We start from the raw sequence: 288358 nt of genomic DNA, 5'->3' as shown, positions 1-288358 counted from the left end.
AAGCCCCCACAAAGCCTGCGTGGGCTGCAACAGGAGGCAGCACACCAAAACCACAATCAAGCCCTGGGAAACCTTCTTCCCCCTACGGCTGTCCAGCAGTGCACTGACCTACCAAAACCAGATAGACTGATTGGAAGGCTTCTCTGCCACCACCACCCTTTTTCCTACTTTCATCCCATTTGTGTCACAGACTTAATTCTTGTCCAGAAGGACAGATGCTGTGGTCATGACTAAATGCACCCTTCTCGCAGACATGTCGGCTGACCTTTCCCGCCTCAGCCAGGCTGGTTTCAGATCAGGCACCCAGTGGGGAGCCCTGTCCTGACACAGGAAGGACAGAGGCTACTGACAGACTGCAGCAGGGCTTCCTGGGGTTCCACCATTCATACTTGGGTTGCAAGAGCTGAAACCCTACAGCATGAAACTCAGCAAAATACTCCCACCACCACCACCCAGACACACACACAAAACTCAGAAAATTGCACAGAGGGTATGCAGAACGTGGAGTCAGGTTTTCATTTATTTCTTTTTAAACATTCTAGCATAAAATCTTATACCAAGAAAATACTGTGGACACAAAATGGGTGTAAGGAAGCTCAGGGTACCAAGTCAGATGAATTAGGTTAATCATGATTTTGATTAATATTTTACTGTTAGCACAAGTTAAATATTCAAACCTAAATTTTTTCTCTTACTTGACTAAAAATCCCAAGTAACTGGAGAGTGGAAATCCACATAGATCTTTTAGATCCCATATGGATTTTCCTGTTAAAAAGAAAAAGATAAAAATACTTTTTTTTTTTCCTTGAGAAGATAGAGTCAAGAACAAATCTACCATTAAAAATACGAGCAGCAGACTGGGGATCTCCCAAGTCAGCATCATGTGTCTTCCAGGCGAGAGGAAAACTCCCTGTAAGGCAGACAGGGAGTTTGAATTATTAAAGCTGAAGGAATAATCTACTCAGACTGATCAGAGCAGGGCTCTCTCGAGAGCTGATGGGGTTTTTCCACTGGCAGGCAGACTACGTCATACGTGAGTTGCATTTAAAGCAGTCACCAGCATATTTCCATATTGCTTTCTCAAGCAGAATTTCTATTGCTGCAAGTATTTTCCCAAAAAAAACCCCACCACTCCACCACCACCCATTCCCCCTGCTGTTAGAGATGTTCAAAAATCAGATGAGAAACCAGGATGAGATTCTCCAGAGAATTTAATGCAATTTCCATATCACTTCACTGATTCCACAGGAGGAATTTTTTTTAATTATAAATAATTGCACCTACAAGTGCATAATGCAGCAAAATGAAAAATCTGTGGGCACAGGGTTTCCCAGGCAACCTCTTTTCAATTGTCTGTTTCTAGGTGATACTGTTCACTGCACTGTAAAACCTTGAACAGCCTCATCTGTCGCAGATTGAAAGAAAGGGGGGGGCAGCAAGAATCACCCCAACAAGAGGTTCATTCATTGAATATATGAATGCTATATGATTATTTTGATTCCTAATAATAATTTTTGAGCTATCTGCATGGAAATGCTGGTTGTAAAGCAGCACGTTAAGCTTGAAAGAAATTTATTAGCCTAAGTACTAAGTATTTGTAGTTTCCTACAGAAAATGTATCTTATATTAAAAAAAAAGGTTTTCTGGCATCCCTGGGAAATATTATATATTCTTTCAAAATTCAGTTGTGTCACTCACATTTAGTATGACTTCCATGTCCTGAGGTTTCCCAGGAAGAAATGCCAATCACACTACAGACTCATATGTAAGTAATCACTTGAATTGGAAACTGCCTCGAAGAGCCAGGCATGAGGGAAAACAACACTGATGAACCACTAGTCTTCTCTCTCCATGACAGTTGCTTTGCTTCTAAATTCTCCAAGATAAGGGGCACAGGAAGATGCTGGGGGCTCGGCTCTCGCCTGCCAGCTTTTCCTGGTGTTATCGAAGGGAGCTGGAAGCCCCAGAAGAGCTGAAAGCTTATGTTTTGTGAAAGTATTTATGTGTCACAGAGGTGCCTTCCTGTGTTGAGAAAAAAAATTAAAATCCTCCGGTTACTAAACCCAAAGGCTTTTCAGGTAGCGAGAACACCGCCAGCCATAAGCTTTCCTTCCTCACTGCCAAACAACTTGCAAAAGAAATTCTCTTGTGAATTCCTGCAGCAGCCACATCTCCCCCTCATCTTCCCCTCTAGCTCAGTTCCCTTTCCCTGACCTTTTCTGTCTATTCGTCTACATGAAAAACTGCCATTGGGGTCAGTGCTGCCAAGGTAGGAAAAAGGAATGAGCCAGTAACCTAATACACATGCAGTCCCTAAGAGATCACGAACATATTTCAGGAGCCATCTTTCACCTCCCATCCTGTTGCAATAGCCACTCCCATTCCTCAGCTAAAAAGAGAAGGGAAAACATGTTGTCTTTTTCTCCATTTATATTCCCTTGAGAGGACGATGAAAAACCTCCCTGAACCTCAGCACATACACACAGAAGGGAAGAAGTCCTTGGTTTTGCTTTATTGTCACCTCATATGGCAAAACCACCGCAGGACACCAGTTTCTCAATTCATCTCTAATGTGAGTTAGACTGGAGTTACAGGGGAAACATGGTTGAGAACTTGGAGATCACTAATAATTAGCAAGGAGGTAAGGGAAAAAATGTATGGCAATAAAATGAAAAGGTTAAAAGCTGACTCCGTACTTGGAATACTAAACAGACCATCACCACCTGGACACGTTCAATTGCACTTCCATATTTTTACAGCAGCTTGATTCCAAATTTTACAATTAAGTCATAAGGTTAAAACACTGGACCGAAAAGAAACATGACCCAGATTTGCTAACAGCAATAACTGATAAACAGCAGGTAAAACAGAACATGCACAGGTGACAGCTTACAACAACTCAGTGAGGGAGAGCTTTTGAGACTCCCAAAGTAAAACTTAGTAACAGTTATTAAAAATTACAAAAGGAGATTGATTTCATCACCCATAAGATGCAAATTAGTCCAGTTGTTTATTTTTGTTGGCTACATGTAAACATCAGAACACACACAAGTAATTGATGTTTTGCAAATAAATTGAAGCAGAAGAAAAAGAAAATCTGTTAGGTCCCACCTACAAGAGCAGGGGGGTGGTTACCCAGCATTACTATTTCATAAGAGTTATTCTGGAATGTTTAACCCACTTCGCAAGACAGTTAATAAATCCAAACCCCAATTGATTTTTATTGCAGGTGGGAGAGCATCCTGCAAGAACCACCTCACTACTGCTTAGTGTGGGACTGGCTGGTCAGCCAGCTCCTCATGGAGGTAAAGCACCAGATGGAAAAGAGAGGGTGGACGAGTGGCACAAGTTTAATCACTTCAATATCATGGGCATCACTTCTAATTGCAAAATATGGCCTTCATGGGAGTACCTCAGTGCAGAAAGAAGCCTTGTCAGCATCAATGCCCTGCTACTGTCAGGAAGCAATAGCTCTACAGGACTCCCCTACATGACATGGCTTTGGAGGGCATCACAACACCGTCATTTTTCAATTTTATAATAATATACACAAAATATGTTAGCACTTCTCTCCATTCCAGACCTCTGATGAAGCTTACTCTATAGCAAGAAGATATTTTGGAAGCTTTAGGGAAAAAAAAAACAGATCTTTGCTCTGGTTTTATTTACATTTTTCTCCACAATACCTATGACCATACAGACAAGCTGTAGCTCTCCTGGATTAAAACCCTTCACTGTCACCTGCCTTCAAAGTTACCCACTGGCTGCTGGGTAATACACTGAATTAGACTGAATTAGACTCATAGCTGAGAAAAGCAAAACTGGAAGTCTTTTTCCTCAAGAAAATGCAGAAAAAAATATTGAGATGCAGCCCATGATCTTGCCAATATCACTCTTCTCTCTTGTAAAATGTTTTATGAGCTTATTAAAAAAAACTTACAAAATATAATCTCATTACAGCTGAGTAACCTTAAATCTTCTTCAGATGGTTTTTCTGGATGTACAGTGGCCATAATCCTTAAAAGCCCTCTATTAATTACCTTGATTAGATGTGCAAAACATAATAGATGATTGAGAAGTTTGAGGAAGGAGCGAGTGGCTCATGGGCTCAGCGACAGAGAGTTTTTGATGTGCAGAACCCTTTGCCTTTTTATCACCAGTTCAAGCTGGCCAGTATCAAAGGATGGAGAGGTACCGCCATCTGACAACAATTACACAAAATGGCTTGAAATGAATGGATGGAGCCAAAGAGAGTGTCCTCCTCAAATCCAAAATCTGGCAGCTGGAAGGTGTAGTACAAGGTTTCTGTTCCCAGTGAGCAAAGAACCCGTGCTACCGTCTCCTTGTATTTGTGATTTTCACCAAGTTAAAGGACTGGCTGCTGGTTTTGCCATCCTGCTGTAGGTGGTGAGCTCTGCGGTAGGCACAGGTCTGCCTCCTGTACCAGCCATCCCTGGACCACCCTGCAGCCACGGGCTCCCATGACCACTTCGCTGGGACTGGCACCACCAAAACAGCTTTGCTGCGCAAACATCTCCAGGGGGTTTTATGAATGAAAAATCTCAAAATTAGAAAATAACTGTTGTGACAATCCCAACGTTCCAACAGCAGCAGAAAGAGAGCTTTAAGACTGATTTTTCAAAAGCAGTTTTACCTGGTATAGCTTAAAGAGACCGAACCAAAAGCAATTACCTGTGCATGACCCTGGCATTAGAGAGCTGCTAATGGCTGTTTCCAGTTCTGAAGTTAACTGAATTAGGAAAATCTCCTTTCCCTTTAAAATAGGATCAGTTAAATTTTGAGACCTTGGATGCCATTCTGAATACATCACCAACACAGTTAACAGGATTCAGCATTTTATTACTTTGCAATAAAACTCAAGCAATATCGGTATTATTGAGACCTACCCTGCTAGGGTACAAGAGAAGCAGAGCTGCTTTACTGAGGGTCTGAGCAAGAGCCTCAAAGCATTTTCCTAATGCTTCACAATAAAGCAAAAAAGTGTGGCATAATTAAATACATTAAAAATGAGCTTTCTATCAAGGGTAAACAAAATGAACCTAAAATATTATCATAATTACAGCTGATTGCCTTCGTTTCAGATGTGGAATCTGCAGGGTTACTAAGTGGCAGCATTAAAAAGCTGTAAAACTAAAAAGTTATTACAGAATTCAGTCACTTATAGAGGCAGCATAAATATGAACCATGTTCTCTCAACCAAAGCCTACTTTTTAATACAGAAAGCACAGCTGAAAGCCTATTTTTTCAGAAAATATAACAGATTTTCCTTATGAATGAGGACATTTCAAAGGTTATTAGAGTTTTTAAAAGGACTTAATGCCATCAGCCTGTGGATTTAAAATGTTTACTTGCAAAGAGAATGTTCTAGAAAGTGCTGTTTCACTCTCTTATTAAATATGGTTTCTGGTTAAATAAAAAAATGAGCTGGATAGCCACAGGGTCCTGCTAAATGCTCCTCTTGCTAGCGAAGCTAGGGCCTCATCTACTGGATGTGATAAACCCAAGAAAGCTGAAAGACAAGCTTCCTCCTCTCCCATTTGATACAACTCGATACTTGGCTGTAAAATGAGAGCATGAAATTAGAAATAAGTATAATAAATACAGGCATCTTTATAGGAGTGCCGTAGTTGATTCCAGAGTGCCCTGCCAGTTCTCCAGCAGTTTCTTAAGATTTCAGTATGATAGTGATGGGGTGGTTTTGCCTCTCTTACAGCCCTCTTGTCTTCCAGATATGGTCAGTAATAGCAACTTGGTATTTTCCACTCTGAAAAAAATCTTGCCTTTGTAGCCTGATGTGACATGGCAGAAGCAAGAGACGAAAGCCTTCAGTTGCAGCAGTAAGAGCTGTAGAGCTGCACAGGGTACACGTTTCCTGGTGTGAAAAAGCAAACTAACATGGTGTGGTTCGATTTTTACCTAGAAGCCACCTCCATATCAGGGGGTATTATCAGTAACAACAGTGATGCTGATGCAGTGATGCTGGAGTAGCCATGAAATTCAAAAGGGACAAATGTAGAATTTAAAAGTTCATCAGATGAAAATTTGAAGTCACTAATGTCTCCCTTAATTTCTTGATTGCTGCCAGTAAGTAAGCAAGAAGCTCCTCTAAAAGGCCTGGTCTACAGCAGAGAAGGTTAATGAACCCTCACAGGACAGATACAGCTTACACAGCAAGACTGCTTGTGCTGACACAGCTTATTACTACTGCCACAAATGAAATAACCTATATTGACTTGTTTGTCAGAATGAGTTTCATTTGCACTAGGTATTTGCTCTGCTGGTATAAAAATGCTGTTTGTTTTTTTTTAACCCCACAAACCTTACAGACATCACTGACTTGAAAAAGTACTTTGCATTGAACTGTCCCAATGCCTTCCCTCTCCCTTCTCTATTGCCTGCATTTCAAAAACTGACTCTAATGTTCATAAGGTTGGTGGGTAGCCATATTTCTGTATAAATCCTTAAGCATTTGTTGTTTATTGCCCTTAACAATGCTTTTTTAGGAAGCATTTTATTAGAGGCAGAGGTGAGGGAGGAGCGTTATTTTTATTTTTATTTAATGAGACCCCAGAAATTAATTTTTGCAGTGTAATTCTCAGGAGCAGGCTCTGAGTGGAAAATTTTGATGGTACCATCTGTGACACGTACAATACCCTAAAGACATGCAGGAACGCCTAGACAGGTTGCTGTGGACTTGGGAGAATATTCCTTTTCCCCCACCAACCTGTCTAGTCCAAAATCTGGTGCTCATAGATTAAAATTTCTGATAAACCACAAGGTCAAGGGTGACTATCCAGAAGCTTCTTATATTATTTCATTGCTACCAGTGCTTTTCTGCTCCCTTTTAATCTATATCAAGGAGATTGCAAAGACAAATAAGTGCAGATGTAGGAACAGTAACCAGCCTAAGGAAAATTTTATTTGCTGGAAAAGGAGAAGCAGACTATGGAGAAGCACATGCCAAAAGGCAGATAAGACTGAATTCACTTGTTTTAGCAAACAGGTGGTCTGCATTACCTTGCAGGTTTCATAGCAGAAGCTGCAAGTAGCAACTGCCAGAGGAAAAAGAATTGAGTGTATCTTTTCAGCTTCTTTTTAATATATAGGCAAAGACCAAAACTTGTGTTATACTTTGGAAATGCAATTTCTACCCATCTGATCAAAATTTTGGGAGACAACTGGAAATGCAGTAACTGTGACAAAATTGAAGGGGTTTTAATAACTGTTTGAAAACTAAGCTTTATAAGCATTACGAAGAGATGGTTCTTCTGAAAGCCCAAATCCTCTGTACAGTTTTTTCTGTGATATAAACAACAACTATCCTATTATTTAAGGGAAAAGACCATCTTGGTTTTGAAGAACACTTTTGTACCTCCTTATATATCCGGGAAGCATAAGACAGAGCAAATAGACTTATCAAAACAGAAATTTAGCATAACCATATGTCAAGCTCAGCACTTTCTTTACTCCCTTCTGTAAACTGGCTCCAGGCATATTTTTAAACACTAGCTTTGAAAATGCAATATCAGACATCACCAACCTTCTCAAGGTCTTCACAGGAATAGTGCTAACTGCCTTATGATGAAAGATGTAATTATTCACATACACTCTTCTCCTCACCCCCAGTTAAATTAAGGTCCGTAACAAATCATTCTTCAGATTGAATTAAATCAACCAGCAAGAGGTTTTTTCCAAACTTGCAGTTTCTTATGACAATGTAAAGAAAACCCCACAATAATTAAATAAGAGTAATCTCTGTGTTCTATGGTCTTCTTCATCCTTTATTCATGAATCTGTACTTCCCACACTTTAAGCTTTTCTTGACAGAATATCACCACCTAGTGACTGTGAGTGCTTATGGGAGCTTCCAGAAACCAGATTAGCAGACCTTGAAAAGAGAAGGCTGATAGGAAGAAAACAGAAAATGAGTGCGGGGAACAATCCTTTTTGTTATTGACATTGGAAAAATTTCCTAAGCAAGCTGAAAGAAGACGTTCTAATGAAATGCAAGAAGATTTTTACAGGTTTATTAAATGATTAACAATTAACTAACAATATTCATTATCTTAGATAGAAAGGGCTAAGATTTTAGCTCATGCTACCTCAGGTCAGTTTGGCTCAGCAATATCAGATATAATAAGAAATAAATTAAAATGTAAAATATTAAGAAGAAGAAAATTCAAACAATGTCAGGAAAACCTTCCAAGCAGTGAGACCTATTTCCTGGAGATACAGTGTCTTGATTCCATTTCATACTTTAAAACTAAGCTCTACATACCATGGAATTCAAGCCTATACTTACCACTACTGCATGTAATCCAATAGATATTTTCTTTCTCAGATATTTTTTTTGGCTCTGAGATATCTAAGAATCAAGATAGAGATCTCTTTTGTAGGTAAGGTTCTCTCAGATAAATCACGTATTATTGCAACCATTGTTAAAGTGTTCCTTTCTGGGAGACCATACCAACACTCCAGTTATACTCTGTTCACCTTCAGAGTAATTTTACAAGACAGAAATACAAAATAAAGGCTAACTCAATATACATTATACCTTTTCCAAATATTAGGAGGGAAAAAAAAGGAAACAAAACCAGAGTTTTGAAGTGTACATAGACCTGCAAAATTGAATGTCATTATTTTTTTGTGCTGAACATGAGCAGAAGATAACACATGTTTAAAAGCAGGTCAAACGATGTTGTTCACAACATCTTTTCTCCGAAGTGGAGATACTGGAGTTTTCAGCTTGATTAGACACTGAACACAGCTATACTTAACGATGAGCAGCCTCAAAAGTCTGTGCCAAAAGTAAGGGAGTATTAACAATTAAACTACCTTGCAGTCAGTTTAACCTGGGAATAATGACCTCGACAGCAAGGGCTCTTTTAGGGCCAGTTCACTCCAGCGTGTTAGTAAAGTGCTTTGCCTCTTCAAATGCTTGCTAAAGCACTTTTCCCCTGATTCTTTCATTGCTTAGAAGTACATTAAAATGATCATATTTATGCCTTTCCTGCCAATAAAGTTTAGTTCTTGGCCCTGTTCCGAAGCTTTGTGAATGACTTTTCCCACAGCTGCCAGGGGGATCCTTTCAGGGGGAATTGCACATATATCACGTGTGATTAAAAATAAAGGCAGCAGAAGACAACAACAAACAAAGCAGGGTAAGAAATAAAGGTACCTTTTGGATGCTCTATGGAGAAAGTTTCATTCAAAAACCTGATTACAGGCCCATTGAACCACCACTTCGTCTTGCTATAGATATCAATTAAAACAGGGTAGAAATCTAAGTTACAATACCCAGCTTTATGCTTATCTTCCTTCCTAAAGATGAGATCCACTCAAATAAATCTTTTTTTCTTTTTGTTTGCAAGAGTACAATGTTTTCACTGTGAATTTGACTCAGACCAGTAACTCAATTTTGTGTATTTAAGAGGCACCACTAGCAACAATTAAGTCACTGGCAACCAATATTAGCTACACTCAAAAAAAGTAAAATGTACACATTGCATACTGTATTTTTTAAAGAAAGCAGATAAGACAACTTAGCACACATCATTGCTAGGTCCATCAAAAATATTCTTGAAGCTATTGAGTAGCGCTTGGTTCTCAGCCTACAAAGCAGAGACTGTTATTCTTCTAAGCTCCACAGGAAATTATTTAAGGCTGAATTAGGCAGTAAGAGGGAATTTTTCCCACCTAAAAAAAAAAATAAAATAAAAACATCCTAAGTTATCTATCAGTTTTTGAAACTGGTTTATGTTATGGGAGTTGACAGAAAATTTTTGCTTACCTATCTTCCAAACAGGGCCACTGTAGCAAATCCAAACATTGCTCCTCTCCCCAGCTAAGGCTGCCTATTGCCTTTCTCCATCCCACAGACTGCCCACTGAGGAAGCAGCACTCAGTCAGCCCAAACGTTTCAAAACCCATAACATGTTGTTTTGAAATATACAGTATTTTGTGCCTGGTGTAGCATATATCTGGATATTTTGTGCATTAAAAAGAAATCAGCTATTAAGCCTCCATTTTATCAGCATCCTGGATCTCTAAATGTATCACAAACCTCATTACATTGCTAGAGGTCATGTCATCCTGCACATCTATTAGCATCTGGGAATCTACAAAAAAGGAAGCACAGAGTCCTTGAGTCTATTTCATTTGATTATAGCCTAACAGACCAACATACCAGGGACCCTGGTAACATTCATTCTTCCTCTTTACAAGCGGCAGCAGAACCCAAGAGCAAAATAACCATAACCAAGCTTTAAAAAGAAGCACAATCAGGTATGCACTTTGGAGTAAACATACACCCCCCAAAAAAGAGGGACAAATCCTGCTTCTGGACAGAAGCACAAGACATCATTCCCTTTGAAGTTTAAAAATCTTTCATTTAGTGCCAAGTGGCCAGGAATTTCTTCAGGAGACAGGTCTCCATCCTGGTGTTCTTAAAGGAGCCGTTGAGAAAACCAGTTTCAAACTGTACTGGAGATTCATGACAACAGAAATGCTTCTAATTTAAAGCACACTACTTTCCTGGTTGTTTTGCAGAATATTTGCCAAGTTCTTGCTGTATGTCATAGCATATGGAAGCAGAAGTCTAGTTGCAAGCAACTTAAGTTGCAGACACAAATATTACTACAATATCATGTTGCAGGGCAAAACATTGATAGCAGTCACAGCTCTTTGTGCTAGGCATCATATTTTAACATGCATGTACCACTAGGAGTTTGTGATTTAAAGGAAAACAGGCTGCAGTAAGCAAGAAGGGCAAGACAGCTATAGGAGATTAAATAGGAAACATACTAATTAAGAACAGAGCACAGTTACATAGGCTAGGCTTATAAATTATCAGTTCCAGTTCAGGTGTTTCCAGAACAGAAGAATAGATATGCAACAAATTAATCCAAGATGGTCCTTTTTGGCTTCCTGACCACAATGCCATCAGCAACATATACTATTACACTTCTTTACAATAGCCCATTACAGCTCTGCTGGGATTTCATATTACCTTCATAGTACAAAATTAATTCTAGTCCAACGTCTATGGCCAATGTGAATTATAAAATGATCATTATTACATTATACCTATAAAGACTTAAAATTGTGATCTAGCCTGGGCATATTGGATCTTGTATGCTGATAGATATACTTGGAGTGTGAGTACAGGAAAATATGCAAAACTATAAACCAGACTTTGATTAAACTTGTCATATTTGTTAGAGAAAGAGAAATGAAGAAGAAAAGTTTCATTTAGAATCAACTTAAAATACAATGTTTTCTCCAGGGTCTCCTTAACTTTCTCGATTGTTTTCTGGGATCAACTTCCAAATAAAGCCACCATTTTCAACTGAAAGAATAAAGCTTCAGTTTTCAAAAATTTCTGACCCAAAACTTCTGTTGGCTAAATACAAACTGATTTTGCCATACTTCTTCTTGCTGTGAAACTACTAAGTTTACTCTTAGATATTAGCATTTTGCTTAACTATAGTTAAAATAAAACCTTAAAATAAATGTAACTATTTTCTTCTCAATAATGGTACAGTAGTTTTAATACATAGTTAGAAAGTTCAGCAGCAGCCCCTCTATGAGTGTCCTTAAATATCTGTAAACCATGAATCAAGAGGATAGCAAAGTGACAAAGGCAAGGAATTGATTGTCTGCCATGAGAGACACCCTACAGTAACCAGGTCCCCTTTTGCCACTGCAAGCCGGGTTCAGACCTGTCTGAGCAATCACTGCCTCTGCAGAAACACAGACCTGCCTCCCCCGGTGCACGGTGCTGCCTGATACATACCACACGCTGACGGGGTTGGGGGGAAGGGGCTTTTTTTTTCTTGTGCCATCTTTTGCCTGGAGCTGAAAAAAAAAAATCTGAAAATTGACTCCAACTTCCAAACCACACTCCCTACAGAAAACAGCCTATTATTGGAGTCTGAAGGAAACACCACTGCTATTTCTAACAGCATGGTAAGCCTTCGGGTACAAGGTAGGTTTATGCACATCTTCTCTGCTAGGTCAGATTTAATGGTCTACGTTGTGCAGGAGGTCAAACTACACGATTTAATGGCTATTTCTGTCTTTAAAGATTGCGTAAAGTCTGGGCAGTCAGGAAATAGCAGAGAGAAAGCAGTCCTGTGAAGAACCAGGAGTTATTTGAGCCTCAGCTGAAATCAGAGAAAGGAGGAGGGTCATGTAGAGGCAGTAATGTATGACTTCCTCTCCTTTCCCTACCTCAATGTTTTTTTTCACTAGCCTTAAAAATTCTGCCTACTCACCTTGCTCAAGATGTGCACAATTGGGTATTATTTAATTGGCTTTTGAAGTCTTTGGATTACAGTAAGAGCATGCGATACCTGTCACAGGCAGAACAAACGAAACAGAAGTCAGAAGTTAGTTCTCATTGCTTTTGGTAATGAGAAAAAATAAATCACTTCCTTGCAAATGGAAAGAACAATGCACAAGATTTATAAACAAACATTCAAATAAAATACATGGAAACCTCAAAATAATCCCAGCAAGAAACAACCAAGACCCATTTGTTTGGACTAACTTCTAGACATCACTCCCTAACTGTATCGTGGCATATGCACCCCTTACTTCCCCTGGCACAAGCCCAGGGGACTTCAACTAGATATTCTCTAAGCTTTCACCATGCTTCTCTAGGAAGGTCTATTTGTTTTTCCTGCCACAATAGGCTTCATTCCACATCAAACTTCGATTAGGTCTAGGATCACCACCAAAGGAGCCAGGTTAAGCAGCTTTTTTTTTTTTCCCGCTGATTTTGGCACCTCTAGAAGCAGTGAATCAGCCAGATTCACCTCTGCCTGTATTTGGTACTAATTACTTGCAATCCAGCCAAACGGGATTGCCCTGCAGAGCCCAGCCACAGCAGGATTCACAGACTATCGGTAAGTAAGGGAAAGATTAAGGTATCTATTTTAATGAGCTCAGGAAATCAGAGAGCACTATGAAACTCCCCGTCTCTCTAGCACAGAATTGGAGCTTAGCTCCATGCTTCACCTGACCTTAAAGCAAGTGTTGGTGATGGGGAGACTTCTGATAATGCCTCCAAATTCAGAGATGTTATTTTGCTCTACCTCTGCTACTCAGCACCTTCTCTCCATCAGTAAATGCAAATCAACCCCAAACTTTTATGGTTCTCTTATACAGTAAATAGGTACATCCTAGTTTTTCTACAGACCACCAAGACAATGCTCCAGGACACTACAGAACAATTCGCTGCAGAGCCATTTCAGGTCAGATCAATACAAAAGCTTTTATCTGTTTGTTTCATTACACAATGCTTCATACAGTTTCCACTTTGACAGCACAAAGACACAATAAAATGAAAAGAAAGAAAAAAACACAAAACAAAACAAAACAAAAAACCCTACACCAAAGGCTGAAGATTTGAGAAAGACACCAGTCCACAAAATCCACAGTGTACACCAGGCACAGAGTACATTGCGCAATAGGAACACTCAGAGGCTGGAAACTTAGTACAAGTTTTCTTTCTGCCTCCGATACATATGCCAGTTTCAGACCTAGGAAGACAAAAGCACATTCCACCTTCTACTCTTACAAAACAAGGAATTTATTTCTTAGGCCATAGGCATCCTTGTAAGCAGGCTTCCTCCAAATGCTATGTTAATAAACACGAGTGATCATCTTCATCACACAGAGAGAAAGGGCTGCAGTCAGAAGGCACATGACTAGCACCTTCATTTTTCACAACCCAACTACATGTCCAATGTAAGCTCAGTGTCATGGCTTACAGTGTATAAAGCACGTTTGTGACAAGGATACCATTTCCTTCCTCCGATTTCAAATGTTAGACCTGATGCATTTCAGCAAAATCATAAGGAAAAGAGTTACCACTTTCAGTCCCCACTTCGGGGAGAAGATCATCCTCACCATATTCCTGCAGTCATATCCAGAGAAAATCTCAATTTACCCAAATAAAGAAGTGATGGAGACAAATCACATATTAGCACAAATGACAGTAACAGAACAGCCATTTTCAAAATAAATGCCAAAATACATTATCCATGTAATGAGCTGCTGTTTCTCTCCCCTCCCAATGCAAGGAATGAGAAGGCTTCTGAAATGCCAGTTTGAAACATTTCCAGTGCCTCCCCTCCATTCCAATACGTAGTATGGTTTTTCTTAATTACTGTTCTGCAGATGTCACTTTGTGGTTTTCCCTGGTGACAGGGATCGTTATTCAACTTTCCTTTAAAAAAAGAGAAGAGGAAATCTTTGGAGAGCCAAACTGTTTCTGCCCTCAGAGATGACAGGGTGACAGATGGTGTCACTTTGAATATTCATCAAAAGCCAAAAGTCATTGCTCTTCCAGTGAAGTGGCAAAAAGAGTGATAGAGGTCAAGGCTTCTGAGTCTTCAGAAGCAGCTGGGGAAGAGGGCAAATCAGGAATCCTCAACGGAGGTGTTCAGTTGTCACTTCCCTTCATCGTGTAGTAGCTGTTTTCTTCACCTGCAGAGAAAGACTTGGATAGTAGAAACTGTCTACTCTGTGAACACATCCACACACCAAGTCTGGCAAAAGAGAAGGGCTGATCTTTTCTGAGCTTTCACAATTCATGGGAACTTTCTACAGGTTGGAAAACAAAACTTCCAATAATTCCATAAAATGCACACTGTCGGGCGTCTTCTATGGCTCACATTAAACCAAGTTCAAGTGTGAGCCAAAATAATGAAGAGGTTATGAGCAGTCCTGGCAAGACTACAGCACTGGAGAGCCCATGTATCTTCATTTGTGTGCAAAATTCAGAAACATTTTATATGCTAAGTTTCAAAAAATGGGTTCCATTGATTTCCTGTATATTTTTTAAAAATAATTTAATCACAATTCTCTTTTGCATCTCACTTATGTTAAAAACAAATTAAAAAAAAATCTATAGACTTAGTACTTACTGCAAAATTTCATGGCAGAATAATAGGTCAGGTACCTATCTTGGTTAATTTGTTTCTATTTTTCCTACAGACATTTTGGCACATCCAATTAAAACTTTTGGTTTGGTTTGGTTTTTTGGGTTTTTATTGGTTTTGTTGGGGTTTTTTGCCTGCTGTGTTGGAGTTTTCTAATAAGTAAATGCATTCTTTTTTCCCTTCTTGATCTGGGAGCTTCTTTTGTGCATTTCTCATTCACATTAGATGCTTCCCATTTTTAACTTCCAGCATCCTCAACAACTAACTCACATAAAACCCTCTGTTAAAGAAAACTGACAGAAGATATTCCCACTGAGAATATGTGGGTATTTTGCTATGGCTGATTTTGAGAGAGAATGGTTGCAGTGCAGCTAAAAACTGCCTTGAGGTTTCCAGCTGTGTGCTGCCTCAACCAGGCATTGGATTCGAGCAGAACCTGCAGGGAACAGCTTCTTCTTGGGAAGGCCTGTTTCTGAAAAGATTGCACCTTGACTGGCAGAGAGAAGCAGTAACATGCCAAGAGTTTGATTGCTGTTCAAGTACAGGGTTCTTGTAGGCTATATTCACCATTTTTATATGAATTAAATAGAGTGCTAAAGTAGTAATATGTCTATCCCAAGGAAAAGAAAATAGGAGTAAGGATGGATTTTTAAACAGCCCTACTTGGTGAAAATGAGTATTCAGTTCTGGATTAAAGATTAAAGAAGATTAAAACATGTATAATTAAAAGAAGATTAAAACGTATAATTTTTTTAAACTTTTTTCTTCTTTTTTTTTTCTTTCTTTAATGCTTAAAGCTTCCTTTTCTTTTAAATCTTTCAGTATCTTTGTCCTCTCCTTTCTGATCTAGTGAGTGATTCATATCCCTGGTAGCCGTTTTAGTGACTACACCAGGTCCTGCAGTAGCCGGTTTTAGGTCTAATGATGCTGTGCCAGAGCTAAGGCCCAAAAAGAAACATCCAGTGGCATTAGTCTGGAGCCTTTAGAGTTGTGCACTCTACGTTTTTTTGTTGTTCTTGTTTTAACGTTACTGCACATATTATTGCAGAGTCTTAAGCAAGTACAAGACTACTGAACTTTCTCATCTCTCTTCTAGCAGAAACACGATACCTTTTCAGTGCACACAGAACTGATCTTACCTCTTCTTGAAAATCTAGTTACTAAGTCTTTGCAGAAGGAGCACAAAAAAAAAAAGAGAAGAAAGTCACAGAATATCTGTAGTTGGAAGGGACCCATAAGGATCATGAAGTCCAACTCCTTGCAGGACTATCTAGAACTTAACCATATAACTAAAAACATTGTCCAGATGCTCCTTGAACCCTGACAGGCTTGGTGTCCTGACCACTTCCCTGAGGAGCCTGTTCCAGTGACCAGCCACCCTCTCAGTGAAGAACCTCTTCGTAATGTCCTGTCTGATCTTCCCCTGATGCAGCATCATTCCATTTCCCCGTGTGCTATCACTGGTCACCAGAGACAGATGAGTGCCTCCCCCCTTGAGGAAGTTGTAGACTGTGATGAAGTCCTCTTTCAGCCTTCTTTTCTTCAAGCTGAACAAGCCAAGTAGCCTCAGCCACTCCTCATAAATCTTGCCCTCAAGACTTTTCACCATCTTGGTTGCTCTACACTCCCATATTCTTATACTGAGGCACCCAGAAGTGCACACAGAACTCAAGGTGGGGCTGTAGCAGTGCAGTGTAGAGTGGGACAATCGCTTCCCTTGACCAGCTAGCTATGCTGTGCTTGATGCACAGTTGTCCTTTTGGCTGCGAGGCCACACTGTTGACCCACATTCAACTTGCCATCAACCCACACCCCCAGATCTCTTTCTGCAGGGCTGCTCTCCAGGCTCTCATCTCCCAGTTTGTATCTATAACAAGGATTACCCCATTCCAGGTGGACAATCCAGCACTTGCTCTTGTTAAATTTCATACAGTTGGTGATTGTCCAGCTCTCTAGTCTACCCAGCTCTCTCTGTAAGGCTTCTCTACCCTCAAGGGAGTTCACAGCTCCTCCTAGTTCAGTATCATCAGCAAGCTTACTTCCCTGTACCTTCAATTCCTGCAACCAGATCATTTAAAAAAACATTAAAGAGAACTGGCCCAAAAACCGAGCACTGCAGAACCCCACTGGTGACTTGCTGGCAGTCTGATGTCACCCCATTTACTACAACTCTTTGAGCCCAAACCATCAGCCAATTGCACACCCATCATATGATGGACTGGTCTAGCTGTATGCTGGACATTTTGTCCAGAAGGATACTGTGAGAAACAGTATCAAAAGCTTTGCTAAAATAAAAAAAAAACCCACATCTACTGCCTTCCTTTGGTCAACTAGATGGGTGATCTTGTCATAAAAGAAAAAAAAGTTGGTTAAGCAGGACTTACCAGTTTACATCCTGATTTATGAGGTGACCGCCTCCTCATCAGCAAACGGACTAATGTTAGCTCTGATCCTCCTCTTGTTGTTAGCGTATTTTTAACAGCCCATTTTGTTGTCCTTCACAGTGCTGGCAAGCTTGAACTCTAATCAAGCTTTGGCCACATGAATTTTCCCACTAGAGTGGCAAACAGCATCTCTGCAGTCCTTCCATGTTGCCTGGTCTTGCTTCCAACATCCATACACATTCCTTTTCTGTCTAAGGTCTCAAAGAAGATCCCTGCTCAGCACAGCCAGTCCTCTGTCCCACTTGCTTAACTTCTGACATTTTGGAATTGCCTGTTCCTGCACTTTTAAGAAATGGCTCTTAAGTTTATGGCTCAAGTAGAGTAAAACAAAATCGCTGCAGAAAAATTCTGTTGCTAGCAATCTAGGACAACAGAAATAGCAAGGAGCACAGCTCAGAGTGTTATGGAGAAGGCTACTGATCTCTGCACTTCAGCTGGGCAAGGAGTCACATTTTCCATGTGCTGAGGGACCAAGAGCTAATAAACAAACCTTAAATCATTTTCATACACAGTAGTATTTCAATGAGAAGCACTTCACAAGCATTCTCTAGAAAGCTCCCGACAAGCATCGCAGATAAATACCTCACTAAGAGGCAGGGAAGTTATAAGCAAGTTAAACACTATCAAGTTATAAAAGGTCATGGAGAGAAGCCACACCAAGGCTGGGAGCTGGATCCTGAACCCTGTTCTGAGCTGATTTCTTTTTAATAGAAAAAATCCTTGTTCTCCATCGTTTCTTGCAGGTAAGTAGTGTTTCACAGAAGTAATGTTTACAGAAGAAGAGTATTATTTAAAGCCTTTAATAACTAACGTATCCTTATTTCCCTGTTCTTATAATGTGTGCTTTCCACAGGAGCAAAAAAAAGCATTTTAAAAACAACTTTAAAGATGTATCTTTTAATATTTATCTGCAACCTTGTTGTCCTCCTCTTTAGAGAAGTGAAGACTCATGGATGAGTGTGTCAGATATGAAGCAACAGGCCACTATACAAAATTCCTTACCATAATTCTCTGCTTTTCCTGGGAGAGGCCATTTCATTTGCACCTGCTAATAAATCCAGGTTTTGTTTGAAAACAGTCCCCAGCAGACAAGAGCACATATGCTAGCCAACTGCACCACCTAGCTTCACTTGGAAGGATTTTCAGAGACCTATTTTTTTGAGACTCCAGTGTTTACATTCCTTCAAGGGGATTGCTTCTTCTAGTATCACCCCTACTCACCTGGTGTTTCACCACTGATATTACAAACAATTCAACAGCTTTGACATGTTCACAGCTCAAGAAACCTCTCATCTAACAAAAATGTAGTATTTGTATTCATAGAAGTGTAGCAGAGCTACTTTGTTTGCCCTTCCATTTTTCTACCTTAGACGGACTGGTGTGACCTTTCAGCCCACAGATACTTCCTGTAGCTCTTGTGTCCGCATTTACCAATTCCTGACAGCATCTGTTGTTGGTTTGATTCATTACTGAGTGGAGCGCCATCAATTAAAACAAACCTCAGTACATATGAACTCTACCACCTACTGGTTCTGGGAAGTCAAAGGCTCCCTTGGCCCCGTTTCCAGCAATATTTCCTTTTCTAGGAGTGTTGAAACAGCATGCCTGTGATCTCTGACTTCAATCAAAATTGTTTTGACTTTTAAATGAAAATGGGTACATTTCCACTAAGTTTCAATTCTGACAAAAGCCCTTTTTCTGCAGTTTTTGAACTTCAGTACGGGGAAACAACAGACTCTGTATACCTCCCTTGGGTAAATGCACCATGCAGTTTTTAATTACTTTCTGACCTCGTCTAGCTTCAATGCTCTAAAGAGGAATGAAAGCAGAACGAAGTAACTACACTATACCTCAACATCAGACTACAGAGCAGTATAAATACGGCTATTGCAGTCCTCTAGCGTCCAAGGTGGGACATGGTCCTTTGTAACATATTTGCACAGTGCCCCTGAAGACAGAAGACCCAGAGAAATTCACACGTGAAATATAGGCCACATATACATTACTTTAATCAGTTCAATTCAACCAATGCAGGTAACCAGGAAAATAAGCTAGAGCATCAGTTCATGAGTCTCTTGGAAGTTTCATAGCCTGTTTGTAAGCTGTCCTGTGGCCCTTTTCTCTTTTCTCTCCCTCTGATATTGGTACTTCTTGTCAAGTCCCTAGGCCTGTGCTAGAATAAAAGGTATATCTCTCTTTTGTATAAAGGCTGTGGATAGAGCACAGCAATTCTATTAAGGTGATGACACCTCATTTAATATGGTTTTAGGCCACCTTAAAACTTAGCAGCGGCTAAGCCGCTGACAGCAGCAGCCACTGAAATGCTACTCTTGTCAAGCTGCAAGACAGATTTCTTCATTACTCAGTGCCCTTAACCTAATACAAAAAGCACGAGTACAAAAAGAGTTCCTTAATCTGAACAGACCCATGAAAACAAGCAAAAAAGGAAGATTTGTCCTCTTATTTTGACAGGACACACTATAAGCTAAAAGTCACAGCAAGTGTGTCAGCCCACAGAGAGTCAGTACACTTTTCTGCCCAGCTTGCTTTTAAAAAGATTGTTAAGATGTTTTAAAAGAGCAGAAGATATTAAATATATTTCATGTGTCATACAATTTCACTCTCAGTTTCTGCCAGTGTCCAGAACATCCTCATATAGGAGCAATTCTGGCAATTGTGTTTTGTTCCTTATTTGATTGCTGCTGGGCTTCACCAGGTATTCCCTATAGGTGGAACAAAGTGGTACAGTATTTAAGAGCCTCGGGCTACAACCTTTGCTCGTGCATCAGCAGTACCAAATGCAATATGCCCACTCACACAGGCAAAGTTGCAAGATCAGGCTGTGAATCTCAGAGCTGCGCATTATACAACGCAAGGCAAAAAATAACAATTTCACACCCACATCGTATGGCATTAGCTTTAAAACTCCTTCTGGGCTTGACACAAATAAAAATACAGCCTCCTTTCTGAATTGCCTGATTCAATTATGTGCCATGCTTTTTAGTATTTTTGAGACTCTTAACTTTTTATTCTCTAATGTGATACAACGTATTCCCTCGGTCTGCTTTCCTGAGAACTGATTTGTCTTTAAACCCAGACTTACACTTCTGTTTTAGGTGACACCCTTTCAACTTTAAGAACCATAACAACAAATAAAGCTTTTAATCCAGAGCAGCATCACCTACTTTCTGCACTGTGGTACCTGTTAGAAGATGCAACAAAGACAGGAGCAAGATAGCAGCAATGATGGCTGAAAGCAGCGCAGCATCATCCATAGGGAAAGAAACAGTGCAGCTAAGTGTGAGTAGAAAGATGTAGAGCTACAGGAGACAAACTGCTAATATTATTCAGATAGTAAAAGGCATGACAATATATCTAGAAAGCATCTGCTCTGGAGCAATCAATTCAGCTCCATATGAGGAAAAAAAGAAAAGAGGGGGGGAAAAGCACAGCTGCAGAAACCACTCTCATTTTAAAGACAAAGCACATCGGGGTAACAACAAACTGATCCAGCCACAACCCAGAGAAGCTGGCCTCCCAGGTGTGAGATATGATTTCATTTTGACAACAGCCAGTATCAGGCATTTAAAATGGAGCTGCGGAAAATTCCACAGTAGAAATTTAACCCACAAGCCCTGGACGAAACGTCTTTGGAAATGGTGCGATGATGGAGCAGAAATTACACCAGCTCAACAGTGGTAAAAAATATTGAAAGAAATAGTTGCAACAAATAAGCAATTTTAGGCTACAAAATATTTAACAAAAAAAAATATTTAACAGGCTTTAGTTCCTAGAGAAAGGGACTAAATTCTGTCTGTGGCAAAGACACCTTTATCTTATTTTCAGAAATATGTTGCTAAAGAGGCAGCACACCTCAGCATTTTCTCACATGAGCCACTGGCAAAGCTTTTACTCTCCTGAGGAACATGGCTGGAGTTGTCCTGAATCAGCACTGCTCAGATAAGCTTTGCTCAGGTATGAACAAACTTTGCAAACCGGTGGCTGCCATCCATTACCTTATTTCTGCTCCCTTCCTCCTCACTCTACTGCTCATGGACATTGGAGTGACATGTTCACGGACACTGGCCTAACCTGCAAGAACTTCATTTCCTCTAAAGGAGAGTAAATCAACTCCTGGCTGACAACCTCCAAGCCGGGATTGTTACTGTTTCACAGAAGATGATGAAGGGCCATTTGTCCCATTCATCGTCACAGACCAGAAGGATTCTGTGAATTGCGTGCTGTCGCTGCCCTGGTGTTTTCCAGACAGATTCACCCCCTTGCCCTTCATGATACTTTAGTTCTCACTTCAGGTATAATCACATACAGCTGTTATCAGGCAGATGGGGTGTCTCCAAGAATCCTGGTACAGAGCTGCAGCGCTGGAGTTCTTCCGCAGACCGATGATACTGCTGGTACCATCATGAGCACAGCTACCACGATAACTCTCTCTTTGGAGACCAGGCTGCCACAAAGAGCAGAGTGAAAACAAAGAATGTCAACACACAAGGTCAGGAAATGCAAATGTGCTTGGTGGCTCAAAAGAGCACTTTTCCAAAACAAAGTGGTGATTTTACAGACATAACATGAAACCAGAGCAGAGGATTCTGTGGAAAAAACTATCAGAAAATTCATTGCTGCAGAGTGTAATAACCGTACAGACATTTTGCATGGATTTAACTGAAGTAATGTCTGGCCATAAAGACACTATTATTTCCACTGGATGAAACTAGCAAAATTTGCATGGATGACAATGCAGAAAATAAAGGGAGTTTACCTGAGAAAGCAAGGTCGCTTTCCTCTGAGTTTCAAGAGTGGAGTATTTTATCTTAGACATTCAGCCAGCTTCACTTAAAAATAATTTATGCTGCTTTATTGAAAGTCACAATTCAGAAACGTATTATTATATTAACAAGAAACAAGAAATGCTGGAGGGAAGGGATGCCATCCAGAGGGACACAGGCAGGCTTGAGAGGTGGGCCCATGTGAACCCTATGAAGTTCAACCAGGTCAAGTGCAGGGTCCTGCACCTGCGTCATGGCAATCCCAGGCACAAATACAGGTTGGGCAGAGAATGGGCTGACAGCAGCCCTGCGGAGAAAGGGTGTTGTTGCATGAGAAGCTCGACATGAGCTGGCAATGCACACCGGCAGCCCAGAAAGCCAACCGCATCCTGGGCTGCATCAAAAGAAGCATGGCCAGCAGGTCAAGGGAGGTGATTCTGCCCCTCTACTCCGCTCTTGTGAGACACCACCTGGAGTACTGCATCCACCTCTGGAGTCCTCAGCATAGGAAGGACACGGACCTGTTGGAACGGGTCCAGGGGAGGGCCACAAAAATGATCAGAGGGCTAGAGCACCTCTCCTAAGAAGGCAAGCTGAGAGAGCTGGGGTTTTTCAGTCTGGAGAAGAGAAGGCTCCGGGGAGACCTTGTAACAGCCTTCCAGTACCTGAAGGGGACCTACAGGAGAGATGAGGAGGGACTCTTTATCAGGTAGTGTAGCGCTAGGACAAATGGTAATGGTTTTAAACTGAAAGAGGGAAGATTTAGATTAGATGCCAGAAAGAAATTCTTTACTGTGAGAGTGGTGAGACACTGGGACAAGTTGCCCACAGAAGTTGTGGATGCCCCATCCCTGGAAGCGTTCAAGGCCAGGCTGGATGGGCTTTGAGCAATCTGCTCTAGTGGGAGGTGTCCCTGCCTGTGGCAGGGGGTTGGAACTCAGTGATCTTTAAGGTCCCTTCCAACTCTAACCATTCTGTGAGTCTATGAAACAGTTGTTCATTTCAGATGAAAAAGGGATGAGAGCAAATGTATTTTTATTTAGAAATATTTCTACAAATGACTTTGCACAACAAGTCAAGATTACTATGCATCACACTGTTCAGTGTTCTTTCATTCAAAATAACCTCTTCTAGTAATTTAGTTCAATTATGAAAACATTTAAATCTACAATAGATATAAAATATACTATATGATGCTCCTTGCAGAGCGTGGCACAGACAAGTTGCAGTATTGTTCTTTACAGATCAAGCATTTACCTTCAGTTTTACAGACCATCTGTTATTGCTGCTGAATGACAAGTCCAAAGGATGAGCAGCAGCAGCTACTGGTTGACTCTGTCTTGTAAAGGCGGTCTCAGAGGTCACTAGGAAGCACTAATACACTGTGGTACTGAGCATACAATTACAGAAATCAGAAGTAAGCTTTTTTGTTTTTTAAATCATCATTTAAAAGCCAGCATAATTACCTCCTTACAGATGAACTTTGAGTGCTTCAGTCCCCTAGATCTATTCTCTAGACACTACTCATCTCTGACATGGCCTTTCCTGAGTTCAGATGCTAACAGCTATCCTGAATGCATATCCATGAAGTTATGTGCCACTTCACGGGAAAAGGAGAGAAAGTAGAAAACACAAACAGGAAAGGAAGACAGAGTACAACTGAACAAATAATTTTCTGCTTATTAGAACGAAAAAGATCACATTAAGTAACTGTCCACAGTCAAAATAGATTTATCCTAGTTTTGCCAGCATTAAAATCATTAGAACAAAGACATGCAAAACAAGCAAAATCATGTGAACTTTGTTTTAAAATACTTGCTAACATATACGCTAAAACCAACTGCATGAAGTTTGATCGCCATGAAAACTTTGACAAATCATGGAAGAAAGGTAGTTTCAAGTGTACTTAAAAGCAAGAGCATCGCAATACATAACTAGCTCCTGCACACTCCTCTTCATCGCACACGCTTAGGGGCATTTTTAACCACAAGGTTACGAATGGGCACAGCAGGAACTACCTTTTCTAAGAGCTGGGCCCATGTGGGGCTGGGTGCTGTGGCTGTAAGGCCAGTGCCTGTTGACTTTAAACGGGCTCTGAGTGGAGCAGGACCTTTTTTTGATTAATGAGCACCAGTGGGCCACATGGAACAATGTCCACATAGGTCTACTTCTGCAGGGTCTATTTCTAAAGTCTGATGGATAACCACCTTAGCAATGCTCAACTCCAGATCTGTGGGACTGGCCTAGCAAATAGCCATCATTTTGGGGTCCTTCTCTGAATATATCCTAGTGCTGCCTGGAAGACAGTGTCTACACTTTCTACTGGAAGCTGTAGTTGGATCCCAGACCCCAACACTAGTCTCCAGGCTTCCCAGTCTGAAACTCTGATGGTGTGCACCCTGTCACATAACATACTTGCAAACCAGGTTAAATAATCCCCAGTAACAGATTTGCAATAGCACTCACTTAGTTTGGCTAGGTCTGTGCTCATGAAAGAGCATGTCGAGGTACCTGTCATACCTCCAGTAGCATCATACTCTGTTTTAACAATTGGTTGAATTAGTAAATCTTCAGGAAGGCAGGAATTTGACATAGCATTGTCTGAATCTTAATCTGGTCAAGTATCATCCACGTCTTCTGGATCTCTATATAAAGAAATCCCCTTTTTGGTAGCTTCCAGACAATGGTCAAGTTTTTCTCAGATACTGCAATGTGGGGGACTATGAGTTGCTCTAGCTTCTCCACATTAGCCTGACAGCCTTTAATACAGGCAGGGGTTAGAGTCTTCTCCTCTCTTGCAGTGTCCTGCTGTGGGCCAGCTCTTTTCATAGCTAGTCAGCTTGGGCTTCAATAGCTTTCAAATGCTGCTCAGTATCTCTCAGGCAACGAGCTAAGAGATATAAGCAGGGTAACTCTCCTTTCGTGTTTCTGACTTTCTCTAATCAAAGTAGAATCTGACATCCCTGGGCAGGGCAAGGTCCCAAAATAATCAACTAAGGCACTCACTATAGGGTCAGGGCTGATCATGATGCAGTGTACCATATCCAACTTCTGACACTAGAGTGTACAGGCTTAAGGCAGCTCTGCAGAGTTCTAAGTCCAGGATACGGTAACAGACATCAGATCACAGCTTCAGATAAACAGTTTATCTCTAAACAACAGTACAGGTAAAGATACAGATCAGGATTACACTTATCTGGGTCGTAACAACAGCAAGTCAAGTCATTCACCCAGACTGGGCTAGATCTAACATGCAGGCATGCAAAGAATTACGTGACCATAGCTGCCAGGCAGGCAGAAAGGCACGACCTCTTCTCCAGGCAAGTGAGCTGGACCAGCCAACAACCTTGGGGAATGCAAATTCCTTGGCTGGACTGTCCTTTCTGTCATTGAGCTGCAGAAGCACTACTTGGGCTTGTTAACCAAACATTACACCCACCTCTCCTCCCTGCTGTGCCAGCTCTCTGTTAGTGTGCATGGGGCCTGGGGATCCTGTACAAGGCAATACCATCCACATTCTTCTGTGGGCACAGGCCTGGAAGTATTGTATAATGTGGTACAAGCCTCAGAGCTCACACAGAGTTGTGCACACCGTCTCCAGAAATACCATATTAGGCAATATTAGCCTTATAAGGACCCAGTTAGTCTTGCAAAGACAAACCCGACCTTTGTATGTATGTATGGAAGGCACTACACAGAATGCAACAATGAACACACTGAACTGCACGAGTATTCTTAGCAGACTTGAGGAGCATTAATTACAGGCTCAGAAGCAGAAAAAGTTCTCAGTTTAATCTAAGAATGACCACATAGTGCTGACAGTGAGCAGACTGAATTTATACCAGCCTTATAGTACAGTAAGTTAATGACTAAGGAGAAGCCCAATAAAACAAAACAATAGTAGTACAGAAGAAGAAGGAAAAAGAAACTGAAAGAAGAGGTATAGAAAGAAAGCATGAAGACTACAGAAAGACGAAGAGAGTTGTACTGGTTCAGGGGTTTTTTTGTAAGAAATGAAAATCTAGTAGTAATGCCCAAGAGTACCATTTGGCAGCAGGCCTCTGAAAGACTGTTTCAGCTTGCCAAAGTGAGTACCTTTTAACGGTGAAAAACAATTGAAACTGGAAACACACATTGGACCAATCCACTCTCAAAAATCTCATGCTCCTTTCACGTATTTAAATTAATATTTTACATTCTCCAGCTGCCCAGTTGTTTGTATGCATACATCCTGCTCTCTCGCACTGTGCATACAGAAGTTCAACAAATACTTATGGAATCTTCCAATATATTTGGAGACACCTATTCTCAATTTATTTATTTTAAGCAAACTGCAAGATTGATTAATTAATATTACACTGGTTTCTCTCACACATTTTACTGTGTTGAGAAAGCTTTAAATGTAAACTGTGTATTTAAATTGACCGCTGTGCTATTTTAAACCCACAAACAACTTATATGTGGTCCATTGTTTCAAACTTAGTTTTGAACTTAACCACGTTTTTAAATATCAACTGCATACTACTGTAAAAAAATAATTCAGTCAAAAAAAGGCTTGTGAACAATGTTACAACATTTGTTAAGACAAAGAAATACTCAAACCAATGTAATTCCCTCTTATTTTTCCACTGTTAGCTGCACAGCACCACTAACAACTTCAGGAGCTTTTTGCACTGCTTTCTTCCTCATCTTTATGTTGTAGGCACGCTGCTGGTTCGAGTGGTCATAGCTCATGTTTCAACAACCCCAGCTAAAAAAAAAATAAAAAAAAGTGAATATTTAGTACTAAATGTACCTACCTGTTCTTCCACAAAGTACAAAGGGAAGACTGTACTGTAATGATATATTGTATATAGATAGCTTTTCCTTTATCATAAAAACAGCAAGTAATTCATGAAATAACTACCTCTGTTGCTTTAGCTGACATGCTCAATTACTTGAGTTTTTTCCTGCCAAAGGAGTACGGTCCCAAAGCTGTAGCAACTGCTCTCCAACTTGTGGTTCCAGCTCCTAGAAATGAGCAGGAAATTAGAAAAAATATTTGCACTGCTACTACTGAATACATAGAAACATTAAAACAAAATTGTTTCATAAAGTTAATGGTATTTCTTTCAGTCTTTCTGTAAGAGCTCATTCCCTTTGCTATTGAGACATGCATTAGAACTCCCTGCCCAGGAAGGTTTTTTCACTAGAGCTCAAGAGGAGATAAAAACTTTCATGAGCAACCCTGGCCTACAGGTTGAGGGTTTTTTTAATTCACAGTAAGATGTCAGTTCTTAAGAAGAGAATTCTGAGTGAACACACCACCACCATATACAAGAACATACGCACCATATACTTTGTACCTTCCATAGGTCACTTAACGTATTAACTAAAGATCAATATCCTCCACATCTTTTAAGTTTAATTCAGTCAAGTGTTGTGGAGAATGTGGAAAGGTACATCACAGGTAATACAGTGGCTCTTGGTGGAATCATAGACATTAATCTAAATCAGTTGTTTTGAAGATCGTTAAGACTCTTTAGGTCTTAAGAGCCACTTACAACAGAAGCACTTGTTAACTCCATCACATGCCATGTTCCTTTCCTCGGTCTTACAGTATGTTCTTTCCCTCATTCTTACAACTGTAGAGGTTTTGGGAAGTAGTGAGAAGATGACACAAGTCTAGCTCTAGAATCTCTTATCAAGGAGATATTTTGGGAGGGGACTGTGGAGAACGTAGAAACTGCCACAGAGAACTCTTGTGTCAATTCCCCTCCAGCTTTTTGTAGCTGCATTTAGCTTTAACGGATTGGAAAACTGTCCCAAGCTTGATTCTGCCTCAAATCTCAAGACTCCCTTTTGTCTTTACAGGAAACTCAAAGCTGTAATTATGAATAGTTATTTGGGTGGGGAAAAAAACTGAACTAAACACATCTCCAGAACCAAAATTACAAATTCCAAAAAGGTTTCTTTTAGGAAGCATCCAGCTTTAAGTGGTGGGTATTGTTAACACATATTACGCAAGAAACAGCTTTGATTTTACCAAAAAGCCTCCATTACTTCAACAGTAATGCATTAGCAGAATGTACAATGTTCATCAATGAACCATGATTCAGACTAACAGATATGTGAAGACAGTTGAGATAAATATCAAGGCTAAACAAGCTAATAAACAATACACAGTTTTACCAAGTAAAGAAGACTTTAGAAAAGATTAACATTACCTGGCCATCTCTGCTTATTTGTACTTTCTTATTGTCATTCCAAGGGTTGAGCAAATGGTGTGCAAACTGAAAAGGAACGTTTTCTTTTCGGATCCACTCCACTTTAAATACACCTCCAAAACCTGCAGATCCCCAGTCTTGACTTTTCTCACACCCTATTTCTGAAGCCATTCTAGCAAAACCCTGGAGGCAAAAATTGAAATATGAAAGGAAAGACATAATTAGAGCATTTCTGCTTACTTTGGAATTAAATAAATGACTGGACTCCATATGAAACTTTCACATTAGTTTCAAAGTGACTCACACACTCTCCCCCACGAAGCTGGATCTTTTAAAAAGTTTACATCTAGAAAGTTAAAAGAAGTATCATTTGTTTTTTCACTTTAAATATGCCTTCTAGAGTTTTACCACAGGGAAAGTCTGTCAGTTAATCTCTCACAATTACTATTAAAAGTTTTTTTAAGCTTCGTAACAGAGGTTGAAAAGGTGTCATAAAACCACTTGAAGCATAAGGAATCACGGTGAATGTTCTACTATGTAACAGTCCATTAGCTATTTCTTGTTAGTTGGAGGTGTTTTTTGTAGAAATCCATTCCTTCCTTCCCATGTTCCCTCTATGTTAACAAACTTTCACACAGAATTGAGTGTAGCTGTTCTTCAGAGAAAGAAGTCAAAGTTGCTTTTGTTTCCTTTTTGAACAAACCGGGAAGAAATTCCAAAATTACAAGTATTCAGAAAGAAAATAAAAGAACCCCCAAATCCAAGATTGCTTCTGGCTTTTTTAAGGACACCCCTACTTGCCTACACAACAAACAAAACAGAAAACCCACTACACACCCAACTTACCAACTATTCAGGCAAATTTATGTCAGTTATGACTTAGGAGTCCAAGTGATGCAGTGCACTCTGTAAGTTGCCAGCACACACTACTGATGTAAGACATGTAGTCTTATATAGCTCAAGCCAGAGTTAAATGGAAATTAATAAAAGGAACAGGGGAAAATTGAAGGTGTAAAGTAAAGAGACACTTAGTACAAGACAATATTAATAGGAATGTAAATCTCACATTCCCATGAATGTTCAGTGCATTGTCAAAACTGGAAGGGCAAGGCAACATCAATCCCCTACACTCCTGACTTCACCATGTCTTTCCCTCCCAGCTTCCTTGTCTAAGAGCACCAGTACAACACCCATTTTCAGTATCAACTGCCATGCTGAGAATTACTCTCCAACATTACATCTGCATTTGCCAAATCATCATATGTATATCTCACTGTAACCCTTCAGTGGCATCACCAAGACAGCTACGTTTGGCCTAGTTCATTAGATTTTAAGTTTATCTTTTATGAATAGTTTAGGTATAAAGAAGTAAGTTGAACTTTCTTTACCTGGAACAACTGAGTTTAGCCCTCTGTACAACTCAGCTAACCTTCAACTTTGCACTACCAGGTCAAGCCTTTAACTTCAAATTGGCTACAAATTTGTCAAGAAATTGTTGACAAATACTTTGCTACACTTGAAGCCAAGACACAGGTCTGGAGCGATCACGGCCATGACTTTCCAGCTTCCTAACTTTTAGAAACTATAGTTCAGGCAAAACAGATTTTATTAAAATTTGTAAGATATGAGTTTCCTGGTTTTAGAACACTGCGATGTGATTAGAACTGCTTGTTCACTTACAATATTTATTTTGGCATGCAGAGGAAAAGTAGCAATCTCCTGCTTTGTTTGGATTTGCTTGTTTGTTTGTTTTCTTGTTGTTTTAAAGGATTAATGTAGGTATAAAAATTATTCTGACTCGATGTTTGGAGGCATCCAAATGGAGTCCATGGAGTTTTAGCCTTTGAGTGACAAACTGAGTTAGCTGAAAGGATGTATTTCCGAGAAGAATGAAGTATTCTTTCCTCAGCAGATAGATTTGCTTGCTACTCAATAGAAGGTCTGAAGCCATAAGCAAAAACCTCCACACTACACAGTCATTTGCTGCGCTCTCCTAAACCATCAGCCAAAGCTAATATTTAGTATTAACTAAGGACTCACCTGAAAGTGTCCGGACCCTTGAACAGAAAATATTAAGTAAACCGTGCTGCTCTCCAAAAAGGCTCGATTTAGTTTTCGTTCATTACTTGGTGTAGTAGACCATATACTCTTCTGTTGAGAAATATCAATGTTTTGCAAGTTGCTACTTTTCATTATAAAGTACCGAACTGGCATATTTGGTCTTGGTGACGGAGATTTGGAACCCTGGAAAAATTAAATTAAATTAAGCTACAATAAAATAAACTAGGCGTTTAGTTCTAAAATTTTACACAGATGAAGACAGAAACCCTTTCACTATGCTCCTACCCTCCTCCCCCAGATTCTACAAGAAGCATAGAATCTATCAGCTGGTACTGTCTGAGTTGGTTTTAAAATGTATTTCACATCTATTTTACATTTTTTAAGCACTTTCCAAACTAATAATTCATTCATGAGGGGCAGCAAACAAGTATAGCAGAACACGCCTAAATAGTCTAGTGATTAATTATAATTCTTTGAAGTCTGACACACCTTCAGATGACACAAAATTAATCATTTTAGACTGTAGCTTGAAGCACACTACTCACATTTGCACCTTCAGAAAACATAAGTTTTCTCCCTTTTACACTGGCTGAATTTAAAAACTGAAAGACTTAAGAGGAATTATTAAATCCTCCAATGAGTCCATGCCTAGAGGAACAATGGGGTTTCCTCTCAGTGATCTGTTTAGTATTACTGCAGTTTCTATTCAAGTACATAGGGAAAATCATGCCAATAGCCTAATTAAAAATGTGTACTTTGTTAAAATAACCATCATTAAAAAAGCAAGCAGTCATAATAAGGCAGATAACACAAAACTTAAGAAGAACCAGTATCAACGTATGCTATTGCAGAAACAGAGGAAGGCAGAATCCAAAGAATTCAGAAGTTCAGGTACTGTATACCAATTTAGAGAAAAAAATTAATAAATACACCCTCACTGGTGTATCAAATTTAAAAAAAAAAAAAAACCAACAGATTTTTTTCTACTTTGGATAGCTTTACCTCAGCAGTCTACAAAGAATAGTATTTTTAAACTAGTGTAACAAGGAGATTCAGTCTAGATTCCAGAAAGAAAGAAGTATTATGCAGCTGTTAAAGATTAAAATCTAAGTTAGGTTCTTAAATCATCATCTTTATTTATCTTAATTTATTAATTTACTTGATAGTTGCTGAAAGATATCAAAATACGAATTTATTTCTGAAATTCCATTAATTCTGAAGAGAAGTGTAATTTGTTTATGAGAACTCTTACCTTTCCAGATATTGGAGAAGAAGGACTAGCACAAGGACTAGGATAGCTACTGCTGTCTGTAGACTTCACTGACGATTGATCTGACCTGTCTTCTGAAGTTCGCTTGGAGTGCAAAATGTTTGTTTCTTTGTACTTCTTTGGCTGGTGAAGTGCGGGAGGCGTAGATTTCATTAAAAGTCTAAAAAGTAAAGGTAGATACAGGACACAATAGGATTTTCGTAAGTGGTCACAGAACAATTTATATCTATGTACCAGCTTATTGCATGACTGTATTACATTACAGTAATGCCAAAATATATTAAATACTAACTAAAAAAATAGCGACCATGCATTGGTTTTGAATACTAAGGTCAAACCCCTCCTGCTACTTCTTTGCAGAGATCATAATTCACGGGCAATATTCCTGACTGCTCTCTCAAACAGCAGGCACACGTATGAAATACTCCCCAATGAAATCACAACTACAATGCAGTATCAATATTGTTTCTTCCTCTTTATTACTAGCAGAAATTCAAGTGATGCTTCTATAGCTAAATAAATTACAACCTATAGTCTCTAGAAGATCTCAAAAGCTTACTTTTCAGCATTAGAGGAGTCATCAGAGAATTCAGTTTCTGCTGAGCTTTTTCTACTGTTGGTTGACCTCCATGTAGATGCTAAAGGAAGTTCTTCACAAGTCATAGGTCTTGGTCTCTGACCAATTCCTGAAGGCTGCTGCAAACCTGCAGACTGTTCTTCAGCACTTAAAACAGCTACAACTGCTCTTACAGTTGTTTCATCAACTTGAGACCATGGTTTAAAAGGAGCTCGCATACGACGCAGAAATAAACTATGCCACTTCAGTCTGAGTTGCAACAGCAAACCAGCAGCCTGTAATGAATTTCAATTCTGTTAAAGGCTAATAAAAATTAAACCGGACAGGTAAGGGTACCCTACATCTTTCCTATGAGACAGCATCTGGCATTCTAAAATGAACAGATTACAAATGGAATGGCAAGACTAAACTGCCAGGGAGGGGGGGAAAACCCTGCATTTAAACTAAGCTGTTATCTTTCCTTTCCTTGGGTGCAAGATCACTTTTAGAATATTTTATTTATTTAGCTCTGCACCAAACATATTGTAAATCCACAGGGGTTTTTATTTTTCACTTTAAAACTTTATCTTTTTTTTAAAAGAATCGGTTAATGCTTTATGCCCTTCCTCACATTTCAGTCTGTTTTCATGCACTCTTCCTTCACAACCAAGGGACAAGACCTCTAAGTAAAATATTTTTCTTATGCAGACTTCTGCTCAAATGAGATTACTGAATTTAGAAGACCACAGTTTAATTCCAATGTTATCAGAAATGCTTTCATTTTTAAAAATTCATACCTTTCCACATCTCTACAAGAGACAGTACTATTATCAGATCCGATAAGCCCAAGTCTTTCATAACAACAGCCACAGCTTCTCAATGACCTGAAGACTTCTATCTTCAAAAGATTTTTTTTTTCTTTTTCTAATATCTGACAGCAACTTTCTTTCAGCAACTCCAGTTTCAAGGGCTCCATTTTGATCCAACTTTAGTCATCCTCTCAGAGAAGGAAATACACAATATACCATTGTGACTGTTCACTCAACTCCTGCTCAGATTTTGGCTAACCCAGCTCATGCTAAGGCTCGATGTGTGCTGGGAGCAGCACCAGGTCAAAGCGAGAGCACCAGGTAGACAGGACAGGTGGCCAGAAAGAGCTAGAGAGCCATTATGCAGCACTATAACCTGCAGCTTGCTGTTTCCTGAAGCCATTATCTTTTGTCTGTCGGTTTTGTCAGAATCTGCTATATTACAAAAATGGTATAGACCAAACCTCCACGCTGAAAGGTATAAAACATCAAGTGATCCAAAAATCTTTTGAATCGGATCCAAAAGCAGCTGAACTGCTGAAGCCTTCCTGCTTCCTGGTGCAATACAAGGGGCACCCACACTGTGACGAAGAGGAAGGATGAGCAGTCTCAGCACCAGCTAGGTAACTAATTTTTCTTGCTCATAGGTGCATGAATTAAGAATTCCAGGTTATAAGTTATGAAAACTTATGACCTGAATAGTGAATAAGTGAATTCACATGATAAACTGGCAAAGTCTGGGCAAAAGAGGATTGAGCCCCTATTAATTTGCTGTATTTCTTAATGATATCATGAAATAATACTCTCATTGTCCTGTAAATTTGAGAGACCCAAACAGACCATGACAGCCATTCTCACAGAAAATTCTTAGTTACCCAAATGCTTCAGAAATCTTTTTAGTAAGATATGACATAAATATCCTTCTACAAGAAACAAGCATGGAAATGATACATTACTTACTTCAGGGTCCAGTCTGAGATGCAGCCATTCATCCAGCTTCAGTAGTGCCAAATCAGCAGTTGTTTTGTCCTCCATCTCACTATCACTGTTATCATTAGACATCCCATCTCCTGAATTAAACATGTAAGATGCATTAACATTTCTGTATTATTTCCACTTACATACAAAAAAACCGAACACTACTGTAATTCCCAGAAATAAACCCATTTTCCTTCTAAATTTTATTTTCAAATGTAAACGTTTGTAATATCACTTTTTATTTTTTGCAAATACACCCCAGAGAAGTTTCTGCTTCAGTAAGCAGACCTCAAGTACCCAGACCTGCCGAGGGCCATGCTATGTAAGCACTTGTATTGATGTGATCTAACTCACTCATGTACCTTCAACAAACCATTATCAAACTTCTGCCTGAAGCTGTTTGCCAAACCACACATTAAGCTATGCTTTATTTCCTTGTGAAGCAGCAGATTTAAAGACCCATTAAGGAAAAAAAAAAAGTATAAAACATATGGCTATTAAGTAGGATTCTAATTTTATTAAGCACAATTCAATCAGCATAAACACTATTTTAAAGTTAATAGTTCAAGAGCAAGATAGGAAAGCTTCAAAAATAGCTCGGACTCTGATTCAATCTGGTATTTCTAGAGAACTGGCAGCAGGATAGATTATTTTTGCTTCTATTCATAGACCATTCCATTTAAATTAAAAAAAAGGAAATTTCTACATACTCCCTATTACTTCTAATTAATACTACAGCTAATGGTCATTTATCAGTAGAAAATAATCTTTAAAATGCATGTTCCAGCTGGAAGGAATATGAGTACTTGCCATATTGATAGTTTCTAAATTATTATTCAGTTTGAATAATGTGGTTCAAAGTATCAAATAAACTAGCCCGTACACAAAACATACATACTACTGTTTTCAGCATTAGTACTGTCATTAGACATTTTGTTTGCGCTTTTACTTCCTTACAAACTATTACGTAATTTCTGAGACTGCAGAACTACGTAAGTGTAGTTTACGGATATGAATCTACAGGCATTCATAAAACTCAGACATTAATTACAGAGCCTATAGACTATTATGGACAGCTACAGGAACTATAGCTTTGTTGTTTAAAGGACTTGCCAGTATATGTATTAATATTCTTGAAAAATACACCTTCAGTTTCACATACAAGTATATGCCAATGGAAACATTCAAAATCCAAACCCCACTATACCTCGAAAGGATGAAGGTTCCTGCAAAACATTACTTGGTAACCTGGCTGGTCCACAGAAGAGTGCCACAGTGACAGGTGTTACAACAGAACAGCATCGGATGTTTGCTATCCTATGAGCTCTCGTCATTTCATCATATATAAGCCAGTCTGTAGGGAGTGCCTGAACAGCTGCAGCTTGCCCATTTGCTGGGGGAATCTGTGCAAGAGCAAATAAAACTAGGCTATTTTACCCTCTCTTTGTAATTAAAATACATTTTAACACATTTCTTATTTTAGATATGTAGAAATAAATACATAAATATTTATATACATATAAATAAAAACGCAAGAGAGAACAAATTACCACTTTGAAACAACGTATTCTGTTTTAAAGAAGAATCTAAAAAAAAAATCAGTTTCAGAGCAGAACTTCCTCCTGCTATTATGAGCAGGGATTGTTACATCTTTAAAGCAGTTCCTTAACTAGTTTTTTTTTACCACTTTGTCTTGCTCCATCTAGAAGGAGTAACTGAAATAAGTTCTGATGAAAAAATATTGGAAAAATAAACCAATTCCAATTCTCTATTTTATCAACTGCCAGGAAAAATACTTTCTAAAAATGTAGTGTTTAATGCACATGCTACTTTTGAAGTACTGACAGCTATGAAGAGACATTTCTAAAATGTTCAACAGAGTACAGTGCTCTTTTTTGTAAAATATAAATTCAAAGTAATTTTACCTTTCTATACTGAGGTTGACTAAGAACAGAGGTAGGGTGAAATCGCACTTTCTTCTCCTTTGGTCCAGTTAAAACCATGCTTTCTCTGTCTACATGCACTAAATTGGGATACATCCCAGCCACTAAGGCAGCTTTAACTACCGCCCAGTTTTCAGAGTTAGTATTAACATCTCTAATATCAGCTCCTCCTCTGGCTCTAACAAAACCTTAAGAAAGAAGAGGACAAAAATGTGTTATATTTGACTGTATGTAAGATCTATTTTTTTTGCTTTTCAACAGGAATTTGAAACAAAACCCTGAAATAAAGTTGTTGGATTTTTTCCACCACCCCCCAACCTTAACAGCACCAAGAAGAAACCATTAGACTGAAATCCTTCTTGATAAGGGGTTTTATACTAACATAGAATAGAATTACTTTTTCCAACACAAAGACATTTCCTATGGAAATAATTCATTAGAATGTAAGAATTCAAGGAAATTATCTCAGACTGAGAGCCAGTGGCATGTGGAACAGTTAGGGTGCTTTCAGTTAGATGAGCTGCTCCCCAGCCATATTTCCTCACTCTAGCATCTGCACCATGCCCAGCATGAACATGTACTGATCTGTTTCAAATTAAGGAAGGAAAAGGACATCAGTGAACACTGTTCTTGTTACAACTTGTATACACTTGTACTAGGTATACTCTTGACTCCAAAACTATGTTAGAATTTTTTCTGAGCTATTTACCTGAGGCTCTAAGCTGGCCAAGCAACTGTGTTCTCATTCCTATGATGATTTCCATTGTGGCTTGAGACAGAAAGTTCTTTTCACAGAAGGCTCTCTCCCAGCCATCACTGCGTGCCTTTTGCCATGCCTGTAAAAATTTTTTTTTTTTTAAATTTGCCTATTAATTTGATTAGCTAAAATAAAAAAATGCAGGTTTTTTTTTAAAATTACATTTACATCAGTAAAAAGAAGGCAAAAACCATTCTGAAAGAAAGGAAATGTACCAAATGATTATTTTTTTCTGGTTAAGTGCTAGATTCTCTTTACTCGTTCCCTAAATTAAGATAATGATCATTATGTTATTATAAGAACACTATTTTAAGTTATCAGTGTAGTAGGATACAAAGTGGCACCCTGTTGGAATGCTCAGAAATTAACCAGATTTGAAAATATAAACAAAAAATCTGACTGAAAGTGTTCCCTCACAAATTTATGACCGCAATATACAGAAAAGCCACCAGGCAACAATAAAGTTTCTTCTCTAAGGACTTAATCATAGTCTATCATTCTACATACAACTTGATTAGTACATCATTTACTTTGATATGGGATCTATTGTGATTAGTACTCTTTCTGAAGATGAAATAATACCTGGAAAGCCCTGAGAAGCGCCATATGGTCACTAAATGTTCCTGCAGTAAAACGTTTTCTACACAGCATGGCTGCACGCTTTTGGGAGGCCAGTGCAGGCAGGACAAAAGGGTCTCGATATGCAAGAGTGCAAGCAATAGTAAGAATAGGATCCAGGCACTTCAAAACAACAGCACACAACACCATTTTACCAAGGTGTGGTTCTACTGGTAATTCAGTGAGATGATAACCAAGTTCAGTGAGATCTTCCCAAGGGTCCATGGCATCTATTGTCTGTTTAAAAAAAAAAAAGGGGGGGGGGGGGGGGGGGAGGAAGGTGAAAGTAGACAAAATTAATTTTCAATAAAAGCAGAAAGGATGTGAATACTGGACATTCACTGGACACTAAGAAAGCAAGTCAAACTCATAAGAGTTTGAGACAAGATTTCTAGGCACTCTCTTCCCTTAACCTGGAAAAATACTTCCACACACACAAAATGAAAATAGACAACACACAAAAACTCGAAGCATCCTTAAGTAACTCAACAACAGTCTCAGTACGAACAATCTCAGTAAGATATGTTGCCATACCACAAATACAGAATCAAATACAATTTCCATAAATACACTCCTCTGCTGACCTTAAGCATTTGCACAGCATTTCTCACAATTAGAGCTGGTGGAGGATCAGGAGCTTTCATAAGAAAGTCAACAATTGGAGAGTTAATTGGAGCCAGAAGTTTTGTGTGTAAACAAAGCTCCTGCAAGTTAAAAAGCAAAAAAAGATTGGTAAGATGGGGGAGTGGGCAACATCACTTTTTTGGTGTAATAGAAGTTATAACTTCTAACTGAACATGCACCTGAAGTGGCATTCTTAGAAGTTCTGGAGTTTGAAATTCCAACATATTCTGAAATCGGAGCCTGCTGAAGAGACGAAAACAGACTCCGGGCTGACAGCGCCCAGCCCTTGAAAATAAAATATATGTTGAAAATTAGAATTTCTTTTTAAAATAAAATTAAATAAATTAAAACAAAACCACCGCACACACAAACTTAGACTGGAAATGTTGAAGCAGGTCTATGAAAAAAGTAATTTTGTCATTACATGTAAGTCCCATGCATGAGGTGAAAGTTTTCCAGTACATGGACTATTTTTGATAGTATGGAAATTTGTTACTGTAATTTTACCCTAACACTGGAAGATCTGGAGAAACAAAAACAAGGCCTATCTAAAAATAAAGTGATGTGTGTTTTTTGCTAACCTAAGATCAATCCAAATTTCAACTGTCCTTTGCTGTAAGGAATATAAGTCGTAAACTTCATTTCTTCCTCTTCACATCCCCCAAACAGCTGGAAGTTACTCTGGGAGCAGAAGGTACAATGAAGACCAAACAACTTGTGAGTGAGGGGCCAGAAACAGCAAATTCTCACATTCACGCTCAAATTCCTGCAGACTAATACCAGTATCATATAACCAAACATAGGCATTTGTTGCTACATATCCTCTTACACCTCACCCAGGGTTGGGAAGAGTGTGATAAAGGCCTGTTAAGTCATGAATAGTTTGGAGAAGGTGAATAAGGAATCACTGCTCGATGTCTTGCCTAATATAGGGGTGGAGGGGCATCAATTAAAAACTAGCAATAGTCAACGCTTCACCAACAGGTAAGTTTTGAAACATCTTATTGGACACTGTGGCTGCTGCTGCTACATGGGAGAAAGAGGAAGGAGAGTAAGTTCGTGGGGGGAAAACAACCTAGACCTAGTGTAAGCTTTGCAAAACAACTGAGTGTCATTTTTCTACAACTTGCGAAGTGACTCCAAGGAACTACATGCTGACACACTTCTGCAAAGAAATAGCATTGGCCATTGTCCAACATGATATTGGACCAGGCTAGTAACATTACACAGTGTGGCTGCTATTACGTTGCATACTTTATCCTTAACACATAGGACAGTGGATATTTGCAAAATAAAATTCAGTATGAAGCATTTATTACCTGCCTTTTCTCTGGATAGCACTGGCTTTTGAAATCCACACCATTTTTAGCATTGTGACACAACTTAGTGCATCAAAAGACTTCTATAAAAGCAAAGCAAGGAACATAAAACCAAGACTGAATAGGGCACATGGAATAAAAGTTACTAATGATTTAGATCAACAGAAGTTCTCTACAAAACTAATAATAAGCACCAGCAGCTTCTGGCACAAAGGTACATTCTAAATTACTTAGTTTCAAGTGAATTTATGCTACAACCTTTGCAATATCTTTATGCTACACAGTTTTCTAAATTAAAGTTTCCAAGTCAATAGGTAATTGTAAGTCAATAAAAGACATGGATTGTGTTTTGTGGTATCAAAACCCAAGAAAAAATGTTATTATGCAATAAAGTTCTTCTTTGCCTCACTTGGAAATTACGTCCTTATTTTCCTATATATGATGCAAAATTACAAAAAAATGTATTACCATGAGAACTTCAGAAATTTGGTGTGTGTATCTCCTATAAAACCCAATTTTATTTCCTAAGCTAGGCCTTAAACTGCCTCATTATCTCACTTTTCTTGAACAAGTAATTAGGGAATGGGCTTTAAACACATCAAAACTAATCTAATACATCTAATGTATGTGACTTGATCTAATTCCAATAGTAGGATAAAGGGAACTCCCACTACTCTCTAAATCTCAGGAAGATGGAGGTCTAAACTGATGGACCTGTTTTAAATATCGAACAGAAATACTGAATTAAAAAAAAATATAGATATATCAATATATCAACTTGCAATAGTTTTTACAGGGTTTTTAAACAGCTAGCTATTTACAGTATTTGTCATAAAACTAATGGATGTTTAAAGTTCTCAATGAGTTTTGTTGCTTTACGTTCCCTGGTTCTCAGCCTACTATAAAAAAAATAGTTCCCCAAAATTTATGTATTATGTATTTTGAAATAACACTAAGAAGTTTAATTCCCAAGGAAAGTTTAAGCCAATCGTACCTCTTTCATCTTGCCTGAGTCAATAACAAATACAACATCATTGACTGTTATGCTGGTTTCCGCAATATTAGTAGAAAGAATCTGCAATTAAAAGAAAAAACAAACCAAAAAAACCCAAACATAACTATAGTAACTGTAAAAGCAAAGACAAAAGATCAATATAGTATCTGAAGAAGTCCTCTGATACTTGCTATTTTGCGGACGCCAGGAGGTGGACTTTTAAGCACCTTCTTCTGATCCAAAGTTTGCATATTTGAATGAAGCATGAAAACTTGGTATCTAATGCAAGACAAGGAGCACTATTTAAGGATCTTTAAAGGAAACAATAAAAACTCAAGACAATCACAGAAACTAGAAATTTTACCTGTGAGCATTATCAGCAAATCTCTTGTCATCAAAAAGAATACGGTCCCTCAGGCTAACTATCTCATCATATCCAGGAAGAAATATTAAAATTGCTCCTAAAAAAGAAGGTGGTTTGCAGAGTTAAAACACAAAATTTACTTCAAATATATGTCAGTACTGTGTACACTAGCACTCAGAAGGTTTTTACCTACTTTGTACTACTGAAAAAAAGAGCAGAAACTGAAATTCAGAAGCTGAATTCACAGCAATTTATTGGCAGTGCATGTATATACCTACCAGCTTCACAACTATGACAGATGTTATAAAGTAAGTGCATAATCAGGTCCAGATCCACTTTTTCATCATCAAAACTGTGATGATAAGCTTTCAACAGTTCTCTGTCCTCTGTGCTAAGGTCACTACCACTTGTTTGGACCAGGGAACTTTCATCCAGATTTCCAGATTCCACTGAAGCACTAAAATACACAAATACACAGGCCAGAGTCAAGGTTGTTTGCTTTGGGTTTACATTTAGGCATCAATTCAAATTTAGATCAAGACCAACAAGACTACTTGTCTCTGATTTTAATTTTAATGTGTAGCAGAAAAGCATCTCCACAATATTTTACTGTCCACTGATATAATGTGCAAAGCATGTAACTTCAATTTTTTAGCATTAGCTTAATTCTATTATACTTTATTGAAACAGAACCATAAGCAAATGTTACAGAATTTAAAGTATAAAGACACCATGTTTGTCTCCTAAAGAAAAAATACTAAAACGAAATTTATATTCAAAAAACTTCCCTGCTGTAACAGTTAAGCAGGTACTACACTAACAGTGTAACTAAACTATGATAATGATACAATCAAACTATATAATCAAAAAACAATTCTTGAATGGCCTAGTGTACATGTTACTCATATAATGTTTCTTTATTATCACTGTCATGTATCAACAGTGTACAGATAAAAGCACACAGTAGATTTGTTTCCAAAATAACCATCTGAAATTAAAGTGGTACATGGTATAGAATCAGTATCTCCTCTGCATATTTATTTAGAATAGAACAGAGTAGAATAGAATAGACTATTTCAGTTGGAACAGACCTACAACAATCATCTAGTTTAAGTTACTATAATCACATCCTGCCTAGATATATAATCATGATAGGAATGTTCAACTCAAGATGCTAAATGCTAATAATATATAAGTAGTCCTATACCACTTGAACTATATTTCTCCTAGGAATGTGCAAACATAATCACTATGATACTGAATACAAGAAACTTTTTTTAAATAACTGTGTTTTCAAAATATTCCTATTCTCAAATAAATCTTGCTATTTAGGCTAAATTTTAAAGCATAAAAAGCTAAAAACTGTTCTAATTAAAATAAGGCAAAACATAAAATCCCCCTCACCATACTATACAACTGTTTCTGCAAAGTAGTTGTAGCTTACCTGTACGACTCCAACAGGTCAACAACCTCTGTCTGCCCAAAGCGCTTAGCCCAGTCCAAAGCCGTCCTGAAGAGTTGCATAAAAATCTTTATTAATTTCTCTCTTCAAAAGATACACGTGAATAACATGTGAATAAGGCGATGACTGACACTGCACTTTTCTATCAATTTCTGCTTTATTGTTAAATCAGTGACACTATTGCTGGATCTGCAACTTCCCATTTTAAAGTGCATAAACAAGTGTGATAGTTACATGATTTTTAGATAACTGCAATTATTTAGCAAGGAAGAATCCTAGTTTTACACAGAAGCACATGCAAACATGCAGAAGGAAATAAGGTAGAATGTGCCATTCCTTCAAAAAACCACACATCAATGTGCATACTTATCCGTACGTCTCTTCGAAGTACCCTTTTACTAGCCCTTTCAAATCATCCTGAGAAGTCACACCATTTTTCTCCAAAATGTGTGAAAACATTGGGCTTTTTGATGTCTTAGGGAAGTTGCCCTCTTTACAATGCAGTTCACTCTGTTCTCCTTCTAAACTGCATTCTTTCAAGTGGTAGTACTAAATATCAGACCCCTGGAGCCCTAATTCTTATCTTTCATTATTACACTTATTTATTATATGTTTATATGAAGACACAATTCAAGGCCACAAAACTCTGAATGTTTACAGATTCAAAAATATTTTTACATGATACAACATATTTACAGATATAACACAGCAAAGATCTTTGCACCCGTGACACGTTTTTAAAATTCCATATAGGTTGTTCTCTTAAAATAAGAATCGCCAAACATTTTGGACCTAATTCAATGAACCCAGTAAGAAAGATTCCAATTTTTCTTCTAAACAGTGTTAAATCAGGCTCATTGAAACCAACAGCGTATATCCCATATTCGAGATCGTTTTCTGTAAAATCTAAATTGAGTTCTTAATTAAGCAATGTGATGAACAGAAGTTAGAAATTGTTCAGACTGCCAAAACCTATGCTTACAGTTGTCTGATAAGTTAGTAAATTAGATTAAATGTTATAGAAGTTTCTTTCTCATTTTTATATTGACAAATAAATATATCTTTCAGTTCATTTGTGTGTTTTTACCAGCCATTGGATGATTTGCAGTGGATACTTGCTCCCATACTGATCAGTTGTTCCACTTGACTCAGAAAGCCTCTCCCTGAAGCAATCATTAGTGCAGTTGCACTGGTTTCACTGTGTCTGTAATCAACTGAGAAGTGAAAAAAATAATCAGCAAGACCAATACAAACGTTGTTATTTTTTAATCTAAATGTAGGATGAACACAACTTTCAAAACCCAGCCCAAAGAGAATTTGTTTCTTCACTTACTCCCACCAGTCAGTTCATGTGAATTTATCACTATTTTAGAAACACATTACAACATCTGTCAATACTTCAAAACAAATAGCTACAAAACTCATCAATTCTGCTAACACTATTAATTTTCCCAATAGGCATCAGAATTCAAAGGTAACAACATTTGAAATTTGCGATAAAGTACCCATAGAAATTCAAGAGAAAACAACCGCAAAATGACTTAGGTAGTAAGATGAGAAACTTACCACTGACATTTTCAGTTAAAATGAGATGGAACACTTGAGCAAAGGAATCAATATCTTTATGCAACCAAATGTCAGAAAGACAAGAATCCATTTCTTTTATTAGCCACGGTTCAAGGCAATTCACATCTTTTTCAGTCTGAGGAGAAAAAATAGTATTGAAAGATTAATCTCTTCAAGAAGTTGTCTTCACTCTCCTATATTAGACATGAAGAATTTGAACAGTTAGTTTTCAAAGTTAACAACCAGAAATACAGCATTCAGATATCAGTTAAAGCATTTATTGTATCATATGCATGTATTTTAAACAATGGCAGTCTAGCCATTTGATCTAAACAAGTTATGTACAGCCATCATAACTGAAAAGCACACTTTAGCTAGAGTAGTTCATGCTACCAAAAAAAAAAAGGCGTTTTAAAATATGTTGATATCCTTCTAGAAATTGTACAGGAGTAACATCTTTAGAAAACAGTTTTTAAATGAGTAGTAATAATATAACACAGGCTTAAATATCTCTTCCAACAAAAGGAAAAACTTACCAGTTGATTAAATACTGTGTCACCACCATCATCCAACAAATTATCCTCCTCAGTTGCACTTGGGACAGATCTTTTCCTCTGAGATTCCAGTTTGCTATTATTTTCTTGAGCAGAACACCACTCAGTAAGACTGCTTTGCTGTTTCTCTTCTAGAATGGATAGAGTATTTCCAAAAAAAGTTTTACAGTCATCATAATTATCCATTGTTTTCAGTTACAAAAAATAGTTCCATCAAGTCACAAAGTTTTATCTATTCGATCTCTTTTATTTAATCTAGAATGCTGTTACCAGTCCGACATAAAATCCATGATTAAGGGCACCCAAAATGCAGCACTGCAAACATCTGCTATAAGAACAAGGTAAAAAATACCATTTGGGTGCTTAAGTCCCGTCTCCAGTATTCCAACTTACTGTATTCAAATGAGCTTCCTAAGTATTTTCTACACAATTCTCAGTCCAGATCTTTCTCCAGAAGTGAAATACTGAAGTGATATAGTTCCTGCACGTAACAACTAATTTTTGCATACATGTAGAAGAAACAGTAGAAGACACCAGTGTCTTAACTGAACTTTTCTATCCACAGTGATCAGAGCAGAGCACCATGACTGTATGTTATCGCTTTGGGGTTTGCCTTTGTTTTCTTTAAATACACACTAGGATCATTGCTTTCAGTTGTCAGGAAAACTTCTCAAATAATATTATCTACTCAATCAACTGAAAAATAACTATATTTAGTTCAAGTGTGTTAATGCTTCTGAACTATAGATATTAAATATATCCACGTCTGAAGAATGCAGAGAAAACTGTTACTAATAGGAACCACTTCTGTGCAGGATGTACAAAATCCTAATTTATATCCAAAAGTCAGCACATAGTATCTTCTGCTTCTATAGTTTTCCTGTGGGCAAAGCCCCCAGTTATATGCAATTCTACTCCATAATAACTAGGAAAAATATAACATTTATCAACTGAAGGCAAAAAGAATGCAAACACTGAAAGAAAGTGAAAATATATATTTTTTTAAAGTTACATAGTCTACTTCAATAATGCAAACACTGAGAGTTTAAAGACACTGTCATCTAATCATGTCTCATTTAATATTCTGACTTTGGAATTTTAACAGAGAATCATCCTATTTAGATGTTCAATCAATGAAACTCATTGCCAACCCTAACAATTAAGAAGTCCACCAACCTCTCTGTTTCTCTTTTTTGTACTTCACCATTTCTTTGTTTGTATACCCAGTGCTTCGTAAAATGTCCTCCAAAAACATCTCTTTAACTTCAAAAGGTCTTCCTTGTACTGAAAGTATAAATAATTCATAAAATATTAGATAGTCCCTAGCTTCACTCATAATCGTAATTTTTAAGAATTTTGTAGACACAAAAAGTGAGTTAAAAATTATGAGGGTCTGATTAAGGAATTATTACTTTCCTTGAAAAATCTTGCAACAGTAACTTCACTGGAGTTTACTTTCTTAAGATTACTGGGCTGCAAAATAAAACAATATTTCAAAAGGGAAATGCCAGCTTGTTTCTCATTAGCCTCTTCAATTCTATTGAAGTGTTACAGCAAGAGATGCACATGATGGACAGTTATTCACTAAAATTTTATTAAAATGAAAAAAAGAGAAAATAGCCATTTTTGTTTAGGGTTACAGAAAAGAATTCACTGTGTAAGACTGCCACCTGGATTAGAAAATGTAACAGCAACTAATACAGCTTTAGTACAACATCCTACAAGCAGATTGCCACATTTCTATTAAAATACTTTTCTCTCAATTTTCTCAATCACTTCAGCCAAAATTGAATTTCTTTACTGACTATTTCCTGATAAATGAGACATCCCAAATCGTCTTTATCTCCTAACAATTAACTCTGATTTCTTTTGCAATGTCGCTGTTTTCTAGACTTTATTTATGGACATTAAAGGTTCTTTTTCATGTAAGAAGTGAAACATCTAGATTTTAATTTCTGGTTCCTTAGCAGACATTTGCCATAGCTGAGTTTAAATCACCTAGAACCTTTGTCTTCTTCAGAAAGAACAAGCTACAAATCACATACTTTTTGAAGCTGTCATGGAAGAAGTCTTCCAACAATGGTCACAAACTCTGTACCACAGGAACCCACAACTACAGAATGTTGGTTTCTGTGGTCAGGATTTTGTCAGCTGTATTGTTAAAGGAGGATCAAACCTTTTTCATGACATGAACAGACAAAAGTATCTAAACCCTCTTGTCAATTCTTAAATTCTCAAAAATGGAAAAAGGAAATTTCTTTTCAACTGTGATTAGCCTGTGAAGACTAGTATGTGATAACAGCATAACCGCTGAGGTAAACTGGAGAAAGAGACCATCATTAGAATTTCCTGAATAAACATATTGAGCTAAATAAGCATGAAGCTACAACAAGAGTAAACTAGAAAGCCACACAACAATTATAACTGGTTTCCCCTGTCCAAAAAAAAAGTTTAGAAAACACTGAAATCGTGTAATTTCCAGATTCCTGCCTCCAACAAGCTGCAAGCCTTGCAATTCAGGACTGGGAATTAGAAACAAACATTTCTACCTGCAAGAAAAATAGCTTTATTTTTCAGGAGCATTGTGAACCAATGATTTGTAGAGAAGAATCTTAAGAAAGTGATCCTACGCATGTCCTGGGACTGTTGAGCCTCTTAGGAAAAGGCTCACACGCAGAAAGCGTACTGGGCTGTTTTGAAAAGGCGGCATTTCTCTTAAAAGCTTCTTTTCAAAATACCTTATACTTAGACACCATTGTTGAAAAAGGAAGACGACTGCAAGGTGTCAGTGGAGGTCACCTATCCAGTAAACTTTCAATCAAGGAGGGTGAAGAGAAAAAAATTTAAAAAGCATCTCCCACACATCTATGTTTTATCTCTACTAAAGATCAGTCAAACGAAATTAAACCAGTAATAACAGTAACTTTTCTTTGCATTTGAATGTAATCTAACTGCAGATTACTGAGCCTGAACATGTTAACATAAATTGCCATGTCTTTTATCAATGTTTACCTAGATTAACAGCAAATACTTTCCTTTAAAACAAAGAATCATGTAATTAAAACATGAAAACCCAGTTTTCCTAGGACTGTATTTCTGAAGTGATCAGACGCAGTTATCTGTGTGTTATCCAGTAACCAGTAGCAATCTATGTGAGGCCTAAAGAATTAGACTCTACTGGAATGAATTAATATAAAACACACTCTTGTACATCGTGGGGTCTGTATCACCATGGATATGAGCACTTTAAGACCTTTTCCTGCTTCTTGAATTGAACACAGTGGGGGTGAGGACATCCCTGCACTTACAGAACTCCCTGTTTGCACTTTACTCTGAAGTAGGTGCAAACAGTTAAGAAACAAAGATAAACAAACAAAGGACAAGCATTGCTGTAACTCAGTGTATTTATCATGTTCCCTTACTCAGAATGGTTTGCTACAGTTTAATAAGATCTGTAAGTCCTAGGGCAGGTATACTCAGCTTTAAGAGTTACATAAATACTTACTGTGTATTACTGGGCAACTTCCAAAATACTTAATAAAGAGATTTGCATCTAGAGCAGCACTAGAAATAATTAGTTTTAGCTTAGTCTGTTTTTGCAACACATCTCTCAGTTTTATTAACAAGAAGTCACTGAACCTATCCCTCTCATGTACTTCATCCTATAACAAAAGGGAAAAAAAAAAAACAGATAAACATCACAGATCCAAGATTATAACTTTTCACAAATATGAAGTCAAAAAATATTTCAAGAAGTTTTATAAAAATATCAAAGCATACTGCTCTGCTAATGCACAAGCCACATATACCTTGACCTCAGAAGTTAAAGTGAATTTCTGAAACTTTTCTAATGCTTATATTTGAATCTCAATTTCAAGATAGTGACACAAATTGCAAATTTTAATAAATTCTCACTTCACAATTGATGAATATTTAAAGAAATGTATGATATCACATAATCAGAAAAAAGTTAGACTGCTTAGATCCATTAAGTCATGCACAAAGCTTATCATCAATTAAGGCACATAACAGATTAGAGCAATCATCTTTGTTGGTGTCTTCTGTTCTGTTTTATATTACAAACTTACGAAGCAGGGACCCAAACACAACATTTTTAGTCCAAAGACAAGAACGTATAAATCGTTCTCACACTTTTTTTCATTTTGATAAACGGGCAGGCACCTAAAATTATCATTAATTTTTCTGTCTTCAGCAGTGGAGAACTTAATCTTGCAATAACCACTCTGGTTCCACTGACTTATCAAACTCCACAATACGAATATTCACATAATCATAAATGAACACACTTATTTGCTGAAAATTAGACTACTTATTATCTTGAAAACATTTGTGCAAACAAATGGACTGCAAACCTGGTATTGCTGTAACAAATACATGATACAAGAAGTTCAGACACACTCACATTGAATCTTATCTACATAAGCCTCCTAAGGCTTTTCTACTTTCTGATAAAGTTCCAAAAAATTTAGAGCTCTGTCCTCCACAACTGCATCATGATTGCAAAATTAATTCTTGGTATGAACCTAAAATAACATATTTCTACCAAAAAAATACTAAAAAATGCACATTCTACAATGAAGACTCAGTAAGTCCTTAATGTTAATTCAGGTTCTAACCAAACAAGAACATCCTAAATGCTCAGCAAATTAATGAAGAAAACTAGGATCTGATCTTTTGATTAACAAATAATACAGGTTGCTCATCACCACATGAAACAGAATAGGACTCTTACCACAATAACATGTGTCACTGTTGACAGAGTGCTGTCTCCTGCCATTAGCGTGCGAAGCAGTATGCCATTAGTGCAAAATGTTAGCAGTGTCTTTGGAGAAACCCTATTAATAGCACATAAAGAAATGTCAGTCTTCTGCACCATTTTAACTTACTGAAAATTAAAGGATTAAACAGCTGCTCACCAGAAGTGGAAGTAGATTATACTTCTCTCACCAAAGAATCCATGTGTACTATTTGTTTTTAAGCTATGCCTATTCCCGGAGAGCTCCTAAGGAGTCTTAGTCCTTATGCTCTAAGATAAGCATCTTAGAGCTTAAAACTCTAAGACTTAGACAGTTAGTCTTCAGACAAGGATTAATTAACAAAGCGAGATTCAAATTTATATAAATAAATAAACTGGCAAGTGAAACTGGACCTCGAGAACCTCTCCATGTTATTTAATTTACTGGAAATTCAGTGTGGGCTGCTTTGGAAAAACATGTTCCAATTCTTCAGCATATGCTTGGATACAGTCTTTCCATTTGCCTATGCTTGACTGAATAACAAAGAAAGCAGCTGAACCTTTCCAAATGCTTTAACTTTTTAAGAATTTAAAAATCTTTAAAAGTTACTATTCTAGTACCTGTGACAGAGTTAGATGTGCAAGTAAAACCAGAAATTGCCACTACTTTCTCCAGCACTGCCACCTTAAGTGATGAAAAGTTCCCTTTTGGAGTACTCTACAGTTCTTTTCTGGAAGACATGAGCTCACTAGTTATCATATGTGTATTTCTTTCCAAGTTTGGAATTCATCCCTCCTTTCAAAAATCCTCCTACATATGAAATTCAAGTAACACATCCAAGATGGAAATGTTTTACTTTACCCATCTCTACTCTTCTCTCTTCTTCATCAGCCTTCTAGAAATCATCATTTCTGTCTAACAGTTAATAAAACTTAAAAAAATTGACTCCCGTGTTACTGTAAACACCTCTATCCCCCACCTTTTTTGCCCAGTTACACTGCAAATCCATAAGCAGGATTTTCCACACTTTTGAAGGATTCTTCCATTTTGATTTGAACTGTACTTTCTTCTTCTTCAGCCAGCATAGTACTTCCACACATTAATCATCCACCTTATTTGCAATTCATCTTTACTAGCTCTTTCACTCAATAGCTTTGTGAGCTTTTGTACACATATTCAAAATCTTCTTTAACTTGTCTTTGTTGTTCAAGTGCATTCATTTTCATTAGCTATGTGATATCTTCATCCATATAGGCAACATAACCAGCTATACCTTTTGCCATCTTCTTCTCACTCATATCCCAACTGCTGCCCATTTCTGGAAATCACACTATCTACACAGTTCAAAGAACCTAAAAACCACACAGAACCTTTAGACTTTCATCCATTGCTCCTCTGCTTCAGGAACAAATTCCTCAGACGACCTAGAAATCTCTACTTTGTATCTCTTCACGCTTTAAGCATACAAGCTGAAACAGAGTAAATTTAACGCAAAGTAGATTGATAAATAATGCTCAACTTCATTGCAACTCATTTACAAATTTCAGGTTTTTTCCTTCTATGTCCCCTATCAACCCTCACTATGTAGCACTTGTTACAGCATGCTGGTCTTCCTACCTATCTTCAAAGCTTGCAGAACTTTTGGATCTATACATGTTAAAAGCAAAGAGAAAAAAAAAAAAAGAGAGGGAAGTGTAGACTTGACCTGAAAATAAGTAATTCCACATACACACATCCAAGCAGAAATCAAGAGAAAGTATCTGCAAACCACTTTTATAAGACAACTTACTACATGAAACTGCAAAATACAGGAGAAAAGCTCTCTTTTTCACTTTTAAATACTCCATTAACTGAAATAACATATCCTACCTATACCTTACATACTGAGCTTTTACTAGGCTGTATCCCAAATATACTGTAGTTACAAATGTACAAAACATTAAAGATACCAACACAAGATTAATTGATTTTAATAAATATCATTAGTACCTGCTTTCTAATCGGATCTGATAACCAATTGTCTGGCCAATCTTTTCTCTTCTTTCTGCTGCCACTCTTTCAGCCACAGCAACAGCTGCCAAACGCCTTGGCTGAGTGCAAAATATACGACAGGGAGTTCCATTTTTGTAACAGTCGTCAAGAAGGAATTGAGGGATCTGTAAAGAAGTGTTTTAAATTTATTTTTTAGTTTAAGAAAGTCATAGTTTTTTTACCACAGTGAAACAATTTAACTGTGTCTCAATATTACACAGGTTGCAAAAGGATTCACAATACGATTATCACTGCAAACATACTTGAAGGGGCAGAAAGACAGCAAAAATTAATTTCTGATTTTAAGTTTAATGTGTTTCCAAAAGAAAAAATATTTTTCTCTCCTACTTCAGAGAAATCTATAAAAAAATACCTATAGGTAATTTTTCATTTTAACATAATAATATTCTACTCTAGAACTAGATTTAGAAGGAAAAGGGCTACACAAAATCATAGTTACTTTCCCTTCAATATTTTTAAAGAAAAACTAGTATGTATCAGAAAAGCATGCAGACCCATTTATGCTTTTAGTATCTGCTGGCTTAGTATTTCAAAAGCAAGAGAGTGAACTAGAACACAAAATTTTCAACTATATAGGAAAATAAAAGCCTTAAAACTAGCATAAAGAAATATCTTACTACATAAATATTACAAAATTGGCATTAGTTTTTTATAAATACTTTTATCTTTTTTATTTCATTAAAGAAACATACTTGAGTAGTTTTTCCTGATCCAGTCTCTCCTACAATCAAAACAACTTTATTGTCCTTTATTATTTTGACAATTTCTTCCTGTTTTTCAAAAACTGGGAGTGATTGCCTGAAGGAATCAAACTCTGATTCCCCTCTTTTCACTGGAACCTGGGGGACACCATTGTTAAGTCGTCCACTTGTCTTGTTCACTTCTCTGTTTTCTGTGAAGAGAAGTTAACAATTTACTTAGACAGATAGAAAAGAATATCTCTAAAACATTGCTTAAAATTTTTACTTAAAAATGAACATTCCTGACTTTATATGCATCCCTCTAGATAAAGCGACAAACCTATCACACATTTAGAAGTCACATTCACAGTAATGCATCCTATTATGATTCTTGAAATAAACATTCCTCAAAAGACTTATTACTTTCATAGATATTTTGAACAAAAACAGGTTATCCCAGTGCATTGCTCCAAGTCAAAAAAGGTCATGAAAAGCAAAAAGAGAAACAGAAACTAAATCCAAGAAAAGCAGCCTGGCATATTTTCTTGGCCTTTGTATCATGCTTACACATTCACACCTCCACTGTTTTGCCTAGAAATATTCACTATATAGATAAACCTTTAAGTTACTCCAAACTGACAAGCACGTTTCCTGACAAAAAGGTAACTTTACTGTGATTCATATATCTTCTTTCACAACCTCCCTGGTCTTTTATGACCTCCTTTCGGCCAGTCTTACATAACCTAATGCTCCAGTCGGTAAGGTTTGTCTTATGTCACACAAATTGAACCATGCTGTATCTAGACCCCTGGACAGTGTCATGTATTAGAAAGCAATGTATAAGAACCCAAAGAACCTGCACACATCTTCTGAGGAGACTACTTAAAATTCAGCACTGTGAATGCTATTCTATAACTCTTTAGTAATTGTTTTCCAGAAGAATGAAAAGCTTGCTCTAAATTCAATTTTATGTATTTAATGTGATTAACAGATTAATATATTAAATTACAAACACTGTTTTACCGAGCCAGTCATGGGCTAACACATTAAAAGAGCCAAAAAACATTCTGGAGATGTAAAGAAAGTAATTTTACACTACTCATTAGTTTATGCCTTACATTCCAAAGGAACTGCTTTTCAGTACTTTTATTGTAGCTTCCCTCTGTTTATTAAACAATACTATTAAACACCTGAAACAATTGAAAATTAGAAAGGAAGCGCTTAAAGCATGAACCATCATAAATCAGAAATATCCAATGAAACAAGGCTTACTGGTACAAGTATTTTCTGTGCACTACACCCAACTTTCCACACAGAAACAGAATATAACTCTCAAACTCACAACCCTCAAAGCAATAATCTTGTTAGAAACATTGCTTAATAAAACTCACAACGTATCAGAAGTTTGTCTTCCAGCAAACTGTTTTATATTCTAGAAAACAAGAAGTCTAGACAGCAGTATCTTAGGGACCAAATATATTTCAGAAGACGACGAAACAGAATAAAAGTTCTTGTTTTATTAAGAACACGAATTTCTGTTAAGTAAAACAGCTAGCCTCATTTTCTCACAAGGGTGTTGTTATACAGCAGTAACGCTTCTATCTTCAATCTCACATCATGGAACTTGTAGGAACATTTCAGAAATACAGTACATTTCAGAAATGTACTTCCAAATAAATTTGGTTGGAACTGGCTCAAAGATTCAAAAGTAACTTGGCACAAGGGACACATTGGAATGTGGGTGACATGACTGCTGAAGCTCCTCATGACACCATTTTATCTTGTTTCCTCATGGCCCTGTATTAACAATTAAAAGTCAAGAAAATTAATGGTTTGGTTTGGGAGGGAGGGTGTCTGTTGGTACAGGAGAGCAGACAGAAAAGAAAGGTTTTTGTTCTGTGGTTGGGCTGTGGATGGTTTTTTTTTTTGTTTTTAAGCAGTGTTGATTTGTAAGTCTGTATCAGAAGACTCACTGAACATACCAGACTCAACTGCACACGCACTTCCTCGCTCCGTCTTTGGCAGAAGTTCTGTTCGTTCTTTATTTGTGACAGGAAATCTCTGAATTAAACTCCGAACAGCATGTCTCGTACTGGGAGCCAAGCAACAAGTCATTACTGCATGTGTTAGTTCTGATCCATCCTTCTTCCTTACAGTCAGGTATCGATTTGCTCCTTTTCTGGGAGAAAATGAAAAATACCTATTTAAGGAGTAAGAAACCTATAGTCCTCTATGTAATGATCTTTGACCATAATTCTTTCAAGATGACTGTTAGATTATTTTCAAATATAATAACTAGAAACTTACAAACAATGTCCTGTGTAGCATAATGCACACCAAAATAACAGAAGCATCCACAATATCCACCATCCTCTACTCATACGAGGTTGTACAGCAGACACTGCAGACTAGAGATGACTAGACCCAGAACAACCCTCCATAATGTAACACTGTTCTGCTACCTTTCTCTAAAGATCTATCACTACATTTGCTTTTCAAAAGACAGCCAGCTCCACTAATCACTCTATCAATCAATAATGAGAGGTATTACACAAAACTGATTTCTAGACTAATTTAAGAGATTTAGAGTTTAAAAATCAAGAAACAGACATAACAGTCAAACAATCAGCCTTCTAGTGATATTCCAAGACTTAACGAAATCCAGTAAAACAAATTACATTCCCAGGATGCTTACTATCAGAGATTTGATAGCACCGGCAGCACCGGCGACGAGGACTGAGGTGAGCACGCGGGGAGGGTTGGATGGCGCTGTACGGAGGGGTTTGGGAGCTCAGGGACCCCCCACTCACAGCCCGAGCCCCAGCCGGAACCCGGAAGTCCGCGTCAGCCAATCAGGCGCGGAGGGGGCGCGGCCGCGGGGATTTAAACGCGGTCAGAGCAGACACTCGGTCGGTCGGCGAGGCGGCGGCAGCCGGCTGGTCTGGCAGGCGGCGCGCGACACAGAAAAAAAAAAAAAAAGTCACTTGGCAGAAGAGATTTTTTGAATCGTGGTTGGAACTCGGCCGAAGGCTATAAAAAAAAAAAAAAAACAAAAACCTGTGGGTACACGCGGAGAGCGGCAGCGGTGAGTGCTGCGGCTTTAAATTTGATTTAGATCGAGACGGAGAGGGGGCTTCCCGGAGACGGTGAAGCCGAGGGAGAGCGGAGAGGCCTGAAACGAGGAGGAGGGAGCCGAGAGGCTGAAGTGGCAGGGGGCGGACCGGGCGAGCCGCGGCAAATTTAAAAGCGGCTACAGCCACAGCAGGTTCAGAGCGCGAGGCGGGCGCCCGCGAACGCAAGGGTGAGTATATTAGTGCACAGGCGCACGTGCACAGAGCGTGTGGGAAGCAGCAATCGGAGCACGCGGAGAGCTAGACTAGGGCGGAGAGGGGGCTTCTCGGAGACGGTGAAGCCAAAGGAGAGCGGAGAGTAAGAAAGGAGGCAGGAACCTCACAGGGGAACGCGAGGCTGAGGGTGAATGCTCCGTTCAGGCTCAAGAGAGGAAATGGCAACGAATCGCCCCAAAGCCCCTGTGAAGAAGAATGTGGGAACTCAGACCGAGCTCCCACGCAAAGATGCATCCGTGCAGGGCCCTGGCTGCACCGAATGCCTGAGCCTGGCTGTGGTACCACAGGGACCCAGAGACACCCATTGTGTGCGATGTGAGCAGATAAACGACCTGCTCAGGCAGGTGGTGGAACTGAGAGAAGAGGTGGAAAGGTTAAGAAGCATTAGGGAATGCGAAAGTGAAATAGACTGGTGGAGCCGTACCCTGAGGCAAAGGCAGCAAGAAGAGGCTCTAATAAAAGTAGATGATCCCCTCCCACCCTGTCACCAGGCAGAGAGAGGGGACTTAATAGAAAGGGGGGAATGGAAGCTGGTCCTTCCTCGGAGAGGCAGGCAGAACCCCCAACAGCCTCCCTCACCTTCCCAGCTGCATTTGTATAATAGGTTCGGAGTTCTGGATTTTGGGGATGAGGTAAATGAGAATAGAGAGGACGATCTACCCAGTGAGGCACCCAGGAATAGTCACCCACCCCCTTGCCTCAGGACCTCACCAACCAAGAAAAAAAGAAAGGTGATTGTAATAGGTGACTCCCTTCTGAGTGGAACAGAGGGCCCAATCTGTAGACCAGACCCGTCCCACAGGGAAGTCACCTGCCTCCCTGGGGCCAGGATTAAGGATATACAGAGGAAAATTCACTCCCTGGTTCAGCCCTCAGATTATTACCCACTACTGATATTTCAAGTAGGCAACGATGAGGTAGCTACCAGAAGCCAAAAGGCAATGAAAAAGGACTTCAGAGCGCTGGGATGACTGGTCAAGGGATCAGGAGCACAAGTGGTGTTCTCTTCTATCCCACCAGTCACAGGGATAGATGAAGGGATAAAAAGCAAGACTCAACAGATCAATTTGTGGCTAAAAGACTGGTGTAAACGGCAGAACTTTGGATTCTTTGATCATGGGCTGATCTACAGGTCACCAGGCATGCTGGCAGCAGGTAGGGGAAGCCTAACCCAAAGGGGAAAAAGGATACTGGGACAAGAATTAGCAGGGCTCATTGAGAGAGCTTTAAACTAGATTTGAAGGGGGACGGGGTTGGAACCAGGGTTACTAAAGTGGTGCCCAGGAGTAGTGTGCTAGTGGGTAAAGGTGCCAGTAAGGCCTTGCAGCCTGTTGCAGCAGTCGATGTAGGAGAGAAAGATACATGCAGCCGTGAAGACATAAGGAGTAGTGATAAGATGGTAACTGCAGAAATGTCTGCACATGGACAGGTGGGAATTAGTGCCTGCTCTCCCAGAAAAATAGTGGGACGATTAGCCCAGCTGAAGTGCATCTACATGAATGCATGCAGCATGGGCAACAAACAGGAGGAGCTGGAGGCCATCGTACAGCAAGAAAAACTATGATCTGGTTGCCATCACAGAAACGTGGTGGGAGGACTCGCATAACTGGAGTGCTGTGATTGATGGCTATCAACTCTTCAGAAGGGACAGGAAAGGAAAGAGAGGTGGTGGGGTGGCCCTTTATGTTAAGAGTAGTATTGTATGCCTAGAACTTGGCAGTACACATGAAGACAGTGTTGAGTGCCTATGGATAAGAATCAAAGGGAAGACCAATAAGGCAGACCTTGTGGTGGGAGTTTGTTATAGACCCCCAAATCAGGATATAAAGCCTGATGAAATATTCTATAAGCAGCTGGCAGAGACCTCACGATCACTCTCCCTTGTACTCATGGGGGACTTCAACTTCCCAGATATCTGCTGGAAATACAACACAGCAGAGAGGCAACAGTCCTGGAGATTCTTGGAGTGCATGGAAGACAACTTCCTAACACAGCTGGTGAGGGAACCGACTAGGGAAAGTGCCATACTGGACCTGCTGATAGTTAATTCAGAAGGTCTTGTGGGGGATGTAAACGTTGGAGGTCGTCTTGGACAGAGTGATCATGAAATGATAAAGTTTTCAATTCTTGCTGAAGCAAGGTGAGGGGCCAGCAAAACTGCCACGTTGGACTTCCGAAGGGCAGACTTTGGCCTCTTCAGGAGCATGGTTGAAAGTGTCCCTTGGGAGACAGTCCTGAAGGGCAAAGGTGCCCAGGAAGGCTGGTCGCACTTCAAGGAGGCACTCTTAAAAGCGCAGGAAAGAGCCATACCCAAGTCCCAAAAATCAAGCAGGAAGGGAAGAAGACCAGCCTGGCTAAATAGAGAGCTTTGGCTGGAGCTCAGGAACAAAAAGAAGGTTTATGATCTTTGGAAAAAGGGCCTGGTAGGCAAGGAGAAATACCAGGAAGCAGTGAAGATATGCAGGGGGAAAATTAGAAGGGCCAAGGCTCAAGCTGAACTCATCTTGGCCACTACAGTTAAGAACAACAAAAAGGGTTTTTTCCAGTATGTAAACAGAAAAAGGAAGACTAGGGATAATGTGGGCCCACTGAGGGTGAGATGGGCACCCCAGTGGTGGAAGACACGGAGAAGGCAGAGTTGCTGAATGCCTTCTTTTCTTCAGTCTTCACTGCTAAGGCTGTCCCTCATGAACCTCTGGCCTTGGAGGCCAGGGGGAGGGTATGGAGAGAGGAAGTTTTTTTCTTCAGTAGAAGAGGACCAGGTTCGGGACCACTTGGCCAAACTGGACATTCATAAGTCCATGGGCCCAGATGGGATACACCCACGAGTGCTGAGAGAGCTAGCAGAAGTTATAACTTCTGGGCCACTCTCTATCATATTTGAAAAGTCATGGAGAACAGGAGAGGTGCCAGAAGACTGGAAGAAGGCCAACATCACACCAGTCTTCAAAAACGGCAAGAAGGAGGACCCTGGGAACTACAGACCAGTTAGTCTCACCTCCGTCCCTGGGAAGGTAATGGAGAGACTCATTCTAGATGTCATCTCCAAACAAGTTGAAGAGCAGGGGGTTATTGGAAGTGGGCAACATGGGTTTACCAAGGGTAAATCATGCTTGACCAATCTGATAGCTTTCTATGATGCCATAACTGGTTGGCTGGATGAGGGGAGGGCAGCAGATGTCATCTACCTTGACTTCAGCAAGGCTTTTGACACTGTCTCCCATAACATCCTCATTGGAAAACTAAGGAAGTGTGGGCTGGATGAGGGGACAGTGAGGTGGATTGAGAACTGGCTATGTGACAGGACCCAAAGGGTAATGGTTAATGGAACAGGTTCAAGCTGGAGGCCTGTAACCAGTGGTGTCCCCCAGGGGTCAATACTTGGTCCAGTCCTGTTCAACATATTCATCAGTGACCTGGACGAGTGGACAGAGTGTATCCTCAGCAAGTTTGCTGATGATACCAAGTTGAGTGGGGTGGCTGACACCCCGGAGGGCTGTGCTGTCATCCAGAGAGACCTGGACAGGCTGGAGAGCTGGGCAAGGAAGAACCTCATGAGGTTCAACAGGGAAAAGTGTAAGGTGCTACACCTGGGGAAGAAGAATGTCAGGCACCAATACAGGTTAGGCGTGGATCTGCTGGAGCCAAGCTCCGAAGAGAAAGATCTGGGAGTCCTGGTAGACAGCAAAATGACAATGAGCAAGCAGTGTGCTCTTCTGGCCAGGAAGGCCAACGGAATCCTGGGCTGCATAGGGAAGAGTGTGGCTAGTAGGTCGAGGGAAGTCATTCTCCCCCTCTACTCTGCACTGGTGAGGCCACAACTGGAGTATTGCATCCAGTTCTGGGCTCCCCAGTTCAAGAGGGATAGGGAACTACTGGAAAGAGTCCAGTGAAGGGCAACAAAGATGATTAAGGGATTGGAGCATCTCCCTTATGAAGAAAGGCTAAGAGAGCTGGGACTCTTTAGTCTGGAGAAGAGAAGGCTAAGGGGAGACCTTATTAATGCTTATAAGTATCTCAAGGGTGAGTTGAAGGAGGAGGGAGCCAGACTCTTTTCAGTGGTTCCCAGTGATAGGACAAGGGGCAACGGGCACAAGTTGGAACATAGGAGGTTCCACTCGAATATGAGAAAGAATTTCTTCACGGTGAGGGTGACAGAGCCCTGGAACAGGCTGCCCAGGGAGGTTGTGGAGTCCCCTTCTTTGGAGATTTTCAAGACCCGCCTGGATGCAGTCCTGAGTAGCATTCTCTAAGCAATCCTGCTTCAGCAGGGGAGTTGGACTAGATGATCTATATGGTCCCTTCCAACTCTAAAAAAAAATTCAGTGAAATTCAGTGAAATTTGCAATGTAGAATTAGAAACAAAACACTTCATCATAACACTACATTTCTTCTCAGACTGAACACTGATACTAAAATGCAAAGAACTGTTGGAAATATGTTTGAAACTGAACTTTAGAGCTGGAAGGGACCTTAAATATCATCTAGTTCCAACCCCCCACCATAGGCAGTTCTCATTCTCCCAGCCCCTGCCTTTGCTTTCTGTAACTTGGGCAGCGCGGCTAGAGCACTTGCTGGTGAAGACTGTTGCAAAAAAAGACATTGAGCACCTCAGCCTTCTCCATATCCCAGGTAACCAGGTCTCCTGTTTCTTCCCTGAGAGGGCCTACATTTTCCCTAGTCTTCCTTTTATCACGGACATATGTGTAGAAGCTTTTCTTGTTGCCCTTGATGTCCCTGGCCAGATTTAACTCTACCTGGGCTTTAGCTTTCCTAACCTGATCCCTGGCTGCTCGGACAACTTTTCTGTTTTCCTCCTAGGCTACCTGTCCATGCCTCCACCCTCTGTAGGTGTCCCTTACTTATCCACTCTATGCAACAGGCACAGATACAGTAACGAATATTAACATTAAAATTATACTCTACCTAGAAACTCAATGATGAAAGCCAATCATGATCAAGCTTTTGAAGACTAATTATTTCTAAATTTATTGCAAGCACAAATACTGAGGAAATCTGGGAGACTAAACAAGCGTAAAAACATTTTAATTTATTTTAAAAGGAAACCTGTGTTTCTTAAATGTGCAATGCACAAAAAAAAGAGATACACTTTATGTCTTCCCAAGTGAATATTCCCTTTTTCTCAGATGTTTAAATTCAGTTCAACCAGTCTCCAAGCTTTATGTCACTCCAAACATTCCATATTAAAAAAGAAAAAAAAAAAAAAAAAACAAAACACAAAACAAAATTAGGGAATGGTTGTCCCACTCTACGTTGCGCTGGTATGGCCCTACCTTGAGTACTGTATGCACTTCTGGGTGCCTCAATATAAGACAGACATCAAACTACAGGATTGTGTCCAGAGGAGAGCAACCAAGATGGTGAAAGGCCTCATGGGCAAGACTTATGAGGAGTGGCTGAGGTCACTTGGCTTGTTCAGCCTGGAGAAGAGAAGGCTGAGGGGGAACCTCATTGCAGTCTACGATTTCCTCAAGGAGGGGCAGCGGAGGGGGAGGCACTGATCTGCCTCTGGCAACCAGCGATAGAACATGGGGAAATGGAATGAAGCTGCGTCAGGAGAAGTTCAGATTGGACACTAGGAAAAGGTTCTTCACTGAGAGGGTGGTCAGTCACTTGGAACAGGGTCACCGGGGAAGTGGTCATAGCATAAACCTGTCAGAGTTCAAGGAGCATCTGGACAGCACTGTTAGTGATATGATTACAGTTTTAGGCAGTCCAGCAAGGAGTTGGACTTGATAATCCTTATGGGTCGCTTCCGACTTGAGATATTCTATGATTCTATGAAAACAACTACCAAAAATACCACAGAATCTACTAGGGAGCCACTGAGAGACACTTTCAAAGCTCTACAAAGAATCAACAAGGATTCACACAGGGTTTACCAGTTACAGCTAAGCACAGGCACCACACAGCACAGGCACAACGCAAGCATGTTCTGGCTAACCATTTGCACACATCTGACAAGGCTTTCTAACATTCCGTGTTCCCAAAATATGATGCAAAGATATGCAAGTTCAGCCAACTTTATTGCCTTGGGCACCTGTGGCAAAAATCGGCTATACCATCCCGAGACTGGAAGCGTAACTTAACTTGAAGAGCACATTATGCTTGAATAAGATCTCCTGAAACCAAGCTACATGCTCAACACAATCAGTGCTGAATAGCACCTACTCCCTGATTAAGTACAGATCAGAGAACTAGCATTTTACACTACTTTTGCAAGAATCACGAAGTATCACCAAAAATGAGGAACAGCAGCAGCTACAGTTTTACAACAGTCCTCACACACACGCTATACATCTATTTGGGTTTTTCCTGTAACTTTCCCTTTCCTTTTGCTTTGCCACTGAAGTCCCAAGGGAGCTGGATTCTCAGCTTTCACACAAGCTCATTGGGTCAAAAAACAGATTTTGGTGAGAAGTCTTTTTTATGGACCCACAGAATTTATGAAACAGTGTAAGGGAAAGCTATCTCAAACTAAGAACGCCGCAAGTTTTTTTAAGTAGATATAAAGCAAATCACAAAGATACTTATTTTTGTCTTACTTTTTAAACTTTTTTCTCTAGTACTATTCCCTGCAACAGTGCAGGATATGCTAGAAACACAGATCATTTTAACGCTAGTCATGAAATTCCATTCATTTGCACCAAAAAAAAATAAAAAAATTAGACTCCAACTTACCCTTTACTTTTAGATATCAGTCCAAGAGACTGACAGAGACGGTGAACAAATGCTCTTTCAGTACTAGTGAAAGAAGAAGGAAACTCCATTTCTAGAAAGATAATGAAAAAAAGCAAACATAACAACACGACATGCAGTATTCTTAACATATCACCTCGACATTACAAAATTTTCAGTCCCCAAAGCTATCACGTTCTCCCGTGAACAACGAGACTAATGGCAGTGCTGTACCTTGACACCTGCAAGCAATGCAGGGTGCGGAAGCGAGACATTTCATTCGGGCAGAAAAGCCTTGAGGAGAGGCTTCTGCTGGTGAACCCGTAAAGAGCCTCCGGGCCTATAAGTCTGTCAGCCCCACTGCGGACGGCGCCTCGTCTCGCCTCCCCCCGTCGCCACCGGCCCGCCCGGGCGCTCCTGCTTCCCCGCCACCCTTCACCCCGCTGGCCGGGCTGCCGCTACGCACCTTTCTCCTCTCCGTACCGGAATCGCTCCAGGGCCAGGTTCACCGCGATCTCCACCTCCTCGTCGACGCGGATATCCTTCAGCCCCTTGCCTCGGCTGCGGCCCCCCGCGGGAGAGGCGGCAACTGGGGGATTACCCGAGCTCCCCGACCCCCCGCCGGGCTGCCGCGGGGAAACGCTGCTGGGCCGCGACATGGCTCAGCGACCGGGGGCGACAGCCGGTGGGTGGGTGAGGGCGATGGGGCCAGCGCAGGCGGCGCGGAGAGAGAGCGGCCGCCGTAGCGCCTGAGGAAGAGCGGGGCCGGGCTGGCGCAGGGTGGTGACGTCAGTGCGCGAGAGCCCGTGGCGGCGCGTGCCCCGCCACCGTCGTGCGGCGGCGCAGGCCGTGGGATTCGTCTCTTCAGGGCCGGCGGGCGGCGGCCCCGGGGCCCACGGGTGGCGGCGGGATGGTGCTTCGTCGGACTTTCGAGGTTCTGTGCGGGGAGGCGGCGTCGCCTTGACGGCAGAGGGTGTCGGGGGGTTATTTTCCGTCACGTACCCCTTTGCGGAGGTGAAGGCCAGGCTGGATGGGGCTTTGAGCAACCTGGTCTAGTGGGAGGTGTCCCTGCTCATGGCAGGAGGGTTGGTCTAGGTGATCTTTAAGGTCCTTTTCAGCTCTAACCATTCTATGATTCTGTAATTAGCACAAGTACGGCGTGGGAGGTGCAACGTGTTGTCAGCGGTGCCGCTTTGGTGAATGCAGAAGCTGAGGAATGAAACCTGCCTCCCTCATCTGGGAGAGGTGGCAAACCTGCTCTCTGCTGATGTCTTAAAGTACAGTTAACAGTGGGGTGGTTAAATACCCCACCGGTATTTAATACCAGTTAACTACAGAATTGTATTATAAATTGAAGGAAATTGTGGGATTTTTTCCATTAGACTGTTAAAGTGTGTATCACTGAAATAGTGTACGAGTGCCAGTGACGAAAAAAAGTAGCACTGGTATCTGGTCATAAATTATGTAATTTAATCAAATGACATTAAATGCAGGTAAGATCATAGCATTCCTCAGCCTCTTCACTGTAAAGTATTACTAGACCTCAATTTTGTAAAATGCAAGTAATTTTTCAAGATGGCACTCCAGGGGGAAATTGTTCAGCCTTTTAGCATTATGGGGGATTTGTTGGTGTCTTGAGTATTCTTTAGATCAGTAAATTACCCTTTGGCTGAAACAATCATCTTTTCCTGCTGTCCTTTGGCTCCACGCTCAGGATATGGGAAAAAAAAACAACTTCTTGGACATGATGCAGGATTAGTTATCGAAGGTTGGTACTTGAAAACATCATTCAGTTAGAAGAAGAACACTTTGAAGAAGAACATGCTATTCCTCAAATGTTAACTTTAGTGGAGAATTAAATAAATAGCAAATAAGCACTGACTTAAAAATACCTCTTAAGAGACCTGTACCAAAGCTGTATACAAAGCTCACTCCAGCGTAATTCTGCACTGAGAAGTAGCACTGGAGCTAAAGATTTGATCTGTTGTAAGGTTTTGCTTTTTAAATTTTCTCATTTTTTAAATCAACTACCTTCCTATACATCTTCAACCGAAGTACTTAATGCTGTTTTCTTATGGCTGTTTCTTTGACATTCAGTACTGTCATGTTAGGGTACATCACATTTATAATGAAAACTTAAACTCTTCAGCTTAACAAGATACAGATTCCTCTTATCTTCCTTAGTGTCAACGGTGATAAATGAGAGATCATAACTTGTTTGAAAGAATGAAATCAGAAATCTTTAATTATGAACCCAGGTCTGTTACCAGTTCTTTTGTCTTAACAGCATCATCTTGCCTTCCTACAAAAAAAGCGCGTGATTCTGAAAAATGATTCTTCAGGCCCTATTCTGACCTCAGTTTGCAATCTGGTGTATACAACAGCTCACAGAGATAATAACCAGCTGTTACGTTAGGTCTCATCTATATAGTTAAGAGCACAGTGAAGCCTGAGTGCATCCTGCATAACATTTGTTAACACATAGCTTGCTTCTTTCATTGCTGTGTTGACTCTCCAGTGCTATTAAGTGTGAAAAAAATCAGGAAAGCGTAGTCACTCAATTAAAAAGATACGACTCAAAGCACACAGTGAGGATCCACATGGAGAAAGAAAGAATCATGTTTATATAGTCCTGCTGGAAAATAAAGTTGCAGCCTGAATTCACAGCTAATGTAACTGTTCACAGTGTTACACTAGAGGTTAATCTGGCTCCAGGAGTTTAAGACTGGAACTCACAAAATACTAGTGAAATAAAGGGAGGCTTGACTCAGTGAACTAATAGTGTTTGAATTTAACACATTGTAAAGATGAGTGGTGTGATGGCACACTGAGCATGATTTAAACTATCTGCTTGCTATAGATTTTCACTATAAATAAACTTAAAAAAACCCCTCAGCCAGCCAATAAATCCTTCTTCCCAAACTCCTGATAGGAATTACAGGAGTCAGCACTTAGGTAAAGAAATCTACCGACCACAGAGTAGTTCCATGCTACACTGAAGCAGGAGGAAGATTTTCTTGATAAGGAGTTGTCAGTCATACACTGCAGGCTGCAACGAGTGCGGAGCCTTGCTAACTGCGATCTGCACTGAGTGAAGTCTGAATTGTGCCTTAAGCCCACGTCTTGGGGCAGGTGCGCAAACTGGTCTCCTGTTTTGGTGAATTTACTTCCAAAAACACCAAGGGCAATTCCGGACCACCTCTGAGGTTGCCCTCCAGCTCCGACTGGCCTGTATGGAGGTGACAGCCCTGGGAAGGAGGAGCAGAAACATACTCTCTGGGGCACATGGGATCCAAACGCTCCCATACTAGCGTGACATGGGGCATGCCTTGTGGTGGTGTAACACAGGTCCAGCTTCCTGTTAGTTATGCCTTTTGAGAAAAGACCTTTACAGACAGGTCTGTGTCTACAAGCAAAAGAAGTGTTCTTCTGCACTCAGCCAGATCTTCACCCAGTCTAGCATTCAAGCTCCACAGGTCCCCCTGTGAGTTGTAGGACCCATATGAGTTGTAGGAGTACAACAGGAACATAAGGAACATACAACAGATTGTTCTGAAAAACATACATACGAAACAGATTTTGTCTTTGTTTCTATCCAAGTTCTTTGACATGGTGGTTTATATATATTCTTTATACATTTTCTGTTTATAAAAATTACTAGCTGTAGGTTTTCTTATTAGAATTAACAACTTGTAAGACTTTGTCATGGTTTCGGCCGACTTTACCAAAACCGGACCGACAGATGGCCCTCCCCCCCCTTCCCCCCCCAAAAAAAAGAGGAGAGAGGAGGAGAAAGAGATAAGGAGATTCAGAAGTTTAGAATGAACTAAACTACTTTAATGAAGAATTAATATTAAAATAAAAATAAAGAAGAAAATAATGAAATAGATACAATATATACAAAACCGTATTAAGCTCCCAGGATGACAGTCACGTCACCGGCAGGCACTGGGGAAATCCCAGACTGGACTCAGCGACGGATGGGAACTGGATTCCAGCTCTGGAGTCAGGAACACACGGATCGGGATCAAAGGCAGATGAACAGACAGAGTCCTCTCTGGACGTCGGCCATCGCAGGAAGGGGGCTGACCCTTTGATCCCTCAGCCTTTATACTGAGCATGGGGCAGATGGGATGGAATACCCCAGTTGGTCAGGTTTGGGTCACCTGTCCTGTCCACTCCTCCCCACCGATGTGACCCCTCTACGTTTTTTCCGTTTCCGACCCTCTAAGGGGCAAATAACGAAATTGGCTGACCTTGGTTGTTACGGCAATAAATATAAGCAAGGGCCTCTCTGCATACCATTCCTTGGCATGGAGCACAAACATTGGTCTTATCATTCTGAGAACGAGCAGTTTTCTCCACAATATGCCGTTAATTTCAGAGAGTTAGAGGAGGCCTAGCTAGGATGGAAAGTTACAGAACAGAAAATTGGTTCAATTTTACTTCAAACCGGGACAGACTTAAAAATCATTTTTCAGGGTTGGCCTCAGAAATATCTTCTGACTGAGGCTTGCGCAAAACAAATAACTCGTGGAGTAAGAATTATTTTCTTCTATCACCTGATGTCCAAATGCCCATATATTTTTTATGAGAAGCATTAAGAGGCAGCAGTTTTATGCTAAAATACATCTGCATGTTCAAATACAATTATGCATTCATATTTTACCCTCCTTAGAGGCACTTTTATTATGTAGCAGTTTTTGCTGGCTTCTTTTTACTTTGCAGAATATTTTCTCTCATGAATACTGTAAAATTCCACTAAAGATGCCACTACTGACAGTCAAGAATTGCAGAGTAAGTTTACGAAACAAAATTATCCATTATGTACTGTATAACCATATTGTGTCATATTTGACTGAAAAATAGTAAGTCTTTTTTGTGATTTTTTTTTAAGGATTTTAGTGTTGTAAGACTTGCTGTCTCTTGAAATAGGATGCAAAAATCACTGATGAGTTAGTATGATTCTGCAAGATCAGGTTAGTGAAAGAGCACAAAATTTATATTCTTTTCAGTTCCTTGGTTACAAAAAAGACATTGTGGTATTTTCATTTTAGGCATCATAGTAAATTTGTAACCAGATAGGTATTGGCTGTTATGGTTATTAATGATCCCAAAAAATAAGTTATGTACTTACACATATTTAGGAAATTATGGCTAATGTGAAATTACAATGGGACATATTTGTTTAATAAATTACCTGTGGTGAAAATGGGCATCTGTTGCTTTACTGCACAGAAGTGTATACACTGATACTTCCCCAGAATTTTTGCTGCTGATGGGGGTTTTATGCGGATGATTGCCTCCTCCCCATTTATGTTAACTTGTATCGTCTACTGACATGTAATTTCTTGTTCGTCTGTCTCTTCTACTGCCCTTATTCACTTTGATTTTTATTTATTTTTGAGACATAAGGGAAAAAGTCTATTGATTAGTTTAATCGATATATATATAGATAAATGGTATATAGATAAATATTTACATGTGTGCTTCTATGTGTCTGCTCTAAGTGCTTCCCTAAGTAATGCTTGAACCTTTTTAACAGTTTAAACTACAAATGAAGTCTCAGGTGTTGAATTCCTCAAAGTTTAATCAAAATAGGCAGCAGAGTAGAAGATAGAAATCCTACTCCTATTCAACTCACCAGGAAGGCTGCAGCATGAGCTCACAGTCCTCATTACGTACTGGAAAGATTTAAAAAATACATCAAGTTCAGGATAAGTTTTAATCAAAGTTTGTATCTTACTAACTCTAGATAATCCAACTAACCACACACCTGTTAGCGATTCATGGAACCAATTATTTTATTCATTGCCACTCTTTGACAAGTTACACTAGTTTTTGCTCTGCCCTCATTCACTGCCAAAACACATCCTCACAAAGGGTTTCAGGACAAGGGTGTCGGGAGACCGCAGAGACGGGGCAATATCATCTGGTAACATCCAAGTTTGTTTGCCATGAGGTAAAGAAGCAAGTGACAAGTTACAGTTTAAGTCTGCAGCATTTGTCCTGGAAAAATACTACCATGGCTACTTACATCTGAGTCTGTCTAAAGGCACAGAAACTGTATCTATAGGCACAAACCACACTCTGTTCTGAGCCAAAACCTGGGAACCACAAGAATTCAAGGAACCATCCTTATACAATCCCAGCTCACCTCTTATTTCTGAATCATTTGGCTCACTTAACGTTTAATATCAGTTCCGAGATAGGAGTTCATTTTCTTTTTCTTTTTTTTTTTTTCCTTTTTTTTTTTTTCTGAATAAGACATTCAAAACAGCAACATGGATCTAGAAGGTAAAGTCACACTTTCCTGTTCAGTGGAGAGAACTGCCGAGAGCAGGAAGTCGGCTGGTACATCTATACCATGCTGGAAGCACAGCACAAAGGAATTAATTAATTAATTAAAAGGTATTAATAGTGGCTTCACCAAAGGCAAATCATGCCTGACAAATTTGGTGGCCTTTTACAATACTGCCACAGGCTTGGTGGACAAGGGCAGAGCAACAGACGTCATCTACCTGGACTTATGCAAAGCGTTTGACAGTGTCCCACATGACATCCTGGTCTCAAAATTGGAAAGTCATGGGTTCGATGGATGGACCACTCGGTGGATAAGGAACTGGCAGAATGGCCACACTCAAAGGGTTGTGGTCAATGGTTCAATGTCCAATTGGCAGCCACTGATGAGTGGTATTCCCCAGGGGTTGGTACTGGGACCAGTGCTGTTCAACATATTTGTTGGAGACATGGACAGTGGGATAGAGTGCACCCTCAGCAAGTTTGCTGATGACACCAAGTTCGGTGGTGCGGTCGACACGCTGGAGGGAAGGGATGCCATCCAGAGGGACCTGGACAGGCTTGAGAGATGGGCTCATGCAAATCGCATGAAGTTCAACCAGGCCAAGTGCAGGGTCCTGCACCTGGGACGTGGCAATCCCAGGCATAAATACAGATTGGGCAGAGAATGGCTAGAGAGCAGCCCTGAGGAGAAGACCTTGGGGGTGTTGGTGCATGAGAAGCTCAACATGAGCCAGCAACGTGCACTGGCAGCCCAGAAATCCAACCGAATCCTGGGCTGCATCAAGAGAAGTGTGGCCAGCAGGTTGCGGCAGGTGATTCTACCCGTCTACTCTGTGCTTGTGAGACCCCACCTGGAATACTGTGTCCAGCTTTGGAGTCCTCAACACAGGAAGGACATGGACCTGTTGGAACGGGTCCAGCGGAGGGCCACGAAGATGATCAGAGGGATGGAGCACCTCCCCTATGAAGGCAGGCTGAGAGAGCTGGGGTTGTTCAGCCTGGAGAAGGCTCTGGGGAGACCTCATAGCAGCCTTCCAATATCTGAAGGGAGCCTACAGGAGAGCCGGAGAGGGACTCTTTGTCAGGAAGTGTAGTGACAGGACAAGGGGTAACGGTTTTGCATTGGAAGAGGGGAGATTTAGATTAGATATTAGGAGGAAATTCTTTACTGTGAGGGTGGTGAAGCACTGGAACAGGTTGCCCAGGGAAGTTGTGGATGCCCCATCCCTGGAAGTGTTCAAGGCCAGGCTAAATGAAACTATTTTCATTCTTAGATAAAATATCTCAGTTTAACGTATCACATTTTGGAGCAGGAGAAAAAGAAATCACAGAAAATTGTCTCACCAAAAAAATTCTTTTATTTTGAGAATACTGTTTTAAGAATTTTCAACCAGCTGTGCTCAGTAAGTGCTCCACAACAAAGGCTGCACAAGGCTTACATTTGTAGTTGGAGCTTGAAAGTCTAGGTCTGGGATGTGAGGTGGATTTAAACAAAGAAGTAATGTGAGAAGGATAATACTGTAAGTCCAGACATCAGGATTTTGATGAGAATTTAAAAAGCAATTTCCTAGCTAAATCATGGCTCTGTTGGTAGCAAATGCACTTTATATGAAGATGCTTCAAATAATATTTATTTAAACTCACATTATATGTCTGTTACTTTAAATTTTGTTACAGTGAATACCAATAAACAAAGATGGTCTTTATCTGAAGCCTACTGGAATAAAGGATAATCTCTCCTTTGAGACCACCAGGCATTGCTTTCAATCCTTGTGTATGCCAAAATCTTCATTCTGCATACCTAAGCGGCTGCAGCAATTTAAACAGCTACTGCCACCCCTATCTACCTTACAGTAACATGAGAAGTATGCATTTTGTAAGTTACATGATAAAAAATAAAATATTTTTTTCAGTGGTGCCCCGTGACAGGACAAGAGGTAACGGGCACAAACTTGAGCACAGGAAGTTCTATCTAAACACAAGGAGGAACTTCTTTACTTTGAGGGTGGCAAACCTCTGGAACAGGCTGCCCAGAATGGTGGTGGCCTCTCCATCTCTGGAGACATTCAAAACCCACCTGGACATGTTCCTGTGCAACCTGCTCTGGGTGGACCTGCTTTGGCAGAGGGGTTGGACTAGACGATCTCCAGAGGTCCCCTCCAACCCTGCATCATTCTGTGATTCTGTTTTAATTTCACTTCCCTAATTTAAAAAATGTTTACATAGGAAATAATGTTTACTCAGCTATTACATAGTATATTATATATTGGGCAGAGATCATATAGGCTAAGCATAGATTTAGCTGAAGTGTATAGATGTGGACATATCATCCACATCTTCTTAGCATGGAATACACATTCAAAGTCATATGATATGAAAGTGCCTGGTGGCTGAGCCGAGCCCACCCACTGGCCGATGTCCCAGCCTGTCACCAGGGAGGTGGCTGATGCCCAGGGCTGAGCCCCTATCCATGCTCCCTGGCTGGGGTGGGGGGATATGTCTCCCTGGCTCCCCAGCCCGCAGGGAGCAGCCACCCCCGCTACGCCCTGGCAGGACAAGCCACTCTCCACAGGAGTCACAGCCGGTGTGCAAAGATTTGGCGGGCTCCAGAGACACTAAGGAGCAAGTCTGGGAAAAACTGTTTGAGGCACAGGATGGTTCAGCCACCCAAGCAGTTCTCAAATCACACTTACCTGTCATGGTTGATGGCAGCGCATCCTCATTTCTTTTTGACAAAAAAAAAAATCATGTGCCTACAAAATTGGTATGCAAAACTTCCACAGAAAGTAATGTTTCATAAACTTCACAAAACTAAAAAAAAAAAAAAAAAAAAATTAAAAAATGCTTGGGACATTAAATGGTTGCAGTTTATTATTGCTTTAAAACCAAACTATTTTTTGTAATATTTGTAACATGTTCCTAATGCCTGACATTTACTGCTCTCTTTTATTTGGCAGAAGTAATGGTGCACCAAACGCAAAGAGGATTTTGAGAGATCAGGTCTGTGTGTGCCAGAATTGGTACTACCTCCCAGCTGTTCCTGCCATATTCTCATTTTTCTGTTATCACTCTAACCATGTCTGAATAACTGGGTAGTTGCTAACTCTTAAAACCTGCTGTGTTTACAAACATGGCCTTTGACGCTGGCCTGTATGAAAAAAAATGGGAATGATGAAGCTACTTGTTCCTCTTGCCCCATTTCTATTTATTGGTTGGGATAAGGGCAGAACATTGCTGCCCCATGACTGAAGTGTATTCTTGGGCCTAACTACCAAGTACAGCTAAAAGAAGTGGGTAGCACATTCACTTAAATCAGCTTAATAGCCTGCCAGATTGCACCATCTTTATAGGGATGTGTGACTTCTCCCGACCCCCCCCCGTAATGTGGTTAGCATAACTAACTCCATTTTATAAGGCAAGCAGCCATTCTCTGTGACCGAGGGGGTCACGTATTAGTTCCCTTTCCCTCATTATCAGGCCCTGAAGGTCCTGCGCACCAAGTAGACAAACCAAACAGATTTCATCCTCCCATCCCTACCGGTCTCAAGGTTCCTGGGCGCCAGGGTGATTACTCCTTCCTTAATGGCCTTGAAGGTCCCCGGCATCTGGCCAACCTGGTGGTGGTGATAACCCTGCCACAGCGTAAGAACACCCACAACACGGTCTATAAAATCCAGCAGTTACGAGCCCTAAGTGGGGAACTTGGACCAGAGCTGCTGCTGGACACTGAGACCCGGGACCCTCCAGTGGCCAGGGACACTTCCACCATCATCTGCTTCCTTCACTGAGTGAGTGACTCATATTCTTTTATATGATTTTCAAGTCTAGATTATGATTGTTACACTGATACAGCAAACCTGGCATTAAGATCTGACCTGAGGGTCCTGTTGATGAGAAATTGTAAGTTAAGATGTATTACAAATTCTGTATTACGCTACTTATGGATTGTACCACACTGATTCTGCTTTTAGAAATCCTGTGCCATTCTGATCAGAACGTTAAGAATATAAAGCTTTATTTGTAACTACCATCATCATTCTGCCAAAAATCCCAAAAAGAACCCGTCTGTCCCCTTAGTGTCGGGTGACACTGTGTCAGCCAGTATACAGGGAAATGCTGTTACCCGAGAACCTCATGGAGAAACAGGGAATTCTAGGAGGTGTGTTTTGCACAACTGGAAAAAAGTTGGATGCAGTATTTAAGAAAACTGGAAGGGATGGTATTCTGGGGAATTGAACTCCTGGTGCTAAGAAAGTTCTGCATTGCACACCCTGGCTACCTTGATTAAAGGAACTTTGCTAAACTAAAACTTAACTGCTTGAAATCTTAAGTTAACGGTTGTTCTGTTTTTTGGTTTTGAAGGAGGTTAATCTTTGAGTGCTATGGCTGACAGCTATGTAGCAGGATTTTTTTCTCTTTTTTGGTCAACTGATTTTGGTCATTTGGCAGCTTTCACTTTAGCTGTTTTCTTCTGAAAAAAAAAATAATCTGTAGTTAAATTCTGAGGTGTCTACAATGGTTTTCTTTTTGTATTGTTTAACACCTAACTTGAAATAGTCTTTACTTTCAGAGATCACACAAACTTAAAGCTCCTGTTGATTCACTGGGAAGTCTTAGGAGTCCAGCACCTCTGAAAATCTCTCATGCCTATCTTTAAAGATCTTAGATTTTGGGTATATAAATATTGGAGAACAAATGCAGCTAGTACTACTACAGCATTGTTATTCATTTTTGCAGTGGTTGTCTGGCATATTTTTACACACGCATTTGGAAATCAGGGCATTATGGAAAGCTGATGGTAGAAAATAATCTAATATTGAAAAACTCTGGATTCATTTAACTTAGATGAAAAGATAAACAAAAAACAGATTGACAGTTAAGATCCCCAGTTTGAAAAAAAAACCCCTACAAACTCTTTTCTTTTGAGACATATCAAGCCTATTATCCCAGAGGGGATAGACAGCAGTATGGAGGTCTCACTCCTTGCCCTCCTTCCTTGTTCTCTCTTCGTAACTTTCAGGACACCACACAGCCTTCCCACTAGGGACAGCGAGAATGCACTTCAAGAAGGATTGTAGCTTCTACTGCACAGCATGTTCTCTGTTTTAAACACGTTTTTTGCCTTCTGAAACTCAAACTTTTGGCTGCAGGAGTGAGCTGCCACAGAATTCATAGCAGGCACCAGAGTGTGGGGAACTACAGCTTTGAGTGCTGCTTCCCAGCTGATGTGATACATCTTTTTTAAAAGGCAGATGTGGATCAAGATACAAGCCAGCAAGCTCAGCTGGTTTTACTGTCTTGCATGCCATACCACAACTAGGATATCGGCTGTTCCTATCAGCCAGGAGGAACTGGTGCGAGTGACTTTTTATTAAGAAAAGTCAGAAACTACTGTACTAGGTTTTCTTGGGAGTTACATTTAAGATGCAAAACTTAACTGTAACTGATCCCCACTCTTTTTCTCTTTCCCAGAAAGGGAAAAGCTAGCAGGAAAAACTCAACGTATAAATAACGAACTCAGAAAGGTCATTAGCAAGGAGCAGGGAGAATACAAGGAATGGATGAATTCCTCATCCGCAAAGCAAACTACTGCGTGAAGCATGAGGAAAAGATGAGAACAAAAGATAAATTGGGAAATTTAGCTAGATTAGAGCACATGTGAGAGATTAGTTTAAACAAAAGGTAATAGCTGGCTAACTGTGAGGCTTGGCAGATAGCATCAGGATGGAGGGAGGTCATTCTTGGAGATTCTCATTGCTGTGTTTTGGATCCAATCTTGCTACATTGGTATTGGTGGCTTTGTCAGAAAATGCTGTTTTAGGACTCCGTATGGCTAAAAATTTTAATTCTTGGTAAGAAGAAGTGTATGCTATATTTGCAGAATGTATGCAAGAATTCTTGTGTGTGGTGTTGAACAGCTCGTCTATGGAGTCTGGCTGAAGAAAATGGTCTTGTGACCATCTGGGCTCATCCAATCCTCAGTGTAAAACAAACAGCTGCAGTAAACAACTGAGCTCACACATGAGCAACGTGAGAAAAAAGCATGCTGAGAAAAAGCACATGCTAAGACTGAGAGAGAACATTGTAGGTCAAAAGATGGAACATGATGTAAATCTTCAGAGATTACACACTACAATCTGAAAGAAGGATACTTGCAGTATTCTCTGCTTACATTGTCTTGAAAGGGTATGGAAGTGTGTTGGCTCTACACCCCAGTGCTGTGGTCATCCAGCAAGAACCAGGGTGAGCAACCTAATCTGGGAAACTGCAGAGACCGAGAGAATATGGGCGCGAGTGTACGCGTGCTTGCCCTTAAGTCATTTTAGTTAATAAAACACCATGGAGACTCTTTGCCTTGCAATGACTTACTTAATCAAGGTACAATAAATATTAACAGTTAGAACTATTGCCATCAGTTATTATACTTGAAAGGAACTCCGCAGCAAGAGAAGTGCGATAACTTTGCTGACTTTACATATTCATGAGCCATTGTAAACAACAAGGAAGACCACATTGTTATGTGGGAAGAACTAGATGTCTTCAAAGACTGAAGTAATAGGAGAAGGATAGTATCTGATAGTATAGGAGAAATGCAGGTCCTTAATAACAGGATATTATTTCCCATATACAGAAATAGGTTAGGAAAAATCTTAGCTGACCTAATTAATTAAAGGATGATGGAGTAAGAAACGTAATGCTGCTGTGAAACAGGCAAATGCTGTTCTAGGCTGTTTCAAAATATATATTTCCAGTAGAGATAAAATACATTGCCATTGGTGCTGTTGGTGTATCAGTTTTTTTCACATGAATAAGAAAAAGAGGACTGATTAAAACTTAATTAGGTGTTGAAAAGGGTGCCAGAACTGAAGAAGCTATCCTATACACATGAGATTAAAAAGTTTTTTCATCTGGCAACATGACTTTTCTCTAAACGCAAAGGAGACAGAAAGACAACGAAATGTATGAGGCATGAACAAATTCAGAGCGCTATCTGACAATGAATTGTTGGAGCAGGAAAACAAGTTATGTACGTTTCAGGTGGGAGTTCATCAGTGGAAAGGAACTGGATGCGTGGAGAGGGGCTGGTGCGCTGTGCCCCAGACCGCTCCCACCTGTTCAGTACCCCATCAAACAGCCTCATGTGCAAACACAGGACTAGGGAAAACGCTGGGTTTTGTTGTAATTTGTCTGGCCTTGGCTTCCAGGGGCCAGCTGGAGTCAGACAAGGCCGCGGTGGTCCCGAAGCGCGGAGCTGGGCCTGCCCTGTGACAGGGAAACAAGCGACCCCCAGTATGAGAGAGGTTTGCCTGGACTCTAGTGGGGCGTGTAACCATGATTACGAGGGATTTGGCGGGGCCACTCACTCCTGGTGCCACCATGGTCTCTGGCACCGGGAGAGCAGAGAGACGGGCCAAGGCGGAGGCAGGGTGATGGCATGGGGAGCGGGGGGCCTTCGCCGCCTTCTGCCAGCTCCCAGCTCCAGCCGTGCGGCTCCCGCAGGGTCCCGGCCGAGGCCGGGGGCTCCGACGTCCTCGGCCAGGCCACTCCGGCTCTCTCGGTGGGGCCCCGGCCCCCTGCCCGCCCCCGCGGGGCCGCGCCCGGCGGAGGGTGGCCGCGGGGCCGGGGCGGCGCGGCGGGGCTCCCCGCCCCCGCCCGGGCATTGTGCTGCCGCTCGCACTTTGCAGGGGCGGCGGGACCGGGAATCCCGGGCGCCTGAGGCAGCCTCGCCTCCTCCTCCTCCTCCTCCTCCGGAGCTGGGCGCATGATGGCGGCAGCCGCCGTAGCGGAGGTGAGCAGCGCCGGCAGCAGCAGCAGCGATACCTCCAGCACGGGCGAGGAGGAGAGGATGAGGCGCCTCTTCCTGACCTGCGACGGCGATGGGGATGGCTTCATCAGCAGGTAGCGACAGCGGGAGGAGGTTCTTTGCGCCGCTGGTACGGAGCCGTCCCGTCCTTTCCAACCCCTCGCTCCCGCCCCCCCGGCCCCGGCCCTTCCCCGTCCGCCCGTGAAGCGGCGTCTCAACTTCTCGGCGAGTTTGAGTAGTTTTGAGTGGCCAGGCCGGACCCTCCCCGCCGCCGGTGGGGCTCCTGCCGCGGGCAGCGCCGGGGGGTCTGACCGGCCGGCCCCGGCCCGTACCTCAGCCAGCGCGGCGGCCGGACGGCCGGCCTGGCGACCGACCGCCCGCCCCTCCTCGCCCCTCGGGCGGCCCTTGGCTGCCGGAGCGAGGGGCTCGGGAGCAGGGCTCTGGCCGTGCCTCGGCACGGAGAGCTTTGAGGGGACGGGAGGGGAGGGCGGACAAACGCCGCCGGGAGGACTTCCACTTCCAGTGGGTCCGGGAGGACCCGCCTTCCAGCCCGTGTGGGTTTTGTCACCTGCACGAGGCAGGTGATTTTTGGAAGTAAAGAAGCAAAGCCGGTTATAGGAGAAAATTCGTCCTGATCCCCCAGGTCATCTGGTTTAATTTTTTAATGTTTCTATCAGTATCGATCTCGTTTAAATTCCTCCACTGTTCCCCAGTTAGTTTTGGGGTCGCGACCTAGACTGATGAAATTTGATGGGGAAGCAGTGAGCTTGTACATCGGCAGTAGATAGTTGGAAATGAGCCATTATGAAATGTTCATCTGCCTGAAAGTAATGGCAGTGTGTTTTGGTCAGGACCCGATTTTGTTGGAAGGATATTTCTGGAGCTAGTCCTCAGCCCTCACACTGTAATTTTAAAAATACTGAACTCCTAAAGGTGAGATTTGGCAGGTGGTGGGAACTTGCATTTTCAAAAAGAAACCTATGCTGGTTGCAAGTTAGTAAGTGCCTCTAAAGAGCTGAGTCAGAATGAGGGAATTTCTGTCATCTAACCTGAAACCTAAGAGTATGACCCTGCAAAAAGGCTAAGTAAACTTCAGTCCCCACTGTCATCTCTTTGGAGCCAGAAAGTTGTTGAAAATCTGTAACAGCTGGCAGTCACTTTAAAAATAAAATTTAAAGGTCATGATATTTCTTATCTAAACAGCTCCCCGAACACTCTTTTTTCCCCAGTCTAATGATTATTTTGACAGTTGTGGTTCTGAAATGTAAACTTCGAAAATGTCTGCTTTCCAGCCAGCGTGTTAAGATCACTTCTCTTTCCATTTGTTTACTGTCTTCACAGAAATTATTCTGATGTCTGAAAACTTAGGTTGTTCACTTAAAGCATACATTGCCTCCTCAGAGCACACTTGCTGGTCTGTACTGTGGGGCTTTTCTGCAATGTAAACTCAGTAGACTTCTGTATATTTATAAAGACCTTACTGAGGGAATGTTAATGTCGTAGTGCTTCATACAGACAGTTGAGAGATGCTACCATGACACAAGCCACTCCTTTCTGATTGACTTTTCTACATTGCCTTTTGTTCCAAATTTATATTCTCTGTGTTTCAAAACATGTGTTTCTGAATGTTATGTGAACTACACTGTTGGAAGCTTTGAAAACTCCAGGACATGTCTGAGGAGGGACATTGGATTTCAGCAGGAAATGGAAATAAAGCCCAGAGGGTAGTAGTTTAAAGTCCTTCAGGAAATGGTGGGTCCATTGTTGAAGGTTGCTAATACCTTGCTTCAAAAGTGAGTTGTGCCTTCAAGGCTGAACTGGTATGGCCTCGATCAGAGAATGCAGTGTTATAAATTACTGTCTTCCCTTAAATTTCCATATTTGTCAGAAAGTAGTGAATGAATATTTAAAAAATGATCTTTGATGTGAAACAGAGTAATTTACTTTTCTTGACTTCATTAGCTAGCCTGGGTAATCAGTCTTGTAAATGGAATGTGTTCCTTGCTTTCTGTAGTGTCTCAATTTCCCTCATGATCTACTTTATGGCAATGGCGTATGCAGGAGCAGACTTGCCCAGTGGTTTTTGGATGTATTTGTAGTATGCACAGCTATAGTCTTACAGACAACTCTTTCTGATTCATGGACACACAGCGTCTCAGTTAAAAGTTAAAAAAAAACCAAACAAACCAACAGTAACAGTGTTGTTACACTCTTAGTGTTTAGGTAATTGCATCTTTTTTAATTATGAATTAGTAATGAATTAAAATAAAGGCAAGAAAGTTACATCTGCTTTTACACTAAACTTGATCTTGCCGTTCTGTACATACCGTTTGTCTTGCTTCTGCTTTTTATTTTTCCATGCAGTTCAGTTGCTTGATTTTCCTGTTCCTTCTTGCCCTGCTCCCTTGGACTTTCCTTCGCTCATTCTTGGGGGCAACAATTCCTTTGTTGCCTTCCTTGTAGCCCCAGTGAAGATGGTATGCTGACTTCTGCACATTACTGGGCCTTTTACAGCAGGTTAAACATTGAAATAAATGCCTGGGCATCTGTATAAAGAGCTGAAAACTGAGAAGCCAGCATTGTAAAACCAGCTGCTTCCTTGTGGACTAGAACTTCTACTAGTTTGGGCCTCTTATATTTTCAATGCAATGGGGTTGAAATTTGCAGTTTTGCAGGTGTTACTCAGCGGTAAGTTGTCATATCTTTCAGAATTAGTATCTCTTTTGTTTGCAGGGCTGAAACTTGGTCAGTCATTTGTTTGCCTAACACATGCGGCAGTTTATTTATAAGATTTCTTTCTTTTCAGCTCCAGAGCTGTTAAGGAAGAGAAGATCTTTATTCTTGCAGCAAGGGCAGGCATTTTGTATGCGTGTTTATTTAGTTCATACTGCATGGGGAAAAGAGCTATTTGCATTCCGAATGAAGTAACGTGGTGTCTCAGCTGTGGAAATGCTTTGTTGTGCATCAAACTGTAAACCTCTTCAAATAATAGCAGGGAAGTAAAGGCACAGATGGAGAGGAGGAGCGTGTCCTGAGATACTGATTAATTTTCAACCTCTCACCTGAGATACTGATTAATTTTCAGGCTCTAAATAGTTAGGATGATAGCAGAATGATAAAACAGAATTAAGTATGTACCGTTGGTGGTTATAACCCAGAAGAAGCTGAATGATGGGGTATGAAATGCTAAGCCTGTGTCTCTGAGCGCTGCATTTGACATGTGCATGTTGAAATTTTGCAACATCTAGCTAGACAAAAGTACTAAGAAAACACAAGAGTTTTAACTTGTTCTGTACTGAAATGGCTTTTTGCTTCTTTTGGGATTAATATAGTTATCTCGCAAGTGCTTGGCATTCTTCTGATACTTCAACAATGATAGGTAACTTTACAAAATTTTAAAAAAAAAAAAAAAGAGAAACTAAAGAGCAGTCCATGATTAAGGATGGATTCTGAACGCTTGAGATCAGCTGGATCAACCTTGCTGGGAGCAAAAGCCAACCCTAAACACTGTTTACAGCAGAACTTTGTTTTTGCAGCTGTAGCTGGATTGTGTTGTTATTAACAAAAAGCTGTTAACTGAAAAAAGCAGTAATTGCATTCATTTGTTTTGCTTTTTATTCTGTTTGCTTTGAAAAGCTTCAGAATTTGATGTTACAGTTAAAAATACATTCGGCTTCCCAGGGTTGGTACATTGGGGAGGGCACCTGCTGCCTTTTTTTTTTTTTTTTTTAAGGTCAGCATATGTGGCCTTGGTTGATGTCAGTGAGGAAAGTGAGAGCATGCTGGGTTTTTACAGGTGGCAGGCTAGATTAATGTCTTCTTTAGAAACTTAATTGCCTTGTAGCTTTATTACATGTGGGTTGTACTGAAGTTCCATTTAGCACATAATGAATTTCATCTTTACTGCAGAAGTCAGTAAATGAGTTTCCAGATTATTCTGTTCTAATATTGAAAGGTCTAAATAAGGTAGCTTTGAGTCTGCAGGAAATACTTTTGCTTAAAACATGAAGCTGTGAGCTATGGAGATAATGGGTGAAGAAAAAATTGATTTCATTAATAAGTCATAACTGTGCTAGTTTTCTGATTTTAACTTTTAAGCATGGATAAGTCATTTCTAGGGTTATGAAGTATAAAGTTAAAGCTGGTGTTTAATTCTGTGAGAGAATTGTCATTAACAATAACAGAATGAAGTTCTGTTTGTAGAGTTTGTTTGAAAATATTTTCTTCCACGTGCACAGATTTTTTTTACACTGGGGTCAATGGCTTACAGAAAATCTCTGGTAAAAAGAAAGCAAGGTGTTTAAAAAAACAAACCTACTGATTTTTGTATTGAGCTTATACAGCCCATTAAAAGGACATGGTGAAAGACTGCCTCCTTCGCTAGCCCTTCACTGAAGCAGTTAACAGATCAAATCCAAGAAGTTCCTTTTATCTGAGTGGTTTTAGTGGAACATAGCGCTGGGAAGTCAAAATCTTTGGAAGGACAAGCTGATGCTTCCCTTCTTCATGGGCTGCAGTGGTGGGGCGTTCTCAGCTTTCTTGCTGAGTATGTTTTGGCAGCCCTCTGTTTCTGTGTCTAGTGGACACATGCTATTAGAAAAGAAAAAGAAGTCTTTTCAAGAAGACAAAGTATGTATATATTCGTTGTGTTTTTAAGGGAAGAGATGTATGCTTCTATGCTCTCTGTTACTCTCCACCACAGCTATTACCATTAAACCTGCTTTTAGGTGGTTGCTTTTGGTACTGTGCTTGAACTTCTTTGCTTAACATATAAAGAGATATGTGTTGAAGCACAAAAGAACCAATTAAATGAAAGGAACAAAACCACTGTAGGTTGTCTGTGATCAGCCAAGTTACTTCCTTGGCTGTAGTGCTGTTGTTATTTGGGGTGTATAAGTCTTGAAATATATATGCTGTGTCATAGCAGGTTAGTAATTCTGGCTGACATCCAGTTACAATTTTGGATGTATAAGTGAGCTGGGCTTTTGTAGCCATGGAAGAAATTGTGAAAGTATTTATTGCTATAATCCAGGTTGCAAACTTATGTTCATGTAAATTCATTTATTAACTTGGTTCAACTAGATCCACTTACAGGATTCTTGACTATTTTTTTAATTTTTTTTCTTTCAATTTTCTGTAAGTAAAATAAGTACTGCTGAGAAATGTAAGTGCCCAAACTGGCTGCCTTGGCATCTTCTTAAATAAATGGGTAGAGAGCTGTCTTATAAATGGAGAATTTTTGAACAAAAATAATCCTTTACTTATTTAAATCATATGATCCTTATGTAAAACATACGATGTTTTCCTCTTTAATGCCTGAATGTGGGCAAAACTTTTAATTGATTATAGTAGAGTACCATGGAATTTGTCCTGTTGAGTGTGACTTGATGGGTCTTTAGGAGAGAACATATATGAAACAGAACTTTGAAATGACAAAAGCGTCAATGATTTTTCTGTTTAAAGAGCAGTACAGAAGTTAAGTTTTACCTAAAACAGTCTTTAGATATTCCTTTCTTTACTCTCCCCTGTAAAAATGGGTATTTGTTGGAAAGTGGTGGGAATGCATATAGGTGTTTCCTAAGGCTGTAATCTGACTTTTCTCCTTACTGTGTCAAAAAGGATACACTATACTTTAGGCTATAGCTCCATACGAAACCACAAATCAGATTCATACAAAGTGTCAGAGATCTTGTCCAAGCGTCATATGTTTTAAAATTCATATATGAATTGGAGGTAGTGATTTGAATGTCAGAAAATGAGCAAATGATGAGCTCAGAAGTGCACTGCACATTGCTATGGCAGGATTAAAAAACCCCACAAAGAAGCTACCAGTGTGGTGTAAATTGTGACAAACTTGTGAAAAGTCCTGTAAATAAAATAGGTGAATGAAGCGTGTAGCATTTAACATAGATATTTAGTGAGAACTAAATGGATAGATACTGAGTTTTAGATTCATCAATAGGGTAACAGTTATACTTTTACTAGAATTAAAGAAGACAGAGGCTTGGCCTTGTGCGGTTGGTAGCCTCTCTCTTCTGCTGCTCTTCAGTGTGCAGAGGCACACTATATTAATGTTGAGGGGAAACACTTGTTCCCAAGAGAGCTGAGCACTGCAGTGTGTCAAGGGCTTCAGCAATGTAAAGAATGTACCTACTGCATGGCCGTGAGGTTCTCGGACTCCTCCTTTCTGCCCTGTATTTCTGTGCTTAGCAATTAAAACTTTCCCAGTGTTGGTGAGAGTTGTCAAGCAGAGGGCAAACAACTCTGGCAACGAGAAAAAAGGCCTTTTTTCTCAAAGGCTGTGTTTACCAAAGCAGTTTTGACAGTGGTAGCCACAATAAAACATATAGGAAAAAAACATGATCAGGTTCTTCCTGTCACTATATTTTCTTTCTTTACCTTCTGGTTATGCTCTGCTGTGATGAAATTGTTTTCCTTTCATAGAAAGTCTTGGGACAATTTGGGGAAAGGTGAGCAGAGGCACTTGGATGGGTGCAATGATGTGGAATTAGAGTGTAATGTTAAAATGATACCTCTTCTGAAGTAAGCCCAATATATAGACTTTGCAAAAAGATCTGAACAGGAGCTTTTCTATCATTTGGTTCATATATACACCAGTAACCTCGTGGAGAATGTTCTAACTTGGTAATTGCCTCTAAAATTATATTAAACTCTGTAAATGTACAAACATACAGAGGCAGGTTTGCCAAACATGCGGCTTTGCATGAAGTTTTACAAACTGTACATGCGGTTCTGCGGCCCCATGGTGGTAAAACATGGATTTTACCCATAAGATGATCGTTTATGAGCCCATGCAAATACATGCAGTCAGGATCTCTGAGAACTTAATTTGGGCATGAGTTAATATTCTGCATGTAGATGGTTTCTAGTCCCTGCAGGATATTCTGTGCTGCTTGGAAGCAGCATCAGGAACAAAATGTGTAAGTAGAAGCTGCTGTGAGCGCTCAGATGTCAGCAGGCTAGGACCTGATAAACCCTTATATCCTTATGCAAGAGGTTTAAAAAAGGTCAATTCTGTAACAGAACAGGTGGAAGTAAAAAACTGCCTTTGAAGACTTGCGAGAGAAGTAATATTCTGCTGGTTTAGCAGGTGCTGGGGGTTCAAATTTCAAAGGCAGGTTGGTCCTGGTACTGTGCAGTCCTAAGTCTGGCCTCAGTCCAGCTGTCTAACAAGGCAACATCATTTAGAATCAGTCTGCAAAATATCGCCAGGGTGGGGACAAGGCTTTTCTTAGTCCTTGTGTTCAGTCTGGCTCTTCATATTGCTGGGCTGCTTTTACTGTGGAGCTGGAAAAATCCTTAGACCTCAGTACAAGGTTATTCTCACTTCAGATCTGGACTGTTTGCTCTGTGCTTCGTATAACCACCTGAAAGCTCCTAAATTTTAGGAATTCCAGCAAAAAAATGCCTGAACCATGGTAAAACTGACTTTGTCCTTGCACTAGTTTTTGAGCATGTCTTGAAAACAATTTCAGCTCCCAGGTTCTGTTCCTAGACTTAATTTTATTTTTTATCCATCTCCATTAGGAAGCTGTCACAGGGTCTGTGATCCCTGTAATTGAAGGAGTGCTTTTGTATGGATACAGCACAGTACTTACTGTATGCCAAATGAGATGGTGAGTGGAAGCACTCTGCTGGTTTTTACATGATTATAGTCTGTTTTCTCTGTTTCTCTTGGGACTTGCCTTAGTCAATGATTCCACAGTTGTATAGAATTTTGTGGCACTTTAGTCTTTACTTTGTCCTCCCCAGGTCTTCTCAGAGCATCATAACCAAAAAAGGAGTAAGTTATGGGGAAAGATGGATGGATGGATATAGATGAAAAGCCAGAGAGAAACCCTGCATGCTTAGTTTAAGGTGAAGAAAAAAGTATCCCTTTGTTAAATATTGTGTCTAGAAAATGTACCAAGAATCAACATTCATGAAAGGCTTAAGTATTTCAAAGTCTGGTTTTGTTACAACTAGTATAAAGGCAGAGGAATATATTCAAACTTGAATTTTCTGACCCTTTCATAATTTTAATTAGTTAGCTGTCCAGTTCTTATGTAAACATCAGAGATGCAAAGGGATATAATGCAACATTTTAGCTGGAGCTATTAATGTTTCAAAGTTAGTAAAGTTAGTTGGTGTGTTTTATACTGGTTTGCATTTTTCTTTCCTCGTTGGCATTAGTAGTCTGGGCAAAGTGACTTAAGTTTATATCTCGGGCTTGTTGTTACCTGGTGTTTTTGTATTCTTTTTCTTGGGAGCTTGATGTCCAGGTAGACTGTAATGTGGAAAAACTGAGCAAACAGTGAGTCACTTGAGAATACAATTGTCAAACTTTTTGATCCATTTGAAAGTTACCATCCAGTTAACTTGTAAGCGCTGAAGTCTTTATTAATTTTTATTGAATTTTATTAATTTTTAATGAGGTTGTTGCTAATACTATGTCATTGGGGTTATTACTGTAAGAGAATTGAACTTCTCTTTAAAGTCACTAATTTCGCTTTTGTGGCCCTGGAGGGGAAAAAAAAAAAAAAAAGTAGTTGTTAATACAAAGCAAAAAATCCCAGTTTTTCTTGGGTTTCTTAATGGCAATTTTGAAAGATTATAACCTCACTAATACACATTATTACTCTCGTCCCAAGGGTGACGGGAAGCAGGGAACCTCACAAGGTGCTTTGGTACCTGGCCTTTCTAGCAAATCCATAGCCCTAAGTTTATAACAGAAAACTCTGGTGTTCACGTGTGATGATTGCATCTTCTGCTTATGGCAGACAAGGCAGTTAAGCATTCTCCTGACTTAGGTCATGTTTCTAAGGAGAGACTTTCTAGATGCTTTCAGGATTAATTTGCCAAAACCTATAGTTTGAAATTAATGGAGCGGTTGACTGTTTTGGGAGGCACTGGGATGAAAGAAGAGTTCCTCCTTGTATTTCTTTGTGTCCCATTGTTTGTCCAGTTTGAGGATGCCACATGCAGGTATTTTTCTGGCCATTGTGGTTGGATTCTAAATCAATCGGAAAAAAAATATTCTTTGTCTTAGATTGCTGGGGTAGGGTAGTTAGTATCTGAAATTGATTCGAGCAGCAGGTCATGCATGTTCTGATGTGGAGCAAGGAGCCTCACATGGTGCTTGAGCGCCTGGCCTTTCTTGCAAATATACAGCCCTAAGCTAGGTGTCTGCACACTCTGTGAGATGAACCGGGAAAAGTACGTGGAGGTTTCACGGTTTTTTTGAAGTCAGCCCATGCTGTGGAATGAGTTGTTCCAGTGTGCATGGTCCTGAAGTTTCCCTCTGTCTGCAGTAGAATTTGTATAGTCAAAGAGCTTCCATGGCTGAAAAGTAGCTCAGTAAGAAATATTTCTTTCCAGCATGGTCAGTTCATGGTTCTGGCTCCTTATATGACTGTGTGACTTTTAGTGTTGGCACAAGACAGGGGTAAGACCTTGAGGCTGGGGTTTAGTTGTGATCCCTCTGATTATGTGTGCCTGATTTTTAAACACAGCTCATTCCAGATGCTCCGAACTAAGAAACATCTCTAAAAGTTAATTCATGACTATAAAAATGGCATTGTTTTAAGAGGTATAAAACTACAGCAGAGGTTTTATTTAGACTCTTGATATCTCATCTGGTAAGTGAAAGAGATTAACAGGGCTAGTGTTCTGCCTAACTGTGTATTGTCCAAAGGGTGGGCTTCAAAGGACATGTGGAAAAAATGGTTATGCTGTGGTTACATGGCTTTTCAAGTCCACCTTGTTTGTGCTGTGAGTGTTCATGTGCATCTTTTAGAATAAACAGTACATACATGGAGATCATCCTAGCATAGTGATTGTTCGTATGCATGACCTTGTATGTTAATTAACGTAGCTGTCATAAGCTGTAATGATCAATTGTAATCAGCACGTTTAATGTCTTCTTTCTTCTGAGAGTTTTTCTGCGGCAGTACTTCCTTACATTTAATAGAAGAAAACGGTATTTATGCAGTATGAGCAGTTATTCAATGAAACCCCTTATGTAATTTTTAAGGGTAAGTTGGCTAACAAAGACCAGACTACCTCTGAGAGAAAACTATGCTCCTGGTAGTTCCTTCCATGCAGTAGAGTCTGTAGGTTGAATTGATACTGTGTTTTAGCAAAACTTGAAGCTAGTAAGCAGCACAAAGGAAACCATAGAATGGCAGAGACTCTATTGACAAGCTCTGCTTCTCTGTTGATAAATGGACCTCTGTTTGCCTGCAACAGTCCCGTCTCGAGAGATGACAGCCGTAGCCAAAAATGGACACACTGTTCTCACAGGTCGCGAGATGCAGTTTCACTGAATTTCACTGAATTTCACTGAATTTCACTGAATTTTTAGAGTTGGAAGGGACCATAGAGATCATCTAGTCCAACTCCCCTGCCGAAGCAGGATTGTCCAGAGCATGTTAGAGCATGTTACTCAGGACTGCATCCAGGCGGGTCTTAAAAATCTCCAAAGAAGGGGACTCCACAACCTCCCTGGGCAGCCTGGTCCAGGGCTCTGTCACCCTGTCACCCTGTCAACCCCAGTTTGTGTTAACAATTTGAGGTAGATGTTCAGAGTACACCACTTAAGTTATTTCTAATGAGTAGAACGTGCATTTGTTGTGCTGCCTAGAAAACACACATTTGTCCTGGACATTCCTGCAACGGACTGGCAGCCTTGTCCTGTCTGGTGTGAAATGAGGGAGAGACACACACGCCATGGTGGGAAGCATTGGCTGTCAAGGAAACCTGCCCCCTGCTTTCTCAGAAGAAGGAGTGGTGGCGTAGGCTGTGTGCCTGTAAGAGGTAACCAAGCCAGAACAGAGCTGCAAAGTGAAAGCTTAGCCGGTTGATTTAAGAATAAAGGATACAGGTCTTGGGGGCTGGTTGGCTGTTAACCCTGTCTTTTTCCTGCTGCTGCTCAGCATAGTGGAACTGGGCCTCGTTACAAGTTAATTGTGGCCTGAGGGAGGAGGCATTGGAACATGCGAGGCAGAAGAAAATGAAACTAGCGAGGAGTTTCAAGTGTAACGAAAAAATTATACCACGGTAAGGAAACAGTAACAGGAAAATGAGGGAAAGAGTACCCAAGAGAGGGAGCCAGTGAGCTGTCGATGGCTGATGCTGAGAAGCGTGAGATGGTTTTTTTGTTTCCAGCACTGAAAATACCAAGTACAGTGAGATAGTTCCTACAAATAAGAATGGTAACAAATATCGTTGGAGGAAATGGAAAGAGAGAAGTTCGACAGTACTTGGATTTGTTTCATTTGAAAATCTTGATGTAAGATTCTTAATTATGTAAGATTCTTAATTATGTAAGATTCTTCAAAGAACTATTTTGCAGGTGTGTTTTTCTGAGATCTTGCAAAAGATAGAAGTGACAGAAAATGAGGAAAGATAAAATATGCTTATTTTCTTTACAAGTGTGGCAAGATGGGGATTAGTCTGCAGACAGCCTATAACTGGGTGAATATGGATTTGTTAAGAAAAAGTTGTGTCAAACCCTTCTAATCTTTCTCAAGTCTAGTAAGAGCAGTTAGTGGTGGAAGTGAAATAATAGATGCCTTCTATCTTGTCTTTATTAAGGTATTTGATGTTTTATGATGCTTGTAGGCAAGGCAGAGAGACAGAGTAAGGGAGGAGAGTTTGGTTTGGTTTTTTTTCAAGCTATACTTAGAGATGATTAGACACCAGTAGTTTGTTTTACAAATCAAATTGAATTGACTATCAAACTGAAATTGGAAGAATGGCCTGGGCCAGATCGATACTATTGCAGATTAATGATCTGGATGACATGATAATGAATAAGCTTTCTTAAATTTGAGATAACACCAAGGAAGATTGGAGACATGCTGTGGGATAAGATTGGAGTCAAAATTTTTGTTGACAAATTAAAGATAAGGCTTGAAAAAAAATCAAGTGAGATAAAGTACGGATAAATACACAATAGCACATTTGGAGGTAAATATACAGGATGTGCAGCTGAAGAAAATCCTGTACAATTTATAGTAGGTCTCAAGTTAAATTTGAATTAACACAATCATGCCGTTGTAAGACAGGACTTCTCATTTCAGCTTTTCTACTCTTTTCTGTGTATGCTTTAAGCTGGTATCTAGTTTTGCATGCCATCATCCTTCAGGTTGGTAGATCGGTTGGAGAGACATGAGCAGCTCACTGAAGATGATCAAAGATGCAGAAATTGGAGGTTTTTACTCAAAAGAGGGTGGGACATTTGATGATGGGGTTTAAATGTGTAATGACTATTTTTCTTATCCACTGTGATTGCAGAAAACAGACTGTTAACTTACTTTCTGAAATAATGTTCTGAATTGCAGCTGGGGAGTCTTAAATTGGGAAACTTGCAGGAGAGAACAGTGAAGCACTAGGACAGGTCACCAAGAGAGGTTGTGACAGCCTTAAAAACAGCTTAGACACCCATCAATCGGTGATGACATGGGTATATTTTTTCCTGTCATTAGGTACAGTGTTGGATAATTTTCCTTTGCAGTCCTTTCCATGGTTTCATTATGTGCTGTATTTCTGTGGGATGACATTTTAAAAACACACGGCTTGTTCAGTTGACCAATACAATTCTGAGAATGGAGTTCTGTGCGACTCCTCTTTAGATTTAAAACACAACTAAGATCTCCTTGCTTTTCCTTCACTTTTTCATTCAGTTTCCCAGAAGAGATTCCTACCAGCTTCCTTCCCTGCAAGCTATTATGTCTCCTTTTTTCTTCTGCTGAAGCTTCTCTGACTCTTATTTTCCCTTGATCCCGTAACAGCAGCTATGTACCCTGCTTTTTTTCACTATGCCACGCTGGGAGAATAGATCATGTTTGAGAAGGTAGTAGTTTTTCTTTAGAACAGTTTGAAGCAATTTTGTACTCCTAATGCAGAGGTTAGTAATTTCTGTACTTTAAAAATGCTGGCACGACACGATCAGTGCTGCACTCCTGAGTTCTCTCTTCTTCCTTATACGGGCTCATTTCTCCTTGCAAGTGTGGCACCTTGTATCCTTCTGCAGCACTTTTCCTGTCTTGTTTTTTTGAGCCAGATCTATGTGCTGCACTGTTAGAGCTTCATCGCCTATCTTCTGCTGTTTAAGAGATTATTTTCTCAGCTTTGCAATTTGTCTCTTGTAGGATAATCAAGCAAATGCACAAGACCCTATATAGTGCCATATAGACTCCCAGTGGTTGTGGAATAAATACCTCCTTGGGGGAGTGTGGATTGCTATAGTGACTGCCCCTCTGCCCCATCTGCTTTCAACTTTTATTGTTTACATTTTGCTTTCATTCCTTCATATTTGGGGGGACAAACAGAAAAAAAGAAACCCTTTAAGTAGCAAATGTCAATCAATGCTCTTATGTCTTCTCAAGTTTTCATGTAGCATGAAAAAACATCTGTGTGAATTCCACTCCTGATCACAGTGAGGTGTTAAAGCTGAAGCCTTAGTGTGAATTTTCAAATCTCAATATAAAGAGTATTGCCACTTACCATTTTAACAAGTGAGTCCAGCTAATGTGCCTATTCTGCATCTCATCCTGCCTCATGACTTGCCAAAAACATTAGTTTACTTATAAAATGTCTCCTTTACAACTTTTGCCTTGTGCTGACATTATTGATACACAGAAAAGAGAGAGTATTGCAACAATAAAAAGGAAATAGAACTTTATATAAAAAATGAACAATATGAGTGTTATTACATATCTTTTACATTCATTTAAAAAGGGATTTGTAAGTGTAGATGAACACTACTAGGTACTGTACTACTAGGGAGTTAAAAAAGAATACTCTTGAAACAAAAATAATTTTGTTAAATAATGTATTGACTATTCCAAATATACATGTAAGAAATTAATTGTTTACACATCAATGTATCAGTCTTTCTATGTATGAATAGTAGTGATGAGAATGAGTGCACTTCATTAAACTGAGATTAGAACTGAGGGCCTTCTTCCCTAACAGCTGCTGCCAAGCAAATGTATTGTTGCAGTTAGTCTGTAGTTCTGCATTCTTTGCCCGTTCTTCAGGGTGTCCTGGTAGTGGTAGGTGGAAAATTGAGATTGAGTAGTAAGCCTTTTGTACAACCTGCTTCATGTGATTCTATGGGAATGTTATCTAGCCATCTCTTTCCCCATCTAAGATCCTGATAGAATCCTACTCTGAGCAAAAAGTGTCTCTCTGTGAGCCTTCTGGAAGTTCTGACTGAAGACTGAGCTCCGTGGAAACCTACCTGTACTTTGTTTTGCAGTTGTTGCTGGCTGTTTTCTCAGCTTTCCTCCCAAAACTTTACATGAAACATTGGTCCAGGTAGCCTTTGTGTGATGCTATGGTTTGTCAGCTGTACATTTCTACTTACTGTTGCAAGAATGAGACAGTGAGCTTTTATCTGAAGGATTTTTCATGGCCAATAAAACAAGCAATCTGGAGGACAGCTTTTTTGGTAAGGTTTGTTAATAGGTAAATTCATGTGAAATTTGAGTATCGGTCAATGTGATGGAATTGCTTTGGCAGTTGAAGGTCTCCACATGTAAGAGAGTTGCTGTAGGTCCAGTGTCACAAAAATGAAGGTGTGATTGCCTGTCCTTGGGCAAAACCCAGCAGAACTACTTAAGAGAAAATGGGTACAAAAAGTGAAATTAAGCCTTACCAGGACTAAAAACAGTCTAAATATTTTTAAATATTACAAATTACAGTATTCATAAATCTAACTAGTCCTGTAGCTCCTATCTGCTCTAATCCTGTGGGTTTTGAAAACTCTATCTTGTGTCTTCTAGTTGTTTTTTTTTCCAGTGCTCATCGTCTTAAGGTGAGGCAGATTGATTTGTCCTAAGACAGTGTTTAATAAAATGGTTCTGTAACACGGTGGCCGTTGTTCATAAATTACACTAATGCTTTCAGAGAATCCAAGTAGCTTTAAATGCCCAGCCCTTTGAACTCTGAAAAATTCCTATCTTTGAATTCAGGTGAGAATTCATTTGAAATGTATTTAGATGGGTTTAGTGGGTTCTCTAACAAAGAGACTTCCTGTTTCCAACTGTCTACTATGTGTCTCTCACCATAAAAATGGATCCAAATTTTCTAACAGTTAGTAGAAAGATGTCAGTTAACTCCCACAAAACAGAGAACATTTAGGTGTACGAGCAGATACACTGGCACTGTGTACATCTCTCTGCCAAAGACAAGCTCTTATCTGTTTTGAACTGGTGTCTTAGGAGAGACTTCTATAGTCATTTTGGTTTTAGAAGTTGAATCAAAATAGATGGCAGGATTACTTTATAACTAAAGTTATTTTCATTAAGAAAAGAGGATTCTTTGGTTTTGTTATTAAGCAGTAGGGCCATACCTACTGCTAGTGTCATAATCACTGGTTGTGGAATTTTATGTTCCCAAGTATTTTCCTTTTATTCAATTTCAGAATGCTTTTGAGACCATTTTCTTTTAAAGCAACTAGAACTTCCTATTAGTTGTGCTTCTCAACTCGTAGATATTTACATTTTCTATAGGTTGCTTCAGGCAATGTCCTCAGGCTGCAAATGCTACAAATGGTATTCAGTTCGTATTTGCATAACAGGAGAGAAAGCTTAGCACCTTTTGACTGTCAGAAACCAGATACCGATTTGGAGATGTCCTTTGTGGACTTAGAGTTGCCACAGAGAAGGCTGTGTAAGACATGCGGCCAGTGCCACCGCCTCCTGCCACCCTGGTGTGGCAGAGCGGCTCTTCTGAGGCTGGGGCAACAGTCCTTTGTCCTGGAAGACCCTGGCAAAATCGCTCTGCACTGCTTCTCCTGATACTTATTTCAAAATTAGCACTCCTCCGGGGAGTCCCTCAGTCTGTGCTGCTACACCTGATCTGTTTTAAGAGAGCAATGTAGACATAGCTTAATTTTGTCTGTCACTGCCCTTGTAAAACTTTGAAAACTTTGTCATCTTTGTTTTTCTTTGCAACAGCTTTGTGAGATTGGTTTGTATTGCTGCCTTAATTTTTAAAAACAAGGAACTGAGCCGTGCTAAGACTATTTATTTATTTATTGACCAGATTCAAAGCTAAGAGCAAAACTCTGACCAAAATTTTAACTGAAAGTGTCAATCACTTATACTTGGCCTATATAGTGTCATTTAATTCTCTTATAATGAAGTTATTTCTTGTCATAACTGGAGATTTTATTTTATTCATTTATTGCTAAAGTACATAGTCATAATGTAATTATTATTAACAGACTTAGAATGCTCCAGCCAATGTACAGCTTCTTTCTGTAGAATAGAAGGACCTTGATTGTGACAATAAATTACTTTAGTGAAACTGTTCTTGCAAGAACTTTGGATATTTCACTGTATCATGTTTCCATAGAAGCTTTCTGAATGATGTTCAGATATTAATAATGAAATAATAATACTAAATATGCCAATGATTCACATAATACTAATATTACACATTTCCTTTACCTTGCTCCTACAGAAAAGTTTTGTAGAACTTAAAAATAAGCAACATTTAAAAGAAGCCATGATGTATTCATACTATTTGTGGTATGAATCAGTGTGGTAGTATTATGCAATCCGGCTGTTTAAGAAAAGGGTGACACAGAAGAAATAGTGAAGTGTGACAGTGGCAAAGTAGTGGTCATTTTTTAAAAACTTTTGGAATTGGAGAGAATGGGGCACCAAGAGGTTTTTGATAATGTAGAGCAGCTGTTGACTGAACTGGGTTACCTGTATTTTCTTTACAATATGATTAGTTGTCATTTGACAAATGTGTATCTGACATCCTTCCCTCAAGAAGTTGTTTCAAGATTTTCTTTCCTTCTCTTTTCCCATGCCTCTTTCTCTTTGAAGTGAGATAGGGCTAGGTGGGAGAGGAACAGGAAGAAAATAGGATGAAAGAGGGTCTTTTGGCTCTCCCTCTTTTTGGGGCCCGTCTCTCTCTGAGCAGCAGCAGAATGAGGTGGGCCTGAGTATCAGCTTTGTCTTCTGCTCTTTAGGAAAACTATGAGCATCTGGAAAAGAGCAGAGGTGCTTTCTCTGTATGGTCAGGAAGATTATTTGGTCTGCGTTTACAGTTGCAGAGTTGTGTTTGCCTAAGAGCAGCAGTGGGGTTTTTAGTGGTATACATTTTGAAAAAAGACAGTATCACAACATCTTCAAAAACCCCTCCCTTTTCTTAGGGGTTGATTTAGTCTCTGATGAAGCAAATGACTGAGAAATTTCACTGAACTGCACATCCACCACTGTTGGAGAGTATTAGGTGTTTACTAATAGTCTACTTACATTCATATCCAATTAACATCCAAAACCTTCTTTCCTGTTCCCTGAGTAGAATTGTTAATGGTTATTCACCTTCCTTTATTTAGTTACCAACCAGATTCATGATTTTTTTTTTTTTTTACCAACTACTGCTGTTGAGAATTATTTCAAAATACTTAATGTTACCTCAGTTTAAAAAAGAAAAAAAACAGAGTGGTGCAACTTCTATTAAACAATTGGAACAAGCAAGCTTCTTAAGGGGCTTTTTTAGTCAGAATGTTTGGACACAGGCTTGAAGCCAGTTAATTGAAATAGTATTTCTGTTTTCTGCTATTTTCTTTGTCCTGTGTATATTTTTCTTCTTTAGCTTATTGATGTTCAGTGGCAAAAGACATTTTCTTGACCTGTCCTGAGTAAAATGGAAATTTAAGTAACCATTGATCTGGTCAGAAGATAATTACTTAAATTCTTATTATATCACCTTTTCAGAAGACAATGTGAAGATTAGCAGCAGGATTCAGCTGTCCCTTGTGTCTGTCTCTGCTAGTAGAAGTGTTATTAATGGCATGAAAATAGAAGTTAACATTTAAAGAAAAGTGTTACCTTCTTTTCCATAGTCTTTCTGTGTTGTAATTTCTTGCCAACCTCGTAGTTCCATTTTTGGATTAAGAAAAAGAATAGCTGGTTTATTGGTTTTAAATGTCTGTACATTAATGCATTTCCAAATTAGGCAGAGTTAGTATTCCTTTTCTTCTAAATTAAATTGTTGGTTTTTTTTTTCTTCTCTGTTCCCACTTTCCAATCTTTCTGCCACTTCCATCCTTTCTCTGCCCCCATTTTCTCTCTAAAAATATTCTTAGGAATGACTTGCTGATGGTGTGTCGCCAGCTGAATATGGAGGAATCTGTCGCGGAGATCATGCACCAGCTGGGAGCAGATGAAAATGGAAAAATTTCCTTCCAGGATTTTAGTCAGTGCCGCATGGAACTGGTACGAGAAATCAGGAAGGAGGAAGTGGAGCTCTCTGTGAAATCGGATGACTCTTGTAAAAAGAAAAAGTTAAGGGATAGGATAGCTTCCTGGCCAACTAGCAGCAATAACAGTTTAGGTAGGTATGACTTTTAAATGTCCTGTTGGTGTAATTTAACAAAAGATAAACTCCGGGGGTTTTGCTACCAATTTTACTGACATCAGTGAATATCATTTGTGAATATACTTTGGTATAATTTTGTCATCTATTAGAGTACTTTTTTAACTGATGCAGTCTGATCGTTGGTATGTAGACTAGAATGTGTGCAGAACATCCTCTTCTAAAAACTCTAGTTGAACAAGACAGCAATCTTTGTTGAAAGGACAAGGTCTGAGGAGCTCAGCTGTTAACTGAAGGTCTAGTGAGCTCTTTGTTGTCTGTAAAGCCCAGACAGGTAGGTAGGTAGAAATATTAAAAATGAGGAAAGAAATAATAATAATCTTTTGTCTTTCAGATGCAATACACTGTAGGAATGTGGATGTTTCTTGTATGCTTTAAAAATTATTCCACTTAGTTGGGGACCGGAGTGCTGGAAGTGTCTTGTGATTTAGAGAACAGAAAAATTCTCCTTTCCTTTTGCCCTCCCTCCACCCAGGGAAAAAAAAAAGAAAAAAAAAAACCAACCCCTTGCTATGCCACCTACAAGAACATGGGATGTAGGAAGGGATTGTCTGTGTCATGGAGTCCAGTCCTTGATTACAGTGTGATCAATCGGCATTAGATCAGAAATCTTAACACCTACAAAATGCTTCCTTGCACCCTGTAACAGATGCAGGAGACCAGAGGACGCAGCTTCTGTGTCCCAAAAATCCCAAAATGCAAGGTACTGTGGAAAAAGCTGGGGATGTTGGCAGTGCTCTAGCTCCCTACAGCAGCTGCACACAAGCTAAACATGACTGCTGGCCCTTGATCTGGAACTGACCTACATCCATGGTTCAGAAGAAGGCCATCAACCTCTGGTTGTATTTAGTTAGAGCTGTGTCCCCGCAACCTTTTGTTCAGACTACAGGAGCCTAGATCTCTTTTTTAAAAGACTCTTTTAATGAGAGATCCTGTATTAGTCATCCCAATGGTCTTTCTTTGCATGTGTCCTAAATTAAGTTAGGAATATTTTTTACAGTCAGATATACTTCTGACTGTACTTCAGACATACCTCTTCCTGGAGAGTTTGCTTATCTGTGTTCTGGCTCCTCATGTAGCTGACCTGTTGTCAGAGTCCCATTCTCTCTGACCAGGTTCTTTTAGATATTCTGCACGTGGAGGGTGTCATGCTTAATATCAGATTGACTTACTTGAAGATAGTTGATGTTACGTGGGATTTCTGATTTAGCAAAGTGATAACAAAACCTACTGAAAACACAATACCAATGTAATTTACACATAGCAGAATATAGCAATTGCAATACACAGCTCAATCACAATACCAGTGTGATTCTCAACGTCTCTAACATGCTCACTGTCATGACACTGGGCATCCCCAGTCTCTCTGTAAAGTCATATGTGGATTGAAGCCATCTCAAGTCCATTGCTCTCTTTGAAATTCATTAGTTGTTTGCATTTTTACAGTCTTTACGTTGTGCTAAGCCACATATACGCCTCTCCCTTGTTGGCCTGGCTAACTCAGGGAAACATTCACACTCTTAATGAACTCGGGGAGAAACACAGCAGCATCTGGTCTGCTCAGCTGTTGACAGCTGTTTATCTAAAGCAAAGAGTACCCTCAGATCCGCTTGGTGTTGAGATCAAGTCAGCTTCTTTGCAACAGCTGTAATCAGCAAAACCCTGCATTATTCCCTGAGCTTCATGGGCATGTTCCCCTGGCTCATCTCCTCTGAGCCTTCTTCTATGGTAGGGGTTTACCAGTCAGTCTCACCTGTCTAATTTTTCTCAGTAGTCTCTCTCCTAGAGAGTAAAACTGGGCGTGTGTGTTGATTTGGGGGTCTGGTTTTGTGTTTAGGATTTATTTATTTATTGGGGAGGTGGGGCGGTTCAGCAAATTATTGTATTCTGGTAACTCTGCACATGTTTTGGGCTGGTCATTTCAGGCATTCAAATTTTCCTTGTTTGCTTTGTATCCTTGGTGAATTCCGTATCTTCTTGCTTTTTAGATTGACTGCACTTCTCCCTCAACATCCCATTGTCTTATGCTCATTGGCTTTTCTTTTTGGCTTCTCAGCATAGCAAGTCTGTTTCATAGCTCTGTTTATTCTGCATCTCATCTCTTTTACTGCTTCTTAGTCATATTTTATCATAGAGGTATTTTGTTGTTAACATTTCCTCTGTTTATCCTTCTTCCATATATATTCTTGCATTGCAAGATGATTAACTCCATAGTTTCTCTGCCCATTTCTCCATCACTGTCTGATCTTTGTAATCCTTGTGCTCAATTGGATTTCCAGCCCATGAATCTCTGTCAGGAGCTGCATCAGACAACAGTTCAAAACCAAGATGGTGCCTAATATCTTTTTTTATTGGATTAAGGATGGTGTGTGTTCCCTAGTTATATAATTGCCTTCTGCCTCTGCTGGCTGTTTTTTCAATGCTGCCACTGTTGTATTTTCCTGCAAAACAGAAAACTACTTCTGCCCTCAGACTGCTATACAAAGTTTTGCTGGTTGCTGACCAGATTTCTGGCAACTTTGGTTTTAAAATCTTCTTTCTTAGACAAACCAGCCTAATAATTATGGTTTGCAATAATCATGGGTAGAAGATACATCCTAAGCTTTACTGGAGAAAGATCTGCATTGCAGTCTCAAAATTTATCCCACAAAGAAATATTATTAATTGCTGCCAAAAAAATAGTCTTTTAAACATTCAAATTTGTTAATGCATATAATTCAAACCCTAATCTTTTTTCCTATTTTCCAGTTTCTGTTAGTTGTACAACAGTAAATTGGTGCATTTTTAAAGTTGGTGGGTGAATTCATATTTCTTCTTATATTTTTTTTTCCCCAAAAGTTAAGTCCAGAAGACCTTTGAATTTCCTGCCTTGGTACATTTCTCTCTGTGCATACTTTTTTACAGTACTGTGGTTTTAAACCTATAGGGAATTCATGGGTTTTGTATTTGTCCTGCCTTGACTCTTGCAGACTTTGTAAGACTTTTTAATAATTAGAGAACATATGGAGATGCTCCCCCATGTAAACAAAAAGCAAAATGGGAGGAAATAATAATAATGAGCGTTTGGAATGCAAATGGTTTTTACTTGGTTGTAAAAGAAAACCATTGTGGCAGCACCGTTCAAGATGTTCTACAGATTATTTTTTTTTTTAAAGAGGCAAGGAAACACCACTGTAATGTATTTCTGTGATATAAACACTGCGCAGAATATGAACATAATGAGAGCTGAGGAATTACACTTGCAGTCAAGCATGAATTATGATCTGCATATACTTCCATGTCTTTCATGTCTTTGGACGTTCACATATGTACTCATTAGTGATCAAAGAGTTGATTGTGTTATATTGACTGTTTGCTATTGTTTTCTAAACGTTGTTCAAGATGGGAGATATCATCATGTGCAAATTCAAACATAAACTTGGTGGATGTTCCTTTTTTGTGTATCTTTCCTTTTTTTTCAGGCAAAGAGCACTTTTTAATAAACGTATTTTTGAAAGATAGTTTACAGGGCTTTTTTCAACTAGTTCCTACATAATGTATCAGCTGCTGATAATCTTTGAAAGCTGTTATCATGTATCCACGTGGGAGTGCATAAATAACAAAATTTCAAAATTCGTTTGATTGTCACTGAGTAGCAGGAGTCCTGGCGATCTAAAGCAAAGAATCCAGACTCTGTCATGGACATTTTTACACTGTGAGTTTGTCTGCAATTGTGCAGAGATTACCAGTTAGACAGCATTTTGTGTAGGCTTTTCTTGTAGCTGTTCACAGTTTCTTAACAAAGCATGCAAAAACTGCAAATATCTAAATAAAAGAATAACTTTGCCTGTAATTTTTGCGTTTCATTAAAGAAAATAACTGGAAAAAGAGATCCTAAGAAATAATAACATCTAAATGACTATTGAACTTCATATCAGCCATCATTTTTTATTGCTGATAAGGTCATTCTAATAATTTTACCAGCTTTTTTTAGCCAACAAATGTTTCTACTCCAGTGTTTCCAGGTGGGATGCAGAAGAAAGGAAACTGGTTGACTGTTAGTAAGGTACAGGACTCAGGTTTATTAATACCAGTCATATATGTGCTCAGTAAGCTAAACCTGCGTCCATAGCCATCTTGACAATCATTGAATCATAAAATCATAGAATGGTTAGATTTAAAAGGGACCTTAAAGATCATCGAGTTCCAACCCCCCTGCCATGGGCAGGGGCACCTCCCACCAGACCAGGTTGCTTAAAGCCCCATCCAGCCTGGCCTTGAACACCTCCAGGGATGGGACATCCACAGCTTTTCCGGGCAACCTGTTCCAGTGCCTCATCACCCTCACAGTAAAGAATTTCTTCCTAATATCTAATCTAAATCTCCCCTCTCTCAGTTTAAGAACATTACCCCTTGTCCTCTCACTACACTCCCTGATAAAGAGTCCTTTCCCATCTCTCCTATAGACTCCCTTCAGGTACTGGAAGTCTTCTCTTCTCCAGGCTGAGTAATCCCAACTCTCTCAGCCTGGCCTCATAGAAGAGGTGCTTCATCCCTCTGATCATTGTCATGGCCCTCCCCTGGACCTGTTCCAACAGGTCCATGTCCGTCCTATGCTGAGGACTCCAGATCTGGACACGGTACTCCAGGTGGGGTCTCACGAGAGCAGAGCAGAGGGGCAGAATCACCTCCCTCGACCTGCTGGCCATGCTTCTTTTGATGCAGCCCAGGATGTGGTTGGCTTTCTGGGCTGCCGGTGTGTGTTGCCAGCTCATGTCGAGCTTCTCATGCACCAACACCCCCAAGTCCTTCTCCTCAGGGCTGCTCTCCAGCCATTCTCCGCCCAACCTGTATTTGTGCCTGGGATTGCCATAACCCAGGTGCAGGACCTTGCACTTGGCCTGGTATAGATTTAAAAGTTTAATCTTTTATTAAAATGTGTGAAAAATTTTTCCAAGTTATTCGAATGATGCTTTTTGCTGCTTGGATACCAACAACTCAAAGCTATTATAATGCATTGTAGTTCTTACCCTACACTATTAATGTCAATGAGGGCTTTAACAGTAATTTGCAAGTAATAACCAGTAATTTTTCTGTAAGTGAAATGGAATATGAACTCTGTTAATGTTCTTCTGTGACATTGTTTAAAAGATAATAAAAATGAATAAAATAACTGTTGAAAGTGGTGCTGGAGTCTTGCACTGACCATGTGCTACGTGACTCTTTAATTTATCATTTCAGTAGGAAATACAGGAAGAATGTCAGTTACTGATCAGGTCTGCGGGTTCTATTTCCAGTTACGGCGACTGAAAGCCATAATGGGTACAATAAGTCTGTGTGAATCATCTAGTGATGGAAGTGGATTGCTTGGTGAATGAGAGCCTATTATACAGCAGAATGACGCATCTGAAGATGTAAGGCAGGGAGTTGCCTGAACAGTTGTGGCTTCTGTGAGGTTTTTCAGTGCTATATAGTTTTATATGTCTTATATAAAAGGTAGAATTAGAATTATTTTTATTATATGTTGTATAGAACTGTCTAGCCCTTTACAGGTAATTAGCAAATTGCCATTTTTCCCCATGATAAAGAATAGTCTATTTCCAGTACCCATTGTTTTTGAGGATGAACAAGGAATGGTACTGTTTATTAGTATATTCTTCAGACAGGTGAATCGTTTACTATCCCACTGAAAGCTGCAAGTACTTATTGATCTGATTTCATATTCTAAATAAATAGTTATGAATACCAGAGTCCATAAGCAATCTTTGGCTGTTGGTTAGTAATTTGTAGTTAGTAATTAATTCATAGCCAACTCCCCTGTTCTCTTTACTGGAAATAAGGCCCCTGAAAATTTGATATGATAATTTATTTATGTTGTGGATAAAGCATGTGAATTAATCAAAAGTATGGTGGAAATTCAGCCTCAAATTAGGCTTTTGGGTAAACATGAGAGGCAGGTCAGTTGGGGCTGAAAAATCATTACTTTTGCTTTGCATTAATTTCATGTTTGATCTTACTGCAAATAAATTGCTTTCAAGAAACTGATGCAGTAATTATATTTATTTATGCTATATTTAATTAAAAACTGCAGAGCTTGTATGGACTCAAAGCTGTGCTGCAGATTTTCTTGAGATTTATGAGCAAAGTTTCACTGTAGATTTGACTGGAAAAGCTGTGAATATCTGCTAGGCCAAATTTAACTACATACAAACTTCTGTTAACTGCAAGTGGCTCGGCTTACTACTTTTAAATATTCTTTTGATACCACTGTCTTTGTGCAAAGCAGTAGTATATAGGTAATTGTTATTTTATTTTTATTTTTTTAGAAATGTAGAGTGCTAATTTATATGAGCAGCAGAACAAATGAAACTGATTTTCAAGGGATTTGCAATTGACAGCTGACTAATTGTATTAAAACTGCGATGTATAGTATATGTTAAACACTAGTGAATCTACAAAGGATGGAAGTTATCCCTTCAGAATGGCTTCTATGGTGTCTAATAGGGCAACAAACTTGGTTGAAGCTTTCTTATGGTTTGAATATTTGTAAAATGTATGAACAGCTAAGCTGCATTACACCAGAGGTTGTTCTGCAATGGTATCCTGTCTCTTAGAGCGGTGAAAAGCAAATGGTTAGAGAAGATAATAGCAATTGGGTGAGCAAGTAATGATGCTTCCCTATTAAATTTCAGTTCAGGGACTTTGAACTAGAGATAGTTGCACTTGTTCACACATGCATTACCTCCCTCCCTCTGTAATACTGTATTACAAAACTGGGTCTCTGAACCAGTGCTGGTCTTCACCATGTCTGCACAGCTTACCCTTTTGCTGTATGAGGAAGAAACTCTTGTTGCATTGCTTCAATTTCCTTTCCTCCTTCTTCCATGTATGTGGAATTTTATGTTTTTTTCCTAGTGTGTCGAATCAAGTTCGTTGAGTGTTGCATCACACTTCATTATTTTTCTCAGCAGGAGCACTAACAGAGTCTGTCATCTTTGTGCCTTCCATAGAACTTACAGGAATTTAGTATGTTTGAGATTTTAACACTACTATCAAATGTCTTTGAAATTTCCAAGTAGTTAAAAAAAGATTGAAGGCAAGAGGGAAGACAGACAGACCAATGGCCAGAGCATACCTCCAGGGGAAACACAGGAAAATGCCCTTCCTGATAGCTGCTGCTTCCAAGTCAATAGAATGGTTGGCCCAGACACAAGCATGTAGCTAGAGCTGGAGCCTGATCCTTGGCCTTCTTTGCACCACACAGCTCTACAAAGCACCACAGATATGGATTGTTCCAGAGTCGTGTTATTGCTGTCCATGCTTCTTGGTAACTCCAGTGGCAAGACATGGAGCTGTGACTTGCCATAGGGAGTGTGGAACTGGATTGCAGCATCACTTCATCCCTTTTATCCCAGTTTAGGCTTTCTACACAAACTGTGATAAGCTTGAGAAACCGAAAGGGTACAGCTGAGATTTTCACAGAGGCCACGCTTCATTTGGCTCAGGGATGAGCACTGTGATACATCCCACTCTCTAGCTGTTGTAAAACAAGGGCTGCCTCTCAGCACATTTCTGCTTCCCTCTCCTGACTTACATGGTGACATGCTCATCACCTGCCCACTTCTAATATCACCAGTGTAGGTCTGACATACTATGGTTCATAAAACAGCAAGCAACAAAATGACAGCAAACTTGGGGTGTTTTGTTTGTTTGGTTTGGTACATGTGAACTGAAGTCATAGAATCATAGAAAGTCAGATCCAAATTGAGGTTGTATTGAGTGGAAGATAATCTGAGTGGAAGCTGATTGTTCACATATGGAGAAAATTGCCATGGGAGGGGAAAATAACTTTTTTTCAAAAGTACAGTGTATACAGTACAAGTACTCTACTTGGAAGGTATGTTGGTACTTCATCTAACTTCTCTATGGTTTCAGGTTTTATGTGCCCTTTTTCGTATTACTATATACACCGCTTGTTACTAGAGATTATTAATTTCCAGGACAAAAGGGATTATTGTCTCCGTTACTATGATCTTCAAGTGAAATATTAGAGTGAGTTCCTGAGTACAATGCAGTTGTTAGCCATTGGTGTTCTGGGAAAATTTGGTTTGGTAATTAAACAACACCAGGTTTTAGGAGACATTGGTTTCTAGACTGTTGATAAGTCATTCTCATCATCCATTTCTTGTGTCTCAATAGAGGAAATGGTTGTCATGTCTCAGTGACAGTCTTAAATTGTTTTTAGATTCAGATAGGTGTATGAAGGTGTTATGGATCGTGTGCTTTTTTTTTTTGTTTTCTGTTTCATCATTCCCTATATGGCTGATGCCAGTCTGCTGGCAAGTACTGAAACCACAATAGTTAACAGGTATGCATTTCTACAGTAACTGAAAGGAATTTTAAGGCCATTTGACTGAAATTCCACAAACATTTATAAATATGCATGGCTTGGGCTACTGGTGTAACAAGCCCGGCTTCTTCATCCACAAAGCTGTGTTGTAATAAGAGGAACTTTTTCTTTCACTAGACACATCACTGAATATTTTACTTTCTCAAGACTGTGTAGGGAATGAGATACCTGGTACAAACTTTGATTGTCTACTTTATGGGTTGATTCTTGGCAAGCTCATTCTTTTATCTGTCCTAATTTTCATATAGGCATTCCGTTTATTTTTCTGAAGATTTTTGGTAGTTTTTATACTTGATAAAAATCTGCTTAGAAAAATATGTCATGGAGTGTAAAAAATCAAAACCAAAAAGCCTAAAAAAAGAGATGTCAGCATTACTTTAGTAAGTGACAGTGCTGGTTAAGTTTCAAACTATTCTAATTTCTTCAAAGGTGCATTTAAGTATTTGCCACATTTACTCTACAGTTATACTCTATAGTGGGTCTGGCAGCACAAAATTCCAGAATTCCTGAATTCTGAATGTACCAATATTGAGAATACTTCAGTGAACCTGAAGTACAGGTGAGGTTGAGGTTTTGTGATGATTTGAAGAAACATACCAGTAGAAAATTAAAATGTTACAACTGTACTTCAAGGACACAAGGGAGACGAAGCGTGATCTGACTGCACTTGGTGTACGTACTACACTTACAATATGCACCTGATACTGTGCATGAGCCTTCAGTGGGCATTGAGAAACATAACTAGAGAAGACTTATTTTACTGAGGTATATCTACAAGAGAATTCTTATCTATTGTGAGTATCAGTTTTATATGTTCTCAAAGGCAAATAATTTTACTCTTTCAGTCAAATCTTGATTTCTCTTTCCATTTGTTCTTTGTCATATTATCATGCAAAACCATTATGCTGTATTAGGTCATTTATTTGATACTGATGTGTATTTTTGGATTCTCTGTAATGCTATCAAGCATGTGTATTATATTGTATGTTCTTAGCACTGGTAAAGGCATATAAAATATTGCTTTTATATACTTCTTTCAAAGTATACTTGTTTGTCTTGGCATAATATCAAAGTGTTCTGGAGCTTTTTGTTCTTGGAGGCGTTTAGAAAACACTAGATCTAAACAAAAATTATCAAAGGTGTCAGATGCATTTTTCTGTGAAGTCCAAGCCTTTTCTTTTTTAGAGCAAAATGATTGATTTGGTTCAGTTTTCCTCTTAGATCTAATTTCATGAAACATATTTCTTCTATGGAGTAAGTTGTCTTAGTTAGTCAGGGTGGGGTATAGCTTGTTAGAGCTTGTTATCCTCACTTCCAGTCCTAATGAGAAAAAGGCTGAAATAACATAGCCTAACACGGTATCTTCTATGCAGTGTTCATCAAAACAGATAAGGGTATGATGGGAGGAACAAGACCTAGATAATAATCCCACAGACATCTTAGAGATTCCTCATTTTTCATAACTGCTTCTCCCATAGCAAATTATTTCTTTCTGGGTCACTGGAGAAGAGTTGCAAAAAGTTCTGATGAGAACTTCCTCTAGGGCTTAGTGCTGAGTTGAGAACACATTTAAAAATTATGCCTCTGCAGACTTTTTTCTTAAAAAGAAAATATGAAAAGCTCTTTTATTCTGAATACTCCTAGAACTTGTAATGGATGTTTGACAGACAGCTTGCTTTATTTCTAAGTAAACATTCTCACCCACAGGTGCATGCAAGGATCAATTATCATCATCACTCTGCTGCCATGCTATCATATGTATTGTTTTGTCATCTGATGCAAAACAATAAATAGATTTTAAAGGGTGTTGCCTGTTAAATAGGAAAGAGTTACTCTAGCTGACAGGCTTTGGGTGTGTACCAGATGATAACCGTGGACAGTGAAGCTGGAGCCTTCAGTCTTAGGTTCCTGTGTGGGAGTGGTTCCCTAACTTGCATAGAGCCCTTTGTGGTTATCTTGTGATTTTAAGTAGGTTCTATTCCAGACATAAACAGGTCTACCAGAAGGTTTTTGTGGACAAAAAAACTGTCCGCACTTCCTTGTTGGTTTCCTATAATTCTTCCAGGAAAAATTCTTAAACACAGATTGAGGAACTACAGATTCCTAGTTATCAGGTCAGCTATCAGCTTTTGGTGTGCCATCATACCTAATGATCCCTTCTTTCAGATTACTACTGTAAGAGCAAGAGTTGTATATTAATTATAGCAACATACAGGAGTTGTATGCTAATTCCTGACTGAATTTTCAGTTACAACTGAAATCTCAATTTTGACAACTGCAGAGTTACCCTGCAGAGCTGAGACTTGAAAGGTGCACGACCTAGGAGGACAGCATCCCAGCAGCCAGAGTTTTGGAATCTGAGGGGAAGTTAATGGGCAAATTTAGAGATTAGGTTTAAGCCCAAGATAAAATACTGGAAATGCCTTACTTTGTAACATTCATCTCTCCTTGCATTTTTAGTGTGTGTGTTTTAAATTAGGAGTGCAAAGTTGAACTTTTAAGAAAACTTGGGTTAAAAATACAGTCACAGTACAGTCATAAAAACTCAATCTTTCCTGGATCCATCTGTGACTGACAGGTGACTTCTCAGCCAGCTGAGTGTTTTAAGTGCTTCCAATCTGATAGCAGATGGTGCAATCTATGAAGGCCACTTGGGTCTTCAACAAAGCTACTGTTGTTAATTGAATGAATGTGAAAGCTCTTCTGCAGAACAATGTCGTTTGAGTAATAGAAATTTAGTGCACGTACTCTGCTGGAATATGTTCCGTATTTAGCTCTGTAAAAAGAGGAGTATCTATATGATATAACCAGCTTTCTTAATGCTGTGGCTATGCTTGTGCAGATAGAGTTGTTCCCTGTGTTCTTGTCAAGCCTGGGAGATGGCAGAACTGATCCCTGGCCTCCCTCAGGCTCCTGAGACGTTTCTGACGCTTCGGCTCCGTGGGCTGCCGCTTTTTTGCTGTACGGTATACCGTAGCCACAAGAGGGCAGAGATAGCCAGCGTTGTGCATAGTCACTAGTCACAGTACACACTGCACACAATGTAAAATAATTGCTGGTAGCAGTATCTTAGTTCAGCTCTGTTGGAGAGCTTGCATGTAGCTAGATTAAGTACGATGCTGCATGGTCTTGGTGTAAAAGTAATTGAATTCATCTTTAATTGTTACCTGTACCTGCGGTAATGACTCATGATAATTATATTAGTATATAAAATGTAATTCTTTTTTGTTTTGTATTAATTTTCTACTTATGTGTTTAAAGATTAGTATATTGTCACTACAGTAAGGCAAGGAAACCACCTCTACATTTCCTAAGTCAGTTTGTCGTGCGCAACTGATTTACAGGGTGTTAGGGTGTTGACCTAAAGCCACAGTTTAGTTGCTGTCTTGCTTCTCTTTTGGCTGGTTTTCTATTTGCACTTTTGCAGCTTCAACTTTCTTGGCAAGGGGGAGGCATTCTCCTAATAGTTCATTATATGGTTTATTGGTTTTCCCTGGCATTGTACTGAATAAGTAATAACCACTGATTAGTAAACACTCGCTTAGAATGCTAATGAATATTTGAGAGAGAGAACTAGCTCATGAAAAGGAAAAGCTTTCAAACTAACAGGATGGCATTACAATTACTTATGGTTTAATGATTGCGTGGTGGATTTAGAGTTTTGCTCTAGTCTTTTGCTCTGGATTCTGTTTTGATTTTTCTATTAACTTAGAATGTGTGCATGGACAAGTCACTTAATTGTTTTTAATCTTCATTGTGCTACATATGAAATTTTACAGTGCTGCCCAGGGTTATTAAATCTAAAGTCTACCGTGGAATGTTTTGCCATGGGAAATTGTTAAGCCTAAAACACAACAAGATTTTTAAAGCAGCGGGACAGTTATATGGGAAACACAAGCACCCAGGGATGAAATAGTTACTGACAAAATAAGAAAATGTTGTTAAATTTGTTTTAGGGTTTAAGCCCATCTCTGGCTGTAGGGAATTGGAGGGATTGTACATAGAGAAACAGCAACCCTACAGCTTCATGATACAGAAAGTTTCTCTGAGGCATTCATTGTTTGCAACTAGCTACATGATCATTCTTGCATTGATTTGTAATGAAACACCTTGTGATTGATGTGTCTCTGAAACTTGAACTGAAATAAGCAATCCTGAAATACTAAGAAAGGCAGGGCTAGCATAAAAAGTGACAAACTGTAGAGCTAAACAGTTAACTTATTGTGTTGGTATTCAGTAAACAAAAAGAGGTGAGTTATGTTTTTCCTCTTTTGTTCTTTGATCCATGCTGCTTTTTGATCTGACATAGTAACTGACACTCATTCAGTGTCCTTAGCTCTTGGAAATTACACTGGTCTTACTCTATACTGAACAATGTATGCAAATGCTTTAATTTTTCCTTCTGGATCATATAGTTTAGTAAGTGATCTGTGCATTGAAATTGTTAGTAGTCTTAAGACTTATGAGGAGTGGCTGAGATCACTTGGCTTGTTCAGTCTGGAGAAGAGAAGGCTGAGGGGGACCTCACAGTCTACAAGTTCCTCAAGGGGTAGCAGAAGGGGAGGTGCTGACCTCCGCTCTGGCAACCAGCGATAGGACATGGGGAAATGGAATGAAGCTGCATCAGGAGAAGTTCAGATTGGACATTTAGGAAAAGGTTCTTCACTGAGGCGGTGTTTGGTCGCTGGAACAGGCTCCCCAGGGAAGTGGTCACGGCACCAAACTTGTCAGAGCACCTGGACAACACTCTTTGTCATGTAATATAGTTTTAGGCAGTCCTGCGAGGAGCCAGGAGCTGGAGTCCATGATCCTTATGGGTCTCTTCCAACTCGAGATATTCTGTGATTCTGTGTGTTCTTTATACATGGCTCATACTAGAATGTTTTTCCATTTCTGCATTTTAGGTGCCTTATCAGGAGCCAGAGAAAGCTGGGAGTATGATTCAGGAGCAAGAGACCTTCAGAGTCCAGACCTCCAGAGTAATTTTACACTACAAAAGATGTTGGAGTATGGTGGAAGCAATGTGACTCAACAGGCTGCTCTGCAAAGACTTCTAGCTCAGGCCTCAAATTTTAGCAACTCTGTTGGAGGAAGCTACTTAGAACTTGCCAACACTGTAAGTGCTGTAAGTGCATTTTGCCTCTGCTTTTAATGTTTGTAGAATTTTTTTCTTGTGTGTTGTTTTGTTTTGTTTTGTTTTGTTTTTTCCCAAAGAATCATATTAATTCTAGCCTTAGAGCCTTTGAGCCTTCATGGAAAAAATGCCATGCTGCTGTTGCCTTTCATTGACCAGAAAACCAATGTGATTTTAGCAGTTGGTGTGTGTGTATTATTTCCATAGCTTGTATAACTGAGTTTCATCTAAAAGGGTAGGAGTCTGTGAGGGGCTAAACTGAAGTACTTAATTTATACAATTTAACAGCAGAAACAGTAGAAAATTGGTAGGAAACTCCTACCAATTAATTTTAAGTGTGGTGTCAGATTGTTCAGAAGTGTTGTGCAGAAAAAAAACCTTCCCATGTTATTTTATTACTGCCCACTAAATTGTTTGATAGTTGTTTTAAACCCTAGGTGTGCTAGTACTGTGCTTTTTCATTTCTCCAGGCAAGAACTATTCTCCATTGTAAAACAAACGTGTAACTGTTGAAGGAGTAGGGCATTATTTTTTGCTTCCCCATTAGTGTATTGGGGATCAAGTTTGTGTTTTAATTTTAAGCCAGGCATATTATAAAAGACCACCCATTTTGTAGCATGTTTCTGACTCATGTTGCACAGGAGTTTAAGTGGAGAAGTAAAAGATACTAAAATGAATGCGAACAGTTTCTACTTTTTAAAATGAATGTTTTTGGCAGGCTTGACTTTGAAATAGACTTCTTGTTCATAGTATCATAGGATAATTCAAGCTGTAATAGAACTTTCGGAGGTCATCATCCTGCTCAAGACTTAATGTCTAATGAGAGTGATTCCTAAAATCAACTTCTTTCAGCTGCATTACGTGAAAAGAAAATGATGAAAAATATTCTGAAAGTGTTTTCAAAAGCCTTCTAAGTTTTATTTAAGTTCCTGAACATGAGCTGATATAGGACCTAAAGTTTCTGTAAGCAGAATTAAAGTATGTAGATATTAAAACTTATCTAATGGGGGAAAGAGTTCAAGGAAGTTGGCAGTTCCTTAAAGGTACTGTGTGCTCATTTTCCCTAGGAAGGATACTAAAGGATCAACTATGGTAAGTCATAAACTCTTTGATCTCCAAAACTGGGCAGAAGCATATGGAAACTGGAAAGAGCAGAAAACGAGCAGGCACACGTGTTATAAAGAGGGTAGCATGGAAGACCTGGAAAATTATAGGCCAGTTAGCAGCTTTATTTATATGCTCCAGTAGTTTTCTGGAAATGTGAGCAATATTAAGTGGGTAAGAGAGAACACATAGCTTTGTAGAACAATCATGTCGATCCATCTAGTAATTCCTTTAACAGAACTTGGAGATAGAAGAGAAACTGTAGACATCGTGTTTCTCCAATGAGACATCTGACCCTGCCTAGAGTAACATTGTCATCATCAAGGCAAGAAGCATCATCTAAATGTAGCTACTAATAGGTGGATATTGACCTGGTTTGAAAAGTGTAAGGCACTGTTTTTTTGAATGTTTCCTGAGCTCCATTCTGTCTTGTGTTCTCTGACTTGTACAATAAACAATAACACTTCTGAACTCAAATCAAACCATACTGGTAAAACAAGTACTCCCTACACTGAAAACTGTTTTCGCAATAATCCGTTAAAAAGGTGCAAGCCTAGGTCTAAAGAAGATAGTAAGTGCAACGACATACAATTTCCTGTTCAGTTATACATATTCCATAGCCTTGATTGACTTGCTTAAAAATTACCATTTTATAAAGACATGAGCTGATTCACATTTGATTATTTTAAAAGGAGATGGAATGCACTTGAACAGAACAGAAGTTTAAGTAGAGCTGCTTAAGATAATGTAGCTGTGCAATAGGAGTGGCTCGCATGCTTCTGTTTCTGGATTACGAACTGTGAGTTGTTGTGTCCTTTTTGGATCTGGAGTTCATTCAGGTTTCAGGTGTGTGTGTGTACTAATATGTCCTCTGTCTATGCTTCTGGCTGATGATGGTTCAGGAATGATGGGCTTTGATAACCTATAGTACGCTTGCAAACATAAAGACACAGATGTGCAGTGTTACTCAAGAATGCACAGAGTGAAGGCTACTGCATTCCTATGACATGTAGAAATCTTAAAAATAGAAATGCTGAAGGCTCAAAAGAAATAAAGATCCTCAGGTATTATGGCTTTCTTTTTATTCCCATCTCTAAATTCCTTCTATGCTTACTGTCATGAAATATGGCTGATATTTGTTTTAACAAGCATCTGTTATTCTCCTGCTTTTAAATAGTCTTTCTGTGTTTTTTCAGATGATAGTAGAATCAGCAATCTCGCATTTGTGTGTAGATGAATACAATAACATCTCCATTTGATTCCTCCTGAGCATAGGTATCATGGGTCATATGTAAATTTTTGCTTTCGCTTTATTAATAAGGAGAGAGAAAGGAATGGGAGAAAATGGAGAGAACGGTTTACTTTATTTTTCACTATTTACATTTATTCCCTTTACATAGTTTTTAATACTGAGGGGCATGCTTACTGCAATCTAAATTTAGACTCTTTAAGGAGATAAACATAGCCTTAGTGCTGTGATTTAATATGGGTACTTCCTTCTCTATCTCAGATTGTTTTACCTAACTGCATTTGCCCCAATGACAAGCTGAGCTGCTCCCTTGCATTCATTCTTAGACATGACATCTCAGCTTTCACATTTTTATGAGTTGAATCCAGGGAGCTTTTCGCGTTGTACACAAGTTGCTGGGCAGACTTCCTTGGTACTGTAACCAGAATTACTTCAAAAAAACTGAGGGAGGTTTAATAACTGCGTTTCTTCCCTTTGGGAGCTGATTGTATCTCTTTTTGTAAAGCCATGTAACAGAAGGACAAAGATTTAAAAACAGACTCAATGTGGACATTTCTCTCTGGAGCTCTAAATGCTCCTAAAGTTAACCAGAGGGGTTTATCGTCCTCAGAAAGCTTATGAGAAAGCAAAGCAGAACCTTTCTGTGTCATCCTGCTCCCTGATGAACAGCTTCTCCCAAATGCATCTACACAGACCATATGGATACACTCTTGAAAGCAATGTTTTTTACATTTCCTTGTAGATCCTTAGACTTCAGACTCAGAGGTCTAACAAAGTAACTATTGTATGGGTGAACATAAATCAGTTAGGTGCTTTCTGGTTAGAAGTCATGTGATGGTTTTTCTCTCAGCACCTTGAAGTGCTTTTTCCCTGCTGCAGTGTCAATTCTTGTTACTTAATTTCCTCTTTTTCTTTCTGACAGCCTTCTTTTGATTTTAAACTATGCAATCAGGCTGAAGACATCCCTGTGGTGATTATGTGCTTCTACAGCATAGATTATACACCTCAGTCAATACAGAGGGTCTCCTCACTGCCATTAACATTTAAATTTTCCATTTGCAAAAGCTAAATGAGCATCAGTCCACTATCACTTTGCTTAGTTTTTATAAAGTGAATTTTTTAATGCATTTTTGAAATCCTGTGAATGTACAGCTCTGCAGAGCTTTATGAAAACACAATACCTGCTCTGAAGCATTATGCCTATTCCTTCATAGGAGTGGTGCAATTTTTTTTTAGTACTATTTGAAATTTAACCATTCATACTCATTGCATATGTTTTTATTTGTTCATGTCATTTTGCTGTGTTTTGGTTTGTTAACACATGTTCAGATTCAGCTTTTGCTTTACCTGAGTAATTTATTCTGTAGTCTTTATAAGATGTATAACTCTGTGTTTTTCAGATTCACATTTTTATACCTAAATATTAAGAACATACTTCTCTTTATAGCTCTTCACCTTGGTGCCAATATTTATGACTGACGTATTAACCTTTAACATGACCTGTCACCACTTACTGATGATGTACCTGTTCGTGCCAGTAGGTTAAATACTACAGCAGATACCTCTGATGGGAACCATTGTATGTTCCAAATGTAATCATTTATGAGCTTGGTTTTCATTGCATTGGGATGTAAATAATTTAAATATTCTTCATGGATAGAAAAGAATTAAAGCATTGTAAAGGATTTCTTTGTGTGTGTATATGTTTGGGAGTTGGTTTTTATTTGTGCTTGAATCTTCGAAGTTGGACAAGGATCACTAATGTGGATAGTCATATAACAGTAGTGAAATAGCTGATGTGTGTGGTGTCACATCTGTTCACTTCCCAGTTGGCCATGCAATCTTGATGTGTTCCCCGCGGTGCTAACCGCAGGAGGGACAGCACTCTGTCATAGGAGCTGAAGTATTGCTGTTCTCTGAAAACATTGCACAGGGCAGCATCTCGATACGAGAGGTGTATTTCACAGTAGAATTTTGTTGAAGTTTAATAAACTGAAGCAATAAGATTTGGATATGTTTAATTCCCTTCTATTCTCCATGCACATTATTAAAATAGACTAGATTTACTTGATTTTTTTTTTTAGTAGAATTATGCATATAAATTATAGTATATGTCTATGTGCTTACTGTTATTTTCTGTTGCCTTAATTCAGTGTTGTTTTAAGATTACTGTATTTGTTGTCATGTGTAGCTACATTTACGTAAGTACAACCAATCCAGTGAAATTCAGTGAAATTGGAATTGTTTCATTTGCCATGACTATATGATTTCATACCTCTGTTCTTTCAGCTGTAAATAACTCTGGTTTTCTGAGAAAATCTCTGCACAAAGATCTTACATTTTTAAAATGTGACCCCAAGTATGTTGATATATGGGTTTTCTTTAACTATCCTGTCCCTAGACTGGTGTGATCCAGGATCCTTTGATCTCTGATTTTTCCTTCCAAAGACACTCCAGCTATATTGGAAGCTCTTTGACTCCACCTTCCTTGCCAGGGTTCTTTTGGTTAAAAACATTTAGAAAGTTTTGATAAGGGTATGGTTAACTTGCAGAGGGGAAGACTACAGCTATATTTTTGAGAATAGACTGTGGCAGGATTCCTTCATGACCACTTGCTTTTAGAAGCCCATGTTGCTATTTCATCCTTGAAGTAAGTGCCACAGATGTTGTTGTTCCTACTCACTCAGAGAGAAGGGCATATTTACAGAGTTGCCAGCATCACTTCCTGCAGCATCTCGTTGTTCTGGCCAACAACTTAGCAAGCATAATCTGATTTATCTTGTGCAGGGCTGTCAATGAGAGATGGATGTATCTAGGTAGGAGGGCATTGGCACAGATTGGTCCACCTGCCAAATCTGCACTTACATCTCATCTTAAGGGGAGCTGGTTTTGGAATGTCTCCACCAAGAAGAAAACAGAAAGCTAATGCAACAAGATTCTTAATGCATCTTCTTGTAACTGCTCTGGTCTACGTTCTTCCTCAGCTATTCCTGTTTGATTTGCATGTGTGTGTACCTCATTTGGAGGTACTAAAGACTTTGTTGAGTTTGGGAATTGATAGTTTTGATCGTGCATCTGTCTGACAGGATGTGCTTTCTGTACAGTAGAATTAAGGTGACTAAACTGAATTTAGTTCTGACTGTGGAATCTCTGTGCCAAATGAAGAAATCATATCTGCTGAGTACACAACCCAAAAATTTATAAAGTACAAAGGCATACTGGAAATACTCATAGCAAAGCAATGTGTAGGTGTATTAGATTAGTTTCTCAGTATGATCACTAGCAGATGAGAACTTAATATCTTTGTCTTAGGAAGTGTCAGGTTCTTTGAAAACAGATATTCTTACTGTGATACCTCTTGGTTAGTCAGACTCAGTGAATGTTTGCATTTCTAATTTTTCCTCCTTAAGAGCATTGAGCTGCAAGTTATGACAGACAGAACCACTGTTTTGAGAGAGCTGTTCTTCTTAGTTGACAGTTTATACTGAGTGATAGGATTCCAAAAGTCACTATTACATTTTTCGGGGATAGGTGACTTTTCCTTTCCCATCTAGATGATCTGCTTCGTAATCAGGCAAACCTAACTTGCTGTGGCCTATATATGTGAATAGCTTTTGGGTAGAAAAGAGTACACTTGATAGTAATGTTGTGTTTACATTTATGTCAGACTGTAGTGCAGCTGATTTTGAATAACTGCTTGAAATAGCATTAATGGGCTGCTTCATCCTGAGTCACAATAACCATTTGTGTGCTCTGACATGCATGTAAATGTAAATTAAGTGATCCACATGTAAATTTTGTACTTCTGTCATGTTACTGAACGTAAAATGATTTCTTGCAATGCCTTAATGTTGTAAAGTGTACTCAGTACTTCAGCAAGAGAATATTGTAGAGATGCTTGGTATTTGGCATATATTCATAGATGACATCTGTGATGAAATTCAAAGTGCTGAATTTAATCTCTTTGGCCCTTTCAGACCATTTGACAATACATCAATTATTCTCATACTTCTTACGTTGCCTTCCAGTTTGGCTATAAGACAACTCCTTTGGTGTTTGACTAGCAGGGGATGTGCCTACGTAACCAACAGTCTCTCCTTATAAAGACTGATGTGACCAGATTACCCACTGATAACAGATGTCTGCTTGTCCATCTTATGTATATAAGTTTTTGTTTGGCCCAAGTCACTGTAATATTAGCATGTTTAGAGAGTAAAAATTATACTGCTTAAAAAACCCATACCACTCACCCTCACAAAAAGCTGTAAACCCAATATGTGTACTGTAATTTTTTTAAGCTACATTTTTGGGTCATTTTAACTAAGGTAGTATATGTAGATTTTAAAATTTACTCCTGAAAAAACAAGAAGGATTTTCTGGTTGCCAAAGAAAGCAAAAATACTTTTGTAGAGGATGGGGAAAAAAAAGGCTTCATAGAGATTTGTGGCAGTCTAGGTGTGCTCTTACAGCTATCCGAAATATGAACCATTTTCTCTATTGTTTAATATATAGCCATCAGCTGTAAATTAAATACGAGTTTTATTGAAATCACACAGATGTTTCTTTTGGGAAATGATGTTTTAAGGGAAAGTATCAAGGAAGTCTGAAGACAGAACTGTACTGTGAAAGGTAATTCCATGGTTGGTTTGTAGGCTACTTTTGTTTGGTGTCCCTGTTAATGAGAACCTGCTGTAAAGTGTCTCATTTAATTGCTAAGTTTTTTATGGTTTTATGACTCAGTAATATTTCTATGTCTTTTTCTGGCGAAGTCTACACCATTTTCTTCTCTTCCCCATCTCCAAATCTTCTCTATTTTTAAATTAAGCTTCTTTGTTCCTTGGTTTGGGTAGTTCTGCTCTTTGAAGACAGGAAAATTTGACGCCAAAGCACCAGGTATCCCATGATCTCAAGGCACAACTTTTTGAATGGGAGAGAGTAATGCCTTTATAGTCCTTTTGCATTAGGCTAGCATGGAAAAGAAACACCTAGATTCTGTGTATTTCAAGGGATTTATTCAGTGCTGTAGCCACTTTGTAGGATATATCAGAATTCAGTTACTGGTGCACAGATTGATTTTTCCCAAGTTATTTTGTTGGCGAGCCTGTTCTGTATTGGGGAACCAGTGCATACTGTTACAATAAACTGCAGGAGCCAGGTCTCTTTCTCTCCTCCCCTTGCAGCCATTTGTTTTCCACATCCTACATGCAACTTGTATTACAATTTCTTTTTCATGCCAATAAAAGGTATTACTGTAAAAATGTGGCCTAATGATTCCTTCAACTGGAACTCTAGTAGGTAGGAAGGCCTGAAGTTGAAGAGGATGCTGGTGGTGTGGACAGTAGAGCCTACTCTTTGTAAAAGCTTTGTGCATAGCATAACCTTGCCTTTTTTGCCTTTGCTTCCAAAGTAGGTATCATTTTCATTCTGCCAGGCTAAAAATAGAATCTGAGAATTCCATTAAAGCAAAAACTGATTATTGGACTATAGATTCAGGAGGCTTGGCTTGTCAGAAAGCAGGCACAAAGGCAGTTTTGTCTGACATGTTTTTTTATGTTTAGGGATGTGGGAAGCTGTTTGCTGTTTGTCTTTGACTTCAAGCCAGTATTGTAATAGAGTTTGTCTGAAGCAGGCATCAGGCGTAACGGGATTGTGCATTGTGTTTATACAGTTCTGCCTTCCACAGCCCTCTAATAGTGCTCAGTTATTCATTTTTTTCTTGTAAGTTAAAATGGACATTATGGATTAGGCCTGCCAGGACTCATCTATTTTGTATGAAATGTAGTTTTTCTGTCTTTTGAACTTACTGGATAGTAACAGACGTAGAGAGGTGACCAAGAGGCAAACTATAAACTTTCTTGAAAATTCCCTTCAGTAGCATATATGCTGAGGTTCTTTTTTTTTTTAAATTCTGTTGCTATTTCTGTCCTCAGACAATCGCTACACAACGTGATGGATGTCAGCACAGGGCACATTCATTCAGGCAGCCTTTTAATAGATCCTTTTGCCTGAGGCTTTTAATTGGATCTTTTATGTGATAGTTGAACAGTATCTCTTACAAGCATATAACGGAGGTGAAGTGCACAGAATAATGGGTTTTGACCCAGCTCTGCAGTTGTAATTGGATGATGGGAACTGGTATGTGGCAATCAGGTGCTATAGGAAAGGGGGTCCTAACAAGTGTATATAAATAGATGTTTTGAAGGTCTACAGATGAAGTTTCAAAACTTCTAATTAAACTTAGTTGCAAGGGCTTTGTATCTTTCCCCCCACCTCATTGCTTAGAAACTGTCTTTATGAATCCCATTTTGTTTGTTGTAGTTAAGGGAGCTGTGACTCCAGTGCAGGTGTTCAGATCTTTTTACTTTTCCAAACTTTTTTTTTTCCCCAGTTGTCTGGAATGAAGAGCATTTCACCTGGTACATTGGGCCAGCATCACTGCACACAGCTATACGGAATATAGTTATTAATATTATTACCTTGCTTGGCAGTGGTAAACTGAACCTGAGGCCCAGGATTAATCTGTTGAAGTAATATTAACCTCCTGGATGCCGATGTGCCAGGAGGATTACCATGTATCTCTTGTCACACGGTCTTCTGTCTCACCAGCTTTTCTGCCTGCTCTCTGAGTGTGAACTGTTGACCTGACATAGTTGCAGTGGCAATGCTGAGCATCTGGGAATCCTCATTTGTTAAAATATGAGAAGACTTATTCCCCCTCCCCTTTTACACACATCTTAAACCCTTATGTCTTGGTTACGTGATACATAGGAACTTTGATAATAAAGTGAAAATCTTAACCGCAGTGCACAGTTGAAAATGGACTTTAAGTGCTTTTGCAGTTCAGTGCTAGTTCAGTTGTAATGGAGTAATCAACCGTATCCTGCCAACCAAGCGAGACAAGGCAGGGTTTCCATAGAAGCCTGTCAGTGCCGTGGTTAAATTCATCAAGATGCTCCTGCTCCCTGGAATTGTTTCTGTGTTGCTGTCAGGTCTGGGACATTGACCTGAGGCAGTGCAGGATGCTGCCACTGTTCCAACTCCCTGCTTCTCTTTATGTTCTGGGGTTTTTTTGAGTGAATATATGGTTGTCAGAACAACATTTTTGGAGAACTATTTTGGTGCCAGTGCAGAGAAAATGGGAGGTGAGTACTTCTGCACAGGCACTTTCTTGTGCTTACTGTTTCTGCTTTTTGTGAAGAACTGTTTCAGCATGATTGCTTCATTTTGGGCTAGAAAACCACATAATCGCTTCTCAGCTGTGAGACATTATGACAATATCTATGTTGCAGTGTATTGCTAAACTCCCCTTTTTATCATGGTTGGAAGCAATCAAAGTAAACTCTGAGTTTCAGGAAGGGCAGTGTATGTTCTGTGAAGAGTGCCTAATAAAGTAAGAACCCCACTGGTGTACTCAAGTGAGGTTTGTGCCTTTAGGCTAAATAGCCATCTCTAATTTTCTGCACTGAGTTTTATATTACTTTACCTACTTGAAGTAACTTGAATAATTTTAGGGAAGTGAGCAGAGAAAAAGACATTCAGTATTTCTACTCTATGAATTTTTAAAGAGATTATAAGTGCATATTATTGGTTGAATCTGGTTTTTACATGAATATTGATTGCCTGGTATGCATTATAGAAAAGGAGGGAAAATTCTTTGTTTCTGTGGCACCTTACAGGCGTGCCAGGTGTTTATTCATAAAGATGAAATGTTTTGTGCTAGGATGCTAAATTGTGAAGACAGAACAAACACAACTTTTTTTTTTTTTTTTTTTTTTTTTTTTTTTAGAAATGAGTTTGTTTATTTGCTTTGGTTTGCTTGGTTGATAGAGCCTTATCTGAGAGTAAACACTAGAAATATTTAGCAAGTCATTTCTAAACTGAATTAAGTAAGGGACTGTCCAGATGAGGCTTGAAAGTAAAGAAGATTTTAGCTTTGTAATCACGTTTCATGAACCTGAAGTAAGTGTAGGAAGATGTATAGGAAAAAAAGTCACTGGAGAGATTTAAAAGGTACATGGCAAAGCAGTTAGAAGGGCAAAAAACTGAATTGTATAGACCAGATGGGAGGTTGGAATAGAGAGCTTGGATTTTATGTTTAGCTATCTAGGGAGAGAAAAAAACCCACCACAGACCTTTAGAAAAATAAAGAAATACTCGTATTTACTGGATAGTAAATAGTTAGGGAGTTGAGAAGTTATCTGTAGGCTAACTTGCTGATCTTCAGTCTTGGCCACACTATGCAGCCAAGGAAGACAGCAAGTAAAATGAACTTCAGGTGAGGGCTGTAGGAATTAAATTACAATAATCTTAAATTTGTTCATAGATCTGGTTGAATATTAGGGGGTTTGATTCACCAGAGGTTTCATATATATCATTTTAGGTCATATCATTGTTAAAGTAAGTTTTGTTACAGTTTCTGCCAAAATGAAAGCTCCGTAAACCCCATAAATACTCAGTGAAGTTGGTGCTCTTGTTATTTAAATACTTGTGCCAGCCAAAAAGTCTCATACTTCAAGTAGGGATCTGCCAGACACTTGCCTTGCATTTGCCAGAATTCATCTAATTGAAAATGTTTCAAATAGAACATTTCAGTGTATCCAAACTTTTAAATACCTATATACAGATACATATGTGTGTACATCTATATAGATAAATGTGTGTACACACTTGTATATGAGTGTATATATGTGTGTGTGCTTGTTTGTGTGAGTATGTATAGTATATATACAAATGTCACACACACTACATAGACATGAGTATGTGTGTATATATGTATATATACATATATACAGAAAGTCAGAAAGTATCCATCAGTTCACCTGTTAAACATTCAGGAGAGATCTTGACCACAGGTGGTGAAATGGGATGCTTGGCTAGGTGGGGATGAAGTGTCCAAGTGCAGCTCTGATGTAAACCAGGGGCCAGGATCCCTCCCCCTTCTTTAGAGTGTCACTGTGGGCACTTACGTGGCCATTGATCCAAGTCAAGGAGTTGCGTGTTCCTCATGCCAGTGGTAATGGAAGTCAGACTGAAGAGAAATCTTATAATTAGGGAAAATAACTACAGACTGACCACATGTAGATGTCTTGGAAATGTTCAAGAGTGAAAGAGAAGTAGGCAGCTGATGAATTGGGATGCTGAATGTTTGTAGAGATGAGATAGAACTGTTGAGTGGGGACTGGGACTAGAAATAAGAGCGTATGAAGGACAAGGTACAAAACCAAGACTGTTTAGGAGCAAGGAAAGAATGTAAATGAGGAATTACCACTATTAGGAATTGGGAAGAATAGGAGAGACTTACCAGGGAAGTCCTGGCAAATCTTTGTTATGCAAGTGAGAATTCTTGAAAGAGGTTCACAACTGGTAACAACATGAGGGAATACGAGTTCTGATAAAGTGGAAGAGTAGATATTTTAAAGTTAGGATTAATCCACAAGCATTTTACTAAGAGTGGTCATATTTTTAGTGCAATAAGTATGCAAATCCAAAGGCTTCTTAGAGAAGTTAAATCAGAATGGCTACCAAGACTATAGGGACCAAAAGTGAAATGAGTGAATTTACCTTGTGGTTAACAACTGGCAGAACGCATGACTGCACTGAGGGAATGCTGGACAATGAAGGGAAGCTAAGCAGAAGTACAACGGAATGAACTGTAGTTTACAGAATGCCCTTGTTTGTTTTTTTAAGCGGGGTGCAAATGAACAGTGATGATAGTTACGTGGCTGCAACATGAAAACAGCATAGAAATTGCTACCGTTCTCTCTCTGTTGTCCTCAACAAGAATTCTCTGGCACACATTGACTCCCTGGTCCTTTTCCTGTCCTGACCTGATGCTAATGTTCTGTGGGGTCAGAAGGAATGAAAATGAATGTGACGGCTTTGGATGAGATGACAGAAAATGAGAGTGGCTGTTTGACAGGTTGGTGAGTGGCTTCATGGTGTGAAATACTGGAGAATGGAAAAAAGGATCAAATGTGAACTCCCAAGGAGACTGGTCAGGTCAAGGACATGACTTTTTAAGTGGATTAAGTATTTGAGGAAGGGTGAACAGGTGAGAGTAGCTGATTAAAGTGCTATTTGGAAATTACATTATTCTAGATGTGTTATCTGTTTTAGACTAATCAAGATGGTGCGATTGAAGGAAAGAAGAGAAGTTCACTTGTGTTTTCTTCACAGAGAGTGCTTCATTCTTCATATAAGGTTACTTCCAGTTGTTTCAAATGAGTTGAATTTTTTTCTCTCAAGCTAGGTGCATAACCTTCACTAACATTAATGAGAACGGCTTCCATCAAGAAGAACGTACCATGCCTTTCAGCCTTTCCCTTTTAAATCACAGTACATTAGTGCTATTGAATAAAGAATTTTCTGGAAACATTATCCAACTACTATTGAATTTCTGCTTCCAAGTTTAGCATTCATGCTAACCTTCTGAGTGCTACTATTTTGTCCATGGAAATTTAGACTTTGGCACTACACCTGTGTATTTTGTGCCAGAGTGAGAACAAAACTATGTTGTACTCAAATTGTGTGTAGTAGAGTTGCAGTATTTGAAGGTGTAGATTATTTGTTTGTGGGATTTTGCTAGGTGCTGCTCTAACTGTAGAGATGGTATTGAAACACACAAACACAAACTAAATGCTCAGTTGACTTCAATTGGTTGCATTCCAATTACAGAGCTAATTTAACAGAACCAGCCACGAAGGCTTTATTTCATGCATCCTGGAATTGTGATCAGCTGATCGTGCATGGTGTATGCAGAGTGAAACTGCTTCTCAGAAAGTGGTACATGCTGTGCTGAAGAATATGTGATACATATGTATTTACTAGATCATTGCTTTTATGCTGTAGTTTTCACTCTGCAGCTATCAAAACAAGGGAAGAACTTTCATGTGTGGCAATTGTCACACCTGTTCCAATAACTGTTAAGATATAGAGTATTTTAATTACTGAGACATACTATGAGGGTGAAGTGTTGTAAAATAACTACAGTGATATTTTTTTCCATATTCTGTGGCAGTTTCAAAAGTAAAGGTGAGAAGGGCAAGAGAGTTGTATCTTGTCCAAAAGAATCCTTTTACACTAGGTGATAGAGTAAATCTTATTAAATGATTATTCAGATACAATCAAAAGGTAGACTCCTCAGTGGATCTTGGATACATGTCAATGATTCTTCTTTTACTACAGCTTAATAAGAGTAAACAAATGGAATAGAGTGGCCATAGGATTATTAGATCAACAATCAGCAAACTGGCCACAGTAATGGTTGTTACTAGATAGTTCTGAAATTATCTTGGGAAGAATCTGTCAGTGCAAATGCACTTACCTACAAGCAGTATGCGTCATGAGTGCTTTGGAGGTACAGAAAGCAGTAATTGATCAGAATGCACTGAGGCTGAGTGGAAGCCCGGGCCAGTGTCTCTGTCTTGACAGAAAACGTTTGGTAGATGTTGTTACTGAAAGCCTCAGCGACAGTCAGGCTAGTCCAGCTTCTTGTTTCCCCCTTCTTGTTTGTATCATAGTACACACTGAGGCATCCACTGAGACCATGTCCTCTTGGGCTAAGAAATGTACATCTGTAGGTTAAGAGGTTCCTCTTCCCATTCCCATCCTGACCCCCTCCCTGACTGTAGGGGCTAAAAAAAAAGAGAAGTTGAGAGCAAGGGAGCCTCGCTATCCTAGGCGAGGAACTGAGTCAGGGGAGACAATGAAGAGTCATCAAATATTCCAACAGGCACCTCTCTGGCTGGATCACAGAGTACTGTGTTCTTTTTCTGGTAATGTAAAATTGGCATACTTGACATTTTTCTTTGTTTTCTTTGAAGCCTGCCTTTGGCACGAGCCAATGGGAAAATATACTTCAGCTTCAACAAGCTTCTTCGTACCCTGCTACTGTATTAGATCACTTACATGTATTTGAAAATGGTGAAACTGCTGGAGACAACTGGTCAGGTCTATCTGGGGATTTAATTTTGTAATGTAATGTTTTCATTCAGTTAGTAAATAGACTTGGGGATATGCTAGATAATACGACATTTCACAGAGGAACAAGTTCTACATATTCAGGCAGTCAGAATACGTTCTCAATATGGCTAAGTATTTTAAAAATGTGATATAATAGTAAGTATTTTAAAAATGTGATATAATAGTAACTATTTTAGAAGAATGATTGCATTTCATCTTAGGTAGCCCTACACAATAAAGAAATGACTGCAAAATTTATAAGGACGTTGAAACAAGCAGTGCCAGTACTTACAGGTCAGTTAAAAGTAACAGTTGATGCTTTCCAGCTGAGAAATGTGTAATCCCGTACCACTCAGTTCAAGCATGCAGACATTGCAATGGGATTCAGCTGGGCTTAATGTAAAATCATTTTTCATCAGAGTTTGGTTTAACTGTTTCATTAATTTGCACGTGAGTTACAAGTAATTTTTAAATTTTAAATCTTAAATATAAACTGTTCTGAAAGTATCTGCCTGTATCTCCCATGTTCTTGTGCATATCCGAAACTGTGAAATCTGCTGTCATTTTTTCAGTCAGTATCTCTGTCTCTTTCCCCCATGTTACTGTATGGAGCAGGAAAGAGGCAGAAAAAAATCCTGTGCACTGGATGGGTACAGTATGGAGTAGACCTAGTTCAGATCCTCAAGTGTCCTGCACCGTTATGCTCAGGATGCATCTGTAGTGCCATGTGCTCTGGGCTGTCTGATGGCTAATCTGTCAGGCATGGGCAGCAATGGGGAGCGAGGAAAGCAAATCAAAACTTGTAATTTCTGAATGCCTGTTTATAGGCAGCTGGGAAGTATTTGGCGGTATAGGGATATAGTATGGGAAATACAGTACATTGAAGCCATAATTAGTATGGTCTTTCCTTTAGAAAAGGAAAACCTTTTTAGGTTTTATTCTTAAGTAATTCTGAGAATTGTATTCTTAAGTAATTCTGAGACTCATCCCTGTGTTGGTGAACCTGCGATACATGTGACAGAATTGGACAAAGATCAGATCAGAACAGATCATAAGAAGGAATATGGAAGTCAATAGGTGTAGTGATGCAAAATACTAAAACTTTTTCACTCTCCCATTCATGAAGGCATAACTTGGAAAAGAGAAAAGATTTTTAAATGTGCTGTGTCAGCTGCAGGAACTTTTGACCTGAAGTTGTTTTTTTCTCACGTATGAGAAATGAGGCAAGTCATTGCTCATTATACATTATACAGTACCCTTGCTCCTAGGTATAAAACACTGTTAATCACATTTTAATGCACAGGAAACCAGTGTACAAAACCACTGTGGATATGCTGTTCCGTACTGCGGTCCGTAGTCTGGAGGACTCTGCATCCTCCTGGCTTCCTACCCACTGGAGGGGTAGCAGGAGCTGTGGGGGGAGGTTTTGCCCAGGGTGGCACTGTGCCTCTTGCTGCATTCTGTGATTCTGTGATTCTGTCCGCCAGCAGAGAGCGGTGCAGCCTGTCGCCGGCGTTTCAGGGCCCGTAAATGGAAACATATGTCGGGAACAAAGCGGATGAGTGAGGAGGAATACACAGAGAAGCACTAAAGGTAGAGACAGAACTGAGTGTAAAGGTGAGACGGGGAGGATGCTTTCAAGGAGGAAAATAACGAAGAATGGAGACAATGTGAGGTGGGCATGAAAAGAGGAAGGGAAACCTAAAAATATGGACTACTTGAAAGCAAACTGGAGAAGAGCAAAAACACAGAAAAGAGAAAGGAACAGCTGGAAAATAGGCCCGGAGGATGAAAGTATAAAAGTGTTGTAAAGAGATTGTAGCGTATCCCTTACCCCTTGTGCCAGAGGAGAGTTGCAGTTCCTGATGCTGGGCTCAGAGGGAGGACAGGGACTCAGAAAGTGCTACTGCTTTTTAGTATCATAGAGTGGTATCACAGGAATCATATGTGTTTATCCTGGTTCTTGTTCTTAATGCGCTGTCTGTATTGTCATTTGAATGAATTATCCCTATGTCTGCATACTGATACTAGTCTCTGCTTAACAGAGGAGAAAATAAAAGACCACAAAATGATTTTCAAAATGTTGCTTTTGGAGAGCGTTGTTTCTCATGTAAATGTTTTTGTCAGGATACAAGAACTGTGCCATAGCTTGTATAGCATTTATTCCTGTTTTTCATGGATTTTTTTTTTTAATACTAATTTGACACTTTAATAATACATTGTATTAAGATGATCAGGTTAATTTCGTCTGCAGAGTATGGGATTTCCTACTTCTAACTCCAAAAGTACACCATAATCCAGCATCACAAAGTGTGTGGGGCTGTCACTACGTTTTAGGGGATTGAGGTAAGGGAAAGGGTTGTTGGTTCTTGCAATGGGTGCAGCACATCTACAAATCCAAATTGTTAATGATTTTTCTAGGCTATTGGTTGAATGTTGAAAGCAAATGTTTTTTTCTCCTCTTCTTCCAGTAGCATCTCCCCAAGGTCTTTGTAAAATGTCAGTGTGTTACGTAAAATCTGCAGCTTTCTAATGGTGCTTTTGGGCTTACTGTGACCTTTTGAAATCATTACAACCCCCACCCTCTAAAGCCCTCCAGTTTTTCTTACTTAACTGCACATGGGAATAGGGAAATAGGAATCCAATTTATTGTTATCCAGGTGGCATTTCCTGTTACTTAGCTTTATAATTTTGTGTATAGTAATTAGTATGCAGAAAGCTGGAAAGATGCCTGTAATTCCAAAATGAACTCTCTGTAGCTCTCTCCCTCCCACTTGCACTCTCCTTTTTAGTACCGCCCCTTCCATGCACCCTTTAGCCAGCAGCAAGACAGCTGTGTTTGATCATAAACCACTTAAACTCCAGGCTCACTGGCAGGGGAAACTTTAGCGTGAAGTGCAGCCTTGGTTTGTCGCGGGGAAGGGAGCTTTCTTCTCTTTTCCCTTCTCCCTCCCCGAACACTGAAGACTGTAGCAGCCCCCTCCCTTTAATTTCTCTGTGAACTCGCGTGAAGCTCATCAGTTTTTTCTGAGCGCATTAAGCAGCATTGGGAGATGCCCTTAAACAGAGTTGTGGAAAAGAGCAGCATAAAACAGACAGCGGAGATGAAGCACGCCTTGCAGATGGACTAAGACGGCCCTGGGATCCTGGCAAGCAGCTCCTTCCCTGCGTTCTCTGAGCACTTCACAGTGTTAACAAGTCTCTCGCAGCGATGGATTGTCTGTGAAGTCAAAACCAGTTTGGCTCTTTAGAAGATCTTGCACCATTAATTTAAACTATCAATGTGGAGTAAAAATGGCTGTCTAGAGCAAAATGTGTAAGGCTGAAAAATTTTGGGGAAGAAAGTATTGAATCAGTTGAACAAAGCTTTGAAGCATTAAAATCTGCAGAAATCGTCAAGCCCTGAGAAGTCTAATCATGAATTCTGGAGTTGCTATGAAATATGGAAATGACTCCCCTGCAGAGATGAGTGAGGTAAGCAGTTTCAGTGCCCTTCTTTATGCTTTAAAAAGGAACGCTCCCCTTTTGGGCTTTCACTCTGCAAGCAATGCAATTAAAAATTAATAGAATGTGTATCTTGCTGTAACTTGCTGTGCCAGTCAGGAAATGACCTGAACTTTTTTGCTCCTTTACTCTCAGTAAGTGGTGAAAAGCAAATGATTGTAATCACAATGAGACATTTTTCCTGTTACCCTGCAGCAGAGATTGCCTTGCCTCCTAAGAGCTGTTTATACCCAACATTTATCTTTGCAGTAGGTGAAATATGGAGATCTCAGTTGAGATTAAGCAGATGGTGACTAATTTAGGAGGGAAGTGGAAGATGACAAATATTTATTGGTAAGACAACAACATTGGCAGAAGTTGTGTTTGCTTGTATTTAGCCAAGGTAATGTTGTTTCTTTAGGTTAGATGAATTAGGTTACTTTCCTTCCTTGCCTAAAAGAAAACAAGCCATGGGAAACTTTCTTCTTTTCCATTGGAAACCGTAGTAAGCTGTTATTTCTTATAGTTGTGGGTATGTCTGTTTTTTGTATAACATGATTGCATGTGTGTTTTTAATAAGTTTGAAATTAAAGCCATATCAGATGTTGTGCAAATGCTTAATAAATATTTTAGAAGTGGCATATTTTGTCAGTTATTGAAATGTCTTAGATATGTCATCCTTATGGGCTTTACTGAGAACTGCTAATTTAGTTATGCTATGAGATCCCAAGCATTTGATTAAGGTCATTTTGTAGAAAATTGGATCTCCAGTCTGTATTGTCCCAGTTTAACTGAAATGTTTCTTTTTCCTTTTTGCCCATTTCTTCGATACACCTTTTACCATAACATATCCTTTGTTTACTTTGTATGTTTGGTTTTTTAGGAATACTAGATTCTACTTGGCAGAATGAGAGAGTTAACAGTTTCTGAAGTTAATTATACAGAGAAAGGAGACACTGAGTTATAGAATGGAAAATAAATCAGCTGGCCAGTGAGGAGGAGCATAGGGGGAAGCAGAGTAAATGCGTGAGACCTCAGCAAGTGCAGTACCCTGCCATGCAAGAGGAACAGTAGGTTTGTAAGTGGGCAGTTCTTGTGCAAGAAATTTCATATGCGTTCCTCCTTTAAGTACAAAAGAGCTCAATTTCATTAACTCTGTGTTACTTTTTCAAATGATTGCTTACAACTTGTGTATTGGCAATGGAGCATGAAGAAAGTTCATAAACGCAGCTTAAAAGCCCGGGTTACTTTTGGTAGAGTCTGCCACGGTGTTTCTGGCTACGGTTGCATTGATGGCCCGCTGACCTCTGCTTTCTTTCCTCTCAACATTTAATTTTAGTCCCTGCAGGATCACATAAAACACGGAGTGTAGCAAAGACTTGATACTTGGGTCGTTGTATGGAGCAGGCAGTATTTACTGGTAGTACTGCTACCTAGCAATATTAGCTATTCAAGTTTGCTTCACACATCCAGGAAGTAAGACTTTTGTTGTAAGAAATAACCTTTTTCTTCTGATGTTTTAACATGGGAAATATTGAAAGAAGTCTGTGACTGTGCGCTCTGCAACATTTTTGGTGGTTTTTTTATTTATTTTTTTTTCTAACAAGCTTACTTTAATACTTACTTCACCTTTGTACTCTAGCACTACAGGTGAGTTAGAAATAGGCCCCTTTCTGACTGGAGACATACCAAGGAAGATCTTACGCTCCTAACTTTCCCCAGCTGCTAATCATTATTTCTTTGCTGCTGATCTTGATCTATGCATTTTGAGCTGCTTGCACGAGTCATTCCATGGGCCACGGTCTTGGATGAAACAGTGTGTTTTGAGTGAAACATGGAGGCCTTACAGAAGCATTGTATTCCATTCCTCCCCCATAGGGAAGAAGATGCTTAAGTACTCTGAGATGCAGTTAGTTGCTTATCTCTAACCTTTAATTACTGAACCAACTCCCTGTAACTTGTATGCTCATATTAGACCTTTTCCTCTTGGTGACTGGTACTGTTTTGCTTGTTCTAGTTGAAGAAAGAAAGCCCTGGGTAAAGGCTGTACCTACGGTTTTGTGTATCTCTGTTTCCCAGCTCTTCGTCATGACCTCCCCCTTTTCCTTCCTTTCTGGCTAAATTTTCCATATGCCGAATTTATTTTTTGATCAATAGAAGAAGTAGCATTGTGCTCATTTTAACAATGGAAAAATTTGGAACTGGCTACAATAGAAATGGTTTTCATCTACACCTCTATCTCTACAGTCAGCTGAAATTTGCACATTACAGTGGGCTGCTACCAGTGTATATGTCTGAATGGCAAATATGATAACAGGCCAAGAAAGACTATGATTCACATGATGCACAGTGGGTTTTGGTGTAGGTGCCTTGATCTCTTTATCTCTGTACATGGAGCTCTAGGCATGAAACTACTGTTATTATAATGAACAGGAAAACTACAAAGCCCTGAAGATACAGTAAATGCTTTCTCGAATGGATGCATTAGACAAAATAGAAAATGAAATTACTGCAACTCATTCCATTTGTATTGAAACTTTCTACTTCAGAGTTACATCTATCTTTGGGAAATGGGCAAAAATTAAGGTATATCTTTTTCAAAGGCACAGTGTGTGTGGTTGATGTTTGCTATTCCTAAACTCTTGTCCAAGTAAACAGGTATCTTGATAGTCTTTATTTACTCCTCCCACCCCCATCCAAAGGTCATGCAGAAAGCAGTAAAAAAAAAAGCCCTGATTTCTGTTGTAGGTCATTCAGATTTGTCCAAAGCTCATGCTCTATGGTTCCCTAGTTCCGGTGTTCAAGCTGTTGTTTATTGATACATGTATCAGTACGTTACCCCATTTCTTCTGTTTCCCTGTCCCTTCAACCTTCTCTTTCTTCTGTCCAAAGGAAAGATTAGCCAATGTGCTGTTCACAAGGTAGATTCAGTGTGTTGTAGCTTCATAGGGAGGGTAGAAGAAGAATGGCTCTTACATAGCAAGGTTTGCTTGGTGGTGGTGGTAGGTTTGTGTTCTTTTAAATATATGATACATTAAGAGAAGCAAATCTAAAAGATCTAGAATTTGCAGATGACTCTTGCTGTACTCCATGAGAATGTGTACCACCCTTTGGTGCCTTCGTAAATAAGTAACAGTGTCCAACCAAGCTCAGTTCTACTGCTTTGAAATGGGCCTTCTCCTGTCAATATTATGGCTTAACATGATCTGCAGGATTTGCTTTTTAAGGCTTGATCAAGGAAGGGTGTGATTTGTATGCAATACATGACACACAAATTGGGTAAGTGCTCTTTGGATCCCTTCAATTTTTAGTTGTGCAATACTGTAAACCTTTCATGTGATCACAAGGCATATTTTTAAAGCCAACATCATAAATGTTACTGAAAACATGTACAGGTAGACAGTTCAGTGCACAGAAATTGCAATTATAGACCATTTTTTACATAGTTAAAAGTGAAACTTTATATCAGATTTTATATGTTTTGTACATATTCATTCAGTTTTTTTGCAGAAAGAGACGTTCATCTAGAAGGAGCTGGGTTGTCTAATCTATATTTTCTACTTCCAAATTCAAAGACACTACCTGGCTTTAAGCCCCGGCATTCTGGGGAGGTATCACTACGTACTAGCTTTGTTCTTATGCACTCCCTTGACCATCCACTCTTGAGATGGCGTGCTGAGGTAGGGAGATCTGTGGTCTGACCTAGTATACCGATTGGGCTAAATGTCATCAGCAGTAATGCCCATGCCTAGTTCTGGGACAGCTTAAATTAGTAGTGTAGGAACATGAAGGAAATATAAGTACTGAGCCTAATGATATCTTTCTCAGTTGTATATTTAAGGGCTAAATTATATCCTTGGATTAAGAGACAAATTATGTTCTCAGCTATATTTTTCATTAAAGTGAGCCTTGTGAATTAGTTGATGGTAAGGCTGTGCCTAAGAGATTTTGTGGTGGCTAAGAGCTGGTATTATAGTATTGCAATACATTCAGCACTTTTGATGCAGATGATTTATATAATGTAATTGTTTATTATGTTCTTTTAGCACTTGCTGTATAAGTTGATGGTGTATAACTTCTAAAAAGAATACATTATTTTCTGCACAGCAAAATTAGAAGATACCATGCTGCTTTAGGTGCATACTTTATACTCTCTGCTTCTTTCTTTGTGCTTACAAGTCAAGTGTTTAGGAGATTAATGTTGTGGTTTGCAACATTAGATAAAGCTACATATTCTTTAACCCTTTGCATTGACTGTCATAAACAGATGGGCTATTTGTCTTGGAATAATCGGTAACTTATTTGTTTGTTTATTTTAACAATGAGGTATTTAAAATTTTGGGGAGGGTAATGGAAGATAGGATTCAAAGTTTGTATTTGTGTAGGAGGTAGAATAGTGAGTTCATAAGTGGGATTTCACCAAAATCTTAATGTAATACCAGATATGAAGAAGTAAAGAGAAAGCGAAGTTAGATTGTGACTTTTTTGATAATTTTACCATAGGACAATATTGCACATTTTTAAAGATTTGTGTTCTACTGCTGCTATACTTAGAAATTACACTTTGAGGAAAAAGTGATGTAGAAGAAGAGTAGCAGAAAGAAAAGGGGCTGCATGGCTTGAAGTTGCGTACATGAAGCCAGTGAGTATGTCTGAGGGGAGTTGCGGGGTGAGGTGGGTAACCAGCAGGAGAGCAGGATATTGGGCCAAGCCTCACTGGCAAGGGAAAAACTCAACAGTGGCAATCCCCACCCTGAGGTACTTTTTCCCATGTGTGTCTTGTCTCTTTTAGAACAAGCATCAGCTTGTGCTCGCGCTGTATGTGCATGTGAGGAAATAGCACTGATGGAATGGGGAACAGGTTTTGTATGCATTCAAGGCTAGGATTAAGTCTCAAACACTTGTTTTACCTTCCTGGGCTCAGTGGACTTCTTACTAAGACAATCAGCGAGTAAATGTCACCTTAATATTGCATTTGAATGGTCTCTGGCCATGCAACAATCGTGCCAGTATAGTTCCAGTACATCTCATGAGCAGGTAAACGCCATTTCCTACTGCAATTCTTTCTCTGCTTCTGGAAATGGCGTTGGCCATCAGTGTCAAAGGTGTCTGCAACTTGTAACATAGAAGAGTGCACTGTGTCTTGCCACCCAAGAAGGTGTATGTTTTCACTGGTCAGAAGGTGTTTTGGGAAGTGTGATAAATCCTTATTGTTCCTCCTTTAAAATATGCAGCCTTGCAGTAGAACAGAGTAAAATGTGGTTATAAAATACTAAAATGGCATAGTTTTTAGTTATTTTAACCTTGAGAAAGTTGCATAGCTGATTTCTTTGGTAGCAATAGACCAGAAAAAGTGAACAGTGTTTGTGAACTGCTAAAGTCTTAGAAAAGTGATCACAGCAACGCAGTATGCTTAGATTAAAGTTTCTGACAGAGAAACTTTCTTAAATGGATTCTACTGGAGATCTGGATAAAACTTTCATCTGGTGGTAGCAATAACACCTGTAGCCTCACAAGAGTGTTCTCAGCCTAATTCCTTCAGAGATGCTGAGGTAGCATTTGCAAATCTTCTTTGGGTGAATGCTCTTCTCTTTCTTGGTTCAAATGGGCTTTGTGAAGTATTAGTCAACCTTGCAAACCTGACATTTTCCCATACAGTTGTCTTGAGACAGTAAATGTGAAATATAATTACAGAATTTGAAAAGTTAATGCATGTCTCAGTTACCCTGATGCATCTATCCCAATTTAAAGAAAAGATGTCACTGGAAAACTTTAATAAGCATGTTCCTGGATAGTGACCATCAAGTCTGAATGCAACTTTTAGACTGGATACACTTCTGCTCTCTTTCCTAGATCTACTATGCATTATTTATCTCTTTGAAAAATCTAATTTATTTTTATGGCTTATTTTGAAATTATATGTTAAATTATGTAGGGGAAGGCATGCTTTGTAAGGAGGAAGGTCAGCTTTTCTGGAGTCATTTGGATAACTACAGTTGTTTAATAGACGGGTTTGTTGGTATGTTATCAGTGAGTTGTACTGCTGATTTTACGAACATAGGTTAGAACATGAAGGTGAATCCATAGTCGAGCTGAGGGGGCTCTGGCATAATCAATGTATGCAACTTACAGTGTGACTGATGCATGGTATTTCCAGTGCAAAAAACATAGTGACTTCAAAGAAAATTTTTGTCTGGATTTGTGTGAGCTGCTTATCAGGCACAGAGTGTGTTCCAGGCTTGGATGTTATTAAATTGAAGCACTATAAAAAGATTAGTCAAAATGCCCAGACACTGTCAGCACAGATAATGCTCTTCTGCAGCCTCCTAATGAAAAAAAAAGACAAAGATTATGTAACTTATCTGCCTGATATTTTAATATTCTTTGCTCCTAAAAAATTGTGTTTGAAAAATGCCTTATGGGCTGAAAAATCAGTTAGGACAAATGTATGCTGTGAAAGTAACATTGACAATGTTGATAACATTAACTCTAAATGCTTTTAGAGACGATGTTTTTATTCTTAGATTAAAAAAGCCAGAGTTCATTCCTGGGCGATTTTTTGGAGATTAAATATCGTCATCGTTTCTCTCCTCCCCTTCTAACCTGTCTTGGAAAAGAAGGAAGTATTTTTGTCCTTGATCAGACTTTGACATAGCAGGACGTGGCTCTGTGTGGGAACGAACAATTGCAAGATTCTCCTTTCAGAAGGTATTTTTGTGTTTTCCTCTGCAATCTGTGGATTTGTAGTTTGTAAAGGAACAGATAAACTAAAGCTTCTGAAGAAGAATCCATAGATTGCAGAGTTAATGTTTGCAAAGGCAGAAGTGTCTATGCTGTATGTATGTGTGAAGAGGGGACACAGAGAGAGGCTTTGTAGTGGGATTGGACAGCTATGGTGGGGTGTAATGAGGTATCTTTGTTCTGGAGCTCTGAGTAGTTTGATACGTGATTGAAAAGGAAATGTGTTCTTGTTGGTTCTGGGTTTTTTCCTCATGTTTAAGTTTTATTGTCTTTATGATACTGTATAGTATTTCTAGTTGCAGGTTTTACTTGTGCTGGGAACTTCTGCTTCCTAAATAGCATGAAAAAGCCTATTTGAGCTTTGCTGTTACATGTAATAATAATATACCAATAGGTACTTTGTAGGGAAATGTGATGATCTCTAAATTCAAAGGTTCTCTGTGATGGAAGGGTGGAGGTTTGGTGTGGGGATCTGGTGCAGCTACAGATAGTGTTTTGACACTGGTGGCAGTCTGCATTAGTCAGTCCCATGTCAGGATTTGCCATATAAATGAACCTTCTGCATGAATGATTTATGTTTTTTGAATATTTAGATTTCTACCATCTCTCATGAACAGAAATATTCATTAAGACTCTAGAAATTGGCTTACATATTCCATCTCTGTTGTTGTAATCATACATGAAAATTAATAATTGAAATTAAAATATGAATTGACAGAAATATTTTCAGCCCTGCCAAATTTAAGGAGATACAGAAAGAAGTATAAGAAGTATTCTGTCAGTATGCTTAGATAAACCCACCTATGTATAAATTCTTGTTCTAGATCGTACAGTTGACTAGAGAATATCATCTTTTTTTTCTTTTTTTCAAGTTAAAGCTTCTGAAAGCATGTAGTTAGTATCTAAAATTCTAGAGAAAAAAAAAATAATTCTTTTTTCCCCTTAGTTTTTCAGTATTGCTGTTTGTGATGATGCTTATTTTCTTTTCAGGTAAGACATTAAAACAGCATCTTGATTGAAGAGGGGCCTTGGTGGTAGAATAGAGATGGCACCAGAGCTGTCTGGGACTTGGGCTGTATCTCCTGATGTTGACTCCGAGTAAATCTCCCTGCTTCTCTGTGCATATCTCCTCTTTGTCTTGCCTTCCTTGACTGTAAACTCTCCTAAAATAAGGATTGTTTCTTGTTATTAGTATGGTGAAGCTGTGGTGGGACTGCTGGCCATTATTTGAATGTGTGTAATTAGTAACGATTTGAGTCAGTTAAAGATCCCAAGATACCTATAATGAGAAGTCAGATGCCAGCAAGGAGTTGTGGTAGAATTCAGAATCTGGCATTACAGGTATCTTGCATGAGCTGGAAGCAATCATGGTAACGGGTAACAGTTTCCACAGTGGCATTAAGTCATCCACAGTCCACTTCTCCATTTCATGGTCTGAAATTCTGTTTGGAGTGCTTCTGTGTGCTGTTATGCACATTGAAAAAGCTACTTCACTCAGTGCAAGCCTATATTATACAAAATATTTTAAAACAATATGTATGTAAATATTTAGCTTTAGGAGGTGAACCTGAAGTTGAAGCAGAAAAGCTTGTGGTGTTTAAATTTGTGTTTATTTTTAAACATGACTTAACTGTGTTCAGATGTTTCTTTCTGCTGTGTCCAGATGTCTTTGTTTTAAAGTTAAATATTTCTAAATGCAGATAAAAATGTGATCATTGTGCAATGACTGAAAAATTACTGGCATTCCTTAATGTCTTAAGAACTTTTTACTTTGAGTGTGTCATTGCTTGTTTTTGCTTGTGTTGTTCCACTATTTTCAACCAAAGGAGAAGGTGTTGTAAAGAACAATTACTAATGGCTGCTACCGTAATAATAAACAGAATTTTTATTATTATAGAACATTGAACAAAATAAGTTGGAAATCTGTTACCCCTGTTAAAATACTAGGTTTGTCTTTTTATGTTAAATATGCATAGTCATTAAGGAAATTCCAAAATTTTGGTTGGCCTTGCCTTTATAATAAAGCTTTTTTAAAATTTTTATTGTAATGCAATGACAGAGTTAATATTTTTAGGTGGAGCTGATACTGACATATTAATGTTGCTTCCTAATGTAAACTCCGGTTGCATTCTGCCTTGCACGACTTTGACCGTTGAAATAGCAGTCTTTCATAAGCTGAATTTCTTGGTAAAATTATCAGACAAATGTAACATTTGTTTCTACAAATCAAGCTAGTGAAACCGACAAAGCTTCCTCATATTAAAAATACAATAATATCTGGTAATTCTTTCTGCTGCCACGCAGGTTTGCAGTAGAAATTGGAATTTTCCAGGCTATTAGCATTTATGTGGTTTTCCTTTTAACTGATCTTGTGAAGGTATTCAGGGAAGGAGGCAAAAACGTTTGCAAGTGCTCAGTACAAGATTTGTCTACATCACTGCAGCTAAATCTTCCACAGTGAAGATTTCACTAAGTTTGCTTTATCTCAGAGGTTAGTGGAAGTCTTCCACACTTATTTGTTGAGTTTTTGGGTTAGGCTACAGTCACTGTGACAAGGTGTGAAGATGTCTGCTCTTTCCTGGCTCCAGACAATTCCCTCTCTTACCCATCCCATCCAGCCTTGTCTGTTTCTGAACATAATGCTTTCTGATTAAAAGTTGAAAAGGACAAGAGGTGGACTTGGAAATCAGGAAAAGGCACAAGGGAGAGTAGACTCTGACTGGCAGGTATAGAGGAAGCTGGAAGGTGGGCTGGAAGGAGAAACCAGGACTTGAAGTGTGGAGGTGGCACAGAAGGACAGGGTAGCAGAGGTCACTGGGAGCACTCCTTGGACAGGAAGCTGGGTATGTTAAAAGGTATCTGTGCTGGCAGGTGAGAACGGGGCGGCCCGCGGAGTCTGGGGACAGAGGGTGGCTGAGAAGAGTATGGGGGAGACCTGGCTATGGAACAAAGAGTTGAGGATAGAGAAGAATGGAAAAGAAGCCCAGAAAGAATAGACCTGAATATATGTGGGTATAAGAAATGCATCCAAGCTTTTAATTTTAAAAAAAAAAAAAAATTATTTTTTAAAAATTGTTAAATTTTAATGCATTAGTGCAAAGGCTTTGAATTACGTTTGTATTGACATCATAAATCCAGCGCTTCTAAGATTCAGCTGTTGGGTTTTGAACCATGATAATGCTTCTTTTTGTACAAACTGGTTGTTTGTAGTATTAGTGAATGCGTGCTAAATTTTGTAAATTACCATCACTGACCTTTGTAGAATTTTGGAAATGCTTCAGCAGGTGGTTGCTGGATTTTATTGAAGATTACCACGGTATCTCTAGAATGTAACACATCACAAAGTAGAAATTTGCATCAGGATTATGGAAAATGGGCATCTGCTGATAACTGAAATGAGATATTGTTTTAAAAATATCCCATTTATTTTAAAATGTGGGGATATTTCAGTATTTGTTAGAATTGTAACGGCACCTCTGGTTTCTTATCTGCCAGAGCAACTTTCTGAAACGTTTCCAAAAGACTGAGTTATTTAGTTGCAGTGATGGATTTATAATTGTCAACACAGAACTAAGATACATGGTTGTGATGACACAGAAATACAAGATCATTACTGTGCTTTGTGATAAGTCCAAAATTATTTTATCGACAACTCGGTTCTTCTGAACCATGTTTACAGAAGTTTGGATGAAGCTGGTGTTCCCACAAAACTTTGCCTATCTTGTAAAGTCTATCCTTTGCAGACTGTAAGCCCAAACGTATCATTGGCTTGCAAGGACATTGTGTTTTCTGACCTTTGTCTACAAGAGGTTGAGATAACCCTGAGCCAGATTGTTCTCATTTGCTGTTAAGAGTTATCCTTCAGAGGGCTGAATGCATCTAGTTTTGATAATCTTTTGCACTTCGCATCCTATCTAAATTGCACAGGTTTCTTACTATTAAACTATTGCCAGGTATTAAGTAGTAGAATCTACCTTGTTAACTGTAGTCAGGGTTGATACAATTGAACCATTCTTCACGTGGCATGTCAGCTATGTAACTCTTTCTTGGACTGCCAGGGCTAGTGTGCTTGCAATAGGTTTTGCAGACACCTACTGAAACCAAAGTGATTATTGTCATCTGCAGAAAAGACCAGATACCCACTTAAGAAGGGTGTGCTGAGAACTGTCCTTTGCTCTTGCTCAGTCTGCATGAGATAAGATTGTTTTTCTGCCTTTTCATCTCTTTTTCTATCTTCCTTGCATAACATAATGCAGCACATTTTTTTGCAAGTTACTGGTGCTGCTGTTGTCTGATTTAGGTGGTTCTTTTTATTTAAACTGATTTGCAGACATACTTGGTTCTTTTTATGTAAACTCATGATGGTCTACCTGTTCATCAGCTGGTTCTTTCTCTTTACATGTGGTAATCTGCTTCCTGTAGGAAAAAATGATTCTCTCATGGTGCTTGGTATACCAGAAGTCAATGTCTTGCCAGGTATAACTAACCTGGTGGAAGGCCTGGCCCATGCTAAATTTCAGTGAAATCAGTAAATAAATAAAATCTTTGAGGGAAGATTTATTTCTGCCTGTAGCATGATGTGTCAGTTAACTGCTGTGAATGATACCGGTATGATAGCAATACTGAGGTGACTGCTGTACGTGAAGGAAAAAATGTTACAATTTCCGATGATGCTTTTCTTATGTCTAACGAGATGCTGTTTTTAAGAATTGATAGAGTCTCTTTATTTTTCCTCCTCTACTGATCTTCTTGTGGTACAAAGTAGAAAGAAGTGTATTGATCCATAACAGTCAAGCCATGATGGCATGGAGATCTGTATTAATTTAGTTACTCTGTGAGAGATCTCTGCAAAACACAAAACTTTTTTTTTTCATGCCTTTAAAATGTACAGATCCTGTCTCACATCCTGCAGGGCTGTAATACCGTGTGAACACCCATAATTATCTTTCTTTAGGAAACTCCATGCTGTTGAATTTCAATACCTACTCTTTCTGCCACTGAAATAAATATGCTAATTGCCTTTCATGAAAGTAGGTTTTCTCCTTTCCTGTGAGAATTTCTTCAATGTCCTATATTTCTGTATTGTGTGTTATGCTGAATCTCTTTTTATGTCTTATTTAAACAGTTTTAAACCTAGTAATTGATGCCAATGAGGTGTAGGGAAGTGTCATATCTCATTCAGAATGTTACATGATAATATTCTGCAGTAATGAGATTTCAGTTTCTGTTACAGAATCACAGAATGGTTGAGGTTGACAGAAACCTCTGGAGGTCATCTGCTCCAACCACATGTTCAAGTGGGGTCACCTAGAGCCAGTTGCACAGGACCATGTCCAAATGGCTTTTGAATATATCCGAGGAGACTCCACCACCTCCCTAGGCAACCTGTGCACTCTTAAAGTGAAAATGTTTCCTTCTGTTCAGAGGGAACTTCCTGTGTTTCAGTCTGTGCCCATTGCTTCTGGTCACAACTGAAAAAAGCCTGGCTCTGTCCTTTTTGCAGGTATTTATATATGTACATGAGATCCTCCTGAGGCTCCTGTTCTCCAGGCTGAACAGTCCCAGCCTTTCCTTCTAAGAGAGAAGTCCCTTCAGTCCCTTCATCATCTTGGTGGCCCTTTACTGGACTGTCAGTAGTATGTCCATGTCTCTCTTGTACTGGGGAGCCCAGCACTGGACCCAGCACTCCAGGTGTGGCCTCACCAGTGCTGAATAGAACAGAAAGATCACCTGTGTCATCCTGTTGGCAATACTTTGTGTAATGCAGCCCAGGATATCATTGGTCTTCTTTGTTGCCAAAGCAAGTTGCTGGCTTATGTTTGACTTGGTGTCCATCAGCATCCCCAGGGCCTTTTCTGCAAAGCTGCTTTCTAGTTGAGAGGACCCCAGCATGTACTAGTGTTGGTGGTTGTTCCTCCCCAGTGCAGGACTTTGCACTTCATCTTGTTAAATTTCATGAGGCTCCTGTTGGCCCATTTATCCAGCCTGTCCAGGTCGCTCTGGATGGCAGCACGACCCTCTGGTATACCAGCCACTCCTCTCAGTTTGGTGTCATCAGCAAACTTGTTGAGGGTATACTCTGCCCCATCATCCAAAACATTAATGAAGATATGAAACAGCATTGGACCCAGTAATGATGCCTGGGGTAACTGCTAGTTATTGTCCTCCAAGCAGACTTTGTTCTACTCCTAACTCTCTGGGCTTGGCTGTTCAGCCAGTTTTCATTCCACCTCATTGTTTGCTCATCCAGCCCACACATCAGCAGCTTCTCTACGTGGATCTCATGAGAGACACTGTCAGAGGTATGCCTGAACTTCAGGTAGACAATATCCACTGCTGTCCTCTCATCTACCACACCACTGTAGAAGCTGACCATGTTGGTCAAGCATGACTTGCTCTTGGTAAAGCCATGCTGACAACTCCTGATGATTTTCGTATCTTTAATGTGCCTGGAAGTTATTTTGAGGATTAGCTGCTCCATCACCTTCCTGGAGAGTGAGGTGAGGCTGACCAGCCTATAGTTCTCCAAGTGCTTTTTCTCGCCCTTCTTGAAGGCATGAATGACATTTGCTTTCCTTCAGTCTTTGGGTGCTTCTCACAGTCACCTTGATCAACCAAATATCAAGAGTGGCCTTGCAATGACATCAGCCAACTCCCTCAGCACTTGTGGGTGCATCCCATCAGGGTATGCTCTTATGTGTGTCCAGTTTGCTTAAGTCTTCCCTGACCTGATCCTCTTCCACCAAGGGTACGTCTTCCTTGCTCCAGCATTTCTCCCTGGTCTCTGGGGCATGGGATTCCTGAAGGCTGTTCTTGCTAGTAAAGACTGAGGTGAAGAAGTCATTCGGCACCTCAGCCTTTTCCATGTCCTGTGTCACCTCATTCAGCAGTGGGCCGGTCTTGTCTTTAACATCCCTAGCCAGATTCAATTCTATTTGGGCATTGGGTTTCTTAACCTCATCCCTACATGCTTGGACAGTGTCTGTATATTTCTCCCACATCACCTGTCCTTGCTTTGGCCTTCTGCATGCTTCCTTTTTCTGTCCAAGTTTTGCCAGAAGCTCCTTATTCATCCGTGCAGGCTTCCTGGTGTTGTTGCCTGACTTTCTGCTTGCTGGGATGGACTTGTCTTGAGCTTGAAGGAGGAGATCCTTGAATATTAACCAGCTTTCTTGGGCCCATTTTTCTCCAGGACCTTATCCCATGGAACTTTTCCAAGGAATTATTTGAGGAAGGCAAAGTACAGTCTCCTGAAGTCTAAGGTTGTGATCTTGATTTTTTGCCCTCCTCTCAGGATTCTGAACTCCACCATTTTGTGGTCATCAGAGTGATCAAACAATATTTCTGTAAGTACAGGAGCTATTGTGCCTTTGAAGATAATAAGAGCATAGTATATATTGGAACGAAAAAGGAAAAAAAAAATTTAAAAAGTACTAGGGAACTTTCTATGAATACACAAAACATTTGCTTGCAAGAACATTTATTAAGTTAATTCTGTCAGAAACTTCTCTGTTTTGGAGTGGTAAGAGACAGTAGTATCCTACCATGTTTAATTCCTTACAAGAAATACACATCAAGAATTGTCGGTTTATTTAAATGTTTCGTTTGATTCTGCAGAATGAATGGTATGATTAGTATCTAGTAGATTTTGCATGGTTCTGCTTTAAAAAAAAAAAACCACCAACAAAAAATAAACAGCAAACTACTACGAAGGATGACTGATACTGCCTTAAAAAAGAAAAAAATGAATAAAAGAGGAAAACCTTTTCACTGTTCCTCTCTGTGCCATTGCTGCTAATTTTTAGAGTAAGTTATAGTGGCTTTTCATGGAAGATTTCCTTCCAAGAGAACAAAGGAAGAATTTTGCAGTTTTAGTTCTTACCAGATGTTGACATTATGTGTGATCTATCACATGTGTTGCTGCTTGCTGTATTTGAAAAAGCAGTACTATAGAAATCACAGTAGGGAAGTTTAAAATTAGCTTTTTGTTTTTGAAATGCAGTAATATGGGAGTTTCTAGTGATAATGAATTTGCTGTTAATCCAGAATCCAGCTCAGTTTGTTCACCTAAATCAGTTTTCAAATTAAACTTCAATTTCAAAGACATTCATAGATAATTCAACCGAAGAAGAATCTGAATCATTCCTGATGTAGGTATAGGTGTCCTGGTTGTTTAGTCCTGCATAATAATCAAGTTCCCTGCAGATGACAGACCTGTCTGACATATCTTTGTGTTACGGTCAGCAACTAATGGGACACTATTTCTGAGAAGCAGGAAATTCTGCAGTGATCAAAATCTATACATACTCTGGTTAATTCACAGTTTATAAGCACAGCTCCTAATGTATTAAAACAAAGTTAAAAATTAGTAAACCCCTTCTCCTTTCCCAGTGAAGAGGCTGTCTCTTAATACTGCTGTTCTATCACGGCAGCCTGAACACTCAGTTTGATACTTGATACAATCAGAATCAAAGTACTCTACAGCATAGAGAAAGCAGAGAACAGGAGTTAGCATCCATTGGGAGAGGGGCAGGAAGAAGTGGGAAGATGGCTAGTTTTATATTTTTTTTCCCCTTCCTGCTAGACTATATCTAAAGCTGCACTTTTTATTTGAACAGTTGGTAACCTCAAATTATCTGTCTGACTATTCCTGGAATGGTTAAAGGACCAAGTTGCCAAGATTTAGTGGGTATTATTTAGGCCAAAGTGTAATACCCTGTCTTTTGTACGGAAAAGATAAATAGAACAACTGATAGAGTAGGCTTTGTGTTAAATTTTAAATGGCAGTACCATTGCAATAACAGTGATGCTTTGTACTTCATAGTGCATTTCATTTCAAGAGCTGAAATAAGCTGTACACCATTATTGATGCAATTCTGTCATGGTAGCATACAAGAGCTTACATTTCAATTTGTTAATTGCATTATGTTACATGCTTTATCAGAAATCTTGTTAGTCAAACTGGTAACTTGGTTCCAGCTACCTGGCTTGGTCTTGCAGAGAGGAGTATGTCTTATTGGGGCGTGGTTATGAAATTACACTTAAAAAAAATGTTTTATAGAAAAGGTTTTTAGAGGATTTTAATGATAATCTGAGTTGGAACAGTTTTACTTTTTAAAAGTGGTTGTGATGCAGCTTTCAAGCAGATTTGGTGGCATTGCTTCAAGAGCCATTGTGATTTAATAATTTTGAGATAACAGATTAAAAAATAGGTGACCGTGACACATAGGATTTTTAGATCATGGTGTCTCCTATTTATATATTTAAAGATAAATTGTTTGCAAAACTGTTGGCAGTACTTTTTCTCCTTCCTCATAATAGTTGTATTTAGAGCCTGGAGGCTCAATCAGCAGATGTTTATTGAATTTTATAGTTTGCCTCTGGGTAGGCTTTTCTATTTCTCATTTTTCTGTGTCCATAGTTCATTCTCTTCTGTCTTCTTAGAGCTTTACTAAATGCCATGTGTGTTCTCAGCTTTCACTAGCCCTTTCTTTCACCCCTTTTGCAGTTGCTAATTTATTGTTGCTGCCCTTGATCCTTTTGCTTTTTACATGTGCCCATCTCCCTCTTCTCTGTCTCTGTCTTGTTATTTATGCTACACTCCAAGATTGCGCACCATCCTCCGGAGTTCTCACTGGGAGCCTTCAGTAAAAGAAGAAGGAGTCCTGCCTCTTGCAGGGTTGACTGCGCGAGGCTGCAACTGCTTGGAGAAAGGGGTCGATTCTGTTGGCACAATGGCGTGTTTCTGTCCTGTGATTAATTAGCATAATGTTGTAGCAAATGAATAGTGACAATTAAACCAGTGTAATAACCAAATACAGGGAGCAATAGTGCTAAGGCCAGCAGGGTGACCTCAGGTGGCGTTGGTCTAGCCATGATGCAGTGCTGTGCTTTGACTCGAGACCACTCTTGGTCATGTACCCATAGATTTAGAGTTCCTGAGGGTTGCACAGTACTTAAAATCCTGATGGTGAAAGTAAGATCCCTGGAGAACTTTTGGTTAAGTGTTTTGCCTCAGGAGTTGCTTTTTTTGCTGCAGAGTACCCTGAAAAGTCAAGCCTCCTTGGCGAATTTTGACATTGTGAGGAGTCGTTTTCCTGGAGAACTCATAAGTGCTGATGGCCAGGTTGAGTTTTGCTGAAAATCCAGTAGGTCAGATTACTATTTTGCGAATAGCTGTTTCTTTAGATTTTATGTTGGATTACTACTCTGCTGACCATAAGAGATAATAGACCATATGAGGGTACTTTTGCCTTTTCCCTATGAGACCTCCTGCAATCTCCTGAAAAAACCTCCTCTTCAATAATTTTTTCCTGCTGTAGCATTTGAGACCTGTCTGAATGTAATTAGTTCTGGTCATTCTAGCTAGACTGCCAATAGTAATTTGCAAATGTCATATGTCTACTAGTTCCCTTGCTCAAGTGGCACTACTGTTTCTTCTCCTTGCCTACAGCCAGAATTCTATGGCATCTTAAAAGGGAAAGCAAAATACTTTAAGCAGAAAAGAAAACATAACATTTTCATGTTATTCTACCAAATAGTCTTGTTTCCTTATAAGAGAATAAATGGCTTTGAAGTTTAAGTTAATTCTGTTCAGTCCAGTGGTCTACTAACTTCTCTTTGGTATTTTAATGGAAATTATGAAAAACAATTGATCTAGATAGAGACCTTTGTGACCACAGTGAAGTCATGGACATTTTAGCATTGCTGCACTCATTAGTGGTACTAACCCAAGTATTTTGCTTTCAGTGCTTCTGCATTTCATGCATAAAATTTTATATGCGGAAAGATAAAGACCTTGCAACCTCCTAATTAATAAATCTAATAAATAGTACACAATTTATGGTTATGCACAAAGCACATTGATTATGATTATGAAGTCATTGCAATATAATAATGTAATTTCTCAATATAAATCAAAATCTTCCTCATTTAGTGGAATTTTTTATAAGCCACATGAAAAAAATGCTTCTTATTGGGCTGAAACAAAATGAACACTGAAGTAAAAAGAGAATGCAAACGACAGACGACAGAAAGTACAGTTCTTTGGTAGGTCATGTTCCAATAAATATTTTTTGCAAGCCTGGCAATATGTTCAAATTTTAATTGAAACATATCCATTTATAATTTGGCAAACAAAAATAATAAGCTTGGTTTTATCCTCTTTTTTTTGTGACTTTTTTTTTTGGTCAAAATGCTTTTAAAAAAAAATAAAGTGCAGTCCTGAGGCATCTGAAAGATGCAGTTTCTATAGTACTGCTGAGAGCGTTCTGTTTGGTTTTAGCAGATAGAATGCTTCTAAGACTGGGTGACATGAAAAAAGTAATTAATTGATGTTGTTGCTTGATCAATAGTTGCTGGCAAAAAATATTGATTGTCTTAGTAGTAGACTAATAAAGATCACATGATTTTATATTAGTTGACTAGATGAGGATTTACAATCATTCTTCCTTGGAAAAATTTTATCTTTCCTCCTTTATTTCTCACTTTCATTTGAATTCTTATGCCTTTCTTAGATTCATGGTGCTAAATTTGAAAGCGAAGTTGTTTCTTGTATATCAGAACCTTACTCTTAAACCTGTTTGGGTATTTTTTTCAACCAAACAAGGCAGCGCCAACACTAGCTTTTTTAAAGCTTTCTGACATACTAATATAACCTACAAAGTAAGTTTTCAGAGCCTCCAGAACAATAGGGCTCACAGTGTCTTCTGGTTTGCTGATAAATTCCATGCACTTACAAAACTGTTATTGCAATTAAGAACCCTAATAGGCAATGGCTGAATTTTAATATTGCCGTGCACATTCAGTTGGGTCCTAGACTGCAGTTCGGTGACACAGTAAATTTAGCTTCAGGAGCCCTGTAAAGTTTAGAGGACAGAGAAGGGGAGGGGGGGAGAGAGAAAGAGGAAGAGGAAGGAAACAGAAGAAAAAAATTGTACTAATTGTTCAGTGTTGTTCAAAATATTTTGACATGTTCATTTTTTACCAGCATGCTTCAATCCAGATCAGATAATGCCTGAACTACCTTACTTTTCTGCCTGATTATCTGTTGTCTGTGCTCCACTCGTTAGTATAAAGGTACAAGCTGGTGTAAATGCTGTTATCATTCCTTCTGGATTATTCGTTGGAAATACAGATGTGTGATCTTGCCCAGTCCAGATGAAATTCATTCTACTAGGGGTCCGGTGCTGTTGAGATACAGATTTAATAATTGTGGTACCACAGTCTAAGCAGTAGCTTTCAAACATCTATCAAGCACAGAGACTGGGAGGGGCATAGAGATGTGTGAGCTCAGTACTCTGCTTCCACTGTTGCACTGCTGTAAGGGCAAAGTATGGAAGGAGGTGAAAATCAGAATAGAAAGAGGATTGGTAGGAATTATCTTCCTACAGATAATCTAAATACATTTTGCTGGTTTTTTCACAGAAGACTGGAGGATTTCACTGAATTTCACTGAATTTTTAGAGTTGGAAGGGACCATAAAGATCATCTAGTCTAACTCCCCTGCCGAAGCAGGATTGCCCAGAGCATGTCAGAGCATGTTATTCAGGATTGCATCCAGGCGGGTCTTGAAAATCTCCAAAGAAGGGGACTCCACAACCTCCCTGGGCAGCCTAGTCCAGGGCTCTGTCACCCTCACCGTGAAGAAGTTTCTTCTCATATTTGAGTGGAACCTCCTATGTTCCAACTTGTGCCCGTTGCCCCTCATCCTCTCACTGGGAACCACTGAAAAGAGTCTGGCTCCCTCCTCCTTCAGCCCACCCTTTAGATCCTTATAAGCATTGATAAGGTCTCCCCTCAGCCTTCTCTTCTCCAGGCTAAAGAGTCCCAGCTCTCTCAGCCTTTCTTCATAAGGGAGATGTTCCAATCCTTGAATCATCCTCGTTGCCCTTCGCTGGACTTTTTCCAGTAGTTCCCTATCCCTCTTGAATTGGGAAGCCCAGAACTGGATGCAGTATTCCAGTTGTGGCCTCACCAGTGCAGAGTAGAGGGGGAGAAAGACTTCCCTCGACCTACTGGTCACACTCTTCCCTATGCAGCCCAGGATTCCGTTGGCCTTCCTGGCCACAAGAGCACACTGCTTGCTCATTGTCATTTTGCTGTCTACCAGGACCCCCAGATCTTTCTCTTCAGAACTTGACTCCAGCAGGTCCACGCCTAACCTGTATTGGTGCCTGACGTTCTTCTTCCCCAGGTGCAGGACCCTACACTTTTCCCTGTTGAACCTCATGAGGTTCTTAGGATAGATCTAGGTGCAGAAGGCAAGCTTCAAAGAGAAGTAATAAAAGACAGTTGTTTGGTTTTTTTTACATATTGGGACTCAGGTTAACACAGTAAAACATTAAAAAAACCCTAACATTTGGGGACATAACTCATCTTGCGAACGATCGATGTTTACCAAAGTAGGCCTACACATATTCTTACTGAGTTTTTATATAAAAGCTGAAGTTACCAGTATGAAATTAATTCCTATTTTTATTAAAAAGCTCAGTGTAGGTTTTACTACAACATTTTCCAAGTGTTCTGTGGCTGAATGAGAATTGGGCTAATGTCATGTAATTCTGTTGAAAAGTTTTTACGAGTGTTGGGGGACATCGTACAAGGGTTTTTTCAACTGTTCCAGAAAATAGATGTTGTTTTTATTTGGAAAAAAAAAAAAAAAATTAAAAGTGGTCCATTTCCCACTTCCTTAAATCTTGTGAACTGATTGGCAATGGGTGGATTACATACACAGAGGAAAAAAAAAAAAATAAACTCCTTTAGGAAAAGGCAAATCAGTATGCTGAAGCTGAACAAAAGTAAAAGATAATGTGCTTTCCTTTTGGGTCCCAAATGACAATGTATATGATCTATTGCATAGCTTTATGCTGGGGTAACTGCAGGACATGAGCAAAAACACATGGGAATTTAATATCCTTGAGCCTTCTAAAGCCGCAATCCAGTCAACTGTTGTTTGTGGCATATAGCCTTCAAGAATTACAGCAGGATTACTTGGACCTTTTTTAATGTGTAAGATTCTTGGCATGAATTCCAGTCAAGGTGGAGCAGAAAGCCATTAGAGACATCAGAGATTCCAAATGGCTAATTGTTTTAAAAGGAAGAGCAGTAAGTGCGCGTAGTGTATTTGTCCCAGGGCAAGGGGAAACTTGGTGATCCCTCCCTTCCCATGCTTAATTTAATTAGAAAAATTACTCTTATTTTTGTCTATTTCTCTACCCTTACAGGGTTGTTCTGAGTGTTAGTTAGTGTTTATAACAATGTTTCAAAAACACAAAATACTGTGTATCTGCTATATATTACTTACCCCTTTAATACAATCACTTGTATTGGAAAAAAGGCGGCTGTTTTTTATTTAAGTTCGAAGAAGGTCCTTTGTAGGAAAATTATTTGCTGGTGGAAAAAAAAAAAACATTGTTTGGATTTTTTTTTTTTTTTAAGCTAAATTATTTGCAGAATCATGTTTTGGGAAATGAGGCTGACACATTCTGCTCTGTAAGTATCTGGATTTCATTTTTTCCTTCTTTGCACAATTGGTTTGAACCTCCAGAGTCTGGCCATTTGTTTCTCATAAACTGTTGAACAGTAATATTCTAGCTTTGTCCTCACCTTGTTGTATTCTAAATGGGCTGCTGTACTATCTTTTTTTGGCTCTTGGCATACTTTGGTTTAGGGCTTTTATCAGCCTCTCCAAAATATTTTACCCCCCTTCTTTCCCCCTGTCTCCAGTTTTGAATATATGAGAAATCCAGGGTTTTTTAGCAATGCCATGCACTTTTCCTGTTGCTGTTGTACTGATACGTTTTCCTTTGTTAACAGTGCGATATTCAATATTTTTTCCTATGTTTTTCTTCATGTTTTCCTATTCCTTTGAGCCCTGCTTTCTCTGGCAGTGTTCCAGAGAAAGGGATGTTGTTTCCCCAAAGGATTACTTGAATTATATATATAATTTAAAACCTGACAATCTCAAGGTCTGTTTCTTTATATCAAAATACTGGTCTTTGTTAGACTGAGCGCACTAGAGAACATGTCTGAGAGGCATGTCTGAAATCTTACAGCCACCATAAAAGTAGGTAGGATTAATTTATTTTTTTTTAAAGGCCCCTCTGCTTTCTTCCAGTTCTCATCCTGATTAGTTTTTGGTCCTTTTTGGAGACTGATCATTTGACCTATTAAATGAATATGCTGGTTTACTGCGGTAGTAATAATAATCTAAAAGCAATTACTTGGGCAGCTGTCCGAAGGGCTCTGGTATTTTGAAAACCTTATCTGCTATGAATCATGGAGTAGACTTGGCTGTTATTGAAATCCAGACTGCCCAGTGTTCCAAAGTAATGTTCTGTCTGGCATCTTCTGAACAGGGTATAGCTATCAACAAAGCAAGAGAGATGGCAGTAATTAGACCAAGTCCTTATCTGTGCTCTGATATCTAGCTAACAATAAAGGATGTGGGAAATAAGTGTAGTCATATTAATGCATCCATTTGTGTGGCATGTCTTTAAAGCAGGTGGCAGTGCAGGAGAGTTTTCTCAGATTTTAGATCTTCTTTTTAAAGAATTACCTCTTTCATAAACTCAGTATTTCCATTTGTCTCTCTGATAGAAATTACATTGTTTGATAATAGTGTAATTCTGTAGCTTTGGCTGAGGTTCTTAGGATGGGAGTCTTTAACTCCAGGGCACATGATCTAACATCTCTGCTTCGCACTTGGTTCTCTTGAAAAATGTGTTGTAGTAATGTCTGTTTAATCTCAAATCAATTAAGAATTTATTTTGAATTGAATTTTGTCCAGGTTTTATCTGTGCCTGATGGTTACATCATGCTTTCTTGACTACAACTAGTTCACTATCTTGATAAAGCAAAGATTTAAGAGAGCTACTCTCCCTTGATGACTCATCTCCTAAAGAATAACAAAAGGGCTTGACACAGGAATAAATTATTCTTTAACAGACAGTGATTAGTCTTGATGGAGATGAAAATTGTGGATGAAATAAAAGAAGAATGTCAAGCTCATTTTGTAAAAACTATCCTGGCATAATCAGCATGGCTTTCAGGGTTCAGGGGTCTGTGCAAGTCATGAGTAATCATAATTTGTACAAACCATGTCTTTTTGGTCTTATTGACTGTATCTTTTAAGAGCCACAATTACACAATGGAATTAATCATCAAGAGAGTTTGGATTTATGGTATATATTCAAACTAAATTTTCTTTTTTAATTGCTGGAGCTTTGTCTTATGTGCTTTGAGTAAATGCAGTAATAAATGCTTCATTTAAAGGGATACTGTCAACCTGAAACATACTACTTCTTTAAATTTATTTTTCAGTTGAGAGGAGCCTCAGAGACTATGCCAATTCCCTTGCCAGTGTTGTCATTTCATTGACACTCTGCTTTTTGCTTTTTTCAAGGTGTTTTTCTTTCCAGCAAACCATAAGAAAAGTGCTTAGTGTATAATAAGCTTTATAAAATATGCAAAATACATAAAGTTAACTATTTTCCCCCAATTAATAATTAATCTTGATAGATCTGGTATTATGCTTTTATTATTATTGTTGTTATTATTTGTTATTATAGTTTTAATCTAAGGAATCTCTGAACCTTCTCAGCATTTACATTCTCTTTTTTTTTTTTTGTTATAAAATACTATATTCATTAGTTAGCTGAAACTTCAGTTTCAAGTGTACTGTGTTAAGGAGCTGACAGACAAGCTCCTGCATATCTTGCTGCAGCAGTCTGAGGGGCTGCCATTCGCCAGGGGTCTGCACCTCCTCGGTTGGAGGCTGCTGTTCCAGCAGATGCCTCTGCTTTAACTCTGCTCAGTCTAAAGCCCAGCTCCTTTGATTTTAAATCTCTTCATTAGAGGTATTGCCCTCCCTTTAGCAACCAGTGAAGAATCCAGGTAGGTCACCCAGAAGTGTCATGCAGGCTCACCACTGGTGGGGATGCTGCTTCTGCTACTGATGTCTGAGAGGTTAGTTTTCTGTGATACCCCATAAGTAATATTACGATTTCTGTTCTTGCTTAAATGCAGCCAGGCTGGTCTTTCATAACCTCCCAGCTGAACCTTTGACTCTCGTTCTTTCTGAAATGATCCTCAGGTTCTCTTTCGTCCATGGCCTCCCTTCTTATAGCCTGGCAGTTAGTTTACAACACATGCTTCTGCTCTCTTTTGCGTTCTTTTCTTCTTTCCAGAAGGGTATGCATCTTCCAGTGTCTGTGTTCAACTCACAGTTTTCCTCTAGTGCCTGTTAGCTGTATATGCCATGGATGCATATACCCATTGATGTCCCCCAAGTCCTGGCTGCCTTCTGCAGACACAGCTCAGCTGCTGTGAGACTGCACAATGCTCTTTTGCGTCTGAAAAGTGTGGCCATTGACGTGTAGGTTAGTGGCTGACTGGGGTCAGAGGCTGACTGTTGTGTTCTTTGTTTTAAAGAGCAGTATCCTGTCACTGACTGCATTGAAATTGGGAGCGAAGTTTCCCTGCAGGATGGAAAAAACTTTCAGTTGCGTTTTCTGAGTATCACTACAGCAGCTGATATTGATGCCATTATAAATTCATTGAACAAAAGTAGTCTTTAGAAATATATCTGGTATGTTACTAAGTACCTGAAAAGACTTTAAATGTATCTTTTAAAAAAATCCCAGAAACAATCTTTAGATTTTTTCAAGAAATAAATTTTGAATATTTATATGGGTTTCTGTGTCTTTAAGTTTATTTGTAAATGCTTTCAGGTACGACATAAAGCAGTATTTTTTTGTATTGTTGAATTCTTGTGTTGGTGATTGGATCTTGCAGTATTTTTAGTAACAGCATATTATGTTGCTTGCTATGAACTTGGGTCTTCAGAAGTGTCCATTTCTTTCCTCTTCCAAGTACCTACTTGATCAGCTGTTTTAACAGTGATTTTCCAGTGGTATAATGGTGAATTAGTCTAAGAGAGATATGGCAACTGAACCCTTTCTCCAAATTCAGAGGAATCATACCATCCATTTCTCTTTGTTGATCACAGTTTGCATGTTGCTTCGAGGCTCCACAAGTTGTTCAAGTTGCACAAATGTTCTGTTTTCTGAAATTTTTTAAGTCTTGGTGAGACAAAACACTATAAATTTATTTTAATGCATTTAAGGTTGTAATACATAGACATAAATTGCCATATTTATGCATCCCACTTATTTCACTAATCTCAGACTTTAAGGACATGGTATTGTGCCAGGTATTGCTGGTGTTTGCTGACGCTAAAGTTTAGCAAAAAGAAATAGATGTTTTGGTCAATGTACCATCTCCTGCCTGAGCTGTACTGAAATAAGTATGTGCTAATACCACTTCAGTGTAAAACCTATGCATGAGGTGCAAGCACAGATAAACATGAGACCACATGAGACACCATGGTTTGTCAGGAAGTCACTGAGGTTCTGGCAGTGTCTCCTGCTGGCTCTGCTCTGAGGATGGCAGCCAGTGGCAGAAGGGACAGCTGGAGCATGGTACCTTCCTAAATGGCTTCCACAACATTTTGCCTGAGCGTTGTGAAGCCAGGTTCACCGCTAACATTTAGTCCTGGTGGGCATGCATCCTTTTCTTGGTGGGTTGTCAGTGGGTCACCCACTGACACAGTGGTTGTCAGTGGGTCACCCACTATGTCAGTGGGTTTGCTGACATTGAATGGATGTGTCACTCATACTATGCATACAGAATAATTATTCTCTGTCTTCTTGCCAATTTAACTGCAACTGTGTTAAAGATTTTGTCAGCTCGGTTAGGACAGTTAGAAACATGCTTTCTCTTTGCTCTTGGTTAAGGTAGATGTGCTATCAGAACTCCAGAAGTATAAACCTGATGCAGAATTCCTATTTATTTCCCATTTATCCCCTCGAAATATTTCCTTTTCCTATTTATTACCTGAATGAGGAATGCAAAGTTATGCTCTAAGTATACTTTACTAGTCAGTACAGAAAAATACATTGATACCACAAGAAGCAGCCCCTCAAAGCAGCACCAGTCAGTTTTTGCAACAAAATAACTTTCTTTTTTTCCTTCCCTCCCCCTTCCTTCCATGTAAATTGTGCCAGATTTTCTGGAAATATTTTCTTAGGGATTGGATATTCTGTGAAAGTTTAGTCCATGCCAAATGTTTGAGAAGACTGATTCCAAACAGGCTGCTAAAGTAGCAAAAGTTTAGGTTCTTTTTACCCCTCTTCTTGTACGTATTGGCATGCACAGCACCTTAACATGAGAACAGAAAACTTCCTTTAAATGAAGAACGATGTAGGCGCCTTAGGGAGTGTTACACAAAATGCCTTACAAACACAAACTGAGTGTGCTTAAAATAAAAGCTGTTAGAGAAACTATGAATTGATACCAAAGGTATGGCATGGCTGCTGTAACTCTTAACATCCCCAAACTATTGCCTACTTTTGCGCATAACTTTTTCATACTTGCTTTGGAATTCAGCTCATATCACCTGGCATGTATTTTTTTTTTATCACAGTTTTCAAAAATCAGGATGGAAACTTTTCTTGTTCTCTTGAATTGCTATTTTTTCCAGCCAACCTCTGTTGGTAGCAGAAGAAAAAGCAGTAAAGTGTCCCCAGTGATTTTTACTACTTCGTGAACACCCTTTGTACCACACCCCTTACACCATAAAGATCCCTGTGCAATACCAAACAGAGGAGCTCTGTGAGTGAGGCTGCACATCAGACCAGATAGTATGAGTCATGGGGTTTGTGGCCTTAGACTGGAGAGTAAAACCCTCTTCAGATCTTTCTCTGCAGAGTTAAGTGTTGACACAAAGTGTTGTGATTTCAAATGTACTTAGTACTTTGATGCAAGCAAGCTCTGTTCCAGATCAAAATCCTCCACCAGGTGGATTTTTTGCCTCTATGTTAACTTACGGATCTTTTCTTGTGCCATTTTACCCTTGCCACCAGAAATGTCTCAGATTTGTTTAAATAAACAAAAAAGTAAATCTATTATTTAATTCACATTATTAAATAAATTATAGATAATAGAGCTTGCAAAATTATTCTAGAGAAATAACTTCTAAAACATATAAACCCATCTGTTTTAAGTAAGCTGTTTCCTATACAGCATAACTTTATTATGCCAACATTTAATAAATAGTGTTTTTTATTTGTTTGGGGGGGTGTGTTTTTTTAAACACAGCAATGGCTTTAGTTATTTATGTTCTATTTCAATAGAAAAAGTTAGGTCTGTAGCTTTTATTTACTTACTTTTTACAGTCCAGACATTCCCTTTGCAAGTATGCAGCATTTCTGAAAGTAAGTTCTTCTCAACTCCAACGGACTTATTTCAGACTGCTCTGATGTGGTTATAACATCTGCCAGTCAGAAGCAGCGTGCTTATTGCACTAAACTAATCCCTGTCTACAGCAGATTCCTGAGGCTTAGAAGTTAATGGTATGAATAACTTAATTCTTTTCAGAGTAGAGTTAATATTTGCACTTTCTGAAGGTAGAAGGAGGGTTGAGTAGCTCATTCCATTGATGCAGTACTTTGAGAGTGTCTTCTGAGTAACAATCAGCCTGCTCTATTTACGTTATTCTATAGCTTGCTCTTTTGCAAAAAAAAATATATTTTCGGAAAAAAAAAATAACAAATTGCAAGGACTGTTTTTCCCTTATGTATTTTGCCAAAACTCATCTTGAAGATTGTGAGATGTTGTGAAAGTTTCCAGTCATCTTGGAAATATTCTCACAGAAGTTAAATACTATTTTGAGTATCCTGCCCAATAAAAAGAGTCCTAAGGTCACCTAGTTTTGGGCACTTCTCTGGGCCATTTCTTCCTTAAACTAACTTTTCAACATTTCCATTTATTGTGGAGATTTCTATGTACAAGTAATTGTTTATTCCTGAATACCGATTTCCAGCTGCCCTGTTTACTGAAATACAAACTTCAGAAAAAAGATCACTAAAAAAGTGTACACTTTTTTAGTGCTCCCCTGAGTTAATACTAAGCTCTGGGATTGTACAATGCATTGTACATAGGGACTAACCAAAAGTACAATAGAACCACAAGATAAAAATAGTACCATCAACTCATTCATCCACTTGGCATTTTAATTTTAAAACAAATATTAGAAATTATTGGCTAGCTTGGGAGGGAGTTAAAGTTGCACATTTAGATCCCTAAAATGACTTGTTTAGGCTTAGAATGGAGCTAGTTTATGTAAGTAAAAATAATATTGTATATCTTATTCATCGTAAAATTATTTTTACAACTATGAATATCTGTTTCATTCTCAGATATGCCCTGAGGAATTACCTATTTTGCAAATGATGAAACTGAGCTATAGCATGTAAATTACGAAATTGCTCCAACTCTTCAAATTTTTGCTACTCTGAAGTTAAACACTGCTGCCAGTGATATGCCATTGCCTAGTTCTCACCACAGCATTGCCATTGATTCAGTAGATAGTTTTAGTCAAATCACTTGATTTCTGCTTCTGAATTCCCTCTTTTTTCAAGGACACAGTATTTTTTACAGTTGGTATTTTTCTGGAGATGCTTACCTTTTATGTTTATGTTTAAGTGCAAGTATCCAGATGTGATTTAAAAAAAAAAAAAACAACAATACAACAACAAAAAACCAAAACCAACCGAACAAAAAACCCCAAACAACTTGAAAAAGCAAGGGAGGAGTACAGGTTAAAAGCAGTAGAGTAGAGTGAATTTTAAAGCTACTTTCTCCATTTAAGTGCAGGGTGTTCTCTATTGGTTTTAATTATTTGTTGTTATTTGTATTTTTCCTGCTAGTAAAATGCCACTGAATATGCAAAGTGGATGCAGGGGAAAACATCATGAACTTCCATCTGGGATTACATGAAGCTTACAAGAAAGCTTATGGATTTCTGTCACTCTTTTTCTTTTTAATCTGTTGCTTAGGGAAGCGGGCACTGGATTGGTTTAGTCAAAAACAAAGAGGAAAAAAAGGAAGGACAGGACAGGTGGAAAAGAAGTTTCATCCTTTTTATCTTACATCTAGTTCAAGATTGCGTACAGTTTGTAGATCTGTACTTTTGAGTACTTTGTCTTCCAGTTCAAGCTACCATTCATGCAGCCAAGTATGTCTGACCTTCAACCAAAGCCTAGCAAAACAGACCAATGTGGCACTAACTGGTACTTGCAGGTAACGAGGTTACTTGTGTGTCAGCTGTGGCTGTGATCTGAAGTACATCAAAAGCAGCAGTAAGAGGTATAGCACTTTTAAGGAGAAAGAATTTGCAATTGGAGGGAGGAGAGAAAAAAGTGAGACTACAGTACACGTGAATACACTGTTATGGTCTAGGTGTGCCTTAAATGTCAATAATGTCTCCAGCTGGTGGAACAGCGAAAGAGTAGGAGGGACATATAAGTATCTATTTATCCTCTTGTAGTTGAATCCGTTTAGTTCATAGACAGGAGTCCAACACATTTGTCAATGAGAATATACCTCATGCTTAGAAAATAGAAGTCTAGCAAAAACAGGGAAAAGGCATTCCCATTAGAAGTGTGCTCACATAAGGACCTATGCTGACAAAACCGTAGTGCCTTATCTACAGACTCTGTAGTTGCATTGACTATCCCTATATATCATCCTCTATTACTTGGCCTTGGACAAGAGGTATACTGTGTGCCAGGTTTTCTTACTTATATTGTGTAGTTCTCCTGCCCTACCCTTGTGGATTTCAGTTATAAAATCACACACACATCCACACACACCCTATTACAGCTCACCTCCCTATTCGCTGCTAAAGAACTCCCAAACCTCACATCAGTGAGCTGGTTTGCTACTGTGACCTTCAGGTATTTAAGCCATGAAATTAATTGTGCATCCTTTGGAGGTACCTGTACTTCATCTGTAAACTGTGCTTCATATGCTGAGAAGCACAAGCAGAGGCCTTCCAGATAGGAGTCTCTGGAGTAATTTGAAATAAATGTGGTATTCCTTTACAGCTGAGGTTTTTATTTTAAAAAGTCTGTGGAAGCTAAATACCTAAATCCCAGGGAAATCGGTTTGTACTCTGAAATTGTTAGACTCCCTGGAAAACTCCAATTTGCATTTCTGGAGGCAGATTCCAAGATTGTCTGTCTAAATCTGTGCAAGACTGTAATCCTGTTTTAAGTGAGCTTTCTTCACCCATACCTTTTCAGTTCACAAAAATGTCATAAGTTTCCTTGTAACATTTAAAGAAGGTACCAATGTAGTCCAGTATTAGCCTCCATATAGAAGCAAACAGGAAAGGTATTGGTGAGTATGTGGTCTAGTTTTCTCCGTGTAACAATTTATAGCTACTAATATATAAATAGCCAGGATGCTAATTTAGTGGCTTGAAATACCTAAAGTTAGATGGCTAGATACACTTTTAATGTATGTGTTTAATAAAGTCACAAAAAACAGTAAATCAAGTCACTTTCTCTACTTTTCTTAACTTATTTCTTAAAAAAGCAGCCTATCCCAAAACTTATCAGGAGACATGCTTATGATGGTCTTCTGTATTCTTTCTGGTGTTCCTCAGTCCTCCCAAATCTGTTTTTTTGTTTGTCCACATGAAGAGTATTTTAACTTTTGAGCCATTATATGGTTCAAAATGAAACCATTTCACATTTGAAGTGGCCATCCTTATACTGGTCCAGGTTTTTATCTTCTTCCAGAAGGGGTAGTGGTAGATACAACCAAGTGTTTAAATTTCTGTGTCATTTTTAAAAATTTCTGTAGATTTGCTTAATATCGTGTTTCAGATGGCGATCAGAGAGGTAAAGTAATAGAATATATCTTCGCTAGGCATTGCAGAATCCTTTAACTGTATTTTTGAAGCCTATATCAAGCATTTTGACCTCAGAACTTTGCTGACCATGGTCTGCTCATTTAAAGAATAAACACAGAAGTGTTGTTTTTACATAGTCTCCTGTGTGTGGCACATTAGCTAGTTACTGGTTCCCCATTGTGTGCCAGCCTGGTTTCAGTGCGCCAGGGATGTCTGAAGCTGGGAACATTCCAGTGGTGGCAGCAGCAGCCACAGCAGCAGTTTCAGTTCTGGTTAGTGCCAACTCACTTTTCTAAATGATCCTTCCAGATGACTTAGGTGAACAACAACTTCCACAATATTTCCATGCAAGACACATCACCCTTAGCTACAAGGAGAGCTGTCATACTGTGGGGCTGCTAAAGCCAGTAATTTTTGGAAAAAAGCTTGAGAAAACAGTCCCATCTGAAAAAAAAAGTTGGTGAGATCTAATGTTTGTGTGAAAAAAAGTATTACATGTTCTATTATCTAGAGTGCTGTAATTAATTAACACCCTTGTGATGAAAGGAAGTATGGTTATTCCCATATTATATGTGAGAAAACAGTAAGGGCTTGTCTACACAGGGCTGTTTTGCAGTTGTGCTGTTAGCCAGTGCACTGCTGTATTTAAACAGCTGTAATTATACTGGTAGAATTCCCTGAGTGAGACTCTCCTCTGAGAAGAAACATGCCCTTTTCTGCTTTGAGGTGTACTGCTTTGGAAGTAACTTGAACTGAGCCAAAAAAATTAAAAACAACCTCCACTTTTTGGCTAAATACAAAATAAGACCAAATGTACGTAGGTTATGCTCAGCAAGTATGGTGTTTTAAACATTTCCTTCATCCTGTATAGCTTTCCTGGCTAGACAGGCCTTGAACAGGTCAGTAATGTGCTTGTGTCACTGTTCGTTCTACTTGTTAATACTGTATTACCATTTCCACTGTTTTCTCCGTGTATCATTTCTACGTACATTGTAGATCTTTTGTTTGGCCTAGAGGGCTTCTTTTTTAGAAAATCTCATACGTACAAAAGTAGTGCAAAAGCAGATCTAAGGGCAGTATTCTGACCCGGATCACCTTTATTACAGGATGGATAATATTTATTTGTATTATGTTAGATGTTAAATACGATCCTATTAACATTTAGCTGAAATGAAAAATATCCATGGGCCAAGCTCTGCAACTCAAGTCCAACCTGTTAGATCAAACCCACTCCCAGAAAGCTGAAATGCCTACTGCAGACTAAGCTAAGAAAAAAGTGGGAAAAGATAAGACATTAATGCAGCAGGAATTGTGTCTTAATCTATTTTTCTGTGTTACTTTGGGTAATTTGGTCATATGGGTAGGTTAAGTCACTTCAAATGCTCTTCTTTGCAATCTGGTATAGCTGGTATTTTTGCCTTTAGTTTTTCTGGAAGATGCAAGTAATTTTTTTATGATTTCTTGATGGCCTTGGAAATTATGTCAACTGGAAAACTGTAGTTACAGGTGGAAAGATCCATAAAATCATTGATTCCACATTTTTGCCAGTGTAAGAGTGCTTCCCATATGTCCATTTTGTTATCCAGTCTAGGTGTACGCTTTACAAGTCATGATGTCTTTATCATTTCACTTGAGAGGACATTATACAACTCTTCTGAATTTTGTTGTCAGGAACCCCTTTTTTAAACTTTGTCGAAGTAGTCTTTTTTTTAATCTGATGGTCTTACATCTACCTTTTTTAAAAAAAACCCAAAAACTTTCTTTCTGCATTTCTGTGTTTTCACGTGCTGATTGTTGATACTTTTTTTGTTATACTAATGTAAGTGCACTAGTCAAATTTTCAAGTTAAAAACTTGAAAAGTTTTAACTTGAAAAGTTTTAACTTCAAGTTAAAAACTTGAAAATTCTGCTGCAAAGTGGTTTCTCCTGGACAATCATTCATTCCCAATCTTTAAACTGGTTTTGCTCATTTCTTCCTTTTCTTCTTTCCATCCTTAATATAGTTAAATTACACAGTTGCTTAGATATATTCCTGTACCTAGAAACACCTGGTAATAGTAAATTAGTGGTAAACCAAATACTATTCAGTAGAGTTACCTTTGTCTCTCAAAATCTTAATTATTTTCTTGCATTTCAGTGAGATTTTCCACTATTTATAAATGTTCGTGGTCATATTTTTCTTCATCTGCATGTTGGTTCATATTAACTACCACATCATTAATAAATTGATACAAGCCCCTCACTATTAGGAAAATGAGAAAAGTGGCCTTTTCCCCCAGTGAAGGGAGAAAAGTTGAGGTTATGTCTTTCAACTCCTCATAAGAGTTCTCTTTCACAAGACAAGTGCTCTTTTCTTCTATATATGTGTGTGGCTGTGTAGACCCTTACATCTGGATGCTGTTGGAGAAGCATTTAGTCTTGCAGTCACACTGTAAGAAGATAAGAGAAGGCATTAGACTAGAAGTCTTTCTTATGAAGAGCACTTACAGCTCTTGAATTATGCCCCATGTAATTTCACAGTGGGAAAGTTGTTCCAGGATATAGGCCACAGTATATCTCATCTTTTGCTCTATATTTAAGTATTGGGGGGGGGGCGTTGGTTTGTTGTGGTTTTGGGGTGGGGTGGGTTTTTTTGGGGGGGGGGTGGGGTGGGTGTGGTTTTGGTTTTTTTTTTAAGTATAACTTCTAGTGACTGTCTTTTTCCAGGGCGATATTGTATAAACTTGGGAATTGGTATAAACTTCTATCTATGATCACTTTAATGTGGCAGTATTTACCTGCGATGGCATTGGCAGGCTGGAAGGAGAGAGGATGGAAAGCTATATGAGAGGGAAGTCTACTTCTTAGCTTGGTGTTAGAAGAGCCAAGGATTTTGATTGTTGTGGTTTGTTTTTTTTTTTTCTTAAAAAAAAATCTTTGTTAGCACACAGATTTGCATGCTGTGTGTCAGCACTTGGCTTGTTACTACTTCATCAAGTTCTTGTGTTTCTGACCCATTGGTGAAGGTTTCCAATGTAATGCTGCAAAGAGTCATTAAATATTCCTGATCCTTAAAAGAAACATCCTTGGGTAGCCACCAGCTCAGACACAAGAGAAAAGGTGCCAAAAATATTTGTTGGAGAATTACTTAAGTGAGCAGTTCTCATTGGAAACAGAGCATTTGGGAATCTTCCCATCTCACCACACCAGTTACACCCAATAATCCTATCCCGACACATATAGGACTTTCAGAGTAAAGATTGGGGCAGCAGAGTTGGCTGGTAAGTTGCACTTTCATCAGCATTTATGTGATGTGATATCTTCCAATTATGTGGAAGTGCAAACCCTTTAATTTTTGAAACTCATTACTTGTTAGTGCTGGTTTGAAGAGCTGCCTTTTTAAAGGGTAGAGCAATGATAACTGATAACTGATGCATTAACTTTGTGAATCAAAATACGTTGTCTTCATTATTTTGTTGAGACCAGTGGCTGAAACCCTTTTTTGACATGTTTATATTGTTTGAAGGAGTAAATTGTCTTAGGATGTATTGGATTAACCGATATGATTGTAGTTAGTTTTCCCCTTTCAGTGTTCAAATACTTAGCATTGTACTGTTACAGAACATGGTGTGTTGGAGAAGAGGAGGAATGTTCAGTTTTGAGTGTTTAACATGTCTAAAATTAGATCTAGCCATAATGTGATGAGCATTTGTGCATGTCATTGATTTCATAGAATCATTTAGGTTGGAAACAGACCTTTAAGATCATCAAGTCTAACTGTAAACCTTACACTGCCAAGTCCACCACCACCACGTCCATAAGCGCTGCATGTACACGTCTACAAACCTGCAGGGATGGTGATTCAGCCACTTCCTTGGCAGCCTGTTCCAATGCTTGACAACCCTTTGGTGAAGAAATGTTTCCTAATATCCAATCTAAACCTTCCCTGGCACAACTTGAGGCCCTTTCCTTTTGTCCTGTTTTTCTTACTTGGAAAAAGAGCCTGACCCCCACCTCGCTGCAACTTCCTTTCAGGCAGTTGTAGAGAGCAATAAGGTCTCCCCTCAGCCTCCTTTTCTCCAGGCTAACCAACCTCAGTTCCCTAAGCCTCTCCTCGTAAGACTTGTTCTCTACACCCTTCACCAGCTTCATTGTTCTTTTTTGGGCACACTCCAGCGCCTGAATGTCTTTCTTGTAGTGAGGGGTGCAAAACTGAACACAGTATTCCAGGTGTAGCCTCACCAGTGCTGAGTACAGAGGGACGATCACTTCCCTAATTCTGCTGGCCACACTATTTCTGATACAAGCCAGGATGCTATTGGCTGCCTTGGCCACCTGGGCACACTGCTGGCTCATATTCAGCTCATATTGAGGTCCTTTTCTGCCAGGCAGGTCTCCAGCCTCTTTTCCCCAAGCCTGTAGCACTGCATGGGGTTGTTGTGACCCAAGTGCAGGACCTGGCTCTTGGCCTTGTTGAATCTCATCCCATTGGCCTTGGCCCATCCATCCAGCCTGTCCAGATCCCTCTATAGAGTCATCTTACCCTCAAGCAGATCAGTAGACCCACCCAACTTGGTGTCATGTGCAAGTTTACTGAGGGTGCACTCGATCCCTTCACCCAGGTCACTGGTAAAGGTATTAAACAGGACTGGCCCCAATACTAAGCCCTGGGGAACACCATCTGTAACCAGCAACCAGCTGATTTAACTCTGTTCACCACAACTCTTTGGGCCCAGCCATCCAGCTGTTTTTTTACCCAGCGAAGAGTACGCCCATCCAATCCATGAGCAGCCAGTTTCTCCAGGAGAATGCTGCCGGGAATGGTGTCAAAGGCTTTATTGAAGTCTAGGTAGACTTTAGTCTTTCCCTCATCCACTAAGTGGGTCACCTTGTCATAGAAGGAGATCAGGTTAGTCTAGCAGGACTTGCCTTTCATAAACACATGCTTGTTTATCTTTATAGGTGCTAATTCCATGTTTCAAAAGTAAGCACATTTATTGATTTTTACTCTGTGGTCCAAATTCTAACCTGTTATAAGAAGTTGGACTTTTCATTATCATTAGTGAAAATTAACAACAGGTATGCAAAAGCAAAGTTTAATTCTAATATTTGTTGAGTTTGCTACTGCTTTAAAAAAAACACAACACACACACACCCAAACCAAACCAAACAAGAAAACCCCCAAAATGGTAGAGAATCCTAACACTGAAGCTTAAGAAATTACCATTCTTAGGAAGGCTTTCTGGACTAAGAGAATATAAACAGCTACCACTACCTGTGGGCAAACTACCTTTGTTTGAAGAAACATAACTTACTATATTTCTTCTTTATTTTTGTATCATCATTAAAATGCAAAATCCTGGATGGATAATAGAATATGATACTATCTATATACTGATATTTATTTTTTTTAATCTCAATGCTCAGATTGTACACACAAATATGTTGCCTTGACTCATGATAATCCCATGCAATGATCTGAGCAGCATTTTTATTTTTTGGCTTGCAATATTAATCTAGCTAGAAGTAGATTTGTGTTAATGATAGTCAACAGGAAGAATAGCAAATACTGAAAGAAACTTCTATTTTCCTAGTTCATTTGATTTTGCTGCTGTTGCTGAAGGGTGTAATTCAGATACAGGACAACTGCAATAAGATTTCCATTCCATTTAACTGACTAAGACTTTTTCAGGTTTTTCTTTATCCCCCTTAGGACAAATGTGGCACATGCCACTTTTTCCTGCTTGCATATACATCTTTTCTTTAGCTTTCCTAAATCAGTATACTTCATGAGAAAAGAGAGGTCAGTGAGGAAACTATTTTCTCAAATTGCATACTGCTCTTATGTGGCTGTGTTTTTCTGTATATTATAGTTGTTGCTTTGTCTCAATGACAGGTCTGAATCCAGATCATTTTATGCAGCCTCTGATTTCCTATTTTGAGATCATAAACTTTAGTAAAATAATCCTAATGCAGTTATATATATAGATCTTAAAATCAGTTTATGTTCCTTTCCAGTACTCCAGGGACCTAAAGCTATTTTGCTCTGACAAGGATTCTGCTCTTTTCTCTCCTTCTGTTCTGGTTTTGTTGAGTAGAAGCTGGCCCTTTTTATAAGATAAAAAATCTCACCAAAAATTGTTTTACAAATGTACACAATGGGATGAGTAAATAAAGCTTACTCTGCCAATCCATAAATGTTGGAGGATGTTTAATAAAATCTATTTAGGCAAATAACTACCTAAAAGTGTTTCTCGTGTTCAGTTCAGCTGTTCACGATGATAAAATACTTTGTGTTTTGCAGAAAATAATGTTTCTGTTGAACAGCTGCAGCGTCAGTGACAAATGCTCTTCTAGAATTGGGTGAAGATGAAGCTTTGGCCACCACTGATAGTGGTTCAGATCTGTAGTATGGAGAGAAGCTGTACACAAAGGGAGCTTCTGGGGACTTGATTTGCTGACACGCTTTCCCTGAGACCTGTGTAACTGTCTGTTGTGATCTGTACAGCTGTACAGATATCTGTATGGGAAGTGGACTATAGATAATTGGGAATATTTGATTCCTGGCCTAGTGTTCAGGCCACGTTCAGATTTGGGACTGCCGTGTTCTGAACCACAGCTTCCACGAGGGCTTGGAGGCTGTTGTGAGTCCAGCCTGAGCCGAGTCTGGAAGTGGCTTCTGCTTATCCCATACTTCCAAACAAGACAGAAGACAAAGCAAATATCTGTCCTTTTCAACTCTTCTCTGCCAGTCAGGGTTTTGAATACTTGCTTGAACAGCAAAGAGATGAGTGGTTATAGATACAGGCTAATTTTTAATGGTGTTTTAATATTGAGCCTTGTGATAGCTGGTGGCTTGTCTCTGACTAATTTCTGCCAGGTTCTGTTGCATGTAGCAGAAGTTGTGTATCAGAATTATTCAAGCTCGGAAGGACAATGGGATATCTCTCAGCCAACTTACTGCTCACAGCAGAGTCAACACTGAATTCAGACGAGGCAGCTCAAGGCTTTATTCAGTTAGGTCTGGAAACCTCTAAGGAGATTTCCTCTAACAGTGGCTCTTGGCAACCCCTTGTGCTTCTTGTCTGTCCTCACAGGGAATAGGTTGTTCCATACGTTTGGCTGGAACCTCTTCTGTTTCAACTTATTTCCATTCTCTCTTGTCCTCCCACCATGCACCTCAGTAGAGAGCATGGCTATATTTTCTTGATAACCTCTCCATAGGTACTGCCAGGCTATATGAGGTTTCCCAAAGCTATGTCATGTCGAGACTTAATAAAGCAAGTTCTCACAGCCTTTCCTCAGGTGCTCCGGCCCCCTTACCATCTTATTGGCCCTTGGCTAGACTTGTTCAAGTTCTTTAACATTTTTCAGGAACTGTGAGGCCCAAAACTGAATACACGCTTCCAGATGTGGTCTAAAGAGTGCAGAGCAAATGGGAGCATTTACCCAGCTTAATCTCCTGTCTGCATTCATGTCGGTTCAGTCCAGGATGCTGTTAGTCTTCGTTGCTGCCATCGTGTACTGCTGGCTCCTGTTTAGCTGGCTCACCATCAGGACTCTCAGCCCCTTTTCAGCAGAGCTGTTGCCCAGTCAGTCAGTTCCCGGCATGACCCATTGCAGAGTTTAGTTCACCTCGTCTGCCAGACATTGTATTTGTCCTTGTTGAATTTAATGACGTTGCTGCTGGCCCGCTCCTCCAGCCTGTCGTTCCCGATGGTAACCCTGCCCTTGAGTGTTTCATTGAAATGGAGACTGGCAGACATATTAATAATGATAACCAAAGTTTAATCAAAGAAGGAACAAAAGATACCGTAATCTTTGTGTGACACCTTCTCCATTAAAATATAGCCATTTTCAGGCACAGTGCACAATGTACCAAGCAGCTGTAAATGGTGAATTGGAGGGAAGTGAATATACCTGTTTTCTCTACTAAGAGAAAAACGTGGTTATGTTGAGGTACATAGGTACTTTTCCACTGTCACACAGCTTCTGTGTTAGCACTTTGGCTTCTGTCAGTTACAGGGTTTCTTTTCAACCATAAATTCATATATGCAAAGTATACAGCTATGTAGGAGTAAGTGCAGGTTCCTACATTATTCTTAATGGAAAGGGCTGGAAGATAAGCCTGGTTCTTAACTCCCAATGTGATATGTATTTATCGTGATATGTATTTGTGTGTGTATGTGTCATCAAAGCTTTATTTAGTGTCTGCTTTGCCTCTCTGAAATATGAAATCACAAAATATAATGAGAAATTGAGAAAAGTAGACAGAAAGAAAAAAAATATTTGATGGCCTACATAAAGCCTCCAGAGAAATGTCCCCTGTTGCTACTAAATAATATACTATACTCTCAGAAATACATGGCTTAGTTACAAAGTACTGTGAAGTGTAATTTTAGGACACTTGTCTAGAGTCAAAGATCTGAGAAATTTTTGTAGATAATGAGAAATATTTCTGGGAATACTTCTACTAAAGAGGAACCATTTGTGCCAATGGGAACCTAAGATTAAAAAAAAAAGCACTTAAGACGAAGCTTTCTTTTATGGATGTAGCCTGGGTGAAGATTTCTAAGAAAATTATTGAATTATGAAGATTTCTAAGAAACAAAGGCATACTTAGAAGTAAATTAAAACCTTGTTATGGGTGAAGTATTGAAAGTATGGTTCAAGTATAGTTTGAAGTAATTCTGACAAATAAGGGGTACCGGGAAGATCAAAGTTTGTAGTTGTCGTCAGTGAGTGCCAGAGTTATATCCAAGTCACTGATACATAGTTAAGTGGGGGGAAAGTGGTTAGGAGACTTTTATTGTTGCTGTTACTTCCTTTGGAAGGTTTTTTTAAAATCTTTGATTATATGGACCTTTCTGCATGAAACCTCTTTTCTCCTCTCAAATGATCTATATTCTTTCTGTAATTTCTCCATGTCATATTTGCCCCTTTTTGTAATACATTCATGTATCACAAAATATTCACAGGACTTTCACAGGAAATTCACAGGACTTGAATTCTCTTGTGCAGGGAATGAGTAGAGCAGTGTGTGTAGGGATCAATTTTGTGTAGGTCCCAATGTGTTAGGTGCCAGTCCGATTTTTGGTCTGGGAGGGGTTTCAAAATGATTCCGGGGGCACGATTAAGACACAAACAAGGTCAGATGCCGTTTACTATAGTTTTACTATTGTTACCTAAAAATGATGCTAAACGGCGATAGAGAAAAGGCAGAGGTATAGGAAAGGAGGAAAGGAGAAGCAGAATTTCGGAGAGCTGCAAGAAATAGTGTATCACCACTACGGTTGGTCCACATGACAGCTCGACGATCCTCTGGAGTCAACGGCGTCCCATTGATCCATGATTCTCAGGCCTTCGCAATGGTGAGGGTGGATGGTGGTGAGGGGTCCCCAGTTGCAGTGAGGTATAACAGTAATTTATAGTTCCTGTTGACTCGTAGTTTGACTAATCAATGAGACAGTTACTTGTGCTCATCCAATCATTGTCTGACACGGTCGCCGCATGAGCCCCCCCTTGCCTCTGCTGCACAAGCGGTGCTGGGCCTTGCAAGGCAGCCAAGTTTTCGGGGCAGAGGGTACAGTTGTTTGGAGAACCAAGGACATACATTCTTTGTTGTCGGTACAGTGGCGACAGAAGTCTTGCGGGGAGCGAGCTTTGAGGCATTTTGTCTTTCTGTCGGGTTCTTACACAAGGATGCGTTGTAGGATTTTCTTTGTGGCCTCCTGTAATGGATCTTTTTCTTTACTGATTAAGTTTCAGTAAAACTTTTGATTTCACTATAAGTCCTCATTTTGACATCTTACTGCAGCATTACTTCATCGTTACAGCATGCTGCGTCGCTTAATTAGCTTTGAAATCTCTTGCTTACCTCTTATTTTGATTTGCCCACTAATACAAATATAACTGTAGAAATGAGCAAGTTAATGTCCCAGCGTTAATTCTGTAAGTTGTAAATGTTGTGTAGTTGGCTATTGTTAATAAACAATAAAGAATGTTTTATTCAAATGGGAATGGAATCTTCTCATTTGGGGAATTTCCAGAGTAACAGAAAACTGCTTTTACTAGAATTGGTCTCATAACTTTCTTTGTCTTTGGTGACCACTTTAGATTGTTCTGATAGGGTACCTATTTTCCAGATACTATTTTTAGCTTTGATTGGAAGGGGCAGTGTCCAAAAATTATTTTCAGAAAGCACTACATGAAATACCTTTTGCAGAATAAACTGGGTTTGGTCAATTGAATTAAAGTATCGTTTCAGGTTTAATTTGGTAAAGATTTTGCTCAAACAAGTAAGTAACACCATCTTTTCTGAGATTTTATTTTCTGGTGGTTTTTTTATTAGATCAGAGATATTCATGAACACATAGGGAACAGCTCAATTTAAAAAGCTGATGGCAGAGGTTGGATACATAATCCAATTAAAATCACTGTTTTTTAAATTACAGGAGAAAATACTGAAGTCAAATCTCACTGAAAAGAAAGTATACCTGAGTGTCATTTGAAACTGGTTGATTGGATGCTTTATCACTATTGCAGTTCTAGCCATATTAACTTCATATCAGATTAGGGACTAATTTTGAATCCATGGTAGTCACCTGGAGTTTGCCACAGTAATTGAAGAATTGGATACAGTATTTTTTGATATGAAGGTGAATATGGCAGAGTGCCAAAGCTTGGCTATGGCTTTTCATGCCTGGATGCCAAGTTTACAGGACTTCATAAACTTTTTCTGTGTGATTTATGTGGTAGAAGAAGGGTAGTGGTTTTTTGTTTTCTGAGGAATGAAGGATGCTGAAAATGACATGTGGTTCCTGGTGCTATGAGTGAAAATAAAATATCAAAACAACTCTAGCTTATTAAGCCACTTAAAATGGATGCAAAATTTGCCCCTTAAAATTTCAAATTTGAACAGCCTTTGCATACTGCCAATTAATTGGTTGTTTGTCATAGAAGAGACCAGATGTTAGTGCAAATGGAGTTGACATGTAGTATAGTCAGACATGTCTTGGACATTTTAAGATATACTGACCAGGTCAAAGCAAATTTAGAGCAGAACATATACTAAAGCCTTTCCAATTGCTGATTAAACTCCACTTCTCAATCACAACCTCTCACGCCATTCCTTTCAGAGTTACTGACCAGTTGGCAGGGATAGACTGTACTACGCTGTTTAAAGTTTCACAACTGTCAAGAAAATTTGCCTGAATTTGAGCAGGATTTCCTTCTGGAAATCAGACTAACAAGGAAGTAGCAAAAGTGGTTAAATGATGTTTCGTAACAGACTTGGCTGCACAGAAGGAATGTAACAGGTAAAAGGTCATATCCTGTAAACGAAGCTCTCATTTCTCACTTGCCAGTGGTTAATGGACTGTAACCAGATAGAGCATGCAATATGGTTGAATGGGGAATTTTAAGAGAAGATTTTAGTGGATTAATTGAATTCTGTAGTGCATACACAAAAACGTTTAGAAATCTTGGGCTAGAATATGGAGGCATGAAGATTTTTTATATTTTGTGATTAGAAAAATAGTGCTTGTCTTAACTGTGCAACATAGATTGAGCATTAGCATGGGCAGGTCAGACAGTTTTTTGCTTCTTACAGAAAATATGTCCAGATATAAACAAATATTAACATGACCTGAAGGACACTGATGGAAGACACTATAGCAATCCAGGATATTTTCTGTGTTTCTAAGATGATGAAAATCTCGTCTTTGACAACAGTGCTGCAGCATTGTCACAATCAAGTGAATTTAGTCTATGCACAACTGTTGCTTTTCTCTGGACGTGCTGTGTAACAGAATTCCTCCATAATGAGTAGAACTGCTTGGTGAAGATCTATAGACTGATTCCCCCACTCAGTCCCCAGACCATCCCCTTTAGGACCCACAGGAAATATACAGGAGGTAAGTGTGTGGTGGTGTTCTTTAAAGCTTTGTGTGAGAGGAAGTCATGTTTTGCTGTCTTTCTCTTCTGGGTGTACAAAACATACTGGTTTTAATCATTATTACTTTAAGAAAAAAAAGAAAAAAACTGCAAAATCTCAGTGTATTTCTTCAGAGGACAATATTTCGTTTGTTTTGACAAGGTAAATCCAGTGATTTTCCCTTCACTCCTTTTTTCCTCAAAAATAAAGAAGTTTCAGAAGCCTGCTTATATATGGATAGAAAAATTATCTTGAAAATTGGGTTAGAAGTTAAATAAGTTAGTTTAGAATTCAGTTAGAATGAAGTTCATACAGAATTGAATTTTAAAGAGCAAATACTATACTGGTGCATACTTTCGTATCCTGAATACATCAAATGGATGCATCTGATACAAATTTACACTGAGTAGACAGTAAACCTTTTGATTTTGTAACTCCCTATTGATCTTAATCTGTTTATTTGCACTTAGCTACTGGAGCAAAGCCAGATTTCTTCTCCCATGACATAGGTATATACTGGAACCTGGTGGCATTTAGTTCTGTATGTTTGTGTCACTGCACAGAAATGGCATAGGCAAATGGAAAAAGTCAACCTACTTAATCGTCAGTTCCCCACAGTGTCTCAGAGCACAGCCAGGTTGAATGCTAAAATTATTCCATGGGAAGAAGACCCAGCCAAGCCATTGTCTCCCAGAAAGGAAGAGATGACTACCTACCATGAACTTTGCGAGTGCTAGCAGTTGCTACGCTGGTACTTTTTCTGGATTGGAGATTTTAGGAGGCTGCTGTCTAGACTAGTTTTTTGTGAACTGAAGTCTATTTGCCTATGAAAGTACTGGGTAAAACATAAGGGGTAATAAAACAAACATCAACCGTCTCCAAGGGAAGTATGAAGGAAAAACATGCCTTTGGATTAAAAGCAAGTTTTATGTTTTTCTGAGAATCCTTCTGTTGTCAATATTTCTGTAGTTTTTATATATCTTGTTTCTGTTCCCATTGTTTTTTCCCTTTTTGACTCTTGTGAGAAGATTGATTCACAAATTATTTAAAACTGAGTAGGATTCTGAAGACCAGAACCAAAGCAAGCTATGCAGGCTATGGCCTTGGGAGCATGATCTTGAGTACACTCACTAGAACAATATTGCTAATCAGTATTCATAAGGAGAGAATAAAGTACAGGTACACTTCTAAATGAGACTCTCAGAAGAGTCTTTCTAAAGTAGACATCAATGAAAAGAGAAATATCTCAAGCAGTATGAGTGTGTGTGATCCATCAGGTCCCTTTATGTTTCCATTTCAGTGAAACTTAAAATAATGTCATGCTCTGTTGCAAAAAAGAGAAATGGACTCTTTCCCCTTTCAAACAGTGAATAAAAATAAAAGTTGGTATCTGATGCTTCTGGCTTTCTGCTGCCCCAATCAATTGCCATTTGCAGTGTGCCAGAAAGACTGCTGATCATCCCCTGATCAAATGAGCAGTGCAAGAGTTAGTGATTCACAGTCTACGAATATTATCGCTAGCAGCTAAGCTACTTCCTGTCAACGATCAGTTGCTCACATCTTTCAGAAGTTGAACTTGTCATCCTCTAGACTTGCTTCTGCACTAATTACATTCCCATCACATTTTGCAGTTTTCACTGTGATAGTAACAGCTGAAGACCAGTTATTTTCAAATTTGCAATGTAGAGAAGAGAAAGCAGCTTTGCAAAGGAGCTGATGTCGTGTTGGAGCTCACCATACTGGTTTCTGAGTGTTAATTCTCTTTTGCAGGAGTAACATCTTAAAGTGCTTTTTATGGGTAGGGCCTAAGTGTAAGTCCCTAAGATAGCAGGTCTTTTTCTGAATTTGCAATTCTGTTAGAATTTAGGCATTACTTTCCTTTGTTACCTAGTATAGAGGAAGTACTAGTGAAACTGTCAGCTGCTGTGCTAGAGAACCAAGAAAGACTAAGGTGCAGTCGAATACCAACTGACACCAGTGTGCCATGATCCTTTTTGTAACAGAATAAATACACAGTGTGTAGAATAGCGTAGAGATGCAGATGTGAGTCAGCTGGAGACTGGAAGACAGGGACCAGTATTGAGTATCTCACTATAGCATGAAATGCTTTTCCTGTTCAAAATCCAGGAGAAGTTTCCCCAAGAAAAGAAAGGTGGCTATGTACTTATTTTAGAAATGGGCTAATTGCATACGTAGAGCACTGCATCTATTAAACACTAACAGAAAAACCTTACTGATTACCTCATGTGTGTAACCTATTATTAAAATTATGTACACAAATGCAAAAAGGGTTCCTCGGTGTTCCTATTACTGTGTCATGGAGTATAGCAGTCTTTGGATTTTACTAAAACAATAATAATGTTCGTATCATAGAATAGAATAGAATAGAATAGAATAGAATAGAATAGTTCAGTTGGAAGGGACCTACAATGATCATCTAGTCCATCTTCCTGACCTCTTCAGGGCTGACCAAAAGTTAAAGCATGTTATTAAGGGCATTGTCCAAAATGCCTCTTAAACACTGACAGGCTTGGGGCATTGACCACCTCTTTAGGAAGCCAGGTCCAGAGTCTTACCACTCTCTTGGTAAAGAAATGTTTCCTAATGTCCAGTCTAAACCTCCCCAGGTGCAGCCAAAAGGACAAGGGCTATGGATCCAGAAATTTCTCCTAATTGCCTATAGAATAACTCATCAGTGGTAAATCTTGGCTGGGCAATTGCTAGTAGACACCCACTACAACATCTCTGTGAGGCCCTTAATCCTCACCCCAGGGCCTCTCAACCACATCACCGCTAACTGTAAGAGCTGTACAATCAAACCTCTCCCCTACATACAGTGCAACACCTCCACCCTGCCCATCCCTCCTGAAGAGCCTGAAGTCCTCCATCGCAGCACTCCAGCCGTGGGACTCATACCACCAAGTCTCACTAATACCAATGATATCATAGTTCTGGGAACTAACTAACACTTCCAGTCCATCCTGTTTGTTTCTCGTACTGCGTGTGTTGGTGTACAAGCATTCCAGATACGCTCCTGAGCCTTCTGTGCTCCCAGGAGCAGCGTAAATGTTCCCACTAGTATTGCCACCCTGACAATGCCGTGCCAATCCTTGGCTTGCCTTCAGCAATCCTGTTGGTATCACCTTTCCCTACTGATTCTAGTTTAAAGCCTTCTCGATCAGTCCCACCAGCTTATGTCCAAAGACACATTTTCCCCACCAGGACAGATGGATCTCGTCAGGCTCCAGCATACCTTATGCCTCGAAGACTCTCCCATGTTTTAAAAACTCCAGGTTTTGGCAGAGACACCAGCCCTGGAGCCAGGTATTGATATCTTGAACTCGCCTGCTTCTTCCATTGTCTCTCCCTATTACTCGGAGGATTGAGGAAAACACTGCTTGTGCTCCTGAATTTTTTAGCATTCCTCCAAGGGCACTGAAATCTCTTTTGATTGACCTTAGACTTTCTGTTGCAACATCATTAGTACCCACAATCTTCTCTGGCTTCAGCGGGGGTCATTTTTTTATCTTAAAGGTAAAGACTATTTTGACTAAACATTTTGTCTTAAAATTAAAGACTACGTCAAACACAACACTTATCTCGTTATACCCTAAAAATATGTGCGCAGTTGCAGAGCCACTTATCTGTGCTATGTGGTGTCAGGGGTACTGTTGTGTTTTCTAATTAGTAGAAGTAAGTTTTCTAGCTTAGTTTTCTACTTTTACTCTTTCTTTGTTTCCATGCATATGTAGGAAAGGTTTGCATAAAGAAGTGGTAGTGAGACTTCATTAAAAGCAGTAATTAATTGTGGGTTCAACTAATATTGCAGTTGAAGTTTAATAGTTCAGGAGCATTGTGCTGGATTACTGAAATATTTGGGGGTCTTGATCCTGCTGTAATACAAGAATTACTGGCTGTGAGTGATTGCGTGTTACCTGTTGTATATGTGTGCGTACAGGCACGTTTACTCGCTTGTGTTGCAACTCTGGAAGCTGAAGAAATGCCTGTTTTAGATATTGCTATCTGAACTCTGCCAATTTAACAAATAGACCTTCTCCTTAAACTGCAAGAGAATAGATGCTCTTACAGATGAAAAAATCAAGTAATTTTAATTGTTTGTCAGATGTGTTGCCAAGTCCTCCTATATTTGTAGTTTTATTTTAAATGGAGATGGGGAGCTGGGACAAGAAGCTGTTTTTGTGAACAAAATACCCCAACCAACATTTAAGCAGAAATCTGATGGTTAATACTTGCTACTAGGAAAGGTCTTTTTTCTTTCAAAATGTTTGCTGTGGAAAATCAGCGACAGTATGTCTTTTCTACTTCCACTTGCATAATATCCTTCTCCTTCTGACACTTCAAACTTCGAAAGTGCCTGAACAAAATTAAGGAGTGATACTGTGTTGTGTATTTCAGTTTACTGGTGATTTGTATGCTAGCTTATTTTTTGGAACAGCTAGGTATTTTGTATTCAAAATGGATGTTATTTGGAGTTGCTTATGTGTAAGGCCAAGGTGGGCCTAGTTGAAGGAGGGCTTGCTACAAGTTCAGAAGGTTTTAAACATACCTGACCCAATGATTGGGCATTGTTCAGCATTCAAAAGAATCCTTCTGCTATTCTTTTTATACCTTCTTGTGATGTTTTTTTCTTCAACACAGTCCAGTATATTGAACAAAGCTCAGAACAGGTTTTCAGTGGATATATCTAGATTTCCTGACCACCTTCCAGCATCAGAAATTGGACTGACACATGAACAATTCGCACAGCCTGTTTCTAGCTACTGTTCTTTCTAGGAACTTTTAAATGTGAGCTGGGAGTAAAGCAAGATGAACGGTTCTTCTGGGGGACAACAGTCCCCAGGAGTCTGTGATACCAACTTCTCATCAACAGTGAGACAAACAGTTGTTCACTGATTGGGATGGCAGCATTCCAGTCATCCAAAGGGAAAGGGTCATTCTTATGGAGATCATGAAACATAATGAGCAAAACAAGAAAAATTTTCAATATCAATAAATAAAACACTAGATGATAAAATTTCTACCCATATTCCATCACTGAAACATTCTGTGGAAATAGCAGCTATTGAATTTGGCTAAATTTAGGGGAGAGAGGGGTTTTTTTTATACTACTAGGATTATTACTAAGGTTATTTTCAGTGACTGAAGCTATGCACAGTACTCTAGGCATGTATAAAACTACACAAAGAGGAACAAATCAGTAAATGTGTAAGCTTTGTGAAATCTACCCATGTATTTGCATTTTGCAACTGCCAGAGAAATCATTTGTGTCGGGCATGGGTACACACCAGTGCTTTGGCAGTGTGTGGTTTCATCATGGCTTTGTGGGAGTCAGGATTGTTCTCTGCTGTGGCAAGGTTGATGGGTATTTCCCTCTGTTTGAGTATTCACAGGGTGTACCATGCTCCTGAATACTCCGTGAAACTTCAAAGTGATGTATTGGGCCTTGGTAAGGGAAAGATTGTGAAGCTTGGTTACACTGGAATTCTATTCGGATATATGCTCAAATATATCATCATTTGTCTGCTGACATCTCAGTGCACATGTGTGACCAGTACCCTCTGCCCCCAACCCCTGGTAATGTGGTTAGCATAACTAACTCCATTTTATAAGGCAAGCAGCCATTCTCTGTGACCGAGGGGGTCACGTATTCATTCCCTTTCCCTCATTATCAGGTCCTGAAGGTCCTGTGCACCAAGTAGACAAACCAAACAGATTTCTTCCTCCCATCCCTACCAGCCTCAAGGTTCCTCGGCGCCAGGGCGATTACTCCTTCCTTAATAGCCTTGAAGGTCCCAGGCACCCGGCCAACCCTGTGGTGGTGATGACCTTGCCACAGCGTAAGAGCACCCACAACACGGTCTATAAAATCCAGCAGTTACGAGTCCTAGAGTGGGGAACTTGGACAGGAGCTTGGACAGTGAGACCCGGGACCCTCCAGTGGCCAGGGACACCTCCACCATCGTCTGCTTCCTTCACTGAGTGAGTGACTCGTATTCTTTTATATGATTTTCAAGTCTAGATTATGATTGTTATACTGTTACAGCAAACCTTGCATTAAAGTCTGATCCGATCTACTGAGGGTCTAGGTGATGAGAAATTTTAAGTTAAGATGTATTATAAGTTGTATTCTGTATACTTGTAGATTGTACTATATTGTTTCTGGTTGTAGAACTCCTGTGCCATTCTGATCACAAATTCTGCGCTATACTAATTGTAATATTCTGTTGCAATTTAGTGCCATCATCATTCTGCTAAGGACCCCTAAAAGAATGTCTCTCTCCCCTGAGTGTTGGGTGACAACAGATAATATTATTTCATACACAAAATGCTTTTGAATTGTTAGTTATATTAAGGCTCATGAAAAAGTATGCCTGTGATCTTGAGCTATCACATGAGAGCATCAGCAAAAACCTCTGCACCAACTTTGGTTTTCCCTTGAGCTTAGCGGATTGTCGTTACAGACAAGTATTTCCTTCTTTTGAAACAGACTTCATTCTGTTTCTGCTTGAAAACTTTCATTGCCCACAAAGAGGTCTGCCAGCATGTCTGATTCAACCCTTCTCGATATCTCGAACGTTTCTGAATAAAAGTTGGCAGCATATTGTCTTCTTTGAGTCATTTTGAGACATTGTGCATTGCTTTAATTTGGGAAGAAATGTGCAGAGAGAAATGGCTAAGTAGATAAATGGAAACAAAGATATTCACACTTCTGATGTCTCATGCTGCTGGCCACTGATTAAAGGATTCCTCTGCTTCTGTTCTCACTTGAGTGCTGCTGTTTAGTGTTAGTGGATCATTGCTGCTGTCACAGGGTGGAAACTCTTTTAATGACACAGCATTCATGTGATCTTTAAACTTCTACTGATGCACTGCTACACACATGAAGAAAATGTGACCTTTTTTTTTTTGGCTGACCTAACTTGTCTAGGTCTTCTGTGTTCAATAGAGTAAAGATTTAGCTTTCAGTTAACCCACTTCCTGCTGAATTTTGTCTGGGGTGTAACTGTAGGGATTGACAGTGCTGTTACATAGCTTACCTCTCTGTGCTAATCAAGTCTCACGTTTCAGCTGCAATCCTTTCTTCCAGGAGTGCTCCTAACAGTACCGATCTCATCAGGGCATGATACAAATGGAGAACAACCACAATGTTCCTGATAGCAGGAGTAGTAGACCTGGGGGCCTGGTTCATTAACTGGAAGTGAAGAGCATTCCACTCTTAGCACTTGTCTTCATAGCTGTGTCTGTGCTGCTGAGCTGCTCTGGAGAAACTCCTGTGCTGAGTTTGTCCTTTACCTCTTTAGATTAGATTCACCTTTGCATAACTGGTTTCCTTGGCAGTGGAAAGAAACAGTACCATTCCTAGCATACCAGTGAACATCTTCCTTCTGTAGGCACCAGCCTTCCTCTCCTGTAATGTTCACTGGGTGGTTTCATCTGATACCATTGCTGAAATGGTAGTTGAGACTGCAGCTGAAGGGAAACACCTCTACTGCTCATCTGTCCTCTCTTTACTCCCACAGTGTTTTCTACACTCTCTCAAATACAGGTTGTTTAAACTTCCTTCACAGGCTGTGTTCTTGGCTGATTTGATGTATGAAACCTGTAAAACAATGTTATCCCAGCTTCAAGGATTTTAAACTCAGAAATCCGAATCTTGTCCTCTGTGTTTTGCAGGCTCTGTTAGCCTTTGGGAGTATAGCATTCTCCCAAAGGAAAACCCTCCTTTTAAAATTACTTTTTCCCATTCCCTTAGTGTTTACTACTAAGCTTATGTGCTGTTTAGCTACCTAAATCCCAAAGATACTTTGGTAATCCTAGGTACCTAAAATCCTAAAATACCTAGAGTGTATGTTTAAAGTGCCGTTCTTGCTGATTGATCACTGATCTCATCTCCGGTTTCATCTGCTGTACTGTGTTGGACTCATAATCCTCAGCTTCAGTTTCCTAAAGAACTTCTGTCTGTCTGTTCTCCTCTCCTGTTCCTCTTACTCTTTGTGCTTTTCCAGATTTCCTTTTCAGCCAATACCCCCCTGGAGTTTGTTGAAGTTAGTGAAAGCAAGCAGCACTGAATTTGAGGGGAAGTGAGGTAAAAGAAATTGTTCTTGCCCGCTCAGGCAGCAGCTGAACAAGCTGGAGTACAAGCCAAATGATTTGGCATGGGTGAGGAGGTGGAATGCTCTGGGCAGAATGCAGAAGCAGGGCTGGCACTTTCCTGTCCTAGGAGGAGAGTTTCTGTTTCACTAGTGGCTACTCTGCTTCTCGAGGCTTCTGCTCTTCTACCTGCAAGGCACCACATTCTGTTTGGGCTGAGTCAACTGGCTGTACACACTGTGAGGGTCTGGAAATGAACTCATGGGAGTGGGACCAAACAGCTCCATGTTGAAATGGAACAGCTTTAATATGAAAAACAAGCTTTTGGGAGTTGTTAAATTGATAAATGAGAAGATAATTTCTCAAGCCGTATACAAGAGCTCAGCCCATACAACATTAGACCAGCTACCCCATGGTCTGGTTTCAGATGGTGACTGGATTTCCTTAACAGTCAGCTCTTCCATAGTCTAATTATAACTTTTCTTGTTGCAGCCTTGGATTGTCCACAACAACTCTATAGACATTTTCTTGTTTAATAGGATGTGTTGTGTTCCACCTTTTTGGGGCGTAGAGCATGTCTATGTTCTGACTCTACATATAGAGGTGTAAAAAGGGATTATGAGTTGGACTTGCAAGTGCTTCACTGCCACTTCCATTAAAACAGAACAAAAAGAGCATTGTTTTTAATTATAAAGATTTTTAAAAGATGAAAAATTATTTGCTGCATCTGCTGTAATATATGGTCATGGCTGAAAGCCTCTAACCAGAAGCAGTTATTAACATTTGAGTTTTTAATGTTAATGCCTTTATTTTTAGTAACCTATGATATTACTCAGATGCAGCTTTGCCATATTGCAAAGTCTGTAGTTCACTAGAGATCATACTACGTCACCTCAGCATTCTTCCTAACAGCTTTGGCACACACTGAAACGCAGGAGGTTCCTCCTGAACATCAGGAAACACTTTTTTCCTTGTGAGGGTGTGTATTTGGTTTATGTGGCAAGGTTTTGGTAGCAGGGGAGCTGCAGGGGTGCCTGAAGCTTCCCCCATGTCCGATAGAGCCAACGCCAGTCAGCTCCAAGATGGACCCAATGCTGGCCAAGGTCCAGCCCACCAACAACAGTGGTACCACCTTTGGGATAACGTATTTAAGAATGGGAAAAAGCCTGTGCAATTGCAGCTGGAGAGAGGAGTGAGAATATGTGACAGAAAAAACTCTGCAGACACCAAAGTCAGTGAAGAAGGAGGGGAGGAGGTGCTCCAGGCACTGAAGCAGAGATTCCCCTGCAGCCCGTGGTGAAGACCACGGTGAGACAGGCTGTCCCACTGCAGCCCATGGAGGTTAATGGTGGAGCAGATATCCACCTGCAGCCCGTAGAGGACCCCACACTGGAGCAGGTGGGTGCCCAAAGGAGGCTGTGACCCCAAGGGAAGCCCACTCTAGGGCAGGCTCCTGGCAGAACCTGTGGCCCTATGGAGAGGAGCCCACCCTAGAGCAGGTTTTCTGGCAGTACCTGTGGCCTCTCAGGGGGTAGACCAGATCCTTCCCACAGAGAAGTCTGCTGCCTCCCTGGGGCCAGGATTAAGGATATAAAGAAAAATCTCCCTACCCTGGTCCGCCCCTCGGATTACTATCCATTACTGGTATTTCAAGTAGGCAGCAATCAGGTAGCTAACAGTAGTCCAAGGGCCCTGAAGAAAGACTTTAGGGCCCTTGGACAGCTGGTTAAGGGATCAGGAGCACAAATTGTGTTCTCCTCCATCCCACTACTTGCAGGAATTGATGAGGGTATAAACAGGAAGAGGCAGCAGATTAACTCCTGGCTCCAAGGCTGGTGTCACCGTCAGAACTTTGGTTTCTTTCATCATGGGATGATCTATAGGACATCAGACCTGGTGGCCACTGGTAGGGCAAGCCTTACCCAAAGGGGAAGAGGAATACTGGGACAAGAATTAGCAGGGCTCATTGAAAGGGCTTTAAACTAGGGTTGAAGGGGGATGGGTATGAAAGAAGGATTACTAAAGAGGAGCCTGGGAGCAGATTACCAGTGCCGGTGGGTAAAAGTGCTAGCAAGGTCTTGCGGCCTGTTGCCTCAGTAGAGGTGGAGGATCGTAACCCATGTGGTGATGACATGAGGGACAGTGATAGGCTAGCAACCACAGAAGGGTCTGAGCATGGTCAGGGAGGTGTTGGGCCTCACCCCCCCATAAAAGTGGCAAGAAAACTAGCCCAGCTAAAGTGCACTTACACAAATGCACGTAGTATGGGCAAGAAACAGGAGGAGCTGGAAGCCATTGTGCGGCATGAAAGCTATGATGTAGTTGCCATCACGGAAACGTGGTGGGATGAATCGAATGACTGGAGTGCTGCAATGGATGGCTACAAGCTCTTCAGAAGGGACAGGCAAGGAAGGAGAGGAGGAGGAGTGGCCCTGTATGTTAAGGAGGAATATGAATGTGTGGAGATAAATGAGGGTAATAGCAAGAGTTGAGTGCCTGTGGGTATGAATCAAGGGGAGGACCAGCAAGGCTGATATTGTGGTGGGAGTCTATTACAGACCACCCAACCAGGATGCAGAGGTTGATGAAATGTTCTATAAGCAGCTAGCAGGGGTCTCGAGATCACTTGCACTTGTCCTGGTGGGTGACTTCAACCTACCAGATATCAGCTGGGCACTCCATACAGCTGAGAGGGAACAGTCTAGGAGATTCCTGGAGTGTGTCGGGGATAACTTCCTGACACAGCTGGTTAGTGAGCCAACTAGGGAAGGAGCACTACTAGATCTGCTGTTTGTAAACAGAGAGGAACTTGTGGGGGATGTAACGGTTGGAGGCCGTCTGGGGTACAGTGATCATGAAATGATAGAGTTTCTGATTCTTAGGGAAGCGAGAAGGGGAGCTAGCAGGACTGCCATCATGGACTTCCGGAGGGCAAACTTTGGTCTTTTCAAGAGTCTGCTTGACAGAGTCCCTTGGGAGGCAGCCCTGAAGGGCAAAGGAGTCCAGGAAGGCTGGACATTTTTCAAGGAGGAAGTCTTAAAAGCGCAGGAGCAGGCCGTCCCTGTGCGCAGGAAAGCGAGCTGTCGAGGGAAGAGACCGGCCTGGCTGAACAAAGAGATAAGGTCACAGCTCAGGGAAAAAAGGAAAGTTTATGTCCTTTGGAAAAAAGGACAGGCTACTTGGGAAGATTACAAAGGTGTAGTAAAGTTATGCAGGGAAAAGATTAGAAAGGCCAAAGCTCAGCTAGAACTTAACCTGGCCCTGGATGTTAAAAACAATAAAAAGAATTTCTATAAATATATTAATAGCAAGAGGAGGACTCGGGAGAACCTCCACTCTCTCCTGGATATGGGAGGTAACATAGTGACAAAGGATGAGGAGAAGGCTGAGGTACTGAATGCCTTCTTTGCCTCAGTCTTTAGCAGTGGAGTAGGGTGTCCCCCGAGTACCCAGACCCCTGAGCTAGCAGTTAGGGGCGGGGAGCAGGATGAAGCCCCCGTAATTCTAAAGGAGATGGTGAGGGACTTGTTCCATAACCTTGACATAAACAAGTCTATGGGCCCAGATGGGATTCACCTGAGGGTTCTGAGGGAGCTGGCAGAAGTGCTTGCAGAGCCACTTTCCATCATCTACCAACAGTCCTGGCAAACTGGGGAGGTCCCAGCCGACTGGCGCCTAGGAAATGTGACGCCCATCCACAAGAAGGGTCGGAAGGATGATCCAGGAAACTACAGGCCTGTCAGTCTGACCTCGGTGCCTGGGAAGGTGATGGAACAGGTCATCCTGAGTGCCATTATCAACACATGAAGGATGCCCAGGTGATCAGGCCCAGCCAGCATGGGTTCATGAGGGGCAGGTCCTGCTTGACAAACCTGATCTCCTTCTATGACAAAGTGACTCGCTTGGTGGATGAAGGAAAGGCTGTGGATGTTATTTACCTAGACTTTAGCAAGGTCTTCGATACAGTGTCCCACAGTATTCTCCTGGAGAAACTGGATGCTCATGGCTTAGATGGGTATACTCTCCGCTGGGTTAAAAACTGGCTGGAGGGCCGGGCCCAGAGAGTGGTGGTGAATGGAGTGAAGTCCAGTTGGCGACCGGTCACGAGTGGTGTCCCCCAGGGCTCGGTACTGGGGCCGGTTCTCTTCAACATCTTTATCAATGATCTGGACAAGGGGATCGAATGCACCCTCAGCAAATTTGCAGATGACACCAAGTTGGGTGGGAGTGTTGATCTGCTGGAGGATAGAGAGGCTTTGCAGAAGGATCTAGACAGGCTGGCTGGATGGGCTGAGACCAACGGGATGAGGTTCAATAAGGCCAAGTGCCGGGTCCTGCACTTGGGTCACAACAACCCCAGGCAGCGCTACAGGCTTGGGGCAGAGTGGCTGGAGAGCTGCCCAGCAGAAAAGGACCTGGGGGTGTTGGTCGACTGTCGGCTGAACATGAGCCAGCAGTGTGCCCAGGTGGCCAAAAAGGCCAACAGCATCCTGGCCTGTATCAAGAACAGTGTGGTGAGTAGGACCCGAGAGGTGATCGTCCCCCTGTACTCGCCACTGGTGAGACCCCACCTCGAGTACTTTGTCCAGTTTTGGGCCCCCTACCACAGGAAAGACATTGAGGTGCTGGAGCAGGTCCAGAGAAGGGCAACGAAGCTGGTGAGGGGTCTGGAGCACAAGTGTTATGAGGAGAGGCTGAGGGAGCTGGGGTTGTTCAGTCTGGGGAAGAGGAGACTGAGGGGAGACCTTATCGCTCTCTACAACTACCTGAAAGGAGGCTGTAGAGAGGCGGGGGTCGGTCTCTTCTCCCAAGTTACAGATGACAGGACAAGGGGTAATGGCCTCAAGTTACGCCAGGGGAAGTTCAGGTTAGATATTAGGAAATATTTCTTTACTGAAAGGGTTATCAGGCATTGGAATGGGCTGCCCAGGGAGATGGTTGAGGCACCATCCCTGGAGGTATTCAAGAGAGGAGTTGACATGGTGCTCGGGGATATGGATTAGTGTTGGGTGGTGTGGTGGTGTGTGTGTGGGTTGTGCGTGGTGTGTTGTGTGTGTGTGGTGTGTGTTTTTGTGTGGTTGTTTTTTGTGTGTGTTTTTTTTGTTTTGTTTTGTTTTGTTTTTTTGTTTGTTTGGTTTTTGTGGGGTTTTGTTTTTTTTTTTTTGGTTGAACTAGATGATCTTAAAGGGTCCCTTCCAACCTAGGTGATTCTGTGATTCTGTGACCCACGCTGGAGCAGTCTGTTCCTGAAGGACTGTAGCCCATGGAAGGGGCCCACAGTGGAGCAGTTCATGAACTGCAGCCCACAGGAAGGACTCACATTGGAGAAGTTCATGGAAGACTGTCTCCCATGGGAGAGACCCCACCCTAGAGCTGGGGAAGAGCATGAGGAGGAAGGAGAGGCAGAGACAATGAGTGATGAACCCCCATTCCCCATGCACCTGTGCCACTTGGCAGGGGGAGGAGGTAGAGAAGCCAGGAGGGAAGCTCAGCCCAGGAAGTGGGAGGAAGGTGTTTTATAGATTTATTTTTAGTTCTCATTATCCTACTCTAACTTTTGATTGGCAATAAATTAATTTCCCCAAGCCACATCTGTTTTTCCTGTAACAGTAATTGCTGAGTGATCTCTCCCTGTCCTTCTCTAGACCCATGAGCTTTTCATTGTATTTTTTCTCCTCTTGTCAAGCTGAGAAAGGGGAGTGATAGCCTGGCTTGGTGAGCACCTGGTGTCCAGCCAGGGTCAATCCACCACAGGGTGACTGAGCACTGGCACAGGTTGCCCCGAGAGGTCATGGAGTCTCCATCCTTGGAGATACTCAAAAACCATCTGGACACAGTCCCTGGGCAACCAGACCCAGGTGACCTTGCTTGACCATGCCGTTGGACCAGATAACCTCTGGAGGTCCCCTGCATCCTCAACCATTCAGTCATTCTGTGATTTTTTTTTAAATGGCTAATGTTATGTTGAAATACTACCTTGGATGCATATTAATCTGCAGAGCTGCTTTTACCATTAATAAAGATTTTACCAGACACTGCTGGAAATGTTGTTAATGAGAACTGCCTAGCAATTAAAGAAAAGAGCAATAGGGATTAATTTTGTCAAAGAGCTTAAGAAAAATCATTTACTTTCCAAACTCAAGATGTAAGGTTGTTCAAATGAAGATAGTGATAGGAGGGAAACATGATTCTCTAAATACTTTTTTATGAAAATACTCTGAAGTGAGGTTGATATGACTCTTGACTGAAGGAAATGTGTTCAGGAGTGTTAAGTTTAGTGCATGTGCAGACAAATCTGTTTTACATGAATGGAAGTACTGGAATAATTCTGGGAAAAGTTTTGAGAAAACGTAAGAGGAAAATCAGTGGGGAGATTTCTCTGTAACAGTAATTGTACTTATGCAATAGTCTAAAAGGGAATAATTTTGTGACACCAGTGAGAAATTGACTCTAAAATGGGGCTATTTGTAATGGGAAAATATTTTTGCAATAATAGTTTTGGGCGACAAATAAATGGCTTTGATTTAGGCTTAAATTTAGACTAGAATCCGTTACCTCTGTGATGCTTACACAACAGGAAAATAACTGATCTGAAAAAGTTACAGAAGCTATCAGGATTGCACCTTTCAGTAACGGTAGTAAATAAAGAGTGTAAGAATCACATCTGCTACTGAAAAATGCAAGTGTAAAATTTACTTAATTACTATTTTTTTATCTCACATCTGAGCAGACCATGTGATCTGCTCTTAATGTATATGCCTACAGTGGACATATATCTGCACATAGAGTATGTGAACCTCTTGGGGGAAAGTCCAAAGCCTTTTTAAAAGAGGTTATTTTGAGCCCTCAGTCATGCTGTCAGGCAGAGTGAGTTTTTATGGCTGAGACTGTCCAGCTGCTGAGGTCCAACCTTTCTGAGGTTGCTGTTGTCTGGAAGAGGTCTGGCTCAACTGGACATCGGTTGGACTTCTCAGTCACATCGTTTGCATTGTTGTATGGTGATGCAGCCAGAAGCCGGGAATGATTCATGCTCGGTGGCAATGGCTGTAAGCTGCGATGGCTCAGGAAGAGGTATTTATTCTGGAGGTAATGGGAGATGTCGGTGAGTAGGAAGAGCTGCTTCAGCTGCGCTGTCTAACTCTTCCTGGCAGCGTGAGTCAGCGCCACTGGCCATGCCTCCTGCCCTCCTTTTACAGTTCAGAAAGGATACAGCTGCAGTTTTTGTTACAACAAGAAATGTGTTTGTGTTTCATTATAAATTCTTAATGGAGAGGAGGCAAGGTTGTTTTCACAACAGCTGAGCTAAACCCCTGCAATCATCTGCTGTAATCCACCTTACTTGCTTCACCCAGTGATAAATAAAAACTTAAATGCCAAGTTTTCCGAATACCACATCTTTTTTGTGGTTAAGATGGTGATACTGACATCCACACAACCTTGCTTTTTCAACTATGCATCTACTTAAAACTATTTCCCTGTCTGAAATGTGGAAAGCCGTGTGATGTCATGGAAGTATGGAGTCAGTACAACTCAATAGGATTAAACAAATGAGAAGCTGGAAGAATACTTGAATAACTTTTTACAACTAAATCAAGGGACTTGTGATCAGAGCATTCTGCTGGAAACTTCTCCCTTAAGCCATATTGCCTGTTGGCCCATAAAACCACATCTCTGTTTGCTTAAGGATTATGTGCTCTCACGCTTTCTGTCTCTGTATCTTTATATTAAAGTTAAAAGCATGAAAATAGTATTCCTGCATAAAATGTTTTATGCTGACAGTGTTCTCCCTAAAGGATTACTGTATTTGGAAAAGAAGAAACACAGCAGTTGTCTTCAGTTTTTACACTTGTAATTATTATACCCTTACGAGTTGATAACATCTCTGATAAATGCTGAAAATGTTTCTTCAAAAAGTTATGGTGGACTGAGCCTGATGTTGAACGGGGATTAGGCAGAAGCACCTCCAGAATACAGAGACCTGAAATTTTGTGTCCCTCAGTATGATGGGTACCAAGTTGGAAGCTGCCAAAAAACCATACCTACACATCTGCAAAATAGAAAAGGCCTTGTATTTTGTTAAAGATTTTATCTTTGCACTTTTGTATTGGTATTAAACATCTCGACCATATGTGTAACTCAACACACAAACCTGGAAAGGAAAAGGCAGATGGTGGTTTTGTTCCATATCTTGCGGAAATAATTCTGCTTTAGAACTTGACTGGTGGTTTTATTAGTGATAAATGAAGCAGAATTGAATATAGTAGCTAACTTATTAGATCATATAGCAACAGAAAAAAAAAATCAGAAAAAAACCTTTTCTTTAACAGTACAGTTAAGGTGCTGTTACCTGAGAGGCAGGGGGAGAAGGTGCACAGAGTTGAAAGGTGCAGTTACAGACAGCATTGTGGTTTTTCTAACTTTACTTGCGCTTCAGCTGTTCTACCTCCACATTCCAAGCAATTTGTCGTGCTGCAGCTCTTCCAAACAGGTTTTCTTGTGTGAAATGACTAGGAAGATCAGTATGGTATGCAAAAGCTTTCTGTCTGCTGCTTGATCTGCTGATTACTACTGCACTTGAAAGGGCGGGAGAGATAGTTAACTTGAAGACAGATTTCTGAGGTAGACCGCTACTTACTTCTTTTGTTTTTACTGATGATAAATACTGAAGGAGCGAGTCCTGAGCAGAGAATATGAGTGGGTTGCAGTCAGAAGGCACATGTTTTTCTGGGAGAGTTTTCTCAGTATTGGAATGCCCATGGGTATAAGGAACATACTAAATTGAAAAAAAAAAAAAAAGGCAAGCTTTTAAAATCTTGTAGATTTGTGAAATACAACTGTTAAATTAATTCATTGGAAAATCCTCTGTTCTAAAGAAAGCAAGAGTTTAAAATTCAGTTTTAAATATATTTATTCCTGTATATGGGCTCAGGCTGACAAATTGGTTGAAATAATCATATAAAAGATTAGATGTGTACAAAACCTAATTTAATGAAGAATATGAAAACCTAAAACAATTTTATTTTGTCAATCTAATTGGTTTTGTCTCTGTGACATAAAAATGTCTTTGCACTAACAGAACATACCTGCAACATAAATCTTACTAAAATGTTTGTATTGGAAGGGCAGGTGTCCACTAGCGTGTCTGAGTAATTTATTTGGCAGTGATAAAAACAATTAGAAGTGGAACAAATGTTTTGCTGTGGTTGCTTCATTTAGATGTTACAGCTGTGGGATACCTTGCTCTCACAAGGCTTGTGGAAGCCCACTGGAGTCACGCAGGAGAACTACCTTGGGTCATCCCCAGGTGTTCATCCGATGGCGGGGTGTTAGGTCCTTGAGCTGAGACAGTGCATTTGGCTTAACCTGCTGTCTGGAGAGCTGCCTGCCTCACAGCTGCAACTCTTGGTGCTAATGCCTGGGTGGTGTTGCCCTCCACGAGACGCTGGACAGACGATTGCTCTGCTGGAGGGTGAGCTAATTCAGCTGCTTTGTGCAAGTGAGTGAGGGACTGCTCTGTCAGCAGAAACATGGGGCGGTAATCTCTGGATCCAGAAGAGGACATCCCTCCGTCTTCTGGGAAGCATGCTTGGGAGGTGCAGAACCTGCCTGATGCAGCATGCTTCAAATTAGCATTGTAGGTGAATGTTTCAAAATGGATCTGGCAAAACCAGTGCTGGTTGAGTTACCGTATCAAACTTGTCACAGAGGCAGGTTAATTGCTAGGTGGGGTTGTACAGTCTGTGTTATGCAGGAGGTCAGATTAGATCATCGCTGTTTCTTCTGGTTTTAAATTCTGTGACTCTAATGCAACCAGTTGTTCCATGGGATCACTGTCCATACTTGTTTATCACTGACACACCCGAATCAGCCTGCATCCATCTGTGGCTCACACGGTAATAGAGCTGCCTGTTTTCCAGGGCATGAGGAGCTTTCCCATAGGTCAGTGTGGTAAGCAAAATGGAACTTTAAAAATTATATACTTGAGTGACATGGAGTTAATTCGGGGGATGGAGAGGAATTGAAAATTATGGAATTTTTTAATTAGAAATTCAGGTATTCTTGACTAACTTAAGCTAAATCGGTGGAGCCTGTTTTAAACTGAGGCAGCGCTTCACGTGTTTAGAAACAGGGTTAATAAAAACACACAATGCGAATTGTGTGTTATGCATAATTATGTTATTATTATGTATTGTGTGTGTTATTATTACATACCATGTATGTACTATATAACATGTTGTTATTATATATTATTATGTTCTTAATGCAGAATTAAGGACAAAGTAGACGTGTCAGGTTGCAGTTAAACTGCTGTTGCTTGAAAGCCCTTTGTATGATGTAGGCTGCGTTCAAATGAAGATTTAGGCTGTTTCTGTCATTGGGATTTCAGAGTACAGATCAGTGACGGGCCAAAACATTGGTTCAATCAGATGTATTTGGTATTTTTGAAAAGAATGCCCTTTTGCAGTTCGGATATGCGTAAGCAGCCCTATACTTGTTCTGGTAAATCTTCATATCTCTCTGTATTTACAAATGCTGGTTACAGGCATGACTTTACCTGTGCGTGCAATTTTAGGCCAAATCTGAATGCCTGAGTAGCAAAAGTTTAACCCTGTTTGCATGAGAATTACCCAGAGAGAGATAAAAGGCTAGGTTTTCAGACAGAGTTTGTATGCATGAAATAGGTAAAAGCTGTTACATAAATGTACGGGTATAAAAATACAAAACAAGAAACTATTTGTGGAAAAAGTTGTTGATTTTTAATTTTTTTAGCTTACATAAATATTAGTTAGTTCTTAGTTCTGCAGATCGAAATCTGTTAGTCATATTGAACTGGTTAATGTGACTGCAGTGCTGTCTGCCATGTTTGTGAAATATAAAGCTCTCCTCTCCCCGAGTTCATTGTTTCCCGGAAATAATTGTTTTGCCAGGCACATTGCTTTTTGAAGGGAAGGGAAAGGAAGGCATGATTTTCAAAGGAGGACAAGGCTGGGATGCATGTCAGAGCACTGCTCCCATTTTAATAATGTTTCAGTCAGCACCACTTTGTGCACTTACTGCCCTGCCCCAATTTATCTGTCTGTTAGAATACTTAAGTTTTATTTGGAGCAATTCAAATGGTAGAGTTGCTATGGGTAGAGCGACTGTCATGTAATATTAATTAGTTTTCTGGTAACTGTAGATTTCCCTCCCTTCTTTGCAGGGTCTGGGATAGGATGATGAGTCTGTTGAGTGTTTTCCTCAGTCAAACAAATACTGTGTTTGAGATAGTATATAAATTTTACTCAACAAATCCCATTAAAAATTACTGAGAAGGCTTATTTTTAATGGAAAAATGAATAAATACTGCACTCACTGTTATCTTTGATATGTTCCAAACATTTTTTAAATGTCTTTCCGACAGATGGTCTGCATAGCTCTTCTCTGGAATCAGCTATGCCCATTAAAAGAGGGAACATAAATAGGTCAAATGAAGCTGCTAACTGTTCTAATGTAATTCAGGAGCACTGGGCATAACACAGGCTCTTGGTACAACAGCACATCTTTCTGATTATTGTCTGAGGAATATGTTGCAACCTATCCAAAGGAAATGTGTGTACAGAGCTGTTGCTTTTATTGTATTTTTTCTGACACCCCTTGCTGCTTTTGTTTGTATGGTTTGGCTGGGTATTTGGTGTGGTTTGGCTGGATATTGATTTAGTTCCTCTGAAACAAAAATATGGATTTAAAAAGTAATGACTAAAAAAATCTTTTTAAAATCCTGTTTGCTTATAGAAGAGCAGGAAGAAGGTTTAAGGGCTCTAAGTAAAAAAGAAGATTTGCTACAGAGACTATTTTTGAGCTTACCATTTCTGCAAGGTGCCTAGGGATTACTCTGGTATTACTATTTTACTTGTTTGTTAGCTATAAACAGATATATTTTGGGTGAGTGGGGAGGTGGTTATAGCTACTTACAGCTTATTTAGGGTTATCATTACTGGTTGGCAGGATGCCCGTCTGTGTCTCCTGTCAAATATTTTCCAAATGTGAGTGCTTCAGAGGCTGGTGTGCCATAACCCACACACTTGCGTGCTCGTTGGCTGCTTCATTGTACTATAAATGTGAAGTTTTTACCATTTGCCTTCAAAAGTTCCTTCTGATAGTATGAGAATTTGTTGTTCCTCATGGCATAAACCATTGTCAAAAGCACCTACCTCTGGTCTGATTCTTTCAAAACAGTTTTAATAAAGTGTTTTGATTATGTCAACGTGCTGGTCAGAACCTTGTATCTTTCAGGATACTTTCAAACGAGGATATCAGAGAGTTTTTCACTTTAGTTACTAGGAAGCAGTTTAAGCAACTTTATTCCACTGATTTCAGTTGGTTTGATTATTATTTATTTATAGCACAAAAGGGAGAAAAACCCCAGAAGGAAGCTTTTGAGCACGCAAGTGTTTGAAGCAAACGAATCCTGAGAAGTTGCACATCATCTAAACCACCTTTTGAAATAATTGCAGTTTGGTGATGAACCCAGAAGAGCTCCTCAGGGTTACAGAGGCACGCTGGTATCAGTTATGAGGAAAGGAATTGGAAGCAGAACTTGGCATGTATCACAAATGCATAACTCAGTGGTAGCACAGCACTTGGGGCAGGAGCAGAGTCTGAAACAGCTTTGGAAAAGAGCAATTATAGAAAAATTATGAAGAATAGACTGGAAATACCTGTGCACTTAATACTGGCATAGTGGAACAGCAGGACTACATGAAAATATGATGGTTTTATTTTTTTTAAAATCATGTAATGGTGAAAGCTTGCAAGGCAGGACTGTTGTAGAATGTATATGGAGACAATGACTTGGAGAGATAAACCTATAATGACTACTAGTGCCGTTGACCTGGTGGGTGAGGCTGAGAGCTCCGAAAACAGTCTGTTCAAGGAAGCTCCATGTCACTCAACAGCTAACAGCCATTATTTATGGAAGTACTGTCAAATAATTCAGTTTTGTTTAAATATGTTGCTAATCTTGAAGTAATACACAAAATTTAGTTTTCTTTAAAGTATTCAAATTTCCAAATTACTGCTTATAACAGGAACATATATCTGTACAAACATATTCATGTATTCCAGTGTTTAACTCCTTATGTGCAAGTGCATGTATTTAGGGAATTCAGTTTTCAGTAAAATAGTTCAAAACTGAATTTTGTCACTCATATTCAAACCACACTCGTGATGACATTTATCATCCATCCAGTGCCAATTAATGCAGATTTTTTGGTGACAATTTGTGCAAGAAATGGGCATTCTCTTGCAAATTACTGACTCTTTTAGAGTGGCTTCCTTCCAAAGGAAGGCAAAGAGAGTGCTTTGTAATGTTTTTGTACTAAACCATAGGGAGAGAGACAAAAATATTAGTCTGACCACTAGTTAGTTTCCATTCTAGACAAAGGGTTGCAAGCAGCAGTGACAAACACATGCATTTTCAAATATAAAGGATCATATGTGGATAGTAATAATACAGTCTCCATTGTGATATACTGAAGTTGGCTGTGTTGTTGGTATCTGCAACCCAGAACTTTATCTGGAATGGATTTTAGCCTGGTGACATTTGTAAGCTGAGTATTGACAATGCTATGTGTTCATTTTATTGGTCTCCTGCTGAGCTTTAGGATCGTCTTGTGTATTTCATGTTTTCATGGTTTCTTATTTTTTCATTAATGGTGATGACAACTATAGATTAAGGTTTAAGAGTTCAAATACATCACAGAAAAAGGAGAATATCTTTCTGTTGTGCTTTTACACCTTGTATAGTATGCTCTGGTTGTCCCTTGAATGGCAAAATCATGTGTTTTAATTTGCCTTATTAAGTAACGTATTACTGTTTTGTCAAAGTGATATTTAGCACACTGCAAAAACATAAATATGCATGTCTTTAGATTGAAATAATAGTTTCCCTTTCTCCTTGTCATGGTTTTGGGCCTCTGTTTCTAACCGGTGACCTCTAACCTGGTGTTGAACTGGAGAGCATTTTGTCCTCTGTTGTTGTACATATATGTTTATCATTGTAGGTTTGTTACTTGGATATTTACTACAAATGTGAGCACCTGAAAATAAATCTTTTGCTAATCTGGAAATGTGATACACAAAGGGAACACTCTCTGGCCTCCAGATAAGCTCTGCAAAGTACCATTGAGACGTAAAGTAATCTGTGGTTTGGGTCATCCTGAAAGCTCTTATTGATATGAGATGGGTCTCGATGGAGAAGTCCTGCTGTCACATGTTCATCATTTACCGATTGAGGGCAGGGGGCTCTACTCAGAGAGAAGGCTGAAGCTGAGATATTTCCTAAACTGCAGAGATTGAGGGTGTGAAAGGAGCTAATGCTTCATTAAGCTGCACTGATTTAAAAAATCGCAGTTTGTTAGACATAAGATGCTCTGTTCACTGCTAACGGGACAAGTAAGCAGCTTATTAAGGTAAGGGCATTGTTCTTCAGAAGCAGATATGAGAAGCTTTGTCTATTGGTATATTCATTTGTATGGTGTGGGGTTTTTAAGTGCAGTTTGCTGCTTTGCTATGGGGAAAGAATTGGCTGCTCTGTAACGTAGCACTGTCAGAGTAACAACCGGAATGCTGAAATGCCTTTGAACTCAGGATGGATTTGTTTTTGCTTCCCAGGCAGTCAGCATCAGTGTTTTTAACAAAAGGGAGGAGGCTGATTACCACAAGGTTTCCTGTTCATGTGGATAAGGAGCTTTCATAAAGAAACAGGAAAACAGACATTCTCACAAAAAATCAGTATTTTGCTGCATTTTGTGACATTCTGTACAAACTGTAAATGAAGCAGAAATACGTATCTGCAGAATACGGAGGGCTGTGCGGAAGGTACTGAGAGAAAAGAACGGCCAAAGATGCAGAATTATGCAAAGTGCCTCTCCAGCTTTGAACTTATGTGCTTGAAGGTACTTGGTGAGGGATGTGTTGATGGGTGTTCGTGCTGGTCCATGCGGGGGGTATAGGAAAGCCTGCGGTTTGTAGACGAAGGAGGGGGAGGAGGTTTTCCTCCTGTTTGAAGAAGGCAACTTCACTGGAGCGGGGCACTTACTCGGGGTGCACTTGAAGGACTAGCTGCTGGCCCGGCCACTCCTCTCTTCCAGGGCACTTAGCTCTCGCCCCTTCCTCTCCCAGAGATGTGTACACATACCGTGCACACGCTCATGAGCAAGAAGGGCATTCCAGAGGAGGAGGCAGGCAGATTGCTGACACAGCTCGGAGCTGTGCATGGGGCTCTGCCCGCAGGGGGTTTCCGCGGGATTAGCGCTCGGCAGCAGGGCGGGGTGGGCGCTATGGACTCCCCCCCCACCCCGGTCCTTCCTCCGGTCGGCAACAGCCCCTCTGTCCGTGCCGGGGACAGCGGAAATCCCGCAGCCAGAAATACCGCTCAGAGTTAAAAAAAACAAACAAAACAAAACAAAACAAAAAACCAAACAACCCAAAACAAACAAACAAAAAAAAACCAACCACAAACTGTGCGTTCTAGGTGAGTTTATTGATTTATTTCTCTTCTAAAAGCAGGATGGAGCCGCGGTTGCGTCCCGTTGCAGCTCTGTAGACACGAGGGCAGAATACTAAGGCATATTTATTTCCACCAGTCTGTGTTCTTCCCCCCCCCCCATTACTCCCACAACTTTATTTGGCTCCAGCGCCGCAGTCCCCTCGCGGTGCGCGTTTCCTGAGCGGCCGCTTTTCCTTTGTGGCCGTGGGGAGCGGGGCCCGGCCCGGGGGGGGAAGGCGGGGAAAGGAGGTGGGGGAGGGCAGGGAGAAGTCGGCGGAGGGGGACCTGGAGGGCTGCGGAGCGGGGGACAGCTGTTTTTTCGGCAGAAGCGGTGTGCTGGGACAGCCATCCTTGCCACCGGCCGGGTGCGATCGCTGCGGCGCTGAGGATGAGAGACCCAGGTAAGGCAGGGAGGGAGCGGGCGGTTGGTGACCGGGTGCGTCCTTTATGCCACCCTCCCATACCCCCTCTTCCATTTTCTGCAGCTAAAGCTTTTTTTCCCCTGCTTCCTAAGGGGACGAGTACCGAGGGGGACCTCAGACAGGTGCCAGCCTGTATGAACAAAACATAACTCTTCTTAATCTAAGTTTCAACACACCGAGTGTTGGGCTTTGGGTAATCAGTGTTCCCATCCTGCGTGTTTAACCTCTGCGTGATCTTAACTAGGAGGAGCAGCAACTTAAAACGTGATTTTGACTTCTTTGTGGTTTTTGTTTTTTTTTTTCCCTGCACTGTAAATACCTTTACGTTTTTATGAACGTGGGAGTGAGTAATTAGTTCACTGAGTATCTCAGAAAGGATTGGGAACAGTCCTATAAACTCTCTGTCTCACTTGTGCACTGAGATTGCTATGCTGTATTTTCGAGGTAAATGTTGGTTACATGGAGAGGAAGTGCTGGTGGCGCTGGGTGGTAATTAAGCAGCCAGGATATAAAGATTTCAAATGTGAGATATTGAGAATGGGAGCTACAGCGGAAGGACGGAAGAAGGTCACGTATTGGATATACAGGTGAGATGAATTACATGACTGAGGTGGTGACCATTGAAACTTTAAAAATGAGAAAGAATTTTAACTTACTAGGAAGGAAATCAGTGAAGGATCTAGAGAGTTACAGGGAAACTTTGTACTCTTAAAAAAGAAACCAAACAACACCTCGTGTTATAGTAAGTCTATCCTTTCCTTTGATCTGAAAGCTTCTCCATAGCTTTTAATCACCTCCATCTAAGTTAACTAAGTTAACAAGCTTGTTTTATATAAAAAGTTCAGAAATTTTTTGCAGCGGTTCTGTAGTGGAAATAAATACAGCATCTTGAACTTCCTAACTGAAAATGTCTTTTTTTTTTTTTTTTGAAGTAATTATTTAACAAATTCTGCCTGCACTTGCATTAAGGTAGCAATACGTTGTGAATATGTTGACAACATTTTCAAGTGACTTTTTATCAGATTTTACCTAAGTATAAAGAATTTACACCATTATATTTTGATTGGTGTTATACTTGCACTGCCAGCTGGACAGATGGCAGAGGTCAGCTGCCAGAATAGACCTGTTTTCAGTTATCAGTCCTTTTAATTCGCATCAGTACATTTATTGTAATGCCAAATACAGGTTGGTTGTAAGTGGTGTATTGATGTGAACCTACCTGGCAGTACAGAAGAGTAAGAGACAAGTAAAAAAATGTGACATAATACTTAATTAGAATAATCATTAGCATTTAGACCACACATCTGAATACACTGTATTTGAGGGAAACTTAATTTCTGCACATTCTTATCCAGAGCTTAAACTCTATTGGAGCAGACTACATAGGTGTTTTCTCTGTGTGGCAGGGCCTATGCAAAATGGTCTGTTGCAACAGATAATGGTAAAAAAGTTTTCTGATAAAAAAACCCGGAGAATTTCAATAAGCATTTCCCTTTTAATCTCAATCATTGTCTAACAGCTATTGTTACAGCCTTAACCTGCTTCCACAGCTTTGCATACATTAGATTCTTTTGCTAGAAAACAAAGCAAACCGCACCAGTCAGCTCTTGTGCATGCTAGCACAGGTAAGCCCCAGCAGCTTTTAATGCATTTGTTTTATTTGCTTCTTGTAAGAAAGGGCACAAAGGGCAATGGTGAAGACTCATGAAACCCTCTCTAATTTAGTACTGCTGTGACAGCCACAGAGCTCATGAGGGTTGGAGCAGATGTAGGAATGGGAGGAAATGTACACAATTAGCTCAAACAGGAAAAAATCCTGCTACCAAGTGCAGTCCATTTCACTCTTTCCTTCCATCTGTGTGTTAGGAGTAACAAACGTGTCTGTGCTACATCCAGGGTTGCTTCTAAGCATCATTTTTCACTTTGAGGTGGCCAGCGCTTCTGAAGAATGCTGCAAACATTACCCCTGCTTTGCTAAATGGTTGATACTTGCTTTGGGAAGCTTGAGAGAAGGCAGAAGGGTTTTATAGTACAGGATCCTCTTCTGCGTTTACTTCCCTGTGGCTTAGCTACTTTCCTGTTATTGAGGAAGTTGGGAGGGAACTGTGCTACAAAACATGCTCTTGGGAAATCCAAGGAATCTTTTCCAAAGATATCTATGCTTTAAAAAATATTTTTTTTTCCAGCCTGGTTCTCAAGTTTGAAGGCTTTTTAGCAGTTATGATAAGAGAAAGATGTACAGCAGCCTTACCTTTTGCTGTACATTTCTTTGGCATCTTCTAAGTAACACTGCAAACAATTCTTGCTTTGTTTTTTGCCTAGCTTACTGTTCTGTTGGTGCAGGCCTTTCAGTGTGTCTGAGCTTATTTGTTTGTTTTCTTTTTTCCACTTCCTTTTGGAGTTGCTTGGGCTGGTTGACATTATCCATCCTGTATGAATCAGGGTACACCAAAACTTCACACCTAGAGAACAAGCCACCTCCTATCTTTTTGCTATATTCCTTTTCCTCCTCTTCAAGGAGGGTCTTTCCAAACTTTGAGTAAGACTGAGAGGTATGATGGATACAGTGCCCTTAGCTGCTCTGGGCTTAGAGAAGTCACCTTTGGCATTTACTGCTCTATTATTAAGTCAGTTTGTAACCTTGCATTAGCAGCAACAGAAGTTCAAAGGCATTATTCACTTCCTTCATTGCTATCACAAGGGCAGCTGTTGCATAGACAGGACTCAGGTGTTTTTATTTTTACCAGTACATTGTCTATTCCTGCTCAGTATTAGAAGGTGATGTGGTACCCATTACCTCAGCCCAAATACAGCAGGGAATAAGGAATAATTTGAATCTTCCATGCAGAATGTTTTATTTACTACGTAAATTTTATTGTACTTGTTTCTTCTGAAATGCAGGATTTTAATCAATACTAAAGACATCAGCTCAGATAGGTTGCTTTTCCGATCCAGTGTGGTAAATCCTGTATTTCCAGCCAAAATATAAACATTATTGTTTCTGTTGGAGACCTCCCTTCACATCCCTTTGTTGTTGTGTAATGCTGTAGCAAAGTGAGGAATGAGAGCCCATATGTGTGATCTAAATGTTTGGCCATGTCCACACGCCTTCCTCCCCTGCATTTTTCCTCTTCCTTGTTCGAACTCATTGCATGCTTTACGGCTGTTGCTGGGACACTGGTCCATGCCTGGAGAGGCAGGTGTGCACGGCTTTACACTCTTGCTTGCTCATGTGCTCTCTCTCACTGTCTTATATTAAGACCCCCAACCCAGTTGTTCACACGGTCTGTCACTCAGAGAGGGGATAAATGTCACCTCCCTGTGGGCAGGATGCTCTGGGAGGCATAAACAAGCATCTAGAGGCCTAGAGAGAGAGAGATCCCAGACCAGTAGCAGGCTTGCTCATTTCTCACTCGGGCTTCCATTCTGCTTTTTAGGATTCGGGTACACCATATTTATTTTTACACCATGAACTTGCAGATTTAAATTTGGGGAAATCTGTCACAATCCTGCTTACTTGACAAATTTTTCTTCCTCTAGCGGATGGCTTCAGTAATTTAAAAAACAGGCAAAAGTGAGCCTTTCCACATGGAACTCTATTATAAACACCTGAATAAAACACCTGTGAAGACAGGGTCAAAAAAATTTGCCACAGAGGGAGTGGAGATGTTTGAAAGGTGGTACAGTCTAGGATGTGAAGACAACAGCATTTTTTCCATGCTGTTTTTGGTATGCTGGGGGAATTATGGGAATAGTCAAGATGACCAAAGCACAAAGCAGGTCTTTAACAATAGAGGAAGGCACTGGGGAGGAAGAAATGACAAGCTTCAGGAAGAATCTCACTGCGAAGCAAGCAGAGTTAGCCCTTCTGTCTTGCTGGTGAGTGCTGCCAAAAGGATGGTGCTGGCCTTCCCACTCCAGGGGAGATGGAGATCAGGCAATGAGAGAGATCATTGATATGTTCCTTAATGGTGATGGGAACAGAGTAGGCAGTATGGTGTGAGACTGATTCCAAACACGGTGCAGGTAGGAAGCAGCAGCATAGATCTGCAGGAGTATATGAGGGTGCAGGTACACACTGATAACAAGAAACTTAAGCTTAAGCTGTGACCCATTGAGTTTCCTAGTGACTCATGAAGAATGGTCATGAGAACTGAGGAAATAGGTGTTTCCTTGAAGTATCTCAACTCAGAGAGTTTTGTTCTGTTCTGGAGAAGCCATTCAGAAGGAGAAAGAGATGCCGTTCTCTGACAATGGAGGCAGCGTTTGCCCCCTTGATCTTTACGTTGGGTCTTGTTTCACTGTTGCAGGCTAGTTCCGTGCTCTTCACTATGATCCAAAGTTCATGAATCTCCTGGGCTTGCTTCTGAAGCAGAGGTTGCTTGGCTTCCTCTCTAATTTGACAGTTAGCTTTGTTATCATTTTTGTCCAGTTTTTTCTTCCGTTTGAGCTTCCATTAAAAAAAAAGAGCTTTAATTGTAAAGAATGTGGAAGAAGTTTTACGGCCATGGCCTTTTGTCAGTTTTCATTCCAACAGAAGGAACCTTTGGGATGTGGTAAAATTCATTTCAGATGAGTTCTGAAAAGCTACAGTGCACGTGACCCCTGTGTGCTATACCTGTAAGTCATTTTGTGTTCTGGCCATTACAGAATAAGGAACAGATTGGGATTTGATGATTTTCCAAGTTGCTTCTCTCTGAAATTAGTTGAGCATTAGTCAGACCTGAAGAGGCAAACCTCTTCCTTGCTGAGCTGGATTACACCCAGCATGAAAGCAGCAAAGTCAGGGTCACTCATTTGGAAGTGAACTCCCTCATTTTTTAGAAACTATTTTTAGCTGATTGTTGAAGTCTCCTTCTCTGACATAGAGGATTTTTTCTGGGTTTTTTTGTGAGTTATATAATATCTTGCTTATGTTTTGGAAACTTCATTTTAACAGGCTGGATTAGCTTGTCTTAAATTTAGCGTTCTTAAATTTAGATAAATTTAAAAAAAAACATTGCTGGACTTAGTTACTTCCTGCTTCTCCTTACTCATTTGCCCTGTTTGTCATTGTTGCTGTTGTAGTCACGTACTGAAGTGAAATTAGTCTTCAGGAGTGTATTTGGAAGAAAGGAGAGGATCAAGGTGCTGCTGTAAGCGATGCAGATTCTCTCACCACGGAATGCCCTGGGTCGCTCAGTGCTGTAGAGAACTGCGGTGGGTTGTCCTCTCTGGCCACAAAGCTCCTGCCTGGTCCCTCACTTGCTGCCCCACAGCAGGATGGGGGAGAGAATCAGAAGGGCAGCTGTTCTGAGAGTGAGGGTGCCCTCTGTGGCGAGCCAGAAATAATGCCAACCTAGAGCAAGATTAGAAGAATGCCAATAAAAACTATACTAGGCTATCCAGTTAATGGATTTACATGCTTTCCCGCAGTGTTCATCCTGTATGACAACAATGACCCTTCTAAAGAATTCAGGCACAATTCTGTAATTCTTACCAGAAATGTATTTTAAGAGAAGCTATTAGCTTATGCACAAGAGGTAGTAATACAGTAATAAAGATCTGTTGGTATAACTCTAGTTGTGTGGGTTAGTTTTCTTTGTTCTGAATGTAATTTATATTTCTTAAACCTTTCAGGGGAAGAATAATTCTATACTTTCTTTTTTTCTTGGTTTTTTTTCCCTTTTTTTTAGTTTTCGCCTATACTTTTAAATTCTAAAGAGATTAAGAGGACTAAATGCAGAGACAGTTTTTAAAGCTTTTATAGAACACTAGCTATGGCAAAGGCCTCAGAGATTATTTGCTCGGCTGTTGCAGTTAGTGCAGGATTTCTCTCTATTCTGTTGCTAACTCTAGTGCTCAGTGCACCTTGTATATATCTTTGTCTACTACGCCTGTGTAGTATTTTAGAACCTTTTCCAACTCTTCAACATGTTTTAAATAATGGAAACTCAAAAATGTCTCTTGAGAGATTATTTGAATGGAACGAAATCATATAGTCAGGAAAAAAATCATGATATACATCATTTTCTTATTCTTCTGTATCTAAATTCTTGTGGGCCAAAGTGCATTTCCTCATTGGTTCCATATCCTGGAATTAGCTGCTCATACTCCTTGCCATTTACCCAGGTTAGGCATCTCAACTTCACATGCCTCACAGATGTACAAATCTGCTGTGATGAAAATGGCAGTTGAGAGCAGATAGACGGGCACACAAAGCAATCAGGTCAGTGGCTTTGTGCTTCTCATTGGTTTGGGTTTTTTTCTGAATTTCCCTCAGTACCTCAGTCTCTGCTTGGTATTCAGTTTCTCAGGACTGATCAGATTATTCCAGATGGCTTCTTACCTGAGGTGCACAGACAAGAGCTGTCATCTTCTTGACTCCCGAACAAGATCCCTTCTATAAAGACACAGTTCTTTCCCCTGCTGCTTCACTTTGCTTCTGTGCCTCCCTCAGGGCCCTCTTACATGTTAACTCACTCTTAGAGTAATATCCCCTCATCGTATATTATCTGGCCTTCCTCCAAATTCACTTTAATTTCCAAAACATCTTTGTACGTCTTTTGTATTGTTTCTCAATCTTCACTGGTGTTTCCAGCACCACCCCGCTTACTCTCATTTGCAGATGTCATTAGTTCACTTTTAGTTCCCTTCCATAGGTATTGAAGAAGTTAGATAAGATGGGACTTGCTAGTTAATACCTCTGCACAGCTTAGTACCTTGGTTGTTTACTGTATTGTGGAATTGTCTATCTCCAAGTATAATTTAATTAAATTGGAAATGAAGTGTTCCTGAGACACTTGGGGTTTCTACCTAAATTGAATGTATTCTGTGGTTGCAATACCTAGGGCTTTTTTGTTTGGTTGTCTGACTGCAGGGGTTTTGTATTTTTTTTTAATAAAGTAGTGATGGCAAAATGGAAGTGAAGCCACTTCTGCTGTAGCCTTATTACATGTCTATAAGGGTGCTTGGGAAGACTTTTTCATTATTACTTCCAGTGTTTTTTTCTTGCCTCTTATCAGCTGGGCATTGTTGGTGAAGCATTTTAGCTAGCAAATAAAAGCTATTGTGTTTTTAAATCAATTGTGCCTTGTACTCTAGGTCCATTATTTTCTGCAACCATTTTGGCTATGCATCCAGCTTGGGGCCTACCAGTAGCGTAAAGATGAGTGAGTGCAGTGGAGGGCTACCAAGACGGTCAGGGGCTGGAGCGCTTGTTGTGAGAGCATCTGGTCCTGTTTAGTCTGAGGAAAGGATAGCTTCAGGTGGATGTAACAGCAGCCCCCGGTGCCGGCAGGGTGGTTATCATGGAGAGGGAGTCAGGCTCTTGCTGAGGTACACAGTGGGAGGGTGCATAGACAATATGCATTAATTGTTTAACTGAATATATGGGAAAAATATCCTTGTGAGGACAGTCAGGCAAGTGAACTGGTTACTCAGAGAGGCTGTGCAGTCTTCATCCATGGACGTTTTCAAGATCCAACTGTACAAATAGTCCTGAGCAGCCTGGACTCCTGTGAGCAGGAGGTTGGGCTGGAGAACTACAACCCAATGCGAATCATTCTACAGTTCTGTACCATTCACTCATCAGCCTTACACCACTGCTGATCTTTCAGACTGCTCATGTATCAGGGTTTGCTTCCCTGTTTAAATAACAGTAAGTATGTTGGATTAGCTCTAGTTTCATAGGTCTGTTAAAATCCAGGTTGCATTTCCAGTCATACCTCTTATGTACACTGACAGATGTATTTTTATCTATTGATGGGTGCTTTGTGAAGAACTAATTTGGTCATCTTTTAAAATGAGGGTAAGAACTCTGTTTGTCAGCTGGTCCTGTATTTCCATGATGTCTGACAACAGAGCACATTACTATGATTAATTTATAATAGAAAACAGGGCATTCTGAAGCAACCACAGAGCTTCCCTGAAATGTGAACAAGTTGGAACTAACATAAGCTATAGCTATTATTTCAATTCCCATCTGAGGTCCTGCTTTCTTAACTATAAATAATGTACAGCCCCTTTTACATACTCTGTTCTGGACACTAGTGCTCATATCTTTGTTCCTTTTTAGATTAGTTTCTCCTCTGCATTATAGCTGCTGCATTAAAATATTTTAAGGTACCTGATGATCTATAAAGTCGTCTTTGTTTCTGGTACAAGGGAGGCTGCTTAAGCTTTTCTCATTTCTCTGTTCTGCAAAGACAGGTTGAAATATCTTGACTTTAATACAATTTCCCAAAAAGTGTTACCAAATTTTAGTATCTACAATGGAAAAAAAGCCTCATTTCCATATTCATTGTAGTACAGCAATGAAAGCTTTTCTTTCTTTCCCTCCATGTTTTTACTCCAGACAGATAAAATCACTGGTGCATTTGTGGTTTTATGTGAATGAAATGTCTTTTCTCAATTACTATTTCAAAACAAGGTTGCTAATTCCATTGTCCTAATATAAAAAATCCATTATTTGTCACCAAAAACCTGGCAATGTCACCTTGCTTTTCATTAAAAAAAAAAAAAAAAAAAAAAGAAGAGGTTATTGGCTTTAGAGTTTTATTAGTTTCTAAGAACTAACCATTTTTATATCAATGCTATAGCGTATAATTCATGCACAGTAGAATAGGATGATAAGCAGTGTTAACACTATGTTGTGCTTGCCAAAATATATTCATAAAATTCATTGGGTGCCAAGATGGTTGAATGATTAGAGCACTGGTCTGGGAAATGAAACACCTGGCTTCCAGTGCCAAGTCTGCCATTCCCTGTCTGATGTTTGCAAAAGAAAATCAATCTCTTTTATTCTTGTCCATGGAGAGAAATATCATTACCCACTTCAGTAAAATGTTTATATGGTACTTCTCACTCAAAGATTTTTAAGTATTATTAATGTTATTTTCTGACTCAGCGTAGGAAATCCCAAGGATCCTTAACCAGTAGCATGTGCTGTTTGCAGGCTTTAATTCAGAAGAGTTGACCATAATGAGCCTCCCAGCTTTGTCTTTAAATGTGATACAGGGCTTTCTGGATGTAATGCTATTGTTGCTGTTATTTGGAAGGTCAGACTAAATGACTTAACTTCATATTCTTGGAGTCCATCTGGGTTTTGTTGTTGTTTTGGGGAGATAGGGGGGTGTTGTTTGGTTTATTGTTGGGGTTTTTTTAGTGTAGTATGTAAGCTGCATCAGTTAAATGCCACAATGTTATTTTGGTTTTATCTAGCTGAGAGACTTCAGGGCAGTTGAAGACTTTTTCATAAATCTCAGTCCATGTAATAATTTTTTTAAATTGTTTGAAAGATTGTAGTGTAATTCTGTCACACTGGGCATGGAAGAATCTCCAGTCCTCCCATGGTCTTCGGGGAGTGTGGAGGAGGAGGATGTAATAGTTTCAAATTGGATGATTCAGACTGGTGGGAGAAACAGCTCCATCCCATGTGTAAGGATTAGAAACCCAAAATCAGCTCGGATAGAAATTTAGCTACAATGCTTAGGGCCTGCTGGGATTTCAGAGGGTTGGGACATTCCCATCTGCGTATGTTCTGCCTGTGGCTGAGGAGTGGATTGAGCAGACGGAGTGGTTGATTCTCACAGTTTCCACAATTTTTTTTTGGCAGTTCAAATCTGTCCATTGATAGTCACATAGCTGAGGATGTAAAACAAAACCTAATTTTCCCTTGGCTGATTGTGCAGCATTTGTATCTCCTGCAGTATATAGCTCTGGGAGATGGGGTAATGCTGGAACAGTTAAGTCAGTAACACTGCAAAAATGTGCCTGAGTTGTGCAGAAAGATGTTTATGTTTAAATGTAATGTTCTTGCCTAGAGCCATCTGGTTTATACTGTCCTCGAATTCTTTTCCAGATCTCAGTCTTATTTTCTGATTTTTTTAATGTAATGGAACATTTGCTATTAATTAGAAAAGAAAAGCCCTTAATGTCTTTACTCAAGAAAAGCAGCTAACTTAAATCTCAGGAAACTCAAGTTTATTAATTCAGAACAGGGTGGTCTAATTCACAGCACTATTTACAGACCACGTCTGCACAGTCTGCCATCACAACCTTTGTGAAAAGCGGGGGTGACTTCAGGGGAAGCGTATGTAAGCCCTACAGCTGAATGTCTCTGTAGGTGCTTGTGCACAGCCTGATAAGGAAGCCATGAGCTGCTGTTGCTGCATCCTCATACAAAACGGGAGAGAAGGCAGAATTGATGATTCTGGAGTGTGGCTGGTGGGCAGCACTGAATTATACAGCCAGCTGCTTCTGCCTGCAAGGAGGGCCATAAAATAGGTGTTATGAATTTTCTGTCGCCACTGGAGAGTTTGGACTGCGGTGACTCAGAAACTAAGCTCTGCTAGTCACAACGTATGAGCATTCCTGCTCTGTTTTCTAACAGCATTCTGATTGAAATGTGGAAAAGGGGGAAAGATTGGGGAGATAAAGGCTCCTGTGGTATCCCGCATTTTGCACTCTTGTAGACTTACTCTTCAATCTCGTGCTTTTGCCAGGCAGTGGAACTGGCACCAGTAGGAAGTTTTAACCAGGTCAATATGAATCCAGTTTTGATCCACAGAACTTTGAGAGGATGGTGTAATGTTCTGCTGGTTTAAGGAGGACTGTTTCACTCTCATAATACGTATATAAATGGAGATTCAGTGGAGGATTTGAGTGCGTGTGAACTGTGCATGATCAGACCTCTGAGAAGTAGATTATAAATTTCTCTGCTTCTCTGCTGTTGAGACTAGAAAAATGGAAAATCTCAGTAACAGGATTAAAGAGCACTACAAATTACATTTACAGAAATACTCGAGTTACCTGAGAAGATGAATTTGAGAATCTCATATAGTTGGCAGACACAACCTGAGGAAACATTTCTTCCCTTCTTACCCCTCACCTCCTTTCCTTCAAGAAATACCTGCACTTAAATTTGACTGAGTGTAGATATATGGTATGTTAGGAACATGAAGAATTGCACTGAAATTTACATAGCCTTGGCAGCTAAATCACACCGTATGTGCAATTACACGTTTGAGATTACAGTTTCTTTGAAGTGGGAAGGGAACAGTAGGACTGAGGCTTGCTTTATCTCCACTATGGAAGTTTGGTGAAATATGTTTTTTATAAACTTTCTGTCTCAGTCCAGGCCTTAGAAATAGTTCTTTCAAAGTATGTCCTAACAGAGGTTGACACCTTTTTATTCTAGCAATATATAGTGTGTATCACTATATTTTTTTATTTTATTTTTTTATTTAGAGTGGCACAGACTTCCAAATGCACTGTCTGGTTCTGAAACCTTAGAACAAGAGGAGAAAATTACTTACTCTCCCCCTTTTCTGGTTCAAATCCAATCTTATTTTTCCCTCTTTGTTCTAGTGGACATTTGGGTTCCTGCTGATTAGATTGTCTTACAGTGATGTCAGTGCAACTAAGTTGGCAGGAAGGTATGCTATTGTGTGGCTCCAGTAAGAGCGAATTCACGGTGGCATCTGTAGCTCTTCTACCCTTCTAGCTGTTGAGACTGCAAGCGTGGTTTGAGATACGCTCAGTGACTGAAATGGAACTGTGTCTGGAGATCACAGGGTAAGGTTTCTTCCTTCAGAAGGGAACTGTTGGCTTGCTTTTAGTTTGTTCCGCAGGCTTAACCCCCTCAGAAATTTCAACATCTGCATGGCCAGAAGGAAGAGCCCCAAATACAGTCTTAGGATCGCTTAGGGAAATTGAGTAAACAGTTAAGCATACGTTTCAGAATCAGTTGTGTGATGCCAAGAGTATGCTCTGTGCGTCCCAGGTTCTGCAGTGAGATTTCCTCCAACGTGGAGATAGCCTCTGGTGGGATTAGAGGAAGAGTAAAAGCAGCAGTGATGGTGAAAGTCTGTTGCTAGGACAGCACGCCTTGCACCAAGCACTGAATGAACTCCTGTGATTGTTCCCAGGAGTGCGGGGAGAGTAGAAGGAGGGATGTGCGCGTTTAGCTGATCAAGGTCCGGTTTGCCGGCACTGGAGGGTTGCTGCTTCTACCTAGGTAGTCACCTGCAGCTTTGGTGCTTGTATTTCAATGACAGCTGTGCAACTTGTTTCAAGCTTGGCTATTTTTTAATAATAGTTTTGTGTAAAAATCAGTCTGGGTCCATCTAATGGCAGATTCAACTTCCAAGAATTGGATGAGATGCCTGAGGCATAGCTGTGTGTGAAAGTTAGCCAAGTGTCTTCTCGTGTAGGTCCTTCGAACAGCCAAAATGCTTTTGTGTTACTTGAAAATGGACTGAGAAAGATAGCGGGGTGGGTTTGGGAGGAGGAGGAACAAACACTTCCTTACTGCAGAATAAGAATATTCTTGTGAAGAATTAATGACAGCCTGCTTAATGTTAGTTTCCCACAACCATCACTTATTTAAAAAAGCAGACTTATCTCAGCAGGGATTCAGCAGTTAGGTGCATTTCAGCCAAGTTAAATCATGAATCATTCCACAATTTTTGAGCATGTTAAAAAAAAATAAAAAGAAATCACAGTTTACTTTTTAATGTTGCTGCTCTTTTCCAGCAAGAACAGATTTTAGACTTGGCCCTTGCTGGTTTAAATCCTTGTCACAGACTCTTTTTAAAAATATCTGTTTATCAACTTTGATTTCTAGAAAGAGGCTTTGAGATTTTATGCTCTCTGGGGCTTAGATATCTGTGGTAGCTGAGAGGGCTGCTTCTGCTGCATACTCAGCATTGCAGCTGAAATAGGCAAAAATGGTGCCTGCAAGCACAGGCAATATTAATTGCTCCCAGCCATTAGGTAAATAGCTGCATCGGTGCATAACAGCAGGAGGGAGAGGGTAACGAGGGGCTAATTCCATCCTCAGAGGGACCGCAGGGCTGGTTGGAAACAGCTGCTGCACTGCAGGCTCTGGGCTGCACAGAGCCATGTTGTGCTGAGCCTGGCAGCTTTGGTGAAGAGAGGGAACAGGAGAAGAATGGAGATAATCCACAGTCCAGAAAAGAAAGGACATAGAAAAGTATTCTAGGCTTGGATCCCTGAGAGAGGAGAAACCATAACAGGCAGGAGGGAAGGAAGGGGGAGTTCAGACTGGAATTACAGACTGGAGGACAGAGTGCGGCCACCTGTATGCCCTTGGCCTCTCTATGTGCACATCAAGGTCTCCAGTTAAGTCAACGTGGTATAGTGTAGTTGTAGCTTGGATATTAAAACAGTACAGCTGTGTTAATGGCATGCTTAGCTGAGGTAGCTGGCTCAGTTGGAAAGTGGGGGAATGTTGCTCAGGATGGATGCTGGCTATGTGTGGCAGTCATTCAGCAGAACTGCATACTTCTGATGGCATTTCTCAAAATATGAATGAAAATATGTTCACTGATGTCAGCAGCACAAGAGTCAAGTTATCCACAGCTCTGTAGGATATGAATGATTCAGGTAATTGTCAACTCTGGTACATACCATGATGATGTCACCTGAAAGTTGGCTTCTTTCTCTTTTTACACCTGTCCTGTGCATAGGCATGTCTTGTGTTCCTATTTACATACCAGTAGTTGTTACCAGTGTTCATACAGAAAACCTTTCAGCAGGTGCCGTGTCTGCATTTTGAGCTGGTGCTTGCATCTGCGGCTGACGGTACTTGTTACAGCCCCAGAAATGCTTTAGCGTAAGCCAGAGCCTACCCTCTTCATCAAGAGGAAACTGCTAATGCCTTTCCCACTGCCTTCTCCTAAAGACAAACATTTTTTCCTGCAGTTACCTGCAGTTGATACAGTTACCTGTGGAGGGGGGAGAAAGCAGCTTTGAACTTCTCAGCGCAAAGAACCATGGAATATACCCCAGAGATATACTTGAGAATGCAAGGATTGCTTATATACAGGCTAGATTGACCCAAATGTTAATATAGCAGAGGCCAGTGATGTAATATATGCACAGATTTCAGTTGCTGACAGCAAAAAATGGTTAACCTTGTCAACTGTGGGGCCACACACTGTCCCACAGGGCTGTAACGTGTCGAGCACCAGAACTGTAAAACCAGAGTGCCTCAAAGAAAGGCAAAACAGAGGATCAAAAGTGAAAGAACGCCTTCTGTTGAATAGATTAGAGCATGTCAGCCTCGGATGATAAGGGAGAAAAAGGAGTATGTGTTTTGAGAGCATTATAAATTCATGAGCGATACAAAGATGATTAAAAGCGGCAAAAGTTATCCTTGAGGTGCAGAACATGCAAAGCAATACCAGGGAAGCATTACAAATGTATACTCAGTTCTTAGGCTTTTTCTTCTACATCTATGGCTCACAACTCAGAGGCAAGACGCTGGACTGTCAGCCCGTGGTCTAGCCTGATACAGCACTTCTTAAGTATGCTCTTTGAACCAGGAAATTTGCTTTAAGATGGGAAAAATATGACCCTATTTTTTTTCACTCATGTTTCTTCAGTTAGATTGGAGTGGTTACTGTTTCATTATTAAAATTATGTTAAAGATAATACCTTTTAGTATGTCATTATTTTAGAGCCCACAGAAACTATTTTTGAGAATGTAAACTAAAAATAAAATAATGTGGCAATTTAACTCTTAACCTGAATTGTGAAGTATCGTGTTACACAAATGGTGAAGCTATGGAATATGAAAAAGGTAACTTCCACTTTCATTCTACTAAATGATGTAAGTAATATGCCACATGCTATATAAAGATACAAACAAGAATGCTGTAAGGGTGAGGAGCATGTTTTATGAAGAATTAACACAAGCGTTTGGGCCTATGTAATGTGCAGGGGTGAAAAATAAGCCATGTGTTAAATGGATTAATGCTGTGTTGATCCTTTTCTGTCACGACAATTAACATGAGTAAAATATTTGCCCCACTTTAAACAGATAAGGAGGTACTGTATTGTGTTCCTCTGAAGATTTATGTTCCTATATGGGCAGCAGAGAGCACAAGATTTATTTCCTGAACCTTATGTAGATTTATAGCTGTGCCAGTTGCTGCTTGAAAGCTCTTTATGAGCCATGTTCACAGTGAGTCTTTTTGTGTATGTGTTAGTGAAAGTGGTCATAAGAAGGATGCAGACATTTTGAAGTGTTAAATGGGATGTGTGACATGTACAATACCTCTAAATTATAAATTTTGTCTTATCATGACCCCTGATTTTCTTTTGTATATGTGCATATGTAGGCATGCATTTGTATGATATAAACATAAAAAATGTATTTTATTAAATGCTTTAGAAGTAACTTCATGTGCTGTCCTGACTTCCTTAGAGAATTAGTAATGGTTTTTTGTGTTATTATTTGATGATTTAAAGCAAAGAAAATTACACTCAAGGAGAGAATGACAATCTCATGGGATGTGCACTTTCCATGGAACCGTGCTCTGGACTCATAAATCTATGCAACTCCTGTTTATTTAATAGGATTGCATGGGTGAAACACGGGGTCAAATTTGGCATTCAGAGTCCAAGATAAGGAGTGAACCTGCCTTGGGCTTAGTAGAGACAGGCACGTAGTGGTGGAAATGCTACGTAAATTAATCTCAAAATGTTAGAGCAATTGCCATTTTAATTTTTGTTGGAAGCTTTCAACTTTGCTAATTATAAGCATCTGTAATTTCATTAAGTGCTATTAAATTTTGAGTATGTGTATATGCCAGTGAAGATTAATTGTCCAATAGACACTCTAAAACATTTAAATCTTAACTTTTATTCTTTTTCAGAGAAATTGCAGGAGAAAGGTCATATAAAATGAGTAGTCTTAACCAAAATGCATAGTCTTCTGTTTAGAAAATGGCTTTTCTATTTGCAGAAATTTTTGACATTTCAGAAAATTGTTATGCACTTTTTCCTGACAAACAAGGGAATTTTTTTGGCATCAATCGAAAAAGAAAATAGAGGCATCCTCACTTGATGAAGAGCTAAAGCTCATCTGTCAAGTCCCTGCATCTGAACTTATTAAACAGAAGAACAAAAATTAGCTCATTTTGGGAGGAGAGGTTATGAGAAACAGATTTAATCTTGTACTAGAATTTACCAGACACCTTTTCGTGCCCATGAGCTGTGTAGACACAGTTGAGAACTGGGCTGAAATTCTAACCATTACATTCATGAATGACGCTTAGTTTGATTAGCTTCAAGTTTGTAATTACTGCCTACTTGTACCTTTGAATTACTTTTGATGCTGTCTTTGCAAATTGCTATCACCAGTTGACTCAAATGTTCTAGTATGGTTTTGTCATGCTACAGACACTTGATTCTCCACAAGTTTTACAGCTACTTGCTTTTGTATTTGGAGAAGCCTGCTAAATAGGTGTCTGAAAAAGTATGAAGCCACTTGAACAAAATGCTATGCATGATGCTACAGAAAAAGATACCATGTTGGATTATTAGGCCAGTGCACAAGAAAATAAAATATTTCTCCTGAATAGAATAATATATCCAGGTGTTACTGAAATACTTAAAAACCTATCTGCATACGTTCCTACTCAGTAAACATACTGAAGTGTGCCAGCTGTGCAGACTTATCTGTGCTAGTGCAATTGATAATAAACATTTACCAGTGTTTATTTTGACCTTTTCAGCTGTTTGTGCACTGGAGGTGCTGTTGCTTAGAATGTAAACCATGTATTGACTCAAAAAAAAAAAAAAGATGATTTCTTTCAAAAAGCCTGGCTCACGAATGGTATATCTCTGGGCTGTCTGCTTCCTTTTAAAGGTAGTTGACATCAGGAAGGGGTTAGAAGCATCATGCAGAAATCTTGCATAAGGTTTTCTGATGGTTAGCACCAGATACGAACATGCAAATAACTGATATCAATTGGAGGATGACAAGGTGGGGGGGGGGCATTTTCAGTTTCTCAGTCCTCTGATTCACTGCTTTGGCCTTGCAGAAAGAAACTTAGTGGTTTTCACTAATGCTTTTTTTTTTTTCATGTGTTTTTCCAGAAAGAGGAAGAGGGTTTAAGTGGAATTCTTCAATGAGAAACTTATTTGAAATGAGTTATGCCATAGAGAGTAAGAACTTATTTGGATAGGACTATGGACTGGTTTTAGAAGGAAGGGAGTTTGTTAGGATAGAACATAGAAATTGTGCTTGAGAGTTTTCTTTATTTAGCGTGCTTTCGTTAAGAATTGAGGTTGTTCATCTGAATATAAAAAAACAAAAGCTCGTTATTAATGTACTAAAACCCAGCTAAGCACATGCTTTTTTAGCTTTTTCTGTTGCAAATAAACTCCTCTAACAGTATTGTAGTAACTGTCTTTTTGAACCTTTTCTTTGTAACATATTCATTTTTAAAGCTGATTCATCACAGAGCCTTATCAGGACTATATTTTGCAACAGTGCTTGTTTTCTATCCAATTTGTTAAAATTATACTTTCAGTAATAACATCCAGGGCGGTGGGAGAGCTCAACAGGAAGTAATGCAGTCTCCCACAGTTTGCCATTCATTTGCAAAGCTTTCGGTAAAAATCAGTCAGCATTTCCCTGATGTATCGACCAGGTAATAAGAAAGAGCAGGCCATGAAAGATGCAGGACTTGACAAGTCTGGAACTGCCAAAGTGCAGTGGGTGTTGCTTATGAGTGAAATACTCAAAGATAACTTTTACAAGGCATGTTACTAGAGGGAAGTTGTGGAAGCTTCCTGCAGGAACTGAAGTTGCAGTACCATTGGTAATTTTCATGCCTAGGGATTTGTATTGAGCTTGAAGAAGTTAATTCCCCTTGGGGAGATTGAGCATCCGGTTGTGAAGTGGTTGGCTGGTAGCAATTACTACGCAAAAGAACTGACATCTGCCTAAAACGGCAAGTCTGACCTACAGGGGACTGTGGCTTGTGCTAAGAATTGACCTGCAGTAGTGAGACAGTGACCTGGGAATGTAGCACAGACAAGTCTGAGATTTACAGCTGGGAGTGTAAAGGTGGGTGATACTTGGCAAGCTGTATGCAACTTGAGTGTTGTTTATAGTATGTTATCTTTCTAAAAACATTCTAAAAAACACTACTGTCTTGTAAGCCAGGGAGTCACTGGAGAACTCCGCTTGTTCTCTGCTTGTTCTCCACTCACCCTGGAGAACAGGTAACTGCTGGGTGCAGTTACAGGTGCAGGGGTTCTGGGAGGAGTTGCCATCAGAAGCCCTATGAAGAGGGGATGGCTGGTGGCCTGAGGTTAGAGAAGCAGGGAGGGGGTCACGAAGGTCTCGGAGATGGAGTGAACCTTGGAAAGCTGAAGTAAGTAAGAACTGAAATGAAGGTATTTTGTTAAGCAAGCACATGCTCATCCAGGGAATTTTGCTGCCACAACTGGGGGCTGGTTGGTTGTTTAGCTGCTTTTAAAAATCATTTTACAGCTGTAGTTTTGAAAGCTACATAATGATGTTCTAACAAAGCACTTTAGGGCATGAGCTGACTAAGAAAAGCTGGGAAGATGTTTTCTTTCTATGAATTTCAAACAGTTGGACAAGTGCATTCTAGGGGGGTTAGCTGATGGTTGGGGGAGGGGTTGGATTTTTGTTGGTTTGGGGGAGTTTTTTGTCCTTGCTGAGGCATCACATTTTGGCTAGCATCAGCTTTGTTGCTAGTCCACAGTCTTATCTTTGGAAATCAGAAATAGTTGTCTGGTCAAGAAGCTTCGGAAAGAACACAAGAACCATGGGATGCTTTCTTAAATTAATATTAGATTAGCATAATAAGTAGTGTCTAATTTTTGAGTGGCTCTTGCGTGACAATCTCTGTTTTGAAAGATCTAGGTTGTTCTCAGTCAGAAGAGACTGAAGTTGAAGAAACAAGGAGACACAAAAAAGGGTGGGGCTGTTGGAAAACAAGTGGATGTCGGTAGGTTTATAGCCTGTCTGTGACATTGTTGTATCCAGCACTGGAATGTGGGTCCCCTTAATGCTAAATGCAGACGATTGAGTGGCGTGCATTCTTGGGATTAGTTTTCTGCTCCTTTCTTTCCTGAGAGGAGAATGGTGGTGGTCCGGTGGTGGTCACCTCAGTGGTGGTCCTCTGCAAACTGAAAAGGAGCAGAGAAAAGGGTTTTGGCATCCTGAGATTTACAAGGGATAAGGGCCTGCACTGAACCTCACTTACTGTCTCCCTTCTCACTTCATTTTTTCCAGTTGGGCAAAAGCAGAGATAAAAAAAAAAATAGGTCTTGTTTCCTCTTTCCGTCGATTCAGTGATAAAAACAAAGAGATAATTTGCCTTACTTAAACTACATTGAGAGTAATTGTAAGGAGGGTAGAAATGCTAAATAAGTTCACTGAAGTGGGATCAAATGCTGCTTAGAATGGATAATATCAAGCCCTCCCTAGCTCATAATGGTGTATTAATATAAATTTCTTATTTTTACTTAAAGAAAGGCAGTGGTTGCAGACAATGTGTAGAGACTGAGTTGAAATGAAGACAGTATTTTGCCCTAAGCATGATCTCCCCACCACCCCATTTCCCTCTCCTGCATTACCATTACTTTGCTCCCTCACTGGGACTGGAGGTGGCAAGAGGTTCCTCCTTCGGAGAGCAATAGTAGGTCTGAGCCTTCATACGTGGTGCAAAGACCAGGTAAGAGGCTATCCATGTAGACATGCGGGCTGCCCTGCGATGGGAGAGTTAAGGTCCTTAAGAAAGGAGCAAACTTTGCGCAATGTAGTTGTTTTGTACAATCTTCAGATTCGGATGTTTGCCTCTTTCATTTACTTTTAGGTCTCATTTTTAGGCTTTTCCTCAGAAATCACCTAAAATTTTCTTTTCCATGAAGGTCTAAACATCTGTTGTAATAGAAGCAGAGCCATTAGTCTAGCCCTCAGACACACTCAGAAGTACAAATTGGCACCATGCTCCATTCATCAAGTGTGAATGGTCACATTAATTTTTCAAAGTAAGATCTTTCTCATGATTGCATCCTTTTTTTTTTTTTTTTAATACTTTCTAAAGCTGATTGTACTCACTGGAATAGCATTACATTACCCATTCTGTGATATTTTTTGAACAATCTTGTAGTGTATTTTTGTTATCAAACAATTTTACTGTGATTAAGGTGGGAGTTTTGTGTTCGTTTGTTTTAAAAAATAGTTCGAAATATTTACTAATGCCTGCAAATGTTAATTTCCAGTTTAAAAAAAAAATCTCAGTTGAAATTTTTTATAAATAATGCAAACAGATTGAACACATCTTCTGCAGATTTTTCAAATTATAACAAAGTATGTCTTACAAACACTTGGTCTTTGTTTTTCTAGAATTTGGATGGCTCCATCCTGGCTTGTGTTGGCACATTATTTGTTTAGTATTGCACAAGCATATGAAGTAACTGTCTAATGTTTAATATGACAATAATGGCTTCAGCAGCATAGTTACAAAATGTCCAGTTTGTATGTCACTAAAAATTTATGGGCTTTTTATTAGCACAGAACAGTTGTTTCAAACCTGTAGTTTCAGAGCATATGTGTAGGCACATCCAACAATTCAGTGGTACCACTTTTTTAGTCATTTTGACTTTGCCTTAGGCAATTACTTAAAGGGCTGTTGACTGTGGTATTTCAGGGCTATGCTCTAGAGATCATATAATTGAAATTGTCTAGGGAATATCAAGCTGTCCTGTCACCAATTCTGGGAGATGGTTGTTCTTTTAAGTTTTTCCACTCCCATCTTGTCAGTACACTCACAGAAATGGACTTTGATTACGTTTATTTCATCACTTGGACGATTAAAATGCACCTTTCATGGAGCATGAAAAGGTGGCCTGAAAATTGTGTAGGACTGGGAAGAAAAATGGTTGAGAGTAGCTACACATTTATATAATGATCACTTTAAGCAAGTGTATTATTTGCAAGTAGTGCTGATCTGTGCTTCTGATAAAATGTGAACTTGACAATGCCTTTGAGTTTTTATGTACAGCAGATGTCTGTAACACAAGTTTCATATCTTTAACTTCTCTCTTAGAAAGTTTTTTAAGCTTTGCCTAGATTTTCCTTTGTTTTGATTTTTTAAAGATGTTTCCTGCATGTGCAAAACTGTGCTGTAATTTCTTTCATATTTTTTCTTCTGTGTAAGTTTTTCCTCTTGTACCTTTATTACATGTCTTTGGTATATCTGCCACATGTCAGCGTGACAGTGTCTCATTCACCTCAGCAGATGAGTGCCAGCCTTGTCTAAGCTTTTCCTGGGCTAACCCTGATACTGCTCTCTACCATCGTTAATGAAAGTTCACAATGCACAGCACAATCACAGCCCTAAGATTCCTGAAGTCAAAATCCAGGCAAGGTTTTATTGTTCTGGGTCTTAAAATGTGTTTTTCATTATGAGCTGACATTACGAACGTTTTCATTTCGTTGACAGTAATTGTAGGTTTTAGTCATATTTCCCTCTTTCCTTAAAGAAGAGTGTCAGAAAATACAACGTATAGGCATTTATTGTTGTTTTGCCCTTTCTGCAGTTTTAGCTGGGATTCTGACTGTATTTCCCCTGCTATCCTCTATGCTTTCCCATCTCTCATCTTACAAAGCAGCTTGGCTTTTCAAATCAACTGTCCCATGTCATTTGACAGCAAAAAAATCCAAACAACTGGGGTGGGTGGGTGTGTTTCAGAGATGAGGCAGAATTCTGAATATTTGATCAGGTGTTCTTGTGTATACTGCCTGTCATTAAAATAAGGAGTAGCAATATGAAGAAAATGTCCGTATTGTGGGATGTTTGCACTAAGCCATGGAAAATGGAAAAGGGAAACAAAAGAGAGGAGAGGATGTCAGAGCCCAATACTCTCTGACCAGGTTCTTTCAGATATTACACACCTGGAGGGTGTCGTGTTTAACATCAGATTTACTTATTTGAAGAAAGTTGATGTTTCATCCGATTTCTGATTTAGCAGAGTGATAAGAAATGTACTGAAAACACAAAACAAATGTTAAGTTGCATGTAGCAGAATATAGCAATTGCCATGCACAGTTCAGTCACGATACCAATGTGATGCCCATTACCAGTGTCTACAATGCGTTCACTGTCACAATGCTGTGCGTCCCCGGTCTCGCTAAGAAGGCATCCATGGGTTGAAGCCAGCTCAAGCCCATTGCTCCCTTTGAAATTCTTTTTGCTAGTTTTCTTGATTTTATACACTGTCTTGTGCTGAGCCACATATACACCCCACCCCTCTGTGTTGGCCTGGCTAACTCAGATAGACATTCACACTCTTCTGATGAACTCAGGGAGAAACCTTTGCACCACCAGGTGATCCTCTCAGCTGTTGATAGCTGTTTACCTCAAATGAAGACCACCCTCGGCTCCCCTTGGTGTTGAGATCAAGTCAGCTTCTCTGCAACAGCTGTAGTCGGTAAAACCCTGCATTCTTCCCAGAGCCTCACAGGCGCATTGCCCTTCATGTGGCCCATCTCCTCTGAGCCTCCTTCCGTGGTAGTGGTTTACCAGTCAGTTACAGAAGGCACACACAGAGCAAATAAATGGGTCTTTTGGTGTTTGATTGCTTTGTATTGGTATGTGGCTTGGTATCTCCTTACCATGATCTTGATGTTTTTATGGCTCCCTTGTTATGTCAGGGGTTACGTTTCCGAACCTCTGTTCCCAAGCTGATGTGCACCAGTACTGTAGCCAAGGAAGGCAGGAAACGAGGAAGAATCATAGAATCATAGAACTGTCTAGGTTGGAAGGGACCTTCAAGATCATCTAGTCCAACCATCAACCTAACTGATAAAGTTCCTTGACTTCACCGAGAAGGATATACTTAGGTCCTTTTTGCAATTTCTCTGTTGAAAATAGCAAACATATGCAATGAGTACAACAGTTTTTAGCAATATTGTTTAATTAGTCTGGTTCCAGGCTGAGGAAAAGAAAAATGTGTATCAGACTTAGTGATGAGGATCACAATTCACAATGGCAGGGAAAAATGCTGAGTATAAGAGTAATTGTACTGCTTTGCACTGCTCTAACCTATCATTTTTTCAGCACCCTCCTTCATTGCCTTTTGCATCTTTCTCTTGTTTTGTTCGTGGCCTTAGGACTCTTCCAGCAATGCTGACATGTCAGTAGTGCCCTGCTTTCTAGGCATTCGGTTCATATTACTATCTCATCTGCTTTTGTATTCTTTCCCCCACAAATTTATTGAGAAACCTGATTACCAGCAAATATTGTTTTTAATTGTACCCACATAGAATATTTCAGAAAGCCCAGCACCAAGAGCAGTGTTTAAAGCACTCTGCAAAATATAGGTCATTAAATCATGTCTACAGTATTGTATGAGATGTTTGTAGAAGCAAGTATAATGGGGAAGAGGCTGAAGTCACAAATGAGGCTGGAAGAGAGGTCAGAAGGTTGCTTTTTCTAAGCTTGTGATTATTTTTTTTTAATTATTGTATCTTTCAAAACTTATCTCTAAAGTGACTTGCATTTTATAGATAAAATGTTATGCACAGTTTGGGGTTTTTTATTATTAATAATGTATAATAATGAATTATAATTATTATATATGTAATATATAAAAACCTGGCAGGATAGTGTTGGATATAAAATGTGATGAATATATGTTTCAGTAAACAACCTGCTGTTGACTTTGCAGAAAAATTCACAGAAATTGTAGCCGCTAAGTTAAGATAGGTGATGCATTTTTGATTAAGACTATGCATCTAATTTTTTTTCTGAAAGAATTCTTACTTCCTTGGATGATGGTAGAAAAGCAGGTTGGTTGGCTTGTCTGATCCCATTTCAATCATTGCTCTCACGTGTGTTGACCTTGCATGTCCTGTTGGACAGTTTGGGTGCATCAGCATCACATGGTGGGTTTTTTCCTGGTGGAGTTCAATACTAGTTGTATTGGATCAGTATAAAGTTTATGAACAATACAGACATTGTCAATGAACTGATTTCTCCATATGAAGTAGTTCTCTGTGGGAGCTCTTCCTTAAAGATTCAGACCAATGTGTTGTACAAACAGAAATCTTTCTGGTGTCTGTGTTAATTTTTACAAACTATTGAGTTTTTGATCTGTTTCATAATCTTGTGTCGTTTAGAGGCAGTCCACCTTGAACCATAAATGTCTGTTATGAATGTTAGTCATAGTAACTCTTGTCTATCACTGTTTGCTGAGGGGAGAAAAAAAGCAGTATGCCATGTGGATACCTCCATTCTCCGCTCCCTTTCTTAACTGTCATATCCCGTAGTGATTCAATGCTGCAGAGTTACAGTCGTGACTGACCTGCTGCCTTCCAGTTGAGATTTTTAAATGGAATCTTTGTAACTTTAATAGTTTGGGTTATTAAATTTGAATTCTAAATGTGAGGGTCTTTTTTCCCAGAACGACTCTTTTGTTGACTGCAGCTCTTTGCTCAGATGTTTCGTTGTTTGTGTTACAGGAACACCCAAAGATCCCTGTTCCAGTTCCCAGCCTGCTGTTTGCTATACAAAACACACTGGGAAGCAGGGTCTGTGGCAATGCTCTGGCTTTAGGGGAGGATGCAGCAATACTGTGTAACACCTTTTTTAAGGAACTGGGTCGGAGAGCTTGGCTCTGCCAAGAATACACAGCTACTCTAGCAGCGTTAACCATACTGGTATTGCAGTAGAAGCTGGAGGCACCACCTGCATATGACTCGCTGCTGTGTGCACTGGGTACATGCATGAAACTGAAGAGTATCCCAAGCATCCCTCCTCTGTGTATGATAACTTCCTGTTGTCTGTTCTACCCTTTCAGTAACTTCCTATTTTCCTTATCATTTTACTAGTACTTGGAAACTTGACTGGTCCGATTTATTGAAGAAAAGGATAATTTTGGATAGTAAAAGGTGCAACAAACTTTCCTTGTAATTAGTAAAGAAATTCTTTGGTTACTTGGAGAAGAGAGACCCTACACTGAATGGGGAGGCTGATGTAACTGACATAGTGGATACCCTTGTTTGGCAGGAGCTGCCAGGCCAGGCCAGCAGCTTTAGTATAAAACTAGACACAATTCATGCTGTTTCTTACTCAGCTTGGGGTGTGCTAGGGGATGTGAAAAAGAGCTGAGGTGACTGCAGTGTGGGAAGAGGACAAAGGGAAATCCATAGGAAATCTGCCGTGTTGGTTCCACTGTTCGGAGAACAAGTTGTTTTTCACTGAGATTTTTAAATTAACAGTGTCCTTTTATACTACAGCACCATGTGTATGGACATTATTGGTGTGGTATTTAATTAAAACCACAGCTGGTGATCACTTAACTATAGTGCATGAAAGGGATTGATACTTACTGCACTATGTAGCATTGTTTTATTCAATTTAGAGAATTGTAGCCATTTTTTCATGTGTTGTTTGAAAGCTGTGGTGAAGGATGTAAGATCTGATGAACAAATTGGTGAGCTTCATTGCAGCACTTCCTCTCTTGTTAAGGGAATAAGGTGAAACAGTGGCTTATAAATTCACCAGCTTTCCTGAAGATTAGAAGTCGATTATGAACGGGTTGGTACAATTAGGCTGGTTCTTTTATCTCCATACTGTAAAACTAGTACATACCTTCCTGTGGTAGGAAGGAGTCCTTCTGCTGAAGGCCAAGAGTACTTAAAGATATTCAGGGTGTTTCTGGGTTTATTAATAGACTTCTGCATGCTTACTTGAAAGAAGCTATGTAGCATATGCCCATAGCAGACCTGAATTACTGGTTTTTTACTTGAAAAATGAGGCTGCCTCAAGAATCTTAAGTGTATTGCAATGTAAAATTGTGTACGTGTATATTTGTACCAAAATCAATAACTACATGTGTAAGACATTTTTGTAGCTGACGTAATAAAAATGCTTTTGACTGAACTCAGAAATGAGGATGTCCAAAGCTTCTAGCATAAATAGTTACACTGCAATTAAAACTGCAGAATTCACATCTAAAAATCTTTATAAAATTAGGTTTTCTGTCTTGAAGCCAGAGGTGGCCTTTTCTATAACAATGGGAATACTGTATGTGAAGGAGCTGTTGCCAAATGATCTAGTCTCTCTGCTGACACACATCGGCTTTCACACGTCAGTATGTGAAAACATCTATGGTTTTGCTGGCTTTCAGTATTGTAAAGGTAAAACTGATATCAAAATAGGACTAATGAGCAGATTGACTGGAAATGGAACAAGAAAAATAACTTGAAAGTGACCTGCCCAATGAAATGTCAGAATGAAGGACTGAAACAGGGTGGAGGACTAGAAACAGGGTGTTGTGTTTCAGTCGGAATCTTGGCAGCAGGGCGGTGTGTGCTGTGTCACTTGGTCCAGTGTGAAAGGTCACTTTTGTTTCCTCACCCAGTGTAACTTGGAGTTGTTTCTTTACTACTACAAAAAAAGACTTAAGTATTAGTGGCTAGTTTTCCTGCTGGACTTTTCAGTTGTTGTTTTCAATACCGAGTGTTGAATTCTAGCCGATGCCTTCAGTGTAGTGATGAATGGAATATTTAAGGACAGGAAGAGAAAATGAATGAGTTACAGGGATAGGATTCTTTTAAGAATTGTTCTTGATTTCTAAGTTATATAGCTAACCTAATGTAAATAGTTATCCTAGTGGATTATATATTTCCAAATGTAGAACCTGTCTTTCATCAAAATGATCTGCTGCAGAAAGAAAAATAGTTCAGGTTCTTCATGTGTCGCTTCAGTAGATTAGAATCATTGAAACTCACTGACGGGGGGCCGAGGAGAACAACTACAGAGCAGTAGCTTAAAGTGGAGTAAGCTTTAGTTGCAAAATGAAACCAAATCCTGTGCATGGAGTTATTCCCTTCACCAAAGTGATAACCTCTGCATGTCTGGAGGCATCAAAATGTGGTACACTTTGTTTTATAATACAAATCTGAGTCAACATTTAATGTAAGGTTTTATAACACAAGACTGAAGCTACTTCCTATTAAACTGATGTTAGAACTAATCTACACATTTGCAGCTGAACTAAGCTTCATTGTGTTTATCCTTATAATGTGTTTTCTGATGAAGGAATGTCTGTGTTGTCTGGAGAGGAGAATTCCGTGTAAAAAGTGTTTAGCAGCATGTGGATTTCTTTTAGACTTTTGTTACACTAAAGTTCCTATTAACTACTGCAGAAATCTACAGATGCTGTAGCTGCTGTGTAATACTATCTCAATACTGTCTCTTCTTTCAAATGCTACTGCTACATGGCTTGTGAGTTGCTTAATTTGTTTCTTTCCTTTTGTCTTCTAGCTTCATTTAGCAGCCCTGGCTTCATTAAAGGGAGACATAGTGGAGCTTAATAAACGTCTACAACAAACAGAAAGGGAGCGTGACCTGTTGGAAAAGAAATTGGCAAAAGCACAGGTGAGCAATAGTTCAAGATTCTGCAGATGGTTGTTGATTTTGTGTTGTTCTTGTTCTTCAAAGAGGAATATGGTATGTGGGGAGAGGATAAAATATCTGAACAATGTCACAAGTGAAAAGAATTTTAAGACTCTGAGAAACATAGTTGCTGCGGGTTTTAAGTTTTATGTGCTGATGACATTCTTCTAAAAAATAGCAAGAAAGAAGTATTTGAAGCCAACAGAAACAGTGACTACTTTGAAATATTTTAGAATATAAAAATTGCAGCAGACTCTCAGTGGATTAGGTAACTGATTGCAGACCTTCCACTCCTGGGTCAGATTCAAACACGGTAAAAATTAACACTGATCAAAAGCTATTGCCAATTGGCAGTGCTTTGGTGGTATGTGAGAAATGATTTCTGATCTCAGTCTAGCTTCTATTAAGCCAGTTTGTATGTATCTGTTGTGGGAAACACAGTCAGTGGGAAGCCAAGGGATTAAATAAGAATAAAGTCTGAACTCCAATGCTTTCACAGCTCTTAAAAAAAAATAAAAAATAAATCTTTTCAGATCAAGATAAATGTAGAGGGGCAAATGTAAACAGTGAGAACTGAACTATTGTTCTTAATATTTCTCTCTTCTATAAATGAAACCTTTGCTTTCAGATACTGTCATTCTGGCAAATAACTTTTATAAGTATTTTGGATTTCAAAAGTCACTCAAAATTAATGCTCATTTATACTTGCATAGAGACCGTCAAAGCATTTTTTCCTGTAAAGTATAGCATCTTATTTATTGCCCAAAGAGGCTTTGAAATCTCCAGCCTTGGAAGTACTCAAGCCACCTGGAGACCTGGTCTTGTGCAGCCTGCTCTAGGTGACGCTCCTTGAGTTGAGTAAGGGGTTGGATGAATGTCCTCCAGAGGTCCCTGTCAACCCCAGCCATTCTGTGATTTTGCAAATTTAGAGTCTTCAGTGGGTTTTGGTAGAGATTTGTGTGTTACTTAAACTCAAGCCAAGTGTAGAAACGTTTAAGCAGTCTAGATTTTAAGGCTATTACTTCAGTCTTCCAACAGTATTTTGGCCCTTGTCTGCATTCCCTGATATTTTTTCAGCTACCTTTAAGGTTTGGGGGCTTGTAAGTGATACTCTTATTGCAGACCATCAATGCGACATCAGAAATAAACACTTCTGTGCTTTTATTCCCCTTGATATGTGAGCCAGAGCCACACTGGGAGTTAATATTGTTTATCAGCTATAATCCTGAGACCCGTTTCTAATTTCTACTGCACTCTGAGTTAGAGTCCTCTCTCTGACATACAGTTTGATATGAGGCTGCATTTGACAATCATTAAACAGTCAGATGGATCCACTGTATCCAAACGATCCACATTGTTCCGCACAACTGCGCTGACTTTGTTATTTAAAACTCTGCAGGGTCTTGTGCTAACCACAGATTTTTATCAGTGTTTTAGTTTTATTTCTAGATCTTTATTTAAAATACATATATCATCTCTCAGCCAATAAAGACTGCCTTGTGGGTGCTCCCATAATGAATCCGCACGGATGGTGGCTGAGATGAATCCCAATTAACATGTGCTCTGTTAGCGCAAGATTGTTTGGTGCTTTCTCTGATGGGTTACCAATTATGCATGTGGATGTAGCGCTCAATTTGTAATGCTGAGGGTTTTTACATGATCTTGGGCTGTGTGCTTGTGAATGTTATTGTAGTGACCACTGCTACCCAAACTATGAATAACACAAAATCAGAATACCTGAAATCTAATGTGCTAGCTAGCTTTCAGATTAAAAAAAAAAATTCTTTTTAATGAACAATTTCTATAAATTTTTAATGTTTTAACTCTGTTCAATTCTTTTTTTTAAAGCCCTAAAATGGATAGAAATTTTTTGGGGTGTGTATTAAATAAAATACAATCTTTCTTAAGGAATAAGCCATTAAACAAGCATAACTTATATATTCAATGTGTTGGCTATATTTAAGTACTGAGACAGACTCTGGTGGAGCCACGTTATGTTTTCTTCTTTTTCTAACTGCATCACTTCCAAGTAGATGCTCCACTTAACAAATTTTTGAACTTTTCCTCGCACTCCACAGAGGTTCATCCAGATTCATATCATGTATCATATCATATAATTTTTTTCCTCTACAACCTCTGTCTAGTGCATTTCTTCCTCACTAACTCAAATCAGAGGTTCAGAAGTCATAAATTAAATGAGAGGTGTTTGAGGTTCTGCATAACCATATTCAGATGCTAGGGGGTAAATATTAAATCTCTATTCTGCATCTGGACTATACTTGGAAAGGCAGTGCATGTTTCATTTCATCTGGCATGGTAAATGCTCTCTGGAACAAATAGCTCTTAAAACACATTTTTGGTAATACCTTTCCCATCATTTCATGAGGCATGTGAGACCCTTTGGAAGAAAGGATGAGTGATTTGCAGAGTGGAGATGATTCTAGTAATGGATGACAAATGGTGAAGAAAGATAGTTGGATAGCCTGGGCTTAACATTTTGTAAAAGGACATAATTTGTTACTGGCTGTTGTATCATGCTCATTTCCAAAACTGCAGTCTGTGGAGACCTGATGTAGCATTTGCCTACACCCTTCTATTATTTCAGTAAAAAAGCAGGTCTCTTTGTCTCTGTGTTTATATTGGTGTACAATTTGACATTGGAGTGATCCCTGAATGAAATTTGCTGTAAGGTACTGGTCAATGACAACTAATGCCTTCTTCCAGAAATCTTGCTGTGGTTATAAGAAAAGTAGTGCTTTCTACTAGCTCTGTGTGGCAAGGTGTCCTGGCTTTAGCAATAAATAGTGGATGTCTGAAGGGAGAGCATAAGGAACGCACATGAAGAGTTGTCCTCCTTCGTACTCCCCCACCTCTCTGCCAACATCTGTGAGCAGGTGGCTGCATCACATTTAATAGTCCTCTATGGTCCTGTCCTCTGTGGATTTATCTAATCTTCTTTCTAATCCATCTGCATTTTTGGCATTTCCTACATCCTGTGACATTGAGTTCTGCAGCTTTATCATAGAATATGGGATTTAATAACATGACGAATATTTCAGCAAATAGAACAGGAATAGACAATTCACTTGCAAGCTTTCTTATCATTTCATCTCCTTTCACAAAGTAGTCCTGCACTCTCATTCTTTCTGCTTAGTCCTTGTAATTTTGGAATTTTGTAACGACTGTAGACACAGGGTAACAAAGACTGTGCTGCGTCATTCTGGATGCTCTGTCACACAGCAATGAGTCCCGTTACCGCAGTAATAATTCTTTACCATCCTCTCAATTGTTGAGAATATGGGGGAAGTGGGGAAGGACAGCAGGTTTTCATTATAAGAATGAAACCAATCCTCTGTGGGTGTACAGGAACATGTGAACTTCACAGCAAGACAATGAAGTTTCTTGTTTAACAAAGTAACTTGAAATAAAAATACATGTTATGCAGATGAACATTGAAATTACTCATTCTGTTGTGAGAGGTCCTTACCTCACATGGATTAGTCCTGTGTATGTGAATTTTTCTTCCACACCAACTATATACAGCATATACCACCATTTAATTAATTCTGACCATGTAATCTGACCACCTTCTAACATCTAATGCATGTTTTTGCGATGGAGGATTTGGCACAATGGACTTGTGTTTATACTTAAAATTAGATGAATGGATTGCCACCTTAAAATCCGCCACTCCTTTTAAATTAAAATGCTGTATTAGCTGAGCAAAGATTTTTAGCTCCCGTGAGCCTGTTAGACAGGTTTATCACTGTGTCTCGTTCAGGTGATGACTTGTATTCTTGGTGAGCAATGCCATGGACAGCGTTTGTCTCTGCAGGGCTCGAGGCACTGGGGGATCTCTTACAAGCACTGCTGCTGGTGGTTCTTTTTTTACCCTCTGACTGGACACTGCAAATTTAACATAAAGGTTTGCACTGGTAGTGTTTCTTGCGCTAGGAATTTGTGTACATTAATAGGCAGTAGAATCATGTGTTAAGCCAATATCCTTGGGTTAAACTATTTTCTCTTATCATCCTCCCTCATAGTCTTGCTCTTGTGGTTGTTTCCCAGCATCAAGAGGTCAGACAAAGGTGTTTCCAGGCACAGTTAATTTATACTGTAATTGAAAAAACCTTTTTGGTCTGTACCAAAAACTAGCCAAGGATCACATAAACTGAGAACTGTGCTGGAAACTTCTCTCCTGACATCAACAGTTGCTCATCAACAGGGATTATCCCTGTGTTTGCTTTCTCAGAGAATTAGAGCTCTTAATGGTTTTGATCGGAACTTAAGTATGAGGCTGGAAGAGGGATGAGGAAGAAGGTGTTAAGGTATTTATCTTAGAAAGTCTGTGTGACTGACATACAAATAAGTTGCAAGAGCTGAATGTCTGCTCCTTGGAAAGAAATAGGAACTGGTGGCAGATCATTGCTTTGAGACTCAAAGGACACAGAAACTAAAGAGGATGACGAACAGATTCAGTATCCAAGAAGAAAACTTTAGCAATGTGTACCAAAATATGCATTTGTTTCTTTTAAGCTTTGAGATGAATGTGCCATAATAAGGAGCTATTCTGTGTAACCAGAAGAATTTTTCATTGCCGCATTTTGGGATTCACACTGAACTATGTTTCCATTGTTTGGATGCTTTTGCCTTTTTTAGTTTAGACTTGTCATGGCTGACCAGAACTTAGGAGACCTAAGTCTGTACCCACCTCCAAGGCACAGCAGTCCTTCTTAACATCATGTCTGTCTTTCACAGAGGTCTCCTTTCTGCCTTTTCCAGTTACTTTTGTCCAACATAATCCAAGAGCGCTTTTAAAAAATCAAGATATGAAGCTGTTGTCTTATATTGCCAGACTGCTGGTTGTTCACAAAGTATGTCTGTCACTAAATGACGGTTATCCTGAAAAATGGTGACTGAGAAATGGCTGGAGAAAATAGAAAGCAAATCTGGTAATGTGGCAGAGATCCATTAGCAAGAGTCCATATATCTTCAGTCAAGATAAGCAAATTCTGCTTTTCAATGTACAGTTTAGAAAGACAAAAACTGTTGTGATAGGGTTATTTATTGGCTGAAAATAATTATTACACACTCTGTCTGAAACATCCTTTTGGTTTAAAAGGAAAAAAACCCAGTGTACATAATTGATTGATCTGGATAATGCTTAGCTAGTGTTTGTGGGTATCAGTGTATGTCAGAGGAAATTTAGATTTAGAAGGCAGAACAAGCAACCTAAATCTACACTTAAATCTGTTCTAAAGCTTTTGTTAAACATTTTCTCTATGTTGTTTCTGTACTTTGAAAGGCATGGCAGTTCTTCAGCCAGATATGATGTTAAGATACATAAATGTGAGAAATAAGTTGTGGAATGATCCTACAGTAAAGAGTCATTATAATATAGGTGTATAAACATGTCAGTTGCCAACATGACGTCTTAAATGCCAGGTGAACTTTATCAGTCTTCTAAAATGTGACCCTGTGCTCTCCTCTTCAGTGTGAAGGTATGGTCTGTTTGTCTTAGTTTAGGTGAATGTGCTTTTGACTCCAGCTGGAGTAAGAAACTATTTTGTTGTTGTATGTGCAAGGGTGCTCTAATGTCTGGGCTACCTTTCAATGTGCATATTCCTGGAACTTAAAAATATTGAAATGTATTTTATTTAAAATTTAAAAGAAAAATGTTACTGAAGCTCAATGTAAATTTTAGTTTTTAAGCAGCCTTTTATGTAGATTATGTTCTCAAGCTGTGACTGTGAGTGGCCAAAAAATATGAGGGCAAACTATGAAAATTCTGGCACAGCTGCCAGTTTGGGTATAATTTTCGTATTTATGATACAAAAGATTGAGGGAGTTACCTCTGTATAGAGTGTTTACTTGATCTGAAAAAATAAGTTTTAATGCAGCAATGCTGGAGGACCTCATACATTACTATAAATTTTAGCCTTTAGAAATGCTACTAGGGTCTTACATTGCAGGTCTTCAATTAATGGGTGTGGTTTTTACACTGTCAGTAGGCTCGTGAGTTTTCTTTTACTGACAGCATAGTACATGCCATTCTGTGGTTGCAAGGAGGCTTGACTGTTTCCTGAGAGGGGTCAGAAGCAAAAAGTTACAAGTCTTGCTCTTTTCAGCCACTACCAAGCATAATCAGCATGCAGTGTTGGATTGTAATTGCAGTAGATTGTAATTGCTTGCTGTCATTGAAGTAGAGTGTTTGCTGGCATGAAGAGTGAGCCAGAGAGGCTGGATTTAAAATTCGGTTGGAAAGAAAAAGAAGGATTTCATGATACATATAAAAAACAAGCCGCCAGGTAGCCTTTTAATTGTTCAAATAATAAGCATTTTATTGTAGAGGATTAAAATATTAAAAAATATCCTATGATATCTTTAAAGGCTGGTAAAAACAAATACTCATACTAGAGAAGAAGTCATAACCTCAAAGTCTCATTACATTTCTTTGTAATAGTGTGGTTTCCGCCTTAGGACTTGGTTTCTAATTCAGACCACGTTGGGAAGATCCTTGGAGATTCATGAGGCGTCATGAATCTGATGGATTCAAAGATGAGATATGTATAGCTATTTTGAGTTGCAAATGGCATTTTTTGTTCAAGCAGGAAGGGCAACTTCCACCCATTAGAAAAAAAAATAGTAAAACTACACTGCATAGGCTTTCAGTTCTAAAATCTTGTAATTACATACCTTTGTGTACCTGTCAATATTTTGCGTCTGTCTTTTCTCTTGCTAAGACAGCGGTGGTTTGATGAGTAAAAAAACCGTTAATGGTGCGTGCTTTTGCCTTGTATCTGCTCTCTGTGCAGTTATTCATAAGACCCTTTCTGTTCCTGCTTTCTCTGCTTTAGTGTGAACAATCCCACCTAATGAGAGAGCATGAAGATGTGCAGGAGCGAACAACACTACGCTACGAGGAACGAATCACAGAGCTACACAGTATCATCGCTGAATTAAATAAGAAAATTGATCGACTACAGGGAACAACAATAAGGTACAGCAACTTCCTGGAAATTCTGGGCTGATGCAAGAATGTTGCAAAATATGGTGTGAATTATACTCTAAATATAATTTGATGATGACTTTAAGGTAGTTAGGCTTACTGTGACTGGTACTGAGTAGCTGCCCATAATTAAGGTATGTGTTCTGCAGAGTATCATCCTGAGGCTCCAAAGTGCTACATTCTCTACGGCAAAATCACACTTTGCAAAGCCTAATGAGCACTGCAAAGAACTGCACTGTGCCATCTAAATATTCCTTTAGTGTTGTCACAACTACTCACTTAACCTTTCATGAAAAGATTTATGTGCAAAAAGGAAAAGGGTTGCTGTACCACAAATAAGAGAAAGTATCACCATGTGTATATATATAAGCAGTGATAGAATCATATTATGTTAATGTTCTTTAAGAAGATAAATACTGCCAGCTCTGAGATGATCATAGCTAGAGATGATCATGGTGAGATTTTTCAGGTAAGTATCTTCTCTGTTTGTACTTCTCTGAAAAAATCCCTGTGACTTCCTTGTTCATTCGTGATTGATACCTCTGTGGACAAACTTCCCATTCGTCTTGTTGCAAGCCACCTTTCTTTTCAGCATGATACTGACTGCCCATCCCGCCCTTCTCTCTGGTAAAGCTCTACCAGTTGCAAAGACTGGTTGAAAAGCAAAATCCAAGAAGCATGAGAGCTGCATTTATTTATTTATTTGTTTGTTTGTTCATTTATTGGCAGAAGAACTCTAAGACATTGAAGAAAAATATTATGTAGAATCAATAGAAGTTGCTTGTTTGGAGTCCCTGTGGCAAGCTAAATGCCAATTGGTGTTCATTTACAAAGTATTGGAATCTGGTGGATACTGTGAATGTTTAACCACATCCATAAAGAGGTCAGCTGTGACAAGCACAGGAAGATGAGGCATGAGCTTGAGCTTGATGAGAAGTGTCTGCTGCTTCTCATGAAAAGTGCAGTTTTGCTGCCCCTTTGGGGACCGCAGGCTTTTGAAGGCATCAGAACAATACTGCTGCAACAGATGCCACACCAATGTCATGCCCAAGCTGTTCGGTGTTATTGTATGAGAGCTTGATTTGTTCAGACAGATAGGATGCCTCCTCTGTTTTTACTTCTCTGGTTTTATTAGTAAGAACAAAATAACTTCATAAAAAGTTAGTGGATTTTTTTATTTCCTCTAATGATTGGAATAGCTCATTGTCTTTAGCAGGCAGATAATTTGGTGTCTGGGGAACAGAGGAGTAATATTCCTCCTAAAAATGGCAAGCCGAGGTAGAACTGGGGGGATTCCATATGGTTTGTAAAGGCAACTGAAAGGAGAAAAACTGATACTTCCTGCTGCGACTTTCCGTAAATCCGCTCTGGGGTCGCCTTGAGTCACTCTGGAGAAGCTGTTCCGTCCCGCAGAGCCAGGGTGGTGTAACTGCTGGGACAGGTGTGACTCGCAGCGCTCCACCCTTGGCTATGGGGACTGCCAGCCGGGCAGCTGGAACAAAGCAGTCCTGAGAGGCAGCAGGGTTCTGGGAGCACGACCCTGCTAGAACCACATCATTTACACTTCCCTCTAAACCTGGACACAGGAGGGATTTTAGTTTTGATCTGACCCTTGGTTACCTGCAAGTAATACTGAGTGGAGGCTTTGCTTGTGCTATCACAACGTTTAGACTCTCCTTCTGGAAACAGTTTTCTTGAGTTTACGTTAACTGCATAACAGATAAATGTTTCCCCCGTGCTGACACAGGGATTGTTTAGTATTTTCATGTGTCATTTTTAGGCTGTAAAAATAAGCTAGCGTGTAGCTTGATGTACTGCTGCTTTATGACATTCTTTATGATTCCTTCCAAAATCCAAAAATATTCTAGAAACAATTGGAAGAAAACTGGGGTTTCACAGAGGGTATTTGACTGTCCTCCATTAGCTGTATTATCTTTAAATTTGTAGCTCTTTGTTTCAATGTGAGTAGTACTGGCAGAAAGTAGGGCAGAAAGTAAGCAGAAAGAGTGTTTCAATCTGAATAAGCTATTGCAACAGTTTGAGGAGTGTTGGCAGGCTGTGTAAGCTAGTTAATGTTCTCCATTCCAAGAATTTTTCTCTCTTTGTTTTTTATTGGGGTTTTTTTTGGTTTGGGTGATTTTTGGTTTTGGGTTTGGTTTTTTTTTTTTTTTTTTGGCCCTTGCAATGTCAGGGCTTTTACACAGCCTGAAGTGTAATGGCTTTTGCTCGTGTGGTTTAGTAATCCCAGCTCTAGAAGAGAGCTTAAGTCATCGGCAAAGCCTGTGCCTCTTCCCAGGTATATCTGATATGCTGATCTTAGTAATCTTACAGGAGTATTTTTAGAAGTTTCGAGGATTGTTCTCGGTTTGCTAGCAATTTTTGGGGTACAACAAGTTCCATGTGTGTGGCCACATGAAGTTAGCTGCTGCTCTTGCGCTACGTTCTTCCAGCATTCCCTAAGGAAAATGAGGTCACCATGGTTGTGGGAGCAAGCCAACATTCATCTGCAGTTGTCTCATCTCCTGCTGCTGCTCTGGACAGCCTGGCTGGTTTGGAAGCCCAACCTCACCAAAAAAAAAAAAAAAAAAAAAAATGCTGAACTACAGCTGTAGCTGAGTTGATATTAAGACTAAAAAGGGAGTTGCCTATACTGATACTGTGCAAGTAGACGAGCCTCTTGCTTGCCTGGTTCTTCAGAATTTTCCCACTAGCAGCTCAAGAAGGTAGCAATTTGGGAGCAAAAAGACACTAAAGAAGTGGTCCACTAGGTTGAGGATGCTTTTTTTTTTTTTAATTTGAGCATTCTGGAGACATAAACCTTGGCTCTGTTTATTCTTGGAAAATTGTAATTGTGTGACAGTGTCTCACTGTTCTTGTTTACAGTATCGGGGAGAGTGGGAGGAGGTGGCTAGTATTTTGCTTAAGTTCATCGTAAAACTCAAGTCACAGGCTTTTGTCAAACTCTGCAAGACTGTTGAGCAGAAGAGCCTACGATGACTGTGCAGAGCACATTTTGTCAGCTTCTTTTACAGTAAGCAGCTTTCACTGAGTGGTCCTAACTTGGGGTTCCTGTTAGCATGTCGAATGGATGCCGGTGGCAGTGTTACCCCTACTTCTGCTGTTTCAGTTTGTGGAAGTAAATTTTTTTTTGCATTATAAAGGTTCTGTGTCCTTTGACAAGGTGTATGCTTACTCCCATTTTCTCTCCCAAGTGCATACAACTCAGAAGACAGCAAAGCCAATCAAATGGGTCTTCCCAGTTGTAGTCATTTTGTCAATAGTTGGACATAATGGATATGTCTGATAACTGAAGCACGGAAAGGATTTATAAATTACACAGTAATGTACTAAAAGGGAACTATGTCTACATTAAAGGTGAATATACCTGACTTAGGAAGTTTTTCACATTGCCTCGGATTCATTCAAACTCAGCTCTTTTCTTCTTAATCATGTCTTTGGCTGGCAAAATCATCTGTAACTTGGTTGTGCAGAAATAACTTCGGCCTGTGACTCATAGTCTTTCTTAGATGTCAAATTGAGGTTCAGCAAAAGGAAAAAGGAAGAGATCAAATTGCTTTTAGTTCTAAACCAGTGGCTGTTTGGGTACATCTGTGCAACTATAGAAATAATAAGGAATTATTATTGCCAATACCAAACAGAAATATACTCCATTGAACATTGGTGTCTGCCAAGGATTATTTGAAACAGTTGTCAAGAAGCTTGTAACCTATTGCTGTAAAACCATTTGTTCAGACTTACAGCTTTTAATCTGAAATGTATTCAGAAAGTAGGTGGTGTTGGAGTTAATGGGGAAGAAGGAGAGTGAATAGACTACAGTATCACAAGAAATAACACACGGTGCTTAGAGTCATATTTACACAAAGATCTGGAGTTCTGATTCTAGCTTCTAAATATGTCCTAGGTGGAAGTTGCTTGGATTCAATTCAAATGGCAGTGTGGGTGCGATAGTGTTAGCTTCAGCATACGATGCCCAGCCCCACCTGCCTTCAGTGATTGATTCCCATGTTGTCTCAAGCGTGTCTCTCTTTGTTCACAAGTGAACTAGTTCAGAGGGACCTCAAGTGTGTATACACACGGAGCAGTGCACATACACCTGTAATATTTTCTGTCTGATGATCTTAGAATGCTTTGAAAATACTTGTTCAAGTAAAATGATTGTTGAAAAACTGCTGGCACCTAAATTGTGAAACTATGCACTCTTTGAAGCCTTGAAGAGCATGTGCACCTTGCCAGCATCCTGGCAGAACCTGTCAGTGATGTGAAAGTATGCTGATAGTGTGCTGTTTTGCTCACTATTTGATCAAGTCTTTCTCAGTGTCTGGGCAGCAGTTGTGATCCTTGGTTGCACCTGAACACGAGGAAAGCAATTAGTGCAGATGCACCTGTAAAACACACTTTTTTGCTTGACCATTGTCATGGTTTAACCCCAGCCAGCAACTAGGACCTCACAGCCATTCACTCACTCCCCCCATCTTTTCCCAGTAGGGAGGGAGAAGGAGGGGGAAAAGGACCTCATGGGTTGAGATAAAGACTGTTTAGTGGAACAGTAATGGATTAGAAAAAAAAAAAATGAGAAGAATGGTAAAAGAACACACTGGATAAAGTGATGCAACACAAGTCAGTGTCACTACCCAATGATTGGTTGTCCAGCCTGTCCTTAGCAATAATTGCAAATTTCTGTCTCCCAGCCAACCCTCATGTATATACCAAGCATGATGTCTATGGTTTGGAACATTCCTTTGGCTAGCTTGTTCTGTCTGTGCTCCCTCTCAGCTTCTCTGGGAAACTGGAAGAGTCCTTTTCTTACTATAAGGCTTATTTAGCAACAACTAAGATATGTGTTATCAACAATATTCTCATACTAAATCCAAACCACTGCAGCTACTAGAAAGAAAACTAACTCTACCCCAGCAGAAACCAGGGCCACTCTGTGTTTAGAACAGCTTGATCTGATCTTAATTGCCTCCAGCTCACCATCCCATTCCAGCAACTGGGAACCATCAGGGTCCACAGGAGAACAAGTACCTGCTTTCTCCAGCCAGGCCTTGGATCATGGCAGCAACAAGGGTGTTGTAATGCCTCCACCTTCTGGGTGGTGTGGCAGGAGTTCAATGGCGAGTCACCATCAGCTGTTGAGCACCTTGCATTTGCAATGCCACTGGAGGAGTCTTCTCCTGTTTTAGGGAAAGGGGATTCTCAAACAGTCTTTTCTGTTACCGCCAACTTCAGTTTTAAAGGCAGAATTTGTATTTGTTGTACATCACTCCCCTCGAATTCCCCCTTGTTTTTTTAGCCCTCAGTCTGCCCCCTGTGAGACTGGTGGTGGAGACACCAATTGACCTTGTGGTTGCTTTACCAGAAATGGATTTCTGATCCTTCTGGTCAGGTATTGGAAACATTAGTTCATTCTGAAACTGACTTCTGGCTTGAGCTGTTGGAAGAGTGTGAGTTCTACCACCTAACATACTTTTTCACTGCCCCAAGATACTGAGGGTTCTTAAACTGAAAAGAAACAGCACTAGTGCTAGCTAGATGAAGCTGTGTAGGAATTTAGCAACAAGAGCCAAAAGAAGAGTGGCGAGAAATTATTATTGTGTGTGGCATTGTTTTATGATCAGTACAGCCTCTTGCCCATTTGTAGAGGTAATTCAGGTTTTCAAAATGTAGGACTAATTGTTTCATAAGTGAAAAAATTAATTACCTTCAGATCAAAAAAATGCAGCTGTTTGAGTGCTTGGTAATTGTTTTTGTCTAAAGCTAATTACTACTGGCTTTTGCTGTGGCTAATAATAAACGAGTTCATGGAACATTAACTCACGCTTACGTGTCTTCATTAAGCTGTTTTAATTCCTGCTATTCATGATTTAGTTCTCACACTTTCTTAAACTTGTATTGCATGGTACCTTAAAGACCTTTCTTTGATCTAAAGCTCAGTTTTAACCAGCTGACCTGCATTTTTGTTTAATAATAGTCACTAAGTGCTTCTGATAAAGTCAGACTTTCTTTGCACTGAAGCAAATGTTAAGGGGTAGAAGAATGTAATACTTCCTGTAGAAATTACCTCTCAGTACCTTGGGAAACCCTGCTTGGCAAGCAAGCTGAAATTCCTTTTTTGAGCTGGCGTGGTTCATAAATTGTCACCTCTGCTGCTTGGAGAGCAGACTTTACTTCTGTTGTTGTTCCCTGTATGTATGGGCCATCTTCTCTGCTGCTTTGCCTGGCAAATCCAGACCGACCTCCAGGCTAAATCCTGCAATATTTCTGCAGGAAACACTCAGCACTGTGTAGCATACACACAGCAGGCTTAACATTACAGGTGCCCCTCCCAGACGCAGATCCCCAGATAGCTCTTTGCTGTTTCTGATTGTTTCCAAATCCAGACACTTCCATTCTCACACTTTTCTGCTGAATCTGCAGCAAAATGAATCTCTGCATTTGTTTTGGTGTGTGACAAAATGATGGCTGTTTGCTTACTCATCAGACAGCCTCTGCACCTGAATAAGCTGGTGTTTTTCTCATGTTTAAAATATATACTTTAATGTCAAAGCAGTCACTATGGAAGTAAAAAAATAAATTCTGAGTCAAATCAGCAAGTGGATCAAAATAAAAAATGTTTACAAATGTTCTCAGGCAAAGGTATTATTCATTTACTTATCTTCTTTCCCAGTGCTTTGAACTCTTTGTGTAGAGGCAGGAGGGAAAAGCCCTAATTTTTTAAGCTCATTAGCTTTAACTAAAGTATTCTGCATCCTCATTTATTTTAGTAGAACCAGCTTGACAAATAACTTAAAACCTAGGTAATCGAGGCTTTTTATTTTCCACTAACTCCAGCAGTTCAGCGCTATGCTCAGTTATCTGTTCTCTTCCTTTTGAGAAGAGGAAATGAAAAGCCTATCTGTCCCCGAGAGCATTTTGATACACACATGCAGATACGTGCATGTGCATGCTTGCTTTGCACACAAGCTGATGGCATCCTGGAACTGAGAAAGAGACCAAAACTGGTTATTGATAATCCTCTTTGGGTTCAAAAGCCACTTGTGCTGATTAAGAATTGTCAGTTGGGGAGTTCTTGCAGGACAGTGTATGTTCTTCTTGCACACATCCTTGCTTGCGCTCCGTTCCATCAATTGTTTCCTTGTACAGTGGTCTGGATTAGTAATGAATTTAGGAATAAAGAAAGGGAAACCAGGCAGTGGCTGCTGCAAGTGGGGGTTATGGCCATAGCACTTGTGTGGATTGTGTACTGTGGCTCAGCTTACAGGTCTGAAATAAGCGTTGGAGAGATATCTCCATAGAAATACAGTACTTCCTCAGAGGATTTTATTTCTGCCCTTGCTCTCTCTCCCAGGGAGGAAGATGAGTATTCGGAGCTGCGGTCAGAGCTCAGCCAAAGCCAGCATGAGGTTAACGAAGACTCACGCAGCATGGACCAGAATTCTGTTTCGGTACCAGAGAATCAGTCCACCATGGTCACTGCAGATATGGGTGAGTTATGCTGCTTAGTACACATGATGCCTTTTCACAGCAGAAAGGCAGCATAGCCTTTGAAATGCAAATCAAAATGTTTGGTGAGGAAATAAATGAATCTCGGCTGTGTTAATTGCAACAGATGCTGAACTTCTCCATAACTATAACCTTACATGTGAAGTAGCCTCTATGCCTCGACGTAGAGTAGCTACGGAGTCTGAAATGGAATGATTGTTCAGGAGAGCTTGTGACTTTTGGGAAAGAAGAGTGGGGAAAAAAGCTAGTCACATACCTTACCTGTGCCTGTAAAGTAGTTTAACTCCAGAAAACAATTGCAGACAGAGTAAAAGTTACCTCAGAAGTTAAAATGAAGCTACCAGGCAGAAAAAAATACTGAATTTACAGTAAAAACCCCACAACTTTGAGGGTAATAAAATCAGGATAATAGGCCCTGAATGGCAAAAAGAAAAACAAAAATGTAATGGCAATAGTATCTGAGCATGTGGTGTCTTAAAATGTTGTCCTTCAGAAAAGAGAGGTTTTTGAAGAAAGAATAAACACCACAGATAAGTAAAGGGAGTGTTATTTGTCAGATGGGAGGTAACTCGTGATTTCAGTCGATGTGGTTGTGGTACTTAAGCCTATCAGCTGGTGAGGAGAAAGTGAAGGATTGCAAGGACATTGCTTGAACAATATCAGTCCGAGCTGTTCTGCAGCAGGCACTTCCTGGGTTAGAGTTTGTTTTTTCACTGAGTCACTAATTGTTGCGATATTTGTTTTGTTTTGTTTTGCTTTCTTTTAGATAACTGTAGTGACTTGAATTCGGAGCTGCAAAGAGTGCTGACAGGTCTGGAAAATGTTGTCTGCGGGAGGAAGAAAAGCAGCTGCAGTTTATCAGTAGCAGAAGTGGATAGGCATATTGAACAACTCACTACCGCAAGCGAACATTGTGATTTAGCCATTAAGGTAAGGGTAACCTTGGGCTCTAAATGCAGCATGTACGTTGCCCGAGACACCTGATCACATTCTGTAGTAATAGCACTTTACTTCCAAAAGCATCAAAGTACTTCGCAGAAATCAGCGCCAGGTCACAGCGTGTGTTGGGAAAGCAGTAGTACACCTGTTTCACACTGAGTTCTCCAAGGCACAGGAGGAGCTGCTAATGGATGTTCAATCTCAAATCAGAAATGTATTTTCTTATGCTCATTACGGAGATAAGAAAAATGGGGACACTCAGCAGTTAATTTACTTTCTGAAGGTTATCCAACAAACAAGTTGTCACTTGTGCAAGGTCACACAGCTAGTCATTGACCAGTAACTGAAAACACAATATGTAATACTCGCTGAAATTTGAAGATAAAATGCCATATACTGTGTGTAAGTTGTGATTTTGCTGTCTTAAAATATGAAGCTAGTATTTAACATAGAGCATGTGTGGTATATTAATTCTAATGAGACAAGCCAGACACAGGAAAAAATAATTCAACTGATACTTGTATGTCTTGGTTTTACTGTGAATGTAACAGAACAAGAAGAGGGGTGCCTGACAGCACATATAATGAACATATTGCAGTTCAGAACCAGAAAGTAAGGGAACCATAGAGTATCTCACTATATACAGGGAAGGACCTGAATAAGTTTTTTTGTGTCAGGTGGAAAGGCATCAGTGACTCATTTATGTAAGAACAAACATATTGACATTTTGCTCTTAAGTGGAGTGGTCTATGACCGTTCTAGCAGCCCTTTGGCATACTGCTGGGAAAGGTCCCATCTGTCCCTGGTGGTGCCTGAGGAATATAATTGCCTGTAAAGAAATTAATGTTGAGTAGTAGTTTGAAGACCATGGGTATATTTGAGAGAGATAGAGACAAACTGACTTCTGGGACTCTGGAGAATGGTCTTAAAGCAGTTTATTTGAGTGTCTCAAAGGATTAGGATCAATACTTTGAATGTTACCCAGTATTATCTGGAGTTTTAGGGTTAAGTGGTCTCAAAAGTCAGTGTTCACCAAGAGAGAGATTGTGGGTCCTGGAACACAGGTAGAAATTGGTCTGTGTGAGGTCCACACAGGTCTCTGAAGTGAGATGAGATGAAAACTTCTGCAGGAGGACAAGTCAACAAAATGTAAAAATGGCTTCCATAAGCTTAATTCTCAAGCTTTTTATTCTAACCCCATTATCCACTGTTGATTCAAATTAACTGCAATCAAACTTTTGTAACGATAAATAACTGTCAGCAGCTTCTTCCTGCTCCAAAATGCAGGCCTTTTATTTTTGTGTGATTTCTACATGCATAGCCATTTTTGGGGAAGGCTTTTCCCCACTGCCCATGCTTTAGAGCCTGGGATTGTTTGTGTTTGACAAGTGATAGCATGCCAAGGTTATTAACCTTTCAGTAAGATAGGAATCTGTCTGACAAGCTCTGATGATGTGCTAGGGAAGTGTGTCACCAGTGTGTTTAATATAGCAAAACCTACACTAGAGACCCTCTCCACAGTTCCACTCATGGCTGCAGGTCATTTCTCCTTTCCTGCTTCCTCAGACAGAGAACTGAGAGGTTTTTAAAACAGGTGGAATCATGAATGAAAACCTGAAATATTCTGACTGTCTTTTCCTTTGGCTGGTGGCTTTTTTTCTTCACTGGTGGACTAATGCATTCAAGCGCTTTGAATCCTTCTGCTTTGATGGTTACATATCACTGGGTTTCTTTTAATGCTGTTGCTGGTAAATTTTTTTTGCTTCTTTTATACCAGTCATGTGACCCTAGCTAGCTCAATTGTTTCTGTCCCACAAAGAATGAAAAGACCTTGAAATGAGATTTATCAGATTGTCTGGTAAACTGAACAGTTACAAAACTGTCCTTTGTTTAAGAAAATTTCCACAGATTAGGCTGGTTAGTGCTTTGTATATTTTGAAGAGTAAATAACTATCAGCAGCAGATACCTACCACTAAAATGCTACATATTAAAAAAAGATGTAAGTATTTGCAAACATGAACTATTTAGAACATGAGAACAGCTGCACTGGGTCCAGTCAGAAGTCCGTCTCTCTAGTGGCAGATGCCAATGGAAAAGGTGACATCAAAACAGACATGCATAGTATGTCCTCCTTCTTTCTTCAACGATGCTTCCAGCAAGGTTTATGAACTTCTTGAGCCAGAGATGATGTCTTTGTGTTTAATAGTCGTGGGTGGAATTTTCTTCCATGTTTGTATCTTAATGTGTTTCTTTAACCTAAGTTTTTGGTCTACATAAAGTCTGGTAGGAATAAAGCCTACTGTTGAGTTATGGCTTGTGAAAAAGTGCTGCTTTTTGCTTCTTTTAAACCTGATACTTGCTGATTTCATCTGATGTCACATGTGGAACACAACCCCTCTTCTCAGGAAAGTAAGGCAGAGAGTACTGATGGCAGTGTCAGAGACAAGACTGGAATTACCATGATAGAACATCCTGCCCTGTGCTCAGAACGTTACATTGTAATTCAATCCTATAATCCATGAAATTATACCTGAATTTATCTGCTGTACAGCAGCACGCTGGATAAAACTGCACTGTAATACTGCTTTGAAGAAAAATGAACAACCCAGCAGTTTACATAGATGTATCCATGTACAATATTTATGTTTTATTTACCATGGCGGATGGTAGCATGTTGGTCATCAAACTGGAGAATTGTGGTAATAGTTTAGTCAGCAAAAGGGTATTGATCAAAACGAAGGAGCGCAGAAGCAAGCAGAAAGCTGCCCCAGCTTTGTTAAGGACTATATGCAGCCCTTAGTACGACTGTCAGACCTATGCTGATGCTGCCACTGCCTGCACTTTATACTTGCGTGGAGAGATGGTAGCAATGGAGTCTGGAGAACCAGCAGCAGCTTCTCTGTCTGAAGATACCTCCATGGTGTTGAGCCGCTGCTGTTCTGTCCTCATGACAGTCCTTCCTCTTTCAATGTTGCTCCAGGCTTATCACCCCCAGTGGTGCTCTGAGGAGGGGAAGAGGCTCGGGAAAGGGAGGAGTTGGAAAAGCAGTAACACTGGGAGCATGGGGAATAAGGGAGAAGGAGGCTGAAGCAGAACTTGGCATTAGAGGGGTGAGGAAACAGCAGGGGAAGTGCGTGAAAGAGGAGTTTTGGGGGAAGAAGAGAGAGGAGAAGACAGCATCCAAGACGCACAGTTTAAAATAAAGCTTGATCATCAAGAGAGAATGCTCCTGCCATTACAGAGCTTTTCTTCACATTGTAAGATTAACTGCCTTATGCTTATTCAAAACTTGAACTCATCACCATGTCGTGTTGAAATAACTTACCTTCTCATAGTCTGAGACCTGTAGGTCCAAGTGAAGCTAATTTAAAGCTCCTTTCATCTTACAGAGATGTTGCAAGCCATTGCTCTTTTAGAAAAGTAATTTAGGCTTACTACCAAATATCTAAGCGGAATTATAGTGTATATACACTGTCAATGGAGTTTTATATTTATGACTCTAAACATATCGCAGTTTTATGGAAGAGAGATGTGAAATAGGATTTGAAAGGATAAACTGAACCTGATTGCAAAAGTTTTGTTCCTGCTTCTTCCATAGAGGCATCTTCAACTCGTTGTTCAAAAGTTTTTTTTCCTTTTGTATGTCTTTTCCTCCTTGCTAAGGAGTCTTGCTCCTTGCTGTAGCTGAGATTTATTCTTTAAGATTAATGTGTTGATAACAATAAATAACCAACTTTTCATTATGTCACTCATGGGTGACGTTTTATTTGCATATAAAACATCCATCTGCTTTGGCATTGGTCAGTATGAAATATTTTAATTAAATGGCAAAACAGTCAAACAAAATAAGCAGTAATACTTTTTTATATTACTTACCAAACAAAAGAAGCAAACTAACGGTGTTGTGGGGTTGGGTGTGTACATACAAGTATATATAGTTGCCTGTTGCATGCTCCTGTCCTGTGTACCATTAGTCGTGTTCAGTCATCTTTCTCTGCTTCTTTCTGGTTTCTGATGACTGTATTTTTGCAGACCGTAGAAGAGATTGAGGGTGTGCTGGGACGTGACCTGTATCCAAATCTATCTGAAGAGAGATCTCGATGGGAAAAGGAGCTCGCTGGCTTGCGGGAGGAGAATGAGAGCCTCACGGCCATGCTGTGTAGCAAAGAGGAGGAGCTGAACAGGACCAAGGCCACCATGAATGCTATTCGTGAAGAAAGGGACAGGCTGCGCCGAAGGGTAAGGCTGCTGCATGGATGATGGCTGCTGCTTCATCCTAGCCTGTATAATTTTGTCACCAGAACAAACTTCTCTTAATCTTGCTTCCTGTACTGGCTAGAGGGCTTTTTGTTTTTAAGGCTGAGCTATACAAGTTGCAGAACTAGGACAAAACTGAATATAATTGAAAAAGAGTGTGTGATGAACAGCCAAGGTGTACAACAACCTGATGTCAGAAATCATGTGTTAACAGAAAACCTGATATTCATCTCCAAGGAAGCATATGTAACTTGTCTATAGAGAAAGCAGATGTTCATTTAGTGAATTTTCCTGTGAGGCTTTTTTTTTTTTTTTCCTGTAAACAACAAATATTTCTTTGTTTTTGATGGTAATTCAATTTGTGATTAGGAGAAAGAAAAAGAGCAGGACTCCTGTCAGTGGGTAATAATTCTCAGACCTGAACAATGAGTAGTCCTAGCCATGTCCTGCTTCCCTGTCTACATTTTATGGTGCTGCGAGGTCAGATAAAGGCCTCATGCTTTGTGTGGTGTCCAAATTAAAAAAAAAACAAAAAAAAAAAAAAACAAAAAAACAACAAACAAACCTGGAAATTTGTTCACAAAAAAGATGAAAGATCCAAGAGAACATGACTGCAATCTCTGTTACTTTTAAAATTTGTTAAATTTGTCCCTATTAAATCTGCAGAGTTTCAGCCAGATATGAAATAATTTTGTTTTAAAACAGGCAGTTTCAAGTTTGTGTTCAATTTGAGTGACAATTTAGACCACTGTATCCTGGTAAAATTATTGGAAGTGTTGATCTTTACTTACTGGCAGCAGATCGACTTTTTATGCAAATACTGTGTTTCTAAAACAACATTGTTCTGTAGTGACTGTATCATTTTAGCATGAAGCTGCGTTGTGTGTGACTTCCAGTCTTCAAATATTGAGCCACAAATTAGCTTTGCAAATTCCCTAGCCTCTCTTAACACTAAAAAAAGGTGTGTGTTATGAGGGAAGAATAGTAATCTGCTACCATATAAAACAAGACCACTTCAATTTTTCCTTGGTAAAATTATATACCATGAGTCGTTTTCAGTCCTGAAAGTTTTGGACTGGTTTTATAGTGATCCTTCTTTTTAAACAGAGGCAGTACTACACCTTGAGCTACAGAAGTAGCATTTATGCAGTTGGTGAATTACAGCAGGACTGGGGGAGGGCAGGGAGCAGGTAGTGAATAGAGGCATGTGCTTGTGAAACTTGCTTACATAAATGCAGATATTGACACCGCAGATGATACAGATCAATATTGGGATATCAAACAAGAAAAAAATAGATAGCCCTTGAGGACAGACTTAATAGAAAAAGACTTAAATTTTGAGAAGTATGGAATGCAAGTTAAGGTGCTGAAACAATTGGTATAAAGAATTCATGCTGACAGCCAGGAGCTCCTCAGTTGAAAAAGAGAAAAGGGGAAAGAATTGGTGTTTGTACCCTCAGGGATCAGCGGGGCTGACCCGTTGATGCATGGTGGCAAATTCAGTGCTACTGTGTACCAGATAAGTTATTTCCAATAGAGATTGGACAGACTATATTAAGAATGGTGGGATCTGATCTGAAATGTTATATTAAGTTCTTATCTCTTATGCTTGAAAAGGTTCAGTTTAAACTGGCAAAAAAGAGGTAGAAGATGGTCAGAGAAATGGATAGCTTACTTGGAGAAGTGACTTAAAGAGATTGTCCTGTTTGGCTTGGCACAGCAAAATATGAATTTGATTTCTCTTTACAAGTGCTGGAGAAAGCAAGTTAAGAGTGGGAGCTAATGTCTTTTCAAACTCAGGGACAAAATTGGAGCAAGAACAGATTAATATAAATCACTCACAGCTCAGGCCAGAAATTAGGCTATGAGGTGTCTAACAGAGAAGAGGCCTGTGGTTCTGAAGAAACAATAAGGAGTAAAGGCTACTGACTGACTACTTTGGAAACAGAGCTTTAAAATATTACAGTTATGTTGGTATAATGAGATGTATCACTATGCAGGGCTACCTATTAAAACAAGGATGGTTACATTCGGATTGTATCTAAAGGAAGTTAAAAAAGCGTACTTTCAATTGGCCCAGTTAATGCAGCTGCATTAATTCTAGAGCTAGTCTTATTATCTCTGCACAAAACTGTTAAGTTTTCTCTGGCTGCCAGCAGCAGCAGAGGGTTGGGTTAGATGATGAGGAAAATGCTGTTTAGTTCTGTGAATGTGGATACTGCTTGACTTGGTCACTCTGTTGGAATCGTGAACCAGGCGTTCATGGACCCACACGAGTACTGGCTCTGTTGTTGAATATTTCACAATTTCCTTAGTGTGGGCAGGGCTTAGGACTGAAAGGAGAGTCTGTCAATCATGCTGATCTAGCAGTTGCTGGCCCCTCTGCTGGAAATGTTGGCAGGGATGCTGCATGTGCTCCTGTTGCCTCTCTGTCATGGAAGCATCTCTGGTGGAAACTGAATTGAGGTCATCAGCTTGCGCTGTGTAAGTGGCTAGAACAACTGCCGGATGACAACAGTGGTGGGACGTTACTGACCGAATTGTCTTCAGACCACTGACCCTGGGCAGGGGAAGCCTTGAAGTGCTCTGTAGAGACTGGGAGCTGCCTTTTGTATACAGCAAGACAGTTTAAATGTTCGTTCTTCTAATTAAGGAAGTTCTTCTTGGACAGATTGGGTAGATGTCTTGCCCAGTAGATGAAGGGTTAATGTTGCATTGGCACAAAGCATAACAAAATCAAGCAGCCTCTACATTCTCACACAGCTGGCAGGTTGGGCTTTTTTTTGGTTGTTTTCATTTAGTTTGCGGCTATACAGGACTTTATTGAAATAAGGTTTTTAATACCATCCTGAACTTGCAGAACAACTGGTTTATTGCCCCCAGCAGAGAAGTTTGTTCCTGGCCTATGACCCTGTCAGCAGTACTATGTAATTGTTGCACTGGAAACTGTATTTGCATTTTTAATGTAACTTTGTGCCCACAGTTGCAACAAAATAAATGTTTTCTTCGACCTGTTAAATATTTTCCGTGTGCCACCTGGACTCAAGAGTAACTTCAGATTATTTCCCTGGAGAGTGGGAAAGGAGATCCAACTAAAATTTAGTTATTGTTCTTCTCAAATTAAATTGGGTGAAGCGAATAATCTTGAAGTTGACCAGATCAATAGGTCTGTTACTTTAGACCAATGTCTGTAATCAAGCAGAGTGCTTTCAATACATTTTTCTCAGGCTTGTTGGAGGTTTAATTTAATTAGGTATTTATTGTGCTCAGTTAACAGATTGAGCAGCTTTCTAGAACAGTAGCTAAGAAATACCATACATACAGAGTTTGTTTCTCACGAGTCATTAGTAAATGAGGTAATAGCTTATTTCTGTATTGGTGCCTACAGTGTAGCAGCCAATTTCATAACACAGAGGTTTGTTTTACCTCTGCATGATATTGCCATATTAAAAATAAAATCTATTTAAGCCTGGGCCAGTCAATGCCCTAGAAACTGCTTACACATAGCTGACCATAATCCTGAAGTCAGTAACACAGATAAGATGCTGGGGAACTTCTGTACCAGTTCATGGGATTAATATTTTTATTACATGAGAATAAGGTTGTAATCAAGTCAGTACTATTTACAGCTTCTATATGTAGTAACAGGCTTAAATAGCAGTAGAAAAAGTAATATGTGTGTTCTTACACAAAATCTCTTGTATCCACCAGGGGAGTCGGATGTGCAGCGCTGATACAGCATATAAACTCCGTCACAACTGCAAAGGAAAAGTTGGGTTTTTTTAGTTACTGTCCATAAAGTTGCCAGATGAGCAGTGCTTCATCACGGCCCCAGGCAGCCTGTTGGCACCAGAAGCAGTGGGTGTGGGTAGCGCTCAGGCTTCCCTGAGGCACTTTTGAAGAACTAAGTCTACAGTGAAAAGGCGGTTCCAGCTCTGGAAGTCTGTTAAGTCTGTTCTCTGCATAAGCCGTATGTCAGGTCGTTCAGTTAATCAAATGCTTTTAGTTATGAAGATTATTCTGTATCTGCTCCAAACTCAATTTACCCAACTGACCAGAACAAAACCAGACTTAATATTTTAGCTGTCTTTGACTTAAGACCTTCCTGAAAACATAATGAGCAGAGGAGTAGAAAAGTGCCCTTTTAATGCATGATCCCTCCAGCTGCCAGATTGCACCCGTTCCAGGAAACGTCATTTTAGCATGAGCGCTCTCCCAAAATACCTTTTTCTTGCAAGGCGTTGAAACCTACCCAAACCCCAGCAGGAGTCATGTCCTTGGCCTCGCAGGTGTTCTTGAGCCCACACTGTTCTCAGATGACACAAAACTGGCACAAGCTGCTTGACTGTCCTTGTTTTGATGACACTTGTGTTGGGATCAGAAGGTGTAGTTCCAGATTGCTAGAGAACACTGATTAAGTTATGGGCCTTCAGAGATTACTATCAGCTTGCACAGCTTAAAGTGATCCTTGAACTGTTCTGTCTCCTTGTCTGTTGATGCGCACCAGAAACCTGAGGTAGCAGCCAAAAGCTATTTCCATTCTCCACCTCCTTCAGTTGCGTGGTATTTGCTTATGCAGCAGTATCTCTGCTTAGCTGTTAAGGAACTGGAGCTTTGCTTCTGTTTCCAAGCTTGTATGCAAATGCTCAGTGATTAATTTGAAGTTAAATGGGAAAAAGCCTGAGATAGGCTTACAGCCCTTGCATGTGTCTGTTTCCGCTGTGTGCTGGCCTGGATCAGAACGCTTCAGTTGTGCTTGGAGCTTTTACGGAATCCACCCTTCACCTCCTGTGTCATGTCCTGCCATGTCCGTGGTTTTCCTTGCTTTGCATCCTTTATAGAGGTGCAACACCCAGCTCTTTCTGCATGGAGCACTGCATGAGGGACTTCTGTCCAAAAGGTGTCAAAAGCAGGAGGGCACTTGCTTGGTAACATATTTTTATCACCCAGTAGCTTCTCCCACTACTAGAATAGCTGCATGTATAAACCCCTCATAGTGTGCCTGTTTTCCTGTAACTTTTTTTATTCATGTGTTGTTTCCTTTCTGTGTCCCTCAAAGTAATTGTTCAAACTGCAGATTGATTTTCAGATCTGCCAGAAGAGTAGGACTCCAAGTTCTTACATATTCCTTGAAAGTAGACATCTTCACAGAGGAGAGAGATTCTGCAAATGCCTCCTTTGGACTGATGAATGCAGGTCTAATCTCATTCAGCTCCAGAGACTTTGTGGAGGAGTTTGCCCTTATAAATACCAGGAGAATCTTCTTAACCATACTATGTCAACCACAAGAGACAACCTGTAGGAAATCAGACCTTGTTAGCTCTGGTGCTCATGATTTAAGAGGGGCTGACAATTATCTAGCTTAAAATAATCACCACTAGGCCTGATTGAAAGGTTAGGGGTGCTTTAGGCTGGGAAGTGCCCGCACCCTGAGAGCAGCTTGAATTGTCACACTGGTATTTCATTTTCCATCTTCTCCTCTTCAGATTTGCAATGTGCATGAATAAATTAGAAAGTGGGAGAGGTATATTGACTTTCTGTGGTTTGTAGTACTTCATATTCCTCCTCTGTGTAACAGGGAAAAAAATTGAAGTGTTATTAAAATTCTGGCGAAAAAATGTTGTTACATGAAGGGTTCAAAGATACTGCATGATGAAACAGGTCAATAGTAGGATGGAAAGAAAAGAATCACAGGCATGCTCCTTATTTGAAACTAGCCTAGGAACAAAAGCAGCAGGTGTCCTTTGAATGTGGAAATCAGTGACAAAACCAAGCAGTTTGTAGCTGTGGGCTTTTTATTTAGGACACGTTAACAAATCATGTAGTTGTGAGTATGCATGTGTGAAATACAAAGAGCAAAAACTTGTTTCTTAGATCCATGATTATAGATAATGAGCATATTCTGCTGAAGTATTTTCTGTAACCCGCTATGCATTTCTGCAAACATGTCCGTGGTGCCTGTTAATCACTTATGAAGCCTTTCATAAATCCAGCATTACTGCAGTGTGGCAGCCCCTTTTCTTTTCCACCCTTGCTGTCTTTTTATTTAGTTCTTAAGATACCCACAAGAAATTATGCTATATTTTTCCCTTTCTCCTTCTCCAATTTTCAGCATTCAAAGGAAAAAATTATAAATGCAGCTAAACAATTGGTTAATATTACTAAATGTCAAATATTTAAAAAATAAAATTTCCAGTTATTTAAGTTTATATTAATAATTTGAGAATGTCTGTTTGCACCTGACTTATCTTGGTATCTAAGCTATCCATTGCTCTGAAGTCTTAATTGCTCTGGTGCCTTGTGTTCCATTGAGGCCCCTGCTCCTGCTGTTTCCAAGGTTCCAGCACTTCTTTACTTCTGTAATTCTTTGGACTTCCTCCAGCTGTTTAGAAGATCTTTGCTCCTTTTTTAATTGTGGATTTCACAGATGTTTCCCTGAATTTCTTCTTTTTTCCTCTGTTCTCACCTCCCCTTTTTTTTTTTTCCTGATAATATAATTAGATCTGCCTGTCGGCCATTTTCTGTCTCAATTAAGAGTTTTAGGACTTTATGGCAGTTTTTATATCCTTTTGGATGTTTCTGTCTTTAAACTGGTATGATGCAAGGACTGAAGAAATCTTTCTCTGAATCCCTTTAAATCCTTCCTTGTTATTCCTCTCCAACTCACAAACCAACTTTTCTGTCTTTCAGTGGAACTTTTTTGATTTTGTTTCTTTGCTTGTCTTCACGCATCAGATTTTGCCAATTTTGTCATCCATTTCCTGTAAGACCTGCACTTCCTCTCTCTCCCGTTTCCAAGTGTTTACTGTGTCTTGTGTGCAGGACTGCAATTACCTTCATTCTACTAATAAATGTAACCTTCAGAATAATTTATATTACGTTGGTAACGACACTTAAAACTGGTAGAAGTATTAAGCAGGGGTGGTCAGACAATTTTTAATCATACTTTTTAAACTAGTCTTTTCATAACTCATGCAGTCACCAATCCAGAGAAGAAACTGGCTCTTCTGAACTTTTTCTTGATTCCTGTTCCTTGGTCTTCCTTTATTTTTCCTGTAAAATTACTACTAGTGTGGAAAAGTACTTTCTGAGGAGGTGGTGCATGCTGCTCTATTTATGGTCGAGGTTTTGGTGATCAGAAATAGTTACCTAAGCTGTCTCTGGGCAGTCTGGTGGGTAGGCAACCCGGTCATGAGGTTCTGGCTTGGTGAATGTGTGAATTGTGAGATGGGTGATTTTACAGCTCAGACAAACTTGCCCTGTTATCCTGCTCAGAATTACCATCCAGTACTCAACATTGCTAAAGTTAGTGCAGTTATTTATAGCAATTAATTCAGAATGTAATTTCTCAAATGAGGGCCTGAGTTGGTATGTACATCAAGAAGTATGAATAAGCAGTTTCTTTAAGTTGTGGTTGCTTCTATGATACAGTATTAAAGCAGTGACTTGCATAGATTGATAACTGTGCTGTGCTCTGAGTTGTCTTTTATAAATGCTTTCCCAAGCAAAGCTTTGCCTTGCTACGGTCTTAGCTGTGTTCATTTTTCTCTTTGTTGTTTCACAGATCCTTAAGAATGATTGGCTTTGTAACCGTGGTCAATAGTCGCTGCTCAGTCATAAAACATAGCCTAAAGGAAACCTGTATGATTACAGTTTTATATAATATTGTCCTTACATAAGGTGGTTTTAAACTTTAGAGTCAAAGAATGCTTAGCATTTTCAGCAACTTTAACACTGTGTTTCCTGGTTGCCCTTAAATTTAAAATGTTACTTGCTTTTGGAATGAAATATTCCAAGACTAGCTTCTGAACATAGGTGAATATTTTAGCAATTTTTAAGTCAGACATTGAAGCAGGTATTTCACTTTATAAAGAATACATCCCTAGTGGCTTTCCTGTTTGCTTGCTTTTAAACAATGCTGTAACTTAAGCACTTGGGGAATTTAACTTGGAACAGCTCAGGTTAAAAGAAATAGTAATAAATGTGATTTTGATTTAATGAAGTTTTGGGGTTGCTTTTTTTTTTGCTTTTTTTTCTCAGTGTTAATGCCATAGTACAAAATCCTATCTGAACTGGCATTCCACATCTGCAAGGAGAAACAGGCATACATGGTTTATTTCAGTTTTATGCATATCAGCAGACTGAAATGATTGGTTTGCATCAGTAGAGCACTTCTGTCCTTAAGGTTTGCATTAGTGCAGCTGTACCCATGTTGAAATTATATATGTCTATGTGAACAAACGAGGCCTCAGCTGCAAATATGTAGAAGATACATGCTATGAATGTGCACTTTATACACTCTGCTCAGTTAACTTCACGATGTAATTACAATTAAGATGTATAATTCTGGGGCAAGCACCCATATCCATTTTTCAGCAAGTTAGTTTAAACATTGGGGATTTGATTTGAGGTTTTGTGTACTTTGTCCTTTTTTTAACAGAGAGCGCCATGGAGTTGTTTGGATTCATTTTGTTTAAGGTGTAGCATTCCTCTACGACTGAACAGGGAAGTTAGGAGCATAGTTAGCCTTTATGTGCTCTTATTGTTGCCACCTACAGCTTTTTGTTAGTAACATGCAATTGTTCTGCTCTGTTATGTAAAACTCATGGTTTTTTTTTTTCTTTTTTTTTAATTTCCACATACCTAAAAAATCTGGGGTTTTTGACAGTAAGTCTTCAGGCAACCTGACCTTCAGTTTGCGTACAACTGAGGGAGAGGCACGGGTATTCCTAAGGGAAGTAGAAGCAGAAGGAAGTAGAGGGTCACAGGAGGCATAAGATATTATTCTCTGTATGTTGTGCAGAGAACTTGCTGACTGGCACTTCTTCAAGCAGAGATTGTTAAAGCTCTGACCATGCTCTTGGTGCGCCTATAGCTGAAGAAAGCTTCAGCTTTAACACAACTTTAATTTTATTGCTTTTTGACTAAGGGGTTTCAGCTTGCTTAATCAGTTCTTCGTGTACATCTATTGTAGTTAGTATAAAATCCCACCTTGTTTTAGAGAATCAGAGTTGCATTTCATGCTACGGGGATGTCAAATGGACTAAACTTTTATTTCACTGGACTTCTGGTGAAATTTCACAAGTCCTAGTTTGCAGATGGACTGTTCCAATAAAATTGGCATAGAAACTTGTGTATAAAAGTAAACACTCTATATCCAGGGAAATTTCCTCTTCAGATGGTTTCCTCCCCCTTCTCTCATCTCATAGTCTTTGTTTGAGATTCTGTGGGAAAAATGAGCTCTGTCACTGTACCTTGTGGTATAATTGTTGTGTTAAGCAGGCCATTTTTCTTTGTCTGTTAAGAATTATTCCAAGGTAAACACTATAATCTTTAGCTCAGCTATAGTTTGGCTCGTGAAGATTTTTTTTTTTTTCACCTTTTAGTCCTGAAAATCTTTTGACGTCAGTTCTGCTAGTATCTGATTTGTTCTGAGGACCATGCAGTGTTTGCAGTGTATGTTTACAGAGAGCTTCTGCAGACTGTTGGCTGGGTATTTTCTTGCCTGTACATTACTCACTATATGGTAGCTTTACTTAACTTTAGTTATAAAAGAATGATTAATGTTTGAATTTCTTTGACCTTTAAATATGACAAAGTCATCCTGTGATATTTATGTCAAGGTTTTTTTCAACACTGGCACTTTCCATTAACAGCAGGATCTTCGTTTGATTTGTTTAGGCATCATAATCTTGGGCTGGAGCATTAGCTTCACCCCGGAGAGTAATTTCTGCACGTATAGTACAGCTGCACTGAAAGGGTTATATAAAACAAGCTAAAGCTTTGAGTAATTACTTTACAGTATTACATTTGCATATTTGCACATTCCAAACAGTTTTAAAAACTGACAATAGAATTTTAAAACAACCTCCATTCATCTGTTCCCCACATGAAAACTTCATGGCCATCACAGGACAAAATACAACTTCTATGCTCGAGCCAGAAGCAATTAGGCTTGGCCAGACAATGAGAAAATCTCCAAAGTATTTAAACCATAAAAGTGGGAAAAACCAGAACCTTATGTTTTGTTGTAGGTTCGGGAACTGCAAACACGTTTGCAAAGTGTGCAGGCAACAGGCCCATCCAGCCCAAGTCGTCTCACTTCTGCCAATCGACCCATTAACCCCAGCACGGGAGAGCTGAGCACAAGCAGCAGTAGCAATGACATCCCCATAGCCAAGGTGAGCTATTGTGTGTTTCAGGAACGCTGCTCATTACCTGGGAGCAGCAGACTTTGTTTTGCACAGCTGCTGTGCAGATCTTGTGATTAACTGGGAGATACCTAGAATCCCCAGAGGGTTTTCTGGGGTCCTAGGCAGGCCCATGAACTTGAGCTGCAGAAAGGAATTAAGCACCAATGGTTGTAATTCTCTCAGCTACAACACAGATGTCAATTCTGCAGTAGTTTAATCCAGGTTTGCAAGCGTAGCTAATGGACAAATGCATTTTGTGTAATCTTTATGGAGCGTGGATTCCTGTGTAACCTGTGCAGCTTTCTGACTTACAGATTGCTGAAAGAGTGAAGTTGTCAAAGACAAGATCAGAGTCATCATCATCTGATAGACCTGTCTTAGGATCAGAAATCAGCAGCATAGGGGTAAGGACTGATAATTATGTACCTGCATGATACCTTCTGAAGATGTTCCATTAAAAGTGGCATTGTTTTTTTACTAAATTAATATATGGGCTAACTGAAAATACTTTAAAAGTTATTTTGAGAAAAATATTTCAACAGAGAATATTTCACCCAGTATTAAGATCTCATTTTCTTATAGCTGGTGGCTAGAAACCATTTTCTGGACTTCAAGAGGATAGTTTTGGAGTGAATTCCTCCAAAAATACTGTTTTTCAAGACTGTTCAGTTGCATTTCACAACTTCCAATTAACGGAGAACTGGGTTCTGTTTTGTAGTTCCAATGTAAATCCATACTGCTGTTGTTACTGTGTGTTAGTATTTGTTTCAGTGAAGAACTTAACTCTTGACCTTTTGCTAAGCTTTCAACAAAGTAAATAACTTGCATATTAGGGTTTTTTAATGTATGATGAAATAGTGGGCTTCACCCTTTGGTTAGTACAATTTTAAATCAAGGTAGTTTCATAAAGTGGAAACTTGTAAATGTTCTATTCAATGTAAAATTCATAGTGAAAACTGAATAATGAATGCCTTGAAGTGAGCGCGTGCAAGCAAATGCAGTTCTCAATGCAGACTGCCTGTGAGAGGAATCCCACTGGTCATCTATTCACAATGATCTATTAACTGCCCTGTGCAGGTGTCTAGTACTGTGGCTGAACATTTGGCGCATTCCCTCCAAGACTGCTCAAACATCCAGGAAATCTTCCAGACTCTTTATTCACATGGATCTGCTATCTCTGAAAGTAAAATCCGAGAGTTTGAAGTGGAGACAGAGAGATTAAATAGGTAAGGTGAAAAGTGAGATATGCTCGGATGTGTTGTCTGCTATTAGCTTTGTTAAAGTTACTACTTTTTTACCCTTTTTGAACATCTCTTAGTTCACTCCCAGCTCAACTGTGGCAGCTGGAGATAAACATGGAATGTAGGTGATAAAGAGAAGGTTGACTCGTATGCTGGGGATTCATTAGTATGACAGTTTGGTCATGCGTTATTAGATCAGCGTGGCACCTTCACGCGTGACAATTTGTGTTGTAGAGTGTCCTTCTCTATGGCTGACCAAGCAGGCACAGCATCTTTTTATAAAAAAAAGACACATCACTGCGAGAAATAGGGATTCCCATAACTTATTCTCCATCATTCTGGAATTAGCTTGTTTTTGTTTTGTCCTGAAGAAACAGAATTATAGCATTGACTGTGTCAATGAATGTACTTACATGTGGCATATGTACCAGTGTGGCATATGTACCAGTAAATAGACTTCTGCCTGCAGAAGAAAGATGGCAGCTTTCTGGTTGCAGTTAAAATACTCCTGGTGTTATCTTTCAATAAGCTCTATCAGAACCAATGCTTCATGTACTCTCTAGCACATAAAATCAAAACTGTGGGCCAAGAATTGTGTCTTGGCATGTTTCCTCCCAAGTTCTCTCTTCCCCACAGCTATCTCAAGTTTAGTCTGATCGGTACAGTATCTCTTTTATTTGTAGCTCATGCTTTTGTAGTGCTGCAAAATGTGATCCTTTTTTTCTTTCTTTTTTTCCATTTTTTTTTCTTTTTTCTGTGCACTGCACAATTATGCTTTGACAACATGTATCCTTATAGGAGGTGTCAAAGAAGATATAGGAGCTGAAGCATCTAAGAGTTCTAGCAGCTGGGAAACTCAGGGCTTTATTCTGATAGCTGAATAAATGGTTTACTAGCCCTTCTTCTTGTGTTTGTTAAGAAGTCAGTGATTTTAGAGTTCTGGGTGGCACTGATTTCTTCATTAGCTACCTGTCCAAAACTTTAAATTATTTGCCTCTCGTTTCGGTGTATGTCAGACTCTTCTGACTAGGCATAGCACACTGATGTATAGTGCAGTTATAAGCAATGATACTGATATTCTGAAGCTTCATTTTCAGAATCACAGTTAACCTCATTGAGAAGAATATTACAGTTAAGTTCTGATATGAGCTTCTGTTTGACTATTGCCAGAAGTTTTGGAGATTTCATTGCCTCATTGAAACTTCGTTCGTATTTTGCATGTTACCTCTCTAATCACAACTGAAATACTGCTTCAGTGAAACAGTCATTCTGCATGTTCCAAGGAAAGGGGGGCATTTATGCAGCTGCATGATCCCTACACACATCCACACATTGCACTGATGAATATGCCACTTAAAACGAGAAGCAAATGTGGCAGCAGGAATTGAGGAATGGAGGCAGAAAAATTAAGCAAAAGGTTAATATGAAACTGTCCTACACAATCTTGTGGCTACAAAATAAGGGTACAGCTTTCTGCTTGCCCCTGTTGCATAGGGTTATGATTACATTTTATGGGAAGGGGAAGAGGCTGTCCTAAGAGAAGTTACTATCCTCTTGGCTGTGGATATGGGACACAGAACTAATAGATTTTGCCATCTTCATTAAAAACCTTGTGTAGACCAAATGGTATTTGTTGTTTTAAATTATGATTGTTCTAGAGTTTTCAGGACAGTGTCTGCAAGCTAAGCTTGAAGGTTGCAAATTACTTCCTTTTCTACAGCCGTATTGAGCACTTGAAATCCCAGAATGACTTGCTGACAATAACACTGGAAGAGTGCAAGAGCAATGCCGAGAGGATGAGCATGCTTGTTGGGAAGTATGAGTCCAACGCCACAGCCCTCAGGCTCGCGCTGCAGTACAGGTATGTACCTACACAGAGGGTGTCTCAGCCAGAAAAAGAAGGAGCAGGAGAGACTTCATAGAAGTCTTTGAAATGGCTGGTGTGCCATAGTAATACTCTTTTGTTTCCTCCCTGAAAAAAAGCCCCTTTGGTTAAACTACTTGACAAACTACAGAACTGAAGTTATTGATACCAGTGTATTTCAGCTCTAGTTCACCAAAAGTAGCGAACTTGATCTAATAGAAATATGAAGATTTATCTTTTCATTTTTAAATACTGAATTAACTTTTGAATTAGGAGTTGTGTGTAGGCTCATACCCTCTCTGCTGTATCCATTCTTAAGATACAGGTTCTCTGTATTAGGATGGCACATTTCACAAGACCGATGGACCAAGAGTAGTATTGTTCTCCACATAATTCAGAGTGACTTTATATTACATCAGTTGGAATTGTGGATGAATTGGTTGGTATTTGGTTACAAGTATCTAAATTTGCTTTAAACTATATGTAAAAAGATGGTATCGTTTAATTCCTTCAGCTGCAACTAATTAGGAACAGGCAGTTCTGGGCTTAAGACAAATTGTATGCCTTCTGAAGAATGTATTCTGTTGTCATGGTTTATCCCCAGCCAGCAACTAGGGCCATGCAGCCATTGTATTTAGAAGCTGTTGTGTTGTAAGGAGGAAAATCTTACAGCCAGGACAGAGCAACAAGTATTTCTCTTTTCTTCTTACTATATCTCGTGTAGTGTAGTTATATAGTAGGATATAGAATACTGTATTTTGTATAATAAGAAGGTCTGAAAAGAGTTTCTTGAAGAGATCATGTCGACCACCATTTGTATTGTTGACTGTTTCAAACGTGCTTCTGGAGCTCACTTCACATAGGTCATTCTTTTCTGTTTTAACTTGTTGCATTACTTGAGGCCAACCTGGGACCATCATAAGGAAGGAGAGACTGTTGAATGCTTATGATAGAAGCTATGTGTGTTATGTTGTTTAATATCACTGCTGCTAGACAAGTAGTTGGGAATCATGCAGTTCACTAGCTACCTCTTTTTTGTTGCTCTTGCAGGTATTCTTACCCTCTAAATTGCAGATGTATTTTGTGTGATTTTTGTTTTCTGTGGTTTGTTTTTTCTTTCAGTGAACAATGCATAGAAGCATATGAGCTGCTGTTGGCATTGGCAGAAAGTGAGCAGAGTCTCATTCTCGGGCAGTTCAGAGCTGCAGGTGTTGGTTCTGTTGGTAAGATGTCAATGAATCACTTCATTTAAATATTTTTTTGCATGTCAGTTAGCATTAGAGTTAGTTGTAATGGTGAATCATCTTATGACCCATCACTTAAGAATGCTCTCCCATCTTTTCTTGTTTTTAACTAATTAAAGTATTTTACACACCCAGAAAACAGGGGAAAAGAAAAAGAGAGACTGGAATTAAATAATAAAATTCACCAGCAATTTAAATTAACCTATGTACACTATCACAAGGGAATGCCTGTTCTGGCAGTGGTGAGGCTGCTGCAGGCATGCAACTGTACAGAGTGGAATTATTAAACAATACTTATGAGCGTATGTGGCTTAGGGCCATACAGCTGTGGTAACTGCAAGTACAGATTTTGTTTAAACCGGCAACATTGACCTCCCTAGAAGCTGAGTATAGTCTATGAAAAACTAGGATCAAGACAGCACAAAGGTATCATTGAGTAATTACCAAAAAAACAACAACAACAAAAGGCTCTATTTTTTCACCCCACATTTTACCTTGGCTCTGAAATTTTAAAATGTTCTGTCTTATGTTTTACTGTGTTGTCGGGGTGATTAGCCGATATGTTCTGTGTTTTTCTCATTTTCTGGGTAGTTAATCTTGTGGCTAGGTATCATTTCTTAATATGCTCCTCACTAAGTAATGCAATGAACCATTGTCACGGTGGTTGAAGGTTGGAACCAGTATTCAGAAGTGTTTGGAGGCTGATGTTGCTGCTGGCTCCACTTGTTCCATGTGCTAGGGAGCTTTCCCTGCTGGCAGGGATAAGTGGCCAGCAAAAGTGAATTTAGTCTTGGATTTTCTATTCGTATAGGTGGCAGAAAGAAATCTTGGAAGGGAGAAATACTATGGGTTTGAGTAGGGTTTCATCTCACACGCATTTATGAAAGAGTGTAGTTTAGTTTTTATATAGGTGTCTGTCTACAGCTCATAAGTATGGTATTATCAGTTACAGCCCTGTGATAGAAATAGTGCCAATTTCCCATTACATAGCACAGCTTGGAGGAAGTTGTGTTTGGTGTAGGTTTCACTGTGAAATTTGATTAAAACACCTAGATAAAATAGCAGATTTTTGGTTTGAAGGTCAGTCAAGTTTTATATCAACATCTGTGAGTGGGAAATTCATGGGAGTTGCTTCTGCATCGCTTAGAGCTGAGCATATCCAGCTGCTCTTAACAGAACATTCTCCATCCTTTCTTCCGCATTAATGTTATTTCTAGTGCACACACTTCATTTAGCAAGTGTGAAGTATGGGTAATTGGTCTTTGACTCAAATAAGGATGAAATGAAAATCTGACATAGAGCAAACTGGATTTTTTTTTTAAACCCTCGACATCTTTGCATGGTATTTGGTAAAGTCTGAATATATTGTAGTTTTGTTCAGACTTTCAGTGTAGCCACTAATGTGTCTTTAATGACTTGACTCCAGCTGGAGTTAGGACTATGAGAACAGTGATAATGGTGGTTTCTTTCCTGCTTCTACTGAAGGGGTGGCTTACCAGCTCCATAAATGCTGCATAACCACTAGAAATTACAGCAAATTAATAAACACCAGAGCTAGTTTTCTTTTGATTTAGTATGCATGGCTGTAAACTCTGAAAGGCTGCTTCTAAGCAGTAAGGCAATGCTTCCAGCTGGAAAAGAAGGTGTTCTAGCAAACCATTAGGCCATATGGTGCTTGTGAGAAAAAAGCACTGGAAATGACCACACCGTGACACAGCACTGGACTGGAGTAGGAGTTGTAATCTGGTCTGAGGCCTTTCCAGTGTATTACTAATTTGAGCATCCTAACCTAATCCTGATGCACAATGTACACCCTTACAAACAGATAAGTGAGTTAAGGTAAAACATCGCTTAAGACATAACCGGAGCAACAAGTACCTGGAGCTTGTGCCTGGGAAGGGAGATGCATTCAGGCCAGTAGCCCAGCTACCACTGATACTCAAACAGAAGTGAAGTTGGTTTTACATCAGATTGGTAATTTAATGTCGTCATCTTGGTATAAGCTGAGAGCGTGTAGAAGCATCTCTACTCTTGCCATATTTTCTCTTACTCTCCTCAAAGCTCTGAAACAGATTGTTTCCTTGAAAACTAGGGGACCAGACAGGTGATGAAAACATCACCCAGATGCTTAAGAGAGCTCATGACTGCAGGAAGACAGCTGAGAATGCAGCAAAAGCCTTGCTGATGAAACTAGATGGGAGCTGCGGGGGAGCCTATGCAGTCACTGGCTGTAGCGTGCAGCCCTGGGAAAGCCTGTCATCCAACAGCCACACAAGGTAACTGCAACTCCTCTGATCCCCAAGTGCTTGATTTCAGACCAAAAGTTGTGTTGTGTTGTATTGTATTTGCTGAACTACCTCCCTCACCTCAGTCCACTGGCTTCTTTGCTTTGATTTGTAAGTCACCATCCCTCAGTGGTCTAATTGTCTTTAGACTTTGAGCAGCTCCAGCCAAGAAGGGTTTTGTATAAATTTGTTGCAAATGGGTGACTCTGAACTTTGATCTTCCTCATAAAGGGCAAAACCATTACATTTCTTTTACTTCCTTGACTTTCTTGCTGTTTTGTTGGAACTCAAATCATGTACTCCTTATTCGTATCTGTTTTATGCAGACAACACAGAGGTATGGAGAACCAGAGATCAGAAGTATACTTCCATTGGGGTTTTGGAGGGCTCAAGAACTGTTTTCTAAATGTTGCAAATCTAGCCATTTTGTTTTAAACTATTACCTCTCCCTTCTCATTCCCCTTTGCGCCCCTCCAGATTCTTCCTTCCCATGCTATTCTTTCGCACACAGAGCAGCAAATGAACATCATGACAGACAGAGTGGATTCTTCCAGGAAAGGCTGGAATATTGCAGTTTTTCTGAAGAACCATAAAATAATTAAACTTAAATGAGCTATTATTGCAGAAGTGTTCCCGTTCAAATACATCTGCTAGCAGCTTCATTTTGAGTCGTTGCCTGCCTGCAGTGTAATTGTACTCTGTGCAGTGAATATGTGTGCTTGTGTATGGATACAAATTTGGCAAGCATCCTGGATAAATATAGATGAACATTTTTCTTTTTAAAAGTTATTTTGGTTTCTCAGATTCACTCTAAAACTTCATTTTAATTCAGTTTTTGAGCCAGTTCTTTATTCAAATGCTGTAATTTTTTGACACTTTTAGAAGTTTATTTTAGTACTATATCATTTCCTCTTCTTGTTGATGCCTCCTCCAAAGGATCTTATTTCCTGCCTTGTGATTAGCATGAAATAGCTAAAAAGTGAGCAAAAAGGTAACCCTAGGGAACAGGGTCCAAATGTGAGGCAAATTTTCTTGTTTTATTCAGAGAATTTTATGGTGCACTTTCAGTCCAAGAAAGCTGTATCTTTGTTTCAGAAATTAATGTGACAGCATCTGCGCTAGTAACAAATTGATCACTCGTAGGAAAAGTATTTACTGGTCTTGGAAAGAACTTACCCAAAGCTGTTTCGAATACTTGGCTTGTCTCAGTCCACGTGCTCTTATGCGATATCTGCACCTGCACGTGAACCTGTTGCAAGTGGCCATGCTTGGCAACACCTCAGCCTAGACTGAGCTTGTTTTCCATCCTGTTATTTGAAGGGGTCGATTTAGGTTGTTCATAACTACTTATGAGATATCTGGTACGTGGTCAAAGCGTAATAGACAGTTTCCAGTACTGACAGAGGGGAAATTGGCAGGGGGCAGTGGGGGATGGTGTTCCTGTTTTAGTGTTTGTTTCTAGCCTTTCATTGAATTTGTTTGGTAGGAATATAGTCTTTATAGTCCTTGCTTTGTTGAACATCATTTTTGTTTTTTTTGAGGGGGGAGGATACGGGAGGGAGGGGTGTGTGTTTGTGGAGGAAAATCATCCCTCATGCTCATTGTTTACTGTGAACTGACCCGTGGTGAGCTGACAATATGTGTGTGTGTTGCACCTAATGGGTTGGCTGAGTAAAGTTTCAGCTGAGCGTGAAACTTTATTTAGTATTTAGTATGGAACAGAGTATTAAAATGGCACAGGATTTCAAATTCTATCAGTATAATCTGTGTCATGAAATGTAAAAATGCAAATGTGTAAATGCTTCTCTGTTTGCAAGAGAAATGTTTTAATGTGAGCCGTTGTCATTGTAGGATAATTTTTTCTGGCATGGAGCGAGACTGAATAAGCTAACTATTGTTATCTGCTTTGATATATGCGGAACATGAGAGAGAAGAGCTTCTCTCGCTCACCCAAAGGGCACACAGCAAGTCAGGAACTTGTCATATGGGCAGCCTGATCTGATTATACATCGTCATACCTCTCCCCTCACCCCATGCCCAACGCAATTTGTCTTTGTCTGAACATACATATCAGTGAAAGTATTTCTGAAACTTTAGCTTCTCCATGAAATACAAACGGTCTCTTTTTTCCTTCTGTTGTGTGCAAGTGATATGTGGTATAGGCGTTTTCAGGTTTCCCCTTCCTGGGGACCCTGTCTCAAAATACAGGCATCCCCTCTTCAGCTTACAGGCACATGACACTGAGCCAGCCCATAGATGGAAAATCTGTGTTGGTTCAAAAGGCACACGCTTTTCTATATTTATATCAGTAAATGTTCTATCTCAGACTTTAAACATTGAAGATTTTGTCTTTAACTCCACTTTCCCTATCATTCTGGATCCTTTTTTGTTTCTCTCCAGGACCCTACTCCTGCTTTTTGGAGTTACCCTGCCTATGTTGCCAGCTCTCTCAACCCATGTGTGCTGCCTTGCCACTTGGCTCCCTGCTGCTCTAGACAGACATCCCATTGCCGCAAACCTCCAGCCTTCTGTGATTCTTTGATGTTGATGGTTTCCATTTCCTTTCCTTTTCCATTACAATAGCAATCCAAGGAGAGATAGGAAAGCAGACTGCGGATTTCTAGCTGTTCCTGCAGGCTTAATGTTTTTTATTTGTCTTAAAGAACTTGGCAGTCTATAAAACTGGGGAGTAGAACAAGCCCACATCACTAGTGAGTGCTGTGTGAACCACCATTTGGGGACCACTGCACTGAAATGAAAACATTTTTACATTGTGTGGTTCAAACATGCTCTGAATCTGCAAGACCGATCTTTTGCCATAGCTGTTTTAGTGCCACAGGCTTTTAGTCGCGGATATGTATTGCTACCTTTTCCTTTTGAAACCAACTGAGTAAAGAGGTAGTGGGATGATGAAAACTCTCCTCTGCTGAGACATGTGACAAATGAGTAATTCTCCCTGCTGTTCGAAATCCTGTAGAATATGGACTTATAATGGAATTGTTGACCCATCTTTAGCTTTGGCATTTCAAATGAGATTCTGAATGTCAAATCACTGAATGCATTACTGAGAATAAATGCTTGGTGAGCCACTAGTGACAAGTGGTTAAAGACTGTAAAAGGAGCAACTGAAATGAAAAGAAATGAAATGCAATGAAAGAGCATCAGAGAGGTTGTTACTGGTGAACTGAATAAAAATAATAGCAAGCATCTCAAATCATTTCTCGCAGCAGCACAATAATGTTGCCAATTTTTTTTTTTGAAAATAGAAATAGGTCTGCAGTGTAGTTGGAAGTCATAATTATTTTAGTGGACAGAAGCTAAGTATAGAACATACATTGCCAACAAGGTTGGACTGATTGCACCTTAAAAAGAGGGAAACAACAGAGAAGGGCTCCAGTTGTAACACTGACTGAAAACGGTGGATGTTATTCCTGCGGTGCTAGTAAGTCTGGCCTTACCTCTGCGTTCATGGGGGGAAAGATGTGGTCTCCTCTATGCGAAGGGAATTATTTTCAGCATTATGCAGTGTCACAAAATATCTCAACTCAGCCAAATGTAGGACTATATCTCTCATCAGAATCACCTCAGATTTCAAATAAGTAGCTGACAGACAAGGTTATCTTGGCTGAAGTGTGCAAATAAGTTATTTAGAAATATCCCAACAGATATCTTAATGTTATCTATGTAACACTTCATTGCTGGACTGAGCTAGTCTCAGAAGGAACCAGGGTAGTTTCACCAAAGGTTCTGATTTTAACCAAATATACTGTTGTTTGTCATTTAGCTGGTTGGGAGTATTTTCCAGTTTCTCAGGAAGTTTCTGTCTTTTGGCATTGTGCTATTTCGGATCTCAAGCCACAATGTTCACCTAGAAGGTGGTTGGCCCATGTATACTGAGTATCAAATGCATTCTCTGAAGTATAAGGCTGCGTGCAGACATTCAAGCAAGTTTTGCGGATTCAGTTCTGACAGCGTTATTTTAGTTCTATCAGCCATTGCTGAATTGCAGATTTATTTATTGGCTTGATTTTTAACAGATGAACTGAAGCTCATACAGGGTTTTATGGACACAATTTTGTAGTGTGCAGAAGTTACTCACACAGAAGCACTGTTGGAAGACTCATTTCTACCCATCCACTGCATTTTGTACACACGCATGCATGCGAACACACGTGTGCATGCCAGCAAATAAAACTGCACACTATACTATACCAACCTGTGTATTTTCCACAGGCTGTATATGAAAATTAATCTGATATCATCCAGGCATGACATCATTGTAAAAGACTTGAGGGATGAAGGGAGTGGGAAGAACGTTTCTCTCACTCATTCTGAATACAGCAGCAGTTAGAATGAGCAGATTGGTGTTGTATTACCTCCAGGTGATGAAATTGTGATCCTTTCTCTATCCTTACCTACGTGCTTGAGAAATGAGAAACTGCACATCTTTTGCAACAGTTTCATGTGTTTTTTGGATGGATGCATTATCATACATACGCATTCTGTCGGTTTGTTTTCCTTTGTCCTGATTGCTGTGAGAAGGGAGAGCAGTATCTGAAATTCAGGATCATATGCTCACCAGCTGTGGGCCCTTAAATAGAGCAGTAGTGCACTAGCATTATGGCTGTGGAGAGCTGCATGGTAGGGCTTTTTGGGGAACACACCGTGGCAGAGCTGTGCTGTGTGAGTTCTGATGCACTGCAGTGTTGTTTCTGTCCCTCATCATACAGCCTCATTTTTAGAGCAGCCCAAAGTGGCCTTTCTACCCTGGCTTTCTGCAAACCATACTGCTTCCAGTTTTTTGGGTGGGAGCTTGCTGCTAAAATGTGGGGGTAGAGGGAAGGTTCTTGTGCCTTTGGGTGCTGGTGGAGACACTTCCTCGCCAAGCTCCCCTCACCTTCTTAAAAAAAAAAAAAAAAGAAAGAAAAAAAAAAAAAAAAGAAGAAGAAGAGCAGCTTGCTAGCAATTCACCAGAGGAGCCAACTCAGCTGCAGACAGACAGGCAGGCAGGCAGGCAGCCAGGACTGAAGTAAAAGCAGCCTGAGTATCACTGGCAACAGCCCAGACTGCCTTCCTCAGTTTGGACTGCTCTCCCCTAAAATATGCATCTATAGCCATGGACCCTTAAGGGCCAAAATCTGTGAATATCCAGTGAGTACAAGGTCCAACACAACATAACAATTTACTTCCAGCATCTTTTGCTCAGGTTTCATTCCCAGCAGGAGAGCTAGGTTTTCTTTCCTTTGCAAGTGAAAACTGAGATGAGCTCTTTGTGTCCCAAGTTTTGAAGCCTATGCAGGCTTTAAAAGCTGTCCTTCCTCCAACAACAGCTGTTTTACATTTAATCCAGAAAAACTGTTGCAATTGCTGTCTTTGGGTGCTGAGAAAACTTGCAACATGACTTCGCTGTGGAATTAAGTATTTCTCATATTGTCTATCCCCGTGATTTTTATATCAGTACTTACTTCAGGGAGGTTATCTTTAGACTCAGTAAAGCAAGATTTATTAACTGTTTTGAGATTCTCTAATGAAGAACTAAGTATGAACAAAAATTTGTTTCAACCTGAAAGGGTTTCTGTGTGGTGTAGGTAACTGGGTATTTTTAGCTTCACTGCGGATGGAAATGGATGAAAACAAGCAAAGACCAATTTACACTTGTGGTAAATATGGCACCTATTATCCCTAAGAAAAGGAAGGAATAATGGGAAATTGACAGAGAACTGTAGCAGAGAACTGTAATGTGATATTTCACGAGAGGGAAGGATTTTGAGAAATCTTTGTAGACCTGCCAATTCTCCATCCCCTCCAAGGCTGTGCTTGGAATTTGTGGGAAGATTGGCAATTATTTGAGGCACTTGAAAATCAATGGAGCTTTAGCTGAAGTAGAACCAAAAGAAAAGAGAAAATTCAAGCCTATCTTGAGAGGCTTCCCCTTTTTCACATGCATAATATATTTTAGGACATCATCCTGACTCTCACAGCATGTAGCGGGTGGGGCTTTTTTTCTTCTTACAAAAATGTTGAACAGCAGTGCAATTTGATACAGAAAGTGATTTATTCCCCTGCTGATAACTGAGATCATCTAGCATTCCAGACAAGCACAGTTAATGGATGACTTATCCCTCACCCGGCAGCTGATTACAGGACCTCAGGAGACAGCAGGCAGCTCTGAGTGGGGTTATAGAAACAACACAGCATTTTATTTTCCTTTTAGTGTTATTGCAACTATATTCAGCCCTGGAATGCTACGGCTGTATCAGCCTCGACCCCCTGTAGCACTGGCATGCGCGTAGGTGGGTAGGCAGCACTGAGACACCCTTGGTCTAAGACATTAATTCTCTCTTTTTGCTATCTCTGTGTAAACATTTGTGGGGTAGACTAATGGGCAGTCATTTGTTTGATGCCTGCAGATAGGAGAAGTTCCACCAAGTCTCATGATGACTTTTTATTAAAAATCCTGCAAAGTTATGGGTTGGTTTTAAACCCCTCCAGTCCTGAAGGAATGCCAGTGTTCCAAGGAATACACTTTAACATGAATTGAAAGATGATACCTCCTGGCATCTGCCTGTGGAATTTTGCTCAGGTTGATTCCTAGGAGTATCCATTAAAAATATCTGAGATTATAACTGGTATTGCCATTGGCAGAGATAAATGAGGTCTGGGATGATGCTTTTTTCTTATCAGATGCTTTTTTGCAAAGAAGATGAAGACTCAGTGGCTGAGCAGCAGAGACACTTGCCCTGCTATGATTTTGCTAAGAAATCTTAAGTAGCTTTTTTTTTTTGTTTCAGGAGACACCATTCAAAAAAAAGTAATTCAGTTACATGTCACTAAATATCTGGCTTTGCAGAGAAGTTGTCACATGATTCAATTTTCTTATGCAGCTTAGAGAATTAATTTCTTTTCTGAATTTGTCACACCCTCTGTATCTTCTGAACATTACAACATCCAGTCCACACTACGTGTGTCCTTTCTATGAACTTTTAAGACTCAGATGTGTTGATGAAGTATTGGGACAGTGTTTGGTATAAAAATACAGATTTTTGTTCCCAGTGTTTTTTTAATACCCTTCTTTCTCTTTCCAGTACTACCAGCTCAACTGCAAGCAGCTGTGATACGGAATTTACAAAGGAGGATGAGCAGCGGCTGAAGGATTACATCCAGCAGTTGAAAAATGACAGGGCAGCAGTGAAACTGACAATGCTGGAGCTGGAAAGCATCCACATTGATCCCCTTAGTTATGACGTTAAACCTCGTGGAGACAGCCAGAGGCTAGACCTGGAAAATGCGGTCTTGATGCAGGAACTTATGGCAATGAAGGTATTTTATTTATATCCAACAGGCTAACTGCACTGCTGACAATGCCCCTGCGCTACAAAACACACACATGGGAGGCTTTGATAGTTATCACTGGGTAACAAAGGGTGACTTTGTTGAAACAAATAATCACGGCTGAAAATCCAGTAGTCTGAAAGTGACAGAAGGTAGTACATTAACAATGATGAGCTATGTGTGTTTTGAATTAGGCGAGGACTTCATCCGTGGCTCTAAACTTGGAATGCTCTCCTTGACAAACCAGATGCTCTCTCTAAGAGCTACGGCAACTGAGTTGCTTGAGGGTGACCAAAAGCATGATACAGCACTTCCCAAGAGACAGTTCATTACTTTACTTACAAGCTTGCAAATGTGCATCTTGAATATTTGTGAACTGAAGCAGAACTGAAGCATTCACCTCCTTCTAATATTGCTGTGGGAGGAGGAATGGTTTGTCAGAAACTATCATCCCTAATGCTCTGCAGTGGTCGGTCATCAGTCCAGAGCTTTTTCTAGGCATTATGTTGCAATCTCTAACTCAGTTCAGAGCCCGAGCAAAAACTGCGATGTGTAATGACTTGCAGTAACAGAGGTTTTTGGAGAAAACTCTGGTCCCTCAGGCCTGGTTTATATGTCCAGTTCTAAAGATGTGATCTGGAAAAACTGTCCTTTTTGACCAGGTATAGGGCTTACATCATTTTTAATCTGGCTTCTGTACTGACTTTGAGAGAGGTGAACTAAACCACAGGAACATACTAAAGGCAATAAAAGCACATGTCTGCATTTAGAAATTGTCTGGGATAGGTTCAGTTTAAATAAGTTTAATTTCTGCATGTTAGCAAGTACTATTTTAGTCAACTAATGGCAGATATGTCAGATGATGGTATCATCCTAATAGTTTCGTAAGCTTCTAAAGCTATAGATTTTTGTTCAGATATGCTACTGCTGGCTAACTGGTGGCTTAGTAATGATAATTATATTCTTAGTGGTGCTGCCTTTCCATGATGACAAATATAATTTTGCAATAACGCATTCAATGTTTGCTGTTCAGAAAAAAAGATTGCCTGCTACCAGTCAGAAGACTTAAACTTATGTTAGTTTAGTTTGAATACGTTGTGGGCAACAGCAATATATTCCCCACAATTAAAGCATGCAAGAAGTGCTGGAAGACATTTGTAGATAATTAGATGTATATTTCAGATATCACACTTCCTTTTCCTCTTTTGCATCCAGTTCTTCACTGAAATCTCTTGTGCGCCATTCTTACCTCTGTCTTTGAATTGATTGATAAAGGAAAACTGCAGAGCTGTCCCTTGTGATTAGCGCCCTTGTATTCCCTGACCTGGCAGGAGCACCAACATTTGCATATCATCATTCTGGCACATTTTTGAGCACTGGTAATCCTTTTGTTCGCTAAATGATCATCTAACATGTTTTTGACATATTGTGTCCACTCATAAAACTTTCGGCTGGACCTAGCACATTGGGTTTTCACTGCAGGAATTGTCCCTAGAAGAAGAAGAAATCTTTTTTTCTTGGTTGGTTTGTGCAGTGCATATAGGAATAGACACGCATTTTACATAGAAGGCTGAAGTCACCTTCAGTCCTGTCTGGTACAGAGAAACTGACAGTACTGTTATTCTTTATAATTTGTTGCACTTTGCTGGGATTCGTAAGTGCAGGAAATCCCTAGATTTCTGAAAAGGATATGATGAAAACTCAAGTTTGCCAAAGCTTGGAATGGATTTCTTGGTAAGTGCTCTCCTGCTACAGAAATTGAGAACTCCTGCTCTCTATGCATACAGTATTATAGAAGACACAGCTACAGTCTGCGTGCTTTGGTCCCAAAAGAACGTTCTACCTTGTTAGCATCCATGATTTTTGCTCAAGTCTACAATACACTTTGCTGATATATTCAGCAAACTATAACATACCTGAACATAAGGGCAGAACTCATGGATGTCTTGGCTTTCTGGGTGTATTCAATGGACTCATCTGTGCTGTAGAGGACTTCATCATCTAGCAGCTCTTAATTTGTTCCCTCCCTTCCACATTCTTAGCAATTCTACATTCTACAGCCTGATTGAGCTATTCAAGGATTTCCTGCCTTGCTGGGTCTTATGACCTGCTGCTATCTTCCTGATGCTTGTATCTGTGTTGGAATCTCTGCTGCATCTTTTGGCACCTTTCATTTATGGCTATCAGTAAAAATTGATGACCACATCAGTCATATTGCTTCTTGCATCTATGTGTTATGCTTATAGTGTTCTAAAAATGCCTTTACACCATTAGTTCTGCATTACTGCTGAAAATGATCCATAAAAAGATAGTTTGGGGATGGTTTCTCTGTTGCCCTGTTTACTGTTTTCTACTGATCCAGAGTGTAAGCCATAATGGTCTGCCAGTACTGTAAAATCCAATTCTTTGCTTCAAGCAATAGTTAACCATGTTTCCAAATATATTCTCGTCTGCATCTTTTTGTCATCATTCAATGGTCTTGCTTTGAGGTCAGTTGTTGTCATGCTCCAGTTAGCAAGGAGATTAATTCTGATGGGTGTAAATAATTCTTGGTTTACAGCCTTTCTGCATTTCAAAGGACTTAATCTAGATAAGAAGTCTCGGCTTTCTACACTGGTAATTTTTTCTCTTATGTGTACAGGTGGTGATAATATTGCTCATGATGTGCTTTGAGACTATAGTCTCTTTGCAGAAAACGTTTATAATCCAGCTGTCCACCTTTGTTGCAGCATTTCATGCTCTTGTAGATGTATATACAGTTAACTAGACCGTGCCATGTATCTGCCTGGTATTTGTTTTACTTCTGAGGGCCTGGTGTATTCCACCTTGTGTACTGTTGCCCTCCTGGATTCCCTTTTCCTGACTTTTAGAACTTTTTGCTGCATAAGAGTCCTTGATGTTTTATTCTTCTGACCGCATCCAACACAAATTTTCATTCTGAGGATCCTGTGGTGTTTCTGATTATATTGGGTCAGGAATGTTTAATTTTCATTCAAGTTTTCACCCAAATTCAGAATTACAATATGACTGCAAGTACAAAATACTCCCCAATATTCAATTAATTAGTCCTGAAATGACTGCTAGATTTGGTGCTCGAAGCTTGTGAATTTGCATGGATTGTATAAGTCTTCTGCAATCAACTGGAAGAGTGACCATGTACTTTCTCGTCCTTCGGGGTTTCATTTTGTAAATGCCACTTGTGCTTTAGGCCCACACTCTGAAGAAGCAGGTATGTTGAACTGCAAAATGTTTCATCAGCATCCTGTAATTAGGAAAAAAGGGGATATTAAATATACAAAGGTGATGTTGGCATTGAAATGAAATTTAGATGCTATCTTTAGAAAACATATTTTCATGGAAAAAAATACTGCATATGTAAAGACCAATTAACTCTCTAAGTAAACCTGAGCTGCTTAAATTTTCCCTCATGAAACATTACTGTCACTCTGCCTCACAGATTGCAGGTGTCCATACCAGAATTCTCAGCTTCAACCTTTAGCTTCAACCTTTCCATTCCTTCCTGTTCCTTTGCTGGGAGCCTCTGTAAGGTACTGGCTGACAATTCTTCCACTTTTCCCCTGCTTTGTCTTTTCTTCTCTACTTTAAAGTCACATTGTCTTGGTATGAGAAAACTATTGTATGTGGGGTGCTTTTGGAGTCCATGATAGGTCTTCTGGGTCAGGATGCAAACTTGTGGATTCAGATATGATGATCTAAGCTTACTTTCTTCATAAACAAAGGAGTTAACCATTGATCCTCACATTTCTTTTGAGCTAGGGTATGTAGTACAAACAAACATCCAGTCTTTATGATAAAACTTTTAAGTGATAGGAAAAATCAGTTCCACAGATGCATTGCTCCAGTGGTTAAATTCACCTATTTCTTTTACAAAATAAATGTCCCGTATTTCTAGACTGAAGTTGCCTAACTTCAGCTTCCAACATGGGAAGATTTTGTCATGACCCTCCCACATAGATAGCACTCCATCAAGAGTATCTTCTATTCACATAAGTGCCAAAATACTCTGCTCAAGTTACTTCTCAGCCTTCACTAAGCAGGCTAAGTAGATTAATGGCTTTAGAAACAGTGGCTTAAGAAGTTAAATGCATACACTTAAGTATACCAGACAGTCCAGTTCATCTCCTGTAACTAAATTTCCCCATCATTATTTACCAGTAGTATTTACATTTTTACTGTTGACAAAGGAAATTAATGGTAAGTTTGCATAACAACTAAATTTCTGTAAACCACATTGAATGAAACTGATTGTGCCTCTGACCTTCAGTTCACAAACAAGTAAATGAATAAATGAATGATTTTAAAGCTCATACAAACCTTTCCAACCCTGAGGGTTTTTAGGGTATGAATTTTATTTTTACACGGTTGGTGATTCTGAATAAGCCAATGATTTAACTGCTACACCTGTGTGCACTGCTTACACCTAATCCAAGCAGCAAATTTTTGATAGGAACGTAGATTCTCTTCTATAGAAAAAGTTAGTCTAAATATGTCTCAGGATTTGTATTTGTATAGTCTTTGATAATGATGGATATAGTATACAAAGAGCATTATTTTTGAAGATAATGTAAGATACTTCTGATATTTTTGTGACTAAAATATATTCTTTTGTTTAAATTAAAAATTAAAAAATAGGGATTTGCTCCTAGGCTGGCCACACAACAAGAAATTTCTGTCTTTCAGAGATGTTTACACAGTGAACAAGTCTAGATCTGAACTATAATGCAGAAAATGGCTGCACGAACTCAGTATTCACCCATGAGGTGACCTAGGGCACAAGCAAGCTCAACAGTGAGGACATGATTCTGGGTTGGATTTTTTTGTTGTTGTTTTGGTGGTCTTGTTTGTTTGTTTGATGGTGTTTTTTTAACACATAATGTTACGTGTTATTTTTAGGACTGTCTCTTTAAATGTTTTGTGGGTTCTGGGTTTTCCTGGGTTCAGAAAACAACTAGACATTTAATGGAAGAAAATTTTCTGAAGTGTTGTTAAACATTTAGAGGCGTCTGGTTCAGGATAACCATTGGCTGCTTTTCTTGGGAGGCTGGGAGCAAGTGCTGAAAGAAGTGTCACTGCACTTCCACCTTGTTCTTACACTTCTGCCCAGCCACTGTCAGGGCAGATGTTAAAGCAGAGGTCTGTGCCCAAATAGCAGTTGTGTTACAATAATTGACAGCCATTTAATAAATATCAGAGTGGCAGAAGAATTGCACACAAGAACTAGCTCTCAGAATTGAGCTTCTTTCTGTAAAGTGCCAGTGTCCATCTTCTGGACATAAATATGGATCATATTTATGGAAGAATATAAGCAAGTGCAATTTTGTCAACCTCCAGTTGTGTATAGTTGGGATTCTGGCCATCTAGACAAGGGACATTAAAAAATGGACATCCAATAGTGCCATACCCAGTTGCACTTTTTGACTAACTTATTCTACCACAGAGACTGGTGTTATGAGGCAGGAATATGTGACCTGTATTTGCCCTCCTAGTCCCTCAAACCTATTCCACTGTAATGAGATGATAACCCAACTCTTAATTCTTATATTCTTAATTCTTATTATATAAGAAACTGGCATTTAGGGAGCTGTTTGACAAGAAAGTCAGACACTCCTGGTTTTAGGGCAGCGGTCTCTGAAGGGCAAAGTAGAACCAAAGAAATTTCAGCAGCTGTGGCAACCCTCTCAGATCCCTGATACTCTAGTTTTGGCACCACATTAACTGCTCTGTTGCCTCTGAGCTTATTTCTGAGGCTGATTAAGGAGTGGCACAGCTTGTCATACTCACTTAGTCTCAAAATATACTGTTCTTTTGACAAATACGCTGTGTGATTATAAAAATCCTTCTGGATGCTGTTAGAGTTCTCCATGGAAAGAACATTTAAGTAAGAGTGGATGAAAACCTTGTTTAAACTCGTCTTCCTTTAGTTATGTAGTCCCATGAAGCAGCATGCTGACAATGTTTCTTCAACAGGAGGAGATGGCAGAGCTCAAGGCACAGCTTTACCTGCTAGAGAAGGAGAAGAAGGCATTGGAATTGAAACTGAGCACTCGAGAGGCTCAGGAGCAAGCCTACCTTGTCCATATTGAGCACTTGAAGTCTGAAGTGGAAGAGCAAAAGGAGCAGAGAATGAGGTCTCTCAGCTCAACCAGCAGTGGAAGCAAAGACAAATTGGGCAAGGTCAGGAGTCAAAAAGTTTCCAAAATTGGTGTAAACATGATTTATTGTATTCCTTCCCTCCTGATAACAGTCTTTAGCATGTTAGTCATTCTCCTTTTTTTGTCTGTATGTATGTCTTTTCTCTCTTCTCCAGTTGTTAGGTGGTTCTTTCCATGCTGTGACTTATGAGGACTTTGCAGAATTACTGTTAAGCCAGGACTAAAATGAGGTTGTCATTTTGGGGAGCAGTACAAGAAATGCCAAACACACAAGCTACTGTGGTTGGACATGTTGTGTCTTGCCTGTTGCCACTCTCTGAAAAGAGTGGAAGAGAATATAAGCAAAACACCCTCAAATCCCCCCCTACTCCAAACACAAAATATGAAAAAGACAGAGCTCATTTCTATGAAGGAGTTAGAGCATTGTAATGACAGTCTCTTTTTCCAAGTTAGACAGTTGGTAATGGTTTGAAGACTTTTCGCCCCTTAGTATAATGCAAAATAATCAGATTTCTGCCTTGACATTAATAATTTGCATGAATAAATAGTGATACCTAGAAAAACTTCAATCCTGTTGGTTTAGTGCTGTATCCCCAGAAAGCCTCAGTAATGTGTTTAAAAACAAGATCCAGAGCTAGTATATAAATGTGTCTTTTCTTGTTTCTGGCAAAGCATCATCTGAATTGTTAGATCCAGTGCTTTGTTTCAAACGTGGTGTCAATATAAGGCGCCAGCAGTTGTGCACACTATTGCAGAATTCTGCAAATCTGTGAGCTGTTGTGGTTTAGGAAACATTCAGAAGGGTTTGTGAAGTGTTAATCCCTTAGTCCATTTCCTGGCATGTTGGTGCCTGTTGTTGTGACATTGTGATGTTTATTTCACCTCTATTTTAAAAGTAGCTGCAAACTAAGAGCTTTTCAGAGTTTTCCCATTAAGATGGCAACTTCAAATCAGATTGCCTTTCCTCATTTCTCAGGACTGCAGTGACGGCGCCGCAACACCGTTAACACTAGCTGAGCTGAGACCGTACAACGAGAGCGAACTGACTGCTGAGCTGACAAATGCACTCCGGCGGTAAGCAGATTGCTTCACCAGAGACATGACTTGTTCTGTAGGTCCAGGGCAAGGTTTTGTTCTGAGCCTTCGCTCTTGCCCTCAAGTGATTTTAAGAGCGATCACAGATTTTTCCTGTGAGAAGGAAAAGGATCAAAGTTCTTCTAACCTTCCCCTCTCTTTTGCTGCTGTTCTTCAGCTGATCAAAGTCCTCACACGCTGCTCAGCTCCAACCTCCTTGAGGTTCTCTAAAATTCAGATTGACTGTATCCCTAAGAAACCCTCAAATGTCAGGAATGACCATATTCAGGCAAGAATACAAGACACAAAAGAGTGACGTGACTTGCTTGAGGGCATGCAGAAAACCTTTAGTGAAGACAGGATTTGAAGTGTGATATTTGGTTAAGAAGGTTTCTCACAGATTAGAACTTGGGTAGGAGTTACAGGAGTGAGAACTGCAGTGATTTTGATGACTCAGAGGCTTCCTTTGCCTCCCGAGTATGTAAGTAGAGCCACAGTTCAATTATGAATGGCATTGTTGTGTGAAGCATTAGTTTTCCAATGAGAGAGAAAATTGATGTCTTGACAAACTGCTTTTATCAACAGGTTCTAAGCCAAAGCTTTCAGTGCAGTTATACATTAACCACATATTTGTTTGTGCAGCAGGTTTTGCTGTACCAGCAATGTGGTAAAATTCATGACAAAGATACTCACTGTTTTCTTAGTTGTTTCAGTACTTGTTCTGCCTTTCCTAAGATGTGGCCTACCTAATATCTAATCTGTTTATTGTCTTTAGAACCTGTTCAAAATACTACTAAGAATTTTGGCTGGGAAGAGTGTATTTTGCGTTTTTGGTGTTTGCACCCTCTTTAATGGTGGAATGTCCTCTCAGGCAGCTGCGGTGTTTTCATTTCTGAATTGCTTTTTTCATAGGTGCAACTTGTAGCCTGCCTAGGGACACTTAAGCCTGAAAGGCATTATGTAAAAATGTAAGATCGTTACCACTGCAGAATCAATACATCTCATACCATTTGCTTAATAGTCTGGCAGTTGCTGAGTATTTAGTTTGCTTGGTGCAGGAAACAAAATTCTGTGGTTAAAATAATCAAAACTGTCATTTGTGTGTGGGCGGATAAAACCCATCAACAAAGTCATTTGCATAAACATTGCATAGAGCCATTGGCCTCCCCCAAACCCTCCACATTCCAGTCCTGGTGTGAGCAGCTCTGCTGGCGTTTTCTGTCCTCACTCAAGCTGCAGCTTTTTCCCGTTCTTGTTACTTGCTCCTGGATTTCGCAAAGATGCCAGTGACCCTAGTTAGTGGAGGCTTGAGTATAGTCATGAAATGTGGTTTGCTGACAACACAGAGAAAAAAACTTTGCTTTATCTACTAGGCCTTAAGTTGATTAGCATGGATTTCCAGCCAGGGGCCTAGCAAGTACAGTTTGTCAGGCAGAAATGGGGAAGAAAAATAATCGGATTAAGCTGTATATAAATTTTGGAGTGAAGACTCTCTGTGTAATGGAAATACGACTGTACTAAATGTGATTGCTACTGCCAGTGGGGCCCAAGCACGGTTCCCGCGAGCTGTGTGGACAGGGTATTTTTCTCCCTAATCAGAGTGCCAGCCCAACCAGGCTGAATGCTTAGTCTCCTTATTCTGAGGTCTCCTCTCTGAAAGTCGGTAGAAGGTCTGCCTAGCACATGGAGAAAGCTTATTGCAACTTGATTAGCCATAGCTATGCTAAAAATACCAGCAGTTCCTAACTGCAATCCAGGATAAAAAGAGCCTCAGCTATGACAATGAACTGTATAGATACCACCATGGATCCACAAAAGAGTTTTAAAAATAATCAAAGTGCGTTTTCCTCTCTGCAAATGCTGCAACAGTGCAGAATGGTCCGAAGTGACTGTGTTGTCTTTAGGGACAAAGTGGATTTAACTCTTTGCACTTAGCATGTACCAATCCTTCAATCCTCCTCCTGCCTGCATGCTGGCACTGTGTGTGAACTAGGAGAGGTCCTGGTGGCTCCCCCTAGCACCCTCCTCACCCACCAAAGAAGTAGGACTAGAATTTAAGATAAAAAATATTTTACCTAGTAACTGTGTTTGCTGGGCGGGCAGAGGGAGATATGAAAAGGGTTGAATATGGCGCACTGAATCTGTGGTCTAGAGGCAATATTTAAATGCCAAAGTTCAGGAGTATTTCGGTGCTGGTTGCAATTAGTGCACACATCCAGCAATTGGACCTATCTGTTGTTACTCCAGGCAGTAGACACTAGTGCAGGAGACAGCAGCTGCAAGGATAGAGGCAAAAATCCATTTTCTTTTGAGCCTTTCTGTTTGTCAGAGAATGTGATATCAATCAGCAGCCCTGCATGCTGCCCCCTCGCCATCCTGTCTTCACAGAGATGAAAGCCCTGGCGGCTCCCTCCTCTGCTGCTTTCCCATTCTGTCCTTCTGTTGCCGCAGAACTGTCAGGTTCTTCTCAGTTAATTGAAATAGAGTGAAACTCAAATAAAACAGCAGGACGCAGTTACGGTTTGGATTTTGGTGTGGTTTGGAAGCATTTATTTGTTCATAGTCTGCAAATGGCTTTGCAGCAGAACAGTCTCACCCACAGAGGTAGCCTATCTTCTCTCTGCAGATGTGGATTTTCTCATAAATCTGGAATCCAGCAGCGTGTTGTCACTGCTCCCCAAGTTGTCATTGGTAGTGCCCGTCAGCAGAAATTCAAGGCAGGAGCAATTCTTCATGTATTGTTTCATAACATATTTGTTCTAGTAGGACTCAGGGTTTCCCGTAGCAAACCCATCTTATGGGCTTTCCAGATAAAACCCTTTTCTTTTCCATGACCGCTATGCTAAGTAGTAGAAATGTAAAATATCTGCAAGTTCCATGTTGCAGAAGTTACATCTAGGTTACCAAATGTCTGGTATTGCAGGCTAAGGCCACTAAATTTAGAGACATATCCCGTTCCAGCCAAGCAGAAATACTTTCTGCCAGAGTCTTTAGCAATTTTGTTTTCCCCTTTCCATCCTTGATGGAATGATGGAATGTTTCAATGGACATGAAACCTCTTGAGTTTTTTCTTGAGTTTTTTCTTGAGTTTGGCACATCCATAAATGAGCTCGTTGGCAGGAAATGCTTTATTCTTGGGAGGGCAAAAATGTATTCCCAGCAGTCTCATGGCCTGGCGCTGACACCTTGATGATTGTGCCAAAAGCCAATTTTATGAGAGAGGATCTGGTTCAATGCCCCAAAATCAGGCACATGACACAGTCTCTGAGGGAGACCTTAGAATGATATCTTCCTTTCTGGTGTGTTCTGCTCTGCTGCATCAGGAGAAGGGAGCCCTGTAGATGACTTGTGTGAGTTTATAACTTAGTAGGCACATATCAGGTTATAAATGCATTAGCAACGGGAGGAAGGAGGTAGTAAGAAGAATTCTTGCTCTTGCTCTAGCAGGGTGATAGTGATGGTGATACTATTAATCTTTTCTTTTTTTTTTTTTTTTTCTGCTCAGTTCTTTCATTCTGTGAAGAATGGCAACACTGAAAGTTCTCCCTTTCCTCGGGCCCTGCTAGAAATGCTTTGATTGTTGAGGTCCTCATGCAGTCTCTCCTTGTATTTCCAGTTGCTGATAACTTTTCTGTCTGCATAGGGTTGTATTTTGTGTATGTATTTAGAGAATCCTTTCTAAGCATTGAAATATTTGGGGAGGAAGGATTTGACAATACCAGATAAAGGGCTGTGGCAGACAAAACACTTTGTAACTTGGCTGACTGTTCATACCTCAGCTGGGTCATCAGTTGGCACAAAATTATCATCTCTGATGGCTGTGCTGGGTTAGATGACTTGCGTCAGTCTAGACATGTTTCAGTATCTCCCTCACAAAAGGGTGACTTTCTATCTGGCAACACAACAAAGAAGCTATATATTTACCATGTCTGATGACTTTTGAACTGAGAGATAACCTGATAAATGATGCTACTAATTGGGAAGTTGGCATGCAGAGGGAAAGGGTGGTACTCAGCAGGACTGGCAAACAGTTCTTTTGCTCTTAACAAAAAGTACATTCTGCACAGAGCTATGGTCCTGCCTCTCTGGAAGTGGAAACTGCAGGTATTTCTAGTAGGATGTAGAAAATTCATCCTATTGCAATAGCTTCCATGTGTCTATTGAGGCACAGTTTTTTGCAGTCTTAGGTCCTTATGCCTATCCAGCGACTACAGCTCTTGTGTTGTGCCAAACTTCTTGTTTTGAGACAGAGACCATTTCAACAGAAGGCTGTGCCAAAGCATGGCAGTGACTATTTCCTGACACAACGTCAGCCAGAGATAAATCAAGCCACCTTCCTTTATTTTAAACTTTCACCAACTTCATGTGACAGCATCTTAGCTTGGCGTGTTTTCAAGGGTCACCCTTATTTTCATGATAGCAGGATCAAGGAGTAGGGAGAAGCATCTCTGAAACTCAGTGACCAGTGACCATATCTTGACCATCAGTAAGGCTAAGTCTTGGGAATTAAAAGAGAGATGCCTAAAACGCATCATATTTTAATGATTCAGATTTGAAATGGCTCTTAAGAATTGAATCAGTAAAATCCTCTTTCTGTTTGGGCAAGTACAGGGTGAACATACAGTGGATAAAAGGGGGGGTGGAGGCAGGGGCTGGTATTCAGGAGCTACTGATGAGTTTTTCCAGTTCATTGTTGGCTGCTTTTTGTCAGTTACATTTGCTTATTTCTGTTCTGTCATTATCATGTCCATTAAATGGGGAGGTCTGCAACTCCGAGACGTTTGAAAGCCAGAGACTGGCATGGATTGCAATCATAGCGAATTTTCAGGGATCTCTGTCTTTTTGTGACTGCACAGCCACCTGCTGTGGTTTTCCTTGGCTGCCTGAGGGGTTCAGGAGGCACAGCCTGTCCCCGGAAACCCCCCCGGAGAGCCCCACCGAGACAAAGGTTCTCGCAAGAAGAGGAATGACTCATGGTGATACAAGATTCCTCAGAAGCGCCTTGGGTAGCTATTCTTTCTGCATGCACCACAGGCAACCGTCATTTTTCTTCTTCTCTATTTTTGACATGGAATAAGTAGTCCTCCTTACCACTGCGTGGTTCTCTGGAGCTGCTGTGCGCTTGGATATAATCCTCACAGGGAGCTCCAAATAGCTCCAGGTCTGGAGAGCTTCCAGGCTGGGCTGGCAAAGCCGGGTGGGAGGTTTGAGCAGCGAGCACGGCAGCCACGCTGCTGCCTCCCTCCAGGCCTGTTACCCCTTTGTGCTGCTGCTGTGTGGTTTCCCAGACCACACCTGGTGTGTCTCCCCGCCGCCGGCGGTGCAACACCCGCCTGTGGTACCGTCTGGTCTTTGAGATCTGCTCTAAGCGGCTGACAATCGGCAAAAAAGCAGTACGGTGTTTTACACCAGCAAAGCGTCTTTTTAAAGCCCTCTCCATCTTCTTTGTGATCAGAAAAGGCTACCTTTGCACAGGTAGCAGGCAGCATGGGTGTTCTCCAGCCCACTGATGCCTGAGGAGGTGAGATGGGAAGATGTGGCATTTGAAGAAGGTGATTTAAAGATTCCTCTGGCATTTACGTAGGTGGTGTTTTCTTGCCTCTTAAAAAAATCTCTTATTATGCATTAGTTGTTTTCCTCAGCAGGACAACCCAGACCAGTGGGGCAGGCACGCATTGGAATTGGCTAGGGGATTCTGCATGCCAGTCTGACGTAAGATGTTAGTTTAAACTGCTGATGAAAAGAGAATTTATCTGCATTCCTTTTAAATGTCCAGCTGTTATCTCCTGAGAGGAGAGGAGTCAAATGCCTAGGAAAAACAATCATGTGTCACCCTGTTCAGCTGGACCTGGGAAAGGCAGAGTGAAGGAACATGCCAGGCTTAAAACAACAGGAGGATATTGGGAAAGGGGGTAGGAGCCAAGTGAGGGATGGAAGGTGTGTGCCTCTGCTTCAAAGCAGGGACCGTGCAGAAAGCTGGGGACCATGCAGAAAGCAAGGGGCCATGCAGGAGGTACTTCTCTTCCCTCCCCTCCCCAAACCCCACATGCCTGGGGTCTGGCTAGCCTGCATGGCTACCTACGGCCAGGAAAACTCAGGCTTCTGTCCCCCATGGGCTGGCTGCCCAGCTGCTGCCTCAGGGCTTTGTGTATGCGAAGCTGAGGGTCAGATGCTGAGCTGAAGGTAATGGTGCCACCCCAACCGGGGAGACAGATTTTGAAGGGGTCTGCTTGTAGCACGCAGTGGTGGGTGAAAGGATGTTCCTATGGATAGTGAGGTTCCAAAGGCCCCTGACTCCTCTGCCTGGCTGTGGGAAACTTTCTTACCTCCTGGTTTGGAGAGAGCTTGTTATGCCTCTTTTGCTCCAGATTTGGCAAGAGCTGTGGGTGCTCCTGACCCCAGGGCAGAGGGGCAATAGCTTGTGCTTTCACAAGAGGGGGGAGTTAGCTGGGTACACTCCAAGCCAGGGGCAGAAAAATCAACTTTCTTCATGCCAGGGAAGAGCAGCCTCCGGTTTGCAGCACTGGGGAATTCTTGGTGAAATAAGCAAGGGCAGGAAAATCTGCCTGGGAAGACTTCTGGCACATGAAACTTGAACATGTCTGGAACAGCCCAGACAGGAGGGAAAATATAAGGTGTGCAAGACCTTGCTTACATTATCCTGGGCCAAACATGGTGTCATTGCGTGGAGGCCAAACTGACAGAAACTGCAGAAATGTTATGTAGTTTCCTTTACGGCTCTGGCGGAGTTCCCCGCTCTCGGCAGCAGTAGCCCTGAAACCAGAGAAAATGTTCAGCCCTGGTCCGGCTTGCCTTCCTATTCAAACCATCCTGTAAGTCTGAAACAAAAAGCCCTTGAAAACCGCGTAGCAGCTGTCCACTGAGTGTTTTGATTGTGAAAATGCAAAACAAAAGTCTTTGTTACCAGCATATCAGGCATTTCACTGAAAATAGTGCTTTGAGCGGATGTTGGAGTAGGCTGTAGGCCTATGAATACACTTATTCTGAGCTTTTCCTTGGAAAGGCAGCAGTCGGGGATTTCCCCAGCTGACTTCTGGAGTGCCCCGCAGCAGGGAGCCCTTATGTTGGAAGGGAGCCATGCCCTCGGATCATAAGCTTGTTTCCCTCTTCTGGGAATCCATCCCTATGCACAAGGTGCCGCGGCTGTGTTTTCCCCAGCTCCGGCAGCAGTAGCTAGTTGGAAGAGGAGCCGCTGGGAGCAAAAGCTGTGCTGACTTCTGAGGCCCAATTGACTCCTGACTTGGGGGCTGACAGAAATTGTGTTTTCCTAAGAATACTTGCTTCTCCATCCCTCTTCGACCATGAAAATACACACAGAAATGTTTTCTCAGGATCCATCCTGGTCCATATCACAGCCCTGAGGCACGATATCAGTGTGAGTTTGGCATGTAAGCCTCCATGTGAGTTTGCTCTTCAGACTCTGGAAGACTCTCTGGCAGCAGAAGGCCATGCCACAGCCGTATAGCGATCCCTATCGAGAGGATGTTCATGTGGTTGTCACATCGAATGCAGTTCCATCCCTGGTCCCCAACTTTGACACATTCTCATCTTGGGAAAAAATGCTTCATATGACTAGGACTATTGTTTTGAAATATTCTGTCTTATTAAGCCTGTAGCGGCTGATTCTTCATATCCTGCTGATTTATAATAGCAATCAGGAAAGTGAAGTGGTGCTAGAACTCCTATAAAGACAGCTAACCCTGCAATGCATTAAAGGAATACAAATAGCACCTCAGGATTCATTATCCCCCCATTCTCTGCCCAACTAAGCGATCAGTTTTGGAGAGATAAAATAAGGACAATTCTTTCTGTCCAAACTGAGGTAATTAGTGATGGAAATGGGGAGAAGTAGGAAGAGTTAGCATTATGAGGCATGGGATTTTTACAAAGGGATAGAGCATTTGCTGGCCAGCTAGTAAGGTACAGGCTTGAGGTCTCTCATCTGCTACTAGAATAGAAGGTACAGCACTCCGGGGTAAATGTTACATGTTTTTTGCATGTAATAGTCATTAACCAAGTGTATATGCGTTTCCATTTCCCAGACTAAAGGTATTTGCTGTTGCTGCTATGTCTGTCTATTCAGGTGTTACTTGTTCTGTGAAATGCCTCTTGAAGTAAAGGTATTAAGATTGGCATGTTTTAAATCGGGAACAGTAAGTGTAAAAGTAGATCGCTACATGTGGTTTTTGTAAGATTTTTTGGGACATTTCAGCACATACAATCAAACCACCCGTTGCTTTCCCTCACATTAAGGTGGTAGTAGGCAGTAGCGAGCACTGTTTTCACTGACTTCAAGACATCAAGAATAGCCAGAGGAACTGTGTGGATCTTGACAGCTGAGGGAATACATGTGTTTTACTGGTATGAATGTAAATTAGAGGCATCTATAGATTTGAAGGATTAGCCACTGTTACCTACTTAGCCAGATGGTTCGAAACTAGCACCTGCAAGTTGTTTTAACTAGCCTATGGAGGCCCAGGGTGCTCACCACTCTGCTGGCTCTGTGTCTCTTCGGCGAACAGCTAGACAAGGATGTTACAGGTCAAATGCCAAGAGATGCCTCTCAGTGTTTAGCTGAGTTTGGACTGAGCATGACAGGTTGAAAGGTGAGTGCAAAACCAGACAAAAGGTGATGTAATAGTTTTATCAGGTAACAGTCACTGTAGCAACCAAACTTTACCATGCATGACAAGTTCCTCCAAGTCTTTCCACTCTGTTTCTTTTCCACGCAGCTTTTGTTACCACAGGTGTGTTAAGGACTTCAGCTGAAGTAAACTGTGGCCCTGCAGGGTTCTTTCCCATGGGACCGTGTGCAGTGTTTTCACAGCTATTTTTACGTGCTTTTCTTGCATGTAATGTTAAATCAACCTCACGAGATTTTTTTAGTTCTTCTGTCCCCCTCCAAATACTGTGAATGTTTATTCCATTGGCCTTGATATTCATGCTGGGTCACAGTGCTGGGCACGGTGCTGAGCCTTCCCCAGAGCCCCTGGCTGTGGTGTCCTTCGGAGCAGACAAGCACCAGATTGACCCTACTCTGTTCTGTCATACCAGTGGTGCCTCACACACGTTAGATTAAACAGTCTGGCCGCTGCCAGGTCTCATCTTTTCTTATTTATTCTTATTCTTCTATTGCAAGTATAAACTGGGGGTCTTTTGTTCCTGTTTTCTTTGCAGAACACAGGATTTGACTGTTCTGAGTCTTTCAGGCTGCCGAGATAGGATATAAAAAAATAAAATTTGTATTTGGGGTGGATGGCAGTGAGCTTTTAACCACTGGGGGAAAAAGGATTGCGTAATTCGAAAACTGAGAGTATGTTACTTCAGCGAAAGGACGCATAAAGAATACTGATGATTCTTCATCAACAAGGCCCCTCTTATGTTCTTTTTAATTTGGCCAGTAAACCAGCCACTGCAGTGTGTTGGGATAAACTGCTAACTTGGAATATTTCCCCGGCTGACTTTGTGAAAGCCCTTCTGTTGCCGAAGCCTGGCCGGGGACAGGGAGACGTGCCACATCTGCTGTGCTTGTCTCTGGTTATAAAATGCTGCCGTTGCCAGTCCAGCCCGGGAACTGCAGGCTGGGGAGCTGGCTGTCGAGGAGCACCCCCTAGGGTCTGCGCAGAGCTGGGAAAGATTTCACAAATTTTAGGGTATTCATTCCCATGGGGTTCAGTGGGCTTATGTGAGAGCATAAGTGGCAGCCTTGCTATTGAGATGAAACCCAATTTTCTCACTTAGCAGCAAGCCAAGGCAAATCACTGCAAAGCATTCTAGGTGCAAAGCACAGACAAATGTCTCCATACACACACAGTTCCCCAGTGTCAGGCTCGACACTGCAATATCTAACTTTGTCCCAGTTTAGCCCACCTCCATGCCATTATCACCCACCCACCCACCCCCTTTTTTTTTTATTATTTTCAAGTCTGATGTTTTTCTCTCTGGGCTGTCTATGCTATGAGGACGGGTCACAGAAAAAGGCTCCTGGGTCTCTCCACACTTGCACAAGAGGCAGGATAGTCCCATGTCTGTGGGCAGCCATTGGCTCTGCAGTGCCCCAGAGAAAGCACCTGCCTCATGCTACGTGCTTCCCTGCGCTGGGAAAGGCTTTTTAAAGCCAGCTTAATCCCCAAGCTGTAATGCTGAGTCCTCCCCAGAACTTCTGCCTTGTTTGCTTTTGCTTTCCCTTATAGAGATATTTGTAATGTAAAAATATTATAAAGTACCTTCGATTTTTGGCACACTTCATGTAATTAGTTTTTGATTCATTATTGGTAAGTATAGGTAACTATATAGACATTTTAAACCTCTCTACTGTGGCTTATTTGAAAGAAAAAGAGTAGCTCATAGAAGAAAATGCCTGTGCTCTCTCTACTGTTATTTCTTGTACTTGCCCTTTTGCGTCTGTACTCCCCTGTCTTGTTCTTAACTTTCTCTGTTTCCCACTGCCACATGGACTGGACTTGCTGGCTCCTAAAAGAACCTAGTGATCAACTGTAGTATAGGCTGTAGTATAAATTACTTGGGTAAATTTGAGGTAGTAACTGAAATCAATGGAATTGTTCTGAGGGTGGTGAGACACGGGCACAGGTTGCCCAGAGAGGTGGTAGATGCTCCATCCCTGGAAACATTCAAGGTCAGATTGGACGAGGCTCTGAGCAACCTGATCTAGTCGAAGACGTTCCTGCTTATTGTAGGAGGGTTGGACTAGGTGACCTTTAAAGGTCCCTTCCAACCCAAACTATTCTACGAATCTATAGTAATTTCTAAGTAAAAAGAAGAAATTTGTTTAGTAAGTTCTCTTTAATAGCAATCTTGGTATGCTATTTGTAATTAAAATTCCTATATCATTACTATGATGTTTGGTTTCCCATGGTAGTGTTCTTTGCTGTCTCATTCAACACACAGCAGTGGCGTGTGCCAGGTATTCTAAAAATTTTATTTATGTATCTTTGTGATTATTCCTTAGTGTGATTCAATACATAAAAGACCATGATCCACCAGAAAAGTTTGTTTTCTCTTTTGTCTGCTGCATCTCTGATCCTTTATTCTAAAATTATGTTATAAAAATCAATCTTCTGTGGAAAAGTTTAATGTAAGAAATGCCTCCTGTATTACTCAAGTAGTAGTAAGGAAAATATTTTGTCTGTCAACCCAGCACAGGACAACCACTCATGCACTTGCAAGCTGAAATGTTATTTCTGTTTTGAAAAATAGTTTCCCCCCTCCTTTTCTCCTGATCCAGGGAGAAGAAACTGAAAGCTAGAGTGCAAGAGTTGGTGAGTGCTTTGGAGAGACTCACGAAGAGCAGTGAAATCAGACATCAGCAGTCTGCAGAATTTGTTAATGACCTTAAAAGGGCAAACAGGTAAAGGATCTACGAGCAGATGGATGCACCATTGATTTTTTTTTTTGGCCATGTTCTGGTAATGCACTGTAATCCTTCCCCTATCTGAAAGAGCAGTTTCTAGATCCTTCTGTTCACACAGGTTGAGTCTTTAAGGTTATAGTTAGAGACAGGGGAGGTATAAACCTCCCATGCAGGACATTGAAAACTACATAGCTAAGAACGGAGGGGGAAAATAGGTTAGTCTTAAATGAATTACAAGTAAATGCATTACTGTTAAAACAAGCGAAAACCTCCATTTAGTCAGATTTGTGAATCATCATTTTGTTTAAAATTGCTCCCTTTTCTTTGGCTCCAGCCTCTTTATTAACAAACTGGCTTGGGTAATCACAGTTAAATTTTATTGCTCGCTCAGTGGATTTCCCTGGCACTGTGTTTGGGTGGACGGAGAACGCGGTGGAGTGTAGCTGCCCTTCCTGCAAGGAGTGTATCCCTCACAATGTAGCTTTCATTAATAAATTATACTTGAAAGCTCTTGTGGTGAGGAGCAGTACCCATCTCAAGCTTTCCTACCAAGTCAAGGAGGAGGCACAGAAGATACTTGGCAGCGGACAAATTAGCACAGGATGCCATCCTGTGGTTGTAACTGTTACTGTTTTAAATGGAAGACGCAAAATCAGTGCTGGATTTTGTAAGCAGATTCTGGCCATGGAATGTTTCTGTAAATCATGACATGTTTAATGTTGTGGTGTCCTGACTTACAAACAGTGCTCTGTGAGGTCATCAGCAACTTCTAGCTGGCTTTTTGAACCATGTTTAAAAATGTTTTTTACTAGCCAGTGTACTGGTAAAGCCATGTACGTGCACCTAAAAAGATACAGAGATAAAAAGATAGATATATATATACATACATATATATATCAATGCCATTGATATGGTTTGGATCTAATGCATTTTAAAGCACTAGTAAATTTTAGGAAGATGATGAGTACCCAAACTTTGAATTTCCCCGAAGGTGGGGTTTTGGAGTGGATTTTTGTAGCACTTGCTATGAACAAGACTTTTTGAATGACTTTATATTGCCTTGTATTTCTAACAGCAACTTGGTAGCAGCTTATGAAAAAGCAAAGAAAAAGCATCAAAATAAGCTGAAGAAACTGGAATCGCAAATGATGGCCATGGTGGAGAGACATGAAACACAAGTAAGGATGCTCAAACAAAGAATAGCTTTACTCGAAGAAGAGAACTCTAGACCACACACCAATGAAACTTCACTTTAAACGCATCTCTTTCAGAGATGCTTAGTGCCATTACAAATGTCTGTCTGTTGGAGGCTTTTAGGTAGCTTCAAACACTAAAAGCTCTGACTGTCAACACTGACACACTTAAAGCACCTACTCTGGGATCCCAGGGAGGTGCCATGGGGATAATATAAGTGTTAACCTTAAGGACTGTTTCATAATGTAAAATGGCAGTGCCTGAATTATCATGCTACAATTATGTATGTTGTCTGTGTCACTATGTCTATATTCATACAGCTTCTCTTCTATTTTATGTATGTCTCACAGGTGACAGTATCACATAGCAAAATAATTCATGTTTTAAGAGGTTTTAATTTGGGCGGTTTGGAGGTAATCCGAGAGTTTTCCCAATCCCTCCGCTCCCTCTGCACGCAGCTCTGTATTGTACCCTCAAGACTTGCTGCTGTGGGTGAATCAACCAAGTGGGGCAGCAGCTGCAGAGTGGGGAGGTGATCAGCTGGCTTGCTTTTTGCAGTAGTGCTGCTCACAGCCCAGATCAGGTAGGAAAACTGTTGATTTGGGGAAAAAAAAAACAACAACAACAAAACAAACAAACAAACAAACAAAAAACCCCAAACCAACAAACCAAGAAACTCTAGTTGCATCTCTGAAAACTACGATAATTGTGTATTTCATCCAGTTTGTCAGAGAACTAAAGCCTGTGAGTTTCACCATGCCATATAGTCCATGCCAAGGCTGGGTAAGAAATTATAGGAGACTTCCTGGCATTTGTATTGCATGGTGTTTGCAGTTATTTTTGTGAAACCATTGGGGTTTTTTTTGTTCAATACATTAATAGCCAAGGTTTTATTGAAGAAGCTGGGCCATTTCTGTCACGTGTATAGTGCTTATTGCAGCTTTCTGTGATCAAGAGGTAGAATGTCTTCTTTTTATACTTGTTTTGACCAAAAAAGGTACTTATTAGGAATGTACCTGTTTAGTATTTAATAGGCACAAAACTATAAATGTGTAGGTTTATGGATATACAGCCACAAACAGAATGTGAATGGTGAAGCCTTCATACAGCTTGTTAGGTTAGTTTTTGTTACTGCTAACATTCTGTTCTTTGTTCCAGTCACATCATGTTACTGTATTATCAAAGTGACTGAATTGAAAATGTTGGCCTATTATGGTAATGAACATTTTGCTTAATAAGCAAAGCATGGGGATCCGATTGATTTCTCTGGGGAGCATACAGAAGTCTGCCATAACACCTGTTTCATTCAGAATTTCCTTCTTTTTGACCAAGTACAAGAAACGGCTTCCATGTTTGTTCCAACCTGCCAGAGTCCATTAACTTCATTAGCCTGTTAACAGTGTTACACCTGTACTTCATATTTTTCAGGCGCTGTTTTCAAGTGAATCCGATTTCAGTAGTCTGTCCTTTTTTGCTTTACATGTTGAGTTGCACCTAAAGTTTTATTAGTGTATTTAGAATTATGATAACTTCTCTCATTTATTCCTCCAATTTTTAGGACGTATTAAGGAAGTATTTTTAGAGGACTTGAACTGTTTTTGTCTACTCTTGGGTTAGGCATGGCAGCCAAAATAGCTGTGGGAATTTCTGTTCAGAATATGGCATTATTGTTGTCTTAGTTACACCTGAAACCGTAGCAGTTGGTGTTCATGACATCTCTTCTTACTGTAGCTGCTGTTTTCTTCTTTTCTTAGGGTAGCAATTCCTACATCTCTAGAGTCTGATATAGCAGCTACAAAAGCCAACATCATACATGATTGATTGCAATAGCAAAACTAACCCTGATTTCAAAATTAAGTTTTAGGTAGCGATGTCCTGGGATTGGCTTTGATCAGTCCTCCTTCTCAAGATAATTGCACTTCTGAATTCATAATGCAAACAGAAATTTCTGCAAACCAAGTCTGTTGAGGGAGCAAGCACGTTGATTTCTTACTGTCTTTATAGCTCTGATAAGTATCTGTCTAAGGTGTTTCCCTTTCTTGGCCAACAAGTTTCTCACCAACAGTAATGTAGAGTTTTGCCATAAACTTCAGTGGTAGCCAATTACACTTCTTTCTGAAGAAACACCAAATTATCCACTGTGTACTGTGGCAAAAATGCAGTTACAATTCTGTCTTCTTGCATCTGGAAAACTCATGTAACTTCAGTCATCTCAAACTGTCCGTGTGAAATACCTTTGACTTACGGTGATTGGAAACCACTGCTGCACTGGATTTCCTCTGAGGCTCAATTTTTTCTATTTCTTGGTAGCTAGAGAAGCTGTTAAAGAAAATACAATGAAGCCTAAAGCATTTGAATTTAAATCTGTCTTTAAAGGAAAGATACAAATTAAGAAAGCATGAAGTGCACCTGGGTTTAAAGGCATGAAAACTGCAGTGTTCCTGCAGTAAACTGAATGTTGTTTTACTACATTTACTGTGTTATCTTCCCTACCAACTATGCTCTAAAAGTGTTTTATGATAAATTATAAATCATCAGTAAATGTAAGCCACTTCCCCTTTTTTCTTCTTGAGACTGGTATCGTACAGCCTCAGCAGTAGCTATAGTTTGCCAGACCACCAGTTATTTTGCCTAAACACAGCTATTGCTTCATTTGTTGGCATACTGGAAAAGGCCAACAGAGAAGTGGCAAAAGGTTTACTGTTACGGTGAAAACTGTTTTAATATTAACAATTAGCTGCAGTTCCAGTGTACCTGTTAAAATGGCACCGACCCTCAGAATAAATGACAAAAAAATTAATTCCATTTATGCAACCAGCACACCAGCCATAGACCAGCGTGCAAATCACCTTGAGTCACAGCAGCCTAACTCTCTTAACACTTGTTGCAGAAACAATACATTTGCAAAGCAAGAAAAATAAGAGGTTCTTGCCAACAGAGCCTAAGTTAATCTAAGTTAATTACTGATTAATTAATCTTAGGGTGGTTTTTTTTTTAAGTCACCAGAATGCATGAAACTTTGTACTTCATAGTGTGTTCAGAAAAAAAGTAGTCTTTTTTTTCTAATTAAATGTATAAATCTTCACCAGCTTGAATGTACTGTTAGCTATTGCAAAGCACATGTGACTAAGTTTGCATTAATGTCAGTATTGTTCTACTAGTTTTATTAGGATTTTCTCATCTTTTAATACTGTATCATACATTGTAATTTTAGAAACTTTTCACCTTACTGAATTAGCTTTAAATGTGTTGCTGCTTTTTAGTTTCCTAGCTGCTGTAAAATAGCTATTTTGTGTTTATTTGATATAGAATTGTAAAAACTGCATTTATTTATACAGAGACATTTATAATACTTATTTTACAAATGTTCTTATATTCTGAGTAAATTTCTAATGCTGTTTCTTTGCCTCGGGGGTTGCTTTACCATACCTTATCATCTTATTGTCAAATGGGTCTTCTTAAAGGTACCATAAAGACCTTCCCCAAGATAAGTTATTGAGATGGTATGACACTTCACATCCCTGTTATGGGAACCTTCCTGACAAAGTTGGGAAGAAGCCATGGGAGATCTGATCACAGGTTTTAGCTCAGCTCAAGAACATTACTACTTGCCACAAACCCTCCACAGCTTCAGTGAACGCTTTAGAGAAATGGAAGGGCACATGGAAACCATTTCCACACATCCAGTTCTTTTAATACCAAGTTATATGGACCCAAGAAAATTTCACTATTTCATAAATACTTTAAAAGCACTGATTGAAGGTCACATACTTCCTTTCTCCAGTACATCCAATACCTTTTAATTTTTTTATTTTTTTTTTTGCTTTCAATTGTGTTTGATGGGCCCCTTGTCCACCTTTAAAATTGACTAAAAAATACTACTTCTTTTCCTGGCACTATAAGCCATTCAGCAGCACTGATTATATAAGGCAATATTTAAACATTCTACATTGAAAGAATAAACTGTACCAGCAGCACAGGTTTTATGTTTCACGCTGATCAGCAATGCTTATATTCATACTTCAGTACTTCAGTAAGTTTATGTATAAAGTCATTTAATTTTTCAGCGAAAAATTACAGAATAGAAGAAAATGGCAAGTTAGTCTTAGCCTCTTAAATGGTGTGCTTCAGTTTCTGAATCAGTGAGTAACAAAATCACAACCATCAGTACAACAGATATTACAGGTAGTTACAGATTTTATTTACTAAAATTGAAGAGTTGACTAATGCAAACTTTCTTCAAGATACAATAATGGAAATGGAATAAAATCTGTAACTTTACACGGTTTTAACCCTATTAGCTGTACGTACTTTCTAGCACCGATATGCCACTTACATACCAGTGAGGAAAACAGATCAAGTTCTTGAGCTTTAAACAAACAGGAGGAAGACATAACCCTTCATGCAACGAGCCATATAATAAAACACTGGCTCTCTTATTTTCTGCGAGGCATGCAGTGCTGCACAGAAAAGTGTTATCTTTGGGCAGAAATACTTGAGTCAGCCTGGGTCCTGGAACACATAGAGCAACCTAGCATTATGCCAAAATTAACGAACACGACCCCACCTTCTTCTGTGGAGTCTGTTTTGCTTTCTAAAGTTAAAGTGCCTCACAAACCCAGCTAAGCTGCTCCTCAGGGCTGAAGAACAGCTTCCACACACCACGGTGCCATGCAAACATAGTAAAGTTACTAAAGTATCCTGTTTTAAAGTATAGGCTTGAGAAGTATTTGCTGAGAGCTCTTAATCATGCAGTTTTGCATACTTTCCCTGCATAACAAAAATATATACCCAACCACTAAGATATAAATGGTTCATCTCCCTAGTTTAGTTATTTTGCTCAAACATGCTTTAAAAAATTTGCAAAGTAGGTTTTTCTAACAGCAGGAAGTGTGTTGTAGAGAACTGAGTTTGCAGGATCTATTGTCTTAAAAAGCTACAAATGCCTTGTTTTAAAATGATTAATGCTGCATGAGCTGTAATCATTTACTTAAAGGCACTGAACTAACCCATAATGGAAACTAGAAGCTAGCTCTTCTGATCAATAATACAAGTGACCAACACTGACAAAATACTCAAGTGTTTTCCATAAATTTCATAGTGGACCTATTCCAATTTAAACATTCTGTACCCTGTGAAGTTTTGATAAGTAGTTAAAAGCAAGCTTTCTTTTTTTCCTACAAGTATTGAAGGAGGAATTGAAGACACTTTTACTTCCTTCCCAGAAGTATCCCAGAGCTGAGAACAATTTAAAGATAAGGGTTACT

General features: G+C 39.9%; 2 protein-coding genes across 3 annotated transcripts; one reads left to right on the top strand and one right to left on the bottom strand.

Annotated features, from left to right (window-relative positions):
- Positions 1 to 27126: 27126 nt before the first annotated feature.
- YTHDC2 (YTH N6-methyladenosine RNA binding protein C2) lies at positions 27127 to 62472 on the bottom strand. The gene is made up of 29 exons (XM_074166112.1): positions 62280 to 62472; positions 61817 to 61907; positions 53750 to 53946; positions 51780 to 51979; positions 51025 to 51191; positions 49032 to 49134; positions 47784 to 47940; positions 45455 to 45562; positions 44261 to 44409; positions 43725 to 43860; positions 43246 to 43372; positions 42141 to 42206; positions 40975 to 41153; positions 40697 to 40793; positions 40524 to 40611; positions 40333 to 40413; positions 39339 to 39421; positions 38199 to 38304; positions 37980 to 38099; positions 37360 to 37632; positions 36730 to 36856; positions 36003 to 36208; positions 35285 to 35480; positions 34060 to 34169; positions 32294 to 32586; positions 31717 to 31894; positions 30444 to 30647; positions 28404 to 28586; positions 27127 to 27207 (listed from the first exon to the last, which is right to left on the bottom strand). Exons 1-29 carry the CDS (start codon positions 62470 to 62472, stop codon positions 27127 to 27129), a joined length of 4299 nt encoding a protein of 1432 aa, XP_074022213.1.
- A 13307-nt stretch (positions 62473 to 75779) lies between these two features.
- Positions 75780 to 286491, top strand: MCC (MCC regulator of WNT signaling pathway). 2 transcript variants are annotated; one of them, XM_074166053.1, is made up of 19 exons: positions 75780 to 76015; positions 94039 to 94286; positions 107622 to 107833; positions 219238 to 219351; positions 226227 to 226369; positions 233748 to 233884; positions 234669 to 234832; positions 238875 to 239081; positions 249134 to 249280; positions 249607 to 249696; positions 250370 to 250518; positions 252254 to 252394; positions 253520 to 253620; positions 255734 to 255917; positions 263012 to 263246; positions 269247 to 269453; positions 270408 to 270505; positions 281772 to 281894; positions 282973 to 286491. In XM_074166053.1, exons 1-19 carry the CDS (start codon positions 75879 to 75881, stop codon positions 283151 to 283153), a joined length of 3018 nt encoding a protein of 1005 aa, XP_074022154.1. In that variant the 5' UTR covers positions 75780 to 75878; the 3' UTR covers positions 283154 to 286491. The 2 variants fall into 2 exon arrangements, with proteins under 2 accessions (XP_074022154.1, XP_074022155.1); XM_074166054.1 differs by lacking the exons at positions 75780 to 76015; positions 94039 to 94286; positions 107622 to 107833 and adding an exon at positions 125583 to 125639.
- The last annotated feature ends 1867 nt before the right edge of the window (positions 286492 to 288358 follow it).

This window comes from Numenius arquata, chromosome Z, assembly GCF_964106895.1.
Source record: "Numenius arquata chromosome Z, bNumArq3.hap1.1, whole genome shotgun sequence".
Lineage (NCBI taxonomy): Eukaryota > Metazoa > Chordata > Aves > Charadriiformes > Scolopacidae > Numenius > Numenius arquata.
This window is presented reverse-complemented; position numbering and strand designations above follow the sequence as displayed.

What these genes read in the sequence shown, in the direction of transcription:
- YTHDC2 (XM_074166112.1), bottom strand. Translation starts at nt 62,472, where the DNA reads ATGTCGCGGCCCAGCAGCGTTTCCCCGCGGCAGCCCGGCGGGGGGTCG. An exon ending in CAGTGACACATGTTATTGTG is followed by an intron (nt 47,941 to 49,031) that starts GTAAGAGTCCTA and finishes CTTTTGTTATAG; the next exon opens with GATGAAGTACATGAGAGGGA. An exon ending in ACTCAGGCAAGATGAAAGAG is followed by an intron (nt 39,422 to 40,332) that starts GTACGATTGGCT and finishes TTGCTTTTATAG; the next exon opens with AAGTCTTTTGATGCACTAAG.
- MCC (XM_074166053.1), top strand. Translation starts at nt 75,879, where the DNA reads ATGATGGCGGCAGCCGCCGTAGCGGAGGTGAGCAGCGCCGGCAGCAGC. An exon ending in AGAAATTGGCAAAAGCACAG is followed by an intron (nt 219,352 to 226,226) that starts GTGAGCAATAGT and finishes TCTCTGCTTTAG; the next exon opens with TGTGAACAATCCCACCTAAT. An exon ending in CAGAAATCAGCAGCATAGGG is followed by an intron (nt 249,697 to 250,369) that starts GTAAGGACTGAT and finishes TGCCCTGTGCAG; the next exon opens with GTGTCTAGTACTGTGGCTGA.